Here is a 288,358-nt window from a genome sequence, read left to right as displayed (position 1 = left end):
GATCCGCCCAAAAGGGCCAGCAATGGCGGAGCCGGAGCAGGAGCCGTAGCCGAGGAAAAAGACCAAGGTGGTTCGGAGAAGAAGACGACTCCCGGGACCAAAGCAGAAGCAAGTCAAGGAGCCGGAGCCGAGGAAGAAGCACGAGCCAGGACGGACGCCGGGACGAATCCTACCCGCAACTGGGGAAGCAGAACGGGCCCGGACCAAAACAACAGCAGACGAAAGGTGGCGTTAAGGTGAGCTGGAGAGCAGGCCCTCCCAAATCACTATTTCCGCACTCGAAAACCAACACTACACACACAAACAATGAAAAGAAACTAGAGGAGGAAAACAAGGCATTAAGAAAGGAGTTAGAGCAATGTCGCAAAGAGACGAGGCAACTTAAAAGAAAACTAGACGAGCTCATCAAAGAGTTGCAGTGGCAGAGACAGGGGAGGAACGTGACAAAGACGTCGGCTCCATCAGTTGAGGACACGCAACAGACAGAAGAGCAAAACTTCAGAGACGAGATCAAAGGTTTCATGATAACAGTACAGAAGCAGATGCACGAAATGCAGCAAAAGCAAGCGTTGCAGGAACAGAGCTTCCGCACCTACGTTAAAAACCAAAATACCCAAAGAACCACTAACGACGCCAGAGATAGACTCTACGATGAGAGGCGTTTCGGACCTGAAAGCCAAAGTCCAAACAATAACAACACAACATGGCAGGACAAAACCAATTAAACGTATGGCAATGGAACTGTAGAGGGTATCGGAGGAAGCAGGGCCTCTTAGAGCAGTTTATTAACACTAAAGGAACACAACCAGACATAATCATGCTACAGGAAACCAACATAACACCCACGCTAAGGGGATACACGTGCCAAGAGAGCGGAAGGACCGCAACCCTCATTAGCAATAAGATAGTAACCATAGCACACAAGGAGATTGAGGGGACAAAAATCGAACACGTGATCACAGAAATCATACCCAAAAAGAAATATAAAGAGAGAAGCACGTTCATAATAAACCTATATAGCCCCCCTAGACAAAAAGATGGAGATTTCGAGAAGCTGTTTGCCGAGGCAGACAAACTAGCCAGATCGAACACACTCATCATAGCAGGGGACTTTAATGCCAAAAGTCCGAAGTGGGGCTACCAGAAGGCAGAACGAAAAGGACAAAAGATAAGTGACGCGGCGGAAAGGATAAGATGTGAGCTACTCACAGACGAAAACCAACCTACGCGACTAGGGAATAGCGTAAGCCCAGATACCTGCCCAGATCTAACCTTTGTGAAAGGAGCAAGCCAGGTCGAATGGCATAACACGCTAGAAAACCTAGGCAGCGATCACTACATCATAAGAACGTCAATAGAGGCAGGAACAATCAAGAGAAAGATAGGATTGGCCCATTTAACAGATTGGGACGCGTTCAGACAAGGAAGTCAACAACTAAAGGGTGAGATCACATCCATCAACGAATGGTGTCGGCAATTCAAACAAATACAGGAAACATATACGCATGAAATAGATAGGACGGAGCAAGTACCGGAGGTGGACAAACGTCTGCTTGGGCTATGGGAAGCGAGACGTGGGCTCACTAAAAGATGGAAAAGACAAAAGCTTAACAAGAAACTCAAAAAGAAAATAGCAGAAATCACAGCAAAAGCAGAGGAATATGCAACGCAACTGGCCAGGCAAAGCTGGCAACAGTTTAGCAGTTCGCTACAAGGTACGCTCAACACGGCCAAAACGTGGCGCCTTCTGAAAGCATTAATGGACCCAGGGAAAACAAAGGCAGAGAGCAACAAGGCAATCCAGAGGTTGATTCACCAGTACGATGGTACCGATGAGCAGCTAATGGAGGCCTTGAAAAACAAATGCTACGGACAGGAAACACCCGAAGAATATAAAGGGGAATACCAGGGGGAAGAAAACGCAGATATGGGCAGGCCAATCACACGAGAAGAAGTGAACGCAGCCCTGGGGTCCCTAACCAAAAACACAGCAGCGGGAGCAGACAAAATTAACAACTCCCTCATTCGCAACCTAAGCGAGGAGGCGATAGATCAATTAACAATCTACTTAAACAAATTGTGGAACGAGGGAACGATCCCGGAGGAATGGAAACACGCCGAGGTCGTAATGATCCCGAAGCCAGGAAAGAAACTACAGATAGAAAACCTAAGACCAATCTCCCTCACCTCGTGCTTGGGAAAGTTCTACGAAAGAATAATCACAAAGAGAATACAGCAACTCATGGAAGGCAAGGAACTGTATCCGCACAGTATGTTTGGCTTCCGAGCATAGCTATCAACACAGGATGTCCTCCTACAGATTAAGGAAGAGGTCCTAAGCAAAGCACCCAAGACAGGAGAAAACATCATAATGGCACTAGACATCAAGGGAGCCTTCGATAATGTCAGCCACGCGGCAATAATGGAAGGGCTTCAAAACATAAATTCTGGGAAGAGGACTCATGACTACGTGAGAGCCTTCCTAGCAAAAAGAACGGCCACAATAGGACTAGGGGATATAAGAAGCGAAACCTTTGTCACCCCAAGCAAAGGTACGCCACAGGGCTCAGTCATTTCACCCATACTGTTTAACATTGCGATGCTTGGCCTGGCCAGGGAACTAGGCGAAATCGAGGGCATGCGACATGCAATGTATGCGGACGATATCACAATATGGGCCAACCAAGGAACGCTAGGACAAAAGCAAGAGAAACTGCAAGAGGCAGCAAACTGCGCAGAAAACTATGTTAAGGCAAGAAGCCTGGCTTGCTCCACATAGAAATCGGAAATACTCAGAATTGGAAAGAACCCCACCAAGGCCGAAATCGAAATAAACTTAGAGGGCCAGCTTATAGCGGAAAAGAACATGATAAGAATTCTAGGAATGTGGCTGCAAAGCAGCGGAAAATGCAGTCACACAATTAGCTTACTCCAAAAATCGACAGATCAAGTAAGCAGGATGATTACGAGAGTTTCAAATAGACGACATGGCATGAAAGAGGCAGACACGATCAAGTTGGTTAAAAGTTTAGTGGTCAGCAGAGTCACATACTCGCTACCTTACCACTTGATGAACAAGCTAGAAAGAGAACAAGCAGAAACAATACTAAGGAAGGCGTACAAAACGGCACTACACCAACCGAGGAATACTTCAAACGACAAGCTACTGCAGCTAGGAATACACAACACGTTCAGCGAGCTGGCAGAAGCGCAACTAAACACACAAATAGCGAGACTTTGGCAGTCGGCTACAGGAAGAATGCTCCTAAAGAGACTAGGATACGATACGAAAGGGGCAATTGATCGAGAGGCAGACATCCCAGACAACGTCAGACAAACCCTCAGAATAAGTCCAATTCCACGCAACATGGATGCGAACCTACACGCAGCCAGAAGGCAGGCAAGGGCAGATTACGTGGAAGGCCACCTGGCAACACAGGAAAACACGGTGTACACGGATGCCGGGCTATACCCGTGGGACAAGCATACTAGAACACACAGAGTAGCTACGGCTGTAGTAGACTACATGGGAGAGACAATCAGCTGCGCAACCATAAGGAATTGCACGGTAGCGGAGGGGGAAGAGGTCGCCATAGCGCTTGCAGCGACCGAAGGCTACCAAAGTAACAGATCACTAACCATATTAACAGACTCCAAAGCTGCATGCAGGCATTACATGCAGGGGAGAGTCTGTAAAGAGGCCCTGCGAATCTTCCTCGGAGCAGGAACCCTCGGAAATAAAGTGAAACAAACTTTTCTGGATACCGGCCCATACCGGGATAGAAGGGAGCGTGGGAGCAGACAGTCTAGTTCGCGAGATCACATACCGAGCTGGACAGATAGAGCCTCTCGAGAACCCTACAACGGTGGAGCCGACGTGTGCGGAAATATTAAACTACTATAGAGGGCACAGAATCAAATATCCTCCGCCACACACACTACTTACACAACAGGAAGCAGCCGACTGGAGAAGGCTACAAACCGGAACTTTATATAATCTACACATACTAAGTAAAATGTACCCGACACAATACAGAAACTCCTGCCCATGGTGCGGAGAAATACCAACTCTTTACCACATAACGTGGGAATGTAAACATAACTACAAATTCCATAAACATAAAAACCCGAGTGCGGAGCAATGGGAGGGCCTGCTCACCAGCAGCGAGCTCACCGCCCAAAGGGAAATGGTGCAGCACGCGTGCGAAGTGGCCAGGCTCAGTGGAGCCCTGGAATAGGGGCACACCCGTGCTGAAGAGCCAGGCAGCAAGCGCGAGACGGCTCACCGCTAAACCCCTTGATAGCATCAATAAAGTTTTTCTCTCTCTCTCTCTACAGTCAACGCTATTACAAAGGTGTGCCGGCGCTTTGAGCAGGCTAAAAGCCGGAGCATTGGCCACACGTTTCCCCGTCTTCCCAACACGGCGGCAACGTCCTCTTGCGAAGACCACACGGCAGCGCAGCCATCAGTTCCACCAGATCAGGTGACACAGATTGTACGCCGTGGACGTGAGGCCATGACCCCTACCCCAAGTCACGCAGCTGACTCGAGCTTGATCACGACTCCATTCATCCAAGTCATTGTGCGGCAGGTGCACGCTAACATGGGCATTCACCCGGTGTGCGCCGTGGCCAGCCCAAGGCAAACTTCATGGCGTCCGCCTACATACTATCGAGAGCAGTGATTCGCTACGCGATCTCGCGACCCTGTTGTGTGGAGGACCCCTGACGATCGACCAATGTGCTTTAATTGTCATGGTTTGGCCACGTCGCGCATTACTGCGCCACGCGCTGGTCCTTGCCACCTCGAAGGCCGCCTACCCCATACCGCCTTTCGTGTAGCAAACACTTCCCACCTTCAATCCAGTCGTATTACGCCAACGCCGATGCTGCCACAAGCATAAATAGTCGCTCCTCGTCGCCGCGTGGTCACCAATCACGCTCGCCTCCAAGCTGTCGCCCGTTGTCTCCCTTTAGCCCTACCTATCTGAAAAACTAAGCAGTGCAGCGTCCGGAGGTGATGCTGCATGGCCGACTCGCACCACAAATCCTCTTGTGACGTTGCCGACGAGATGAAGCTTTTAGACGCTGATGTTGATGGCGTCACTATTTCGGCGCTCATTGACACTGGGGCGCACATCTCTGTGATGAGTGCAGAGCGTCGTCATCGCCTTCATAAAGTGCTCAAACCTGCTGCCTCCGGCATCCTCCACGTCGCTGATCGAGGGACTCCAGCCGTTCTTGGGGTGTGCACCGCCCGCATCGGCGTTGCTGGTCATCCCACTTCAGTCCAATTTGCCGCCATTGAGGAGTGCCCCCATGACATAATCCTGGGCTTAGATTTTTGTCCAGTCATTCTGCCCTGATTGACTGCGCGACCGGTGCTCTTCTACTTGAGCTGCCCAATCTTCCCTATATTCCAGCCGACATATCACCACGCTTATGCTCTCGCCATGACGTCTGATGCCGCCTCACGCTGCTACATACGTTACTTTGATGTCTTCACATGGCATTCCCAATGGCGATACATCTGGTCTCCGATTATCGATGTCCGGTTATCCCGCGATGTCACCCTCGCTCACACCACTGTTTGCATTGCTGATAATACAGTGCTCGTTACCCTTCTCAACGTAGGCCTGCTGACTAAAGTTTTCCCGCAATGCATGTCGCTGGCCACCATTTTCGCGCTTGATCCCTGCAAGATCGCCGCTTTGAATGCAGATATTTCGCCGCCTTCTTGCTCCGTGAACTTCGCTACTTCATCTCTCGACGACATTAACATGATCGCTCCCGATCTAATCCAGGCGCAAGCTCAAGATCCCTACCGCGTTATGGCGTCCTATCGTGACATCTTTGATTATGACGGTCGCCCTCTAGGCCAAATATCTGTCGTAACTCATCGAATCCACACTGGTGACGCGAACCTGATACGCCAGCATCCATATCGCGTGTCCCATCATGAATGTCAAGTCAAGCAGAACGAAGTCGACAATACGATTAGAAAAGACGTCATCAAACCTTCGTTTAGCAAGTGGGCCTCCCCCATCGTTCCTGTGGAAAAAAGGACGGCAGTTGGCGTTTCTACGTTGATCATCGGAAGTGGAACAAGGTAACCCATAAACACGTCCACCCTTTGCTTCGCCTCGATGACGCTCCCGACTGCCTTCATGGAGCCCAAAATTTTTCGTCCATCGACCTTCGATCAGGCTATTGCCAGATTTCAGTCGACCCTGTGGATCACGAAAAAAGTTCATTTATTACCCGATATGGCCTGTCCCAATCCAAGGTCATGCCGTTCAGACTTTGTAATGCCCCAGGAACTTTCGAACGTATGATAGACTCTTTGCTACGGGGATATAAGCGGTCTATCTGTCTGTGCTCTTTAGACGATGTCATTGTCTACTGGATTGGGAAGAATTGGGGATAAGAGTTAATGGAGAATACCTTGGTAACTTGCGATTCGCTGTTGATATTGCCTTGCTTAGTAACTCAGGGGACCAATTGCAATGCATGCTCATTGACCTGGAGAGGCAAAGCAGGAGGGTGGGTCTAAAAATGAATATGCAGAAAACTAATGTTTAACACCTTCGGAAGAGAACAGCAGTTTACGATAGGTAGCGAGGCACTGGAAGTGGTAAGGGAATGCATCTACTTAGGGCAGGTAGTGACCGCGGATCCGAGTCATGAGACTCAAATAATCAGAAGAATAAGAATGGGCTGCAGAGCGTTTGGCAGACATTCGCAGATCATGAACAGCAGGTTGCCATTATCCCTCAATAAAAAGTGTATAACAGCTGTGTCTTACCAGTACTCACGTACGGGGCAGAAACCTGGAGGCTTACGAAAATGGTTTTACTTAAATTGAGGACGACGCAACGCCCTATGGAAAGAAGAATGATGGGTGTAACATTAAGGGATAAGAAAAGAGCAGATTGGGTGAGGGAACAAACGCGAGTTAATGACATCTTAGTTGAAGTCAAGAAAAAGAAATGGACATAGGCAGAACATGTAATGAGGAGAGAAAGATAACTGATGGTCATTAAGGGTTACGGACTGGATTCCAAGGGAAGGGAAGTGTAGCCAGGGGCGGCAGAATGTTAGGTGGGCGGATGAGATTAAGAAGTTTGCAGGGAAAACTTGGCCACAATTAGTGCATTACCACGGTAGTTGGAGAAGTATGGGAGAGGCCTTTGCCCTGCAGTGTGCGTAATCAGGCTGCTGCTGCTGATGATGATGATTGCCTACTCGGATGCGTTTCACAGCCAACTCACCAATTTATTGGTCATTTGTGCCGCCTTCCATCGAGCCAATGTTCAGCTGAATTCTGCCAAGTGCCGTTTCGGGCGACGCCAAATAACTATGCTCGGTCACCTTGTCAGTGCTGCGGGTGTTCAATCAGACCCCTACAAGGTGCGAGCAGTGCAACAATTTCTGGTCAACGCGTCAATAGCTCGTCAACTTGCTCACGGCCGAGTTTGTGGTTAGAAAGAATCCGGAAGGTCCCGTTATGACAGCCGACACAGAAGTGTGCACTTCATACCTGGCTCTCTGGTCCTCCAGTGGTCGTAAAGCCACCGTGTTGTCCTATCAGAGAAGCTTATCACGTTACACCAGACCCTACAAGGTACCGCGTTAACTCGATGACGTCAATAACGAGATTATACCCCTGGGCCCTGCTCCTTCAACCTCCTCGCTACCAACTGAAGTTCACGTTTCCCGGCTGAATCCCTATTGCTCGTCTAGCTCCTCACCTTCGTAGCAAGCGCCAGGACGGCGCTTCCGCCACCGGAGGGTCATGTTACGGAGATTGATACATGGATATATAATGTGTATATATATATATATATATATATATATATATATATATATATATATATATATATATATATATATATAAATTGTATATATATATAATGATATTTACTGGATATATAATGGATATGGAATGAAACGGGCAGAGATATAAAGTTAAATGGGACCGTGTTTACTCTGCGGCCGGTAGAAGCAGTATGGCCGAACGTTAGGCTCGCCCAACTACGTCATCTCCTTCGTCTTGTTGGTGATGGTCGTCTGTCCATCTCGTGGCACCGTGACATAACCCCCGGCGGCAAAAGCGCCGACCCGGCGCTTTGTAGATGGCGGCTGCATGATAGGGCTTGAGACGGCCCATGTGGACGATATCAGCTGACGTGGACGACGCGGAATGATCAGCTGGAGTTACTTCATAAGTCACATCACTGAGCTGTCGGATGACGCGAGATCGTCAATAACCCTAGATAAACAATTGCGGCCCCTGTCTGTGAAAAGCTGGCGAGGCGCTCCATGGTGTAAGATGACGTCTTGGAGCTGGAAGTCTGAGACGTTGGTAGCTCAACTGGTAGGGACGGCTCACGTGACGGCATAGCGGGTTGAATAATTCGTTGCAACAACTATGTGCTTATTACCAGCGCTGGAGGTAGGGAAAGGGCCCAACAGGTCGAGGCCAACACGATGAAACGGTTCGGTGGGTATATCAAGTGGCTGGAGGGTTCCAGCCGGAAGCAAAGCAGGTTTTATACGACATTGGCGTGGTTCGGAAGCAGCGACATAACATCGCACGCCACGGCAGAGTCCAGGCTAGCAAAATCGTCGCCGGACACGGTCGTAGGTCCCGGAAACACCCAGGTGGCCAGTGGTGAGGACTTTATGGAGCTGTGGGAGTACAGTTGATATCAGATAAGAAGGAACGACTATTAGCAGTTCATGTCGTGTGCACATATTTCGGCCATATAAGATGCCGTCCAAAAGGAGGAACAAGCGAAGCGAGGGGTCTGACAGGTCAGAACGAAGGTGGCTGATCAGGTCGCGCAAGTATGTATCACGTGCTTGCTCCTCGCCGATCTGGTGGAAGGCGGAGAGCGTGAATATTCGGACAGTTGCATCACTGGAGTCAGGACCGTCGACGGGGTGCCGAGACAAACAATCGGCATCCTGGTGTAGGCTACGGGACTTGTACACCACTTTGTAGGTGAATTCCTGAAGACGTAGTGCCCAGTAACCTAGACGACCCGTTGGATCCTTAAGTGTCGAGAGCCAACAGAGGGAGTGATGGTCCGTGGTAACAGTAAAAGGTCTACCGTATAAGTACGACCGGAATTTGCTCACTGCCCATATGAGTGCGAGGGACTCGCGCTCTTTAATGGAGTAATTGCGTTCAGCGTGTGGAAAGCAGGCGACTTGCATACGCAATAACCTTGTCAGGCCCACGTTGACACTGACCTAAAACCGCGCCAATTCCGTAGCCACTGTTGGGGCAGATGGGTCGAAGTGAGCGAGAATTGGCGGAGGAGTGAGCAGGGTGATAAAGCATTGCAAAGCAGCAGCTTGGCCATAACCCCAAGAGAAGGGGCACCGTTCTTCAGAAGTTGAGTCAGAGGCCGAGCAGTGTACGCAAAATTTCTGACAAATCGACGGAACTAAGAAGAACAAGCCTACAAATCTGCAGACATCTTTGGCAGAGGTAGGCACAGGAAAATCGAGAGCAGCACGAACTTTTGCGGCGTCGGCGCAGACGCCACAGGAGTCAACGAGATGACCGAGGATAGTAATTTCGTTGCGACGAATGTGGCACTTCGAAGAGTTCAATTGTAGCCGAGCAGCACGGAAGGCGGAAAGAATAGACGAAAGGCGTTCCAGATGTATCGCGAAGGTCGGCGAGAACACGATGACGCCGTCGAGGTAACAATGACATATTGTTACGCGAACCAAGGATTAAGCACTGGAGACTATTTACAGAGTATATTTACAAATGATAACTGCAGCACTGGCCAGTTGAGCCGACAGTTGGAGAGCCAGAGAGCGTTCGTCGTCTTCGTCGGGGCGCCCGCGTGCACCGTCCACAAGAAACACGCAATATGCATGTATGATTATCCCCGGCGGCAGAAGCAACATCCCAGTACGTCTAAACATCGGTGATAACCGGAGAGTAGTATGGTTTGAGGCATGCGACATGTACAACGTCAGTGGCATCCGGGGCAGATGAGGCATTGGTACCGACAGGGGCAATTTCGTACGTAACTGGAGTGCCGGAACGCAGCTCTCTATATAGGCCTGTGTACCAACACAGGAGTTTTTCTGACATGCCAACGTCACGAGTCTGGGACCAGAGGAGTACCAGAGATCCAGGTGAAAAGCGGACGTCTCTGTGTTGGCGATTGTACAAACGCCGTTGCTTCTCTTGGGAGGTCAGGAGGCGAGCGCGGGCGATTTCGCGTGCTTGGGCTGCCCTGGTGATGGCGTCAAGTGCATACTCGCTGGTCTCTGCGGCGGCGGATGGAAGGGGTGCATCCAGTGGCACTATGGGTTCTCGGCGGAAGAACAGAAAGAACGGGGAATAACCTGCCGTGTCGTGACGCGAAGAATTATATAGAAAAGTGGCATCGGGTAGGGCAAGGTCCCAATCCGAATGGTCGGACGAGATATACTTTGCAAGCACGTCAGTTAGGGCATAATTCAGATGCTCCGTGAGACCATCAGTCTGTGGATGGTAGGACATAGTCAACTTGTGCTTGGGAGCGGGACTGCAGTATGTCGGCGATGACTTGAGAAAGAAATGTCGGACCACGGTCTGTGAGCAGTTGGTGTGGAGTACCATGCTGCAGAATCAGCTCGCGAAAAAGATAATCAGTGGCATCTGTGGCACAGCTTGTTGGAAGTGCTCTGGTGATAACGCAGCGCGTTGCTTAATCTGTCGCCACGGTGACCCACTTATTGCCAAACCTGGATAGAGGCAAAGCGCCAAGTAAGTCCAAGTCAACGCGAAAGAACGGCTCGGAAGGAATATCGAGCTGTTGAAGGCACCCGGTAGAGAGCGTCGATGGTGTTTTTCGGCGCTGGCATTTCTCACACGTCGCAACGCATTTGCAGACGGAGCGGGCAAGGTCTAGCCAAAGTAAGCGCCGGTGAATCTGGTCGAAGGTGCGGGAAACGCCTAGGTGACCTGCTGTTAGTAAATCGCGAAGTTCTTGGAGAACAGCTGACCGGAGGTGCTTAGGAATGACGAGGAGTAGGGCAGGACCGTCGGGGCGTACATTGTGGCGGTATAATACATCATCCCAGAGATCAAGCAGGTGAAGGGACGAATCAGATGGCGAAGATTCCAAGCCATCAATGATGACTCGCAAGGTGGCATCACGGCGTTGCTAGTCGGCAATGTGTAGCAGCTGAGAGATAGAGAAAACACAGGCGTCGGCATCGGGGTCAGGGTCTGCGGGTGGTTCGTCCACTGGATAGCATGATAAAGTCTGCATCTTGATGTAATCGGCCCGACTTGTACACTATCGCAGAGGAATATTCTTGCAGCCGCAGAGCCCAACGTCCAAGCTTGAGTGATGAAAGCCAGCAGAGCGCGTGGTGGTCCGTGATTACAGAGAAGTGCGTGCCATTCAAGTACGGGCAGAATTTGGAAAACGCGCAGACGAGAGCCAGGCATTCACGATCTGTAATCGAATAGTTGCGCTCCGCTGCTGTGAGGAGGCGGCTAGCGTAGGCGATAACACGATCTTGTCCTTGTTGGCGCTGGACTAAGACGGTTCCGATACCGTGACCACTGGCATCGGCACGCACCTTTATAGGAGAGGAACGGTCAAAGTGGGTCAGTATAGGTGACGTAATGAGAATGTTGGTGAGGTGGGCAGACGCGGCAATTTGAGCGGGGCCCCATGTAAACGGAACGTCATTCTTCAGAAGGTCAGTAAGTCGTCGGGCAATCGCTGCGAAGTCTTTAAGGAAGCCTCGGAAGCAGGAGCGGAGTACTACAAAACTTCGGACGTCTTTGACTGACTGAGGTACAGGAAAAGACGTGACAGCACGAATTTTCTCTGGGTCTGGTTGAAAACCGCAAGCGTCGATGAGGTGGCCCAGCACTGTATGCTGTCGACGACCGAAGGGACACTTCGATGAATTTGTTGGAGCCCAGCAACGCGGAAGACTTGAAGAACAGCAGATAAGCACTTAAAGTGCGTCTCAAATGCAGGCGAAAATACGAGAACGTCGTCTGGGCAGAAGAGAAATTGTTGACAATTTGAAGCCTTGAAGTAGAGTCCATCATACGCTCGAACGTTGCTGGGGTGTTGCGTAGACTGAACCGCATAACTTTGAATTAGTAGAGACCATCAGGGGTGACGAACGTGGCCTTCTATTGGTCTTTTTCATCCACAGAAATTTGCCAATAACCAGGCCGAAGGTCTAAACAGTTGGCGTCGTGGAGACAATCGCAGTCAATGAGAGGGAAGGGGTAGACGTCTTTTTTGGTAATGCGGTTTAGATGAAGCTAATCTACGCAGAAACGGCATGTGCCATCTTTCTTTTTAACGAGCACCATGGGCGACGCCCAAGGGCTCGAGAAAGCTTCAACAATGCCGTTGGCAAGTATCTGGTTCACTTCATCTTGAATAACTTTACGGGTTACGGATTGAATTCCAAGGGAAGGGACGCGTAGCAGAGGGCGGCAGAAAGTTAGGTGGGCGGATGAGATTAAGAAGTTTGCCGAGATAATGGCCACGATTAGCACATGACCAGGGTAGTTGGAGCAATATGGGAGAGGCCTTTGCCCTGCAGTGGGCGTAACCAGGCTGATGATGATTATGAATAACTTTACGCTCTGAAGCAGAAACTCGATATGGCCGGCGATGAATAGGACTCGCATCACCAGTATTTATGTGATGCTTAACATTTGAAGTCTGGGCCAATTGGCGATTGTTGAGGTCGACTATGTCGTAGTAGGAAACCAAAAGGCGACTCAGAGCTGCTGCTTGTTCCTGCAATAGGTCCGCAGCAATCATGGGACGAAATGTTGCGTCACGGCAAATAGCATCCTGTGGGCATGGTGAAGAATCTGACCAGACATCTACGCAGCACGCAGCGGTGCAACTGATATGCCTTGGGGTAGAACTTGCTTTGTCAGGCCAAAATTGACGACGGACAGACATGTCCGGTTATCAGTGACGACGGAGTGGGGCACCGTGATATTGCGCATCAAAGGACATCAAGAACAGGCGTGGCGACGTAATCACCATCAGGCACAGGAAAAGATGTTCGCAAATCGACGCAAGCCAAGGCTTTAGGCGGCAGGCAGACAAAGGCGGTAGTACTAAAGTTGTTCCGTAGTTCGGCACGAATATGCGCGAGTAGAGGAAGTTCGAGGCAAAGGGTACCAGCAGAATAGTCGATCGAAGCTGAATGCGCCGTAAGAAAGTCGAGTCCGAAGATTAGGTCATGGGGAGAATTGGTCAGCACTGTCAAACGAACAAGAACGTGGCGATCGGCAATACTTATACGGGAAGTACACATTCCCGTGACGTCAACAGTGCTGCCATCGGCCACCCGGATGGCTCATGTAGTAGCAGGCGTGAGAATCCTCCTCAGTCGACGACAGAGGTTACGACTCATTATGGAAACCTGGGCTCCGGTATCTATTAGTGCCGTCGAAGGGGCACCGTCGACTTTAACACGAAGTAAGTTCTGGTTCGTTGGGAGCGTCAATAGGGGATTTCGACACCAGGAAGATAATGCAGCAATAGAGACCACTAAAGCTGTGCAAGAGCGTGTCCATCATATGCTCGAAGATGGCTGGAGCGTTGCACAAGTCAATGGGATGACTAGAAACTGATAAAGGCCATCTGGCGTAACAAATGCGGTCTTCTAACGGTCCATGTCATCGACAGCAATCTGCCAGTTACCGAAGCGCCGGTCTACCGATGAAAAATGCGTCGCACCATGTGGGCAATCCAATGCGTCGTGTATGCGTGGCAGTGGATAGACATCCTTGTTTGTTATTTCGCTTAGATGGCGGCAATCTATGCAGAATTGCTAGGTGTTGTCCTTTTTTACGAAAGCAACACGAGAAGCCACCGGGCACGACGATGGCTCAATAGTGCCCTCGGTAAGCGTCTTAGCAACCTCCTGTTGTATTACTCGGCGCTGGGCGTGCTACACGCGATAGGGCCGTCGGTGAATAGGCGGTGCATCACCGGTGTGTATGCGATTCTGAACTAGGGAGGTTTGTCCCAGAGGCGGACCGTCAAGGTCAAAAATGTCGGAATAGGATGTAAGCAGATGACGAAGATCGTCAGTTTGTGTAGGGGTAAGGCACAGTGCTATCACCTTGGTAATGTTGTTGTGCACTGAAGGTGACGTGGCCGAATGAGAATTGCAGGAGGCAGAAGAGGTGGAGGAAGATGGAAGAGCCGAGAGGAAAAGAAGGACGTACTCGTGCGATGGTGACAGTGCGGCGAGAGAGATCCCTTTGGAGAGTACCTGAGGGTAGAAGCCGAAATTAAGGAGCGGAAGGTAAGTTTTGTTAGCCGATGCGGTCAGTACGGTGTGAGGAAACGATACGCCATGCGAAAGTAAGGCAGTGACACAGGGAGTGACGATATAGTCGTCATCCGGTACACAGGGGTTGGGCACAGCAGTGATACAGGCCAGTGCCTGCGGACATAGACGAACAAATTCGGCGCAACACAGCTGGAGCGGTACGGTATCGGTAAGGTCGGTAACATCAGAGAAATCAAGTTTGACTAGCCAGCCGAGAAGTATATTATAGCTGAGTGCACCAATAGGAAATCAAGGCTAAGGATCACGTCGTGAGGGTAATGATCAAGTACGTGGAACAATATAGATGTGTGGCGACCAGCGACGCTGACACGAGCGGCCCACATTCCCAGCACAGCGGAAGTTCTCCCATCAGCGACTCCTACGATGCGGAACTCGGCAGGAGTGAGCATTTTCTTGAGCCGCTTCCGGAGGTCATCGTTCATGACCGAGATGTGTGCGCCGGTGTTGATCAGGGCAGTGATAGGTAGGGCATCAACTTCCACGGCGATTAGGTTCTGATCTGTCGGCAAGGTAAGGAGAGGATTTGCAGGTCGAGAGTCCAATGCAGTGTTACCTCCGGGAGCTGCATTCGTCAGTTTTCCGGGGATGAGCGTACAGAATAGCGGGGCGATGAAAACCGACGGGGAGGCTCGAGCGGGACCGACGATTGTGCGGCGATGGCGAACGTCTCGAGTGTCTGAGGGACACGGAAGGGCCTCAGTCATGGTATTTCGGGTAATTTGGAGCATGAACTGGCTGGCGCTCGTTGTCATTGTGGCGGTAGGACAACGTGGAGCGGGAAAACGAAGGCTGACGATAACGGCAATAGCGAGAAATGTGCCCCACGCCGCTACAGTGGAAGCATATGGGCTTGTAGCCTGGTGTTCGCCATTGGGCCGGATCTCGATAGCGTCGAAATGTCGGTGGACATCGATGAAGAGGGGCAGGGCTAATCGGACGACCTGTCATGGAGTACACGGGTTGAATTCCTCCGTTCGCCTGTTCTTCGCGGGCAGCAGGTCATCGCTTGTGTATCCTGGGAAGGGTGCGCGAAATAAGATGGCGACGCAGCCTCGATTTCGCTCAGCACAATTCGGACAGCGCTATCTGTAGCGGACGATTGAAGAGCCAAATGAGCGTCTTTGCACGAGGACGTAGGGGCGGTGTTGGGAAGCCGGACGAACCTTCCGGCGATGCGACTGCTCTTTGCGTCTTCAAAACGTCTGCACTTACGGATAAATTCGTCTATTGTCAAGCGGTCTTGAAAAACGAGCAAGTTAAGCGCATCATCGTCGATGTCTTTCAGAATGTGCCTCACTTTGTCAGCCTCGGATATAGTGGCATCGACGCGGCGTTAAAGAGCTAGGACATCAAGGATGTAGGCAACGTACGACTCGGTAGCTGCCTGAGCCCTACAGGATAGGTCTTTTGCAGCGGCGCACTTGCGACCAGCGAGCTTGGCGAAGAGGTCGCCAAGTTTTTGCTCGCATACGTCCCAGCTGGTCAACTCTTCATGTGTATCATACCAGGTGCGTGCTGGTCCGTCGAGGTAGAAGAGAAGGTTTGCGAGCATCACTGTCGGGTCCCATCGGTTGTGTGCAGTGACGCGTTCGTATGTGCTAAGCCATTCTTCGATGTTGACTTTGTCGGTGCCGTTACCAGAGAAGGTGCCGGGGTCGCGCTGATGGGTGAAGACGACTGACGATTGCGGTGTCGCGGATGCTGACGACCTGGGGGCGCCGGGTGCTGACGCCGTGCTTAAGCCAGCGGCCTGGTCGTCTGTCAGCATGGTGGGACGGCCGAGCACAAGCCCGCTGCAGAGTTCCGTCTTGTGCAATACCCAGCACCTCCACCAAAAATGAAATGGGCAGACATAGAAGGTTAAATGGGACCGTGTTTACTCTGCAGACGATATGGCCGGTAAAACCAGTATGGCTGGACGTTAGGTTCATCCCACTACGTGGCCTCTTTAGTCTTGTTGGTGATCGTCGTAGTTGTCCATCTAGTGGCACCGTGACTACACCCCCCCCCCACACACACACACATATATATATATATATATATATATATATATATATATATATATATATATGTATGTATATATATATATATATATATATATGTATATATACACACACACAGTGAAGCAGACGCGCGTGTGAAGCGGTTTATTGACGTTTCGGCCGGGGTCCTGCCTTCATCAGAATACATTGCATGGTGTCAGTACAGTTAATATACATGTGCCTATCCACCAAAGGAAGATACGCTTACATGACAAACGAATAAAATGGGCGAACAAAATGCATCCGAATCGTTCAAAGGATAGCTGACACGTGCATAGACCGATGGCGATTGCAAACATATCCTCTAAAATACAAAGCATAAAAACGCATCGAAATGAATTGTAAAAAGCCAATCGCCACGTGACAACAAAACGTGCTCAATGTGCTCAATATGTGCTATGTTATCAAGCAAACACAGACACAGAAAAAGGGGAATAGTGACGTACTAGTAGACGAAGGCACAAGTGACGGGCTACAAAGACAGGCAACTCAATTTTCCTACACATTCATTCATACCACACGCGACGGTATCAAACTTATATATAAGGAAAGATTCGCGGGCTTCTCTATCATAATTTGAACGAAATCCAGATTCAAGCAACGTCACTCTCAGTTTATCAAATGAGTGGTCAGGAAGATGCACGTGTCTTGAGATGGGCAGGTTGGGCAACGTGTTAGCGTGGGATTTATGATTGTTAAAGCGAAATCTGAAAGGCCCTTCTGTTTGTTCGATGTACCGTTTTTTGCAGAGTGTACATTCAAGCATGTATATAACTTTTTTTGTGTCGCAGTCGAAATCGCCTTTGATTTTTAAACAAAAGTTTGAAGACGTACCAGTAACCAGTTGCGATGTGACCATGTAGGGACATACTTTATATCGCGGTTTTCGACAAGGATGGCATCCGATGGCATCAGGGCAGTCAGTCTTAGATGATGATGCTAGTATATCTCGAATATTTCTAGCTTTACGGTATACTGCTTTAGGCGGATCAGAGAATATGTTTTTGAGGCGTTCACTTCGCAATAAACCTCCTTTATAAGTGGTCGAACCGTGCGGGGTAACGTTCCACTCTACCATCCTGGAACTCCGTTCTAGGACGCTACCCTCTGCCATGCCGGACGCCGACCAGCAGACTCTTCCATCGTCACCCGTCCCTTGCGCTGGCCCCGTTCGCCAGCGGGAGCCTCCCATTTTCAGCGGAACCGACGACAACGACGTTGAAGAGTGGCTGTCGTCCTACGAACGGGTCAGCGTTCACAACAAATGGAATGACTCGGACAAGCTGGCTTGCGTATCATTCTACCTCGCGGGCGTGGCCAGTCTCTGGTTCAGAAATTATGAAAGCGATATCCGAACGTGGTCGGCGCTCAAGACGTCGATTACAGAAGTATTTGACTGACCCGCCGTCAGCAAACTCCGAGCCGAGCAGCGTTTGCGTACACGCGCACAGGACACGGGTGAGGCATTCACCAGCTATATAGAAGACGTTCTCGATTTGTGCAGGTGCGTGAACGCTGCCATGACGGAAGCGGAAAAGATCAAGCACGTCATGAAGGGAATCGACGATGACGCGTTCCAAATGCTTCTGGCCAAGGACCCGCGCACTGTTGGCGACGTCATCAGCTTGTGCCAGAGCTATGATGAATTGTGTAAGCAGCGAGCTCTGACAAGGCGACATCCCACACCAAATGCGGCATCACTCTGCAGCCTTACCACCGGCCCAGAACAAGCCTCCCTGATAACACAAATCAAGGATTTCGTCCGCGAAAAAGTCGCACGACAGCTATCTCTGGTGTCCATCACTCAGGACTTTGCCAGCACTTTGCCGTCTCATATCTGTAACGTGATCCATGAAGAGGTCGCGGAGGCGCTGCCGGCTGTTCACCAGCAGGATGCCGTGACTACACCAGTCACTTATGCTACGGTTGCTGCAATGGCACCTCGCAGTGTGCCCGTGCGTCGCTTTCAGCAGCCTGTGCACCGCCCTCCCCCTACCCTCCCCTGGACCACCACTGCCGTCGCTAACCCGTCGCGTACGCCGGACAATCGCTCTATATGCTTCGCATGTAGGTATCCTGGTCATGTCGCAAGGTTCTGCCGCCGCCGATCACAGGCGTTCGATGATGATCGCCGAGTGCCCTACGTGCCGCCTGATGCAAATGCGCCTTACGAACCCTTCGACCCATCACCAGCTCGCTCCCAGACTGATCGCCGTCCTTGCTTGGAACGCCTCCGGTCACCCTCCCCACGTCGTCGATCGCTTTCCCCTATGCGTCGACGACCCGTCTCTAACGAAGAGGGCAACTAGACGACGCAGTTCCTGAGGCAAGAACTGCGCAAGTGTCGACATGCCGAAGTCCTCCTCCTTGTTTATGTGTTGATCAAAGATGTCGCTACAGTCGCCTTAGTCGATACCGGTGCCGCTATTTCAGTTATGGATGCCAGGTTTTGCCGTTCGCTTCGTAAAGTGACGACGTCTTTGTCTGGATTGTCGCTCCGAACGGCATGTGCTCAATCCATTCGCCCTACCGCTGCTTGTACTACCCGTGTGATCATACAGGACGTTTTGTACACGATTGAATTCATAGTTCGTTCATCGTGCTCCCACGCCGTTATTCTAGGATGGAATTTTCTCTCACGCCACAATGCCATCATCAATTGCGCTCGGGCTGAGATTGAACTTTTCCACCTTGGTGACCTGGCCTCGTTCGATGCTCATCCTGCCGCTAAAATTGTCGTGAAAGAAGACACCTGTAACCCCCCGTGCTCTTCAGCATTCGTACCAGTCTTCTGTAGTACCATATCCGATGGGACGGTCTTCTTCATGCCCCCTCATCACTTTGTTACCCGAAAAGCACTTCCTTTGCCCTTTGCAGCTCTTGACCTTGCCGCCGGTGTGAGCACGATGCCCATTTACAATCATCTTTCATCGCCGCTATCACTGCTCCGCCGCGAATGCCTTGGTAACGTCTAGTCGGTCGATTCAACACGAATTGTGTCCGTCCTCGACGAAGTGTCTTCTACTGCCACCCATGAACTGAGTGCCCTCTCCGTACCAGACTCAAAATCGACTGGTGTCCTCAGCCCATTCATCGCCGAATATCTGACGCCTTCGCAGTGATCTCAACTTGTCGCAATCCATCAGCACTTCCGCCTTTCTTTCGACGTTGCGCAAACCTCTCTTGGCCGTGCATCGACAGTCAAGCATTACATCGACACTGGCACTCATTCACCCCTGCGACAAAGACCATATCGCGTGTCCGCTATGGAACGTCGCGTCATTGCAGACCAGGTCGATGACATGCTCCGTCGAGGCGTCATTCAACCTTCCCAAAGCCCATGGGCCTCTCCCGTGGTCCTCGTCACAAAGAAAGACGGTTCCATGCGCTTCTGTGTTGACTTTCGGCGGTTGAATAAGATCACACTGAAGGACGCCTACCCATTACTACGCATCGATGATGCTCTGGACTGTTTGCAGGGAGCCGAGTTCTTTTCTTCGCTGGATTTGCGGTCAGGCTACTGGCAGGTTCCAATGGCAGAGGCCGATCGCCCGAAAATTGCCTTTGTTACACCGGACGGCTTGTATGAATTCACCGTCATGCCTTTCGGACTTTGCAACGCACCTGCTACGTTCGAAAGATTGATGGATAATGTTCTACGTGGCCTCAAATGGAAAATGTGTCTTTGCTATCTTCACGACATTGTGGTGTTCGCCCCTGATTTCCCAACACACCTGCTCCGCCTCCAGCACGTACTCACTTGCTTGACCAACGCCGGGTTGCAACTTAACTTGAAGAAGTGTCGATTTGCTGGTCGTCAGCTAACAATTTGAGGCGATGTCGTGTCAAAGGAGGGCATTCGCCCGGATCCCGAGAAGCTAGTGCTGTTACTGCGTTCCCAAAACCTACTACTATAAAAGAGCTACGCAGTTTTATCGACCTTTGCTCTTACTTCCGGCGATTCATTCGAAACTTTGCGTCAAATATATCGCCTCTCAGGCAGCTCCTTGGTGGCGCTAGAGATCTCTCATCATGGTCTCCAGATTGTGACGACGCCTTCACAACCTTGCGCTGTCTTCTCACGACGCCACCCATTCTTCGCGATTTTGACCCACAAGCGCCAACCGAAATCGATGCCGATGCAAGCGGTGTAGGCCTTGGTGCTGTGTTGGCACAGCGTCAACCTGGCCACCCAGAATACGTCGTCGCATACGCCAGTCGTACGTTAACCAAGGCGGAGACCAATTACAGCGTTACAGAAAAGGAGTGTTTGGCCATTGTGTGGGCGCTTGGCAAGTTTCGCCCATATTTATACGGCCGATCTTTTGACGTAGTGACCGACCAGCACGCACTATGTTGGCTGTCGACGCTCAAAGATCCATCGGGCCGCCTTGCCCGCTGGACATTTCGAATCCAAGAATACGACATCCGCGTGGTGTACCCTTCCGGGCGAAAGCACTCCGACGCTGACGCGCTATACCGATCACCGCTTCCCCCGAAGGCCAGTCACGACTCCCCTTGCGAGTGTCCATTATCCTCTCTGGACGTTGACACTATCGCTGCTGCAAAGCGTAATGATCCCTGGACTGCATCTCTGCTCGACCTTCTCTCGGATACGTCGAAAGTTCCAGCGCCACGTACGCTTCGGCGCCAAGTGCCTCATTTTGCGATTCGCGACCAGCTACTATATCGACGCAACTATGCCCCAGAGGGACGCAGCTGGTTACTCGTCATTACGAGAATCTTGCTATCAGAACTCTGCTCCTCGTTCCACGTCGACCCTGAGTGTGGCCATGCGGTAGTCTTCAAGACCTACGAAAGACTTCGACACCACTATTACTGGCGGGGAATGCATAATTTCATTCGAAAGTTCGTCCACTCTTGTCATGAGTGCCAACGCCGGAAAGCGCCACCGCACAACTCCGCCGGTGAACTCCAGCCTTTACAATGCCCATCCCGACCCTTTGATCGCGTGGGCATAGATCTCTACGGGCCACTTCCGTTGACTCCTGCCGGCAACAGGTGGATAATCGTTGCGTTAGACCATTTAACCCGTTATTCGGAGACTGCTGCTCTACCAAATGCTACAGCGCAGGAGGTCGCCAGTTCCCTACTTCGCCGTTTTCTCCTTCGTCATGGAGGTCCACGTGAACTTTTAAGCGATAGAGGCCGCGCCTTCTTTTCTGAAGTCATCGAACAACTGCTTGCTAAATGCGCTATTGTTCATTGTAAATGTACTGCTTATCACCCACGGACTAATGGTACCATGGAACGCTTTAATCGAACTCTTGGTGACATGCTCGCCATGTATGTCTCACCTGATCACTCTAATTGGGACCTAGTTCTTCCGTTTGTCCCCTACGCTTACAACACCGCGACTCAGGCCACTACCGGATTCTCAACCATTTACCTTCTTTACGGCTGTCATCCTTCGCACACCATCGACACTTTTCTGCCCTACCGGCCCGACCCATCCGAATCCAGCCTGCCGATCTCGGAAGCCGCCAGACAAGCAGAGGAATGTCGCCAGCTTGCCCGCCGATTCACCTCGGACAATCAGAACCGCCAAAAAGCCGTTCACGATGCCCAGAACTCGACTCCCACTCTTCTCCCGGGCGCTCTCGTCTGGTTGTTAGTGCCACACCGCACGCCTCGGCTCACTTCAAAACTCCTTCTGAAGTACGACGGTCCATACCGCGTTCTCGAGAGAACATCACCCGTTAATTGCCTGGTTGAGCCGCTAACGCCGCCGTCCGACATGCGACCCCGTAACCGCGAAGTCGTTCGCGTTCAGCGTCTCAAGCCGTATCACAATTCTACCGTCCTTCCAGAAAACTAAGTCGCCAGGATGGCTCCTTTATTTCCGCGGGGCCATTGTAAGGAAGATGACGAACGTGCGCGCAGTCAGCAGCATCGGCAGCATCAAGCGCGCAGCAGAAGTTCGAGCTCGGGGACTGTGCTCGGTGCATCGTAGAACCGGCGGTCGCTACGAACCCCAATAAACCTCCTTTATAGTAAATATATATATATATATATATATATATATATATATATATATATATATATATGAAGAAGTGTGCCGTGCAGAGCTCCGCAACGGGATCGCCAGTGGGGCTCGGGCGAGAGGTTGTTCCTGGCTGTTGCTCCACAGCCGTGTCAGACTTCTTTGTCATAATTATTGAAGGTTTGCTGGGTCTCCTGTAATCCTGGAATTGTGCAGCCGGACTCTCCCTGTGATCGTGACGACCGAAACCACCCCGTGCTCACTACCACCCGCTCCCCAGTCCAACGTATTCCTCTCAACGCTCCGTCAGTGGGACCCTCCCATCTTCAGGGCACTGACGACCACAAACGTTATGACTGACTCTCACCTTATGAACACGTCAGTGTGAACAAACGGGATCACATCATGAAATAACAACCATCCTTTTTACCTCCCCGGAATAGTGGTTTCGGAACCACGAAAACGAAATTCCAAGCTGAATGGTGTTGAAGACAAAGTTCCGCAAGGTCTTCGGCCACACTGCTGTTCGAAATATTTGTGCCGAAAAGCGTCTGCAGGCGCGCTCTCAGAAACCTGGTGGGATTTTTACGATCTATATCGAAAATGTTATCAACCTCTATAAACAGGTCGATGCATCAGTGACCGAGGGCAATAAAATCAAGCATATATTGAAGGGTATTGACTACGACGCGTTTCAAATGTTGATTTCGAAGAGCCCTTATGCGATTGCCCAAGTTATGGAGCTGTGCCAAATCTATGGCGAGCTCTGCCTACAACACCTCGCCACCCACCGCCTTTTCCACATCAGGAATCCACCCTCCTTTCGAAGATGAAGACTTTCGTGCGGGAAGAAGGTGGTCGCCAGCTCTCACTCATCTCCAACTCGTCGGAGTCAACTTCGCCCTTCAGTCCGACCCTACCACAAGTTATACAAGAACAATTGTCCGAGGTCCTTCCACAGAAGCGGGCGCCTCAGGTCACGGCCCCGTTGACTTACGCGAACGCCATCGCACGACCACGACCACCATTGTTCCTGGCTCGCCTCCAATGCTTAGTCCTGTTTTTACCTCCACACCGCCACGACCTCCAGTCCATCGAGTGTATAATCCAGGGCGCATTGCGGACAAGCGGCCCATCTGCAACTTCTGTAGTCTTCCCAGACACGTTGCATGCCTGTGCCGCCGCTGTCCACTTCATACACGTGACCATCCACGCACAGCTGCGTACGACAATCCGTTGTCTTACGATCCAGACAGCGAATGACAACGTAATAACAACTTCCCCGCCCAAGCCTTCGACCAGTTTCTGACTGCCGTTCTCCTTCACCTCGCCGTCGCTCGCTCTCCCCGATGCGTCAACGTCCCTCTATCACTGACACGGAAAACTAAGCAGCGCAGTTCTCGAGGCAAGCAGCGCGAAGAGAAGTCACCTTCTCTTCGCTTGGCAATGCCATATCTGACGACGTTTGGCTTTCCTGCGCCAAGTTGTCTCTCACTGACGACATCCAGAAACCTTCCCATAGGTCTGTTCTGTCACCTGTATCCTGTTTCGTTGTCTCCGACTCTACCGTCCTCTTCACGCTTTCCAGTGCTTTCTTTCATCGCCACCTCTCACCACTCCCAACCACGCTGCTTAGATTTCAAGCTGATGCGACACACTTTTCTGTATACAACCACGTCAAATTCCCGATTACGTTGATTCTCGGCGAATCTTTCGGCACCGTGGAGCTTTCGACACCCTTACCACGTTGGAAATTCCTGTTGGATCATCAAAGGTCAGCATCCTCTACTGTAATCCCGTAACGGGCACATCGCATGAAGACGTTTTCACTCACGTCATCCGCAACGATTTAAACCACAAGCAATGCCGTTACCTTCTTCATGTCCTCTACAAATTTCGCCTTGCTTTTGACAGTCATAGCACTCCTCTAGGTGGAACGACGACTGCATATCACCGGATTGGACCGGAATGCACCTTATTAATTCGGAGCGTCTGAAAAATGTGGAATCCTTTTGTGTAGCAAATTTATGTCTCATTTTTTCAGTCACTGTCCTCAGGAATTACGCCCCTTGATTGGAAAATGGGCATGGTCGTTCCTGTCTACAGATTAGGTAACAGAGTCTCACGTTTGAATTACCGCCTGATTTTGCTCTAGAGTGCCTTGAAAATTATGTAACACGTCATCTAGTCGCCAATTGGCAACTTCTTGGACTCGAACAATTTTTTCATCCTTCACAACACGGGTTTCGTAAGGGCTTCTCATGCGAAACTCAGGTAGCAGTGTTCCTTCCCGACGTGCACACTAATCTTGACTGTAACATGCGAAATGGCTCCATCTTTCTTGATTTTGCAAAAGCTTTTGACAAAATTCCTCCCCGCCGTCTGTTACTAAAACTTTCGAAGCTGAACCTATGTCCCAATATTCTTAAATAGATTGAACAATTCATAACTAATCGTTCTCAGTCGGTCTATCTTAACGGCCATCTGTCCAAACCCCTCCCAGTTACCTCAGGCGTTCCACAAGGGTCTCTCCTTGGCCCCCTCCTATTCTTAATATATATTAACGACATACCACTGCATGTTTCCAGTAGTATTCGAATGCTCGCTGCTGATTGTTTCATTTACCGCACCATTGCTAATTCTCATAACCTACATATCCCCCGGACAGATCTTAAAAGCGCCCTAAATTGGTGCAATGAGTGGCTAAAATCCCTCAATCCTACCAAATGCAAACTCATGTCCTTCTCTCGCCGTCACGATCCCTATCACTTTGATTATTCAATTTCTAACGCATTGATTGAACTAGTACAATCATATAATTATCTAGGATTCACCATCTCTTCCAATTTATCATGGCGCGCCCATATTAGTAACATCATTTTAGCATCCAACAAAAAACTCGGTTTTCTAAATCGCCACCTTGGCCTTGCCTCACCACATGTTAAATTGCTGGCGTATAAAGCCCTTGTAAGACCCAAATTAGAATATGCAGCTGCTACCCGGACCCAGTATCAAGTGTATTTAATAACACCATTGGAAGCCGTTCATAATCGTGCCGCCCCATTCAGCCATTCCTGATATTCATACGACGTCAGTATTTCATCTTTGAAAGCACAATCCGGACTACTGTCCCTCTCCTATCGTCGCCGCATTGCTAGCCTCGCCCTTTTTCAGAAGCTTTTTATTTTATTCTTCTCTCAATCAAACACCGTATATTACAGCCGCCGCACGCATATCCTACAGCACCAGTCATCCATTTCAATGTGCCCGTCCGCCATTGCCACACTACTACGGTTCCTGCGTCATTATTTTTTTTGGAGCAGCTACAGACTGGAACGGCCTACCCTAAGATATCGTCTCCATCGCTACATCATCCACTTTCTAAGAACGCATAACTGACTATATTCAATGTTAAATAATCTTTGCTGTTTGTTTCTTGTTATTCAAAATATTATCCCACCCCTTGTATAACACCCTCTGAAATGGGCAAGCTTTAAGGAAATAAACTGCACTGAGCTGAACTGATTGATACCGGGGCTCACCCACTGCTACGGCAGTGACCATACCGCGTATAGTCGACAGAACTACGCATTATTGAAGAACAAGAAGGTGAAATGCTAAAGCATGGCGTCATTGAAGCGTCCGACAGTCCATGGGCATCGCCAGTTGTTTTCGTTAAAACTAAGGATGGCTCGATCCGCTTTTGTGTGGCTTATCGTTGCCTAAAGAAAATAACCCGAAAGGATGTCTATCCATTGCCGTGTATCGACGAAGCCCTACACTGCTTACAAGGTGCAGAGTTCTCTGCCTCCCTCGATCTAGGCTGTAGTTATTGGCAAGTGCGTATGGCTGCAGACGGTAAGCCAAAAACTGCTTTCATCACACCAGATGGCTTATACGAAGTTCGTGTGATGCCATTCGCCCTATGCAAAGCGCCCGTGACATTAGAGCGCATGGTGGATACCATTCTACAAGACCTCAAATGGAACAGGTGCTTGTGTTATTTGGATGATGTTGTAATGTTCGCACCAGCTTTTCCTACCCACTTTCATCGCTGGGAGCCGGTTTTACGCTCTCTCAGTGACAAAGGCCGCCACTAAATTTGAAAAATTGTGACTTTAGGGTACGGAAGCTGAACATTCTCGGACATGTCGTGTCGAAGGATGGTGTTCTCCCTGATGCCACTAAGCTACGTGCTGTTAAAGAATTCCCGAGGCCCACGTCTCTAAAAGACTTGCGTAGTTTCATTGCCCTCTGCTCATACTTCCGCCACTTCATTCCAAATTTCGGTTTGATTATGGAACCATCGATATAGCTTCTTCGGGAAGACCCCAGTATTTCCGCGTGGTCCACGGCTTGCGATGATGCCTATGACACGCTACGTCGCCTGCTCACAACACCACCGATACTGCGGCATCTCGATCAAACTGCTCCCACGGATATCCTTACGGCGCTAGAGGTGTTGGTTTTTGCGCTGTGCTCCCTCAGCGAAAGCGCGGCTACGAATAAAAATTTGGAGGAAGCTTAAGCTTCGCCTTCAAGAGTGGAACGCGATAGCGTTATCGCACCCCGTTCGCACCGCCTACTCAAACGCGCTACGCCAGCCAAACGTCGCGATCGGCACAGATAGCCGGGCCCCGACGCGCCATGAAGGCGGACGCGATCATGGGGCGAGTGGCGCGCCACGTGTCGGGGCAGCGCCGTACATTGCGAGGAGGAGGTCTTCTGTGTTTGCCGCAACATGGCTCTGCGTGTGCGCAGAGCGCAGAAGAAATGTAGCGGAAACGTACTTCGCTACTCGTGAAGCTGCGACTTCGGTAAGTTACATGGTCATAATTACCGATATATACCGCAGTATAACTTTCTACGGGACGTTTCTAAGGCCACACCGCATTCAGTAGAGGCGAGTTTGTCCCGTTTTGAAGGAGCGAACTCGTGGCTGAGTGGTAGCGTCTCTGTTTCACACTCCAGAGACCCTGGTTCGATTCCCACCTGCCCATCTTGCAAGATGTTTTTCATTTATGAAGTGCCTTCTGCTATTTATCGCTCACGGCCAACGCCGCCGACACCGGCTTTTCTGCGACACGAGCTCCTTAATGCTGTCGCGTTAATATGTTGTTGCTTACGCGAGGGGCACTCTCACAAAAGCTGAAGCGAATTATTCAGTCACGGAAAAAGAATGTCTAGCGATCGTAACTAGGCCATAACAAAATTTCGTCCATGCTTGTATGGCCGGTCCTTCGATATTACTAGTCACCACGCAGTTTGCTGGTTGTCGTCTCTCAAAGATCCCTGTAGCCGCCTAGCCAGGTGGGCACTGAGGCTACAAGAGTAAGACATCCGGGTTATCTACCGCTCAGTCAAGAAGCTCGCCGATGCCGATGCTCTTTCATGCTCGCCTATCCACGCTGACATTGCCAGTGTCTCGGGTCCTAGACGACCCACTTCCTCCATTAGCTTCTGCAAGATGGCTTTGGAGCAGCGCCGCGACTCCTGGATTTCATCTTTGATAGATTACCTCTCTGATACGCCCGCCCACCCACTATCGCAAGCCCTACGCTGAAAAGCTTCGCATTTCGCCATCCGCGACGGAATCGCCGTAACTACCGTGCTGACGGCCGCAAATGGCTGCTTGTAATACCCCGGCGACTCCGCGCTGATGTATGCGCCGTTTTTCACGCCAATCCTGAGTGCGCACACCCTGATATCTTAAAGACCTACACCAGACTACCTCAAATGTTTTGTTGGCGCTCTATGTACAACTCTTTGCAAAGTACATTCGCTCTTGCATAGAATGTCAACGCCGTAAGCCTGATCATTGCCGCTCTTCTGGACCAATGCAACAATGCAACAGAGGGCACGGCCAGTGACATCGTGGGGGGTGGTCTGGTACTTGAACAGTACCCAGGTAATCTGCGTCCGGAAATCCCCAATCTGGCTCTTCTTGAGCTTGTCCTTGATAGTTTGCACCATCCGCTCAGCTGCACCGTTTGAAGCAGGGTGGTACGGCGGAATCGTCATCCGGCGGATTCTGTTCTTCGTCAGCCAGGCCAGGTACTCTGTGCTGGCGAAAGCAGATACCGCAGATCTGGAGGGCACCTCCGGGTACGTGTGCTCCAGCATGAACACTTCAGCAGGTTATGGAACAGCATCAGGTACCTCTGGCAGGGGCAGGCGGCTCAGGGCATCAGCAGGTCCCAGGTTTTTTTCCGGGCGGTAAACTAGCTGGTAACTGTAAGCTGCCTGCCTCAGGGCCCAGCGTACCACACGAGGTGATGCCTGCACGGGAACTGCCTTGTCAGGCCCCAGCAGCCCCTATTGCGGCTTGTGGTCCGTGACCGCATCGAACTTTCGGCCCCACAGAGACTGGTGGAAGTGTTCCACAACAAGCCCTGAGGACTGGGAACAACCAATACGTTCGTGTGTAATGCGAAACACGCATACCTGCACAATATTTTTCTCTAGAAAACAGTTATAAGCCTGATATCATGTCAGAAAAAAATTTATGGCCCTTTCAATCGTGCCAATGCAAATCAAAATATCACTGAATTAAAATTAAATGGTGAATCAGCGTAGGGTACTATACTGGCACAAGCTTTTAATGACTTTTTCTTGAACCTAGAAAAAAACTCCCATAATTTTTATGCAACCAATATGGTTGAAAAACAAAAACCCTAACAGCCTTTTCTAAACCCGACGAGCGAATCTGAAGCTTTCGCAACACTTTGTTCGCTTAGAAACAGCGCAGCTCTGGACATAAAAAATTTACAAATAAAGCCTGTAAAATACATAGCCGATTCAATTGTACCGGTACTCACTCATATCCACAATCTAGCCCTCTCAGCCGGAACTTTCCCACAAAAAATGCAAATTTCAAAGTTATTGTAATTTTTAAAAGCTGAAATAAAAGCAACCTTGCCAATTACAGACCAATTTCTCTTCTACAGCTGTTCTCTAAAGGTCTGGAGAAACTGTTACATTCTAGGATTTCTCCTTTCGTAGATAAATTCAATTTCATGAGTGATTGTCAGTTTCGTTTTCGCAAAGGTCAATCGACGGAGCATGCTCTGTTAACACAAAAAAAGAATTATTCTAAATGTATTTGAGGAAAAACAGTTCATTATTGGAATATGTGTAGACCATTCAAAAGCATTTGACAGTTTGAACCATGACACATTATTAGTAAAACTTGAACTTTGCGGGATAAGAGGAGTACCTTTAAAACTTTTAACATCATACTTTAAATACCGGAAAGAGTGCGTTTCTATCAATGACAACTGTAGCACGGCTGAATCTGGAGTCATCACGGCGCACCAGTAATCCCGTGATCTGTTACGTCACGTTGGTTTCACTATATATGTAACTGCATCATCATCATCAGCCTGGTTACACCCACTGCAGGGCAAAGGCCTCTCCCATACTTCTCCAACAACCCCGGTCATGTAATAATTGTGGCCATGTCGTCCCTGCAAACTTCTTAATCTCATCCACCCACCTAACTTTATGCCGCCCCCTGCTACGCTTCCCTTCCCTTGGGATCCAGTCCGTAGCTATTAGTGACCATCGGTTATCTTCCCTCCTTATTACATGTCCTGCACGTGCCCATTTCTTGATTTCAACTAAGATGTCATTAACTCGCGTTTGTTCCCTCACCCAATCTGCTCTTTTCTTATCCCTTAATGTTACACCCATCATTCTTCGCTCCATAGCTCGTTGCGTCATCCTCAATTTAAGTAGAACCCTCTTCGTAAGCCTCCAGGTTTCTGCCCCGTAGGGGAGTACTGGTAAGACACAGCTATTATACACCTTTCTCTTGAGGGACAATGGCAACCTGCTGTTCATGATCTGGGAATGCCTGCCAAACGCACTCCAGCCCATTCTTATTCTTCTGATTATTTCCGTCTCATGATCCGGATCCGCCGTCACTACCTGCCCTAAGTAGATGTATTCCTTTACCAATTCCAGTGCCTTGTTACCTATTGTAAATTGCTGTTCTCTTCCGAGACTGTTAAACATTATTGAGTTTTCTGCAGATTAATTTTTAGACACACTCTTCTACTTTGCCTCTCCAGGCCAGTGAGCATGCATTGCAATTGGTCCCCCGAGTTACTAAGCATGGCAATACCATCAGCGAATATTCTCCATTAACTTTTATCCCCAATTCTTCCGAATCCAGGTCTCTGAATACCTCCTGTAAACAAGCTATGAATAGCATTGGAGAGATCGTATCTCCCTGTCTGACGCCTTTCTTTATTGAGATTTTGTTGCTTTCTTTATGGAGGACTACGCTGGCTGTGGAGCCGCTATAGATATCTTTCAGTATTTTTACATACGGCTCGTCTACACCCTGATTCCGTAATGCCTCCATGACTGCTGAGGTTTCGACAGAATCAAACGCTTTCTCATAATCAATGAAAGCTATATATAACGATTGGTTATATTCCGCACATTTCTCTATCACCTGATTGATAGTGTGAATATGGTCTATTGTTGAGTAGCCTTTACGGAATCCTGCCTGGTCCTTTGGTTGACGGAAGCCCAAGGTGTTCCTGATTCTATTTGCAACTACCTTAGTAAATACTTTGTAGGCAACGGGCAGTAAGCTGATCGGTCTATAATTTTTCAAGTCTTTGGCGTCCCCTTTCTTATGGATTAGGATTATGTTAGCGTTTTTCCAATATTCCGGTACGCTAGAAGAAATGAGGCATTGCGTATACAGGGTGGCCAGTTCCTCTAGAACAATCTACCCACCATCCTTCAACAAATCTGCTGTTACCTGATCCTCCCCAGCTGCCTTCCCCCTTTGCATAGCTCCCAAGGCTTTCTATACTTCTTCCGGCGTTACCTGTGGGATTTAGAATTCCTCCAGACTATTATCTCTTCTATTATCGTCGTGGGTGCCACTGGTACTGTATAAATCTCTATAGAACTCCTCAGCCACTTGAACTATCTCATCCATATTAGTAATGACTTTGCCGGCTTTGTCTCTTAACGCACACATCTGATTCTTGCCTATTCCTAGTTTCTTCTTTACTGCTTTTAGGCTTCCTCCGTTCCTGCGAGCATGTTCAATTCCATCCATATGATACTTCCTTATGTAAGCTGTCTTACGCTTGTTGATTAACTTGCAAAGTTCTGCCTGTTCTATTCTAGCTGTGGCGTTACAGGCTTTCATACATTGGCGTTTCTTGATCAGATCTTTTGTCTCCTGCGATAGCTTACTGGTATCTTGTCTAACGGAGTTACCACCGACTTCTATTGCACACTCTTTAATGATGCCCAGAAGTGGGTAATATGCATGTGGCACTGTAGTTGTAGTGGGTAATATGCATGTGGCACTGTGCGGACTGCCACCGCTGCGGCGCGAGACACGAGCGTGGGTTGTTGATGCGAAGCGCTAGGACTCGTGATCTAGAGCTACCTGTGATCCCTCGAACGAGCTACAATAAACCCCATTTCATTTGGTGGAGGTACCGGGGTAACCTCGAAAACTGGAACTCCGAAGCCGGACGCTACCGACTGCTGCGACCATGCCTGACGAAACCACCCAGGAAGATGCACCATAGCCTCCGACAGTCATCGTTTCCGGTGCATTGCGCCAGCGTGATCCTGCCATCTTTAGCGGCACCGATGATCATGATGTGGAGGATTGGTTGTCATCTTACGAAAGGGTGAGCCAGCATAACAAGTGGGACGACGTCACGAAGTTGCACAATGTGCTGTTTTACTTAACCGGCGTCGCGAACCTCTGGTTCCGAAACCAGGAACATGATTTCACAACGTGGAGCAGATTCAAGACAAGTTTCACAGAAGTGTTCGGGCGCCCCGCTGTGCGCAAGCTTCGCGCAGAACAACGCTTGCGGGGGCGCGCGCAACATCACGGTGAAACGTTCACAAGTTACATCTAAGATGTCATTGACCTGTGTAAGCGCGTGAATCCGTCAATGGCGGAACAGGACAAGATAAAACACATTATGAAAGGCATTGATGAAGACGCATTTCAAATGTTGCTAGCGAAGGATCCGCGTACCGTGGCCGAAGTTATCAACTTGTGCCAAAGTTTTGACGAGCTACGGAAACAACGCATCTTAGCTCGGCGCCCACCGCCTACGGAAGATTCGTTAGCAGCACTGGTTATTGGCGACAACCACACAACTTTGTTGACGCAAATAAAAGAATTTGTGCGCGAGGAGGTCGCGTGACAGCTCTCGGTTTTGCCGACCACGGAGAAGCCTTCTCAATATTTGGCTCCAGCGATCCGACAGCTAATTCAAGAGCAAGTGACCGAAGCTCTTCCACCTCTGTGTCAGCCGGCTCCTGTGGCCGCGCCTCTGACGTATGCTGAAGCCGCTGCACGGGCGCCTCGTCTGCCGGGATTCTCACCTCCGCCTTCAGCGCCTCTCCAGCCGGTGTTCTCTCATCCGCCCTCGCCTCGCCAGCAGGTCGCTCCCTTTTTCAGCGCACAGCAGCAAGGCACAAATCCTTGGCGCACTGCTGACAACCGCCCTATATGCTATGCCTGCGGTACACCGGGACATGTAGCGCGCTTCTGCCGCCGGCGCTTGCCGGCCTTCTTGGGCACCGCGCGACCACCCAGCTCCGGCTTCCGACCATACCGTATGCCTCAGCGACCACCACCGGAAGTCTACGCTGCTGATGACATACCAGCACCGCAGTCACAGCTCTACAATACTCGTCGCTCGCCTTCCCCTCGTCGGCGCTCATTCTCACCCATGCGTCGTAGGCCCAGTGCCAGTACTACTGAGGCGGAAAACTGATTGCCGCAGTTCCTGAGGCACGAACTGCGTCATCGTCGGAACATCAAAGTCCTCGTTTTTTCCCCCGCTAACGTTATTGAAGTGTCTGTTGGTGGCATCAAATGTCTTGCGCTCGTCGATACAGGTGCTGCTGTATCTGTGATTAGTGAGAAACTTTGCCGTGAATTACGGAAAGTGACCATGATGCCTTCGGTATTATTGCTTAGAACAGCCAGTGCACAACAAGTTCAGCCAGTCGCTATGTGCACTGCCAGGGTGTTGATTCGAGACATTTTGTATTCGATTGATTTCTTTGTGCTAACTTGTTGCTCCCACGATGTGATTCTAGGTTGGGATTTTCTGTCGCGCCATCACGCCGTCATTGACTGTGCACGTGCTGAGGTTCAGTTCTCCGTTCTGTGCGATTTGCCATCTCACGACTTTCAAGTTCATGATGTTACCAGGATCTGTGTAGCTTCAGATACTGACCTTCCCCCTCACAGCGCGGTATTTGTCCCTCTTTCATGCGCATCGCTTGCCGAAGCGACGGTCATGTTTTCACCCGCTGCCGTCTTCATTCGCCGCCAGCCTATATTGTTCCCTTTCTCCCTCCTCACGGTTCACCATGGGGCTGCAGAAATACTGATTTCTAACCCAAATTCGTACACTTTGGCTTTGCACTGTGGCGAGACTATTGGTACCATCCAGACTGTGGACGCTGATGTTATTGTGCATTTCCCTGTTCCCGACGACGTGGATACTGCCAACGTAACAGCACTGGCACCCCATGTGCCATCTAACCGAGTACCACCGGATGTTTTTTCTCGCTCTATTGCCGATGACCTCGAGCCGACACAACGTGAGCGGCTTATTACTCTTTTAAATGATTTTCACGCCTCTTTTGACCGCAACCAAGCATCATTAGGCCGCACAAGTACCGTCTCTCACCACATTGATACGGGACACCACGCACCATTACGCCAGCGTCCGTACCGCGTGTTATCCACCGAGCGTCGTGTCATCGCCGAGCAAGTTGAAGACATGCTTGAACGTGGTGTTGTCAAGCCATCCTGCAGCCCTTGGTCATCTTCTGTAGTACTCATTAAGAAAAAAGATGGCTCGATTCATTTCTGTGTGGACTATCGCCGCCTCAACAAGATTACACGAAAAGATGTCTATCCTCTACCGCGCATAGATGACGCCCTGGATTGTCTTCATGGCGCCGAATTCTTTTCTTTTTTGGACTTACGATCGGGCTATTGGCAAGTGCCAGTGGATGAATCCGACCGCTCGAAGACAGCTTTTATTACGCCTGATGGCCTGTATGAGTTTACAGTAATGCCATTCGGCCTCTGCAATGCACCCGCAACATTCGAAAAGATGATGGACAATCTTCTACGAGGCCTCAAATGGAAGACGTGCTTGTGTAATTTAGACGACGTGGTAGTTTTCTCCCCTGATTTCACCACTCACCTCTCTCGTCTACGCGAAGTCCTTACTTGCCTTACCACCGCCGGCCTTCAACTTAACTTGAAAAAGTGCCGCTTCGGAGCCCGCCAGCTGACCATACTTGGCCATGTCGTGTCCAAAGACGGCGTCCTTCCCGACCCTGACAAACTTCGTGCTGTCGCAGAATTTCCGCGGCCGACTACAGTGAATGAGCTCCGCAGTTTCGTCGGTCCTTGCTCTTATTTTCGCCGCTTTGTGCGCAATTTTGCCTGCATCATCGCTCCCCTGACGAAGCTCCTGGCTGGCTCTGGTGACCTTCGCGACTGGACTCCGGCATGTGACCAAGCCTTCACCATTTTGCGTCGTCGGCTTACCTCACCGCCTGTTCTACGCCACTACGACCCGAGTGCACCGACTGAAGTTCATACCGACGCCAGCGGCGTTGGTCTTGGAGCCGTCCTTGCACAACGGAAGCCTGGCTTTCCAGAATATGTGTTTGCATATGCGAGTCGTGCTCTCACGAAGGCAGAATCCAATTATTCTGTCACGGAAAAAGAATGTTTAGCTATAGTTTGGGCCTTAAACAAATTTCGCCCTTACTTGTATGGCCGTCCGTTCGACGTTGTGACAGACCACCACGTGCTCTGCTGGCTTGCGTCACTGAAAGACCCGTCGGGGCGTCTTGGACGTTGGGCTCTTCGGATCCACGAATTTGACATTCGCGTCATTTATCGATCCGGGCGCCAACATTCTGATGTAGATGCGCTCTCCCGTGCGCCCATGCGATCCGACGAAAGGCCACCTTCACCCATAGAGTGCCCGGTTGCTACGCTTGCTGTTACTGACATGCCGTCTGAACAGAGAAAAGATCCGTGGATTGTGTCTCTCATTGACATTCTTAGCAGTTCTTCAACGTCTACATGCCCTCGAGCCATTCGTCGCCAAGCCACCCACTTCGTGCTACGGGACGCCATCTTGTACCGCCGAAACTATCAGCCCGACGGTCGCAAATGGCTGCTAGTCATCCCTCGCCATTTGCGTTCCGACGTATGCACGTATTTCCATGCAGACCCACAACAAGCTCATGCTGGCGTCCTGAAAACCTACGAGCGGCTCCGCCAGCGGTACTACTGGCGCGGCATGTATTCTTATGTCCGCAAATACATTCGGTCATGTGCAGCCTGTCAGCGACGCAAGACATCTTCTCATACGACAGGCCCTCTGCAACCTTTACCGTGTCCTGCACGTCCTTTTGATCGGGTTGGCATCGACCTTTATGCGCCTCTTCCATGCAGTGCTACCGGAAATCGTTGGATAATTGTCGCAGTAGACCACCTGACAAGATATGCTGAAACTGCTGCACTTGCTTCGGCTGCTGCTCGCGACGTCGCCGCATTCATCTTACGGCACTTCGTCTTACGGCACGGCGCACCGCGAGAACTGCTCAGTGACCGAGGCCGTGTCTTCTTGTCCTAAGTTATTAATGAGCTACTCGCCGCGTGCCGCACTATTCACCGCACCACTACGGCGTATCACCCACAAACTAACGGTCTAACGGAACGATTCAACCGCACCCTTGGGGACATGCTCACCATGTATGTTGCGTCGGATCATTCCAATTGGGACGATGTCCTCCCTTTTGTGACGTACGCATACAATACCGCCGTTCAGGCTACCACAGGCTTCTCACCATATTTTTTCCTTTTTTATGGGCGTGAACCATCCACTACCCTCGACACCGTACTACCATATCACCCGGATGCCTTTGAATTCACCCCTCTTTCCGAAGTTGCTCGCCATGCTGAAGAGTGCCGCCAACTGGCTCGCTCGTTCACGTCGGATACCCAAGGAATCCACAAAGATCGCCACGACAACGATCAGCCCACACAGTCCTTCGCCGTGGACTCTCACGTCTAGCTTCGGCTGCCCTTCCAAGCTCCAGGCCTTAGCCCAAAGCTTGCTCCGAAATATCAAGGTCCGTACCGGATCGTCGCGTGTACTTCGCCTGTGAATTATGTGGTCGAACCGGTGACGCCATCTTCGGACAAACGCCGCCGTGGCCGTGACACTGTTCACGTCAGCCGCCTGAAGCCGTACCACGACCCCCTTATCGTATCATCGCCTTAGGTCGCCAGTATGGCTCCTCTTCGCCCCGGGGGAAGTTGTAGTGGATAATATGCATGTGGCACTGTAGTTGTAGTGGGTAATATGCATGTGGCACTGTGCGGACTGCCACCGCTGCGGCGCGAGACACGAGCGCGGGTTGTTGATGCGAAGCGCTAGGACTCGTGATCTAGAGCTACCTGCCATCCCTCGAACGAGCTACAATAAACCCCATTTCAGCCCATAAGATTGTCGTTCATTGCTTCAACACTAAGGTCCTCTTCCTGAGTTAAAGCCGAAGACCTGTTCTGTAGCTTTATCCGGAATTCCTCTATTTTCCATCTTACCGCTAACTCACTGATCGGCTTCTTATGTACCAGTTCCTTCCGTTCCCTCCTCAAGTATAGGCTAATTCGCGTTCTGACCGTCCTATGGTCACTGCAGCGCACCTTGCCGAGCACGTCTACATCTTGTATGATGCCATGATTAGCGCAGAGTATAAGGTCTATTTCATTTCTAGTCTCGCCATTCCGGCTCCTCCACGTCGAATTTCGGCTATCCCGTTTGCAGAATAAGGTATTCATTATTCGCACATTATTCTGTTCTGCAAACTCTACTAATAACTTTCCCCTGCTATCCCTAGAGGCTTTGCCATATTCCCCAATGATTTGTCTCCGGACTGCTTCTTGCCTACCCTGGGATTGAAGTCGCGCATCAGTATAGTGTATTTTGTTTTGACTTTACCCATTGCCGATTCCACGTCTTCATAAAAGCTTTGTACTTCGTGGTCATCGTGACTGGATGTAGGGTCGTGGACCTGTACGACCTTCAATTTGTACCTCGTATTCAGTTTCACAACAATACCTGCCACCCTCTCGTTAATGCTATAGAATTCCTGTGTGTTGCCAGCTATATCCTTATTAATCAGGAATCCGACTCCTAGTTCTCGTCTCTCCGCTAAGCCCCGGGCCCCGGTAACACAGGACGTGCCTGCTTTTTGGCACTGTATAAGCTCCTTTAGTCCTCCTAACTTCACTGAACTCTATTATATTCCATTTACTGCCCTGTAATTCTTCCAACAGCACTGCTACACTCGCCTCACTGGATAAAGTTCTAGCTTTAAACGTTGCCAGGTTCAAACTCAAATGGCGGCCTGTTCGGACCCAGGTATCCTTAGCAGCCTCTACTGCGTGACAGGTCTGACCGCCGCCGTAGTCAGTTGCTCCGCAGTTGCTGTACAACCGCTATATAACCGCTATATAAGCGTGAAAAAAAAGATAGGCATGCGCTCATTGATAAAGGAATGCAGAACCTGCTGTGAAAGAGCTAGGGGCCTGGTCAGCTGCAGTGCACTTTTTAAACAAGTAAGGTCGACGGACTACTATAGGTGAGTGAATAACTGCAATAGAAAGCACGGGGCGACTTCTGCAATGCAGCTGTTTGGCCGGCTTCTGCTTCATCGGCGCGTGCCAAGTTAATTCGCGATGATGGAGGCAACAGCAACAGCTCATCACCTTCCCACGCTGAGGCGTCCCTTGCTCGTCCGCTGTTGATGGGCTGAATGTTAATCAAGCCTACTTTGAGCGTATTTCAAGAACTTCTTGGGAAGACACTGTGCTCAGGTTTGTCATCTGCTGTTTGAAGAGGAACAAAAATTGTTTTTAATGATTTTTCTGTTGGAGAAGTGTTGAGTATGCCGATTGTTTGAACATGCCTTTTCTAGCCATCTTTTATGGTGCAGGGCTAGCCTAGTTATTGATTTCATGCAAACTGTACATGAACCATTTGCAATTAACAAATGCAAATAGTGCGCGTATCCATATCTAGTTTTAATCATAGCACTTCTCATGTTAACAACATTCCCTTAGATTTCGTCAAGTCATATAAATATCTTGCTGTACTCTTACAAATAACTAAAAGTGGACCATTGTTATAGATAACGTCATTAACGACGTTAATTATATTCTTCGGTACTAACGCCGCAACTTTTCCAAAGCGCTGTCTACGCTAAAAGCACAACTTTACAAGACTGTTATATGTTCGAAACTTGAATATGCATCTGCATTATAGGATCCCAGTCACGTTAATCTTATTACTTTACCTCAACTAGTAAACAATACATCTACTCGTTTCATCCTCTCGAATTATAACCGTACTTCGAGTATAACCTCAATGAAAACTAACCCAGAGGTTATTCAACTAACTAACCGCGGTAATGTCGCCCGTTTATCGCTATAAAAAAAATTCATCACCACACCTCACAACGACTTCATACTGCGGCCTCAGTACATCTCAAAATGCGTCGATCATCGCAGTAAGGTCGGATCCCAGTCCGGAATTGATTCATGATACATTAGTCTTTTTTTCATGACACATAAGTCTTTCTTTCAACTTTTCATCCCCCGTACATCTCAGAAATGGAACTACCTTCCCTCAAGTATTGTAGCCATCACCGATAACAGACTTTTTGGCAAAACATAAGCTAAAATGGTTTAATCAGGAGAATTATTAAATTACTGCAACTCACCACACTTGTTTGTTCGTGCTTTACTACTTTGTAACCACTCCCCTCTTTAATGACCTATGGCCCTGAGGGTATTTTAAAGAGAAAAATAAAATAATAAAATGAACAGTGTCTGTCAGAGTTAAACAACCTCCAGGGTTAGTTCGCCGTGCGGCTAATTACGTGCTCCAGGCAGAGACGCCAAGTAAAGCGGCACGTAAATAAGCAGACAATTGTTTTTATTGGACGTACGTTATTAAACTCTGTGCTTTATTACTTGAACAAAGGTTTTGAGAAGTCAGTCAGCTGTGATAAGCAGCAGCCCATCGGTATCGATAGCAGTCCGTGCCGTTTATCAATTCAAATTGTACGGCGGTTATATTTGCGAATGGGGTGGTAGTTTGAGGTTCATTTTAATGAGATAATAATATATCAGCCAGTTTATGCGGCCAAAATTTGATAGCTGCTGCCAGGCGAACGTGTTTAAAGACGGTGAATTTTATCAGCTGCGGCGTTTCACTGGCATAGCGGCTACATACACGGCTTTTGTCGTCAGTGATCTGTCGTGTATGGCTGCGTAATGACGTGTTGCTTGAAAATAATGTGCTAGCTAGCGTGAAAACTCGTCGCTGGAACTGAACACAGTGTCTTCGTAAATTACACACGAAAGCGGACTAACCTTGCAGCCTGTGGGTGTGTGCACCGGTGAGGGAAAAAACACTGCTTCGCTTTTTCAACTTTGAATGTCTTCGAGTGCGAGGCGGATAAAACACATTCCTGTAGTCATGTTTTTTTTTTAAATGGAAAATAATGATAAAGTTATCGTTGTTCAAAGGCAATTCAAACAAAGCTCTTGTTTTTTTTTTCCACGTTGCTAAAATTCCTAAGACGGAGTACAGCATAAAAAATAAATAGTTTTGACTGTGTCTGCATGAATGATACACTGTGATAAATTCACAGCACATTAGTGCAAGTGTACTACCGGTGATACAGTTCGATTAATATCATTTGATACATAATGAAATTACTGTGTTTATTACCTAGGAGCTGGCAAAAAATTTAATTGAGGCTTCACTAAGTACAGGCCGCACAAGGACTCCACTGAAAGAAATACACACTCAAAACTGTGTTGTGTGTGTGTGTGTGCGTGCTTTTCTGTCATGGAGCGTTTTGCGCACTGTTCTTAGTCATACCTGAATCACAGACTCACCCACGCTTCTACCATAGTAATTGAGGCTTTATTCATTTGCTTTCACCCTCCAAGACGCTGGTCATATTTGTTCAGCCCTATGGACTCTATTGTCCCTGGACGTACAAGTCAACAGTGAATGTGTCACCGCAGAGCCAGATTCTTCGCAAGGTATGCTTCTGAACCCTGAAACTAGAACTGTGCTTCGTACGATGATTCTACTAAGTTTTGTTTGACTCTTTTTTGCTTGCATGTCTGTCATGACTTCATCATTTCTCTGTTCAGGATGAAGGACAAAAGAGTGATTATTGGTTTGGAAGCTGCCCACACCAAGCTATAAGGAGCTCAACGGTCACCAAAATGACAACAGGTCCTGTTGAACTACGTGCCTCACCATGAAATATTTGCGAGTTTACCAGATAGAAGGCTGTGAGCCCTATCAGGAAAGCAGCAGTCTACAGTTTTGTATCATACCGAGCAGGAATGCTAAAATTTGACACGCAAGCTTACTTTCGTTTTATAAGGGCGTTTGACATGTTGTAACAGAAGTAACATGTTGTTTAACAGAAGTAACATGTTGAATCCCAACTTGGTTCTTTTCTCGCCATTGCGGCCTTGACGACCAGAATAGAAACAGTGTAGCAAGCTCGTACTTGCTTATTCACATACTCTGCCATCTGCTATTTGCAAGTCAGATTGACGGGCATTATCACGAAGTATCGCATGCTCCCTTATAGCGTTAATTTGTTACACGAAACTGCAAAGAATTTTAACGCCTTCAAAACCGCTTAGTGCAATTTTGAGGAAATGATGCTTCAAGTTGACTGAAACTCTGGCAATCACTCTTTCCTTTATTATTCTATTTTTTATATAAAGTACCCTCTGCGCCATATGCTATTAAAGAGGGGAGTGGTTACAAAGCAGTAGGGTAAAACAAACGAACAAGAGCAGTGCGTTCTGGTAACGCAATCATTCTCCTGATCATACAATATTAGCTAATGTTCTGGAAAAAAAGTTTGTTATCGGTGATGGCTACGATACTTGAGGGAGGGGGGTTCCATTCCTGAGACGTACGGGGAATGAAATATTGAAAGAAAGACTTCGTGTAACAATAGTCAATTCCTAGCTTACTGCGATTATCGGTGCGGTTTGAAATGTACTTGTGGCGGCAGTATGAAGTCGTCGTGAAGTGTGCCATGACGGAAACTTTTATGAAATAGCGAAACACGGGGCGACTAAGGCGGTTAGCTAGTGGAATAAGTGCTGGTTAGTTTCATTGAGGTTATACACGCGGTACGGCTACAATTTGAAAGAATGAAGCGAGCACAGTTATTTTGTACTAGTTAAAGTGGAGTAATGAGATTAACGCGACTGGGATCCCATATCGCAGATGCATATTCAAGTATGGAGCGTATTAATCTTGTAAAGGTGTAGATTTAAAGCAGACCGTGCTTTGAAACATTTACGCCGTAATTACCCGAGCATGTTAATAACATCGTTAATGATGTTCTCTATATTGGTCCAGTTTAAGTTATTAGTAATGTGCACACCAATATATTTATAGGACATGGAGAAATTTAAGGAACGTTGTTCAGATGGTAAGTGCTAGGATTAGAATTAGATCCTGATATATGCATTATTTTTCATTTGTTAATTTCGAAAGGCTCATGTACAGTTTGTATGAAATCAGTATAGGCTGCCCCTGCACCGTGAGAGGCGGCTAGAAACGGCAACTTCACATATACGGCCTACTCCACACTTCTCAAACATGATAAAGCAAAAATTACAATTTTTCTTTCTCTTCAAACAGCAGATGACATACCTGAGGACAGTGTGTTCACAAAAACTTTTTCAAATATACTTGAAGTTTGGCTTACCAATCAGCCAGTCAACAGTGGATGAGCAAAGGAAACCTCAGCGTGGGTACGTGTCTTCGGCTCGGCCCTCAGAAATATGTTTTATTGTTGAAACATTGGCTACAGGCTGAGGCTTCCCTTGCTCACCTTTGTTACTAAAGTGAAGTGTTCATCTCCTTGTAATCTTTTCGCATTGTTTCAACACACAAACCGTGATATTTCTTCAACATGAAACCGTAAATTGCATTTTCCAAGAATCCGTGAGCATTAATTGGACATACTTATGTGTTTATTTAGCGTTCTTCTTTATACAGAATATTTTCAGAGGTCCTCGTAAGCACTGTTGTCTCCATAATGTTTCTTGCCTTCCTACGAGTATTCCACTTGTGTCAAAGCCTTTACTGCTGCACCTGAAGACTAACTGTGCAGCGAAAATATGAAGAACAGACAATATGTGATGTAAAATTTAGCATTAACGTTTTTTTTATTCTTCGTGTCTACCGCCAATGTGTAATGAAAACAACGCAACGTTACAGCTAGAGCTTATGTTACTGACAGTACATCTTTTTGCAGCACTTCTTAGGTTTCTTTTTTTTAATGTAGCTGAAATCATCGAAGGCAGGCAATATACGTAGAGTATGAAGCACGTTAAACAGCACTGTACGGAACACGAGTGTAGTCCAGCACGAATATCGTTGTCTGAAGCTGCGTTCTCCTTGCTTTGGCGGCCTGCCAAACACGATGAGAAAACTTCGTTCAATTTCAGCTTTCTGTTGCATTAAATAGATTACTATCTGTGTTTCTGCATGTTGTAAACTCAGTGACTGGCAGCATTAGCACCACCTGACCTGTACGAAAATTGCGGGCATGTACTGCTTCATTCACGATTGACAATAGACAATGTAAGCTTACTTGTCTGACGTGTTTTTTTTGCCAGTCGAGGGCTCTCAGTCACCTGGTGGCATAATAGTCATTTTATGTAATAGTCATTTAATATAATTTAAATATAATTTAATAGTAATGTAATATATATTATAATATAATATAATAGTCATCTTAAAGTACTGCACACAGGAACACCGTCCCGAAAGCGGTAACAAAACGCCCAAAAGCAGCGAGCAAGCAACGCAACGAACCCATCAGTCGCTACCGCAGCGGCCATATTGCTCACTACATAATGATGATGATATTAGTTTATAATTTGCCAGGGGGATCTCTCGGTCGCATACTTTATTTCACAACGCCGCCGATACTCTCATTTCCGTCGCACTGTGGAAGGTACAGTTTCCCTTGTCTAAGTTTATGTAGGTGTTGTGCGACCGCGTCTCCCCAGGGGAGCGCGCGCAGCGGACCAGCGTTTTCGCTAAACGAACAAGACAACAGACCGCACGAGCAGCGCCAGGTTGTCGGCGTCGTCTTAAAACGCGTCGCTGGCTTACCTGCAAGCGGAACAGCATCAGAGGTGTTTCACCACTGAAGAGGACCTGTGTTTCCCGCGAGAGTTTTCACCGTTTGGCCACGATTTGATGTCGATGACCGCGATCGACACCGGAAGAGAGTGTACTCGTGTTTTCAGAGTAACTCTAACCTTGTTCGCCAGGAGGCGCAGCAGAGTGCTCCACTAGACCGAGCTAAATCTCTTCCTTTCGTTCGGCGCTCCGCTGCCGTCTCCGCTCGCCAGCTAGCCCCGCTGAGCTACCACTCTCTAATATCCGCGCGCCTAGCTTCGTCACGCCAATGCGCTCTTCATCTCCGAGCGGACACGGAATGCATCTATGCCCGTTGGAGGTAGGCAAGCAGATACAGAAAACAGGCTTTACTCGCAGCCGCATTGAAAGAACATCGCGGGAGCCCAAGGACGTTGGCACGGCACACCAAGCAACTAGCAGGGTATGTATACTAACTCTGTGACCTGAGGGAAATGTCTGCTAACGCTTGTAAGCAGACGCTGGCTATCTATGTTCTGAGACGTAAACGCCACTTCCGGCAAGCGGTAATGGTGGTGTTAATTTTTCGGTTCCGGTTAAAAAAATAGCTCCCTTTGCGAACGTTTTGTGACGCACGCACTCGCACTTTAAGCGCAAGCTTTCGCACAGCTGTTAGTGTACGTCTAAATAATCTGAAACTGCGCTTGTTACGCAGTCGAAAATTTATTGCAGTTGACCCATAAAAGACAAACATTGAGCTGAGAAGGTGACATAATGCACAGGGCAGATAACAAGTGGATCGTTAGAGTTAGTGGGCGCGTGCCCCTCATGAATTACCAGGGTTATAGAGATTGTAACTCTCTCCGGTGCTTCGAAGAGTCAAGCCTTCGTCATATATATTTTCACGTTGTAGTGACGTTGAGCAGTACTGGCAATCACGAAACTAATTCTTTATTCGGCGAACTTGGCTCAATAAACAACTATAACGCTCAAGCACAACGATCGCGGCGAGTACAGGCGGAGATCGTACAAGTCTGATGGGGGCGCCAAGGGCGTCGGCTTTTATACATGATTCGTCCAAGTTTCCAGCGTCATCGCTGGTGCCCGCATGCCGTCCAGAAACTATACAACACTATTCGGGTCGGTCATAAAATCTGATAACACAAGGTTGAGCGACAACCTGGTCAACATCAACCGCCGCGGTTGCTCAGTGGCTATGGTGTTTGGCTGCTGAGCACGAGGTCGCGGGATCGAATCCCAGCCACGGCGGCCGCATTTCGATGGAGGCGAAATGCGAAAACACCCGTGTGCTTAGATTTAGGTGCACGTTACAGAACCCCAGGTGGTCGAAATTTCCGTAGTCCTCCACTACGGCGTGCCTCATCATCAGAAAGTGTTTTTTGGCACGTAAAACCCCAGAATTTAATTTTTTTTAACCTGGTCAACAGATAGAATTAACAATAACTTTCCAGAAATCCCTGATGTATGGATAACTAAGTTGTTAGAGCTCGGAAAGCGGTCCGCGGAAATAAACAAATGATAGGCAATTTACTCTGGTAAATATTCAGACAATAATGTTTGAATATTCACTCCAGCACGTTCCATAAGGCGACTGCGCTGCGGCGCGCGGCGATGGTTGGTGCAGCGTAGAGAACAGCCCGGCTCTCTCGTACTAAGTTCATCGTAAGATGGCTTTTGTTGGATTTTTATGCGAAGCATATTAACTTAGGTTTCGGGCCTTCGCGCGACGCCCGGCGGTGGCCACCATTGACCTTCAAGTGACCTTCAAGTAGGTCACGTGGCATGACGTCACGTGATGACGTCACACCGGCTGCAGATGGGGCCTCATATCGCGCCGTCGGTCGCCTCCCGGCGGTGGCCACCATTGACCCTGAAGTGAGATCACATGATGTGACGTCACGTGATGACGTCACACCGGCTGCAGATGGGGCCTCATATCGCGCCGTCGGACGTCGCCCGGCGGAGGCCTCCACGCTTCGGTTCGCGCCGTCGCGCGCGACGCGGCGGCGCTTCGCATCCACTGGGCTTAACCTTGATAAGCCTCCAATTTTTTTTCTTCCTTGCTGTGATGGTCAAACCGTATGCAAATAAGCATAAATTCAAAGAGTAGGCTGACGCGTCATTTCAACACTGCCCGACTCCTTGCAACCACCCGCCGTGTGCGCTCCGTCGTACATTTGCTTCCACAAACTGTTTTCACTTTAAAACCGAACTGCACAAGAGACATTCCGTGTAGCTTTTTCTTCGTAATAAACCAAAATATTTAAAGGCTAACTACACCTTTATTCTATATATGTCCAGTACAGCAAAAAGGCGTCTCCTTGCAACCTCCAATTATACCTGCAAGTTATGGTGCAGGTATTTACCATTGTGAAAATGTACTTGAAGAAACTTATTTCATGGCTGGCTAAGTTCACTCAAACAAAACCATCTAAACAAAACCATCTGGATACAGCTTACATGTGTATCCCCAGTTTACAATAATAAACATAACAGATTACAGAGCGATTATTTTTCAAACTCTCCAATACGTCCTGAGCTTTTTTAGTCTACTAAAATTTAGGTACCGGCTATAGTCGAATCTTGGAAGCCGTGGTAGCATTCGTTTGCAATTTGGATAAAGTGTAATTTCTCAACACAAATTACGGGAAAGCAACACGGAAGTTTTCAGTACCGTTTCATTTTGTTGTGGTAATTGAAATACGCACATCACGTCATTTGTAAAACCGAGAAAAATAACCATCAGTTTGTTAATACCGCAAATTTGTGTTTTCTTGCTCAAACCTTGGCATTCTTGTTATTATATGTACATTCAATTAAGTGATGGTTATTTTCTTACCCGACAGTTTTTTTTTCGTAAGCCAACTGTGTTATTACACTGCAATAGTTGGTGACTCATATGTTTGAAAACTGTGAGTGTCTGGCGCAGTTCATTACGAAAGTTCAATGTGTAGTGGCAGCCAGTGCGACGGTATTCGCGTACGATCAGTAATGGTTGCACGAGCTCTCCAGGCTGATACGGAATTGTAAACGAAAGTTGTTTTGTCATTGAAAGGCTGATACATTGAGCACCCGAATTAGCTATTGCTTGTTCAGAGCTGCGCAGTCTCGCACTCAAGCAGCGCTGCCTAAATGGAGTGACTATTGTATTATGCAAGTTACATTTTGAGTGCATTTGAGACATTTATTTATTTATTTATTTATTTAATATACCTTAACGGCACCAGAGTGATACATTGAGTAAGTGGGGCAGTACATAGAACACACATAATAGAATATATGACAGCTATGAAATCGTATCAGTTTGTAAACTACAACCGTAAGTGCAACCGAGATGAAAAAGAAAAATTTAGTTTACGATTCACTAGGAAAAAAAGAAAATATAATATAATAACAAAGAATAAAGCGCACAGATTGTTTTCAGTGAAGCCGTGTAATTAACAAGACCAGAGTGTTAAACAATATTAAGTATCTAAAAGAAAAATACAGAAATGTTACTAACGCGACATTCCAACGGAAGGCTAAACATAGCGACATAACGGTAATAATGCGACAATAAGGTGTAAAAAATAGTGTAAGTACAAGAAAGCTCATTGTGCGACGCCCGTGAATCTTCACATTTCTTTAGTTATGTAGTCAGTCAAGGGGTCACGAAATGAATTGTAGTTGGACCGGCATGCAATGTTGTCCCGGAGCGAATTCCATAATCTGATAGCACGAGGAAGAGCAGAGTAACGGAATGCATTTGTAGAACCGTAAAGGCGGGCATAGCTGAAATGATTATGAAGCCTATGTGACGTGGAGTAGGGTCGTTTCAAGCATGCGGGTGTTCGAGTCGTTTTCATCTGTTATCATCATCATCGTCTGCAGTTGCTCTTTGTGACCTCGCCTAATAAAAGCGTTTGGTCTGCTTCCATCCTCTTAGGATGTGGAGGTTCTCCGATGCCAGTATCTTACCCACTTCCAGTTCTCACAGGAGCTGCGCTCAGGCCGCCTCGTTCTCCTGCCAACAACTGACATGTAGCACTCCTGCTGACTTCGTTTCGCTAACTCTACCACTCTTCCGACCTCAAACGCGCTCGTTTGGATTGCCAGGGGTCATCAGCGTCATCCCCAGGTCTTTGCAGGACCCCGTGAGGAATAAATTTAGGAATGTCACGACAACTACAAAAGAGTTTGTGACTATAACAAATAGGCCCACCAACAAAAGTTAGTAAACGTCGCATCCCATCCCACCAACGTCACGAAAACATGGCTACTCAACCATAAAGAGGAAATCACCGGTTGGGTCACATTTACGCAGAAGCTCAGACATGTCTTCGATAGTACTGCTAGCTGATGTGCTCCTGCCAAAGAAAAGTTGGCCCACCGTTGCCACAACGAAGGTGAGTGATACATGTGGTGGGGACGCCGGCTGCTTGGCTGCGCCGCTGGGCCACCTTCATCACCATTTGGGCCTGGCTTATACGCCCGTGCCACGTGAAGTCAGCCTGGGCACGCAGTGCGAGAAGCGGCGACCAGGAAACTACAACCGTAAGTGCAGTCCAACCGTGTTGGCCTCGGGCTTCGAGGAGTAAAGGTTATCGCTTGAATGGCTCTTCCACCCTGTTTCGTCTCTGAGAGCCTGAGCTGGCTACTGGCTCTATAGCCACGGCTCTGAGCCCACACTTGGCGCCCAATGTGGGGCCGCCTGATGGTTCGCAGAAGATAAGCGCCAGGGCTTCTCGTTTGTTTGCTGGGGTTTGGCATTTTGACGTTAGAGTATATGGTGTCTTTCGTGGTTGGGTTACCGCTTCTTGTTACCGCTTCAGCACGCACCGACCCTCGGAAGACGCTGAACCGCAACCGAGAGTCTCCAATGTGGCGGGAGCTGGAGCCGTGAAGCCTGTGAGCGACAAGACGCGATGGCCTCGTCGCCTTTGGGCCAGAACGCCGCGTTGTGCCAGACTTTAACGGCTCATCTCGCGGACCTGGCAGCCACCACGCGCATGGATTATGAGTTCGCACAGTCCATGGCACAGACGAAGCTAAAGTTGGACGCTCCGATGTTTAGCGACCACGACGCCGGGAAATCTGACACGATTTTCTTGATGATTCAGTCCTTTAGGGACGGTTTCGGGCATCTCGGAGCTGGTTTTTTTCGAATGAGTAATGCCCGCTGCTCTTCGAGGTACCGCGGCACAGTGGCTGCGCCTGCAGCCTTCGTTCCTGTCCTTGGACCAAATCGTCGGGGAGTTCCAAGCGTAGCTCCTGCCAGTAGACTACGACTACCGCACCCGACGCCCGAACGCGACACCCAGATGAGGGTCTGCAAAATATGTTCGGGCCATGCAGGAACACTTTCAACGCACTTATCCCAGCGCCACCGAGTCCACTAAGGTCTCACATGTTTTGCGAATGTGCCACCCTCGCTTCAGGCCATATCATTTTCCTCCCTTGAGGGACTTGCGGGCTTCGCCTGGCAAATCATGAAGACGTTCTTTTGGGAGCAACACTACGCTCCGCCACCACCTGCCGATGTTGCTTTCGAGCCAGCCTGTGCCTGGAGGGAGAGAAATACTGGGACCGTTCCGTCGTACTGTCTCCGATCACGTACATCCATTGCGGGCCTCGATAGAGAAGTCGGTTATCTTTGCCCTATCCTCGGAAACTATCCACGGTGGCGGGGCCCTGCACGATTAGGGAGGCCGACTATGACTTCTCCCGCCGCCAACCTGGTCCATTCCCTCAGACAGGCAACGAAATTCTCTGAACACTAGAAGTCCCTCTCGTGCCACTTATAAGCCGCAGGTACCGACAGGGTGCAGGGTAGATGACTGCCAGGCTGGGTCATGCTACAGTTGTGGTCAGCATGGACACTAACGGTATGGGTATTCAACGACAAGCTCGACTTGCCTTATTCCACTCAGGGAATCGGCTAACGCCCGCTGTGTTAACGAGCCCCTCAACACCGCCGAAGGGCGAAATTACCGAGGTTGAGCAAATTCACTTTTGTGTTTGCCACATAGTACGCACTAGTACTGCTAGCTTTTGTCCTGTATTTACATGGACGGCATCTTGGCTCTTTGCCGACGTGCGAGCAGTATCATGGCGGAGGCAGAACGCATTCGCCACATTCTGAAGGGCATCAGTCCCGTCGCCTTCAGTACCCTAGTTGTTGGAAATCCAACCTTAGTTAGGGAATATAATAATACCTGCCTGCGCCTGGATGAGCCTCACTCCCTTCGTGTACCACGCGCCTACAAAATTACGCATCTTCCTGGCCAAGCTGATCTACGGTCTACAGTGCCCATCACCAGTGCGCAATTTCTGGGCTTCCTGAGATCGCCAGGGAAAAAGTGGCGTCGTTGTCATGTGCAACACATGTTCCCTACTACACCCCGCCTTTCCCGTTCATCCTGCCGCCGTTCAATTCTGCTGATTCGTGCCACCATGCCGCCTCTCAATCCCAACTCGAAAAACTGGTAAGTTGCCCTTTTCTGGAGGGTAAAATGCTTTCCGTCGAACTACAGCAATCACTCCTGCCCGACCTTACCGCGTCGAATGCATTCCTACGCACGCGCTCACTCAGATACTGGTGCCACTACGTTCGCAAGATCCTTCTTCGGAAAGTCTAGACACAATATCTGTGTTCCGCTTTTCTCGGTGCTCATGACGAGCTAATTCATCCGGCCGGATAATGTACCCATTAGGTATTTGTTTATTTATTTACTTACTTCTGCCCTGTTGGGCTATATAGCATGGGAGTGGACAAAAAGCAAACACGCGCACACATTCATTAGCAAATAAAAACCGCACAGTGTACAAGAATAATAAAAAAGCATGACAAGCTAGAAAAACACTTTCGGCGCGAACACCATGGGGATAACATGTCTATTTATACAGTTATGCTGGCACTTTCAAGGAATTCTGACAATGACATTGGCCGAATAATCCCAGGTAATGAATTGCAATTATCTATAGCACGTGGAAAAAAGGAACTTTGAATATGTCAATGCGGGAGTAGAAAAGTGTGTGGTTTAAAGCATGGTGACGTCTAGTAAAATGTGATTTGGCAGTAGTTAGAAGACTATTATTGGAGAGCTAGCATAAAGAATTGACATACTAATTTAGTGAATTTTAATACTCATTCTTCCGCCGCACTGAACGTGAGTGAAGGTTAGGCGCGTCAATAGCTGATGGAATTCGCCCTCACATTGAGTTCACCGTACTTCAGACGGGAGTTCACGAAGTTACTCTTGTTTGGCATTTCCTCTTTTCAGAGCTTGTACTCATTTCCTGATTTCACGTCGTAACATCACCATTAACCAAACGGACACAACGCTTGGCTTGCTTCAGATCACTAATGCCTCAATATGATAGTAGCTAACGACTGCGTTATTTCTCCTTTCCAGGAAGAAATTCTCAACACCACGTCTCGCTCCATGGTCGACCGTGACCTCATTGCCTCCTGTCTGGTTCCCGTTTCACGTAGTCCTACCCTTCTGGTCACTTTGAACAATACCGGTGAACGCGTATGCTGCTTAAGCAGACCAATGTTGCCTGTGTTGGTTTTGCTGCGCCAATATCACTTGTTTCTGTTTCTCCGGCAACCTCCCTCGCCTCTTCTACTGTTTCCGAGTCCCCGACAGGTACCACCAGCTTGTATCTAGCTTCAGCTCAATCACAAGCACTGCTTGCGCTCCTTCGACGTCTGTTCACTAGCTATCGGACAGTCTTCCTTCGTCCTAGAACGTATTCAGGCAGACTTACAAATAAGTTAATAAAAGAACAAAAAATGGAACGTATTGACACACTTTGAGCGGCTTACTTGAAGAAGTAGCTGCGCGAGTCCAGTTCGGCCAGCGGTCGTACGCGGCCGGTGCTCTCGCTGGCCACTTTTGCCAAGATGAGCACTGGCACGCAGATGGTGAGCAGTAAGGGCAGTTGTCGATCAGAGCAAAAAGAACAGAAATAGGGCGGCCGGCTATACTTCAATGCGCAATACACATTCCAAGAACAACCAGCACGCCGCCGTCGGCCACACGAAGCACTCGGGCAGCTGCTGTGGTGAGGACCTTTTCTAAACGTCTACGTAGGCTAGCATTTATAATAGATACATGGGCTGCAGTGTCGGCGAGTGCTTGGGCAGGTACGCCGTCTATTTTAACGTCAATTACGCTTCTCTTTGTGGGCACAGACAGAATTTGCTGCGGTAGTCGACAATGCAACAGAAACTCCAAAGGCTGCATTTCCTAGTTTTTCGAAAGGGTGTGGCCAAAAGCCACAGGGGATGAAAGGCGACGTGGCGGCGGCGAACGCGAAGACGGGTGACATGTTTGCGGTTAACGAGACTGATGTCCGCGCGGCGATGGTGAGCGGCTCTACCACGTGTTCCTACCAGAGTTGTCGGCGCTGTTAGACTCGGCGGTGGGCGAAACATAGCGGGCATTTCGATCAAAACGGCTCAGGTTGGTCGGCATTCGAGGTGTTGAGGGCCACGAGTTGCGACATTATCGGGCGACATGTCCAATGCGGCTCAGTCGGGTTGCGATAACGTGGAGAGAAGCGTCGGGGCGGAGCGAAAATAGTAGAAGTTGAAGTTGAAGTTGAAATTTATTTGCGTCATCACAATGCGGGAATGCTTTCAAGGGCGTTCGTTAGCTCTGGGATTGGCGACAACATACACAGAATGTAAACCAATCTTTTCAAGTTCCTCGCGAACGCTGCCTTGTACGAGGGGAACTGAATATGTGGTAGCGTGAGGGCTACGCGAACAGAAAGCTGCAGGCGCCATCGCATCCACTTCACGTCTAACGATTAGCACCCCGTCCTCTGATGGCGACGCATGCTGCTGTGCGCGGTGATCTTCACACGTCGACGTTGCGGCAGTATTGGCAGGTCGGGCGAATGGTTGCAAGACACGTCGGGTTTTGGCCTGCTCGAATGGTCGGCACTCTTTAATGATTGCATCAACTGTAGAACAGCTTTTTGCACATGAGCAGATTAAACGCGTCGTCAGCAATGCCCTTAAGCACGTGCCCGACCTTCTCAGCTTCTGTCATGTGGTGATCGGCTTTACGACAAAGTGCCAGCACGTCCTGGATGTACGAGACATAGGACTCCGTGGGGGATTGGGCACGGGAGGCCAGTTCCTGCTTTGCGGCAATTTTACGGCCGGCTGGTTTGCCAAACAACTCTGACAATTTCTCTTTGCATTTGGTCCCAGCTGGTTAGCTCCTCTTCGTAGTTTTCGCACCACACCTTTGCCGTGCCTTTTAGGTAGAACAACAGGTTAGATAGCATAAGCCTCGGGATCCCATCTGTTGATTCCACTCACGCGTTCGTACGTGGCCAACCAGTCTTCAACGTCAGTGCCATCGGTCCCGCAGAAAGTTCCAGGAACCTTGGGTTGCCGAACGATAACCGAAGGTGACAGCGACATAGCATGCGACGGTGGCGTAGCAGGCGGCAACGACGTGAATCCCGAGTGCTCACCGTCGGTCAGGGTGCGGACGGTGATGCGACGTCCACTGCGGAGCTCCGTTTGCAGTCGTGGTACCCCGCACCTCTTACCTATATGTTACGGGATGTTGGGCATATAGGAGATTGTATTTACAATACATATATATGAGTCAGATTAGATGAGATGGCAGACCACCAACAATACGCAGCAGCCAGCGTCCCGCGAGCCTCTTCCTCTCTTCTTTCATTCTTCCGTAACAATATTGCCCTTTATCGGAGAGTGAATGAGCATGAATTCTGGAGCTTTCCGAGCCACGATGTGATTACGAAGCCCGTAATCTGGAGTTCCTTGGCGTTTACGGAATGCGTGGTCTGCGAGCGTTCTTGCACAAATGCGGCCGCCGCTGTGTGGAGTCGAACCTGAGACCTCGTGCTTAACAGCGCAACGCCAAAGCCACTACGGCACTGTGGCGCACCTTGCGGTGTGATGACCGAAATGTAACAGCACAGGGTGGAGGTGCTCATGCTTTAAGTGGGCGTCAAAGGGCGCGAACGTCGCTGGCAAAGTAACGTTATCGCATTGATGTGGCACACTGTCCGGTCCAGCACCAGACGACTCTCTGGCGAGATAAGCATTACACCTGATGGACAAGGATGTAGTGCGCTGCCTCATTAGGTGCTATAAGGTGACTGGAATAGGAATTGTCCGAGCAATAAGTGCATCCCCCCGAATCCTGCACAATCTTTCACCTAGACAGCAATTCTACGTGGTATTAGTAGAGAGCTCATTGGTCTAGGCATATCAATGGTAACTTCTACAAATGATATGGTGTGGGGCTTGCAATTGAGAAGGCTGTATGCCGATCAAGAAATGCTGGATTTCTGTTTCCATTAGTGCCAGCATATGACTGCTTCATTGATTTTCTCTGTAGATGCAATGTATGTAGCTTTTTCTTGTTAAATAACCAATAGACATAAAAATAACATTCTTCGTCTTGTCGGTAAGGCGCGCTATTTGCTATTAATGATGCGCTTGTGAACGTTTGTGCGAATAATATTTTCGTTTTTGCAAGAAAATGTTTGCATGGTGAATATCGACCGTTCTTACTTCCATTGGCAAGCTTTTGAAGATTTGACACTGTTTTCAGAGTACCTGCTGATTTCCAATTGAAGGACGTATCTTTAATTTTAAATCATAATTATTTTACATCTGAAGTTAAACAATGTGCTCATTTGATTGATGCCCACCTTCGTTTCATGTGGTTTCTACTGAAATGTGAGTTTCACGCTTCAATGTCTTTTTACCCTCTTTCACGACTACCTCGTAAAGGTGCTCGCAGAAATTACCTTGGATCCATTTCTAACGAAATCCAACAAACACAACAGGTCTGCAGGAAAAAGTGTTACATATTGGCAATGTTTTGTTCGGTGAGAAATCTCTCTCAAGCCAGGGAAATTGTGGTTCCACGTTTATTGCAGAGGGCGGTGATCAAGCTTCCTCCTGGGCTTGCGTCAGCGGCCACCGGGCGTGCCAGCTATTCACGCTGACCTCTCGCACTCCTGCAAAACTGCTGAAACGATGGCTTTGACATCTGGCTGAAACAAAAAGTTAGGCGAAATAGACACATTCACAAATTGTGGCCTTTCGCAGAATTTTAAGCGCTTTTTATACGTAGTTCGCATGATTTTCTGCAAATTCAGACATTTGGCCAGTTCTAAGCAGTGCTGCGAAACTACCTACTTTACAAAATACTTTATTCTGGTGCAATGTTCGAAGGTCACCCAACGGTCTCTATAAAGTATATTGAAACATCAGTCGCCTTGAATAAGTAAAAATCATTAATAATTTTAAGGGCAAGCTACGTCTTATAAACAATATCCATTTGCTGCAAAACTAGCTTGATTGCTGGATAATGTGAGGAGGATCGTGCTGGTAAAATAATCATAAACAACTTTTGTGGGCGGCTGCGGAGAAAGGGGAACGAAATGGCAATCCAACGCATGCGAACTCATGTGTCAACCTCGTGAATAATGCGATGATGGCATGGTGGGACGGAAACGACTATCCTATGTGCAGAGTGTTTACCGGCAGTCAGGTCACAGAATCATAAAGAGCTAGAGAAGCGAAACGTCAATCGTCTTGACTTGAACCTACGCGTGAGATTCCTATAGAACAAGACTCTCGTTGTAACGACTCTGTGTGGGGAACAGCTGCAGCGATCGTTTGTGGGACAGGCTTTTTGTCTTGGTTGCGGCTTATGTTGTTTTCACAATACCATATAATATGAAAATGTTATGCTCGTAAACAGTTTTACAATCAGTGAATTTTCGTACTAGTACTGCGCCGTGATTAATAATGAGTGTACTTGCCACATGCACGGAAAACTTTTAACCCTCCTACCCGTGAATAAGGTCACTGTGTGCGAAAGCCGTTGTAATGCCGCACATACGAAACCTATTCCTCTTGCTAATGACGCCACTTATCCTCAACTTCTCATACAGTATGGTTCCCGTGGCCACAAAAGATAAAGCGTGTTCGCCATGGAAAAAAGTAATTTGGTGTATTACAAAAGAGAGAGAGAGAGAGAACAACTTTATGGAAAATGCCTCCAGAATCGGTTATGCTCCCTCCACGCAAGGAGGACAAGCTTTTACCGCGACGCGGCCACTACGTCAGAATCGTGCGTTGTGCTCCTCGAGGTCTTGGTTCCTCGTTACTTCCGCGGGTCCAAGAGGGCCGCCGCCCCCTTCCTGGGGGTGCTGCCCCCCTTCTCCTCGGTTTCACGCGGTCGCTGCCTCTCTAGAGCTACCGACAGCTGCTGGACGGCCTTGAGTTGTGTCTGTTGATCATAGCTCCTCGTTGCAGCCTCTAGCTGCGGCGGGATCGTCGTCTTCTCGCTGGCCTCTCGCGGATTTACGCTACAGTCTTCGCGCACAGCCTACACACGTCACTCGCGTACATGCTCGGACACACGTGCTTAGCTAGCACCGGCGTGAGCAGGGACCCCGTCTGTAACTGTCTGTATAACACTGCCTCCTTCCGGGTAAGCCCCGGGTGAGGTGGCGGCATAGTCTGTCTGTTCAGTCTGTGCCACTTCACTATTTAGTTGAAGGTGGTCATCTTGTCCTTGGCAGTGCACCGCGACCAACACTCCGATTTGGCCCTGCTAATCTGCGTGGTTAGTTAGTCCTCGCGCGGCCGAGTTGGCCGTCTCGTTGTGGTTCACGTTCCCGCGTTTTGACACGTCACTGCCCATGTGGGCGGGAAACCACTTGATCACCACAGCACTTTTGCGTCCGATGTCTTCTGTCTTGCGCAGTATGCGCGCGGCCTCACTACATAACCTACCCTTGGCGTAGTTCTTCACTGCCGTTCTAGAGTCACACAACACTGTAGTGCATCCGGGGTCGGAGACGGCAAAGGCGATGGCCACCTCCTGCGCCCGGTGCGCTTCTCGAGTCCGGGCGCTCGCCGCGGTCTTCGTTGCACCCGTCGATGCCCCGACAGCCACCGTATCGTATGCGTCGCTGCTCCCTCGATACTCCGCCGCGTCCACGTAGACGGCGCCTTCTTCTCTGGTGTGGAGGTCCATGAGAGCCCTGGCCCTAGCCAACCTCCGCTCCTTCTTGTGCTCGGGATTCACGTTCCTTGGGATCGCGCAGGCCTGAGCTTTGATGCTATCCGGTATAGGTACGTCTTTCTGCTGCTGGCCTTCCCTCGGCTCGAGGCCAAGGTCCAGCAGTATCTGTCTTCCGGTTCTCGTTTCAGAGGGACGCTCGAGTTGCGCCGTTCTCTGTGCTTCGGCTTTTCGTTCAGCGTGTTGTGGACTCCCAGCGCCATGAATGTTTTGGTGCTCGTGCTTCCGAGGGGACCGAGTGCCGCCTTATACGCCTTGCGTATGGTGGCGCCTACCTTGTTACGTTCGCTCGGCCTCTAGTTGTGGAAGGCGGCCAAGTACGTTATGTGGCTAACTGCGAAGGATTGAACAAGCCTAGTCAGGCTCTCCTCCTTCATCCCCGCTCTTCTGTTGGACACCCTCTTGATGAGTCTCATTGCCGCGGCCGTTTTGCCCTCGAGCTTCTTGACCGTTTCACCGTTGACTCGGTTTCGCTGGATGAGCAGCCCGAGCACTCGAATCTTCTCGACCTCCGGTATTACTTGTCCTCCCGCCGTCTTACAAAAAAAAAAAGAAAATGCGGCTTAGGCCGGGCTTTACTTGCCATCTTTGGGCATTGCCATATCTTCCACGTCATTTTAAGCGAATCCATCACACAGCAGGATTTGTAGTGGATGGTTTACTGATCAGTTCCACTAGCGAGTGAGCACACATTCGTTGACATCTGTGATCCTTAAACAGGCAACTCTGCTTTATGTTTAGGGTATAAACGATACTCGTGCGCACGTAGTGCGTGTGCGTGCAGGTAGGCCGCCTGTATTTACATAAGTTGTTAAGTGACCGCGTGAACGCCACAGTTATTCTAGTAAATGAGAAAACATATGTTGTAGTTAGACTGGGGTAGTGATTTAACGCAGATGGACACTATTTTGTGGATGTCTGCCGTATTGTTTCGTCACATTCATCTACAGTCAAACTACTCGTCCCAATTTTGTTCAGCGTCTCCGCATACCAAAATCAAAACGCGAACTTTCAGCGAGAACGTAGAAAATATTTTTGCGGTATTCACGTGCCCTACGTAGTGGACTCTGCCGGGTAGAATCAAACGGGCATAAGCCCGTTTGCCTTCTCTTGCTTTTTAAGCACAGCTCGCACGTCATGCGCAAACGACAAGCTTGGGATGCATTTTTCGCCTTAGCGCCGTTTCGCATTCTGCCACTAGAGCAAAAAAAAAAGAAGTCTGTGCAGTCGCACGCGTCACACTGCGATTTTCAGAAGCCTCATTTCACGCCACTGCTAATTTCACTATGCGGCTCGTGGGACGCCCAGGGTAGCTTGACCAAGTTTTGTGGCACGTGCCACATAATTGTTCAAATGTAAAAAGGAAACCTGTGCGTTCTAATACTATTCAGCTGTCTTTATTAGGAGCAAATATTTCGAATGTTTTGTAGATTAAAAAATGCTTCGAAGTTTAAATTTCTTTTGGAGCTTGCAAGAGCGGTTCCTGAAGTTCAGTGCGAGGAGGCATTACGGAATTTCACTGCTGTTCGCAGCCACTCGTTCAGCACTGCGTGTTGTCTCATGTGCGTTCTATGTCGGTGTCACTCCGCCTGCGCTACAACAAATGACAAGCTGACCTATTACCAAGCCCATTTAGCTACCCTCACCGCATGTGCAGTATTCAAAATTCGACTGCAGCGAAGTCGTCGTGCCAGCGCAACGAGATAGATACTCGCGCTACCTGTGCTCAGCGTGAGCTTTTGGAGAAATTACGTGCGTATATCGCTCGTGATTGCGCATAAGCTGTTCCTGCTCCTAGCCATATTCTTGCATCGAACTCAATAACCAGCACCAACCCGTAAGCCCACTTCTGCCACGGAAATAACAGCCAGTGATCTGTGTGATGTTACTGAATGTGGAATACATGTTGTCTAGTGAACTTAAATCTTAGCGCCGGCCGGGTTCGTCCAATGCGGCGCGTGTGTCGTAATTATGTATGCAAGTCATCTCTGAATATTTCGAGAGGCGTATAAGCCGGCACCCCTAACATTTACAGCGAAGCTGTAAACCTGTACCGTCGAAGGAAATTTTCGTGTGGTTGGCGTGGTAAGCAAGAAACTCCCCATACGTGGGCCGATTCCGGAGATAGTGTAATGCCGGGCTGACCCGCGGCCGAGGTGAGGCGGGCGTTAAGCAATCCCCGCACGTGGACCGATGATGAAGGTAGTGCAATCCAGGCCGAACCACGACCGAGGGGAAGCAGGCGTTACCCACTTGAAAAACACAACAGGAAGTTTTCAGTCTGTCGTATTTTGGGACGTTGTTTCTGTAGTTCTGTCGTCTGTAGTTTTGTCCGCCCGGGATTCGAACTTGGGGCGTGAGGATCCCGAGCCCAGCATCTTACCACTGCACCACGCCGCACATGTCTGTCAGAGTACATTTTGGCTATGTCAACAGCAAAAATCGCTGTCTGCGTTGGTGTTTCCATTTGTATTTTAGAAGCGAAGATACGCTTTCACTACACCGCGTCAACTGCCGCATCTCTAGAGAAGCAAAAGTGCTGTTACCATCGGCAGGTACATCGTGGAGTAAGAGAACATCGATTTTGCTGTACGATATCCATATTGAATAAGAAATTCAGAATTAGACAATGGTGACCAGGGAAACTGTTAGGATTGTTGCTGCTAATTTTGACAGTTGTCTCTGGCTCTTTACACTTTTGAGCACGCATATAAGTCGTGTGTTCAATGCAAAATAGCTACATAAGCACTCGTGGTTGAGTCTTCATTCTGACAGCATACTGGCTTCTCACGGCAGCGCTGTTCCAGATTAATGAGATCCGAGCGAGACAGCTTTTTACGCAACTTTGTGGAACAACCCACAACTTCTTTTCCGCTTCGCATAAGCTTGTGAAATATTTCTGGGAAATTAACTGATGTGTCAGTGTAACCACACATGGAAGTCCACAGGCCTGTGTGCCACATCTTACCAAATAAAACAAAACGGATACGCAGCCATTCCCGCAGATGGTATGATTTTGATCAGCGGCCGATTTTGAGAAGGCCAGTAGGACGTTGCTGGTGCCGCGTCGTCACGACACAATTATAACAATTGGCCACATCGACTTTAATACCGGTGTCGGTGCTATCAGCATTGCCGGCTTCAGAGAAGCGCTACTGAATACCGCGCAAGAGAAAAGTACAGTGTACACCACCGATGCGAAATTGACCTACAATTTTAAAGGGCCGGGACGGAAAGCGCTTCTGTTGCCACTTCAGAACTCTTGGCTGTCGATACCAAATGTTTCTGTTGCGACGTCAGAATAGCTGTCGTAACATCAGAGTCGCTGCCACGATAGAAAGCTGTTGTTCCGACTTCAGAACTCGTGTTGTCGCGACAGAACGTTTCTGTTGAGACTTCAGAACTTTTGGTCTTCGCGACAGAATGCTTCTGTTGCGACATCAGAATTTCGGTCGTAACGTCAGAAATGTCTGTCAATTACAGAAACGTCAGGAACAACTCTCGTACAACAAAATTTTTTGTAGTTGCGACAGGGATTCCTGTTGTCTTTTTCAACTGGGCACTACAGAAGCTTGTCGCATCGCATAATTTCAGTGCACTTCTGTTTTCATCATTGGGTACATGTTGCGACGATAGGTTTCCGTCATACAACAGCTCTCTGTAGTACAACAGAAGTTTGTCGCATTACTTCAGGAACACTTCTGTTATGACAATTGGGGGCATGTTGCAATGATAGGTTTCTGTCGTACAACAACATTTTTCTGTAGTACAACAGAAGTTGGTCGCATTACTTTAGAAACACTTCTGCTGTGACAATAGGGGGCTGTTGCCACAATCGGTTTCTGTAGTATTTCAACAGCTCTCTGTAGCACTCCAGAAGTTTGTCGGGTTACTTCAGGAACATTTCTGTTGGGACAACGGGGTGCCTGTTGCGATGACAAATGTTTCTTTAGTACTACAAAAATCTGTTGTAGAGCTTAAGCTTTCTGTTGTAACAACAGACATACGACAAAGTGTACTTCTGTAGTCACAACAGGAAATGTCTGTTGTACATCAGAAAAGTCTGTCGCTCCATGAGGAATCTAGTTACTACATAAAAATCCTGTTGTACAACAGAAATTTCTGTAGTACTGAAGGCAACCTCTGTTGTCATTTTCAACTGGGTAAGCACTGCCTATACGTAGGCCGAGTCGAAAGATAGTGCAATACCAGCCCGACCCGCGGCGCCGGTGAAGCAGGCGTTTAGCACTCCCCATACGTGGGTCGATCCCGAAGATAGTTCAATGGCTCATCCGCGGCGGAGGTGCGATTCGCCATAAGGGGCCCACATACACAGCTTCGCTTGTCATCTGTCTTCGCTTGTCAGCTTCGCTTCACAGAGTGGAAGGGCACCGAGTTTTTTTAGGAGTTGCAGTCACTTGTACGTAGCATCATAGCATTATAACTTGTGTGGTCGTCGTCTACATTCCCGTTCTGCGTCTCGCGCCTTTCATATACTGTGAATATGTGCCAAGATGCTTAAAATAATATGCTCCAATATGTAGTGCATCGGCGTGGCCCCACGGCAGGTATGAAATACGCTGTTATGAGTATCTGTGTTTGCTTAATAACAAAGTACAGCGCTAGAATTTTTGCATTCATACAGGCAAGCGTAAAGTAGGAAGACCAGCCTGGCGCGCAGATCGAGTGAACGCCAATCATTCGGATGTTGTTCACTTTCTAGGAGCCCAATAATTAAAACTTGGCGTCTATCAACTTATGGATGACACCTGGCGTCGACAGCGCAAGCGCATACTCACGGACCGCTGCGTGCGCTGACCAGTGTTGCAATGGCCGCACCCAACACGCGTACATATTCAACGGTGACGGAACGGAACAATGCAGACCAGCGGGGCGCGCAGATCGAGTGAACGTCCCTCATTCGGCTATTCTTCCCTTTCTAGGGGGGTGCTTACTCCGCTGACATTTAGATCTGTTTTTCTGCTCCACTTGTCTGCTGTGAAGCTCTGCTTTCAAACATGGCATTGGTGATGAAGAAATGTTCTGCTCAGCATGCCACGCGCAAGTTACTAAAGCTACTGTTGACCTCTGCGGTACTGAGTATAAAAATACCTACCTTAGTGGAAACTGTTCCGGAGTAAGCAGGACCAAACTGAGAACGATGAAAAATGCAGAAATCGAAGCATGGATCTCTACCATGTGTCAGGTAAACGACCAACGACAGGCTAGCGAAACGGACAACAGCATAACTGATGAGCAAGCGTGTCAGAAGGAAGGTGATTCACTCGTCTTCGTTACCCAGCAAAGCACAGAAACTCTTAGCAAGCAAAAGAATGTCCTGACAAGGATCAGCAAGATAGACGAAGATGTGTGTGCCCAAAATAAAAAGCAAGCAATTGCTCTAAGAACACTAGAAAATCAGAGCAAATCAATTCAAACGATAGAGGCTTCTGTACAGTACCTTTCAAATCAGTATTATACGATCTCTACTAGGCTAGACGAACAAGTAAAGACGGTTACGGAACTTTCAAAACGCATTGCCGAGCATGAGGCTCGGATAGGGGAAAAAGAGTTTTTAAAAATCAGAAATAAGGCCAGCTTTGGAAAACAATGAGCGATGCTCACGCTGCAAAAATGTCGAAGTTCACGGTATTCCAGCAACTGCAAATGAAGATATGATCATTTTGGCAAACGCCGCAACGGAACTTTTGCCCACACCCACTATAGACAATGTTGAAGCGGCACCGTGAATGAAGGCTAAACTATGGAAAGCTAGGCGAGAGCATTCTTCGTTATGGCATAACTCTTTATGGTTATTGTTCACTGAGTCGACAAAGTAAAATTAACAAACTCCTGCATAGAATATGTGAAAATATAGTATACACAACAAACCTTCACGAAGCACATCAAGAGAAATGATGAAATAAAGCTCCATGCTAAAGTTCGATCAACTATGTGGTTAGACTGTACTCACCTCTCGATGTTAGAACAACGAACACAGAACACCGCTCGGCAAAGAAAGAACATTAAGGGAAACAGAAATATATATTTCTCTATTGCACGCCAACCATGGAAAAAGAATGAGAAAGTACTACGTGCCACATCTTTTTAACAAATTACCGCAGGAATACATGCAATGTAGCAGCATCAAATAAGTGAAAAAGATGTTAGAGAATCGGTGCCTTCTTATTACATAAAGCATACTTTTTGTGTATTTTGTATAGTCTGTGTACTTTCACTCATAATGGTATTCCGTGTTTTCTTTGATTTCATGTATCTATGTTCCTCCGGTGCTGACTTCTAGCGTTGTAAAAGTTATTTTTCTTTCTGTTACATATGTTCGTGTTTATCTTCGCTTAGTCAAAACTGCAGCCAAATATAGTTAAACACCAGCGTAATTTTTTTGTTTCTTTGTATAACCTATGTTTGCTGATGTTTGCTGATGTTTGCTGCTGATCTGCCTACTTACGCATAAGCTATGTATACTTAGATGAGGTAGAAAATGTATCAAGACAAAGAGAGAAGGGCTATAAAGTGTATTATTAGAGTGAACTCTCGTTAAGACGAACTCTGTTAAGCCGAATCCTCCCATATAACAAACAACATGTCAAAATTTGTTTGGTTTTCCACAGACAAACGAAAATAAATCCGCTTAAGACGAACTACCTTAGGCGTGCTCTTTGGTTAAGACGAACATTCGCAGTGACCGCCGCCGCTACCTATCCTGGAAGCTAAGGTGCCTCGACGGGACGCGGCCGGGGGTGCCCGCATCAAGACACCCTACTGGAGGCCTGCGGCGCACATAGCCTGCAGACAGAGTCGAAAACAATAGGAGGAAATACGAAGAGACAGTAACGTTTCACTTCGTGAATGCGGCTGACGTGCAATCCTATGGGTGATATAGCGCATACGAAGCTATCGGCCCTCGCTGCGCCTGGACACAGCGCACGCAAAGCTCCGAGCCATCGGCCTACCTGGACTGAGCCCCCAAAGCAGATGGCGTTCAAATGAAGCCCGCGCGCGGTCCAAGTAGTACCACAACCACCTCCCTTCCTCCCTCGTGCCATGCGCGTGATGAAAGACGAGGCGCGAGCGCCCCACCTCCCTCCCTTTCCTCCTTTGCGCAGGCGAGATTGAGCCGCCATCGTCGGCTCACCGTAACCGCTTTCACTCGCACACACAGCGTACGGCGCGCGAGAAAGATGTTATCAAGACACGAACCGGTACGTCCGTATCGCAAACAAAACCTGTAGTAACTGCCAGACGAGCTCAACCCGGCAACCCTGTGCTCCTCCACCCGCCTTTCTCCTCCGTGACGCTTCGCCTAGTTTCTCATTCCCCACTTTCCTCAACGTCACGCAGACTTTACTGAGGTGTCCTCTACTGAGAGACAGTTACTGTGCTGCACTTTACCCTAACTTTTCACCTTTCCATTATAAGAACCTCCTTTCCTCTAGGTTGCGTGGTTTTACCGCGCACTCAGTGGGCTCCTTCGCACTTTCGCTAGCTCGAAGCCTGCACCGACGACTTGTGAGGCGGCAGGTGCCAGCTTTAAATCCCCAGTGACCTGTTTCTCGCAGCACGAAGACATAGAGTGGTTTTTAAGGGCATTAGGTGGGACGACATAATTTGTCTCTGCTCGCCGATTTGCACAGACGCGCGCATCATCCATCCAAGGACTAGTTGATGAAACCAAGCGAGACTACCACTTCAACACAGTTTTCCATTCAGTTTAGCTAAATAAATGCTTTTCCTATCATTTTTCCCCCGTTATATATCAACTTCATTTACCGTTTTAAATTAACGTATTGTGATGCACCTGGTCACCTTGCCAATTCTGCTGGTAAGACGAGCAAATTTTCATGGTCCCTTTGAATTCGTCTAAAAGAGAGCCTACCATGCATTGTTGTTATTATTATTATTATCATCATCATCATCATCATTATTATTATTATTATTCTTATTATTATCATTATCATTATTATTATTATTATTATTATTCTCGGAACTACGGCCAGCCACATTGGTATTCGTGTGCTTCTATCTCCTTCATCCCGTTATCTTACAGTAGGGATGAAAACCCCAGATTGGCAAAAACCTGTGCAACTGGAGCAGATGCTATGGTTTGTCCACTTGAAGTTAAATCAAGCATCCCAATTTCTCAGGTAGTCCTGTACTTAATCTGCATTAGATGAATGTTGGAGCATGCTAATAGAAGCCATTTTAAAGTAGGCTAATCGAACGAATAAGAAAGTGTAATGAAATCCTCAAGGTACACCATAATCTGGTATCCCTGAACTGATTATATTACCAAATGTTTGCGCCAGCTTGAAGTGCGTGCATTACCCCAAACAGGGGAATCTGATTCCTTTTCTTGCTGTTCAAAAGCTGCTCTAATATCAATATCATACTACGCATTGTTAAAAGGGCAAGTGTTAGGTATTGACAACATGTATAAGCTTTTATATGTTTTCTTCATGAAAACCAATGGAATACGACTCATTACCTTTGCAAATTTCAGAATTCAAACATTGTGAAACTTCAAGACATAGTCAATAAATTTGTCCCGGCGTGATTGTTGAATGACTTTGGTGTTACGCTGCTGAGCACGAGCTCGTGTAATCAAATCTCGTCCACAGCGGCCGCATTTCTATGGGGGCGAAGTGCAAAAAAAAAAAAAAAGCACCAGTGTACTTAGATTTAGGTGCACGTTAGAGAAACCCCCGGTGGTCAAAATTAATCCGCAGTCCCACACTATGGCTTGCCTCATATCAGATTGGGGTTGTTGCATGTTCAAACCCATAATTTAAAATTAAAACAATAAAAGTGTACCTAAATGCAGGTACAGATTGAGCACACTTGGCTAGAGTGGTTGAGTGGCCGGCTTCGGAATACAGGATCGTTCGTAGCTGCTACCTCCAGATAACTGCTAGGTTCCACGTATGTTTCTCCTATAACCCATGGTCTCGGCAAGCTTCATGACCATCCATGGTTGCAATAGATTGTAGGCCTGTGCTTATTTTTTCAGAAAGACGGCGGCCAACTCAGGTGAAGTGCTTTACCCTCTCTACACGTATTTAGCATTCGTGGGCATCTTATCAGTCTGCATCATGTTCTGAATGTTGCAGTTCCAATGATGTATATATTTCTGACATATTGCGCCGCAGTAATTTGTTTAACTGTGAGTTGAAATCTAGAAAGATTGGCCCAACAGTAATGGCCAATATAACCAGCAGTATCGGCGAAAATGTGATGCAGTGCAATGCATTTGTTGGAATTGAGAGCAGGCGAAGATTTCATGCAACGGTTACTTAAATCCTATAAAACTAACTACAATGTGTACAATCGCCCTTATTTTTGTCCGGTGCACCATGGACGCCAATGTAATGTTTGCTTTTACACAACACAGTTAACAAATTTAATATAATGTAATGCATAGATAGGTTGGTGAACTCACTCAAAAGCCAGCTAACTAAAATTAGGACCAACCAGTGAAGCTGAGTTCGTGTGAACGTGGCTGAGTAAGATTTTTGTGAATTTGAGTCGGAGCAAGGTCCGTTGACTAGAATTTTGGCTGAGTCTGATTCCACGTGAGCTAGGCTGAGTAGAATTTGGGGAGTCTGCACACACATGCCATTAAATCACACCATGGAAAACTTATTAAACAGTTGCATCTCACAATATAACAAACAGAAGATTCAGACACACAAGCGTCATGCTGTATTTCTATATCTTGCAAGTTGCACGATGCTTTATTTATAGAAGCAGTATAGAAGCAGGAGTGTACGCAGTAATACATGTAATTGCAAACTCATTACAAATTTCGTTCTTGCTTGTTGGGGATGGCTTACGCCTCGTGATATGTCTACACACTTGATTAGCTGCGGACGTGGAAGAACCGCCCGAACTTGAAAGGATGCTATCATTCGCAGGAATGAATGCAACTGGCTGACTTCACTGCGCAATCTTGATTTTTTTTAATATGTTATCTACTGCGTATAAAAACAAGGTGTTTGCCTGCTTTCCACATAGTTGCGCGTGTTTTATAGGAGGTAGAGAGAGAGAGAAGCAAGGAAAGGCTAGATTTGAAAGGCTATTGACACGGGGACGGCATTTCTTTTCTCGGGTACTACATTTCACCCGCTAACCCGCATTTCACCCGCATTTCACCCGCACGTTGGTGCACGATACAACGGAGATCACGCCGTTCAAGCTGGTTTGCGGAAGAAGCCCGACAACGACCAGCGAAGCCATGTTGCCGCACATTACCGACGAAGAGAATCTCGTCGTCGCCGCCTATCTGCAGCACGCCGAAGAAGCCCGAAAGCTCCTGCGCATCAAGAACCAGGAGAAGACCGACAACCGGCACTACACCCTTCGACGACGCAGCGTTGAGTACCCTGTTTGGGTCCCCGTTGCCCTGTTTGGGTCTGGACCTAGATTAGCCGACGAGGACGCAGCGCGAAACTATTGGGGCGCCATTTCGGGCCCTACATAATCATCCGACGCTCGTGCCAGACGGCATTTCGCAATCACAGCGGCGCCGCTCACGGCCTGAAGTAGTCCAAGTTGAGCGCCTTAAGCTCTTCTTCCAGTGCTAACTCTTGGACTCTCTTTCTTTGTTTGTTAGTTCCTTTCATTACTGCATGTTCTTTAGTTTGTTGCATCGGGACGATGAATGAATGTTTGATGTTTAATGGCGCATGGGCCAGGTATGGCCAAAGAGCGCCAATCTAGTGAGAGTTTGTAGTGGCCTAATGGGATCTGTGAAGCTAGTGTGACGTAGCTGTAAAGGGGCCTAAAGGACGTTGCTGCAAATGGCATAAAATCTACGCGTAATCAAATTATGGCAATGATTAATGACGTGTACAATGAACAATAAAATGCATTAGGAAAAATGATGCAATATACAAAATATGTGAGATGTTAAAATTGTCTAAGAGCACTACTGCCTCGCCAGAGTCCTTGAAACACAAGGGCCGAGAGGCATGTGCTTTATGAAGCAACTATCACAGCGCTATTCTCTGGAGAGAGGAGGCGCTACGAACGTATGGAGCTAATTACGTGTAACACAACGTCTTTCAGAAAACCTAGGAGTGCGCTGGTGTCAAAAAGTGGTTCTGGGCCGAGTAACGTTACATGAAGGGGAATGTGCTGAAAATGTTTCTTTCTCTCAGATTCGGCTTTCCGACACTCCAGGAGGACGTGGATGACGGTCAGCCTCTCCCCGCATCTCCCACAGGTTAGAGGCTCATTTCCAGTGAGTAAAAAATTATGGGTGCCGAATGAGTGTCCTATTCTTAGACGACAGAATAGGACATCTGTTCGACGTGATTTTGTTGCACGAGGCCAGAACCCTAATTGTGGCTTTATTACGTGCAGCTTATTATTTGTTTCCATGTCCCACAAGCGTTGCCAGTAGTTTCGCTGTTTCCTGCGAAAGAAGGGCCTCAGATCTGTGACAGGGACTGCAGCGATAGGATTAACAGAATACGATGCAATTGATGTGGCCATCTGGTCCGCCAGAGCGTTACCTTCGATGCCCCCATGACCCGGCACCCAGCATATTATAACATGTTGGTTACATATATACGCTTTACATAGGACGGAATATAGTTCATTGATTACTGGATTTTTGTGCTTACAGAATGACATCAAGGCCTTCACAGTACTTAGGGAGTTCATGTATATAACAGACTTTTTTAGTTTTCTTTTCCTTATATGCTGCACAGCCTACAATTGTGCGTAGTCCTCAGCCGTAAAGACGGTTGTTTCCGGATGCAGTACATCGGATTCCGAGAAGGATGGACCGACGGCTGCATAGGACACCCCCTTGCGTGACTTCGATGCGTCTGTGTAGAACTCCGTGCAGGAGTGCTTGTACTGGAGTTCCAGGAAATGCGTTCAGATTTCGATATCTGGGGCGTGCTTTGTTACGTGTAGGAAAGATATGTCACATTGTATCAGCTGCCACTCCCAAGGCGGTAGCAGCTTAGCTGGAGGCATTAAGCGATGTTTGAGGAGTGGAACATCCATTTGAACACTAAGCTCCCTCACACGAAGTGAAAAGGGCTGTCTTACAGAGGGACGATTACGAAAGTGTGTAGCATATGTCATATCGTTAACGGTGTTAAAGCACGGATGTTGAGGATTAGAGTGAACTTCCAGAAAATATGTTTGGCTGATGTATGTTCTCTGCAGATGAAGTGACCACTCATTTGATTCTACATACAAACTTTCAATGGGACTTGTTCTGAAAGCGCCAGTGGCCAGTCGGATTCCTAGATGGTGGACCGGATCTAGCATCTTTCGCGCGCTCAGGGCGGCAGAATGATAGATCACGGCACCGTAGTCCAACCGTGATCGAATGAGGCTCTTTTAAAGATTCATTAAACATTTCCTGTCACTGCCCCATGTTGTGTGGGATAAAACTTTCAGTAGGTTCATTGTTTTTAAGCATTTGACCTTGAGATACCTTATGTGCGGAATAAATGTTAGTTTAGAGTCAAGTATGATGCCCAAGAACTTGTGTTCTTTGTTCACAGGTATTCGCTGACCATACATTTTGATACTGCGATCCGCAATGAGCCCTTTGTTTCTTGTAAAAAGCACACAAGAACTTTAGTTCGGGTTCATTTTAAATCCGTTTTCGCCTGCCCATTTGGACACTTTGTTCAAGCCCTGTTGTACTTGCCTCTCACACAGTGCAAGGTTGCAGGATTTGAAACCTATTTGTACGTCGTCGACGTAAACGGAATAGAAGATCGCTGGCGGTAATGCAGCACGAAGGGTGTTCATTTTCGCAATAAAGAGCGTGCGGCTAAGCTGACCTCCTTGGGGTACACCAGTTTCTTGTATGAAAGGTCGCGACAATATATTGCCGACTTTCACGCGGAATGTACGTTTGGACAGATAGCTTTCAAGTATGTTTAACATATTTCCTTTTATGCCCATTCGCGATAAGTCTCGCAGGATCCCGTATCGCCACGTTGTGTCATACGCCTTTTCCATATCGAGGAATATCGATAAGAACTGTTCATGTACAAATGCATCACGGATATTTCCTTCAATGCGCATCAGTCGTAGACCGCCCTTCTCTGAAGCCATATTAATAGGGATCAAGCATATTGTTAAGTTCAAGGAAATGTATGAGTCGACGGTTAATAATTTTTTCAAATAGTTTACAAAGGCAACTTGTAAGAGCTATCGGACGATAACTTGCCGCCAATGAAGGGTATTTACCGAGCTTAAAGACGGGAATAATAATAGCTTCCTTCCATGAGGATGGGAGGTATCCGGCAGCCCAGATAGAGTTGAATAGTGGCAGAAGGGTTATCTGTGTGTCGCTGTGGAAGTTTTTAATCATGTCATGTATTATTCTATCAGCTCCCGGTGCAGAGCTTCTGCGCGTGCTAAAGGCAGCTTTAAGCTCAGCAATATTAAAAGGACGGTTGTATGGTTCATCCGGACGGCATTTGCGATCCAGTGCTTTAAGTTCAGCCATTTGTTTATACTTGAGGAATGATCTTGTGTAGTGTGTGGAACTTGATACATGCTCGAAGTGTTCGCCCAAAGCGTTGGCCTGGTCTTCCAAGGTAGTCCGTTAGGAGTCGACTAAGGGCAATGGGTGGATTTGCTGCCCCTTTAGCTTTCGTACGCCATTCCAAACTTTAGACTCTCGAGTGTAGGATGTGATGCCCGAGAGAAACCTCTCCAAGCTAGCCCTCCTTGCCTGTCTCCGCGTGCGCCTTCCTTGCGATTTGGCGAGTTTAAATTCAATGAGGTTTTCTGCAGTCGGGGAGCGACGCAGTAAACCCCACGCTTTCGTTTGTTTCTTTCGTGCGAGTCTGGACTGTTCATTCCACCAGGGAACCCGTCTTTTACAACAGAGACCCTGTGTTTGTGCAATGAACTTTTGAGCTGCGTCGGGTATAAAACAAGTAAAATATGCTACTGCTTCATCTATGTTCAAATTACTGATAAAATTCTGTGGTAAGTATGCGGATGCGTTAAAATGATTCCATTCGGCGGAGGCTAGCTTCCACCGGGGGGCGTGTGGAGGGCATTCATGTTGATGTATTAAATTTAACGTTATAGGGAAGTGGTCACTTCCATACGGAATTTTTACTTACATGCCATTGTAAATCAGGGAAAATTGAGGCAGAGCCAATTGACAGGCCAATTGAGGAATGTAAATTATGATAACTGTTAAAATACGTTGGTTCCTTCTTGTTGAAGAGGCATGTACCGGAATTCAGAAAAAAATGTTCAATAAAACGACCTCTGGCGTCACATCGCGCGTCTCCCTACATGGTGTTGTGGGCGTTAAAATCGCCTACGATTAGGGAGGGGTCCGGGAGCTGATCAGTCAGGTTATAAATATCGCTTTTTCGGAGATCATAATTTGGGGGTATGTGTATGCAACATACAGTGATTAGTTTATTAAAAAGAATTGCCCGAACTGACACTGCCTCAAGGGGCGTCTGAAGGGCGACATGATGACAGGCTACTGCCTTGTCAACAACTATTGCTACACCGCCAGCCGAGGCGTTCGCCTCGTTGCGGTCTTTGCGATAGATTGTGTAGCGACGGAGAAAATTTGTGTTCGTAGGTTTCAAAAAAAAATTAAATTATGGGGTTTTACGTGCCAAAACCACTTTCTGATTATGAGGCACGCCGTAGTGGAGGACTCCGGAAATTTCGACCACCTGGGGTTCTTTAACGTGCACCTAAATCTAAATACACGGGTGTTTTCGCATTTCGCCCCCATCGAAATGCGGCCGCCGTGGCCGGGATTCGATCCCGCGACCTCGTGCTCAGCAGTCTAACACCATAGCCGCAGGTTTCAGATGTGTCTCTTGAACACACAGCAACTTGGGATTGTGTTTATGTAGAAGTTCGCTAATGTCGTCTCGGTTATAGAGGAGTCCTCGAACATTCCATTGTAGTATTTGTGTATCCATTATGCTATATGTGTTGGGTGCTGTGTGTTCAAGAGACTGCGGTTAGCTCACGGGCCTTTTTCTGGCGCCGTGACGGGAGTTCTGTCTCTTTTGGAGCGATCGAGAGTGCCTCGCCGCTCCTTAGGCGCTGGTGGCGCCGTCTTACTGGTGGTTGTGTCCATCGCCTCTTGCGAAGCGCTGGACACGCGCTCTTCCGAGCGCTTTGTTTGGCGTGAAGGCCTCGGCACGTTGGGCGAGGCCTTTGAGATCACCTGCCCGGAGGTAGATGGCCCCGTCTGCTAAGTTGGCGTAGCAGCGCTAGCTGCAGCTGCCGGGCAGGGGGGGGGGGGGGGGGGGGGGATGGCCTCACTGCCGCCTCACTGGGTGTGGGTCGGACATCCGCCTGAGACCATTGTGGCGCTGCCCCCTGATGCGCCATTTCGGCAAATGTGTTCTTGGGCAGGTAGGATACCCGCCTGCGTGCCTCCTTGAAACTTACATTTTCCTTTACTTTTATCGTCACAATTTTTTTTCTTTTTTCCAGGATGGGCACGACCGCGAGTATGCGGCGTGCTCCCCTTCACAGTTTACAGAATGTACACTGTTCTCGCAAGCTTCAGAAGTATGTTCATGGGCACTGCACTTCGCACAGGTTTGACGGCCTCGGCAGCTCTGCGAACTGTGGCCGAAACGTTGGCATTGGAAACATCTGAGGGGATTGGGCACATATGGCCTAACACGGAGCTTGATGTACCCTGCCTCTATTGACTCGGGCACGACACTTGATCCGAAGGTTATTATCAGGTGCTTGGTTTGGATTTCTTTGCCATCTCGCCTCATCCTAATTCTTTTGACATGGATTACATTCTGTTCACTGAAGCCCTCCAAGAGTTCAGCCTCAGTGAGCTCCAGCAAGTCATCGTCCGACACAACGCCGTGGGTGGTGTTCATAGTACGGTGCGGGGTTACTGTTAGTTGGGTCCCCCCAAATCACACTAGTTTCGGCAGTTTCTCGTATTGCTTCTTATCTCGGAGCTCCAGGAGGAGATCACCGCTTGCCATCCTGGTCGCGTTATAGCCGGCTCCAAAAACATCAGTCAAAGTCTTTGATACAAGGAAGGGTGAAAGGGTGCGCACTGGTATGCCGGGTTTTTCCGAGTGAACTACATGGAAACGCGGGAAGTTGTGGACTTGGCGTCCTAAAAACTGAAAGACTTCATCGGTGCGCCCTCTTTTCTGAGGGCGATCAGAGAGTGGAGGAAAGGAGCTATCCATAAAGATATGTGAGATTTCAGCAGTAATGCCAGCCACCCACCGTGCAGTCCTACAAGGGGGTGCTGCAGGACCTGCGAAACACGGCCTGCAAATGCCAGCTGTACATTACCACTATAACCAAATATGAAATAACCGAGGTTGGCTATTCACACAAGGCTAACCCTTGCTGCCTGGAAAAATTGGAAGAAAAAGGAAGCCAGAAGAAGACAGGAAAGGTGGAAAGTAAGGGAAAGACGAAGGTTGGTAGGGAGAGAGAGACAGGAAAAGGCAACTACCGATGTCCCCCGGGTGGGTCAGTCAGGGGGTGCCGTCTACGTGAAGCAGAGGCCAAAGAGGTGTGTTGCCTCCGCCGGGGGGCCTTAAAGGTCCCAACACCCGGCATTGGCTCAACCTCCAGGATCCCCCTTTCTCCGGACATGGCTAAGCCGCTCACGGTTAGACGCGGGAGGTTCCAACCCCCATGTGCTCGGGTACGTGGTGTCGCAACACACCAAACGCCTGCTGACGCAGTCGCCCCTGCGGGGGCATCGGGACGATGCTGTTTAAGAGGGGGGCATGGACCCGTGTACTTATCCTTTTCTCTGGGACTGCATTGCACCCGCAAACATCTTATCTCTCAGCCCAAGGTACTATTGCATCGTTGGAACTTAGTGGAATCTAATCGTTGATTGTATGGGATGTGTCTGTCCTCACCGAACTTTCGGTAATCAGATTGCACGTGCGACGCGCGTTGTGTAAATTTCCGCAGCACGAAGTACTGGAGTCCGGAAAAAATGTAAAAAAGGTGAAAGGAACAAAGAATGCAAGAGGACAAACACGAGCGCCTTTACTTGGGCGTTTTTTTTTACCTTTCTTTACGCCTGTCAGTGCTTCGCGCTGCAGAAATTTGCACCACGGACTTAAGCCAACTTGCCCACATCGCCTTACGAAGTGTGTAGCAGTTTCTGCAAGGCACGCGGGCACCAGCGATTACCATCGAAGTTTCGACGAGTCGTGCATGAAAGCCGACGTGCTTATCCCGCAAATCAGACTTTGCTCGCCGACTTTGCTCACCGCTATCGTGGCGCTTAAGATTAAATTGAAGTATGGGGCTTTACGCGCGAAAAGCACGATCTGATTATGTGTCACGCTGTAGTGGGGGACTGCGGAAATTTAAGACACCTGGGTTTTTTAGCGTACACCTAAATCTAAGTGCACGGGTGTGTTCGACTTTCGTCCCCATAGAAATGGAGCCGCTGTGGCCGCGATTTTATCCGGCAACCTGGTCCTTAGCGACGCGACACCATAGCCACTAAGCAACCATAGTGGGTATCATTGCGTTTGAGTGTTATTTGTTTTGCTGGGCACGAGTTCACCCAATAAATAGGTAAATTTGTAACTCATAGTTTTGACACTGCATCGCTCTTCACCGGTACAACAACGTGACAATATTTACCGTGAACTAGTTTCTTAAAATACTTAGTGATGTTACTAACAGTATAAACAAAAGAAGTACAATGCCTTAAACTAAATGCAATATGTTAACCCTCACTGTATGACCCTCAATGTATTAACCCTCACCTTTTAAAGTGAGGGTTATTACAGGTGCAGTAACGATACAAAGTCCGAAACATATTGAAGGTTCATTGGTTTCTGTGCAGGAAAAAAATGACGCTGCAGAAAAAAGAGGAAGAAACTGTTCAAATTACGCTTATCGTGCATAAACGCTTCCTAGAAAAATTAACGATGCTTTCTATTCCTAGTCAAAATGTTAAGTACGCTACTGTAGAAAATTACGATATATAGTTTCCGCATTCGCTTCGTGAGCACGATAAGTAATCGCGTTCCGCAGCGGAAGAAACAGCACCTTGAAATGAGGCGCCATATTTATCGGGAATACGCGTGAAAGCCTACACGAACAGACTGCAACTAAGTGATGCCGTGTATAGCGCGACATTGAAACCTCGGATACTATGTGGCCATGTCCCCGCAGGGGCGTCTGCGTTAGCAGGCGTTTGGTGTGTTGCGACATCACGTGCCCTGTCAAGAACGGCCGAGCTGAGGTGCAAGTGTTGCCAGCCAGTTGCGACAACGGGCGTCAACGCTTCCTGGAGCGCCGCCGCAAGCCCCTATAGCCACGGCGTCACTAAGTCGCCATTGTGACTGAATGCGTTCGGCGGGCCAACTATTGTTACCGAACCCACCAACGCCGCCCTGTTCTGCTATGAGTGGGGGAGTTCCCGCGGGAACGTCGACGAAGGCCCCTTCCCACGCGCCGACGAAGACGCAGGACAATGGCTACCCGGGTGCGCTACCCGGTTTTGCTCCGAGTTCTACGAAGCCCCTCTGACGTCGGCTCCGGACCGTGCACCTGTGTGTGTGTGCGTGTGTGTGTGTAAGCCGTCCCGGGATGAGGTGGCGTGTTTACAATGGCTGGACGAACGTTTCCGTCCCCTTGGAATCAAGCGGGGACCGAGTGCTTATACGTGCTAAATTTGCTGGAACGGCTAAGCGCAACCCAAGAACTAGTCGTAAAGAACATGTGAGTAGCTCAAAAGAACGCCAAATTCTATTACGACAAGAATGCGAGGCTTCGTACGTTTAATGCCGCAGACCAGGTAATGATCCTCAAACCTTCCAGAAAGAACAAGCTTGAAATTCACTGGGACGGGCCCGTTCAAGTGTTGCACGAACTTTCAGATACTAACTATGCTTTGGAAATGCCCGGTCGCAGGAAGGAGGTGAGGATATATCACTGCAATTTGATGGAGCCGTATATAGAGCGGAGCGGAGTCGTTAACTATACCATCAAAGAGCAGGAGGGCACTAGTACCAAGTTTAAGGAGTATAGGGCGACCTCCAACTCTGAAGTCGGCCTAGAAGAAGTAGTAAAACATTCGGTAAGCTCGCACGCTCTAAGACCCGAGCAGCTAGATGAGCTAAAAGAGGTGTTAGGGGAATATCTCGACAGATTCAGCGATCGGCCGGGTAGAACCGAACTAATAACGCATGAAATAGAGCTGACATCAACCGAACCATTAAGATCAAAGCCTTACAGGGTGTCTCCAAAACAGAGAGAAATTATGGAGGCAGAGATACAGCGCATGCTAGAGTTGGGAGTTATTGAGCCCGCTGAGAGCGACTACACGTCACCGCTAATACTGGTAGAAACCCCTAACAAGGACCCTTGTTTGTGTGTTGACTACAGGAAGTTAAATGCCATCACTAGGGATCAGCTGTACCCGATAGCCAACATTGAGGAACGAATTGAAAGAGTTAGCGCTGCTAAATACATTTCAACTATAGATCTCGTGCAGGGGTACTAGCAAGTTCCCCTTTCAGAAAGTGCCAGCCGTTATGCCGCATTCATCTCACCTGTAGGCACTTTTCGCCCTCCCGCACTCAGCTTCGGGCTGAAGAACGCGCCGTTTAGCTTCTCTAAGTTAATGGATATTGTCCTAAAAGACTTGCAGGAGTTCGCCTTGCCCTATCATGATGATGTAGCAATTTTTTCGGACAGCTGGGAACAACACGTATCGCACCTCAAACAGGTGTTCTCACGGTTAAGGGAAGCCGGCTTAACGATGAAAGCGGAAAAGTGTAGGTTTGGTTGTTCGCTGATCACTTATCTGGGCCATATTGTCGGCCAGGGCATGAGACGGCCGGCCGAGCTGAAAATAGTTACGATTGGAGAATTTTCCCAGCCGGGCACGAAAATACACCTTCGTTCATTTTTGGGACTTGTGGGGTACTATCAACGGTACATTCCGAATTACTCGCAAACGGCAAGTCCATTAACAGACGCCCTCCGAAAGGGAGCACCAAGTAGCGTACATTGGGATACGGACAAAGAGAACGCTTTCCAAAGTTTGAAAACGCTGTTGGTTTCTCGTCCTGTGCTTCGCGCGCCAGATTACACAAAGGAATTCATAGTTCAATGCGACGCAAGAGACAGAGGTATGGGCGTGGTACTTAGTCAGGTCGGCGACGATAACGAGGAGCATCCTATCCTCTATGCCAGCCGGAAACTAAATGTAAGAGAGGAAGCCTACAGCGCTTCAGAGAAGGAATACCCGCCGTGGTTGCTCAGTGGCTATGGTGTTAGGCTGCTGAGCACGAGGTCGCGGGATCGAATCCCGGCCACGGCGGCCGCATTTCGATGGGGGCGAAATGCGAAAACACCCGTGTACTTAGATTTAGGTGCACGTTAAAGAACCCCAGGTGGTCGAAATTCCCGGAGTCCTCCACTACGGCGTGCCTCATAATCAGAAAGTGGTTTTGGCACGTAAAACCCCATAATTTAATTTTTTTTTAGAGAAGGAATGCGCTTGTTTAGTTTGGGCCACCCAGAAGTTCTCATGTTACTTGCACGGAGCGAAGTTCATCTTCGAGACCGACCACTGTCCTCTGACGTGGCTCAATCAATTGTCACACAAAAATGGCCACTTGCTTCGATGGAGCCTCACTCTCCAAGAGTACAACTTCTCCGTTAGATATAAGAAGGGAAAGTTGCATAGCAATGCGGATGGTTTGAGCAGGCTAAATTGAATTCTGCGTTTGAGGGTCCCGCCTAAATTTTAGGGTTAATATTGTTAATTTTGTTAAGCGAAGAAGATCCCCTCTCATTTAGCAGGATTCCCTCTATGATTGCTGAATTTGTCCGCCCGAAATTGCTTCAAAAATTCGCATAGCGAAATGCAGCATTTTTTGGTTCTGCACTTATGTATTTTTTTTAAGCCTAGTGGGTCTAAAGTGAGAGCTAAGGTACGTCATCTCGGCGCAGAGCCGTGTTGTGGGGTTCATTTTGCAGTTGCCTGTCCTTGTTAGATATTTTGGGGCGGTCATTTTGGGCCGACCATCATTTGACCTCCCTACCAGCCGAAAGACCTCAAGCGACCTTTTCACGAGTGATTAGCGCTCATCAAGAGTGCATACCGTCATCTTTTACACCGGCGACAAAGCCTTCATCTCCCCTGTGGTGCCTACGACAGCCTCAAGTGAATTTTGATATTCCTGGAATTACAAAAAGTCCAATCATCCATCGCCGGCTCTGAAGCAACTTACGCTCCTATTACTACACCAGACGTATCATGACCGCATACATATATATACCGATGGTTCGACCTCACGTGCCAGCTCAACTGCCGCATTCGTCGTTCCAGCCAAGAAGGTTACAGTTAAATTCAAATTGTCGCACACGACTACATCGACATCGGCAGAACTTGCAGCTTTCCATGGCGCTATGATGTACGTAACCGAAGAGCCAACAGAGAAATGGGTCGTATTTTGTGACTCTAAGGCAGCCCTTCACAGCATCAAGTCTGGATTACGTCACAGAATATACGAGCAGATGATATCTGACATCAGGGAAGTGCACCACCATGCTCTGGAAAGAGGGCACACCATTACATTTCAATGGATTCCTGCTCACTGTGGCATTGTCGGCAACAACCTAGCAGACAAGGCTGCCCGGTCTGCCCACGAAGATACCCAGACGCGTTCAATACCTTTGGCGAGGTCGGACGCTGCCAGGGAACTTCGCCTACATGCACGCAAAAAGTCGCAAGATCTCTGGAGTTCAGGTGCCTTCAACTGCCGATTATATAAACTGGACCGCACGCTACGGCTACAAGTGCCATCTAGCCTTTCCCGCGGTGAAGCAACCTTGCTGTACCGCTTGTGGCTGGGAGTAGCGTTCACAAACTCATATTCCTTTCGTTTAGGAATGGCCGAGAGCCCGATGTGCGATTCCTGTGGGTGCGAGGAGACCATCGAGCACCTATTGTGTACCTGCCCCCGCTACGATGTACAACGCCTCCCTCTGCGGGAAACTTTGCACCGACTAGACTTACGACATTTCACCGAGTCAAAGATACTCGGACCGTGGCCCCACCCGTCACTGGCACGAAAAGCGAATCGTGCATTACTGCAATACTTGAGGTACACCGGTTTAAGAGACCGTTTATAGTGTCCCTGTGCATAGTGTCCCGCCCACACGTACTCAGTGCTCACTCTCTCCCTTTCTCCTTTTTCTATTCGCCTTTCCCCCACCCCCAGTGTAGCGTAGCAAACCGGATACTCTTCTGGTTGACTTCCCTGCCTTTCCTGTCCTTGCTTTCTCTCTCTCTCTTTGGGGCGGTGACATCATTACACAAGTGGTTACTGCGAGCCAAGGCATCACCCCCTGACCACCAGCCGTTCTCTTCCTGCCCAGCGGTTATCAGCGCTGGACAGTCGAGACATTCCGGGCCATGGAGGCGCTGTTAAGAACGGCCCAGCTGAGGTGCAAGTGTTGCCGGCCAGTTGCGACAAAGGGCGTCAACGCTTCCTAGAGCGCCGCCGCAAACCTATAGCCACGGCGTCATTAAGTCGCCATTGTGACTGAATGCGTTCGGCGGGTCAACTATTCTTACCGAACCCACCAACGCCGCCCTGTTCTGCTATGTGTGGGGGAGTTGCCGCGGGAACGCCGACGAAGGCCCCTTCCCACGCGCCGACCAAGACGCAGGACAATGGCTACCCGGTCGCGCTACCCGGTTCAGCTCCGAGTTCTACGAAGCCCCTCTGACGTCGGCTCCGGACCGCGCACTTGTGTGTGTGTGTGTGTGTGTGTGTGTGTGCGTGTGTGTGTAAGCCGTACCGGGGAGAGGGGGCGTGTTTACAATGACTGGGCGAACGTTTCCGTCCCCTTGGAATCAAGCGGGGACCGAGTGCTTATAAGCCGCTGTTGTGCGGATGCTCGACACACTTTTCTTAAGCAGTCATGTTGGACTGAGACACTCTCTCAAGCAGACTTGACGTACTTTCTCTCGCAGTCATGCTAGACTTATGAACTGCATGTAAACACTGTAAAGAAACCCGTATTCCTCGTTCTCGATGAGAAGCAGTCCTTCCCTTCATCAACGTCCTCAGCGTGGATAAGTTGGACGACGGAATGGGCCAGCTACCTTCGAATTCATGCCGGACTCCGATCATGACAACGGGTTACGAGCGATGGGGTTGAGCCCCCAATCCTGACAGCACGCGCACACGAGGCTTGGACGCGCCGGCATCTAGCCGCAAGCGGCTTAGCCGTGTACGAGAAAAGCGGGATCTTGGGGGTTGGCCAGTGCAGCGCGTTTGGGCCTTTAAGGCCCCTCGGTGGGGGCAGTACACTCCTGTGGCCTCGGCTTCACGTAGACTGCACCTGCCGACTGACCCATCTGGGGGAAATCGCTAGTTGCATTTTGCTTTCCTCCCTCATCTTCGTCATTCTCTCTTATTTTCAATATTTCCTGTCTTCTACTCACTTCCTTTTACTTCCAGTTTTCCAGGCAGCAACGGTTAACTTGGTGTAGTTTATCCAGCCTAGGCTCTATTAGGTTTTACTGGCTATTCACGGCTGGCGCCTGCGTTTCTTTCAGGTGTTCTAGTGTCCCCTTGTTGGCTCTGTGGTGGCGACTTGCATGGCCACGAAAATAAGTATATATGGATTCATCGTCCTTCCGCCGTCTGCCTAACATAAGAGGGCGCACCAAAGAAAAGTTGGAGTTTTTAGCCAACGAAAAGAAACATTACAACGGTTTCACGCAATTCACAGTGAAAACGATGAAAAGGCAGACTGATTTCATCTTTTACGCATGCCAAATGTCTCATCGAATCAAATGGCCCAAGCTACAAAGTCATCAAGATGGCTAGCGGCGACCTCCTACTTGACGTCCGTGATAAACAACGGTATGATAAGTTCCTAAATCTGGTCTCATTCAATAACGTGAACGTCAGAGTGAGACCACATCAATCCATTAACACAAGCAAAGGAGTGATTTCCGTCGATTATCTGTTGAATCTGAGCAAGGACGAGCTCCTAGAGGGCTGGAAGGAACAGATCGTCACCATAGTAAGGAGAATTATAATCAAATGGGAACACAAATATATTCCAACTAAATATCTGATCGTCAGCTTTGCATCAAGTGTGGGGCCAGAAATATTACAAATAGGATGAAGTCCGAGTCCGACCATACATCTCGAAACCTCGGAAATGTTTCAAGTACTAGAGGCATATTCACGGTTCACAAAGCTGCCGGGGCCGACAAACCTGTTCACAGTGCGGCGTGTACAATCACCTCTCAAATGAGTGTAATGGCGCACTCCACTGTCCCAAATGTGACGGTGGAAATGCAGCTTTTTTCTAGAGCTCGCCCTACGTGGCAGAAAGGAAACGAGATAACTACCCTATAAGTAAAAGGGAACATTTCCTTTCAGGAAGCGCGAAAGCACATTTCGTTCCTTCTTACCGCACGGTATACTGTGGCGGCGCGTAAGAGGGCAACACCGCAGCAGACTGCGGCATCAGCCCGGACCACAAAGGGTGTAGCCGTGACAGCGCCACCAACCCCTCAGGTGACAGCAGCCTAGAATCACTGGAAAAAATTTCAGAGTACCGCATTTGTTTTCCCCGCGCCGCCAACGCGTTCATCGGCCCCACCGTACCACGTGACTTTGGGGTGCCATATACCTTCCAAGCGCCGGGCGGGCCGACTGAGTTATAGCGCAGGCAGCGCAGGTTCCCTACGTTTTTTTTATGTTCCGATTGTCGCGCTCGCGTTTGACTGCAAGGAAATCATGCCTGACTGCTGCGGCTTCGGATGCAGCAACGGAACTGAGTCTGGAAAGACTTTTCCCTAGATTCCGACCGGGCAAAATGACCGAGAGCATCGTTCTGCGTGGTTACACAGAATCGGCCGGGAGAACTTCAAGCCTACAAGAAACTCGCGCGTGTGCGAGGTATAAGTATACACCTTACTTGTGCTTTTCGGCACTGTTTTAGAAGATATTTAAGCGAAGTGCACGCGGTGTCAGCGATGCTACGAAAATAGGAGTTCATTGCAGGGATCGTTCGCGTCTTGCACGCTTGACGCGGGTACTCGTGTACGCGTTTGTTGCTCAACACACGTGGTTATTCCGTGCTCGTGGCACGCGAAGGCACACTTGTCGCGCGAGAATCCCGCGTCCTCACGTGCACCAGGTACTCGCATGATTTCTCCGCGCACGTGAGCGCGCTCTCGCCTCGAGTCACTCGACCCTTATGGCGCTTGTTTTTCGCAGATCGTGACGATCGCAGTCAATAAAAACGTGGTCAATGCGAGGCCCATGATACTTCCTTTTTTCCACTTATCCTTTGCTCATTTACACATCGCATTTCGAGCTTGAAACCAATGGCCAGGCGATATTAACAACACATGCTTTAAATTTTGAGCTTGTAAGCCGAGCACATGCAATGAACTGAAGTCAGCATACATATTATGTTTTATGTTGAAATGCTACGGTGCATACCCAAATAATGTTGTGCTTAATGCATAACAAGAAATACAAAACAACAGAACACCCAGTAGCTTTAGTTTGACTCTGTCACTATGCATGTTACATAAACCGCTCTAAAAGCACAGGAATTTTATACATCGCCTATGTAACTTAGGAAAAAAAAGTACTGCGTCACCAGCTGGCGTTCCTGCTTTTTTTTTTTTTTTACACAGGCAGCAAATCTTGGCGGTCTAAGAAAACAGTCATAAATAAGTTGAGAAGAGTAGCCGCTCATGCACGCACTAGAAAGCCGCGTTCATAAATCGCAATGTAGCAAACTCTCGCTCATTATTAGTGTACAGAAGTACACATACGTAGCTGTAATCACGCAAATGTCTCATATTGGCCTTCCACAAGATTTAGTGCGCAAAATGGTCATCAAAGTTGATTTTTACGCCTGCTGTGCACAGATCGTCTCACGCAATCACGGCGAAAACACCGGTGCGCACACGGCAGTCGCAGTGTGTCGTGCGTATACGGCGGACGAAGTCGCCCGGCAGAATCGAGAACGCGCGGTATCCGTTTACAAACTAAATTAAATGTATCCGATTTAGCTTGTGAAATTGCACAATGAACGTACGTGCCTGTGACAGTGTCAGGTGTTAGATTCGTCCTACTTGGAAACATTCAATAGAAGCCGATGGGGCGGTCCACGATGTTCATGCCAAAAAGCACAAGCTTGCCTCATTCCGGCTCGAAGTGACGAAATGTTTCCTTCGTAGCCCGTTCCGCGGAAGCGGGAAACAAACGCGTGCATAAGCTGGCGATAGCAGCGCTAAGCTGCTGCCCACAATCGTAGCACAGTTCCAGCAGTAAACACGATAGGCGTGCAAAACAACCACCTGCTGCATTACTTCGCACAAAATAACATTTTATTTTCGTTCTTAGCAACCATTATCTCCGGGCACAAAGTAGTACTTCAGGAAACACTCAATCCGATGTGTCACCGAATATAAAGCTCTTCCAACACGGCGGCCTTCCCGCGACGCAGTCGGCTTGGAAGGTATATGGCGGTGGCCGCTCAGTGTTGCCAGTCAAATCCCGACCTTTGCGGTACTCTGAAATGGCTCTGATGGCTCTGCCGCGCCATCTGTGAGGGAGTGTCTATCGACCTCTGGGTTGGTGGCCTCTGAGGCCCTCCTTTCCGAGCCAAGCCTATCATGAAAACACCCCACTCCAGTAAGCGGAAATCCTGCGACTGCAAGGAGTCGATGGACACAGCCCCGGGCCAGACGTAGCAGCAAGTGCCCTGGGAGTGCGGCGATTCTCGCGACCGCTGCAACAGCAAACCGTCCATCACGGCGCCCGGACAAGGTCCTGTCAACAAATTTTTCCTTTCCAGAGCAAACAGTATCAAACTCAGTCAAAATGGACACACAAATTATATAATGGAATGCGAGAGATCTTCTCCACAATCTTGATGACATAACAGAACTTTAACACAAACGTAATCCAATGGTACTGTTTGTTCAGGAAACGCATTTAAAAGCTACGTAGACAAATTTTTTCCGGTCATACGCTATTTTTCGCAAAGTCTGGGACGAGGCTAACACCGAATCCGGCGGTGTAGCCATAGTTGCCGACTAGTCTGTTGCTTGCCAACACTTGCCCTTTCGGACGTCCTTCGAGGCACTTGCAGTGGAAGCAATTCTTTTTAATAAATTAGTTGCCGTCTGCTCCATCTACATATCTCCGAGCTATCGCCTGAGCAAAAAGTTACGGCCTTATTAACTGACTTCCATGACCTGTCTCTTATCGTCGGGGACTTTAATACTCATAACAATCTTTGGGGAGACTCCCAGACTGATTAGAGGTGTCGATCGATCGAATCCTTTCTTGTGAGGTCTGATGTGTGCCTATTTAATACGAAAGAACCTACCTATGGTAATATTGCGCAGAATTCATATTCCTCGACAGATTTATCGCTTTGATCTTCCATAATTGTTCATTACTCAGAATGGAATGTTATAGAAAATTCGTTTGGAAGCGACCAATTCCCGGTGACTCTGAACTTACTAGCAGAACACGACATTCATCCGTATGTTCTTCGCTGGTAACTTCACTCGGCTGATTGGAAGCATTTTAAGGAACCTACTTACTTATCACAAAATTATATAGTCGATTTTAGCATAGATAACCCTGTAGCATATTTTACCGCTTCTATTGTTGGTGCACCCAAAAAGTTCATTCAGCAAACAAACGGCCAATCATGTAAGAAACGCGTTTCTTTGTAGAATGTAGACAGCAGAGATACACGAAAGAGACCAAATAAGGCATGGGGCAGACGGCAGCAATATGCAACGGCAGAAAATGTCATTGCATTCAAACATATCAATTCAGAAGGACGGCGCACGAGACAGCAGGCAAGGAGAGCAAGCTGGGAGAGGTTTTTCTCAGGCGTCAGTTCCTGTACCCCGGAAGGTAAAGTATGAAATGTGCTGAGAAGGCTAAAATGGCAGCGCATCAATTCATTACCTTTCATCGATGACCAAGGAGATACCTCGGAAAACCAGGCCGACGCCCTTGGCATACACTTCGTGTATGTATCAAGCTCCATAAACTCATTCCTTAAATACAAGCACGGAGCAGCACTTAAGAAAATATACGGTACATCCAGACCAAACCTACCGCACAGCTGTCATTTTAATATTGCCGAGCTTAGAGCTGCCTTGAGCGTATGTATGAGCTCTCCACCGGATCATGTATTACATGCTTAAAAACCTATACAATGGCACACAGCTTACACTTCTGGCACTTTTCAACTCTGTTTCGGCTGCTGCATACTTTCCATCGTCATGGAATGAAGCTATCTTAATACCGGTCTTGAAACAGGGCAAAGACCCATCTCACGTTGCAAGTTACCGTCCAATAGCACTCGTGAGCTGCTTCTGCAAACTCTTCAAGAAAACGACAAATCGCCGTCTTTTTACAATTGCTTGAATCGAAGAGAATGCTTGACCGGCTCCAGAGAGGGTCGGTTGACTGCTGACCATCTCGTGCGCATTTAGGAAGACATTCGCGACCCCTTAATTTATAAGCAGTTCTTTCTTTGTGTTTTCTTAGGCATGGTAAAGGCATATGACACAACTTGGAGATATCGGATTTTGCGCTCGGAAATGGGTTTTCGAGGCAATGTGCTTAATGTAATTGAATGTTACTTACCACAACGTACATTTCGTGTTATAATTGGCAATGCTCTATGTAGGCCATTTACACAAGAAACTGGGGTGCCGCAAAATGGCCTATTAGGCTGTACTGTTTTCTATCGTTAAAATGAATTCCTTGCGCTTATCTATACCGTATAGTATGCTTTATTCGGTATACGCAGATAATGTACAGTCAGGTTTCAGGTCATATAGCCTTATAATTTGTGAGCGACTTGTTCAGCTTTGCTTGAACAAAGTGTGTATATGGGCAGAAGAGAACGACTTTAAACTCAATCCTCTTAAATGCTCCTGTGTCCCTTTCACACGAAAAAGAGGCTCATTTGCACAGCCCAATGTAGAACTACATAGACAGCACATACCAGTTGCCACAGAACGCAAATTTTTAGGCGTCACATTAGGCTCGAAACTAACCTTCATTCCATACTTAAAGCACCTAAAAGCTAACTGTCTAAACGCAATGAACCGTTTTAAAATTCTATCGCATGCAACACGGGGCAGCGACAGGAAGCGTCTCATGAACGTCTACCAAAGTCTCATACGTACATACTTAGACTATGGGGCCATAGTGTATCAATCTGCCAGTCGAATCGCCTTGAAGATGCTTGACCCTGTTCACCACCTAGGTATTCGCTTGGCGCTCGGTGCCTTCAGAATAAGTCCAGTAAAGAGTCACTACGTTGAATCTAACGAGTGGTCGCTCACCTTCAGAGGTCGTGCTCCAGTGGCACGCAAACCGCGACCATCCCTTTTATGTAACTATAAATGACGTGAGATCAGCAGCGCTCTTTAATAGCCGACAAAGAGCTAGAGAATCATTCTCTCTGCGCTAATAAAGCTTTCAGAGGAAATGGGAGTTCAAATTCTCGAGCATAACCTGACGGTCCCAGCGAAGCCATTACCGCCGTGGCAGCGGCGGCAATCATTTCTCGAGGTAACAAAATATGTCACATAGGCACATATTCCAATGCATTTCCTAAAACTTCAGTCGAAGTACGCGTGTTCTTAAGAACGGGCAGCTGCAGTGCAAGTTTTGCCAACCAGTTGCGACTGCGGGCATGACCTTTTCCTGGAGCGCCGCCGCCAACCTCTAGCCACAGCGTGACTAAGTCGACTTTGTGTCGGGAACAATACGCGCGTCCTCCACTCTCCGTCGCTTCAGCTAGGATGCGTTTGGCGAAGCAGGCTTTGTGCTGAAACCGCCACCGTTACGCTCTAGCCTCGTCGCCGTTGTGACGGAATGAGTTGGACGGGTCAACTATTGTTACCGAACTCCCCAACGCAGACCTGATCTGCTATGAGTGGGGGAGTTGCCGCGGGAACGTCGTCGGTCACCCCTTCCGACGCGCCGACCAAGACGCAAGACGAAGGCTACCCGGGTACACTGCGCGGGCCCGCTCCGAGTTCTACCGAATTCGTGTGATGTCGGTTTCGGACCGTGAACCTGTGTGTGTGTGTGTGTGTGTGTGTGTGTGTGTGTGTGTGTGTGTGTGTGTGTGTGTGTGTGTGTGTGTGTGTGTGTGTGTGTGTGTGTGTGTGTGTGTGTGTGTGTGTGTGTGTGTGTGTGTGTGTGTGTGTGTGTGTGTGTGTGTGTGTGTGTGTGTGTGTGTGTGTGTGTGTGTGTGTGTGTGTGTGTGTGTGTGTGTGTGTGTGAGGCAGTCATGTTAGACTGAGACACTCTATCAAGAGTTGGACGGGTCAACTATTGTTACCGAACTCCCCAACGCAGACCTGATCTGCTATGAGTGGGGGAGTTGCCGCGGGAACGTCGTCGGTCACCCCTTCCGACGCGCCGACCAAGACGCAAGACGAAGGCTACCCGGGTACACTGCGCGGGCCCGCTCCGAGTTCTACCGAATTCGTGTGATGTCGGTTTCGGACCGTGAACCTGTGTGTGTGTGTGTGTGTGTGTGTGTGTGTGTGTGTGTGTGTGTGTGTGTGTGTGTGTGTGTGTGTGTGTGTGTGTGTGTGTGTGTGTGTGTGTGTGTGTGTGTGTGTGTGTGTGTGTGTGTGTGTGTGTGTGTGTGTGTGTGTGTGTGTGTGTGTGTGTGTGTGTGTGTGTGTGTGTGTGTGTGTGTGTGTGTGTGTGTGTGTGTGTGTGTGCGTGTGTGTGCGTGTGTGTGCGTGTGTGTGTGTGTGTGTGTGTGTGTGTGTGTGTGTGTGTGTGTGTGTGTGTGTGTGTGTGTGTGTGTGTGTGTGTGTGTGTGTGTGTGTGTGTGTGAGGCAGTCGTGTGTGTGTGTGTGTGTGAGGCAGTCGTGTTAGACTGACGTACTTTCTCTCGCAGTCATGCTAGACTGATGAACTACATGTAAATACTGTAAATAAACCCGTAGTCCTCGTTCTCGATGAGAAGCAGTCCTTCCCTTCATCAACGTCCTCAGCGTGGATAAGTTGGACGACGGCATGGGCCAGCTACCTTCGAATTCATGCCGGACTCCAATCTTCACAAGGGATTACGAGTGATGGGATTGAGCCCCCATTCCTGACAGTGCATAGTTTTGCACTGACGCTTCTAAGTGACATGCTGGCGAGCTTTATGCAGCAGTAGGATCCTTCTCTGAACCTGGTGCCTTCAATCCGGAAACAATTAGCTTTACATGGAGGCCTATGCACTATTGTCGGCTGTCAAACATATAAGCAAATTAAAACTGCAAAAAAACTATTGTATTTACATACTCGCTAAGCGTCGTTAAAGCCTTAATATCACTGTACGAACACAGAAACCCTGTACTTACCGAGTTTTATTCCATTCTTTGCACAATGTATATGTCTTAGAAGCATGTCATCTGCTGGGTACCCTGGCGTAAGGGCATAGAGGGTAATATGTTCACTCATGAAATCGCCACATCAATTGCATCGCAAGCTATCAATCCTAGGCTGCCGTCTCTGCCTCAGATCTCAAGCCTTTTCTCCGAAATAAACTAAGAAGTCACTGAAAGCGCTAGAGCGGCGCTTAAACAAACAATAATCTGCTCGTAACCAAACCACAGTTGGGTTCCTGGACCTCTACAGCGAAATCATGACGAATTATGTCCTATTCTGTCGATTCAGAATACGAAACATGTATGGCACCCACAGTTCCTTGGTAACTGGTGATGAATCACCAACAGAATCATTTCCCTCTAACATCATGTCTGCCTTCATCCCATTATGTTCCTTGGTGAAAAACGCATTTTAACACTGAAGTGCAGGGTTTTTTGAGTGGCGTTGTATTACATGTTATCAGCACAAGTAGTTCGTAGCGCACCCCCTCGCCATAGGATACTGCTGCAATAGTTGTGTTCGTTCGTTAGTAGTAGTGATTGCGATTTCCATCGCATGGGACCGAAATCGCACTTTCGGCTCGGTGAAAATCGCATCATGTGAAACAGGTTTTAGGTGGTTGTTGTCCCTTTTTGTTAATGGCTATGAACTGGTCTGTTCGCGTGCAGTGCTTTGTGCTCTGCATCACTGTTTACTTGGCGCGCCACCTCGAGCACTTGCCGCCACTCACTTTCAAATGTGAATACCCCTTCTTCGCAATAGCCATCAAAATTATGATAATTGCAAGTTGTGTACACAAGACACGCAAGCCTAATAAGCGCACATGGAATAAAGTATTTGAAAGTAGAGGATGTATTACCGTGAAATTCTCCATGAAGTCTTCATACTGAAAGAAACAAGAAAGACAGCATAACGCACAGAGAATAGTCTGAACACTTTGCTTCTTTTGGAGATCCGCTTAGAACCTATGCTTTACTGCAAGAAATGCCCATATTGAAAAAAAAAAGAAATTGGAGTTAGTTTATGTTTACTTACACATCTTTAACTTTCGTTATAGTTGTGCTCGTTACAAAGATGGCAGAGGTCTGAAGCCTCAGCGTCTCTTTTGAAGCTCTCTAGCGTGTTTGGACCACGCTGATTGCAGATTTAATAGCGACGTGTACACGTTCACACTTTGCTTCTTTAAATTCGTAAGCATTAATATGCCTGCAAAAGAAGGAAACTAGTCCATCTGTCTGTCACGTAAGACAAGATCGCTTTCAAGATAGGACCCGCAGCAGCGGGCAGAATCACCTTCGTACTGCTTCTCGCTTCAATGCCAATTAAGCGGCGAGAACACAGCGTACACGAATCCATCAGCACTCGGCGCACACTGTCTGCCATGGCATATCGCTTTCAAGACGGCCCACGCTGCTGCGCCATACGCAGCCGCCGCCGGAGTACGGTTGATCACGGTTGACAATGGTTCGCATCGAGAGGAGGCAACGTCATCGACCACATCTACGTACGCGGTATATAAAACGTGACACTGTTCAACTACGTCACGTACTACAGCATGCATTGGTCAGTGCTCGTCTTCCACGAATCAGTGGCATCATCCAAATGCGCCATATCATATGAGCGAATATTGATGGTGATGATGATGATGATGATGGTGACGACGACGACGATGACCTCATATTGTGGTTCATACACACACTGGGGAAACGGCCAAGAATTGTGTGCTGAAACTTTTACTTGTTGTTTTGAAGGATTACATATTCGATTGAACGTACAAAATGAACATACTAATGAACATACAAAAACAAAAAACAAAAGAAAAAATGTTCAACAACTTACACGTCTAGCTGATTGTATGTAACCTTAAACGGCGTCAAACACGTCCATGTGGTGATAATGTATAACTTACGTACCGAAAGATACTATTATGTTCGGCAGAGCTCGGCAGCAGTGCACTACGGAGCCACATCTGAATATTGCCTCTGGTTTTGCAGCCCGCAACCGGACACGACCAACGTGCTATCGCCCCTTCTCACGTCTGCAATGCTGCGTGTGTCTACACCCCAACAGTGATCGGAATCACGTGGCCTGAGCTACTCTTCTGTGATTGCGCAAGGGTCGGACGCGCGCCAAACCACAGCATAAAACCGTCAACGGAGTGAGCACCTGTCTCAGTTCGGCAGCAGTACACTACGGAACTACATCTAAAGACTAAACCCCATGAGCGCGATTTTGTGCGTGACAGTGACGAGCGACGGCTTCGGGCGACGGGTCGGGCCATCACTTGAATAGATCGCTCGGTTCTGCAAATCTAGAATTCGTCGCTCGTCGCCCAGAACTGCTATAAGCGAAGAACCAATAGTGCGAAGCCGGAACTGGATGTACATCCCTCAAGTATTTCCGATTGTCGCACGAAGCGAGCAAACGATCGAATTTTTATACGTGCAAGGATAAGAACCTACTGGAAGACCTTCAGAAATATTTTATGCTGCTTTTTACAGTAAAACGCACCAACTTAAGTTAATAAAGCACACGTCACGCTAGTTTCGGTGCCTATATTGCTGCCCTCATACCGGCAACACTGGGGAGACATCGCTGGAAGTCGTCGCTCGCATGGGGTACGACTTGTAGGCGACGAGCGAACGCGAAAGCCATCTCCATCGCGTCGCTTGTCGCTGTCGCGCGCAAGATCGTTTGCATGGGGTTTATACTTAAATATTGCCTCTGCTTTTGCAGCCCGCAACCGGACTCGACCAACGTGCTATTGCCCCTTCTGACGTCTGCAGTCCTGCATGTGTCTACACCACAACAGTGATCGGAATCACGTGGCCGGAGCTACTCTTCTGCGACTGCGCAAGGGTCGGACGAGCGCCAAACCACAGCATAAAACCGTGAACGGAGCGAGCACCTGTCTCAGTTCGGCAACAGTGCACTACGGAGCCACATCTAAATTTTGCCTCTGCTTTTGCAGGTGAGCGGAATATCCTTATTTACCCAATGAGTCATAGAATCTGTGCACTTCTGCCGAACCTATCAGCTTTCATGTACTTGTTTGATTCTTGTTACTGGTGGTGTTAGTGCATTGACGTACACTTTTGTTGGGCAATGTCGAAAGAGCCTAAGGCCATTGAAGGTTTGAGCGGGATCTCAGGGCACACTTGAGGAGCATGAAAGATAAGTTTCAAGAGGTCACTGAACTCAAAGCAGAAATACAGTAGGTTCTAAAACTAAACCAGGTTCTTCGCGCTGAGAATGCCAAGCTATCATACACATTTGAGGAATTGGAGCAATATTGTTACGCTTGGAAAGACACAGATGAAAGAGGCTATATACAGGCTATTTACACTGGAGCCAGACCGTCAAACCGACACTCGCTCGCGCCAAGGGCACAGACCCACTTCGTCGTCGTTCTCGCGGGGGCTCGTCCCTTGAGCATCGCTCGATGATATCGTAATACTACCCCCGGCGGCAAAAGCGCCGTCACGGTGCTGTTAAATATCCAAGGCGCGTGGAGAGTTGTAGGGTTTGAGCCGGGCGACATGAACAATGTCACTGGTTGTCACAGCGGAGGACGTAGTGAGCGTGGCTAGAACGATTTCACAGGCGACATCGGTCACTTGGCGGAGCACGCGATATGGGCCTGCGTAGCAGGAAAGCAGTTTTTCACACAGGCGAACTTTACGCAATGGTGACCAAAGCAACACGAGGGGGCCGGGCACAAAATGGACATCACGGTGACGGAGGTCGTAGCGTTGCTTTTGTTTGCCTTGAGAGACTTGTAGACGAGCGCGCGCAAGTTGGCGAGCATGGTCAGCATGGGCGATAGCATCACGGGCATAAGCGCTAGTTGAAGCTCTGGTGGACGGAAGCACAGTGTCCAGTGGTAGCGTCGGTTCACGGCCATACAAGAGGTAAAAAGGCGAAAAGCCAGCAGTTTCAAGACGGCAAGAGATGTACGCAAATGTAATGTATGTCAGAGCGTGGTCGCAGTCACAGCGGTCGTCTGAAACGTATTTGGATAGCATGTCTGCAAGGATGCGGTTCGAACGCTCACTAAGGCCGTTCGTTTGAGGGTGGTAGGAGGTGGTAAATTTATGCTGTATTGAGCAGGCACGCATGATGTCGTCAATGACTTTGGCTAAGAACGTACGGCCATGGTCTGTTAGCAATTGACGCGGAGCACTATTAATCAAAATGATAGGTAGTCAAGTAAACAGGCTCTCAGTTTGTCAGGTATGTTATTCCATGCTGCAAACACTGGGAGACAGCAAGTTTGAAAAACCATGGACGAATGACCGCTGCCGGATGCAATGCCTCGGTCGTGGGTTCGTATATGTCATGCTAGCTGTGTACCTTTCTAAGCCGTTGTGTACATGTGTTCGATATTAGACAGCCTTAGTTGGCGTCCGCAGCAGCTCTGCCTACGCAGCTAACCCGCGAAGGCGGGTTAGCTGGTGGAGGCCGAAGGGCTGGGTATGCATACGCCCTATGCCTTGTGGTCCTGAACCAGAACCTACCGGCGCCAGTACCTCGGATATGGCAAAAAACAGACAGGTGGCTCATTCCTTGCCACCAACACGTACTGAAACCCCCACGTTCTCGTACGCGGATGCTCTTCGGGTTTCTGCGCCGTCGACGGCCCGTTTCTCGCAGCCGCCTGCTGGGATTCCTCGACACTTCTCAAGTCCATTCCACCGCACGACACCGCAAGCAGCCTTTCATCCTGGTCCGCGCAAGTCTACGGTGTGGCGCGCTCCCGACAGAAGTCCGCTGCGCTACCACTGTGGGGAGGCTGGACACTTGTATCGCGACTGGCAGTAGCGACGGATTGGTCTGTGTGGATACCAACCGGATGCCCGTTGCCCGCGCTATGGCGAACGCTTGCAAGAAATCGAGGAATACTTAGAAAGCAACTGTCTTCCTCCTGCCCCGCAACGAAGACAGTCACGGCCGCCGTCACCTCATTGGCAGGCGTCACCAAACTGCGCTCGACCCACCTTTAATTCCACTGGAGTCAACGGCCGAAGCCTGCGCCGGGTGAACTGAAAACGGAGACCTGCCTGCGTAAGGCCGCTGCCGTGCGAACCATCAACTATCCTCCGCTGATGCCTTCATTCGAAACTGCCAAAAGAACATCCGGTGCTATGACTGTCCCCGTCGATGTTTATCCGGTCACGGAACTTGTCGATACAGGAGCTGATTACTCGGTTATAAGTGCATCACTGGTCCCTCGGCTACGCAAAGTGCTGACAGCGTGGGACGGCCCACACCTTATTAAGGTTGGAGAACACCTCGTGTCACCCATTGGGCGATGCACCGCTACACTTGCGATTCGTACCTCAACCTTCGTAGCGTCTTTCCTTGTGCTGCCCAAGTGTTCTCGGCTGGTTATACTGGGCTAGGATTTTCTCCGGGAATATGGGGCGCTCCCCGCAGGGGCGTCTGCGTCAGTAGGCGTTTGGTGTGTTGCGACACAACGTACCCGAGCACACGAGGGTTGGACCGTCCCGCGTGTAGCCGTGCGCGGCTTAGCCGTGTCTGGGGAAAGGAGATCCTTGGGGTTGAGCTGATGCTGGGTGTTTGGACATTTAAGGCCCCCCGGCGGAGGCAACACACCCCTTTGGCCTCTGCTTCATATAGACGGCACCCCCGGACTGACCCACCCAGGGGAAATCAGTAGTTGCCTTTTCCTGTCCCCCTCTCCATTCTGCGTCTTTCTCTCTTCCTTTCGATCTTTCCTGTCTTCGCCTCTCTTCTATTTACTTCCGATTTTCCTGGCAGCGAGCGTTAACCTTGTGTGGGTGGCCAACCTTGGGTATTCCAGATTGGGTTATAGTAGCACCGTACGACTGGCGAGGGCTTGTGTTACTCGTAAGACTTGCTCCGTCCCCATGTTGGGCTCGGTGGTGGGCGGTTGGCGCTGCTGCCGAACTCAAGACCCCTATATGGCTTCTAGTAAACCACTTTCCCTTGATAGTCCTCTAAAAAGAGGGCGCACCGATACAACGTTTCAATTATTTTTGAAGAACAATCAAGAACACTTCCCTAAGCACCAAGTAATCCACAGTGAAAGCAACAAGAGCGTGCGTAAATTCTCCCCTACTTGGTGGTGAAATGCCTCGCAAACATTATAGGACCTGGCTACAAAGCTACAAAGATGTCGAATGGAGACCTGCTCCTTGAATTGAAGGATAAAACACAACACGATAAAATTAATGACTTGAAATGCATTGGCGATGCAGCAGTCACTGTGTCGGCACATTGAACCATGAACACGAGCCGTGGAGTAGCCTCTTAAAACGATTTCTTAGACCTTAGTAACGAAGAGCTGCTTGAAGGTTTCCAGGACCAAAATGTGATCAAGGTAGAAAGAATCGTAATCTGCAGGAACAATTAACAACTTCCAACAAAGCACATAGTACTAACCTTTGGTACCAGTCTGCTGCCTAGTACATGGATGCAGGCTATATCAAAGTACGTGTTAGGCCGTACATCCCAAATCCTCGGCGATGCTTTAAGTGCCAGAGGTATTGACATGGATCCCAGACATGCCGAGGAAGGCAGACTTGCGCAAAATGCAGCTCGAACGTTCATCCATCAGACACTTGCGACTCATCTCCACATTGCATGAATTTTGATGGAAGCCATCCAGCCTACTCTAGAACGTGGCCTAAATGGAAGAAAGAGAAAGAAATCATTGCATTAAAGGTCAAAGAAAATATAACATTTCACGAAGCTAGGAAACGTCTGTCATATTTAAATCACACAAGCTTTTCCGAGGTGGCGCGACGGGGGACAGCGTCATAAATCCCTCGGGAGTCTACCGCGGTCACTGATAGCGGTCTGGTAATCACTCCGCCTGCCCCCATGGTGGCTGCAGCAAATGCTGCTCCATCAACATCGAAGGTGGAACTGCCGACTCCGGTTCCGCAGGTCCCAAAGCTAATCCGAACTCCACGGCCTGGGACGTGAGTTTCAGCGCCTAGTTCACGATCCTCCAGCGCCTCTGACAAGGTCATGGATGTCGATCAAAAATCCCCGACGTAACCGACGCGGAAAGATCAGCACTCTCAGGAGCGCGCTAGGACAGAGAAAATCCTGTAACTGCTCAGAGAAAGGGACCGGTAACCTAAACGGTTACCGTCCTTGTATACATATCTATCTTCAACACATGCTCTTGAACACAGACAATAACCTTCCCCGATATGGCTACTCAAATAATTCAGTGGAATGCCAAGGGCCTATTTAATAATCTTGGTGATGTCAAAGATCTGCTAGAGGATGTCAAAGATCAGCCACGACTGTACTGTGTTCAAGAAACACATTTAAAGCATACACACCAGAACTTCTTAAGACAGTACATCATTTTCCGTAAAGATAGAAATAATGGTAATTCTTCTTCAGGTGGGGTGGCAATCATAGCCCAAAAGTCAGTAGCATGCCAACATGTGTCACTCCAGACTTCATTTGAAGCAGTGGCTGTTCGGGCTATATTGTTCAACCAACTTATAACTATTTGCTCCATATATATATCGCCTGATGAACGGTTTCACACAGCAGAATTCGAAATGCTGATTGACCAGCTTCCAGAACCCTACATAGTAATCGAAAACTTCAGTGCTCACAGCACATTCTGGGGTGACTCAAGATGTGATGCGGGAGGACGGGCAATTGAAAAGTTCCTTCTTTCATCTGGAGCCTGTCTATTTAAGAAGACAGAGCCAGCTTTTTACAGTCCTACCCACAACACGTATTCGTGTATAGACTAAGCCATAGGGTCAGCATCACTTCTTCCATACCTGGAATGGAGAGTTATCAGTAATCCATATGGGAGCGATCATTTCACAACACTCCTAGAAACAACAAAGTGGCACGATGGACCAGCTTACCCCAAAAAGTGGAAAATTCATAGTGCAGACTGGTCAAAGTTCAGAAACATATGTAAACTGTACTTGGAAGATGTGGACCACCTAGGTGTAGAGGAACTGGCCAGCTACATCACTGAACATATCCTCTGTTCTGCTAAAAACTGCATACCTCAGTCCTGCACAGATAAAGTCACTCCAAAGCCTTGGTGGAACAAAGACTGAGAAACTGCAAAGAAACGCCAGAACAAAGCATGGAGTAGATTTTCACGCTACTCAACAACAGAAAACCTAATAGAATTTAAGCGGTGCAACGCAAATGAACGCCGTATCCGCCGAATATCCAAAAGAGGAAGCTGGACACGCTATATATGCTCAATAAACTCATACACGGATGGTAGCAAAGTATATAACAGGGTACCTAAACTAAAAGGACAACGTCTAAATTCTTTTCCTCTCGTCACTGGCTCTGGTGATTGAATAGAAGATCAAGCAAACACTCTTGGCGAGCACTTTGAGAGAGTATCAATTTCGGAAAATGAATCCGAAAATTGCTTAAACCATAAAAGAATAGCTGAAAATATTCCTATGCATCCAAAAAAGTCATCAGAAGGGTACAATGGACCATTAACGGTCCATGAACTCAATCTTGCCCTAGGCCCTTGTGGTAGCTCGGCTCCAGGCTCTGACACAATAACGTATGAAATAATCAAGAATCTGCCTTATGAGACCCTAAAGTGCCTCTTAGGTCTTTACAATAATATTTTTGCAACTGGTCATATACCTTCATCTTCGAAAGAAGCAATAGTCCTACCAATACTCAAACACGTCAAAGACCCTTCTTTAGTTAACAGTTACAGACCAATTGCACTCCCTAGCTGCTTACTTAAGGTATTTGAAGAAATCATTAACCGTCGCCTAGTGTTCTTTTTGGAATATAATGGTATATTGGACCCTCGCCAATCTGGCTTCCGAAGAGCGAGGTCTACAACCGATAATCTAGTTCTCCTTGAATTATACATACGTGATGCATTTGTACATAGCCAATACTGTCTATCTGTATTCTTTGATTTTGAGAAGGCATATGATACTGCCTGGCGACACGGTATTCTGCAAGACCTGTCGTCCTATGGAATTTGTGGTAGTATGCTGAATATTTTGCAAAATTACTTATCTGAAAGAAAGTTCCGCGTAAGAATTGGCAATGTACTATCGCGCACTTTTATTCAAGAAAACCGTGTACCACAGGGAGGTGTGCTAAGTTGCACACTTTTTATAATCAAAATGAACTCTCTCTGCTCTGTTACACCATCAATGGTGTCTTATTCTATGTGGACATCCAAATCAGCTTTAAATCTTGCAACCTGTCCATATGTGAACGCCAAATACAGTTGAGTGTTAATCAGCTCACGAAACGGGCCGACGAAAACGGGTTTAGATTAAGTGGACAAAAGACTTCCTGTGTGCTGTTTTCTAGACGAAGAGGGGTATGTCCTGACCCTTGCATTACGATGCATGGGAGAAGCTTGGTAAATAGAAAAGAAGAAAAATTTCTGGGTGTAACCTTCGATAGTAAGCTAACCTTCATGCAGCATATAAAACAGTTGAAGCTGAAATGTCTTAAAACTACGAACCTTTTAAAGGTTTTATCTCGCCAGTCGTGTGGAACAGATAGGTATTGCCTCCTATCTCTCTTTAAAAATCTTCTGTTGTCACGCATAGACTATGGATGTATTGTTTACCATTCGGCTTTAATTACAACACTTAAGGTACTCGATTCTGTTTATCACTTAGGTATCCGCCTCGCACTTGGTGCCTTTCGTAATAGCCCTCTCCAAAGTCTCTATGCAGAGTCGGATCAGTGGCCACTGGATTATCAGCGTACATATCTCGGAGTCGCCTATGCAATATGAACCATGTCCATAAAATAACATCCATGCGAAGCACTCATAAGTTATCAGACAACATGTGAGTTGTATTCAAACAGGCCTTCACACGCCCCGCCGTTGCCGTTAGCAGTAAAATCTGTTGCAGAAAAGCTCGGAGTAGATTTCATAAATGAGCAGGAAAGCGACTACGTTGAACCCATCCCACCTGGGGATGAATGTACAGTCACCTGTGATTTGTCGTTTACAGAACTTAACAAAAAGAGTTGTCCAAATGCCCTCATTCAGCAACATTTCTTGGCCCTTGAAGACAAGTATAGATCTATGGCATTTTTCACTGCTGCTTCAAAGTCTGCAACTTCGGTATCATGTGCAGCCCATGGCCCAAACTTCTCCAACTCTAAAACCTTACATAAACAGCAGCATATTTACAGCGGAAGCGTACGGTATTCTGATAACTGTTGAGCATATAGTACAGCACAAAATACAAAAGTCTATAATTTACACAGACCCTTTAAGCGTTCTCACGGCCCTGTCCTGTGGCAAAGCAAGCCGAAAGCCTGCATTAAACATGCTCCTTAAACACATCCATATAGCGTATAAACAAAACCTAGCGTTTGTTGTATGCTGGGTGCCAGGCCACTCTGGGATCGCAGGCGATGAAATGGCGGACAAAAATGCTGGACAAGCGGCTCATCGGAATACCGTTGATGTAAGCTGGATACCTGGTGTGGACATGAAACCTGTGGTACGAAATGCGCTCCGTAATCATTGGCAAGCTGAATGGGACAAGGAAGTCGAAAATAAGCTCCACCTGCTTAAACCACAGTTAACCAAATCTTTCCCACTGAAGCTTGATAGACAGACACACCGAAGTCACACTGGCATGACTCAGAATAGGACGCACTTACGGCACACACAAATACCTCTTGACTGCAACTGACCCACCGACTTGCACAAGCTGCAGTGAGAACTTAACCGCCCTACATGTCCTCATTCAATGTCCTCAACTTCACCGAGAGCGAGTGGCTCATTTTAGGGAATTTTACTGAAATCATATACCCCCCATCCCTCAATATTTCGATCAGAGGATGCATTTTTTAACTTTAAAAGAGTACTTAATTATCTTGCAGAAGTTAGCATTTTAGACATCATCTAATATCATCCTAACCATCAGATTGTGCCTCACAGGTGAGGCACAATCTGATGCACAAAAGTATGTGTGAGCTCTCTTGCACTTCTTGCGGAAGCAAGAATTGTACGGCAAGGGACCCGGGCAATCCGCAATAATTTACCATGCGTGCCTATAAACAATACATTTAGGGCTTTATATTTATCTTCATATTATTTTAGAATTCATCCACTAGTATTTATAGATTTGCCTTACGTGTAGGCCTATATACAGCCTCTATTTTAAGCCATAGCACTAAACCCACAATTTTCCTGAACAAAACACGTCCTGGCGCTCTTTGGCCTTAGATGCCCTTGCGCCAATAAACTTCAATCATCATCAAGGAAGATGGGGCGATCAATAATCTGCTCGACTTGTTCGTGACTTTTTCCCTTTCTTCGAATTTGACTGTGGAGGATTAACATCATCGCGCGGCTTTATGCGTGGTCGATGACTGCGTGACGTTACCGCTTCGAAGTAGCATCTTCGTCCTCGTTGAATGGCCCCAAGGCCAACTAGGAATAGGCATCGCCGAAGGTAGCCTCATGATTTTGCTGGATCGAGAACTCAGCGTTGCACAAGGTTTCGCAGAGCTCCAAAATAGGCAAACTAGGATCCTAGTTACCAACTTCCACGGCGAATACAAGCATTTTGCGGGGCATACCAGCATGGCCTACTTTCAAACAGCAGACGAGTCCACTGCCTGTGCTTCGGTAACGAAAATCTCGATTCAGGAACACAGCGATGTGAACGTCACCAGTCACATCAACATCAATCCACAGCTAGAAAAGCCCGAAATGGAGAGGCACCTCAGTCTACTATCATCATTTAGCGACTGTTTCACCACCTCGTCGAAGGTCAAGGAGGCTCCTTTAACCAAACACAGAATCATCACTGAACCGACCGTCCAACCTGCTCGCCAACACGCATACCGCGTGTCGCAGAGAACAGGATGCTATTCATCATCAAGTTAAGCAAATGCTAGATAAAGAGGTCATTCACCATCGAGAAGTCCTTAGGCTTCACTTCTTGTACTAGTTAATAAGAAAGACAGTTCACTACGATTCTCTGTCTATTATCGCAAACTGAACACGATCACGAAAAAAGACGTTTATCCCCTTCCTCGGATTGACAACTCTTTGGATCGCATGCGACATGCCCGTTAGTTTCCTTCAATGGATCTGCGTAGTGGGTACTGGCAGAGTGAAGTTGACGAACAGGACCGGGAAAAAATGGTGTTTATAACACCTTTCAGTCTCTGTGATCTTAAGGTCCTCCCTTTTGGATTGTGTTCCGCTCCGGCCACATTTCAACGCATGATGGACACAGTTTTATGTGACCTCAAGTGGCAGTCGTGTTTAGTCTGCTTAGGCTATGTCGTTCTTTTTTCCACCACGTTTGAGCAACACATCGAGCGGCTTCAGGCGGTTCTTCAGGCCATGCGCACCGCCAGCCAGTCTATGAAGCCCGAAAAATGGCACTTTGGATATGATTTCTGAGTAATATTGTCAGCAGCACCGGTGTTCGCCCTGACCCTGACAAAGCCATGGTGCATGATCTGTTTCCAACACCGATGACAAAGCACGATGTCCGCCAATTTTCAGGGCTTTGTGCAGATTACCGCCGTTTAATGTCCAATTTTTGTGAGATTGCCGAACCTTTGCAACAACTCATCATGAACGACGTCACATTTGTTTGTGGCCCGGCACAATCCGACGCCTTCCACGACCTTCAGCGACGCCTACAGGAACCACCGATCCTTGGTCACTTTGACACGGAGGCCGACATAGAAGTGTATACTGATGCTTGCCACGTTGGTCTCGGAGCGACACTCGTACGATTTCAAGCTGGTGTTGCACGCGTTATTGCCTATGCCAGCTGCATGTTGTCTGCTGCTGAAAAAAAATACTCAGCAACTGAAAAAGGTCTGGCTGTCGTGTGGGCTATCCAGAAGTTCCGGCCATACTGTACGGACACCCCTTCTGCGTCGTCGGCGACCACCGCTTTCTGCTGGCTGGCGATTCTCAAGGATCCTTCAGGCTGTCTCGCAAGATCGAGCCTTCGGTTGCAGGAATTTGACGTGAAAATCGTCTATAAGTATGGTCAGAAAAACACGACCGCCGATTGTCTCTCCCGCGCCCCCGTCGAACCCGCACCACCAGATACTGACGACGACTGTGGTTTTCTTTGTACTCTTCCGTCTTTAAACCTAGCTCAATAGCAACGCCAAGATTCCAAGCTGCAACCCTTGATTGAATACCTTGAAGGAAGCCGCCAACAACCCTCGCGGTAGTTCGCGCGTCAGTCGTCCTCGTTCTGCCTACGCAGCGACATCCTATACAAGCGAAACTTTCACCCTACGGAAACCCTTTTCCTGCTCGTTGTTCCCGCTTATCTCCGCGACGACATTTTACGTGCATGCCACGACGAACCAACGTCCGGGTATATTGGTTTCACACGTACTTTGGCAAGGATCAAGTAGAAGTACTACTGGAGAAAACTCACAAAAACCGTGAAGCAGTACGTCAGAAGTTGTCGAGGTTGCCAACGTCGCAAAGTATCACCAACGAAACCAGCCAGTCTACTGTAGCATGTACGACCTCCTTGCTCACCTTTTGAACAAGTCGGGATGGATTTACTTGGCCCGTCTTCCAAGCCATCGGTTGATAACAGCGGGATCATTGTCGGCACCGCTTATCTCACTCGATACTGCGAAACACAAGCCATTGAGCAAGCTACTGCTTCAGATGTAGGCAACTACTTTATCAAAAAATTGGCTGAAGGCTTAGCTTGGTTAAGCCTGGAAGATTGCGAAAGCAACACCCTTGGCGGCGCCTTGGTTCGGCTGATGTGGACATGGTTGCCCTTCGTTAAACTTATGGCTATACATCATCCGACATAGCGCAAGGCAGCGCGCCGACCACTGCTAGGAGCCGAGCTGTAGCCCCATTTATCCTCCTAGCGTGACGTCACACCAGCGAGCGCCCTCTCTTGGTAGCGCCGCAGCAGCGGCGCACAAGGCTTCGCCTCCACCATCGATGCCGCGAGCTGCCGCCCCGTCTCTCGGTCTGGCGTGACGTCACACGGTCACGTGACGCGCAGCTGTGTAAGGAGGCGCCACGACCACCGATGGGCCAAAAGAGCGAGCAGTATTGCTTTCGCAATAAAATATCGTCCTTCGGCATGGTGTTCCCGCTGTCATCACAGACCGTGGTATGGCCTTCACCGCGCAGTTGGTCCGAGCTACTCTGCAGCTGAGTGAAACAACACACCGTACAGCAACTGTGTATCAACCGCAGACTAACGGTTTACCTGAGCGTCTCAACAAAACGATTGCAGATTTGCTTTCTATGTATGTTGCCACGGATCATAAAAATTGGGACGAACTGCTCCCGTATGTGAAAATCGCGTATAGCACTGCGCTTCAAGAAACCACCGGGTTTCCTCCTTTTCGTCTGGTCTACGGACGCGATGTCACCACTATGCTCGACGTGATGCTCCTACCAATTTCGTCTCAACCTACCACACCAGATACAGACACCTTTGTTCTGCGTGCCGAAGCAGCGCGGCACCTTGCACGGCAACGAATTCTATCCTGACAAAGTCAAGATGCTCGTCGATACAACGTATGCCGAGAGGTAACAATAAATTATTAAAATTAAAAATGAAATATAAAATAGAATAAAAACTAAAATAAAAGATTATTGCGCGCATACTTTGGACCCTACATAGTTTTGCAGCACCTAAGTCCTGTCAACAACAAAGTTGTTCCAGCCGAAACATCGCACCACTCCCGTAGACAACGTTCTTCTGATGTTTACGTTACCAGGATGAAGCCCTACCACTCGCGCTGACTCCCAATCCCAAACTTTCTGGTGCGGTCCCTGTCCTCACGTTCGTTGCCTTTGTTTTTTTTTTTATTTTCTCCTTGTGACATTTAACCCGTCCCCAATTTTTAAGCCCAATTTAAGTGCAGTCGCATTGAGAAGTACTATCTTTTCTTTTTCTTTTTTTGGGAGGGAGGGGTAATGTCAGGCGCTAGTGACGCTGGAAGCCGAGGATGAAGTGTGTGTAGTAGCTGCTGCAGAAGCGAACAGTAAACGATCGTTCGCTTGGAACTGATTGCTTGACTTTTCCTCTTGCGACAATATTGTGACAGGATGACGAAGATGTTTTAATCATCGTCGGAAAAAGACGATGTTCTGGGCTTCGCGCGCTGGCTACCATCTTGTCAGCTGATATAATTATTGTAAATATTCTGTAAATACACGTCTGACTGTTTTTAACCCCGTAACAATTTTGGTGGAGATTGCGGGATCATTATCAAGACGGATTTACGCAGCGGGCGCTCCTTGGCTGCACTACAATGCCAGCTCAAGGCGAGGATGCTTCGGGCCCGTCGGCACCCACGCCCACCGTCATTCTAGGACAACGCCGCGACCCAGGAACCTTTTCTGGCACCGACAACACTGATGTTGAAGACTGGCTTCAACTATATGAGCGGGTGAGCGCCAGCAACCACTGGAACCAGACCATCATGCTCGCGAATCTGATATTTTACCTCGTGGGCACGGCACGCATCTGGTTTCAGACCCACCAGGAGGAACTTACCAGCTGGCACATTTGTAAACAGAAACTCAAACATTTGTTTGGCAAGCCAGTTAGACGTCAGCGCGCCGCCCAAAAAGACCTCGCTTCGCGTGTACAGACGTGCACAGAATCCTATCTCACTTACATCCAGGACGTGCTCGCTCTGTGCCGCAAAGTGGATCCGAAGATGTCCGAACGAGATAAGGTTGCACATGTCATTAAGGGCATAGCAGATGATGCCTTCCATCTCCTTGTCTTCAAGAATTCTTCCACTGTGTAAGCCATCATTACCGAATGGCGGCGGTTTGTACAAGCCAAGAGTCACCGCATTGCCCAGCTATTTCCCCGCCTTCCCAGCACGGTTGCTACGTCCACCTGCGATGACCTCCGCAGTCCGCCCACACCCAATCGCTCTGATGACATCCTCCATGTCATGCGACGTGAAATAGAAGCCGCATCTCCTGTCACGACCCCAACCGATGGCCCCGACAATTGCCAGGCGACCGTCTCATTGGTGCAGTCCGTCGTGCGCCAAGAATTGGCCAATGTTGGCTTGACCAACGTCTGCTCAGTTAATCGGCCTGATTACACTCCGTCCAGCACTGTCATACGCACCCGCAGCCTGAATGCCCCAACGCGGTATCGCAACCCGGCTGAATGGCGTACTCCAGACGACAGGCCTATATGCTTCATTTGTGGCCGTATCGGCCATATTTCACATCACTGCCGGTCTTCGTGGAATTCGGCCCCCTGGTCTTACCACCCATCCAACGGCCCCCATGCTGCTCCCCGTTTCGCCCCACAAACGCAGCCAGCAAATTCTGGCGACACTTCTCGTCCTACCCGCTCTAGCAGCTCTCCTTCGCCACGTCGCCGCTTCTCCCGATCACCCCCATGTCGCCGATCACCGTCCCCTAGTTCCTTCCGGCGCACCCTTCCAGAAAACTAACGGGTGCAGAACCTGGAGGTGATGCTGCCAAACCGACCCGACGCAAAAATTCTCTTCTGACCTTGCCCACACATCAGAACGCCATTACCGTGAACGTAGATGGTGTACCTGATACGGCTCTGATTGACACTGGCGCGCACGTATCTGTGATGAATGCTCAGCTTCGGAATCGTCTCAAGAAAGTCCTCACTACTGCCCCTTCACCTGTGGTCCAAGTCGCCGACGGTGGAACACCATCCGTTATTGAAAAAGACCTGTACAGGCCACCAGCCACTCCCCCAGAATTTTTGGATAGCTTGAATGAATTTCTTAGCTCCGAAGTAAATGAAAACACAAGAGTAACAATGGCTGGTGACTTTAATTTTCCGCATATTAACTGGGAAAGTCTATCAACGGGTAATGTAGAAATAAGGAGCGCCAATAAAATGATCCAGATCATGTTTTCACATAACCTTAAGGAAATAGTCAAAGACTTCCTAAGAGTTACACCAAAGTCCCACTCATTGTTGGACATGGTTTTAATATCCAGTAGAATACCTGAATATGCTGTATCAGTTGAGAATGGCTTGTCAGTTCAGAAGATGGTTTGCTTGAATGTAACGCTGCACACAAGAATCTGTGAGCAAGCATATGTCGTGATGCATGTTAAGGATTATGACCGTGCGAATGACACGTCTCTCCTAGACGTTTGGAAGAAAAGTTTAATGAATTTGAAATAGCATCCAACCGCGAAAGTGTAGAAGAACTATGGGACCGACTTAAAGGCATAATCAAATACTGCATAGATCATTTTGTCCCCACACGTATAAAGAAATCAAAGCAAAGAAATCCATGGATTACTAGGAATATCATACATCTAAAGCGTAAGATAAAAAGATTAACGTATCCAGCTTTTCTGGACACAAGGGTTTAGTTCGCGTGAGTGCCACCACGTGGCATACTGACCTTCAACTTTTCAAACTTCCCGCGGTGACGCGTGATGACGTCAACCAAACAAAAATAAAAAAAAACAAAAGCTATCCCTGCACATTGAACTTCGCCACAATGCTTGTCCCGCCGGCGTTATCAGTGTTCTTGATAAAGTGTATTCGCTCGTCGCCTGGAAATTACTCGTCATCCTAAGAGCGTTTAGTCGCGACGAGCAATGGTTGATTCTGGGCTTTTGATGCGGTTCTTTTTTTTTCTAGTTTTTTTTCCTTTTCATTTTCTTTTTTTTTTTTCATTCTACGGAGTAAAGAAGCTAGTCTAACCGTCAGAAGCACTTCGGGACAGCCTTTCTTCTGTCGGCACACATTGTTAACGTCCGAACATCGCACAGCATCTACTAGAGACCTCGTCGTGGACGGATTTTGATTTTGCCCTATCGAATTCGTTCAGGCGCACACAATTATTTCACTAGCGACTTCTCAATGCGCACTCATGGGCTACCGCCGCAGCTGCAAATCTAGATGTGCTTAAGTATTAAAACATATGCATGGATATGTTGGTTTTTACCTTGACACAAAAGTCACGGCACAAGAGTTGAGCAAACTGTCCCTGTGTCGTGGCAGGGTGTGAGACCGGGCTAGTTGGTATTCCATTCTAAAGTGACTAGCGCAATAGTGGACACAGGACACTAAAGAGGCGACAAGGATAAGCGCAAACTTCCAACTGGGTGCTTGTCCTTGTAGCGTCTTTAGTGCCCCCTGCCTCTTGCGCTAATCACTTCAGTCTGTGTCGTCGTCCGTTAGCATGCTATGGTCGAAGCTGCTCGCAATATTACGTCACATTTACTGGCCACCAGGCAAGGTACACCCTTGGGTACGACATCTACAGTACTTGCAGTTAGTTTCCAAAGTCGTCTCCTATGGCGGTTATCCACGTGCGTGAAGCAAGAACGCTATTTAAAGTTATTGTGCAGTAATATATGCGGGATTTGTATATTCTCCACATTCTCTACCATGTTGCCGTTCCGCCTTTATTATATAGCCGCAATGTAGACTAGCAGCTATCGAACGCCATAAAGGCTATCCACATATTCAAAGACCTCGCGCACAGCTCCTGACACTTAATTATATTCAAGAGTTGTGCATCTGTCCAGGACATCCTTAACGAATGTGACATAACACATTATGAGGTTTTACTTGCCAAAACCACGATTTTGTTTTGAGGCAGGCACGCGGTAGTGGAGGATTCGGGAATAATTTAGACCACTTGGGATTTTTTAACGTGCGCCTAACCCTATGTACGCGGGATTTCGCATTTCACACCCATTTAAATACGGCTGCCGTGGTTGGGATTTGTTCCCGAGACCTCGTGATTAGCAGCCGAACCCAATAAAAGCTAAGCAACTACGGAGGGGAAGGAATGTTGGCAGTAGGAGGAAGGTGACAGCCGGCACGTGAGACAATTTGTTCCCACTCTCATTGCGCGAAAATCGCTACCATCTGTCGAAGAATGACAACATAGAATGCACTGAGTTCAATGCGATGGAGTCCGCATCCTATATTTCAGACTCGAATCATACTGTAACTATACTGACGACTAGGCATCTCGCTAATACGTGCAGTCGCTTGACAGCTGCCGAGCGCTGGCGTCGGCCGCAGGACCTACTTGACCTTTGTTCAACACTTGCCGACATTCGCCCCTTATTTCGCACCATTGCGTTTCAGCTGAACTGCTTCAACAGCCAATTTATTTGTGCCAAAATTTGGCCACCCTGTCAACGTTATGGTTTCTTATATTTAAGTCATCTTTTATATTTAGGCTAATGCTGTGATGAAATTTGCAGCGGTTTCACCTTTCCCAAAATGCCCGCATTTTTTTTAGGATACTTAATAGACGTGGAAACCATTGCGTGGCCCCCTGACCAAGCTGCTCAAAAAGTCATTTTATATCCCTGAGGTCTTGTGCAAGCTTCTGCCTTCTTGCCGTTCATCAACCTTCTGATTTCCCTGTCAAGTGTATCCCATTTTCACGACTCCAAGCCCACGGAAGTTGGCAATGATATAATGTGCATGGGATTAAAGCCATTTAAATAAATTCTACTGTGCATACGACAGCCGCTTTTGCTCACTGTGAATGGAAATATTGCGTTAATGAGCGCCATTCTTAAGCATTTAGATTGACAGTAAAAAATTATGCGGATCCCATGTATGTGCGAATCGATGTAAGGAAAGCTTTCTGTGTTTGTGGTCATTGTCATACGTGATCTCCACAGACTAGACAGGCACTCTCTAATGAAATGCTGTCAATGTTTGCCTGATTACGCCTGCCATTGTGATGCAAATAAACGGAACTTCAACTCATTTTCTCAGAAATAAACGCTGAATGAAATGCTGACGTCATCCTAAACAATAACAACAAGCGCCGTAGTGCTCGATCTTATGATGTGCCTATTCGTAAGCTTATATTCGCGATTTATATATCTTTTTTTTTTGGGGGGGGGGGGGGGGGGGCGATGTGCTCTTGTACCCTAGAAATGTCCCTCGGATGTGTCTGATGAGCTCGGTTTTATTCTCAAGTGCCCGATGAAAACTCTCATCGCTGCAACTTCATGATGTCCTGGTGGGAGGCCACCATGGCGTGTCGCGCAAGTATGACCACGCTGATTCATTTGGGCTGACATAAACTATTTTGTGCGTCACACTTCGCCACATTCATTTTTAAAACTATGGCAGAGATCGAAAAGGGCGGCCAACTCACTACGTCCCTTTCCTCTGTTTACTTCCGCAAAGTCTGTGTTTATCGCTGTGGGTACCAAATACGCCCAGTGGTATGCTACCACTCAAGCCTTTCTGGCGGCTGAGCAAATGAAGTCGCAGGCTTTATTCAACATGGCGTCGACGTTCAATATGGCTATCCTCAATTACTTTTCGCAGACTTCGCTCACCGCCGTCTCTCCCAGTGTCATCTCTTACACTACTCGCTCCTGCTAGACACAACACAAACACGCAGCGACCTTAGTGAAGTATCACTTACGCGCTAGTTGACACGCTGTCTATGTATATTTCCGCTGAGCACCGGGATTGGAGCGTGGTCCTGTCTGTGGTGACATTATCCGTCTACAGCCTCGCTCATCAACACCGCTCGTTACTCGTCACGTTTTTTTTTTTTTTTTGTTGGCGAAAGCATAGTGTATTTCCTCTGAATGTGCTTTCGGCTTTAGGTGTGACCTTGCACGCACGCTTATTCGGTTACGTTGACGGCGACCGTTGTCGTCAGGCTGCCGCCTCATTCTGAGCTTCGCAGTCACCAGAGAGCACAGAAAGCTGTCTTCACAAACAAACCACCGGGATTAGAGCCCATCTCCCAAATGCACCATCTTGCATTTGGGAGATGGGCACGCTAACCATTACACTACCACCTGCCTCCACCAATTTCTGTTTATCTGCCTTCCCACTTCACGTTTTTGCCTCAGACGCAGGCAGAACGGATGCAGAACGAAAAAAAAGTAAAGATTGCTTGATCCGGCAGCTGACACATGACCTTAACTTTGACAGGTTATTCTCATTGGAGCGCATGTAGGCTTCCGGTTGCGTGCAGATTGTGGGTCGCCTTAGCTTTATTGTAAATTTGCTTTCACCGGCTCTTTTCAGCTAGAACTGAAATGCCGGACAAAAATGAGACCTACAGTTGAATATTTTTTTCTTGTTTTCTAGGTTTAAACCAAAAACTCTCATTTACACAAATAGTGATTTTTTTAAGAAATGGCACAAGGATACTATATTTCGAGGTCATGTCGTTGTGTCAATAAGGGCCCGCACCACGTATCGACGAAAGCGCATTACAGTGCCGATTGCACACGGCAGGTTACTGAATGAAGAAAACAGGAAACGACTGTGTTTCAGTTTTCGCAACATATTGTACACAGAACACAAGGCACCTACCACCATGGCATTTTGTTTTTGACAACAGCGACACACAGTGGCGCACTGATATACTTCCTTCAGGGGTTTCATTTTATTTTTCCATCGCAGAACCGCAAGCGCAGGTTGCGTCGCGCGTATACCACAGCCACGTACTGTGGCCGCGCTCCTTTTTCTATAACAATGTGGCCCCCGGCGGCTTCACGCGCTCCCGTAGGTGGCGGATTGGACTGTCACTCCAGAAGTTTAAATAGATAACCTCTTTGCATAGAAACGACGGCATGATTGTTAACATATTGTTGGCTTGGATATGTCTGGCACGACGCCCAAGACCCTGTCTTCAAACGCGTTCTTATGTTTGCGTTCGCGTCTCTGTCTTGAAGGGACGCGCACCCTAACTTGCTGCAGTGGTGCTTGCGTTGAGCCTATGTAAGGCGAAAAACGCGGTTCTAAAATGTCTGTTCACTAACTTGTGCAGTAAACCCATGTTTACAGTATTCGCGCAGTATAGTAGTAGTATAGTAAGAGTCACGAGTATGGCATCCGTAACCGCAAGCGTCATGTTATAGTCGTAACTTGTCGGGACAGCGTAGTTGTAATCCACAGGCCCTGCCACTAAGGAATACGTGGCTAGGCATGGCTGATGAATAAGTAATTGCGAAGATTGGTTTTCAGTAAAGGTTTGTTACCAAGAACGGTGGGAGCCTAGACTGCCGCAAAGGACGGATGCTGGGCGGTGACTCCAATCATTTACTCGGCACATCACACATCTACACTGGAATTCAACTGGTTTAGCCAACTCTTGCTTATATTCTCTCGCCTTTAAGCTGCGACTTCGCCTGCCACCCAGGCCCCAGCTTTTCCTCTTTGTCCCCCGCTTCTTTCCCAGTCTGCTGAGACGTGCTTCCACTGATGCTTGCTCCTCCTTTTTCTCAATAAATAAAGGTATTCATCCATGCATGCCTAAGTTACTGCAGAAAATAGCGTGTCTTTATCTCCATAACCACACTTTCTCTCACCTGGACTCTCCCATCGCAAAACAAAGTTGCCGTGTTCCAAATGGCTGGGCGTAACATATACAATTTTCTAGGAATGGCCAGTAGCACGGCGGGCAATTCTCGGTGGGTGACGACACATTATATAGAACACCTTCTCTGCCATATCCACACTCAGTGCTCTGCTTCGTGAGCTACTATTAGCCGCTACGACGAAGTACGAAATGAAAGAAACCTAGCTGGGCTGGTCGCGGGCAGCTCTTTTTGTATTCGTGATGCGTCGATTTGAAATATGTATATTTCTTATCTAAGCCTAAATGACAGCGATATAGGCGAGGTGTGTTACGGTAGCTCGTTGGCCTGGACTAACGACGCTCTTCACGCAGCACTTTCGTCTTGATGTGTGTTTGCGAACGGGAATGAAAGACAGGAGGGTAACACGCCTTCCTGAAATGAAACATTCGGAATAACCCTTTGTTTGGAGGTTGGACATATGTCGAGGGTCCCCGATACGAACCACCTGCAAGTCTGTATGACCTTGCAAAGGGGAACTCAGATGAAACGTTGTCAAACGTATATGCTTTTAATTATCATAAGTATGTCTTTATATAAATTCGTTACCATGAGGTGAAAGCGACTAATAAGCATTTAAATTTTCTGTGTTATTAAAACATCGTGTTAATAAAAGGTTGCTGTGCTTTACAGCCCCTCAAATTAAAAAGTAAGTTATGAAAAATAAATTGGTGCGGTAAATGTGCAAACGCAGACGCAAGAAAAGGCTATAGTCCGTTTCTCAGTATTCACTCAATGAAGATGCAGCCCCTCTATACTCTCACGCTGTAGTAATGTCAAGAACAAAACACTTCCGAAAGAGTCAGTCACGAATGTTACTCATTATAAGATGAGCTTGCGCTGGAAAAGAAAATAACACTCAAACATAACGATGGCTGCGCGCAAAGTGCTTCCTCTGATTCCGATCTACGGATCAAGGTGTCGGTTCGTCAGATTGGAATGCTCGTACATTGCAGCGCAATCTCGGGTCGTCAAATGTGATGGAGAATGTACGGCAGTATTCGCTTCACGCGCGCAATCTGATAAGATAACGCTCTTTCGCTATTGAATCCGTGACAACATACTGGATATTAGAAACACATGCAGACGCATCTTGAACTAACTGATAACTTTGGAAGTGTGGTTAGACGCTAAAAAAAAGCCCCCCCTTCCTTAAAGAAAAGAGTACACTTGCTTTCAATATTAACTGAAACATAATGCTTGTGGTTTAAAAAGGGCCCCCAACACTGCACAGCGACGCCGACATACAGGAAATTCAAGAGCGAACCACTTTCCAATTACTGGTATTTATCAAACCAGCATATCGTGGTTCAATGTAGCCCTGTAGTCCAGGGGCCAGTTCCACCAGGGTACTGTGTCGGAGCTCATGTTTCATGTCAGCCTTAACTGTCACAAAATCACAGTATTTTTTTCTTTAGATCTTATCATTAGACAGCTAAAATACATCCAGCGAAACCCTCACCCTAATATTTCAGTACTTTTTGTTCTAACGTACATATCCGTGCTTATCCATATGTTACAAAGTACTGAAAATGTACCCAATGCTTTCCTCCAAGAAGCTGTTTTTATTCCTTATGATGCCAGGAAACCGAGCCTGATGCCACCAACGCTCAGAAACCAAATCGGGAGCGCGCACAATGTTCTCGCACACCTTGTGGGATGTGCCGTAGCGCTGAGGTGGTGCTTGTATAATGTATGAGAATCGCTTGTAAAGACAGACGTGCAAGGTTGGGCCATGTGCTTAAGCTCATGAAGTTGATTTGTGCCAAGATAACCTGTCCAAGCTTTCACACGTACTTTATAAGTCCACAGCACCATCAATATGCCGGCTCCTTTTAACTGCACCAAACAAAACTATTCGAACGATACAAACAATGTTCACATAATTTTATCATTCAAGTGTTCAGATTGGTAATCTCTAGATGGGCGCTGTAAGTTGAGAAGTTGTTTGCGTAATTAACAAAGCTACGTTAATTAAATTTTTAGTAATGGTTCTTATGTGGCTAAAGAAAATGAGCAGTTTTAGCGAAAAACTTTCGACTAAACATGCTTCTGTAAGAGCCATGCGAAAAACCTTTTCCTAGTAAACACTCTTGGAAGGCGTAACTGACGCAGGAAAAGAACATCTGTAAAGCCACAGAAAGAACAGCAGATCACGACGGGACACAATGGAGGAAACACACACAAGCTGCGCTAACCTTAGGCGCTGTTGTTTATGTGATAATGTAGCAACTAGCCCGTCAGTCATTGCTTCCAAACCTGTAAAGTCAACCTGACCACATCTAGCCTTTTGTGATGCTGTCATCAATAGTATGGCCCCGTGAACATGTTCCCCGTGGCCACATAGTCGCATTCCATTTTTATTCATGCTGCTTTCTCGAAGGCAAGCATTTTAAAGTTTTGGTGTCAATGCGGCAGTGTACGTGTGCCGCCGAAAGCTTGCTTGGTCGCAGAAGCGATGCATGACGGAATGATGGTGCAGATTTAGCGCGTCGCTGGCATCAAGACAATGCGCGGCCGCCAAGGGAAGGAAGATGACGAAAGTGAACAGCTTGGTAGCTGCTCACGGAGCCGTGCCGATGGTGACGGTGCCATCATGACGAAATCTGAGGCGGCGATATTGATGGCTGCAGCGTTTTTTTTTTTTTTGTTCTTTTATTCTTTTTTTTACAGCGAAGTCGTTAAAAGGAAGCTTTAACACGGGCCCTACTCCGACTCGGCCTATTCAAATAGATGTAACACGCCGAAACGCTTTTCTTAGATAACCCCTGGACCGATTTTAATGAAAGTTGTTGGATTCGGGACAGAAAGGTAAATTCTAGTGACTATTGGAAGCGGAATTTCTATTTAGGGCTTGAATTTTTGTAAAAGATATTCAAAAATTCGAAAGTGCGAAAAGTACACAAGCACGAAGTTTACAAATTAACTCCGCATCAAGAACTGATATCGCGGTTCTGTAAACAGCATCCATTAAACAATTCAAAGCGGACAAATCCAAATGCCGATTTATATCTTACGTGAAGTCGTCACGTTGTGAACAAGGGTTGTGGAAAAGCTGTATTTCCATATCATTAAATTTTTTGAGATTCATGCGTAATACATCAATTTTGTCTGCTTTAGATGTGCTGTTAGATACAATGTACATAATTGTGACATCAGTTTTCATTGCCAAAAGAGAGTTGTAAACTTGACGGTTTCGTTTTCTTAAAATTTGCGATTTTTGACAATATTGGATAAACAAATGATGATCTAAATCAAGAATTCGAAACCAACAGACACTAGATTTTAAGTTTTTGTTTGAAATTCAACAAACCTTGTCAAATTAGATGCAGTGGCTGTCGAGAAAAACGAATTAAACTTTTACATTTATTTAGATAGGACCACCAGAGCTAAAGCTTCCTCTTAAGGGCTACTTTCCCCACTATCGCGTCCGCGTGTAGAGCCAAATCCCGAAGATAGTGTAATACCGACCCGACCCGCGGCGGAGATGAAGCAGGCGTTAAGCACTCCCCATACGTGGGCCGATCCCGAAGACAGCGCAATGCGGGGCTGACATACGGTGGAGGTGCAATTCGCCATTAAGGGGCCCACATACACAGCTTGCAGGTCATGTTTCTTCACAGACTGGAAGGGCACTCAGATTTTTTAGTCATCCGCGTTTATCCTGCATGCGTCTGCGATCAAAACAAGAAGCAGGTATGCCTGGAAAATCTAAGGTGGTGGAAGCAGGTGGTAGCGGAGAAGTTAGCATACCCAGCCCCTGCAAGTACTTATATCTGCATTGACCTAGGTTCGTGGTAGTGATAGCGACCAAAGCTCTACTTTTTCTGCGTACTCTAGTCATTGTGAAACTAAGGATGTGGTTAGCATGCCCAGCCACTGAATGCGAATTGCAGCAGTTGCGAGTGGTGGAATCCCGCTGGGGCTGATTGTGAAGAAAGCTTCCTTTCTCTGTCCACTCTCGTGATGGTGAAGCTAAAGATGAGGAGGAGGCCTGGCGGACACAACGTTGATCGTCACCATAACAGAATGGATGGACTATCTGCGGAAAGGACAAGGCACACCAAGTTTTTAGCACTTAACTTGTCCTACAGTAAAGCGCTACAATGGCAGTATGCCCTCATGGGAATGGTAGACCGAACTGCTTCTCACTGCTAACACTGGACTGATACTAAGAAAATACTCCGTCCGCCGGCACCACGCTACACTGAAATTAGCAAAACAATGTCAGTTTATAAACTGATATTGCCAATTATCTGGTGTCCTCCTTGTGTGTGTGGAGGGCATAAAGGTCTTGGCAATGAAATGACAGTATCTTCGTTTTTGCTGCAGTTGCACACAAACAAAATTCTTTGAAGTGATCGGACAGCGATCTACCGGTGGAGAGGACCAACCCACAAATTAAAATAATTGCTGGTTTCAGATCTTCCAATGTACTTTACGCTTAGCTACCATCTGTTATATTTTTCTTTTTGTGCTCTTATAAAGAAGAAAACTCCACATTACTACAATATCAACAATCCTACACAAAATAGACTGGCTTTGAAGCTGTGACCACGCACCGCACTTTTGTACATTCAGCACATGTAGTATTGGGGCAACACGTTTGAGTAATATGATTAGGTTTTCGGTCAAATCACTGTTACAGGTGGGAAAAACTCGTTGTCATGCCTGGTCGAAATAATACCATCTGAAATCTTATTTACTTATATTCATTTTTGAAAAATCACTATAACCGTTTATACATTTGCTTCGTATGAGTTATATACTAGCTTGCCTCGTCAATCTCAAAAATGTATTCTCTTTTCGGGAGACGGCCTTCGTGAAAAACGACGCAACATGACAGTAAAATATCCAGCAAGGTTCTATCCAATGATGGGCGAAATTGTGCACTGAGAGCGTGTCGACTAGCGTGCGAGTGAAAGTTGAATTATGATCGTTGTGAGCTTGTGTTGCCTCTAGCACGAGCGATTAGTGTTAGCGATGACATTGGTGTGAAAACGGTCAGCTCGGTCCGCGATTTGTTCTTTTGATCTCCACATTGAACGTCGCAGTTGTCACGGTGAGAGTACTTCTGTGACATTATTAGCCCAGTGGGCTGGGAAGGCTCGAGTGGTAGCTCACCTTGAGGAGTATTAAGTAGCAATTATTAATGTACGTACTTTTGCGATAATGAAAAAGATGCAGAAACACTACTGGTGTTGTCTAACTATTCGTAAACGGGCCCCCAAATTTCAGTTGGCCCACCCCCAAACATTAAATAGGCCCACCCCTAAATTTCAAGTTGGCACACCCTCAAATTTAAATTGGCCCACCCCCAAATTTAAAGTTGGCCACGCCCGACTTTCTTTTCTCCCAGCCTTAAACTTGGAGTTGGCCCAATCCCCAATTTCAATTGGGCCACCCCTAATTTTCAAGTTGGTCCACCCACGAATTTCCATAAATCGTCCCCCAAATTTCCAGTCGATGCACCCCAAAATTTAGGTTGGCCCACCCCCATATCGCCCCCAAATACAGATTGGCCCGCCTCCACAACACCACCAAATTTATATTGGCCCACTCCAATACCACCTGCAAATCGAGGTTGACCCACCCCAATATCAGCCCCAAACTAACGCTGGCCCACCCCTCGATCACCTCAAATTTAGGATGGCCCACTGCAAATCATCCCCCAATATAGGTTAGTCCACCCATCCCCCCCCCCCTATTCAGCTTGGCCCAGCCAAACATCACCCCCATGGTTAGGGTGGCCCGCCCCCCATATCACCCCCAAATTTAGGTTCTCCCACTCCCATATCATCCCCAAATCCAGGCTGGCCCACCCCCAATATTCCCCCAAACTTAGGCTCACCCACCCCTATATGACCTCAAATTTAGGTGGGGCCACCCCCATATCAGCCTCAAATTCAGCATTTCACCCCAAATTTAGGTAGGGCCACTCCCATATCACTACCAAATTCAGCTTGGCCCATCTCTGTATCACGCCCAAATTTATGCTGATGCCACTTCCAATTTCAAGTTGGCCACCCCAACCCTTTTTTTTTATATATTTATATGGGAAATGCGTCAAGCTTTTGGCGTTACAGACACGATTTTGCACGATTTTGCTACCAAATTGCTGGGGTACTCGCCAAAGAATGCTGCGCATCAAAAGCAAATGCACCGAACGAAGGACACCATATGTTGATCCTAAATGCTGACGGCTAGCCAAGCTAGCTTCTCTGTAGAGAGACCGGGGCAGACACAGCACGGGACATTTATTCAAACGGTTTTTTACGGCCACACCTACGGATTGATACCACTTGGCTGTAGGGAACACATTAACAGTAGCTATTAATCCAGACGCTGCACATCTTCTCCTAGTTGGTGCATTTCTTGTTTCGATGAATCTTTAGAAATAATTAACGTTCGGGCAGCGACTCAGGCTAGCAGACCCTTTGTTCCACACGAATGTTGCATAGGATTGGCACTGGTCACCGGGTGGCATTGGGGCACAGGTGGACGTGATTCGCTCGGAGTGTGTGCCATGAAGGACAGCCGAAAGTCGAAGAAAACGGACCTTTCAGAAGAACGCAGTAAGAATAGCCATTTTGTTCTCCCACGTTCCACGCTACAAAGCACGAAAGTTTTTTTTTTTTTTTCATAACACAAAGCCATGCGCAAGCTTCTTGTTAAGATGTCCAATGAATGAAATCTTCATATAACCGATGACTTAATGAACACGATACTGCTACGTTTTATGAAGGAAAAATAGAAAGCATAATATTTCAACAGCACCACTGGAAAACCAGAACCGAAAGCAAATCTTGAATTTTTTGTTTCTGCCATTTGATAGGAGATTATAAAACTAAGTCCTATGCGGCTTTAAAAAAATGCACTGCGGGAAAACCAAAACCGAAAGCAAATCTTGGGTTTTGCGATTCTGCCATCTAGTGAGAGACTACAAAACTAGGCCCTATGCGGCTTAAAAAAAAAACAGCGTAGCGGGAATTGAACCACGGCAACCGCGACGGGATACGAAAGGTGTGCGCGATTCTACCACTCGGCCACGACTTCCGAGGCTTCGCCCAGTGGTACGCTCATGTTTTTATAGATACCACGTGAATTTTCACGACAGTGTTACAAAAAACGCTTTTGGGAACAGTGTTGCGCCATGTGTGGAGAGTCGAGATAGGCATCAATCGAAAGCTAAGTCTCCGGGCTACATAAGCTGCACTGCGTATTACGATAGACGTCGTAGGTTAATTACAGGCACCGTTCGTGCCTCGAAAATCGAGTACAAATTTCCGTCGTTTCCATAGGCTTCCATTGCTAAACCTTTAACTACTGTGGGAACAAAATTCTTACGTGCCATAGCGTGATCACTGCATTTGGATCGTGTGGATTGTCTTCCAGAACACGTCTGTCACCTGCGTTTTTCGATAATCGACCTGCAGCTTTTGTTATTCGCGAAAAACCCGCTCGTTCCATTGAAAACGCGCTAGCTTCGTGCCGGGGCCGCTTGGGGCGCTAGTTGGTACGTGTCCACTAAAGCTGGATATGGGAAGAAAAAAAGCAGGGCAACAGAACTTTCAATAAGCAAACAAATGCTGAAATCTGCATTGGTCAAGTCTAAGAAAACATTCTTCAATAAAACGCTTACAAAGTTCCTCAAATCCTCGCCACAAAGGTTTTGGCGATATTTCAGAGACAGAAAGGATGAAATAGAACAGATAGCGGATGGCGACGTAGTCATGACAGAAAAAAAAAGATATTGCAAACGTACTTAATCAGTTCTTCCAATCATTTTTCAGCAAGCATAGATGTGATAGTGACGATGATCCTTTAGTCTGCGCAATAGAATACCCAATGGAAGACCTACGCATTACAGGGAGGGCGTGTTCCAACATTTGCTTACGTTGGACGCAAGAAAGACATGTGGCCCGGATAAAATACCGACGGCATTTCTTCAACGATACACTGAATGGATGTCTTATTATTTGCAGCTTTTATTGGAAAAATATTTGCGGGATCATTCAGTACCTCAAGACTGGCGTGACGCCACCGTCATTCCGATACTTAAAGGTGGCAATAGGCTGTGTGGAAACAACTATAGACCAGTCTCGCTCACTTCTGTGTGCTGTAAAGTCCTAGAGCATGCAATAGCTAGACATATTCTGTATTCTTTAGAAAAAAAAAAACGGTTTATTATGCCCAGTGCAGCACGGTTTCCGATCTAGCCTTTCGACAGTGACACAGTTAATCGAAACTGTACATGACCTTTTTAAAGCTATAGATGAATGCTAACAGATAGATGTTGTATGTATAAACTTTGCGAAGGCATTTGATAAAGTTGCACATCATAAACTGCTTTTCAAATTGAGAAGCCTAGCAATTAGTGAAAATATAGTATTGTGGATTCAGGCATATTTAACAAATCGTTATCAAAGGGTCAGAATCGGGAAAAGTGAATCGGGGAAGGGTGAAGTTGCGTCTGGAGTGCCGCAGGGGTCGGTTCTAGGTCCGCTATTGTTTTTATTGTATAGTAATGGTATTCCTTCTAATGTTGATCCACCTGTAAAAATTAAACTATTTGCCGATGATTGTCTAAATTACACGCGTGTAACCTGCGCGGAAGATCAGATTAAACTGAACAGATGCTTGCAATCATTAAACTCGTGGTGCCAAAGTTGGGACACGGTAATTAATTTTAAGAAATCTACATACACTCACGTGAATAAAAAAATAACTTTATCAGATTTGAAAATAATATAGGAGAAAATGCCTTGGTCGAGGTACAGAGTTTCCGATATTTAGTAGTGACAGTGACGCATAATCTAGACTGGCGTATTCACATTGAGAATATCTGTTCGAAGGCTTACCAAAAGCTCTGCTTTCTTTGGAGAAAGCTTCCAGATGCGACTAAAGAAATCAAATTGGTCGCCTACAAAACGTTTATACGACCAGTTCTGGAATATGCGAATGCTGTGTGGAGCCCTCACCAAAAATGCTTGAAAAAGAAGGTGGAAAGGATTCAGCGGATTTCAGCACGCTTTATATGCTCCAAGTATCGCCGTACTGACTCGGTTACAGAGATGATACAGCAGTGTTAATTAGAAACGCTAGAAATGAGAAGAATAAAACATCGACTCAAACTTTTTTTTTCCAGATAATGCAAGGCGCATTAAAAATAAATAAAGAATATTATGTGAAAGCGCCTCTAAAACGTGGTTCACGAAAAAACCACACCAGGGTACTACAACCTATTAACACACGTACGGATGTATATCGGTATTCCTTTTTTCCTGATGTAATTGAACTATGGAATAAACTACCAAGTGATGTTGTGGAGAGTGCGAACGTGCAACAATTTGAGCTTGCTGTCGATATCTTTTTCAGAAATGGTGTACAAAATTTGAATTCTGATTCATGATTGCTCATTGAAGTGCTTATGAAATGTATATGTTCCTCTTCCCTCCTTGTAACGACCCTCATTGGAGGGTTAACGGTATGACCAAATAAATAAATAAATAAAAATTGGCATGTGTCCGGCTCGTGCGAGTGTCACCGGACATCATTCTTCTGTTTTATTTCATGTACTAGAGCACTGACCTCAAGACGTCATCCTAGGCCTTGACTTTCTGTCTACACATTCCGCTTTGATAGACTGTTCTGCTGGTGTTGTGCAACTCGCTCTACCTACTGCTATTGACCCTCCCGATAGTGCTCCGATACGGCTATGTTCCACAGAGCATATTCGCCTCCGTCACCGTGCCGTTACCTACATAGGTGTCTCCCCCTTTCCACCTGTCCCAAACGGTGACTACATCATATCTCCTAATCCGGATGTCATGTCGTGCTCTCGCATAACGTCGCTTTCCCTCACACCGTCGTTGCCATTTCGGACAACACATCCTGCCTTCCGCTTGTGAACTTTGGACTCTGTACTCAAGTACTCTCGCGCGGAGTATCCCTGGCGCAAATAACGCCAACCAGAGACTACCACATTTCGGTTTTAACTTGTGACAGCTCCTCGTGTTCAACGCTTGCTTCGCCCCCTGTCCCTTCAGATTTCAATGCCCTAAAAAAATGATTGCTCCCGGCCTTCCTTCCCAGCGTGCTCCAGAACAACGTTGCCTCCTTGCCTCATACTGGGACATATTCGACCTTGGAGAACGCCCTCTAGGACAAACATCTGTCGTAAAACATCGAATAAACACCGGTGATGCGAGTCCGATCTATCGGCGACCCTACCGCGTCTCGCCTACTGAATTACATATCATCCACCACGAAGTTGACAAAATGCTTTCACGAGACATCATCGAACCTTCTTGCAGCCCATGGGCATCCCCTGTTGTAGTAGTTAAAAAGAAGGACAACAGTTGGCGATTTTGCGACTATTATCGACACCTCAACAAGGAACAAAGAAAGACGTCTATCCGCTACCAGGCATTGACGATCCCCTGGATTGCCTGCATGGAGCAGAATATCGACCTTCGCTCCGGCTACTGGCAAATTGCCGTCGATGACATGGACCGCGAGAAAACAGCTTTTATTACTCCCGATGGCCTGTATCAGTTCAAAGTGATGACTTTCGGTTTATGTAATGCGCCGGCCACATTTGAATGAATGATGGACGCCCTCCTACACGGTTTCAAGTGGTCCATCTGCCTTTGTTACCTGGACGACGTGATCGTTTTTTCTCCGACTTTTGCGGCACACCTCGAGCGCCTGTCGACGATCCTATCTGTTTTCCGTCAGGCGGGGCTACAACTAAATTCGTCCAAGTGCCACTTCGGTCGTCGTGAAATTTCTGTGTTTGGGCATCTCGTTGATTCTTCTAGTGTACGCCCTGATCACGATAAAATACGGGCAGTCAAAGACTTTCCCGTGCCAACATATGCCAAGGATGTTCGCAGCTTCTCGGGCCTCTGCCCCTACTTCCGTCGGTTTGTCCGAACTTTTGCGAACGTTGCGCGCCCTCTCAATCAGCTCCTCAAGAAACACGCTGCATTCATTTGGGGCCCTGAGCAAGCTAGTGCTTTTACCGAGCTGACTGGGCTGCTTACGTCCCCACCCATTCTTGCTCAGTTTGACGCGCCAGCTCCAACAGAAGTCCATACTGATGCCAGTGGCCACGGTATTAGAGCTATCTTGGCACAGAAACAAGGGCGAGAACGTGTTATTGCCTACGCCAGCCGCTTTCTTTCCTCTGCGGAGAGCAATTATTCTATCACCGAACGCGAGTGTGTGGCTCTCGTTTGGGCAGTGGGTAAATTCCTCCCCTATATGTACGGCCGCCAATTCACAGTCATCACTGATCACCACGCTCTGTGTTGGCTTGCGTCCCTCAAAGATCCTTCAGGGCGCCTTGGCCGCTGGGATCTGCGCCTCCCAAAATACAACTATTCGGTTGTATGCAAGACCGGCCGGTTACATCAAGATGCGGACTGCTTGTCGCGCCGTCCTGTCGACCCTCCTGAGGTTTCTGCGGCCGGCATGCCTGTCACCGTTCTTTCTCTGGCTGTTTTTCGCGACATTGGAGCCGAACAGCGTCGGGACCCCTCCTTGCAACACCTTATTCAACGGCTCACTTCAACGACGCCCGATCCTTCCCTTCGCATGTTTGAACTTCAATATGGTATATTATACCGCTCTAACATGCGCCCTAACGGCGCTGCCCGACTCTTCGTTGTGCCTGAGCATCTGCGTCAGACTGTTCTCACCCAGCTTCATGATGTACCGACTGCCGGTAACCTTGGCGTGTCACGGACTTATGACCGCGTTCGTCGGCGCTTCTTTTGGCCTGGTCTATACCGTGACGTCTGCCGTTATGTCCCTACGTGTGATCTTTGACAACGACGCAAAAAGCCGACCACACTCCCTGCTGGTCGCCTTCAACCACTTGACGTACCATCAGAACCATTCTTCCGTGTAGGTGTTGATCTTCTAGGCCCTTTCCCTACGTCTACTTCGAGAAACAAGTGGATTGCTGTCGCAACACACTACGCCACCCGATATGCAATCACACGGGCTCTTCCGACAAGCTGTGCAACCGATGTCGCCGACTCCCTCCTAGAAAACGTCATCCTTCACCACGGCGCCCCTTGACAGCTCCTCACCGACCGTGGCCGCTACTTTCTTTCTAAAGTTGTCAATGAGATTCTACTCTCGTGCGCGACTAAACACAAACTTGCTACTGCTTACCATCCACAAACGAACGGTCTAACCGAGCGCCTTAACCGCACCTTTACTGACATGCTGACCATGTATGTCTCCGATGACCATCGCGATTGGGACGTTGCGCTGCCATTCGTTACTTTCGCCTATAATTCGTCTCGCCATGATACCGCAGGCTTCTCTCCAATCTTCCTCTTGTTTGGCCGTGACCGTACGTTACCTATCGACATCGTTCTGCCTGCTAGTTTGAATTCCCCATCCGAGTACGCCCGTGAAGCCATCCTCAAAGCACAAGAAGCAAGCCATATTGCTCGACGTCTACTTGTGGAGTCGCAGGACAATCAGCGGCGCTTATATGACGCCCGCCATCGTGACGACCATTACAAACCGGGCGCCCTGGTTCTCCTTTGGTTACCGTCGCGACGCGTTGGCCTCTCGGAGAAGTTACTTTCACGCTACTCCGGCCCTTACCCTGTCTTGCGTCAAGTAACTGACGTCACGTACGAAATAGCCCCTCTTGAGCCAACCGTGGCTCCGCATCGCTTCGACATGGTCCACGTCACGCGTCTTAAGTTGTATCACTCGCCCGCCTCCTAACCAGCACCGAGCCGGTGCTTCAGCTGCCGGGCGTCATGTGACACGCTGACGAAGATGAAGTTTTAATCATCGTCGGAAGAAGATGATGTTCTGGGCTTCGCGCTTTGGCTACCATCTTGTCAGCTGATATAATTATTGTAAATATTCTGTAAATACACGTCTGACTGTTTTTAACCCCGTAACAATATGCAGCAATGTTGTCTGATAGCTGTTGGATATGAATACATGTTGTCGCATGGAATTGCGAATGATTCTATGAAAAGGTTTCGCATGTGTTGCTATACATTACGGCTGAGTGCTAATCATAGTACTTTTCATCCATTAAAACATATTCGTTTAGTCAATTGTAGTAGTTGAATTATTCTAGACGAATAAAAGTTAGGTTGTTTTTGAAGCCTCTGGGGCACTGTAATTTATTTCCGTCTTATTCGCTCACCTCCCTATGGAACCTATTGGAGCAATTACCATCAAGAAAAGCCTAATTATGTTCACATTAAGGTACACGCCACTCGTATAGTTTAATCCACAAGAAACAAGGGGAAGGCCGGAGATAGAAATTCAAAACCATGAACAAAAGCAGATCAGGAGGAAAGTCGGAGCCAACGTTTCGGCAAGTGGACTGTCTTTTTAGAGGCCATGAAAAAGACATAGTCCCTTTGTCAAAACGTTGGCGAGCAATTGCCTTCAATAAAAGCCGAATTATGTTCACATTAAGACATACGCTACTCGTATAGTTTAATCCACAAGAAACAAGGGGAAGGCCGGAGATGGAAATTCAAAACCATGAGCAAAACGAGAACACGGTGAAAGTCAGAGACAACGTTTCGACAAGAGGACTGTCTTTTTAGAGGCCTTGAAAAAGACAAGTATACTTGTCAAAACGTTGACTCCAGCTTTCACCTTGTTCTCGTTTTGCTCATCCTATATTTTAATGACACGCTGGTGCTTAAGCTGAGGCGACTCGCAAGCTCACCTCAGCCTCAAAAGAAAAATAATTGCTGGCGTACAGGTCGAAATGTGGGACGCTGAAGAAATTCAAATATTCGCGCCAAGGAGCGCAAATGCATTCAAGCCAGTATGTAATGAGTTCTGAATTCTAAATTATTTCTGTGTGATTTAGTTTACTCACAAAAATTTGCTGCACAGCATCAGCAAGGAGTCTAACTTCAGCTCTTTGTATGTGATGCAGAAGGTATACTTCGCTGCTACGATTGATAAAACATGGGCCGAAGCTTCCATGCAAGAACGAACTTCATATTTGCTCTACCATTATGAGCACTTGGATAGCGCCTGCCGAATGAATCACATCAGGCCGATTGTGCAGACTTTTTTTAACCTTATTGGAAGGGGATCGCACAATGATGTGGGGAGGGGCATTCGTCTAAGATAAGGATTGTGCTGTCACATGTGCCTGATAGGCATGATGCGGCGTGTTACAGCAGAATGCAGAGGTACTTTGCAAAATTTTGTCATAACTAATTTTACCGATGCTATTGTTTGTCATCTATTTCAGTAATATCATTAGAGGTGTTATCAGGATTTAGCAACTTATTTGCCTTCGCCCTCTGATTAGGCTGTCATGTTTGACCTTGGTGGGCAATTATTCAGCATGGACCATTATTTGAATACATTTTGTTTTTGCGCGTAGTGACTTCTCAATTGCTAGTCAATTTGAATGCTAGTCAATGCTCAGAATTACCCGAGGCTATAGATGTACTGATGAATTTGTTACCTCTACAAATCACTTTACGCTTCCTAGCGCAACCAGCCTGATAACACTTCCAAGACAGGCGACAATGTTCTCGTTTGGTAACTTCATAAGACACTTTCAATTTTTTGTCGCTTCCCATTACGATGCCATGCATGTTCACACTGCTTTTCTGTAGCGTTTGCCTTCATCGTTCACATGAGCTTTTAGTTCTGCTCGGGTAATTTAACCCGAAAATAGACCATTGACTTATATTTTGCTTCCTTGCCATCCAGGGACCCTTGGTTACACGCGAAGAAAAACTAATCAGAGCCGCCGGAGTTTTGCCATGTTTTGTTCGCAGTCTACGAAGGCCTTCTACGTCTAGTTTAGTCAAATGAGCCAGCTCTAATTTCTGTTCACTGATCACTGATCTTTTGGAACTGATTTTCATTTTCAACTTGCGTCAGTCCATGTACTTCTAAATTATTCCTTTTACTATATTGTTCCAGACTACTTGTTGTAGTAGTTCCACGACTTCTCGATCAGTGTTCACTGACCCAATCTTTTCAACTCCTTTCTTTAACGCAAATATCTCACTTGAGTGAAGATTAATTTCTGCTAATACTTAATCGTACTGATCTGAAAGATGGTGGACAGACTTTGCCGTACTTTCCACAGTTTCTTTGACCTGGAAAAGGACATCTAGCTTCTGTTTGATATCTGGCAGTTCAGAAAGCTTTTTGTTGATTTCTATTAGCATCTTTTCAGTGAACGACTGCTCATTCTATAGCTGCTTTGTCACTGTTTAGAGGCGTCGAGCAGCTGAACTTACACGTTTGACATGTGCCCGTGTCGTGGTTTTGTGTTCTCCTCCTCTGTCCTCGTCTTTATTAGCGGTCAATATGATATGCAGTAAACAACAACAGGACAAATGTTCTTCTGAAATCTCAAGCTTTTCTTAGCAGTATCTGCCATTGTTTGTAAGTAGTGCTGTTCATATCAGAAATGGTGCCCAAATGATAACCAAACCCGTATTGGGACAGATAAGGCACGAGCCATCTGTTGGAAGTGGCTGCTTACAAACCATCTATTGCACCTGCGAAGGAAAAGCATGCTGGCACTGAAGCAGCAGTACAGACTTAAGCGCAGACGCACAAGCCTGTGCTTGGGCAGTCAAATAAATCGGCGGTGGTAACTTTGGAATCACTCAGCAGCAATGGCATAACATATACAAAAATATAAATGCGAAAAGGTGAAAAATCAACCTCCCTAATAACCGATTTTTTGGACGCTTGAAAAAAGTTTTGTCGGTGCCACTGCAGCTGAGTGTTTGTCTATTCTTCGTCGGTAGAGGAGCCTTTTGTGTGTTCCTGTGTGTGACGTAGGATCCATGCTGACTTGAGGGTCAATGACAGTCCTTCTTGGCCCTGGACTGCGATGGTTCTAGTTTCCAAAGGTTTCCGAGATTCCTGCTTAATAACAGATTTTCTTAGACGCTTGAAAAAGGCATCGGCGGTGCCGCTGCCGCTGAGTGCGTGTGCCGGTAACGTACTCGAAGATATCATCTGGGAGCTCTGGCGTGGCAACGCTACCAGAATCAGTGCAGAAGAGGGGACAGCTAACAACATACTCATCGCTGCAAGTATTAGCTAGAGGTGCCCTCTAGCAAACTTCATTTCAAATTGGTTACTACAGCGAAGCTGTTTATGGCAAGCGTTTCGTGAAATTTTCATGAGTGCGGGCAAAAACTATCATCGTCAGCAATAGATCGTGCCGCAGCTCGCGCGTTCCTCGTCTTCTTCCGCAGCTGACTTCCTTGCCACTTATCATGCCAGCATTCCCACACTTCCCGCGCTCTCAAGCCACTGCTCGCGCCTTCGTCGTCATCTTTTTCAACAGCTGGCTACAATGGCGCTCATCATGCAGCGTTCCCAGATGGCTCCTCACTCTGCAAAGTCACTGACAGCACTGGCCCAATGTCAGTTGGTCCGAAGATTTCGTTCTCAAATTCTTTGCCTCAGTATATCGCGCGCTCCTTCGTCCTAGTCGTCTTCAGCTGGCTGCGATGCTACTCATTATGCTAGCGTTCCCATACTGTCCCTGCCTCTGCGAAGGCCCTGATGGCACTGGCCCACTACCAGTCGGTGCGGTGATTTCATCCAGAAATTCTTTGTTTCAGTATATCGCGAAATGAAATTACGAATATATACAGGGTGTCCGAGCAAACTTGGACAAAGGTTTTTAAAAATACCCAAGAGCTCCAGGGAAATCTTACCGACAGCATAGTAGCCGTAGTCATATGTACTTCCGGCCTGCAATTTTTTTCATCTCGAAGTATTACTTAATTATTACTTTTAATTAGTGAACTTTTTAATTATTGCTTGAATCACAAACATATCAGTTACAAAGTTGTTGGGCACCTTAAATAACCTCCGAATCAAGCATTTATTTCGTGCTGAAGTGGTCCTGGTTGTTTTATTATAAGCAAAAACAAAATCCACCGAAATACTCAGAAATACGAAATAGATACGCACTCGCACGCCGCTACTCAAGCGCCAACAAGCAACCATTGAAAGATATATGGCTGCATTGTCTTATCGCCGCTTCGTACAAGGCTCCGCAACGCTTATAAATGCGTCAGCGGCGTGTTCTCTTGATGCCACGAGCATCACATAGCGTGAAGCCCTGTATCGAGCTGCCGCCGCTAGTAAAGCCGTGTACCCTTCGCTATTCCCTTGGGAGCGCTTGAGTAGCAACGCGCAAGCGCTTATCTGTTTCATATTTTGGATGTTTCGCGCGCTTTTGATTCTTCTGGGAAAAAACAAGGAGGCAAAGCTGAGCACTAAACAAATGCTTGATTCAGAGGTCATTTGAGGTGCCCAACAAGGTGAGGTGAAGGTGAGGACCTTCACGGAGAATGTGTAAAAGTATGGCTGAATAATAATATGGCAATGGCAAAGGTAATTTCTAATAGCGTAGCAAGAGAACAAGAATACATGATGGCCAGTCAAGTGCCAGAGTTTGTGCAGGAGCACATTTATCTAAGTCAACTGCTGCAATAGATGGTGAGAACTGAACGCATCTCGAGTTAATCGTGCGGGCACCAATTTGATGAGAAAACTTGCCTTCACACTCCAGGAGATGCCGATAACTAGCGCCAGCCGGAAGGAGTGAAAGCGGCAGCAAAATATTGACCGCTGAATAGCTGTCAAGTCTCAAGCTTGATTTGGGCGGCGCTTTAGGAATATGTGTGAGGAGTGGTGGCGTGGGGCAGGGAGGAGGGAGGAGGTATGTCACTTAACTTCGGGGTGGGGGAGGGGACGGGCCCCCCCGGGCTTCCCGTTGGGTATGTGCCTGCGCTGCGATATACCGATGAAACTGGGGAAGAAATTCCTCGACCATATGGAAGAGAGTGGATGCCGTGAAAACGTTTTTCGTAGCCAGCTCTCACATTTGCCATGAGGGTGGGCAATATAGGTAAGGGCGAATGGAGACCACTCTTGAAGATAACTATATTTTCCGGTCAGTACTTAAAGTGGCACTCCAGCGGGGGCACTGGCATAGCCGGAGGGAACCGAGATACCCGACACGCCCTCGTTTAAGTTCGGTATTCGACGATCATGAGAAAGTCAGAGCGATGGCGCTTCGGTCATCGGCTGCGTAGGCAGGAAGTCTCGAGAGAGAGAGAGAGCAATATAGGAAGGCAGGGATGTTAACCAGTCATTAGTCTGGTTGGCTACCCTACGCTGGGGGAAGGGAAAGGGGGAAGAGAGAGACAGGAGAGAGAAGGTGTAGATACGTGTATGGATGGTAATTGAGTCAAAGCCGCTCTCGCACACCAGACGTTCTGAGAAAGCACAAAAGTGTCTTCACTGCCTTCTGAGCCAATGATCAGTGGGGACGGTGCTCTAGTACTGTCTGTTCACTCAGAGGACGATCATCGAATTTCCTCAATGTGTTGGTCAAGGATATTCTTTGTGCTTGAAATTGAGGACAATGGCACAATAAGTGATCCATGTTCTCCTCGCATCCGCAAACATGACATGTAGGACTATCAGCCATTCGAATTAGTGCTGAGTAGGCATTCGTGAAGACAACTCCAAGCCACAAACAATACAACAACATAATATAGACGAAGATTGAAACAAGATGGAAGGGGACGTGGCATTAAATTACATCCGAAAAATAAAAACGAAATGCTTTCAAGGCAATGGCGAGGTGCTTTCTGCAAAATAAAAGAGCGTGAACGAGAAGCAGATGGAAAAGGAGCTGATGTTGAGAAATTTCAACTGCAAGAAAGCTCAGAATTCTTAAGCACACAGCCACAGTGTTAGGCTGATTGATGAACTACGGCCAAAAATTGAAGAAGCTCTGCTGAAAGCAGTAGAAAAATGCTCACAAGATAGACGAATACCAGGCAGTTGATGAGAAAGTAAATTTATTTTTTAATAAATGTAAGGGTGAAGAAGGTAGAATTCGCTCATATAAACCGTTCAACCTTACCTTGGTAATATACAGGTAAGCAATGCACGTAAATAAATTATAACTCCAAGCATTAGCAGACAATATTTAACTATTGGGAGAAGGTCAAAATGGCTTCAGAATCGGTAGACGTCTGGATGATTATTTGTTCTTTCTCAGTGTACTGAAATGCCTAGGGTAGAAAGCAGACTGTTACATGTGGCATTTATTAGAAATTTTACGAGTGTATGACAACGCAGACGGCAACGTTTTGTGGAGTATTCTGGAAGAGGAAGGCTTCGGCACGACTGTGTACAGCTTTTGAGGGAGATTTACCGAGAAAATACTGGTTGCGATAAACGGGATGGATGTGGAGCGAGCAGAAAGTTGATATCACTAGCGGTCTGAGACAGCGGCTCCCTTTAACCACACTGCTGTTTATGATCTGCATAGTAAGGATGGAAAGGGCACTAAAAGGAATCAGTATCGGATTTAATCTATCATACAAACAGGCGGGCACAATAGTAGAGCTGTAGCTCCTAGGGTTGTTTTGTGCGGACGACATTGTGTTACTTGCTAATAAGCCACGTGATACGCAATGCCTGGCTAGTATCCGTCGACTGGAAGGTGAGAATTTAGGACTGAAATTTAGCGTCAAAAATCAGGTTTAATGGTACGCAATGAAAACAGTGAACTGGCAGTGTCAATACAGTGCAGGAAATACCGCTTGTAAAAGAAGACAAATACCTTGGTGTACGGATTAACGAAGGCAATAGATATATATATGTATACGCAGGGAAAGCAATAACAGCAAAGCGGTAGAGAAATGCGGGCTTAATAAAACACAGAGCGCTATGGGGATACAATAGGTATGAAATGCTCCGTGGTATGTTGAAAGGTCCAATTATTCCACATTTGGAAATGCGGTTATTTGCTTGAAGTCCGGTGTACGATCAGGACTCGATGACAACCGAAGAGCAGTGAGACGCCTCGCATTAGGCGGTCCCGGGAAGACTGCAAACGAAGCTGTGCAGGGTTTAGAAGTGACGGAAGCTAAGAATAAGATTGGTTTTGAAGAACGACTGACGAATATAAAAGAGGGTAAATGGATTGGAATGCTTTTCCTGTATCTGCACAGAAAATACATTGCCACACAGTGGAGGAAATAAACTAGGATCTTACCAGCAAGTATGCTACCTGTATGGTAGGCAACATGGCAACAAAGAATGTCAAACGCAGTTAGGGACACTAAGACAATTTTCTGGGAGGCGGCAGTGAAAAAAAAAAAAAAAAACGTGCTATGAGTAGCCCCCTAGAAGGTAAAAACGCAATCAGGAACAATTTATGATAACTCAAAGGGAAGCTCTTTACTTTTCGAAGCGAGGTCAGCATGCCTTAGGACGCGTACATATAAAGCGAGGTACAACAAGGACGAAGAAGTCTGTGCTTGCTGCGGTAAAGCTACGAAAACGAGGGAACAGGTTTTTATTGGAATGTGAAGATATCCAGCCAGCTGTTCTTTTAGACTCCCCAGCCTCCTTGAAGCCCTTGGGTTCAGGGATAGCAAGGGGCAAGTAAACATTTCTACAATAGAGATTAGTAAGAGGCGATTGGAGGTCTTCTGGCAGAAAATAGGGAGACCACAAAGAACGAAGGCGTACAAAAACAAAGTTTGCACGTTCAGAAAGTTTGATGCTGGGGAATCCTTGTAGGTGTGTTTTTTGTTTTGTCTAAAATATAAATATGAAGTTAGCCAAAATAAGAACAAGAGCTGGGTGACGCAACCTACCACCCCGTTTCAAAGTGGATGCTCATATCAGCCATCCATCCATCCAACGTACAACACCGTCGGGGAAGGACAATGTCTATCGGCGATACAAAGGGTCGGTTGCGGACTGCGGCTGTCTTCTGCGATCAGTGCGGATGGAGCCCAGGAAGACTTCACTGATTACTCCAACCACCTGATGTGTGTTTGAGCGTGGCGCATGAATAATCGTGGAAGTCGCTGTCACATAGACGAAACGCCGTCCTCAGGGGATCCGTTAGCTGCGCACCAGAGCGTCGAGCCACACACATGGACGAGCTCTAAGCACAACCACATCGGGGAGAGACTATGTAGTTGGCGGTATCATGAGAAGCCAGCAAACAAAGACGCCAAGGGCAACATAAGGGAAATTACTACTAATTGAATTAAAGAAATGATAAATTAATGGCAATGAAAGGGGATGAACAAACAACTTGCCCCAGATGGGGAACGATCCCAAGTCTTCGCTTTACGCGTTGAGAAACACAAGACAGTGTAAGATACTGAGATAAAACACTGCCTCTGTTTATTGTGCGTTTCTGCGTGTCATTAGTCCCGCGTTTGTGGCAGCAATTGCAATAGCAATTACATGGACACTCCAGGCCCATTTTTGCCGTCGCCGTGGTGTTTCGTATAAAGTCCACAGGCGATAACACCGTCACCGCGCCGTATGCTGTACGTGCGTGTAAAAGCACGTGAGGGGAGCCCACGATCGCGGCTCAATCTGGCGCGCGCGAGGAAGGCGGAATGCAAACGCGCCGTCTTCCGTCTCGGGAAAGACCGTAGGTGGATGGGAGGGAGGGAAGGGGGTGGCCTTCAGGTTCAGCAGCACCTGCGCATTTAGCGACTGGATGCAAAGGGAACGAGGCTCAATCTCGCGCGCGAAACGAAGGAAAGTGGGGGGCAGCGCAAGAGTGAAGCGGTGCGCAGGAGTGAAGTGGTGGAGGAGGTGTACTCCTCTAGCAAAAGCCGCCGGCAACTGCGTACTTCGAGATGCTGCGCACGGTCAGGCGCGCCGTATATTGAAAGCGATCTGCAGACGGCTGATAGCTTTCTGTGTCCTGTTTTCCCGCCGCTGTTCCCGTTGAAGCGACAGACAGCACTAAATTTACTTCGCTTGCTCACCCAATCGTTCGGACAGCGAGCGTCCGCCCTCACCGATTGTGATGTGTTCATGTTTGCCTGTACGCGTTGACACTATGCTTCTTAATTTAGTTTGTAGGCGAATGTTTCTATGTTTGTACGGCTGATAAAACTACTATCCTTACTTAATATAACTATCTACTAATTTACTATCGCAATCAATGCTTCGCCTTTCGGGCGAAACCGGTTTTTTTAAGCGAATAATCGTAACTCAAGGTGGCAGCCTTGAAAAAAGCAGACCTTGCCAGAGCGTGGGGCCCTATATGCTAGGAAAACAGTAAAGAACACAAGTCACCACTAGGTCGCTGTCGTCGTCTACAGCACTGCACACCATCCGTGTCACCTCTGCTTGGGTCTTTCCAGGAAATACCTTGATCTGTGCGTCGAATACGTCAATAACCTGCGTGCATTCACGGAGTCTCAGTTATATCGCAAATTATAAAATTAGGGTCCAAGCTTTCCAAAACTGATTCGGCCTCCATATGAACCGAGTGGAAACGGTAAGAGGAAGGACGCGCTCATGGACAGTGTAAGTAGCTTGCGCCACAAAGCTTAGAAAACTTCTGTTCATTTTTTGCAGCAAAATGCGCTGATAAACCAGGCCAAACAACCTAGAATAGAACCGTTCGCAAAGACGCACATGAACAATAGCAGTTTTCAGGCACGATGCGGCACAATAAGATAAACCATTATGTGATATGATAGTACATTCCACATCGAGGCAGCGTAGTATTCATCCATGCGAAAAAAGCCTTTCTTAAACAAAAATTCGCCTATTCTAGGATGACGCAAAAAAAAAAGACTTAAAATCAGACACAGATGAAAAAGCAGATGTATTCCTTGTTTGCTCATTAGAAGCGAAAACGACTTACTATTTGAGGTATTATAGGTCGGGCGCAAAGGTAGACACGGGTGAGTTGGTCCAGAGTCATCGCTGCAACAGAAATGACTGAACAATTAGCCTAAGTTTCACTCAAGTTAGCTTGCAGCCCCGATTTATTGAATACATTTCAGCATTTTTTTCCAGCAGTGGATTCTAGGCTCATTAACAGCCACGTTACACATTGCATACTTCGCAGCAACATCTCACAACACCTAAAACATTGCTCTGGAGCTCTTAAGTAACAACTGATCTTGTGCTCCGTTAAAAGGCTGCATAATCACCCATGCTTCCCTAGATCAGTGCTGTAGCTACTGGTAGAATTTTTCAAGAAAACCATTTTTATTATGCAGAAACTTGAAATGCTCCTTACAATGTGCGGCATTAGTCCACCTTTTCAAAAAGGAAAAACTCAAGTTATGCTTACATATACTACAAAATGTAGTATTTAGTTAGCTGTTAAGCAAGCTGACATTGATCTTTTTACTTCTCGACCTTAGAAAACGTAATCAATTTTACACTTAAAGGTAATTTAATTCTACACTTTAGAAAAATACCCCCTCTGCGTTCGGAAAGCAGCGAGGCTACGGCTGGGATTGAGGAATTTTCCAGAATTATGTAATAAGTAACTGTTGGAAACGCATTACTAATAGAGCTAATAGCTGTTGTGTTAGTCTGATAATTATTTCAATTTTTGTCACGTACGTGTGAGCTGTTTACAAATCAAGAATAAAATGTTCTACAGCGGTTAAAAATTTCATGATCATCACGTCTTCCCCGCTTGGTCGCCGACCTCCGTGTCAGGAAAAAACTGAATCCCCGCCTGATGGTGGCCATTGCACGATTCAAGCCGCACAATAATAAACTGATGTATATTTAGCAGAATTCATACGATTTACTCCAGTCTGGAAATATTCATCCACAAGGATGTACAAAAATACAGTTTTTCTTCGTTCTGCAAGCACATAATGGTAACAAATCACATAGAGCATCAATAGCACGATTTGGCTATTCTGTATCCAAAAGATGCGTACATTAATTGCACGTTCAGCGTAAGAGGTAGCTTAAACACGACGACACGAGAGAGGACCAGGTGCTACTCTCAACTAAGATCATTTTACGTCACACCCAGAATTTAAGAAAACAGACTTACGGGCATCGGCACAGAAGCTACCATGACAGTGACATCGAGAAGGCAGATCATACAAAGCATTTATGAAAATAAATGGCAGTGTTATACACAGCAACAGAAGCAACACTTACACATTCCGATCCAAGTGATCTGATCTTTCTTGCTCTGCACAGTGCGGAATTCTGTTGTTTACAGCCTTTTGGATAATTTTGTTGTCTTGACCTGGATGTCATGATGGCTTCTGTGCGCATGTGCCTTAAGTCTGGTTTTTTATGCGTAGGGGTGTGACGTATTGAAGATGCCAGTTGAGAATAGCACGCTGTCCTTTTTTTCATTCCTCATTTTGGTATCGTCCTCTTGGCACTAAAATGCATTATGAATACCCACCAACTAGCCTGTCGGCGCATTCTGATTAATTATTTGCACAACAAATTGGAACACCCTGACACATAATAAACTTCACAAGAAGTAACTTATTATTTTGCGTTACGACACCTATTCAAACAGGCAAAATGAAATTCCACCTTAAGTAACACCTGCGTAGCCGAAATCCTGAAGCTGCATGCACTTTTGTGCTATCCGTCCAGAAAGTCTGCTAAAATCACAATGATATTAAAGTTATTAATGTCCCCAACTGGTGCTAGAGAGAGGCTTTTAGGAAAACAACTATAATACCAACGTATTTCACCGCAGCTCAATAATGCTTGACCTCAGTGTTCTATTTCAATGTTTCCTAACGTGATCAAATAAAAATGCAATTTATGTACGTGTTTGTTCAGCTTGGCACTTCAATTTATCATGCAGGCATATTTAGGCAGGCAAAGGCGGAAGAGCGCGGTTTTTTACAGCTGATATACAATTGTGCGTCGTTAATATGGAGAACTCAAGTTATGAAAAAAAATCAGCGGACGCCATGCTTATTTGGGAATCCGTGTTAAACGCAGCTTATCATGATGTTCGCACAAACGTTAAACGAAATACTATACAAACGTAACGCAAGCGACTGATATGTTTACACAACACGAACTACGAAGGTGCCTGCTTAACGAGGGCGCAAAAACGACATAATGGTGATGACATGACGAAGTGACGCTGACAGCATGTGGCGAAAAATGACGACAATGGAATGAGAACGACTATTTGATGACTTCCCCAACGGCATCAGCATCAGCAGCTGTTTGGTGTATTGCGACACCACGGACCTAACCACACGAGAGTGGAACCTCGCGTGCTTTAAGTGCGTAGCTTGGCCGTGCCCATGGAAAGGGAGAACCTGAGGGTTGAGCATCTGCTGAGTGTTTGTACATTTAAGGCCCCTCGGCGGAGGCAGCACATACTTAGTCCTCGTCTTCACGTAGATGACACCCCCGGACAGACCCAACCGGGGATAATCGGTGGCTGCTTTTGCAGTTTGTCTCTTTAATTTTTGTCTTTCTCCCTGTAACCATTTATAGTCTTGCAGAATTGGAATGCAGAACACACTTCTGCATTCCAATTTTTCAGGCAGCAAGGAACCTAAGTAACACATAAGTGACATACAAGTGACCTAAGGACCTAAGGATACAAGGACCTAAGTAACGCATAAGTGACATAAGTAACCTGGGTGATTCAGTTGGGTTATAGGCGCATGAACCACTGGCGTCATCAGAACAGCATAGTTAAAGTGCGGTTGAGTCCCCTAGTTGGTCGCCATGGGGGGTGGCTAGCATGCTGGCCGAATATTTTATCATCATGGCTTCAAACTTTCGTGTGCTCCCTGATCGCTCCCTCAAGGAGGTGGTGTCATAAGTGACTGCAAAACACGCGCTAAAGAGAGGTGAATATGTGACGAAGTCGACGACGCCGGTCGGCGAAACAAAACTGGGGGCATCTTTTGGACACATGATGCGTGATGCGCGGCAGACGAAGGAAAGGGAGGCGAAGGCAGACGAACTGGCGTTACCGACGTCGACGAGGAGCAGGGTAGCTGCATCGCCAGCTGTACTATGGAAACGGGAAGTAGCACCTTTGAGAACCACGCGTAGGAGAGAGGACAACCTGGAGACGTCCGGCAGCGAATCCGGTCCTGAGCACCGGTCCAGCCCCACGCTTTCGTAACCGGCCACTGCCCAGTGGCACGGAGGCAACCACCTGGCCAAGTCAGCGGCACAACTCCCGACTGGCCAAGACCGCGTCCTGTGCCACGCTGGTCTCGCCAGAGGATCACAATGCCGTCACTAGCAACGGAGGTCGACGTCTATGACCCCGAAGAACCACGCAGGCTGACGTCTTACGCCACGCCGGGACGACGTCCGACAAACTGTTGACGGTCACAACGTTCGATTTAGAGTAACTACGTGTTCCTTCATTAGTCGAACTGTGCAACAGGATATAGCAAAGGTTTATTTATACCGTTATGTATATTGACACGTGTACTTGTCTTTATCGGGCGACACGTTTCACCGCCTAACAAATGTTATCGCACGGCGCAGGACGCGCCTGCATGTATCGGAAGTTTCTGGAATGTTATCGATGGTTCCATCCGCTGTCTGTGACCGAACCTTGTAGAAACTGATTGCATGCGTGTGCGACGCGAATAATGTAGAACTTTGTGGAAGACAGGCGGGCCCCAGCGATTAGTCTGGAACGTTCGACGATTGATGTATAAAAGTCGACGCGCATGACCCATTGATCAGATTTTCGGCGATCGCCGACTGTGTTCGCCGCTCTCGTTGTGCCTTAGGTGTAGCCTGTTTTGTGGGCACAGGTTCGCCCAATAAAAACTAGTTTTGCCTTTCACAGTATTGCTACTGTGCTCTTTGACGTCACAATCACGTGACATCTGGTGGAGGTATTTTGCGTTCCTGTACCAGACGCCCCCACAAAGCAGTGACCCAAGTCCGCACGCGGAATACAACACCAACGTCGCCAAGAACCAGCGAGGTAGCCGCAGGCTGCAAGGACTGCCCCCGGAGCACCTACTTTTGCCTGAGATGGCCAGGAAGATCACCACCAAGTCCACCCCAATGGCAGCCCCAGCGTCCCCCGTCGTGCTGCAGCAGCCCAGGGAGCCTCCTACGTTCCGCGGTTGAATGTTCGAGGACCCGAAAAGCTGGCTCGAGACGTATGAGAGAGTCGCTACATTTAACAAGTGGAACAGCGACGACAAACTGCGACATGTCTTCTTCGCATGGAAAGACGCGGCCAGGACGTGGTTCGAGAACCGAGAAGCCACCTTAACGACCTGGGAATTGTTCCGACGCGGCTTCCTGCAGACATTCGCAAGCGTCGTGCGCCGAGAACGAGCCCAAGCGCTATTAGAAACCCGGGTGCAGCTACCTAATGAAACAACCGCGATCTTCACGGAGGAAATGGGCCGTCCATTCCGCCACGCCGACCCTGGAATGCCCGAGGAAAAGAAAGTCCGCCTACTCATGCGTGGTGTGAAGGAGGAACTTTTTGCCGGAATGGTACGAAGCCCACCAAAGACCGTCGACGAGTTTCTTCGCGAGGCCACCAGCATCGAGAAGACACTCGAGATGCGAAACCGGCCATTCGGCCGCCTCACGAACTCGACAAACTACGCCGGAGTTCGGTCACTGGCCACCGACGACCTACGCGAGACTATCCGAGTGGTCGTGCGCGAGGAGCTACAGAAGCTGTTCCCATCATCACAGCCTCAAGTGGCTTCGATTGCCGACGCCGTACGTGAGCAGCTCCAACAAATCGGAGTAGCCCCTGAATCGCCGCAGTCTCAGCCGCAAGCGATGACCTACGCCGCCGTCGCCCGCCGTCAAGGTCCCCCTCCACGACCACGCCAGGGCCCCGTAACGCCGCAATTCCGTCGACCACCACCACCGCCGCCTGCACGCCCACCCGTCGCCCAGCGCAGCTACCCGAGGAAGACAGACGTTTGGCGCGCTCCTGACCACCACCCTCTCTGCTACCACTGCGGAGAAGCGGGTCACGTCTACCGACGATGCCTATACCGGGAGACAGACAGACAGACAAAGAACTTTACTAATGGTCCTGAGGAACAGCGTTAGGGTACCTCCCTTTTCAGGGAGCCCCGTAGCCGTCGCGGGCCGCACCCACGTCGGGGTGGGAGGATCATGGTCCTCCGCCCCGTCGCAGGCCCTCTGAACAGCCCGTACTTGCCCTGAGAGGTCGCTGCTTTTAAGGGCTGCCTCTGCGAGGTTTCGCCGTCAACGCTCCGCACCCGCAGCGAGGTGAACGCCCTCGCGATATCGCCGACTACCTCGCCGCTACTCAATGGAGCTCTCGACGACCGCCGCGTTCGCCATCACCAGGCCCCTACCTGTCACCGCAGCGCCGACCGTACACTGGTCCAGCCCGGGGCCGATCAGCGAGCCCATATCCGGAAAACTAAAAGCAGCAACTTATGGAGGTGCAGTTGCTGTTAGTCGAACTCACGAAGATCCTCCGCCGCCGACGAATACACCGAAGAAACTACTTAGACGACTTAACGACACGCCGCCGTCCCGACGAAATGTGGAAGCAAAGAATACGACGACGAAAGACGACCTGACGACGCGACGTTCCAGCTTCAGTTCAGTGCGACGCAGCCGTGATCCGACGCCAAGACCTAACTGCAACGCCAGACGAAGAACCACCGACCTCGACGTGCTTCTCGACGGCCACGCAGTTACCGCCTTAGTGGACATAGGGGCCGATTACTCCGTAAAGAGTGGACATATCGCCGCCCAGTTGAAGCAACTTAAAACTGCATGGGAAGGCCCTCAAATTCGAACCGCTGGAGGACACCTCATTACGCCGACTGGAATCTGCACGGCAAGAATAACCGTTCATGACCGGACTTACCCTGCCACCTTCGTTATCCTCCAAGATTGTACACGAGACGTCATTCTCGGCATGGACTTCCTGAACCAACACGGCGCAATCATAGACCTGAAGTCAAAATCGATAACGCTGTCGGAAGACCAAGAGATACCGCCGGAAAGCTCTCGTAGTCACCACACCTTGAGTGTTTTCGAAGATCAAGTGAGCATCTCGTCTCGCTCGAGCATTGTTATTCAGGTCGGCACCGAAATACCCGCTGACGTAGAAGGCGTCATCGAAGCCGACCAACGTCTACTGCTCGACCGTGAACTTTGCGTCGCTAGAATAATCGCTCGACAGCACGGAGGAAACACGAAAGTTTTGCTGACAAACTTCAGCCAGGAGTTCAAGCACAACAAGGGCACGACGATCGCATACATCGAGGAAATTCTAGAAACCAGCAATGCGTTTGTCCTCTCGGATTCTGCCGCATGTACCACGACGACCATAGTTCCCGAACCAGACGTCGACATAAATCCAAGTCTCCCCATGATTAAGCAACAACAGCTGAGAAGCTTACTTCGACGATACAAAGAGTGCTTTTCGACGTCATCAAGGATTCGGCAAACGCCAGTCGCAAAGCATCGCATAATAACCGAAGAGTGTGCTCTACCACTCCGCCAGAGCCCTTATCGAGTTTCTACGCGAGAACGTGAGGCTATAAGGCACCAAGTCGACGAAATGCTGCGCGACGACATCATCCAGCCATCCAAAAGCCCGTGGGCATCTCCTGTAATCTTCGTAAAGAAAAAGGACCGAACCCTACGTTTATGCGTCGATTATCGTCGTCTGAACAAAATCGCCGAAGGACGTATACCCCCTCCCACGATTAGACGACGCATTGGATCGGCTCTGCAACGCTAAATACTTCTCGTCGATGGACCTCAAGTGTGGCTATTAGCAAATAGAAGTCGACGAAAGACATCGCGAAAAGACGGCCTTCATCACACCAGACGGCCTCTACGAGTTCAAGGTTATGCCATTCGGACTGTGCTCGGCGCCTGCAACGTTCCAGCGCGTGATGGACACAGTTTTAGCAGGATTGAAGTGGCAGACCAGTCTCGTTTACTTGGATGACGTCGTCTTCTTCGCCGGAAATTTTGACGATCACCTCAGGCGGTTTGCGACAGTACTAGAGGCCATCAAGTCATCAGGGCTTACTCTGAAGCCGGTAAAATGCCGCATCGCTTAAGATCAGCTTCTGTTCCTAGGCCACGTAATCAGCAAATCTGGTGTCGGTCCAGACCCGCAAAAGAAAGCTGCCATCGCACAGTTCCTGCAACCCATCGACAAGAAGGCAGTGCGTAGATTCCTTGGCATGTGTGCCTACTACAGGCGCTTTGTCAAGGACTTTTCACGCATCGCTGAGCCGTTGATACGTCTAGCTAAATGTGATGTTGAGTTCAAGTGGGAAACGCCGCCGGCCGAATCATATGAAGAACTCAAAGGACGCATGCAGTCGCCGCCGGTACTTGCGCACTTCGACGAGCACGCCGATACAGAAATCCATACTGACGCCAGTAGCCTAGGCCTCGGTGCCGTTCTAGTCGAGAGGAGAAACGGAGTTGAATAGGTGATAGCTACGCTAGCCAGTCGCTGTCAAAAGCGGAAGGCAACTATTCTACGACTGAAAAGGAATGTCTCGCCATCGTTTGGGCTACAGCTAAATTTCGCCCTCATCTTTATGGCAGGCCATTCAAAATCGTCAGCGACCATCGCGCGTTGTGTTGGCTAGCGAATGTAAAGTATCCTTCAAGACGACTGGCGTGGTGCAGCCTCAGACTACAAGAATACGACATCACTGTAACTTACAAGTTCGGACGAAAACACTCCGATGCCGATTGCCTATAGCGCGCCCCCATTGACCCGCCGCCACAAGTTGACGAGAATGACGACGCCTTCCTCGGAATGATAAGCGCGGAAGACTTCGCTGAACAGCAACGGGCAGACCCAGAGCTAAAATGCCTCGACGAATATTTGGAAGGGCACACCGACGTTGTCCCCAGGGCATTTAAGCGCGGATTATCTTCCTTCACGCTTCAAAATAATCTACTCGTGAAAAACTTTTCAGCAGTCCGCGCCAACTACCTTCTTGTTGTTCCGTCGGCGCTGCGTCTAGAAGTACTGGGCGCCCTACATGACGATCCGACCGACGGTCACCTCGGCTTCTCCCGGACACTATCGAGGATACAAGAACGGTATTACTGGCTGCGCCTAACCGCCGACGTTGCCCGTTACGTCAAGACATACCGAGACTGTCAGCGATGCAAGACACCAGCCACAAGGCCAGCCGGATTACTACAGCCGACCAAGCCTCCTTGCCGACCTTTTCAGCAGACCGGGATTGACTGGTTGGGACCGTTTCCGACGTCACCGTCCGGAAATAAGTGGAACATCGTGGCGACGGACTACCTCACCCGCCTCGCTGAAACTAACGCTCTGCCGAAAGCATTCTGCTGCGTCATTTTTCGTCGAAAGCATTCTGCTGCGACATGGCGCCCCAGAAGTCCTCATCACCGACAGAGGAACGGCCTTTACAGCGGAGCTCACCCAAGCCATTCTTCAGTACAGTCAGACAAGGCACAGGAGAACAACTGCCTACCACCCACAGACGAATGGTCTTACGGAGCGCCTAAATAAAACCCCCGCCGACATGCTAGCAATGTACGTCAAGAACACAAGAACTGGGATGCCATCCTGCCGTACGTAACCTTGGCTTACAACACGGCGGTGGAAGAAACAACACAGATCACGCCGTTTAAGCTGGTTTACGGCAGGAACCCGACGACGACGCTCGACACCATACTGCCGCACGTCACTGAGGAGGAGAATCTTGACGTCGCTACCTATCTCCAGCGCGTCGAAGAAGCCCGACAGCTCGCCCGCCTACGGATCAAGAACCAGCAGCGTACCGACTGCCGACACCACAACCTCCGACGACGCTTCGTCGAGTGCCAGCCCGGTGACCGTGTTTGGGTTTGGACCCCAATACGTCCACGAGGACTCAGTGAGAAACTATTGGGACGTTATTTCGGACCCTACAAGATCATGCGACGTGTTGGCGAACTGGACTATGAGGTCGTGCCAGACGGCATTTCGGAGTCACAGCGGCGTCGGGCACGATCTGAAGTAGTCCACGTAGTGCATCTGGAGCTGTGTTACGTACGCTGACGAACTTCCTTATTTCGTTGTTTTATTCGCTACGAGTGCTTTTCTTTATTACTTACGTTTGTTTGCAGCATCGGGTCGATGCTTTTTAAGAGGGGGGTATTGACCCGTGTACTTGTCTTTATCGGGCCACACGTTTCACCGCCTAACAAATGTTACCGCATGGCGCAGGACGCGCCTGCATGCATCGGAAGTTTCTGAAATGTTATCGATGGTTCCATCCACTGTCTGTGACCGAACCTTGTGGTAAGTGATTGCATGCGTGCGCGACGCGAATAATGTAGAACTTTGTGGAAGGCACGCGAGTCACAGCGATTAGTCTGGTACATTCGGCGATTGATGTATAAAAGTCGACGCGCATGACCCGTTGATCAGATTTTCGACGATCGCCGACTGTGTTCGCCATCTCGTTGTGCTTTAAGTGTAGCCTGTTTTGTGGGCACAGGTTCGCCCAATAAAAGCTAGTTTTGCCTTTCACAGAATTGCTACTGTGTTCTTTGACGTCACGACCACGTGACAATATAGCTAGTATTCGAAGTTTTTTTTTCGTCTGTGCTTCACATAAATGTTTGTTGAAGTGTTCAGCATCACGTTTCTGTCTGTTTCAGGAATGCTGAAAGTCGTGACAAGCGCGCACATATGAAACTCTTTCAACAGAAAGAAACATTCCCCAGCTACCATGTGATACATAGTAAGCCCGTAACAAATGCTATCCGAGTGATTTTGCCGATTCTAGTTGCGAAATCTTTGACAGACTCCATACGCCCTGCCCTATAAAGTGACTAAGTTGGCCAGCGGCGCCCACCTGTTGGAGGATTGTGACAAACTGCAACACACCAAACTCACAAAACTTGTTGGACTTGGAGACATTCTCATTTCTGTGCGCGCACACAGATCCATCAAAACTGTCCGGGGTGCCATTTCGGCAAATGATTTGCTAGAAATTGTATGTAAGTGACTGTTAGAAGGACGCAAAGATCACAACGTTGTACATTTACAAAGAAATAAAGTAAGGCGTGACAACAAAGAAATTCCAACGACGACAAGGAAATTCAAGTTTAGAACCAGCAACCTGCCAGAATATATCAAAATTGGATGCTGTAAGATGCGCGAACGACCGTGCATTCCAAATCCGCGCCGATGCTTCAAGTATGAGCGCTTTGGGCACGGGTCTCAAAGCTACCTACGGCGCCCTACTTGTGCAAATTTGCATCGAATCAGCTATCCTCGGGCATCAGCACTTCCGCTAACCACTGTCTGAACTGGGACGAAGATCACGCCACTTGTTCGCAATCGTTCCCATCATGGAAAAAAATCGAAGGAAGTAATACACAGAAGGTAAAATTGACCATCACTTTCCGAAAATCACGAGGAGGTTTTTTGCATGAATCGGAATTGTTTCAATTCATCCTACGTTGATGGGACATGCCGAGAGGCAACGCTCTATTCTTCGGCGGCCGTCCGAGTCACACCGAATGGGCCGGCACTCACGCTGTCCGCCCGTCGTCGGTAGCAGCCAGCATTCCTTGGCCACCTAGTAAGATGAGCCAGCCGTACTACGCGCCTGCGGGCTCTAGGCAACCTAGGACGCCTGTTCCTGAAGAGAAACCCGGAACGACCGCGAGCGTACCCCGCGATCGGGCATCCAGCGCCTTGGAAGAGGCGATGGAGACACGACCAAGTGCGTCGATGTTCCAGACGCGCCAGGATCAGCGCAGCTCCCTGTAGAGCGCCAAGAGAAACCCCGCATCACGGGGCCCGGAGGGGCTCTGTTGGCTAACACAGGTTTCACATATTCCGTTAAAACACATATTCCACCTTATTTTCTCAAAGTACAATAAAACCCTGAACATCGTATTTAAACAACAGTTAATGAGATAACGTCTGCTACACTGTTTCAAAATTGACCCACAGTGTGAGATACCTTCTCCCTTCGTGTGAGGAAGCTCAGCGAAGAAATGGGTTTGCGTTTTCTAGAACATCGTCTAATGCCTCCATCGAAGTGCTTATCCTCGTGGCGGTCACAGGTGGTTGATTGTGACGCATCGTTTACTGTGGTCACTAAGCACGACCCAGCGGCACAAATTAAGATCCCCTTTGCAGAACTTCGGGCCAAATACCCATGCCGGAGTATTACACTGATGGATCAATATCAATGCCCCATTCCGGGGTTTCTTACGATCTACTCAGACTATCCTTCTCTGAATGCGATTTTCCGCCTGCTGAAACAATGACACTTACAGCTGAGGCCTACGCAGTACTGCCTGCAATTGCACATACTAAGAACACAGATAAAAAGGCCTGTATATACAATGTCTCTTCGGGTGTAGTAAGATTCTTAAGTTCGTATCATAAAACTAAAAAACGGTATTAATTTCATTTTAGTCATTCCTGTGCACAGCATACATATCTAACCAGCACGTCACAATATGCAGGGTTCTTGGACACAGAGACATCGAGCGTAATAAGTGTTGCTGACAAAACCGCCACATCATAAAAAAAAAAGCCAGGAACTCCGCCTTAGACACTATTGGCAACACTTATGGGAAACTGAAACATCAAATAAGATGCAAGTCACCGAACGACAGTTAGCAAATTGACGACGCCTAATGGAAAAACGACAAACTGAGGCAATCATCTGTCCACTTAGAACAGGCCGCACATAAGGCACACATGCGTACCTGTTGACTGGTGTTGTGCCGAATGTCTATAAAATATGTGACGACGTTAACCGCACTCTACGGGTTCCCGGAACGTCGATAATTGGAAATTCAAAGGAAAAAAAATACTTTCTTCAGCATACCGTCGGCAAATTCCACTCCGGCCAGCGATTTTCCTTGACAATAACCCACTTTGTGACAGCAAAGCAATGTTCGGTTTTCCAGAGTTTTTTAGCTTTTCTAAACGATGAAAGTGGTAAAATATAATACACCATGACCTATACTAAAATTGCTTGCAAGTTTCGTGATAAATCAGTCGATTCTTCAAAACATTTCCCCATTTGCGAAAAGCAAATCTGTGCCATTTTCACTTCGGTACAAAACACTTCACACCGGCTCACAACATATTGTCATTGATGAGTCATCATAAAAGGGTGCATGAACAGCCATAGCTATTAAGTCACAGCTGTCAATCGCTTCGTCGCCCCACTCCCGCACCTCGATGCGCCTTAACACTGTCGGTTACTTTATTGCGACAGCGATTATATGGACACTTCAGGCGCATTTCCATGATTTGCGTCGCCGTGATTTTCCGTATAAAGTCAAAGTGCAATAACAGCGGGCCCGCGGGCCTTATGGTGTCGGTACTAGCGAAAGCATGCGACGGTGAGCCGAGGATGGAGGGTCGATCTCGCGCGCGCAAGGGTGGAAGACAGGGAGGCGCCGCCTTCCACAGCGTCAAGGCACCGGGGGCCGAGGGGATGGCACTCCAGCGGCATCTGCTTATGGCGCGTCTGAGCGCGGCCGCGCGGCTATATTGGAATCGTTCTGCGACACAGTCAGCCGCGCGGCGGCACCGGCCCTAATTTCGAAGCCCTCGAAGCCATCTGCGATAAGTATGTACAGTATAGGTGCACCGAGGGCTGACAGCTTCGTGTGTGCTGTTCTCGGCCCTTAGTTCGCGCTGAAGCGAGAGGCAGCACGAAGGTCAGTTCACACGGTGCTACTGCCTGTCTTCTTCACGTCATCGTTCTGACAGCGAGTGTCCGCGCTCATCGAGTGAGATCTCTTTGTGTTTGCGTCTGCGCGCGTGGGACCATGCTTGCTAGTTTAGATAGCAAGCGAATGTTTGCAAGTTTACAGGACTGATAAAACTACTCTACTTACTTCACCTAGCTGTCTACTAATTTGCTAGAGCAATCGATACTTCGCCCTTCGGGCTAAACTGTGACTTTTTTACTAACGTACGCAGCTCCCTTTCGAAACGTTAAATAATGTGAAATAAGTATCTTCATCCGGAAGAAATGCACTCGTACTAACCTAAACGTCCCTTTTGAACGACATTTTAGATGTGTAACTTTTGAGTAGCTTGCCTAACTTTGATCTATTTCGACAAGACATGTGACATCCTTATCGTCGTAACGAACGAGCTGTCTTGCTCCCCCATCAATATGCCATGTGACCTTGAAATTCTATCGCTCATCTGGCGTGCCGAACCACAACTAATTCTTCTCCGAACCGACCCCGTAACCGATTCTTGATTTCTCCGGCAAGCTTAACAACATCCTGAGTGAACTTAGTAAGATGTATCCTAATGCGTGTATCTTGCTCCCTGTAATATCCAATTACCCCTGTCCTGCGCCAAATGATTCGAACTTGCGCCTGCAAATTTCCTAACTTGATCACCCCACCCGATTTTGTGCGGTCCTGTAATGCGCTTGCCTTCCCTTGGCACCCGTTGTGTAACTCCAATGCCCAACGGTTATCGTACGCATTACATGGCCTACCAAGCTTCATTCTTTCTCCTAATCTCAACTATAATATCGGCTATCCCCATTTACTCTCTAATTCGCGCCGCTATCTTCCTGTCTCTTAACGTTAGGCCTACGATTCATGGTGCTATCCCTATTTGCGAGGTCCTTAAGCTCTTCTCGAGTTTCTTTCTCTACCTCGAAGTTTCTGCCCCATGTGCTAGAACCGGTAGAAAGCATTTATCGTACACCTTTTTTTTCAATGATAGTGGTGAGCTCCCAATCAGGATCTGGCATCGCCTGCCATATGCCCTGCAACCGATTTTTATTCTTCCGTAAATTTGCCTCTCATAATCAGCGTCCCCTGTGATTCATTGACTACGTAAACGTACTGTTTTAGAGACTTTCGAAGCTGACTGGCAATCCTGAACACTTGTTCCCTTTATCTTCTGCGGCTACTAATCTTCAACTACACTCTTACGCTGCCTCTGTTAAGATCCTCAATCAGCTGTTCTAATTTGTCCCCAATGTTGCTGAACAGGACAACGTCATCTGCAAACCGAAGGTTGCTGAGATATTCGCCATTGATCCTCATTCCTAAACATCACCAGTTTAGTAGCTTGAATATTTCTTCCAAGCATGCAGTGAATAGCATCGGAGAGGTTTTGTCTCCTTACCTGACCCCTTTCTTCAAAGGCAATTTTTACTTTTCTTCTGGAGAACTAAGGTAGCTGTGGAACCTTTGTAGATATTTGTAGATATTTGTAGAACCTTTGTAGCCGTATGCCTCCTCTGATCCTTGATCAGGTAATGCCTCTAGGACGGCTCGTATCTGCACTGCATCAAATGTCTTTTCATAATCAATGAAAGCCAAATAGAGAAATGGTTTGTACTCTGCAGATTTCTCGATTACCTGATTGGTGAAATGAATGTGATTTTGTTGCAGAATATCCCTTCCTGAAGTCAGCCTGTTCTCTTGGTTGAGTGAAGTCAAGTGCTGCCCTTATTGTATGAGAAATTATCTTGGTGAATATTTTATACAATACTGCTAGAAAGCTAACGGGACTAAAATTTTCAATTCTTTAACGTCTCCCTTCTTGGGGATTAGTATAATGCTGGCATTCTTCCAGTTTTCTGGTCCAAACCAAGTTCTTAGGCATTGCGTGCAAAGGGCCACAAACTTTTCAAGCCTTAGGTCTCCTCCATCTTTGATTAAAGTGTCTGGGAGTCCATAATCAATGTTGCATCACACGCGAAATGCGAAAGTTGTGGGATTGTTCCCCACCTCCAGCAAGTTGTTTCTTCATCCACTTTCAATAATTCATTGTTTCTTTGTTTCATTTATTGAGCACAAGTAATTTCCCCTATGTTGTCCTTGGTGTCAGTGTTTGTTGGCTTCTTGTGATATGACTAATAAAAATCGGGCCCCTTGGTTAACCCCCTTTCTTCTCGTTTGTTACATAACGAGGGTCTCGAATCCGGCAACATTGATGCCTTCAAGTAGCATGTGTGTGTTTATTGGCCGGTTGCCATCACCCAAAAAGATCACGTTCTCGTGACGCCTGCGGCAGAAAGGATGTTCCACATCCGCCTCCAAGGTCTGTGAGTGGTGGCGCTGGCTAACGCTCCCGGAGCTCTACTAGGAAACATAAATACCCAAGAAAGTGGATGGGCACACGGCGCTGCAGTAGCTCAATTGATGCAGCATCGCACGTGAAATGCGAAGGTTGTGGGATCGTTCCCCACCTGCGGCAAGTTGTTTCTTCATCGACGTTCATTTGCTACGATTCATTGTTTCTTTATTTCATTTATTAAGCACAAGTAGTTTCCCATATGTTGTCCTTGGTGTCAGTGTCTCTTGACTCCCACTTCAATTGCGGCTTGAGAATCAGCCTAGTTATGGTTTCATTTACTCCCTGTATGTGATATTCATCTCTGTGTTCGAAAGCTGCATATTTGTTTGCAAGCACTAGCCTGAATTGGTCTGCTTTTGCCCTTGCTGCTCCTAGGTTGGCCTGTTTCTTTTTGACTAATTTTACTCTTTCTCTCTTCATATTGAGGAACATCCTAGACCTCAATAACCTATGATCAATACACTATACTCTACTTAACACTTCTACATCCTGCAGTATGCTGGGATCGGCAGAGAGTATAAGGTCTATTTCATTTCTTGTTTCTCCATTGAGGCTTTTCCCTGTCTGCTTCCTGTTGCTACGCTTCCTGAAGAAGGTATTCATTATTCGCAGCTTATTCCATTCCGCGAATTAAGCAAACATCTCTCCTCCATTGTTCCTGGAATCCATGCATGTAGTTGCCAATTTCATGGTCAGCAGCCTGCTTTTCCCCCACTTTTGCATAGACGGCGCCCATGACTACAGTATACTTAGTTTGCAATTTTCTCATAGCCATTTCAACACCTTCATAAAACACATCTACTTCCTCATCATCGTGACTGGATGTATGAGCGTAGGCTTGTACTATCTTTAATTTATGCATTTTATTTAGTTTGATTACGACTGCTGCTACCCTCTTATTAATGCTGTAGAATTCGTCAGTGTTGCCCGCTATGTACTTATGTATTATGAATCCTACCCTGTATTGTTTCTTATCTGGGAGACCTCCATAGCAGAGGATAAGGTCGCTATTCAGCAATGTATATGCGTCACCAGTTCTAATCTCACTAAGGCCGATGATATCCCAAACAGTGTCAGATAGTTCCTCAGAGAGTCCTGGTAAGCTAGCCTCACTCGACAGAGTTCGGCTGTTTAAGGTTGACGGGGTCACTTTTCATTGGCGGCCTGTCCGGACGCAGAGATTCGTAGCACCCTCTGCTGCGTTACAGGTCTGACCGCCGCCTTGGTCAGGTGCTCCGTAGCCGCTGAGGACTGAGGGCGATGGCTTAATTTTAGGGTTATGAGGTAGGTAGTGGCCGAATAGTGCTCCTGGAAGACCAATTCCTGTTCCGGTAAACGAGTACCTTTGTTGAAGCTTGATGGGCTTTCCAAATTTTGTTGCACCTGGACTAGTATAGTCCCAGATGCTCTCGGCGTTTTCGCCCGTGTCAGGTGCCACTCCAAGCCTGAAGATGTAGTGTACTGAAGGAGGGTTCGCGCTTACGACCTTCAGATCAGAGGCCCAGTGTTGTAGCTCTGCTCCTCGCCACCGCCTCGGTCACATAGTTACAAGTGGAACACTTCCAATTGATTATTCAACCATGCTGCTTGCCATAATAATGTTCCAACCCACGCTCCGACGTGTCGCATTTATGACACTTAATTCGGGCAAGTTGGTACTGAGTGGCATGTGCATTAGTGCTCATCACACACCACCGAAAGAAGTTAAAAGAGGGAACCAGCAAAAGCAATAGCATCCCCGTGCTAGCGAAAGGACAATTTGCAGCGGCGGCTGATTGTCCATATAAAAAAAAAAACATCTAGCCGTCTTTACGGTCGCCTGCTTAAGTGCGGTTCAGAACTACTATGTTAGAACCATTTGTATATCTTTTATTTCCTTTTTGTCGCGCCTTTTATCTTTTTCTTCTCTCCCGCCTCTCGACGCCGCCAGAGACAGTGGATTGGAGCCGAATAAATAACATAGTGGTACCTATCGCCTTCAGTCACGCTCCATTAGCTTTCAACTGCTTTTTATTGTAAATTAGCTGCAGCTTAGTCCTTCCAGTTCACCTACGTCACGCCCGACGGCTCTGTCCTCCATGTGGCGCATCACTTGTTCTGGTAATCATTTCTTGCACAGTGGTCCCCCTGCGCAAAGTGTGTGTGTGTGAAGTGATCTTTAAAAAGAAATGAAAGAGATAAGTGCAGTGCCGTAACTGTCTCTCACAGGAGGAAACCTCAACAGCACTGCACGGGGAAGGAATATGGGGAGAAAAAGATGGAGATAGTGACCGGAAGTAAAAAGGAGAGAGAGACCGGAATATAAAAAAAAAAGACAATGTAGCTAAGCGTTTGCGGGGCCTACAGCCGCACTCTGAGGTGTGTTGCTTCACAGAATTCCATCAATGCTGAAAATGCACGCTTGGTGATGGAACTGTGGGCATTGGGGAAGAGTAGGCACCACAGAGTGGTGGATGGCAAGCCACATCGGCGGTAGGAGGCGTACAGAGCCTCCCTCTCGGTGCCGAGCAACCACACACGGGGCTGCCGGTTCCCGTGAGCCTGTGTGTGCGCGCTGCTGTTTGTTTTGTAGCAGCCGATGCGCAGGCGGAGAAGGAAGGCACAGTCAACCCGAGAGAGGCCCGCACACGGGAGCAGACGCGGGGGCGTTCCCGCCGCGACGCGCCGATAGGGGTGTTGCGCAGTGAGGCTGCGCAGAACCGCTGTCTTGGCCGCGTCGAAGCTCGTCACCAAGAGTGTGAAGGGAAAGCGCCGACTTGGCGAGGTAGTCAGCCTCCTCGTTGCCTGGCAATCCGATGTATGCGAGTATCCATTGGAGCGCTAGCTCGCAGCCTTCATGGACGATGTGTCGCAGCTTGCAGCCAACTCGAACAACAAGGAGCACTCCGGCGTAGTCCCTGGCCAGCATGCAAAGCACCGCACGAGAGCCAGTGAGAATGGCCGCTGACACAATGTTTGGATGTTCCAAAAGGAGGTCGGCAGCGAGATCGATGGCGGCGAGTTCGGCCACTGTCGATGACGCGGCAAAGCTCAGTGGGCACTGGCGCGTTTCCGAGATGTCCGATGCTGTGCAAGCCGCAGCACCGGACCCGTCCGGCGTCATTGAGCCATCGGTGTAGACGAGTAGTCATCCTGCCAGTCACTCGTGCAGTAGGGAGGCGGTCTCCTGTCTCATGGCGCACACCGCAGTTCGGCGCTTTAATGCGACGCCAGGCACCGCGATCTTCACGTCGAGCAGACTGGAGTAGTACGGCAGGGAGACGAACTGTGGCGACGACCCGATGAGCTTTGAGAACTCGGTGGCCCGCTTGCCCATTCCCGAGTTCGGCAGGGAGTGGAGTCTGCGGACAAACCGCTGGCCCTGTGGTGAGCGCTGCAGGCGCTCAATGTGGTGGAGCGCCTGCTTTCGTGCGCGAAAGGATGGCGGCCAGTTGCCCACTTCCGCGAGTGTCGCTTCTACTAGGGAGGAGCGAGGCAGGCCGTATAGTTCTCGCACCGCAGTACGGTGTGCCATGTCAATAGCATTCCAATTCGGCGCTCGAGCGTTGGTTGTGGGGAGTGCGTAGAGTGCCCTCGATGTCGCCACAGAGTTGTACATGCGCAGTGCGAGTTGCGGCGTGCATCCGTGTCCACGCGCAAGAAGAGAGCGCGCGGCGCTGGCGACTTTCCTTGATTGCTTGCAGATGTGGGAGACGGCCGCATTGAAGTTGACGCGGCAGTCGATCTGCACGCCGAGGTAATGGACGCTCTTGCGCCACGGGAGAGGGAAACGGCGCAGAGTCAGCGGTGGCGCTTCGGAACGTGCTCGCGTGCCTCGTGGGTGTACCAGTACTGCCTCTCTTTTGGTCGCCGACAGCTGGAGGCCGATGCTTCCCATGTACTGGTCCACCGCGTCGATTGCAGTCTGGACGGATGCACGCACCTGATAGCCGACTTCAGTAGGGCCAGTTGCAAAGAGGAGGGCGATGTTGTCAGCGTATATGGCCACCCGTACTTCATGTGGCATCGCTTTTGGGATGTAGTCCGGAAGTCGCACGAGGGCAAGATTAAACAAAAAGGGGCTCAAAACACTGCCCTGCGGAACACCAGAAAACACGCTACGCGGCCGGCTGAGCGCACCTCCAACCCGCAACCGAAGCGTGTGATCAAGCAAGAAGGCTCGTACGTAGTCGAGTAAGCCGGTCGGTGATGCCGAGCTCATGCAGCGCACTGACGATCGTAGAATGCGCCAAACCATCGAAGGCGCCCTGTACATCAAACAGGACGAGGTAGCCGGCCTCGCGACGGTCCGCCGCCTGCTCGAGCGTAGCGACAACCTCGGCCAGGGCGTCAGCCGTAGCGCGCCGCCGGCAGAAGCCGCTCTGCTCGGGAGCGAATGCGTCGAGTGCCGCTGCAATCCACTCCAGACGACGAAGTGCCATGGCTTCGAGTGTCTTACCAGGGACAGACGTGAGTGAAACCGGGCGGTAGGAGCTCAAGCTGCTTCGCGGTTTGCCACTCTTGAGGAGAAGTACCACAGTTGCTTCTTTCAACTCGGGAGGGACGACGCCGGTGCGCCAGACGCGGTTTTACACCTCGAACAGCGATGGGAGCTGCTCGTCGTCGATGTTTCGCAGCGTCTGGTAGGTGTTTCCATCCACGCCCGGCGCAGAACGTCGCCTCCGAGCGTTGAGGACGATTCGAAGCTCGCTCAAGGTGAAGTCCTCCGTGTACAGCGCCTTCACCTGCTCCAGAATTCCGTTCGTCGGGTAGTAGCGCAGCGACGTGAGGAGAGCGGCTTTGTTGTGCTCAGGAAGTTCGGGAAGCTCGAAAACTGGGCCATCCTGCAGAAGCAACGGCGGCGGCGGTGCAAATGCGGCGACGAACGCGCCCGCGAGCTGCTCTGCGCTCAAGCCCTGTGTGACCGCGATGGAAAGCGCAGGACAGCGAGGGACCTTTGGTCGAAGGAGAGCGCCGAGAATGCGCCACGGGCGCGATCTGTTGCGCGTACGTCGAGCGACACACACAAACTGCTGCAGCTCTGTACGCCACTGCTTGGCATGACGGCGGCACGCCGCATCAAGGCGATTGTAGAGAGTCCAATCCTCTTTCCTGTCGCTCTTGATGGCTCGATGTTCAGCACGGCGCCGGACAGCTCGAAGGTTAAGCAGCTTGATGTCGGGCACCGGCGTTCCCGCAGGCACAGAAGAGCATTTCATGGCGGCGTCGACACAACGTGTCACGTGAGTCAGGAAATCCGTGTTCGCAGTAGGGGGTGTGGCACAGAGCTTCCGAAACTGTGTCCAGTCGGTGCACGGTAGGAGCGCCGCGGTCCATGGGCTGCAGCGTGCGGCTCGAGGGAGATCGGGTAATGATCAGAGCCCTGAGTGTCGGGGCTGCGTCGCCACTCGTAGTGGCAACCCTCGCACACAAGCGACAAGTCGATGGCGCTCTTCCGTGCGCCCCGGCGCACGAATGTAGGACTTCCGCTGTTGAGAAGTAGGAGGCCCGCAGAGAGAATGGAGTTCAGCAAGTCCCTACCTCGCGGCTCAGTGTGCGGGCACCGCCATGTTGTGTGGTGACTGTTGAAGTCACCCAACACCACACAGTCACCGCGATGCGAGCAACAAGTGCAACCACGAACAAACTGTCCCACCGATGTACGGGCCGAACATAAACACTGGCGACACAGGTGTCGGCACCCCCAACACGCACAGTCACGGCCATGCACTCGATGCCACTGGTCACGATGCCGGTGACTTTTACGTCGGCTTGCGCGAGACATGCGCGAACATAGAGATGCGCAGGACCGTCCAGGCGAATGCAGCGGGTCGCAGCAATGAGTCTTGCTGCAGGTCTGCGACTGGCATTCAGTGGCACTGTGATAGGCCACAAATCCGGGGGAGGTTAAACTCGCCGGGACGCGCGTAAGTTTCTTGTAGCGCGAGCACGTCGTATTCGTATAGTGAGAGGTGCTCGGCGAGTTCAGCGTAGCGGCAGCGCATCGAGCGGACATTCCACTGGAGGATGCGCGGCCGGCGTCTCGCAGATCGCCTATGCATGCTGGGGCAGGGCTTGCTTGGCTGCAAGGGCCGCGACGCACATTTGCTGAGTGGTGTCGTCCATCGCTGCTGTCTCTATGAGGACGCGCAGTGCTGCTGCGAGGGCCGCAATAACTGCATGCTTTGGATCGGAGGCGGCGGGGGTAGTGGGCTGTTGCCTCTGCGCTTCCTCCGCCGGCTGGGCGCCGCGACCGCTGAGCGCGTCTTTGAATGACAACCCAGGTTGTACGACTGCGGAAGGACGGGTGGCTGGTCCTTGCTTCTTTGCTTCGGTCGGATGGCGTCTGATGAGGCGCGAGCTTTACCGATCGCCTGCTGTCCCGTGAGAGGCTCTGGCGACAGTGAACACAGCACGGCAGCCTTCATCTCCATTTGCCACTTGGGGCAGCGCGGCTCCGAGGCTGCGTGATTCCCGCTGCAGTTAATGCAGCGTGGCCTCTGCGCGGTGCACTCGGCGGTGGCGTGCGACTCTCCGCAACGGAGGCAGCGGGCATCGCGCGAACATGTTGCGCCGGCGTGACCAAACAAGCCGCATCGATCGCACTGGAGTGGCCGCGGGAGTCTGGGACGAACCGTGCGACGCTGCTTGAAGAGGAGCACTTCGGCCGGAACGGCGTTGCCGGTGAATCGCACCGCTATGTTGTGGCCCCTGCGCTCGCATGAGAGGATGGTCGCGGGGGCTTCAAGGTGGTCTGTTATTCTGTCCGCGTCGAACGAGCGGTCGACACCGAAGATGGTGCCAGCCCAGGTGTTTGTATAGAGAGCTTTCGCCCTCACTGGAACATCGCCGACGGTGCGGACTTGTAGGAGATGTGACAGTTCGGCCCCCGGGAGCGTGTCGACGGCGACAACGTTCTGTCGAAAGTTCACCGGCACGCGGTGTGCTCCCTGAATAGCTGAGAGCTGTGCTGCGATAGTTTCTTGCGCCAGTCTCAGGAAGGTGCCTTTCTTCCCTTGGGGACGAAACAGGACCGTGTCAGCGCGTTCTCCTGGAGCTGGGCCGCCGACCGAGGTTGTATGTGTGATCATTTGGAGAGGCCTGTAGCGCGGCCTCCTTTTCCCGGCCCTCTTGGGTAGTGAGGGGGGATTACCGCTGTGTTGATTAGGCTGCTATGTTGAATCCGAGGCGGAGATGAGTGCTGGGAGACGTTCAGGCTCGGTGTGGGGCTGCTGCTGCTGGCTGCTTTGCGGAGCCAGCGGCTGGAGCGGCCCGAGAACACAGCTGGGGCGCGGGCGCGCCGAGCTAGCTGGGTCGGTTGAGGAATGCTTTCCTTTTTCTCCCATTGCCTTTTTCACTTCGGCGCCGTCTTTTCTCGTACCTTGAGAGCTTGTCGCAAGTGCGGCCCCGGCGCGAGTCATTGGAGAGGGAGACTGACTCTCGCTCTGTCGGGCGCGGACGAGTGGGTGGCTTGGCCAGTGGGGGCTTTTCTTGTTCCCCGTTCGACTTGTCGGCGCTTGCTTGGGGAGCTGGTCCGTTCTGCGAATGCTCGGCAACCGCTGCCACGTGGAGGGCTGGGTGAGGTGACACGAGGTGGCTGTCATGGCGCCGGCGGGGATCGTTCGCTTGTTGTTCGCCACTGTTGGAACCTCAGTGCTGACGCCCGTTGTTGCAAATGGGTCGCAAGCCCCAAGGGTAGCGTTGGCCTGGCGGCCTGGGGCACTGGAAGCATCCGAAGGTCCCGGCAAAGCATGAGTCGACTGGTAACAGAACAACTGGTTTATTCTAACATCGCAAAAGAGCGGGCGGTCAGGTCGACCGAAGTGAGAGACGGGAGAGCACGTAACTCGACAGAAGAAATCGGAGCCTCTCTCCTGGCGTCCGGCGGCAGCTGCTCTTATACTCTCGGCGTCGCGGGCAAGAAGGAAGGTCACGGGATGAGACCACGTGACGGCGGGGCACGGACGAGCTGAGATACATGTTGAGACGAGTGTAGTGACGCATCCGCCAACCCGGCGCCTGTCAGACCTCCTCGCTTCACACTCGGGGAGCTCCTCTCCCCGGCTGCCGCGCTTTGACAAGCGTGGGCACACACACACACACGCACACACGAAGACACGTGGCACTGAAACACGCCTGGACGCGCTTGGCGGGGAGGCTTTGCGGGAGCTCCGAACGGGCCAAAATGTCCGCCGCTTTGAACGAAGCCCCGGCGTCCGTTGCATCCGCGCCGGCTATACCGCGCGTCGTAGGCGAAACGTAACAGACCGCCCCGCCGGGGGAAGGAGATCCCGATGGTCAGGGGACTGCATCCGCTGTCCGGAGGGATGTCGCTTGATGATGCTCATAACCGAAGTCGGTCGTCCTTCGGCGTTTCTTGAGCGCAGCGCACAGAGAAGGCCTCGTTCTCTCGTTCAGGTTCACACAGGACACTGCAAAGTGACTTCGGGAGAGTTGACATTTTTGTTCTCGTTCCCGGCAAGCGTTAGAACTACGCCGAAACTCAACCGCTCAGTCAGCAAGCACGGCACAACTCTCACTAAGCCCTGCCAGGCTCTTTCCCCTTTTATACTACTGCCTAGTTCCTTACAGTAGTTTAGCAGCACTCAGAACGCGTCCACAAATCGGAAAATTGCACTAGAAAGCACATCATCACTTTGAAACACTACACAAAAGCAATATGTTAAAAATCCTGCGTCAGGAAGAAAAACATCAGTAACAAACAATTTTGAGGCTGATTCCCACGTTAGGGGCTTCGACTTAAGCCATCGGCGTTACCGTTGAGACTCCCCTTTTTGTAACGCACCTCAAAGGAATATTGTTGCAAAGCGAGGCTCCAGCGCAGGAGGCGGCCATTTTTGGGAGAGATAGTCTGCAGCCATTGGAGAGGGCAGTGATCCGTCTCAATGATAAACCTCGAGCCGGCTAGGTAGCATGACAATTTCTGAACGGCCCACACGATACACGCACACTCTTTCTCGGTGGCGCTGTACACCTGCTCACGACTGGTCAGCTTACGACTAGCATACAGGACGGGGTGTTCTACTTCTCCATTTTCCCGTTGGCACAGTACAACGCCCATGCCTCGCTCACTAGCATCGCACTGAACAACGAACCCTTTTGTGTAGTCGGGCGATCGTAGCACAGGCTGGCTTGTTAGGGCGCTCTTTAGGGCGCTAAAAGCTCTTTCCTTTGTCTCGTCCCAGACGACTGTTTGCGGCTCTGTCTTTCTTAGAGCATCCGTCAAGGGAGCCGCGATATCAGAGTACCTGGGGATGTACCTCTGATAGTAGCCGGCGACACCTAAGAACGACCGAATATCGGTCTTCGTGCGCGGTTGCGGGAAGTCTCGCACAGCGGCCACCTTTATTTCAGAGGGGCGGCGACGACCCCGACCAATCACGTGACCGAGGTAGACAACCTCGGCCTGTGCTAACTGGCACTTGGGAGCCTTGACTGTCAAGCCCGCATCGCGCAGGCGGGTTAGCACTGCCCGCAAGTGGGCCATATGCTCAGGCCAGGATGCGGAGAATATCGCTACGTCGTCTAGATACGGTAAAGCGAATTCTTGCTGTCCCCGCAACACTTTATCCATGAGGCTTGAAAAGCAGTATGGCGCGTTCTTCAAACCAAAGCTCAACACTTTAGGACGGAATGTCCCCATTGGTGAAATGAACGCCGCATACCTACTAGCCTCTTCTGTAAGTGGAACCTGCCAATAACCCCTGACAAGATCTAGGGTGGAAATAAACTGCGCGCTACTCACTCTCTCAAGGCGCTCCTCGATGTTAGGGATCGGATAAATTTGATCCTTAGTGATGGAATTAAGCCTGCGGTAGTCGACGCAAGGACGAGGTTCCTTGCCCGGTACCTCAACTAAAATCAAAGGGGAGGTATAATCACTCTCACCCGCCTCAATAACACCGAGCTGTAGCATTTTCTTTACCTCAGCCTCCATAATATCGCTCTGGCGGGGTGACACCCGGTACGCCTTGGATCGTACTGGCTCTGGGGAGGTAAGTTCTATGTCATGAGTAAGGACAGAAGTCCTACCAGGCCTCTCAGAGAACAGACCTTGAAACTCTTGTAAGAGCTGGTGTAGTTCGGTTTTCTGCTCAGGCGACAGCGATGCTTTACTGATTAGGTCACTAATGACTTGATCGGTGTCTTCCCTGTTCGTCACTGAGCCTAGTCCCGGAAGCTCGACCGGAAGCTCTTCGGGAACGTTTACCATCATGCACACTACTGCTTCCCGTTGCTTATAGGGTTTGAGCAGATTACAGTGGTAAACTTGCTGTGCTTTCCGTTTTCCTGGCAGACTGACCACGTAGTTAACGTCCGACAGTTTTTGAACAATCCGTGCTGGGCCCTCCAACTGCACGTCGAGTTTGTTCTTTAGCGACGTGCGCAATATCATGACCTCATCGCCCACCTCAAAACGACGGGCCCTGGCTGTCCGATCATAATAAATCTTGGCCCTCTGCTGGGCCTTTGCCATTGCTTCACCTGACAACTCCTGTGCCCTTCTTAAGCGTTCGAGGAGCCTAAGCACGTACTCCACCACGACTGGGTCGTCGCCCCTGCCTTCCCACGATTCTCGAAGCATGCGAAGCGGAGATCGCAGCGAGCGACCGTACACCAGCTCAGCTGGCAAAAACCCCGTAGCCGCATGCGGCGCGGTCCGTAATGCAAACATCACCCCAGGCAGACACAGCTCCCAGTCAGTTTGATGTTCAAAACACAATGCTCTCAACACGCGCTTCATGACGGAGTGGAGTTTCTCAACGGAATTCGACTGGGGGTGGTGCACTGAGCTGTGTAACAGCTTTACCCCGAACCTTTCGAGAAAGGCTGTCGTCAAAGCGCTAGTAAACACTGTGCCCTGATCTGATTGGATTTCCGCAGGAAAACCGACTCGCGCAAATATGGACAGTAGTGCATTGACTATCTCAACAGAGCTGAGTTCTTTAAGCGGCACTGCTTCAGGGAACTTTGTCGCTGGGCAGATCACAGTCAAAATGTGTCTGTACCCCGTGGCTGTTACCGGCAGAGGTCCCACTGTATCAATAACGAGCCGTCTAAAAGGCTCCGTAATGATAGGTACCAACTTCAACGGCGCCCTCGATTTGTCCCCTGGTTTGCCCACCCGCTGACAGGTGTCACATGTCTTCACAAAGTGGTCTGCGTCCCGAAAACACCCTGGCCAATAGTACTCTTGCAAGAGACGGTCCTTAGTTTTCTTAACTCCTAGGTGTCCGGACCACGAACCCCCATGCGACAAGCGCAACAGATCGTGACGGTAGCACTGAGGCACGATCAGCTGATCGAACTCCACTCCCCTGTGGTCTAGATACTTCCGGTACAGGACCCCACCTCTTTCCACAAAGCGAGCATTTTTCTTGGCGATACCTTCCTTGACAGTGCAGCGGATGTTTTCTAGGCTGCCATCCTTCTTTTGCTCGGCTATCAAAGCCGACCGGCTGACTTTTAGCAACCTATTAAGTCCATCTGACGTAGGCGCGATGAGCAAATCTGCAGATAGCTCTTCTAACTTTCCCGCATCGGGAATTTCCTCTCCAGTATCTGGTGCCTTTAACGCTACAGGCTCAATTTTATTCAGTTCGGGCGTGCTCTGAATATCGGCTTGCTGCGCCTCTGACCCTTTTTCATTGTTCGACAACGTCGGTCCCGCAACTACCGCCTTTGCAGCGAGCTCCCGAACCTTCGATCTGGTTAAGGCCTGAACGCTAGCCTCACCAAACAAAAGCCCCTTCTCGCGCAGGAGGTGATCGGACCTGTTCGAAAATAGGTACGGGTACTGGGGGGGCAGCATAGATGACACTGCGGCCTCCGTCTCAAGCGCTCCGAAAGGTCCTTCAATAAGCACTTTTGCTACGGGCAGACACACGCTATGAGCTTCCACGGCTTGCTTGATCCATGCACACTCGCCCGTGAACATATCGGGTTCTACGTAAGAGGGGTGAACTACATCCATTGTAGCTGCGGAATCGCGAAGCACTCGGCACTCTTTCCCGTTCACAAGGAGGTCTCGCATGTAAGGCTCGAGAAGCTTCATGTTCTCGTCAGTGCTGCATAAAGACAAAAACACGACTTTTGTTTTTGTTTCTGGACACTGCGCCGAAAAGTGACCCGGCTTCTGGCACGTATAACAAACGCGCGCTTGCCTCGTCTCGAACCGCTTTCTGCGTTCGGCTTCGGTTGCCGCCGTCTCCTTACGTTCGGTCGGACTGCTTTCACTCGCATCCGCACTACGTGTGTCCCCCTTTGCTCTCATGGGCGTGAACTTTGGCCTCTCCAACTTGGAGCCAAATTCACCCTTTTGACCGTCCTTAGCTCCGCGAGCCCGACGCGTCACAAACTCCTCGGCTAGCTCAGCGGCTCGAGCCACCGTACTAACGTCTGGCCTATCCAAGACCCAGTACCGCACGTTCTCAGGTAACCGACTATAAAACTGTTCTAGCCCGAAACACTGCAGAACTTTCTCGTGGTCACCAAACGCTTTCTCTTCTTTGAGCCACTCCTGCATGTTTGACATAAGCCTGTAGGCAAACTCTGTATATGACTCACTTTTGCCTTTCTCATTTTCCCGAAACTTCCGACGGAACGCCTCCGCGGACAGCCTGTACTTTTTTAGCAGACTCGATTTCACTTGGTCGAAATCCTCTGCCTCCTCTCTTTTCAAGCGAGCGACTACGTCGGCCGCCTCGCCGGGTAACAAAGTGAGCAAGCGCTGTGGCCACGTTTCCCGAGAGAACCCCTGCTTCTCGCACGTTCGCTCAAAGTTAACCAGGAACAAACCAATGTCCTCTCCAAGCTTAAACGGCCGCATCAGGTCAGTCATTTTGAACGATACTCGTTCTCCTGCACCGTGTGCCTGACTTCCATTACGAGCGCGTTCCATCTCTACCTCGAGACGCTTCATTTCCAAAGCGTGTTGACGGTCGCGCTCTTCTTTTTCTTTTTGTTCTTTTCGTTCGCGCTCCTGTTTCTGTTCTTTAAGTTCGCGCTCCTGTTTCTCTTTTTGCTCTTGAAGTTCGCGCTCATGTCTTTCTTTTTGCTCTTTAAGTTCGCGCTCCTGTCTTTTTGCCCGCTCCTCAATGGTCTCAAGGCATTCCGACAGCTCGTCATCCTCAGCTTCTAACTCAAGAATAGCCCTTAGCAGTTCCGGTTTTCTGAGTTTGTCTGAGACATCCAGACCCAACTCTCTTGCAAGCTCCAGCAATTTCGGTTTGCGCAACGACTTCAAATCCATGGCTGCTCTGAATGCTGCTTTCTCTACTGCCTACTATTGTCTTGCCGCAAACTAACCCGGCAGCAACGACAACCACAATTACCAGCTCTGTTTCTGACACTAACAAAAGCCTGGCAAAACTCAGAAGAAGAAAGTCCCGCACTCACCAAACCTCGCAGCCAAGAATTCAGCGCAGTCGTTCCGCTGCAGGCAACCAGTCATCCCACAGGGCTCGTTGCACTGCTCCCGGATGGTCATTGTGCTGCACAGCATACAGTCAACCGCATCTCTTCGCTGCTGGCCTCCGTTGTCGCGATCTCACCGCTGGCAACCAGCTGTTGCAAATCGCACCGCTGGCACGAGTTGATGGAACCTCAGTGCTGACGCCCGTTGTTGCAAATGGGTCGCAAGCCCCAAGGGTAGCGTTGGCCTGGCGGCCTGGGGCACTGGAAGCATCCGAAGGTCCCGGCAAAGCATGAGTCGACTGGTAACAGAACAACTGGTTTATTCTAACATCGCAAAAGAGCGGGCGGTCAGGTCGACCGAAGTGAGAGACGGGAGAGCACGTAACTCGACAGAAGAAATCGGAGCCTCTCTCCTGGCGTCCGGCGGCAGCTGCTCTTATACTCTCGGCGTCGCGGGCAAGAAGGAAGGTCACGGGATGAGACCACGTGACGGCGGGGCACGGACGAGCTGAGATACATGTTGAGACGAGTGTAGTGACGCATCCGCCAACCCGGCGCCTGTCAGACCTCCTCGCTTCACACTCGGGGAGCTCCTCTCCCCGGCTGCCGCGCTTTGACAAGCGTGGGCACACACACACACACGCACACACGAAGACACGTGGCACTGAAACACGCCTGGACGCGCTTGGCGGGGAGGCTTTGCGGGAGCTCCGAACGGGCCAAAATGTCCGCCGCTTTGAACGAAGCCCCGGCGTCCGTTGCATCCGCGCCGGCTATACCGCGCGTCGTAGGCGAAACGTAACACCACGTTGCGGAGCTTCGAGCGATGGCGGTGGGCTGCTTTCCGTCGCGGCCGCGGTCGTAGTTTCGTTGTCAACGCGAGTCAGCGGTGAGGCAGGCAATGATGCAGACGACGACGAGCGATCAGACCTCGTGGGTTTAGAGGTCGGCGACCCGCTACACGAGGCGCTGAGCGATGGCGACGACTCCGTGCTGTCAGATCTGGTGGCCGGCGAGGAGGAGATCGTGCTGCTACTCGGAGACGTAGGCGCTGAAGCATTGCTGTCGCTTTCCATCTCGGCGAGAGATGCTGCGGCGGCAGTGGTGTTGGCGGCCTCTCGCCGATGGCGGTTGCCATGTGCGTGGCGGTTGGCGTTCTCGCGGCCGGCGTTCTTACGCGTTGTCGGTGACCGGCGCTTTGGCATCCCTTCCAAACCTAGCATACGGCGGGCCTCCAAAAGCAGCAAGTCCAGTGCTCGCGAGCGAGGCTGTGGCGTGCCGAGACGAAGCCCGGCCACTGTGTCCTGGGTGTCACCCATGTCAGGGTCCAACCAAGGGCCGAAACGGCCGGCTACAGTTTGATACCTTCTCCCCTGGGAGCCCTAAAAAGGGCTACGCTCAAGAGCGCTGTCGTGGGAGAAGGTTAACAAGTAGCTAGGGTTAGAGGTAAAAAAAAAAAAAACTCTCACAACGAGGGCTGTAGCGAGTGCCGTGGTCGTCGGAGCGAGGGGGAATGCGACCGCTCGCTACGAGTGTCCGGGAGCGTCTCCCGCAAAGTGTCTCCAACCATGTCTCTAACTGATCGCACCACCTCTAGTTGACAGGCGCGTTTGATGCAACTAGTGGGTGGCATAGCATTGCTGATCCGTTAGCGAATGGGTCTTGCAAAGGCTTCTTCGGGGTGCGCGTGGCGTCTAGAAGCACCAGTAAGCATCTGGATGCGTCCCCGCGCGTACCTGGCTCGTCGGCTTCGTGTCAGCGCGGAGACCCGTCCCGCTTGCCTTCTCGTTTGAGTGCTGCTGCTCAAACTTGTTGAATAAGTCTAGTGTGCCTAGTCGCCTTCACGGTCGCCTGCTTACGTGCGGTTCAGAACGGCGATTTTAGAACTATTTTTATGTATCTAAATGTGGGCAAAAGGAAAATTTGATCATTTATCAAATTTTAATACAAAGTTTAGATTTAGTCGTAGTTGTTTTGTTGACTTTTTCTGGCAATCTTGGGTCCATATAATTGGCGAGAATACTTTTGGCGTGCAACAACGCCGGAATATTGAAGTGAAATTATCCCAAATTTGCAAAACATTGAATTTGTTCAATATTTTCAGCTGACAATTTCACATTGAAGTGGTTCACCAAAAAATGCGAAAAGTTCCGTATTTCATAGAAAAGCACCTAACAATTGTAGCGTTCCTAACTAGAACGGCAGCATAGATGACAATCTCAGTGAGATGGGTGTCGTCCGCCATTTTATAACAACTTCTTCGTTCTCACTTCTCCCCTAGCCCATTTCTTCGTCTTCTTTCATGCGTCCAGCGCAGACCGCTTCTCTCTTCCGGACTTCTTTTAATTACACCTCCTTGGGTAACACTTGAATATGCTTCCAATAGAGGCGCACTCCGTTTGACCCGAGGCTCCGGTGCACCAGACATTCGCCAATATTCCATGCTGACATGCAGTCTTAATCGCTTTAAATGGTTCGCAACATTTAGAATTTCAAGGCACAGCTCCTTTCCTTACAAGGACATAGTCTCCAGGTTGTATGTCCGGTATCTCGCTACTCTGCCTTTTATCAAAATTTCGCTTCGTGTGGCGCTTGCACACCTCCAGTTCTTTGACAGTTTTTCTTACTTCCGCGAGTTCGAGGTTATCTAGGAGGCCTAGCTCACGATGTGCAGGAAGTATGGGCGCTGTACCCGAAGGTGCAAAATGAGGGCTGCAGCCTAAACCAGCGGTGTATGATCTGTTCTGATGTTTCAGAGCGGCCTCGAGACTGCACTTCCAGCCACCGGCAAAGTCTGGATACATCTTCAGATACTGTTTGGTGTCTCGTATGGCACGTTCCACTAGGCCGTTTGCTGACAGGTGGTATATGGAGAAGAATACTTGATCATTATGCCGTGCTCGTGTGCCCGTTTTGATAATTTTGCACTCCGAAAAGCCGGCCCGTTGTCGCACTCGAGCGTCTTTGTGTGTTTAAAACATTCAGCCTTGAGGAGATCTATTACGCCGTTTGGGTCTTCTTTGCGAGCTTTAGCCGCAATCGTCCTTGCGCACTCATCTATAGAGAGCAAGAAAGCTTGCGTTCGCTTGACTCCCTCCCCCATCTTTTTGAGCTCCACGAAGTCCAAATGAATTACTTCGAACGGTACGCTTGAATATTAATGGTTTGTCATAACGTCCGTCGATTGCTTGAATTTAACTTTGTTCACCTTCCCGGCAGGCGTTTCCTCTTTGCCATGTCGTATGGGTTCCAGAACGAGTTCGCTCAGTGTCTGCATCTGTAGATTCACTGCCACCGATCCGGTTTGTACGAGGGCTTGGCGGCTGATTGCAGCTTGGTGCACCACCACGTTGATCAGTGCGGTAGAACTAACTTCGATAGGAAGGTCCGTCGCTGGCTCACCGTGCACTTGGCATCGGGTGAACACAACGGACTCCGATGATGCCTGGTCGACGAAAAACGTCACCCGCATGGCTGGTCTCCGAAAACTGTCGGCTGCGCCAAAATTTAGAGTTCCTAACTAGAACGGCAGCAAAAATGACATAATCTCAGTGAGACGGGTGTCGTCCGCCATATTGATGATGATGATGATGGCCTCATGTTATGGCTCATACCCACACTGGGGGATTGGCCAAGAATTGCGTGCTGAAACGTTCACCTAATCTTTTGAAGTGCTACTTATTCGATGAGAAAAAATATAACGAAAGAGAGATAAAAAAAACATACAAATACAAACAAAATACAGGACAAAAGTTAAAAAGTTATTCGTTTTGTTGACTGAATGTAACTGCAAACGGCATCAAATACGTCCCTGTGGCTGACCCCTATAACTGACGCACCGAAAGATAGTGTGATTTCTGGTGATAATATGAACCCTAATTTTGCGAACGGAAGTTTTAGGTGTCTTTTTCTTAACGATTTGTATCGTCGACATACCAAAAAATAATGATCTAGTGATTCTGTTTCTTGGCAGCATGGGCACAGAGGCGATAGCGTCAGACCAGTCCTGTGTAAATATAGGTTTAATGGAGGGACACGGCAGCGTAATCTCGTGATCGCTACTTCTGATTGTCTTGATGGACACCACTGGATCTTCCACGGAAATCTGAGGTGCTGATATTCTGTCCATGTCGTAATTGATTCACTGACATCTCTATGAATTGAGTATTTTCCATATCTGATTGCTGTTATGTGAGCCACCAAAGGAAGAACAGGCATGATAGGTCCACTCAGGGATGCTCGCGCTAATGCGTCTGCCATTTCACTTGAATGTAAGCCACAATGTCCAGGTACCCATAATAGTTTTAGAGACTTTAACTGTGGAGGAACTAATGTTAGAAACGTCTTTAGTGGTGGCGAATTGGGTGAAGCCGTAAGCGAAGTACAGACCGAAAGGGAATGTGTTATAATAACTGCACTTATTGAGTTCGACGGGAGTTTCCGAAGCGCTAAAAGAATTGCTAAAAGCTCGGCTTCAAAAACAGGTGTGAAGTCTGGCAGTCTCAAGGAGAATGACCAGCCAAGCGGAAGCGAGAAGATGCCTACGCCCGCCTTTTCGTTGTTCACTGAAGCGTCTGTAGCTATTATATTATTTGTTTGCACATGTGCTAGGTAATCTTGCAACAGGTTATTTAAAAAAGTCGCAGACTGATACTTAGAGTTGGGGGGGAAATATGTCATCAAAATCTATCTCAATATTCTGATGTGATTCGGTTGACGGAATTACCTCTCGAATGTTCACATTCAGGCTATCTAATTCTTTTTGAACAAATATGATCTGTGGAGTGTGAAATCGAGGCCAATGAGCAAGGAAGAAGGAATTTGGATCATCAATGAATGCGTATTCAGATCGTCTAAGCGGCAAGCTGTAAAATTTCACAAATGCTTGAACTGTTAAGATGCGAAATCTGCAGGGCAATGTTGGAAGGCGCGCTTCTTGGTAGATAACATTAATAGCCACAAACCTGGGGAGTCCCAGACACAGGCGTAGAGCCTCACGCTCCAAAAGAACCAGAGGCTTTATTTTATAAGCAGGGCCGCCTGAGAACAAGACACACCCAAGTTCCAATATGGGACGCATATACATTTTATAAATCATCAACAGTGAATCCCTACGCAGTCCATATTTTCGGTTACTCATTCTGCGCAGAATACCTAAAGCACGTTGTGCCTTACCCGCTACACTCTCTATGTGTGGACTCCAGTTGAGTTTTCCATTATATGTGATTCCCAAATATTTTAGAGACTCAACCTGTGGAATGGGTACGTGTTTATAAGTAATAGAAATTGAAACCGGATCCATGACCGAGAACACTAAAATGGCACTTTTGCTTACCTTTAATGACATACAAATTGTCTGAAGCCATACTTCTAGCATGCTCATGTAGCTTTGTAATTTTTGGTATAATGTGTTAATGTCAGTGTCAGCAGCAAAGAATGCAATGTCATCTGCGTACACGTAAACGTGCACGTCCTGACAAGTGGGGATAGAGCTCATTAATATATTAAACAATATTGGGGATAGGACAGATCCTTGGGGAACTCCGCGAGTTTGTCTGAATTTAGACGAAGAACATCCGTCCTTAAAGCAATGAAATTCTCTTGATCGCAAAAATTCTGCCACCCATGCGGTTATATAATAGGGAAAATTACGACGCTGCAGAATATCTAGTAGAATTGAATGTTCGACGCTGTCATAAGCTTTAGCTATATCTAATTTCATCAAAGCAGAATATTCTCTCCTTTTCCGGGCAAGTTGGATGCGGCTCTCTAAATCAGCATGGGCACACCATATTGAGCAATTAGCTCTAAAGCCTATTTAATTTGGACTTAATATTAAATTATCCGTCATCCAGATAGTAATGCGGCAGTGTAGTACCCTTTCTATGAGTTTGACCATATTAGAAGTAAGAGAAATAGGTCTGATGTTTTCTATGTTATAACCTTGTCCTTGTTTTTTAGGTATCGGGATGACTTTAGCTACCTTCCAATCGTAAGGTATCCAGGCTTTGTGTAAGGAATAGTTTATAACGTTTAGAAGGTCTCCAGGAGATAGATCAAATAAAATTTTTATCATGTGAACGGTAATTCCATCCGGACCAGGGGCTGACAATGGTAAGGTTCGAATCACTTGAGATAATTCTGGCAATGAAACTTCAGTATACACTAAGGATGGGGCTAATTTTTGCAAATTATACGACATCGATGACGTGAATCTACTCTCCAAGCCTTTAGCAAGGAGTTCGAGAGATTTTCTCATTTCATCGGGAGACAGATTGACATAATCAGTATTAGCTGGCGATGACAGAATTTTCCGAGATCTCATATATCTAAACAGCGGTTTTTTGTTTTTAGATTTAGAAAGGAAATCATAGTGTTTCCTATCATAATCCTCTTTAGCTTTAGCAACCGTACGTTTAAAGACAGCAGCATAAAACTTGTAATCAGACCAATTTTTGGGGCACTGGTTGTAGAGGAGCTGCTTCCAAGCTGCCTGTCGGCGTCGGTTGTCTCGCGTGCAGTCTGCATTCCACCAAGGGTTATAAGATGTTTGCTTTGCAGATGTAACACTGAATTCAGCCTTTTTGTATGTTCTTTTAATTACCGCACAAAGTTTCATAGCCTTGGTGTCTTCCTGCTCTTCGGAATGAGAAGCCAAATGTACCTTAAGATCGGATTTAAATTTATTATAATCTACAAATACGCGTACCTGGGAGCACGATGGCATAATCGGGCAAGCAATTTCAACCATTATTGGAAAGTGGTCACTGTTGGTTGCACAGTCCAAGGCTGTCCAGGATGAGTTAGTGAAGGACGAACTTACAAAACTTAAATCCAATGCGGAGCGGGACTGTTTACAAATATATGTAGGAATTCTAGAGTTCAGACAAGTCAGATTATTATCTATTGTCCAATCCCACAAGCGTTTGCCACTTTGGTCAGTTCGAAAGCCCCAGCACGTGTGATGGGAGTTGAAATCTCCAACCAGAATTTTGTCCTTACACAATGAAGTCACTGCTGAATTCAAACATCGAGTGTTCTGTACACCCGCCGGAAAGTATACGTTTACTAAAGAGAAAGGAAGACACCCTGGTATAGTTATATCTAATGCGAAAATTTCGCTTTCGGGGGACATATGTTTATATGTAATCTTTGCTTTAAGGCTAATTCTGTTATTGATAAAGAAAGCTAAACCTCCGCCCTTCGATGGACGGTCCAGTCGGAAAGAGCGATAGTTAGTCAATTGAAAACATTGATGAGCTGAAAGCCATGTTTCTTGCAAAGCAATTTTATTCCAACTTCTTCGTTCTTACTTCTTCCCTAGCCCATTTCTTCGTCATCTTTCATGCGTCTAGAGCAGACAGCTTGAAGAATTTGTTTCCAAAAGAATAATCTGAGTATTTATTAATTTAATTCATTGTTTTAATTACTGTTTACTGATTTATTTACTTTTATTTAGCATACCCTCAGCGCCAGAGGCATTATAGAGGGGAGTGGTAGAAAAGAAAATAAGTAACATCGAAAGTAAACAAAACGCAGTGAATAATATGAACAAACCATAATGCTAGAATACAAGAGGTTTCTTTCTATATAATGTTAGCTGCTGTGTCATAAAAAAAGAAGTTCCTGGTTATACAATGTTAGCTAAAGTTTCCCAAAGAAGGCTGTTATCAGTAGTATTTACGATATCAGCGGGAAGGTGGTTCCAATCTATACATGTACGAGGGAGAAAAGACTGAAAAATGCTTCTTGTTGCATAGATAGGCCCAAATTTATAACAGTGATAATGACGCCTTGATACATAACGGGGTCTTCTAAAAAAATTGCGCGTGCAGTGTAGGATGATGATAAATCCTATGAAACAGTGCTAGACGTGCAATTCTACGTCGAGCAGACCGCAAGAGAAGACTAAGAGAATTTTTCACTGAAGAAATCTTCGAAGTTCTATTATAATTAGAAATGATGAATCGAACTGAGTTATTTTGGACAAGTTCCAAAGTCGTTTACAGGTTATCTTGGCCAGGATCCCATACAGAAGTAGCGTTTGATAGAGTTTTATTCAGTAGGTATTTTAGGTTAGAAGGAGAGCTAGCGAAGTTACGGCGCAAGTAGCCTAACATGCGGTTAGCGTTGTTGATAACGTATTCGGTGTGAATTGACTATGACATGTTTTAAGTTGCATGGACACCTAAGTATCTAAGTACTAACTGTTTCTAAAGGAAGCCTGTTTAAGGTGTAAGTAGCATGTTGGCGAAAAACACGGGATACATATAGTACTTTACATTTGTTAATATTAGTTAAATTAACCACCAGTTACACCAGTTAGATATTGCGTCAAGGTTGAGTTGCAATCTGTAAACGTCGGTTTCATTGGTTATTTTGCGAAAAATAACACAGCCATCAGCGAGCAAGTGTACGTTAGAAGACAGTGTAGCAGGAGGGTCGTTAATATGACTGAAAAAACGGAGAGGGCCCAGAACTGAACCTTGGGGTACCCGAGAATGTACATCGCTTAATGAGGAATTAAAACCACCAACTGTAACAAACTGAGTGCGGTTTGTTAAAAATAGCTTAATCAACGTGAGATGAACAGGATCTAGATTTAGTTCATTGAACTTGTAGAAGAGAAGTCTGTGGCATACTTTGTCTAACGCTTTAGGGAAATCTAAGAAAATACACTCAGCAAAAGAAGCACGATCCGAAATTTGCCGTAGCTCGTGAGTGAATGAAGCCAGTTGTTTTTCACATAAGAAAGTTTTGCGAAAGCCGTGTTGAGCTGGAGTTAAAAATCAATTATACTCGAGGAATTTAACAAGGTTAGAAAAAATTACATCTTCAAGTAGTTTACAACACGTACTAGTCAACAAAATGGGACATTGGTTATTTGGTTAATTTTCGTTACCCGACTTATGTAGGGGAATCACTTTCCCGATTGTCCATTCTTTAGGTAATGTGTGCGTATCTGGGATCTGCGGAAAAATCTTTGTAAGAATAAGTGAACTAACAACATTAGTACTTTTTAGGAATTTTGTATTGGGTCATAGTCTGGAAAAGAGCTACCAGACAATTCTTTTTATTTGGTCCTTACTGTATACGATGCCCTTTCCCAGCAGTGCATCTTCACTGCAACACACGCCTCGGCGTGAGGGGAATTATTGTGCACTGAGCCCGTATGTTTCAGAAGGCCGTTGCAGCAGAAGCACCAGAGAATAATGTGCCACCATTTAGCCACCTCCAACTTCTCTGTCGCCGAGTATGTGAGTCAGGAATCGAAAGTGCATGCTTTATAAACAAGCAACAAGCAAAATTGTTGCAGGAGCGAAAAGTTCTTAAGAAGAAAGGAGAGGTCATTGTTAAATATTATACAGAAAATTAATACTTCAATTATCAGGATACTCCGCACTGTTTTCACTGCATGAACGAACTGTCCATATAATGGTAGATGTAAGCAGCGATGACATCTCTGTCAAATTATCGCTCACCACTCGAGGCTGCCGAGAACACTTGACAGTAGCAGCTGTCAGCGTTACAAGCTGAAATTCTTATGATTTTCAAACAACCGTTTCCTGTAATTGGAAAATTACACTATGCCCTTCTAATTGAGTTTCGTCTCAATAATAATAATAATAATAATCATAAAAATTATGCAGATCCCAAGCGCTGTGGGAATTCAGGTAAGCGGAGTTTTCCGTGATGGATGCTTTGATTGACGATAATTAGCGGTGATGTTGACGGCTAAAGCTTAATTTCTTCAACGTTTACTCTAACACGAGAGCGGTGAGTTGATTCTAAACGTTACCTTGCGTGCACCACTGCTGTTTGCGTAGTACACAGAACACAGAGGGAGAGGTGTTTGCATGAGGCGTTGTTGTGCGCCATATTTCATAACCTCTGAGAGGGTTGAGCATAGTCATTGCCTCACATGGCGCATCGCATTGTGGCAAAAGTATTAAACTTGAATTGGATTATTGGGCTGTACGTACCAAAACCACAAGAGGATTATGAGGCACGCCATAGTGGCGGACTCCGGATTGGTTTTAAAACCGTGATGCCGTTTAACGTGTCCCAAAATCTAACTCCACGTGCGTTCTCTATTTTGCTCCCGTCGAAATGCGGCTGCCGAGATTGGAATCAAGTCCACGACCTCTAGCAATGCCATAGCCGCAAAGCTGCAGTGGGGGGCCCAGAAGTGTTGATTTGACGGTCGACCGCTTCCCTAGTATCGCTTGGACCCTGCGGTGCGCTTTAATTAATGCGGCTCTGCTTCTGCACGCCCTGCGTAGTTTCTCCGTTTGACATATTTCTATGGCGTTTATTTTTCAGAAATAGCTGCAACGATTGTGCCCTACCTTGAACTTAAGCTTATCCAGTTTCCCCGCAACCGCCGCCGTATAGTAGTGGGGTTTCCTTGCCTTCTCACGTCACTTCCCCCCTTCTCTTGTATGGGAACTGGTTCTTCTCCTCCCTCCTTCCTAAAGTTCTATCTACGTCCCCTCTGGACTCACACATTATTAGAAAGGGAAGCACAGCAGTTTCTGCAATGCTTCTGAGGGAGTGACGCATAATTACAGCGGTCAAGAGGGTAATGTGGGGACGGCCAGGGAGCTCCAGAGGGCATTGTGCACATTCTACGTGGTGGGGTGAAAACGAGTTCCTCCCGTCGCCTTTCATCTCTGACTCGCACCTGTCTGAACCACCCCCCGACGCGGTGTGCTTGACAGGAACAGCCACAGAAGCAGCAGCAGTAGTACGAAAGTCGAAGAGGCAAAGAAAGCTTCGCTTTAAAACATAGTAACAATTTTAAAAACCTGTGTTGCAACGAACATGACTGCACAGTATGCTTGCAAAATGCAACTTGCACAGTAAAAGCGCATGCTAAGGCGTTCGCGACTGCCAAGCGTTTAGCGCTAGAGCAAGCCCTCAAGTGCCTTCGAGCGACTACATCACCACTGCGTACTAGCTCTTTAAATGGCTGAAAGAACAAGTGAAATCAATCGTGGTCTTGTGGACAGTAGAAACACGTTATAGAAAAGCAACAAATCACACTAGTGCCTCGCTTCCAAAGAGGTGCATCAGTCACGACTATTCCAACACTTTCGTCACTTTTGCAGCGCTGAATTCCTATCGACAGAGTAATTTGAGGTGGCTCAATAAACGGTAACGCATCAGCATCAAGCTCTTCAGCAACGCGTTCCTAAGAAAACAGGTGGCCAGTGCGTAGCGTTTTCTGCCACCCTGAGGCCTGTATTGCAGCGACCGATGGTCAATGGCACCGCATGGAGTAGGAATAAAATTCGAAAAAGCGCTTTCTCGCCTAAAACCAACGTTCGGTTTGCCGATGGCATTGTTCTATTCAGCTACAATGCAGCCGAGATACAACATATGATTGAGGACCTTAAGAGAGAGAGGGTAAGAGTGGGGTTGAAGATTAATATGCAGAAGAAAAAGATAATGATGGATAGCCGGGCAAGGCAACAAGAGTTAAAGATTGGCAGTCAGCCTCTAGAGTCTTTGAAGAAGTACGTTTACCTACGTCAATTAATCACAGGGAACCGTCATCATGAGGCGGAAATTCATCTCAGTCCTGACTTGAAGCTTACCATTATCATTGAAAAGGAAGGTGAACAATCAGTGCATTTCACCAGTGCTGACATATGGGGCATAGACTTGCAGACTGAAAAAGAAGCTTCAGAACAAGTTAAGGACCCCGAAAAGATTGATGTCACGAAGATTGCTAGGCATAAGGTTAAGAGACAGAAAGAGAGCGGTTTCGATCAGAGAGCAAACGGGTATGAACGATATTCTAATTGACATCACGAGAAAGAAATGAAGCTGGGAAGCTGATGTAATGGCCGGCTGGATAACCGTTTAATCAGTAGGGTTACACAATGGGTACCAAGAGAAGGGAAACGCAGTCGAGGACGGCAGAAGACTAGGCGGAGCGATGAAATGAGGAAATTCGCGGGTGCTCGGTGGAATCGGTTCGCAGGAGAGGGGTAAGTGGAGACCGCAGGAAGAGGCCTTCGTCCTGCAGTGGTCATAAAATAGGCTTATGATGATTATGATGATGATGCCCACCCCTATTAATCTTCCCGAAACAAATTGGTGGGTGCCTACTATGAAGGATTCAACTTTTCATAAATTTGGTGGACCACCTAAATGCGCATCTTTGAGCTGAAAAAGGGACACACATGCAATGTTGGCAACTTTAGGATAATTTTTTTGAAAATACATCATGAATGCTGCATGCCAAAACATTTTATCGGATTAGTTGAACACTGAATTGACACAAATAGCTAACAGAAACACTACGGATAAATCTAGAGCTTTTATAAAAATTTCGAGAATGCCCGAAGCATGCTTTTGTGCCCGCATTATTAATACCTTATTTACTGGTGTAAAGGCCACATATTTATTTGGGATTTTTTAATGACCCACTTTCCTTAGTAACGCAAACATAATTTGAGAGAAGGATTTTGAGGAACAAAAAGTGCAACGGATATAAGCATTTTGTAAGGGTTTCTACGGGCTCTATTGGGGCGTTGCGGAGCCACATGCTGCTTTTAAACTTTTATAACATATTAGAATTAGAATACGTAGAAAGCACCACTTATTAGCAAGTGTTCATTAAAGATAGTTATTCTGATAGTCGAACAAAAGATTTCAAGCGCAGCCAGATTCAGCTGCGCTTGTGATCTTATCCATGGTATAATAATTTTTTTGCCACAATTACGCCTGCTCTTATGTAACAGTTTCGGCACAGTCACCACCAATCACTCTTAAACGAAAGGCAGACTGCCCGTACGCTGTTTTTCTGTGCTCATTTTAATTCGTGCAATGCTAGTGCTTCGAGATATTGAACCTAAGAAGCTCATGCAGCCTCCAACACGCGTTAGCTTGCAGGCTCAGTTTGCGTTGGGACGCAAAACAGCATCACAACGCAAACAGACGCATTACTACACATACTATATTATTGGTTAAACCGAAATAACCACGCATATAGGCAGTCTCTGCGCTGAAGCAACGAATGCAACTAACCGCACACGCTGATGGCCGCGCCATCCGATGGTGACAGCCATGGCAGCCAGAGGAGGACAACCCACGCTTTCCTAACCATCGTTGACAGAAGATCTAAAGCACCGTTCACAGCACCTATCGAGCCACGTGCGTACTGGCAGCGATGCTCCCGGTGAGGGACAAAAACTGTTCGTTCTTGGGGCGGGGCGCATATTTCTCACAAAGCGCGGCGCTGTGATTTAGAAGGTTGTTCGCATTTTCCTGCCTGCTGCTGTGACCTCTAATTGGTAGCTGTATTTCAATCAGGCTGATCAGAAGGACAAGGCAAACCTTGCTATGCATTTTTTTAGTCGCCGTGTGTTCGCAGCTGCGCTCTAAAAAGTCTGCGCACAACCGGTACACGCGGGTGAGCACGACGGCAGTTGGTGTTTCAAGGACACGAACCTGGCTCCAAGGAATTTGTATTTGAACAGCTCGAATCAATTAACACAATTCAGTCACGAGGCCGCGGTCACGGCGCCGATTGCGGCCCACATTCAACTAGAAAGAATCGTGGCTATTCCGCGCACTGCAAGCTTTCAAAACTGCGCAATGCTATGAATCATCTAAAACGCCTGCAATGTTCTACCAATCACGAAACCCCATTTACTGCGTGCAGATCAGATGTAGTGCACGAAATACCTTTAGGCTGTGGAAAGGCATACAGTGGACAAACTGGGCAATGTTTCAGTGACAGAGCAAGACAACACAAAAAACAGTGTTAAAGACATGTACAGTAGCCATCTAGCCGCTCATTGTAATAAATGCGCATGCATTTCACTGTTCAATGGCACCAAGTTCCTGAAAGATGAAAAAAAAACAAAAGAAAAAAAAATGAGACTGCAGAGGCTTGGGCTGCTAAGCACCAGGTTGCGGGATTGAACCCCGGCCACGGCAGCCGCATATCGATGGCGCCGAAATGCGAAAACACCTCTGTACCTAGATTTAGGTGCACGTTAATGAAACCCAGGCACGTAAAGCCCCATATTTTCTTTTTCTTTTACGTTGTAGAGGCATACCGCAGCGTTAAAGCAGAAAGTGAGTCCGTTACCGTGGCGTCACTTAGCCTGTCAAAGTCAGAGTTGATATTTCTGGATAAACACCTCCACTTGTAGTGACCCTGTGCGCAAGTATACCGATCCTGGTGGTGCTTGTGCTTGCGACAGTTTATAAATGGCTGATGTTTTTTGAATAAACTTGAGTTGGGAGTCAGCGCTCGTCCTGTCGTGGTCGTTTTTTGTTGATGTCCTCGTCCCTTCGCGCTTGTTCAAGTAATATATTGCTTGTATATGGTCACATCGCTGGCATTGTTTGTTCTATAGTAACTGCACTCTTCACCCATTGTCCACACGCTGCTCATTGTTGTGGTGGCCAGGCCTCCTCAAGCTGTCCTAAACATATTTCTTCCTGGTCACCCACAGCATTGCCTTTGTTGGTGTTTGCAGCAAATACATTCAAATATTCAAACTGGGCTTGTTTCCGCGTTCGCAGTACCATCCATGCATAATAGGTGGCGAAACAACCTACCGCACTTGGGGAATAAAACGTGCCTTACAGAGCAGCCGAAAGGAAGTTCGTCGGCTGCAGAAATGTTGCGCACTGGCAAATGGAAACTTCTGAGGCTGCACAAAAGCTAAGCCGTAGTAAAAAGCACACAGAAACCGCGGTTGGGAAATTTTAACGGCCATTGCAGTTAACGGTTCCATGGCGGTAATTGAGTCGTTGAAATTGGGTGACAGATTTAGGCTACACAAGCGTGAAAGTATTATTTCTATCAATGGCAGCGGCGCCCCTGATGCTGCGACGACCAGCCGTGCTCAGCCTCACTTGGTGGGGGAAGGCAACGATGTGAGGCATAACCGATCCACACCGGCCAAGTGCAGAGAAATCATTTAGACAATATGCGTGATGAGTTTGAGGCCTCAAGTTTTGAAGCGCACCGGCAGGCAGCCTCTCGATCTCAGATCTTTGTGGGGAGCCTACATCTAACTGACATCAACCATAAATGGCTGTTGGTGAAATGGCTCATAAAACCACGTAGTTAAAATATTCTTGTGCACGCCGAGCAGAGTGTTGAGACGCACCATGGTTTCAGGAGTGTTTGCCTGTTGTCCCCCTTATACTGCTCAGAATCTCTGTACAATCTGCGCATTGGTATAGTGCACGATGTTTATTCTCCAGTGCACCTGGCGATGAAACGCAGCTTTCTAAGGGTGTCACCAGCACTTCGTGGATTACGCATGCATGCAGCAAAAATTTGAAATAAGCAGCTCACCCTAGGGATTGCGGAAATATCGGTGGTGCATTGTTTCCCCGTTTGACTGCCACATTAAAAAGCGCACTTTCTGCTAGCAACAACTGAAAAAAAAGTTGGCGGCTGGGTTTGTCACTTCGCGAGCACTGAGGACAACTTGAGCTTTAGGTTTCGTCATTGCCCCTGTAAGCGGAGCAATGTGGCGCGCTTCGACAATTGGAATGGCATGGCAGGCAATAGTATTTGTAAAAATGCTCATGGGACGAGTTAACCGTTTATTTGACATTGTAGCAAACCGACGGTAAGAGACGCATGGTGGCCGTTAAAACGCGAGGCTGGGGGAGGGAGAGTAGAATGTTATGGGCGAGGGCGGGAAAAGTTTTTAACGTGAGGGTGAGGACGTAGCTTAGGCCGTGAAGGTGAGGGAGCTAGGAGAACCGAAAATCATGGCATTTGCCCACCTCGGATTCTGACTGCTATAATACAGTTGATGCAGTTCTCGCAACGAACATAACTTGCACTGCTCACAGACTGCGTCGCTGCTCAAGCGCTACTTGGTTCTCAACCAGTTTTAATTGTCCACAAACTGCATGTCAGAAGTGCGCTTTGTTGAAGGTAACACGAGTAGCTCGCACATTTTGGGAACATCAACGTTGAAATTGCCGCCAATGATCAAAAGTGTGACTTATAGCCAGCGTTTCCTTCGCCAATGTATGAGAGGTGGCAACATGGGAAGGAGCTCGTTAGATAAGTATCGAGAAGCACTGCCCAGCTGCGGCTTCTGCTTATCCTTATCAGACCAATATGGGCGGAGTGCACAAAGCCGCGCGCAGGGTTTGTCCTCCAATTTTTTTTTTTTTAAATCTAATGTGTGGTCTTCATTGTACCATGACGTGCAAGAGGGACAAGGACACTGTAAGTGTACAGGTATTTTGCAAGCGCAGGATTTATAGCACAATTATGCCCAAAATCAAGAGCCACCACCCTGAGGCTTCTGACTTCTCGGAGAAAAGACCATTTTGTTCTGTCGCGCACACTAATAGGCAGTTTTAGAATAGCCTTTGTCGCCTTACCTACGTGAAACGTAAGCACCTTTGCGGAACGTTACGGTGCGTGTCCTTTCAATTCTTTTAGTTTATCTTACGGAAACACAAACCTAAAGAAAACGTTGTAAAACGGCGGCGTCTTGTGCCTCGTGCCAAACGTATCCAAGACAAGACGATCCGTTAGCAACCATCCTGCTGTTGCTATGTGGACGTGTCTTGTTAGGCGTACGGGCTCAAAAATCGCTGAACGACCTCAGAAAATGGACGCGCTATGCGCTCATACCTACCCTTTCACGTGAGTTTAGAGAAAGCGATAGCTCATTAGAATAGTTACTGGTGATCAGCGCGAGTAAGAGTGTAGCCATCACGGCAATTCATGCTGAAGCGGGAGCCATTGGTGCCACGATGTTCGACAACGCTATTTCTTATGGTATCTTCGACTGGTCGCCTGTATGCCCCGAAGCAGAGTCAGGTAGATCGGTCGTTTCCCGAGCTCAAAGGTAGGGGACAAGCGTGCAAGCCGGACGTACGACTCGCTCTCGGAGGTGGAAATTGCTGATGCGAAACCACGTGGCTACTGCCAACGTCCGATGTTTCGCCTATCCAAAGCTCCCGGCGCTGCCCAAAAAGCCGGCGGACGTGCCGGCGGGATGAACGTTCGTCGAGACGCCAGCATGCAGTGGCCTAGGTTGCCAAGGTTACGGTGGGCCGTCGCCAACAGCAGCGACGCGGCGTTGCGATGACGTTTCAATCTCGATGACGGCTCCGACGGCACGGCTCGGAGCGCCTCAGAGCGCTCCAAGATAGAGGAGAGCAATCGAGTAGAACCAGCCGAACGCAGGGCGCGCACCCTCTTTCAACCAGTCGAAGACAACGCCGCTCGCTAGAGCACTCCAGAGTGCTCAGAAACGACCAGCCGAAGATAGCATTAGTGTCCGTAAACCTTAAGGACGTTAAAAAAAAAAAAAGCCGACACGCTTGACTGGAAGATCAGATTTCGACGATCGCCGACTGTGTTCGCCGCTATCGTTGTGCTTTAAGTGTAGCCTGTTTTTTGTGGGCACAGGTTCGCCCAATAAAACGTTGGTTTCGTCGTTCACAGTATTGCTGCTACAGTCTTAAGCAAAATTACACCATTTTGCCACATCACGATAATCGTCATCTGTCTTGTCCGCATTTCCTTTCTTTGACGCGGCGAGCCCGGCAGTTCCCAGTAATGAACGGCATGCGCGTTATCAGTATCACATAGCATTCCCGACAACAAAGTAGCAGGCGCGGTGTTTTCAAGAAAGGATGCGCAAGCAAGGCAGATGACGACTATTGTAGTGTGGCAGAGTGTGTGTGCTTCGCCGTCACTGCTACACTCTTCACTCTTAAAACGGTTGCCCCCTTTGGGGTGTATATTTGTCCCACAAGAATAATCGTCATCTGCCTTGCTTGCGTTTCCTTTCTACAAAACTCGGCGCTCGCTACTTTCCTGTCGAGAATGCTGCGTCACACTGATAACCCGCATGCCGTTCGTGACTGGGAAGTACCGGGCTCGCAGCGTTAAAGAAAGGATACGCAAGCAAGGCAGATGACGATGATCGTTGTGTAGGAGATATACACTCCAAAGGGTGTAAATTTGCCTAAGAGTGTGTGTGCTTTGCCGTCACTACTACACTCTTCATTCTTAAAGCGGTTCCATCCTTTGGGGTATATATTCTTCCCACAAGAATAATCGTCATCTGCCTTGCTTGCGTTTCCTTTCTACAAAACTCGGCGCTCGCTACTTTCCTGTCGAGAATGCTGCGTCACACTGATAACCCGCATGCCGTTCGTGACTGGGAAGTACCGGGCTCGCAGCGTTAAAGAAAGGATACGCAAGCAAGGCAGATGACGATTATTGTTGTGTGGGAGATATACACTCCAAAGGGTGTAACTTTGCCTAAGAGTGTGTGTGCTTCGCCGTCACTATAATACACTCTTCACTCTTAAAACGGTTCCATCCTTTGGGGTATATATTCTTCCCACAAGAATAATCGTCATCTGCCTTGCTTGCGTTTCCTTTCTACAAAACTCGGCGCTCGCTGCTTTCCTGTCGAGAATGCTACGTCACACTGACAACGCGCATGTCGTTCGTGACTGGGAAGTACCGGGCTCGCAGCGTTAAAGAAAGGAAACGCGGGCAAGACAGATGAAGATTATCGTTGTCGGACAAGATAAGCCCCAAAGGGTGTAAATGTTTTTAAGAATGTTAGGCAAAGTTACACCCATTGGGGTGTATCTCTGACACACAACAATAATCGTCATCAGCCTTGCTTGAGTTTCCTTTCTTGTAAATGCCGTGCCCGCTACTTTCCTGTCGGGAATGCTATGTCATGCTGATAACGCGCATGCCGTTCGTTACTGGGAAGTACGGGGCTCGTCGCGTTAAAGAAAGGAAATGCGGACAAAACTGATGACGATTATCTTTGTGAGGCAAACGGGTGTAATTTTGCTTAAGAGTGTACGTGACAATATTTTATTGAAGGCAAATTTCTTTAAGCTCTGATTGGTGTAAACTGTTAGAGCACATTTACAATCACGTTATGGAATACCTTGAGTCACAAATTACTAACTGATGTCTAGCATGGCTTTTGACGTGGATTCAGCACATTGACATACGTAAGTGAAATTACGCATCACATTTGTGTTAACATCGATGCGGGCAACCAAATTGACGCAATCTTCATTGACTCTTTAAAGGCATTCGATAATGGGATTTCATACGAAATAAATGTATAAACTTCACGCCATCCTCAATAATCCCCGCCTTCTCAGCTCGATGTAATTTTCTTTCCCATCAATCTGAATTTGTGTCATTTAATCGAGCTGATTCCAGGGTAGCAGAGGTACATACCTTCGGGAGTGCCACAAGGTTGCGTGTTGGGTCCGTTCCTTTTTTATCTTTATATATATATGATTTGCCTCGTCACATAACCTCAAATTTACATTTGTACATTGATTACTGCGTATTATGTCATAAAATTTCCTGTCTTTAAGACCATATAAAGCTTCAAAAATCACTTTCTCAATTTTGCTCTTGGTGCGCTACCTTAAATGACAATTAACATCTGTAAAACCGCCGTTATGACTTTCACTTATAAAACCACGCCTTCCGTCTTTTTCTTACAAAATTGGTAATAGTCCTTTTGAGAGCGTTAGTGAATATAAATACCTTGGTCTTGTTTTTACACCCAGTATATCTTGGTCCAAATACATGGATGTAACCTCAAAGGCACTAACAAAATTAGGCTATCTGCGCCCCACATAATAAGCTACTAATGCATAAATATCTAATCCAGCCTTTACTAGATTCGCTTCTCCCGTCTGGAATCCGCACAAACAATGCGACAACAGTCAAAGAAAGCGCTTCGCTTCACATTCCGCAGCGCCTCCATCCACAGGCTTGCAACCGTTCTCAGATCGCAGACGCACGGCATCGCTAAAGCTTCTGCATTGCGTTATTACCTCCTCTTGCCGGATGTCATCAGACAAAGGGTTCGGAGCGACGCTTAAGAGAATGAAGAAAAATGAATATATTCAAAAAGGTGCTATCGGCGTGAAATGAAAGTTGAACAGCGGAGCGCGTGGCCCAAGCATAAGTGAAGATATAGTGCGCGCCGTCCAGTCATCACCACTGACAGGCGCGTGCATCCGGTTTGGCCGCACTGCGTGATCCCCCTCTAGTGAGATAATGTCGCTTCTGTTCTGGTTCTTACATTTGAACGGGAGAAAATGAAAAATAAAAATGAAGCTAGAATATTGCAGTTTACGCCGAGTCTTATCGCACAGATCGCCGAAACAACAAGCGCTGTTGGCGCGAACAGCGGTGCGCGTTGTGCAGTTTGCACCGTCATCGCAAGGTAGATTCGCCCGCGCGGTTTGCAGCTTGCGCGCCACATTCGTTCTTTCGATCGGCAAACTTGCGCTGCGCGATATCGCTGGCAGCCGCGACGGCGGCCGGCGTGGCGAACGCGTTTGGGCGTTTGACACGGTTTCACCATAGAGAAAGGAACACAAGAGCGGACACTCCCATAGAGCCCAGCGGCCGAAGTGACTGCAGCGCACCAAGCCGTGGATGTTAAAACCTGAAGCACACTTCCGGTTTCGGTTTTGTGCGCGCGCGTTTTGAATACTAGCTGGTGCGCGTCACGCCGGCTCCCTTTTTTTTTTGCTTTTGCAGCAAATTTATTATTATTAATAATTTATTATTATTAATTTATTAAACATTTATTTTCAAATAATTTTATGAAGTAAAATTGATTGCGAACGATCTTCACAAGCCTCCATTGAATATGTGCCACGTGCAATTTGATAAAGACGAAAGACACCTTGTGAAATGAGGAAAAATTTACCTTTATTTTATTCTTTGTAAATGCTCGTCGCGGGCTTTTTGTGCATTCATCCAACGTTGTGGCACCAGGTAAGCAGCAGTAGTTTCCGCAGGAAGATCCACCAGACGACGTGAGCTGAAAAAAATTACAAGTGTTATTTTGGTTTTAACATGCAAGAATAATGCCAGTAGAGGCGAAGCGTGCGAAAGTGGTGAGTGGGCGGCATTACAAACAAATGCAGTTCGTATTTTCACACTCCGCGTAGAAAATACCCGACTCATCCCAAGCAATACCGTACATACCACAAACACATTCTAATTCCAAGCATTCCCCTCTTCCCAATACTTATTTTCTGCACTTTAATAGCACCAATGCGCGGGCAACGGAGCGTTTCGCGAACTTGGCTACAACCGACGCGATAGTACGCTAAGAATACACAGAAGGAGGAAGGAAGGAAAAAGTGGAGAAGGAAGGCAGGGAGGTTAACCAGTTTTGCCTAACCGGTTTGCTACCCTACACATGGGAGCGGGATGGGGGGGATGAAAGATGGGGAGAAGAGATAGAGGGCACATAACACGGCACACACATCGTTGGTTACAGTCTGTCACTCTTGTGTGGTACGTGACATCACTGTCACAGTCGCTTGTCCAAGCCCGTATCCTTCATAAACCGAAGTAGTCCCTTCGTCGCCTTCAGCTGCGATGTCTTCAGTCGGCGATATGTGAAAATGGTTGCAACTGACAATGGTCTACTGTCAAGGTGCGCTAGAACGGACGCCATGGACTGTCTCTGAACATTATATTCAGGACAGTCGCACAGAATGTGTTCCAGCGTCTCCTCGCAAAGACAGGCATTGCAGAGAGCGTTGTCGGCCATTCCAATGCGAAACGAGTAAGATTTCGTGAAGGCCACCCCTAGCCATAAGCGATAAAGCAGGGTGGCCTCACTTCGGCGGAGTCCGGTTGGCATACAGAGATGCATCAAGGAGGGCAGGTCGTGTTGATGATCGCTGCGGTTGGTCTGGCTGCTTGGTGTGCACCATAGAGAGAGCGTGATCTCCTGTGCAAGCACTTGAAGTCTGCTGGCTGCGTCGGAACGTGAAAGTGGTATGGCCTCTTCCTGTGTGTCTTGAAGAGCTGTCCGAGCGGCTTTATCGGCGTCTTCATTTCCGATGACGCCGCAGTGACTTGGCAGCCACTGAAACGTCACGTGATGTCCTTTCTCATGTGATGTATGAAGTAGGCATCTAATATCGAATACGAGCTGTTCAGATGGCCCGCGACGCAGAGCTGATAGTACAGATTGTAGGGCTGCCTTTGAGTCGCTGAAAATTGACCATAAGAATACACAGAGGTGGCCACAACACAGGCTCTCAACCAGAGCATGCTGGACGCTCGCAGAATTCCTTCTACTCGCACTCGAGACAAAATGCGTGGGTGCCGGCCACAAGACAGAATTTTCGAGTCACTAGTTCGTGGCGTTTCAGCTCCTTGGCTTATCTCTTGTGCGTTCTGCAGGCGCAAGCAACGCCCTCCCGTGTTATCACTCTTGACGATGGCTCGTCGCGTTTTCGACAAGCGTGGGTACCGAAAGAAGGCTTAAATTGTTGCGGGGACATAAAAATTGCCACAATCTTGTCGCAGTAAGATTCAGTACGCGCCAAACTAACTGTCACCACGGCCGAGCTGCTTTTCGCTGCGTCACAACAGGCGCGGCGAGCGGGCCTCAAAATAAAAGTATCGAAAATAATTTTCAACAATGTTGGGCGTCAAAGAAAAGCGCCATGAACTAGTCAGTGCATTAAAGCGCGAAACCGCGCACTACGGCCGAGCTGATTTTCGCTAACCGAGTCGCAGCGCCAGGCGCGCCCACTCCGCTCGAAAGGTAGCCCAAAAAGTAATGAAATTAGTTTCAATAATGTTGGCAGTCAGAGAAAGCGCCAAAACTTGTCGCAGTAAAATTCGGTACACGCGAAACTGCGTCACAGCACCCTGTGCGACTAGCGTGCCCAAAAACTACCGAAATTTGTTAAAGTAATATTGGGGCTTATAGGAAGCGTCGCAAACATCTCCCAGTACGATTCATTAATTCAAATTAACTGCTCCACGACGGCCACGCTGTTTTTCGTTAACTGCGTCCCAAGTCTAGCCTAGGTGCCGGGCAGTAAGCCTAATTGCTTGAAGTGCGTCGCAGACTGTCGAACAAAGTTTCTCACCTTGCCGTAGTCCAATAGTGCAGTGCTGCCATGTCGAAGTTCCGAATGAATGCAATAATTCGCCGGGAGGCCACCAAACCAGGCTAAATCCCAAAATAGAAAAACAGGCAGACGGGTGCCCGAACAGTCCAACGCTCAGATGCGCGGTCGGTCTCTCTCGCTTCGGCGGTGTGTCTGACGAATGACGCAAGCATCTGGCTCGTCATTCGCCGGTTCGCCTGTCGCTCGGCAACGGAAGTAAGCCGCAAAGATTAATTTAATTTATACGCAGATATTTTTAATTTTTCCGAGAAAGAATAAAAAAAATAAAACAATTTCTGTTCATCTCATTTCACATTTTTCTTTTTTTCTATGCTCGCGCCCCCAATTCGTCGGTGTTAATACTATAGCGTGACGTGTTTCCTGTTTCCAATTTTCGCCGAGTGTCCGCTCTTGTTCAATCCCTTTCTCTATGGTTTCACTCCCAAACCCGCAGGGCTTCGCTTTTACCACAGCGTTAAGACACCCTTAAGACAATACGGAGATCTACCAGCGTCAAGGGAACTGGAAATGCCGGGTGTTTCGTCCGAAGAGAGAGCGCGAATTGTTTCTCTTTACCGGCACCAAGTGCATCAGCGTGAGATTGCCAGGATTACGAATCGCTGTTTGCCTACAGTTAACAGAATTTACCAGGCATTCCGTGATGATGGACGCCTCTGGAACCTTCCCCGTGGACACAGGCAGCGGGTGACCGACAGCGATAAGGACTTACTTGTCATAAAAGCTGCGGAAGACGCCCCGCCCCGTTCCTTACATCTCGAGAGATCAAAGACAGCTTGAACCTGTCCGCCAGCACATCAACAATCAGACGTCGACTGCACGAGGCTGGCCTGCGAAGCCGGGTGCCGTCGCGAAAGCCTGCGCTCTCAGAAGCCAATAAGCACAGAAGACTTGTGTTTGCCGAAGACCATGCAACATGGACTGCGGAAGACTGGCGCTGTGTGATATTCTCCGACGAATCGACATTTTCCACCCGCTGGGACCAGCGTCAACGAATTTGGAGAACTGACAACACCAGGTTTGACATTCACCCCATTTAATCATGTCGGCTTTCTCGTTTTTGAATGATTACTATAATTCACTGCGCATTACTTATTGCTATTGCGATTCGAAAACTAGCCCATATTTTGATATATTCAATACGATTTGGTATATTTTATAGGGAATTGTTATTAAGCTTGCCATTTTTCGCTATTTCTGGTGGTGACATAAGATTCCGCAACTCATTCAATTCCGGTTTACAATCCTTCTTCAGATATGAGCCCAGGAACCTACAGCGTGTGGCAAGCAGCGGCCGCTGCTCCGTCAGCGTGTGGGGTGCGCTATCCAAGGACAGTCTTTCACCACTGGTTTGTCTACAGGGCAAATTCAATGCTGCCGCATATCGCGATGTAATCGAGAGCGTCGTTGTGCCCTATGCTTTGGACGGCCCGTTCCCTGACGGCATCTACTTCTTCCAACAGGACCGCAGCCCCATCCACATGGCCAAATCAATAGCATGCTTGTTTGGACAGCTGGGAGTGATGCTTTTGGAGTGGCCTCCGCAAGGCGCCGACATGAACGTATGCGAGAATGTTTGGGGGGCAATGAAGAAGGCACTCTCGCGGCGGCCAATTGAGCGCGGCTCGCAGGACGCGCTGTGGGTCGCCATACAAGAGGAGTGGGAGCGCCTACGGGTAATGGACTTTGCGACCCATCTCTTTGACAGTCTTCCTCGAAGAATGGAAGCCGTTGTGGCCGCTGAAGGTGACTTTACTAAGTACTAAACATGAAATAGCGTTCAAATTTTCTCGCGGAAACCATCGTGCCTTCACCTCGGCAAGGTCTCGTCGAAGTTTAAGAAGCCCGATGCTTATCTTTTGCAGATTCCTGCAATCGCCTGCAATAAAGGTATTTTTTTTCTCGTTGGTCTTTTCTTCATTTACTTTCTGATTATGATAATTTGGGCCCATACTCACTTCAGCGCACCTTTGTTTCCAGGCACAGTTACAATGCGCATGGCATCGCTGTCTCGGCAACCTTACACGCGAGTTTATTTTAATGCTCGTGATCATAACCAGTCAGACGCCGATAACGCTGCGACGCTGTGGTAAAAGCGAAGCGCTGCGGGTTTGGGAGTGAAACCGTGTCAAACGGCCAAACGCGCTCGCCACGCCGGCCGCCGTCGCGGCTGCCAGCGATACCGCGCAGCGCAAGTTTGCCGATCGAAAGAACGAATGTGGCGCGCAAGCTGCAAACCGCGCGGGCGAATCTACCTTGCGATGACGGTGCAAACTGCACAACGCGCACCGCTGTTTGCGCCGACAGCGCTTGTTGTTTCGGCGATCTGTGCGATAAGACTCGGCGTAAACTGCAATATTCTAGCTTCATTTTTATTTTTCATTTTCTCCCGTTCAAATGTAAGAACCAGAACAGAAGCGACATTATCTCACTAGAGGGGGATCGCGCAGTGCGGCCAAACCGGATGCACGCGCCTGTCAATGGTGATGACTGGACGGCGCGCACTATATCTTCACTTATGCTTGGGCCACGCGCTCCGCTGTTCAACTTTCATTTGACGCCGATAGTACATGGTTGAGATTACAAAACGGCTCCAACTACGGAGCTCACTATGGTAGCGTCTTAGGATGTCCAAGTCACACTGTTTCCGAGCCTCTCCCTCTGCCGTCCGGATCCGCGTTTTATGGATGTGTCGTCATTGTTCCTGGTTTCCACCAATCCGGCGTCAGGAGACAAATGGCATCAGGAGACCAGTCCCGGCGTCGGCGAGCTGGTTGCCCCTTTCGGTGCGCCGATGTCATCGGTGAGCTGGTGCCCCTTTCGGTGCGCCGCAGCTATGGGAAACGCATGCACGTCACTGGGCACAAAGAAAGAAAGTAGGAGGAACGCACGCTGACTGCGATCCCCGGCGTGGTCATGCCAGTTTGTGCGGCTGACAGTTGACAAGAAGCGTAGCTTTGTACGGACCCTCACTCCGGCGTGCACAGGTTAATTTGGCTGCTGACAGGTGTGAAGAATCGTAGCGTGAAGCGGGACAACTGCATGTCGCAGGTGGTAGCATTCCCCACTCTTAAGGGCTGCCGGGCACAAATCCCGCAGGGTTGCCTGAACAGACCGATCAAACGCTCTCCTCGTTTATAGAAGGTCATTTTTGTTTGCTTTAAAAACGAATCACATTGTCTACACCTAGCGGCTTGTCTTATGTAATTGGCTGACAAGAGGCGACCAGCACGCTCAGGTGGAGAAGGATTCGATGGGGCCACATCTGTGCACTGAAAATCGATAACCGGTTGAAGAGGGTGGTGCCGGCGTCTGCGATTGGTCCACTTTCCCTTCCTTAGCTTGAGGTGGCTGGTCAAAATCGCGGCTGCGTGCAACGGAAGGTTAAGAATGGCGCTAAAACGCATCCACAGCAAGGCAGAGTTGGCAGAGAGAGGTCACAAACGTGCCGAAAGTGCTCGATAACCCTCAAAATGGCCCCCTCCAAAAGTTTTGTTGTACGCAAATAAGCCAATGCTCTCCACGTGCTCTCCTGCAGTTGCGAGTAGCCAGTGCGCGAGCGATCGGCGGCAGCCATCTTTTATTCCTTTCGGAACCGCACAGCCTGCGGCTATGCAGAAAAAAATTAAGTTTTGTTCGGCATATTAATGCATCTTTAACGCGTGCACGTCACTTTGACGCGATGAGTTTTCGCAGTTTTGTGACGTCGCGTAACCGGCTGGTGAAGTGGGTGCAGCCCGAAAACTTTTGACCAATAGCCGAGGGGGAACGGCGAAAAGGCGTCGAATCACAAATAACTATTTTTGTTTTGTTCGATCCAATCATGCGTAATCAGTGTGTACGCGTCATATCAGATTAGGAGCTATCACAGTTTTCGTGACGTCGCTTGACAGAGAGGCGAAGTTCGCGAAGGCGAAGGTTCAAAAAGTTTTTGACCAATCGCGGAATTGGAATAGAAATGTTTGGAATAGCTTTAAGTTATAGCGCTCATACATTATAAACAGCCCATGCGTCAAAATTGTAAAAGGGTTGACGACATCTAGCCTTTAGAAAATTTATCAGTCTTCGCGATAAAGTCACTGAAGGCACAATAGTGCCGGCTTCACCAGCATTTTGAACGAAGAAAACTTGGATTATTTGGTGGGCGAGAACACCCTTGCGTCTAAACAAAACAATGCCTACGCCGAAAAACAGTACGCAATTTTAAGACTTATAGTGAGCAGCTCAATCGCGATCCATAATTTGTGCTTAAATTCTTTTTTATGGTACCTTAGTTGTATATTTCCCTTTATCCGGGAACCGTGCCCATATATCAACCTTGCTACAGTGTCGTTTTTTACTGAAATATATTTGCCTTGTGCTATGTGTTTTAATTAAAAATCGAATAAAAATGTTGTCTGTGACCCGGCAGGCGTCTTCGAGATGCGTACGCAGACGAACGGGACATTCTCTCGCGCATTTCCTGCGAGGAAAGGACTGTCACATTGACTTATTTGTATCGTCCAATTGCATGAGCTGGAAGACTACGTTACCGATGTGCATGTTTTTTGCGCTACTTCGGGTCCTTGAATTAGTTATCTACATGGGGAAAGGAAAGTCTCCGAACCGCGGCTCGTAAGCATCGTATTGAGTCGGTGAAACAGGATTTAGTGGGTAGTAAATGTTTCTATATGCATAGTATTGATTTGCGTTCACTCCTACATACGAAAAAATCCGCTTTTCTCATTATCGGATGCCTGCTAAACGTGCCCAGATAAGAAATGTGTCGCTCGATTTCGGAGCAAGTACCTGCGACGTCAAACACACTCACATGTACTAGGGCTTGGTCAGTTTCACGCAAATCACTAGCCATCGTGAAAGAACTCAACAACAAAGGCTTCACAGTAAAGTTTCAGTGGATTCCCTCCCACATTGGTATCTCAGGAAACGAAAAAGCTGATGCGCTTGCATACGCAGCGCTCTATCATCCTCCCAAAATCAAGGCTCCAAACAGTAATCAAGTGCAAAAATCTGACATTCGAAATCACTTTGCGTCGCTTTGGGTTCCACCGCATATGCCCTGCGTAACCAAGAGATTGCACCGAGAGGAAGCCACACTTCTATATCGAATAAGGACAGGATCTGCTAATACACCAGCCTGGTTATTTAAAACGGGGCGAATCAATTCTCCGAACTGTACGGCATGCAATGAGACAGGAGACATTGAGCACTTTTTGTGGTCCTGCCAGCAATTCCAAGATGAAAGAAACACTCTCCTGAAGAATCTGCAAAACAAAGACCTTCCGCATGCGCGCCTGCAACACCTTATATTTCCCGAGGGATCAGTTACAGCGCGCAAAGAAACTTCACGTCTCCTCTTCGAATTATTAAGAGAGACTGGTTTGATGGACATATGGTGAAACCTTTCAGCGGTATTGTGCGAGATGCTCGGGCGGAGCAATTGCCGGCCTTGTTCGCCAGGCTACACCCGCCTGTTACTACAATTCACCACCACCACCACCACCACATCGGTCAGTTTTATTGCAATTGCAATTAGGGACACTGCCGGCGAGTTCTTGCCCACGTCGTTCTACGGAGGAGGAGGCGCATATAAGCGCTTGTGTTTGTCTCATTCAATGTCATAGTTTCGTCTCAAATTTATGCGCTAAACACAAGAAATATTCTAGAGTTACGCACTGCGGCCGCCGGGCCCCGGCCGTGTCGCACCGCATCCGGTGTTGAAGTCAACGGAGCCCGATAACACTATCGCGTTCCACTCTTAATGGGAAGCCGAAACACTTTTCGAAAAAAAAAAATGAGTTCCCTGCGGCATTCTACAGTTTTCAGTCCATTGAACACGAATATCTAGATTAAACATGGCGGAAACAAACGCAAGCGGCTGTTTTTTACAAGAAAACGCGTACCAGCGCCTCAGGGCATCGCGCGAACGCCGCTGTTGCGCGTGATTAGTCGGAACCGCTGTGACGTCATTCACGGGGATCACCGGTCGGCGCCGCCGTTTGAGAGCGTAGTATGCTGTTCTGGTCTGACTTCACATATGAGTTCTAAGCATTATGGAACGTTCTCGCTCTCTCGAACAGCATGCATTTTCGCCTTACGTGTTCGAACCGACAGCGGGTAAATAAAACGATGGCGGCAACGATGATGTTGAGTGCGCTAACAGCGATAACGATGTGTGCAGCTTCTCGCGCATTACAAATATTAGCTGGTACATATGTTTTTTCATGTAGCTGCACGTTGCGATGACAGGATAAAAAATGCGCTAAAGTGTCACTGGGAACTTGCTGCTAGAAGAAGGTCGAAGCACTAACTTCTCATTAGATTGTAAACACGGGTGCAATTCCGCGATGTGAAGCACCTTGCCGCTGCTTGTCTAAAGTTCGGTGGTTTTTTGGGTGTTGATACACGATCACGAACATAAGTACCGCCTTTCAAAGCGCGCACATACAGTTCTATGAGGTACAGCCATGGAAGTTGCTTATCATACACATCCAGATCGAGATGGCCAGGAGGATTATATGTGCAATATTCAGACTATCGTTCGTCGAGTTTCCGATTGTGGCTAGATAAAGAATCGGCATGCTTGCTGTATGCTAGTGTTGACATACAGATATTAGGCAGTTTTAGCACCGCCCTGTGGTAAACACGGTAACTTTACGGTAACTGCAACCGTACGTCGAATGTCGCTAGGCAAGCCTAGCAATGCTAGCAACAACGCGTTTCCGCATTGGTCGTAAGGCTATCCGGCTACGCTAAAACTGTGTTAGCAGACGTTCATGGCTGCAAATGTTCGCATTTCTCGAGTGCATCAATGTGGGTCTAATCAGGCTTTCATAAAACTAGGTGCACCTGCATGTGCTGCGTATTGATGGAAGATGAAGAGCACAGCACAGTTGATTTCATCGGCACGAACTTATCTCTCCTCACCGCACTGACCCACTGCGCTGCAAGCTTCTTGTCCTTCGGGAACATGTGAAACACCACATCGTCTCGCCAGCCTGTGTTCGCACAGTTGAATGCTGCACAGAACGAGGGCATGTTGGGCGCCCTTGGCTGTGGCACTCACGCAGCACAGAAAGGAAGCACATTTCACGAAAATCGCAAAAGAAAGCAAACATAAGGGGCGGCAGATCTCTCGTAGCGTCGTTTAGTAAAGCGCAGGACGGAAAGAAACACGCCAGCACATTCCAGCATGCCGGTCCGCCGGCACGCTCCCCGGGAATGACGTCACTCTCGCCGGTTCTCTCCTCCGGCTGCATCCTCACCTGGCCCTCCAGGACGCGACGGGGGCGTGTCCGCGGGGGAGGGGGGGGAGGTTAGAAAGCAATTTGCACCCCTTATATTAAAAAAACGAAGAAAAAAATTTGAAAACCGTAATTTAATAGGTCTGCTCATCCCAACCCCAGCATTTCATGACAATTGAAAACCGCTTCAGCTTCCCTTTAAGAGGAAGCTTTAGCTCGGGCCCAACTCCGACGCGGCCTATTCAAATACATGTAAAACGCAAAAACGTTTTTCTGAGATAACCCCTGCACTGATTTTAATCAAATTTGTTGCATTTGAGAGAGAAAGTTAAGTTCTAGTGACTGTTAGAAGTGGAATTTTGATTTAGGGCCTGAATTTTGTTAAAAAGATTTTCAAATATACGACCGCCTGAAAAAAATAGAAGCACGAAGTTTACAAATTCATAGCTCTGCATCAAGAACAGGTATCGCTGTTCTGTAAACGGCATCCATGAGATCATTCAAAGCGGACAAATTCGATATGTCATTTTGCATCTTACGTGAATTTGTTACGTTGGGTACAAGGGTTCTGCAAAAGCTGCATTGCCATATTACATATTTTTTTTATATTCATGTGTAACATATGAATTTTGTCCGCTTTAGATTTACTATTAGATGCAATTCACATAATTGTATTACCCTTTTTCGTTCTTGAGTTAAAGAGTTCTAAACTTGACAGTTTCGTTTTTTGAAAATTTTCGATTATTGCCAATTTTTAATAAAAAATTCACGACCGAACTGAAAAAGTCGCAGCCAACAGTCACTAGATTCTAAGTTTTTCGTTTAACTGCAACAAACCTCGTCAAATTTGGTGCAGTGGTTGCCGAGAAAAACAAATTCTCCTTTTACGTGTATTTAGATAGGAGCACTCGAGCTAAAGCTTCCTCTTACCTCCGTATTCAGAAATGCAACTTAAGTTGAAGCTCATGCTTGACTTGATCTAAGTGACGCCTATCGGGAACGTGCCGAAGGAAACGCAATGAGCGTCTTTGGGCACGTTAATGCCAGGCGTCATTTAAATCAAGTCAAGCATGAGCTTGAAGTTAAGTTACATTTATGAATACGGCGGTTAAAGGCAAAGCGTAAGCGTGCTCCTAGTTTTTGAGCAACCTTCTTCGTAGGGCATACGCAATGCCATTGTATGCGGTAGAGTAGCAGCCATGCGGACTCTTAAACTAGAACTTCCCATACTGTACGTCCAAAATAGTCATTAAGAAGCGTCATAAAAAGTCCAATTAATATTCGTTGCCTGTACGTACATTGTAACAATATTATCTATAGCTCACATGGCGAACTAGGCTAAACTGTGAGAAAAGAGTGAAGAAATGGGCGGATGCTAGCACTAACCTTATACGGTACAAGAGTAATGACTAAAATATGTCGAATGTGATTAAATGAACAGAACATTGTACCATCAAATCGAACAAAGCAGAACTAGAGGAAATAAAAATTAAGTATCTGCTATCACGCAAAGAGCAGATAGCAGCTTCCTCTATATATTGCGCAATTAGGAGTACCTACTTAGAGCGGCCAACTTTGAGATTATTTTTTTCATTCTGCATAACTACATAATTTCATCAGATTATCAAATATTATAATTAGGTGAAAGGTACCAATGAGAAAATTGGAGAGCAATGCGAAGAAACTCCCGATACAGCTTCCTCTTTCTTAATACGTGCTACATAACAATCGGCAGATCCCACGCTCTGTGGGAATCGATGTAAGCGAATCTTTCCATGCTGCATGCTTTGACTGACCATAATTAGCGGCGATTCGGGCCGCGAATGTGTAATTTCTTCAGCGTTTAGTCCAATACGAGAGTGATGAGCTGCTGATGCACGTTACCTTGCGTGAACCACTGCTGTTCGTCTGCGTAGTCGACAGAATACACAGGGAGACGTGTTTGCTTCAGGCGTTGCTGCGCGTCATTGTTCGTAATGTCTGAGAGGGTTGAGCATTATCATTGCCGCACATGGCACATCGCATCGTAGCGGAAGTATTCTACTTTAATTGAAATTTAGGGGCTGTACGTAATTCAGTGAACATAATTGTATGTGTGCGTTGTATACATACATTCGCGGTCTGCACCATGTTTCGCTGCGCGGCGAAGACGGTCCATTTCCGCGCGACGCTTGTTTCGGGCCTTGGTGACCTCGACGCTGAGTGCAGGCTTTGGAGACATTTTGTTGGCGCGTGTTTACCTGCTCCTTCCGCAAAGGTGCCCAGCGCGCTGTGGATACGCCAGTTCCAAGCGCTCTCTTCAGGCTATGGATGATTGTAATGTTTACACTAACACAGCCCAGCATACAGCCTCCACAGGCCAGCATCTGCAAGTTTGTCCCATGGAGAAGCAAGCACAGCACGTGATACGGGCAGAAACTACGCATTCCGGCACACGGCGGCGCCGGCCGGTATACATAGAACTCCTCAATTCTGGAAGATAGCGCCCCTCTTGGGCATTTGTCGGCACATGTGCACCTCACTCGCGCCGCTTTCACGCTGTTTTTTTCTACTCGCTGGCGCTTCCCGCGCGCTGATTCGCTGCGGCACGCAAAACCGCCCTATCAGTTGACCCTCACGTCAAGGAGACATCATGAAACTCTGTTTACCTGTTACCTGTTCTTTTTACTTTTTTTTCGGTCGCCATTCGTGGGCCACGTGTGGATCGTGCTGTCGCGGCGCGCGTATATTTTGCAAGTATGTAAAATTAGGCGAGCCTCGTTTGTTCGAAGAATGCCTGGGTGCTGCGCCTTTCAATGCAGCAGCAGCCGGGAAAAAAGGACAAGCATTGCTTGCAACCCGCTGAGGAAAACGAGACGTCGTGCGGCAAAAGCAATGGCTCCACAACATTGGAAGAAAACACTTGGCACCTTCTAAGCACGCCGTTCAATGCGAGGCAAGTCCTGTACTTCTCCAATACTTGCGGGAAAAGTTCCACGAAGATTTTTATAAATTTTGCAAGGTAGAATCTGTTCAATTCATCATGCTGCAGCACTGCGCATTTAGCGTGTCTAAACATGTCCCTAACTATGTCTTTTTTTTTTTTCGAACTGCCTGCGGGAGGGTACAGTGTTTTCTTTTTTTCGCATTCACATTATTTTTAAGCCAGATATCCTTTACAGAGTTGTGCCTGCGACTCAGCGTTCGCTTCAATAATTATGGGCCTCGTTTTCCTTCATAACATTTATGTATGCACTCCGATATATGGTTGGATGTTATGAGCGTCCCCTTTGAAACGGGGCGGTGGGTTGCGCGGCCAAGCTCTTGCTATTATACTTCCTAATCCTACCTAAGTTAAAAAGAAGAAAAGAAAACACTATGCACTCCCACAACCAAATTTTCTGGGCCCCTTTTGCGAACTTGGCTTTTGTACGTCTCCATTTTTTGTCGTTTCCCGACTTTTCTTCCACCAATCTTCCAAACGCCTCTCACCAATCTCTATTGCGGACATGTTTACTTTTTCACTGCTCTCGCTGAACCCAAGGGCTTCAAGAAGTCCAGTGGTGCCTAAATTCACCACTGGGCAGATGTCTTCCCATTCTAATAAAACATGCTCCATCGTTGCCCTAGCTTTATCGCCGCCAAGCACATCCTTCTTCTTCCTTCTTATATCTCGCTTTATAGGTGCGTGTTCTAAGGCATCCTGATCTCGTTTCGAAAAGTACTGAGCTTCCGTTTGAGTTATCATAAATTCTTTCTTTCCTGATTTCCTTTTTTCCTCTGAAGTAGTTACTCATGCAGAACTTTTTTTTTTTTTGGGGGGGGGGGGGGGGGGCTAGCTGGTGCATGTTACTGAAGTACTAAAGCGCCAAACAGACGACACAAGAAGAAAGCTCTCATCCGTGTTTCTTGTTGTGTCGTCTGTTTGGCGCTGTAGTGCTTCAGTAGTTACTCATGGCAGGTTTTTCTTTTTTTTTTTTTTTTTTTTTTTTGTGCACCGCCGCCACCCATGAGATTCTTTCAGCCTCTCGGACTTTCCGCTTGACGTTCTTTCTTGCTGTGTTGCCCACCCTACAGGCCGCATACTTGCTGGTAACCTTCCTGGTTCTTTCCCTCCACTGTGAATCAATGTTCTTCCTGTACAGATACCTGAACACTCTCCAAGCCCATTCACTTTCTTCCATATTCCTCAATCGCTCTTCATAATCAATTTTACTGTGAGCTTCTCTCACTTCAAAACTTTTCCAGCCCATATCACTCTGCACAGCTTCATTTGCAGTCTTCCCGTGAGCATCTAGTGCGAGGCGACCCACTGGTCTTTGCTTGCCATCGAGTCCTGCTTGTACCCCTGATTTCAAGCAAACAACCGGATTTTCAAAAGTAAGTCCTGGAACCATTTCACCTTTCCACATATCCCGGAGCACCTCGTACCTATTGTATCCCCATAGTGCTCTGTGCTTCATTATGGCTGCATTTCTCTTCCCCTTTACTGTTATTTTTTCCTGTTCCCATATAATTATTGCCTTCGTTTATTCATATACCAAGGTATATATAATCTCTTACCTATTATTGCCACTGTCTGTTCACTGTTTTCATTGAGTACCATAATACCTGATTTTCGAACATTAAACTTGAAACCTAAATTGTGGCCTTCCTGTCCAACGATATTAGCCAGGCGATATTAGCCAGGCTAGCAACACATTATCGTCCGCATAATATAAACCTGGAAGCTGCTGCTCTACTACTGTAACCGCCTGTTTGTATGAGAGATTAAAGTGCATATTACTTCCTTCTAGCGCTCTCTCAATCAACACCATGTGCATCATAAACAGCAGTGGGGATAAAGGGCACCTCTGCCTCACTCCCTTGTTGATATCAAATTTCTCCTCGCTCCTTATCCGTTCCCATTCAACACAAACGGTATTTTCTAGTTAAATCTCTCTCAAAATCTGTAGACAATCGTCACCTAAGCCTTCCCCTTTCAGAATATCCAACCAAATGTGGCGGTCTACGTTGTCATAGGCTCCTGTAATGTCTGAAAAGGCCACATATGACGGTCTGGTTTCTACTCATGATATTTCAATACACAGAGTAAGAACGAATAAGTTATAATCCGAACGCCTACCTATTCTGAAGCCATTCTGAAGTTCTCCCAAAATGCCATTATTATCTCCCCATGCTTGAAGCTTTAATTTGATTGCCTGCATTGCTAGCCTGTATATTACCGATGTAACGGTCAAGGGTCTATACCAGTGAATTATATCTTTCTCCCCCACCTTTATAAATTAAATTCATTCTACTTTGTCGCCAACTCTATGGTATTCCTCTATTTTTTAAAGTTTTTTCCACTGTTTTCACCAGAGCTTCCTTAATTTTGTTCCTAGTTCATTAATCAGCCTAACGCGAGCCTCGTCTAGCCCTGTGGCTGTGCACTTAGAAATTTTCTCTTCCGCTTTCTTCCAGTTGAAGTTTGTCAGCACCAGCTCCTTTTCCACCTGGGTCTCTTTCATGCTCTTTTTTTCCTCAAATACAACCTCTTCATTGCCTTGGAAAGATTCGGCTGTGTACTTTTTGGATGTAATTTAATGCCGCTTCTCCTTCCACCCTGTTTCAATCTTCGTCTAGGATATGTTGTTGTATTGTTGTTGACGTCCTGCCTAATAATTTTATTTGGTTCTTTTTCTCACGTATTTCTGACGACCAACGTTCACTTTCACCTTTTATCTTTGCTTGCACCAGTATTTGAACCATAGGCTTTTCTCCCGGTATACTTCCCATTTACTGGCCACTTCATCCTTCTGCAACTGCGCCTTCTTTGCCTGCCTGTGCTCTCGGGATGCTTTCTGTCGTTCGGCGATCGCTTCTCGTATCTCCCTGTTCCAGCAGCTCTTCGGTTTCTTTTTTCGTTTCCAACGAACATGTTGGAAAGTTGTCCGTGCGCGGCGTAAGAGCGACGCCGCGCGGCCGTCAGAGATGGCGCCACTCTAGAAGCCGAGCAGAGAGAAACCTCCTCGTGCTGCTGCCGCCGCAATACGAATACTTCCGCCGTCGAGACGACTACGCCGTGACTGCGTCGTTAGCACGTAGTTTATGGGGGAAATTAAGGAAAAATGAACTGCTGCATGGTCGGCTGTCCCAACAGGTACACGTGGTGCCCGGCAGGTACGACATTTCACGGTCTCTCAACATCTCCGTGCTTTGTCGGGCAGCGGCAACAATGGATCACACCTGTGCGACGAAAACAGTAATTTAGGTTCCCGTGACCGTGTCTTATCTCTCTGCCGTCTCGCGGTCTGCGTTTTTGTTATTCTTGTGCTCACTAACATCTGCACTTTTCAGTGCCGACGGAACAAACTGGGAAGCCCTGTTGGCACTCAAATATATGCAGCGTCCATTTCGTTGAGGGTACGCCATCCAAGGATGTGTCCTCTCCGTGACACGTGCCAACGACCTTTTCTGACGAGTATCGTAAGCGGTCTGTGCTTCCGGAAGATAAGGTTGGACACTATGAAAGGCTAGAACTCCACGAAATAGACAGTTTCTTTTTAAACTAGGTGCCAGGTGTTAAATTTTTAGATGCCCAATAAGTTCTTTGCGACACCCCAGCCAAGATTTCGTGAGCCGTTGCGATCGATGGTTCGTGCAACCAATTGGACTAGTGCTGGCAAAGGCCCATCCGCTAAAGCATAGCTGCGCAAACTGGAGGTCCAAACTCTCCCCCCCTCCCCCCCACCGAGAGGTCGCGCGACGATGTCTGCTACTTGCGGCTCCTCGGAGAGCTCCCATAATTAACGCAGAAATAATACGGTGGGTGTAGCCGCACGCCACTCGGAAGTTTTGAGAGGCGGCGGTCCGAAAAAGCTAGCGCACCAAAGCGCTGGAGCATAACTTGGCTTGCACCAGAGTTCGCGCAATAAAAGAAAAGCGCAGTGAAATCGCGCAGACGAGATAGCCAACTGTTGCCAAGATTGCCCCTTTGAGTGGTGGATACTTGGAGTAAACCTCATTGCATGTATTCATTCCGGGGGTCATTATACACGCAAAGCGCATGGAGACAAATTTGCATGCGGAACAAAAATCTAGTCTGTTTATTCTCATCATAAGAGATCTGGCAGTCGTTACAGTTTTTTTTCTTGGTATTTCGCCAGAGCATTACAGGGAGAGGAGGTGGAGCAGATTCATGATACCTGTTGACTGTAAACGAGATTTCCCCAATATGAAACAGTTCTGCTGCACCTCAGTCTGTGCGTGCTATGTCGGATTGACCCAAATATTGCTGATTGCAAGAGTTAAAAAGTTACAGTAGTTGCACGCCCTCCCCCTCAATTAGAGTAACCCCTGTACTGACAAACGCACCTCGACTCGACCCTCCATTCGAAATGCACCTCGAGGGTGGGTTTTCATTTAACAAATCGCCCTCCACTCCTAACGCGTCTTGAGCGAACGAAAGCTCGAGTGTTTTACTCGAGAATCTATCTCAAGGTAGCCCCGCAGCTACCTGGAATCGCTCATCGAGTCAAGTTAGTGCGTAAACATGGCTGCCTTGTGATTTGTCGCTCGCCTCGTCAGCTTTTTCTGACAGAATACAGCTGCCTCCGTAGCTTTTCTTTAGCTAACAATGCTGCTCTTTTTCAATGGCTTCGTTTTAAGGGCCTGTGCAATCATCTGGAGCGCTTCGGCAATGGAGTTATTCCACTGGGGCGCCGAGGCAGCTCGGCCGTCCTGTCAAGAAGACTGCGAGCTAGTGCAGTGACTGTCGTTTAACTGCGTGCATGAGCCAGTGGATGACATGCATACGGGTATTCTTTGTGCGAGTGCTCAAAAGCTTTTCTCTGCGCCAGTGCATTCCCGTGTTTCTCGCGGCTGACTGTACAAAGCCGTATCAATTCAAGCACGGCACGATACATAGCTGGCGGACTTCGAACCCATGACAAGAAAACAACTGCGCAGATTTCTGTCATTAGGGCGTGTATTGGCTGTGTGCGTGTATTGCTTGCGCGAGCGTCGCCAGTCGCCCCGTCCGCTCTGTTTGTACTCGTGTAGATCGCAGCTGACTACGCTAATCCAAGGACAGCAAACCACATCGCAGCAAGGCGAGCATCTCTACCAACGAGCCGGTGCGTTTACCCTAATTTTTGCAATTTTCTTTAAAGAAAACAAGAAATGTACGGTAAATTCGCGTGGACTGTGTACAGTTGCTGGAATTTTAGGTCATAAGCAATAATTACGTGAGCCTTGCTTCAAAATATTGTTTAACTTGCTCATCATGCCTATGAACATCCGAGCCCAAAGAGGAAGTGGCCAACCATGAAATGGCACTCAGAATTATACCTGCATGTATACACACGTCAATGTAATGTTTTATTGGAATAAAAAAGCACGTAACAATACAACACATCATATTTTTTGTACATCTTATTTTTTTATTTTTTAGTGCAGTGACAACTCCTAATACAGACATATATCTTTGTTGCAAACATTCGAGCTCTCTCGGTTCGTTAAGTAAGTGTTAGATCGCTGTATGTCGGCTGGCTGCGCAAGCGCCAGACAAGCTGAAGAATGTTTCTTTGCCAAAATAAACAAAAACACTACGAGCTCGTTAATGTAAAAAAATGCATTCTAGAGCACAACATCTTAAACGAATGTAATTACTACAAAAATAAACTAAAGAAAACGAATACATATCTAAGCTAGTTTTCAAGGGCCTGAACATCACTGTATCTTTATTACTAACCTTTCCTTTTCTGCAGGAACCAGGTTGCCAACACAAGCACGAAGAGCAACTGCGTTTCCAACTGTGCAGTGTGTACTGCGCTTGCACTGGTGAGCAAGTGGAGAAGCGCTCCAGTTAATGTGCCTAGCCATACTACGATCGTTATCGCACTATTCTGGCTAAGACGTCTATCTCTTTTCTGTGATCCTACCAGCTCAAACATCACTACTAAAAGCAGTTTGATTTCATTCATATTCCTTCATAGATACGTTGTAGCTGAAGTAATTGTATTTTTCATCTAGGTTTCTTTTCTTCAGCCATGTTTATTGAAACAGTCTGTACCCCTAATAATTTCTGGTCAATCCAAGTGCGGTCTTTTTCTAGAACAATATATAACATTATGCTCGTCTTTTTTTATTTTGATAGTAATCAAATACACAGTGAACTCTGATCCTAGAAACAGAAGCAGTAGTACTGCTGACAAATATATTCTAGAATAAAACACCATCTGCGTTCTGGACTGTAGCATGACGGGTGTAGGCATCCGACGGCATGCAGTGGTAAATCCTTATATAATATATGCTGTTTCTACTATTGTTCTAGCTTCAGATTAAGATGAATCATGAGGGCCGGAACAATCAATTTCTTCCATTGGATGCGGATGACAGTTTGCTTCCACGGGGCTTGCAGAACATCACCAATGGACGGAGGAACAAAACCCAGGGTAGCAGCGTGTCTTATAGGATCCCAAAATATGCCAAACAGTGTTGCAGACTGTCACAATGACGACGCTGAAAAATACAGTATAGAGTGCATTACTACCGTTACTTCAGGAAAGCTGAAATCAGCCATCAAAATTATGGCATATTCCTTAACATACACTTGCTCATGCTAAAGTAGCTTCAGCGTATCACTAAATACTAAAGTGCTGGCTACAATTTCTGCGAAAGCGCTGCGTTGCAAATTGTGGGTAGTAAAAAGCTCACGTCGCAAACACAATACAAGGTGGGCAACCATCTTCGCACATCGTAATCATGAATATATGCTCTTTAAAACAAAAATTATATGACAGTTCAAGAGGAATAAAATATTAATTTGATTTCATTATGGCATAGCTGTTTCATGTTTGTGGTTCAAAATAACACGGTGTCCATTTCGCCATTTTGTCAATGTGGGGAGACGTAACACCAATATTATTACATAGTTTATGAAATAATTACCGGGCAGATTTTTCTGCAGCACCTAGGTTCTCTCAGAGTAGCGAAGTGCAATTCCCACAGATAGGCAGCGTGTCTATTGATGCTTTCACGAACCTTACAGGGCAGCACAAACGTTGATCTTTTCATCAGCTGGTCTTTCCAAAGCTCACATCCTGCACCAAAATGCCAAAACTTTTATGTACACAGAGTATTCGCGCACTAAGTAAGTTTAGTGTACCTACGCAACCGAAGTTAAAAGGCATAGCACAATGAAATAAAATGTGACCATTCCATGAACCTGAAAGCACATTTTATGGAACGTGCATCAGATGTCACCACATAGCGCATTGAAAAAGGTAAGGCGAAAAAACACTAATGCTGGAGATGAACTACTGAGAAGTGAATTTTCGGAAGCCTTAAGACATTGTGTAGCATATATGTGAAGTGAGCAAACACTAGACATGCAGGCACCAGTACTAGTTCATGGACGATATGTGCCACAATTTGAACAAATCGACTAACCACCACGGCTTCTATAACAGAGTAAAGGATTCAAAAACGCTTGTTTTCTTCAACCTGCCGGAGCTACGCACTCAACCGTTTGCATTCTGCCCCATGCATAACTGCTTCTACTCTACTGAAAGATTTCATACGCGACACTGGAATGATCGCTGGGCACAGGCGCCGATCGGTACCTTCTGCATTTTTTTGTTTAAAAAAGCGGAACCAATGACAGATTGTCCTGCCGAATCTTCAACTAGCTCCAATTAGCAAAACAAATTGCTTTCCGCAAGATTATGCTGCCTCGAATAATATGCTTCAAGTGCTAATGCCCGCCGCATGAACAACTGGAGTAAGTCATGTTTGGGCACATCAGAAACGTTTTATTGACAGTGCCATGATACCCTCACGAAAACCGTACGAACATACAGTGCTTCCTAGCAAAAATGACTCACTCACCCATATATTCTATCCTGTTGTTGCTTTCAGCAAACTTTCAGCACCATTCGGTCTTGAAGGTAAACAAACCTACCCATCGGCCGTTCCATCTGTGACCTCCTTCGAAGCCGATCCGGCTCGGTCACCATACACACACCGACAAAATAACCCATAATAGCCGCGATTACTAATCGCAACGTAAACTACCAATGAAGCACTAAGAAACAAAGAGCAGTGGACAAATGCCGGAGCAAATTTTCTTGGTTCTCAGCCATGCGCTATGCTCTCATGTGTTCTGGTGCAGTTGTTGCCAGACCTCAAGCACAGCTCCCGCTTGACCTATCAGTCGAACGCTCACAGTGGTAGCGTTACCGAGCTGAAGTTTTGCGTTGCGCCATGTACTAGTTTTATTAGAAAGACGAATTAACGGAAACACATACTTGTCGTAAATAATTGCACCTTTGATAAGCACATTTAAGAATAGTCTCGCTATCAGACGCTTTTCTTGGTCGGTGCACTTCACCCGAGCCGAGGGCGCATTTTCAAGGCCTTCCTCGGCGGAGGAAATGTCGAGTAGTGTTCATGAAACGCCACGGCACCTTGAGTGAAGGAAGGCCCATTGCTTCGACTTGGGTGAGTCGAGGAGCAGCGTTGAGTGAAGGCGTGTTTAAGAATATGGGGGTAAGACATTTTCTCGTTCAATGCCAGCCTGCATTGTGAGTAATTAGAGAAGTTATGGTGTGCCTTTATCTTCTTTGAATTGAGAAGTGGGGACAAGCCGCAACAGCTGTTGCCGGTCTCGCCCGCTCCTCAACATCTTCGCGAAACATGCTGCAAGCTGCAACATCTATGGCCACCATGGGCTCGCCAGCTTTTCCAGCACCAGCAGTCACACCATCGCTCGAGGAACGTGAAGACACAGAAGGGAATAATGAACCCATACAGCTGCAAGGAGTTGAGGCAGGTTCTGCTGAACTACCGTAAGGTACCGAGTAAGTGCTCAAAAAAACTTGTAGAATAAAAAAAGAAGATTGTAGCAGGGTTCCTTCTTATGTTTCAAAGCAAAAAGGCAGAACAGATATATTGTCATGAATGACAAACGATGAAGCAGTGAATAACTAAAATAACGGCACATTTATTGTGACAAACGTTTGCAAAAACCAACGAGAAGAGAACTGCCGTCACAGGCTTCGACGACTGCGTAGAAGCACGATTAAACACTTGGGTAACTGCACATGTGGCATTAAGGCCGGTTCGCACATTTTCGTTTGACTGCACTGTGTCATATCATCTCGCCACGGGTTGTCATGATAACAGAGCGTCCGGCAACCAAATGCAAGCGCTTGCCAGTCTGCCTGCAACTCCTTGCATCGAACCAATAAGGAGCAGAATGCGGACGCATTGGCAGGAGGTTCGCCTCCGTCGGGAACGCAGGTGCAAGTACATCACGGCGGACCTTCGTGCTACAGAGCCAGTTCATGGGAGCTATAACGTAAAAGTTTTTCAAACATTTCTATTCCATTTCTGCAATCAGCCCTCCGCGATTGGTCAAAAACCTTTTTGGACCACCCCTACTTCACCTATCTGTCACGCGATGTCACAAAAACCTCGATAGCTCCCCATCTGATATGACGCGTACACGCTGATTACGTATGATTTGATCGAACAAAAGGAAAATAGCTATTTCTGATTCAACGCCTTTTCGCCATTAACCCTCGGCTATTGGTAAAAAGTTTTCCAGCTGCACCCACTTCACCTGCCTGTCATGCGACGTCACCAAACCGCAGAAACTCACGGAGTCAAAGTGATGTGTACGATAAGTATGCATTAATATGCCGAACAAAACTGAATTTTCTTCTGAATAGCCGCAGGCTGCCCCGTTCCGAAAGGAATAAAAAATGGCTGCCGCCGATCGCTCAGGCACTGGCTACTCGCACCTGCCAGAGATCATGGGTTTATTTGTGTTTAAGAAAACTTTTTGCGTGTCGTTGTAACGTTTTCGAGCGCTTTCGGCACGTTCAGGACCTCGCACTGCAAGCTTTTGTTTGCTGAGGATCATCTTTGCCGGCATTCTTAACCTTCCGTTGCATGCCGCCGCAATTTTTGACTACACACCGCAAGATAAGTAAGGGAAAGCAGACAAATCGCACATGCCGGCCCCACCCTATTCATTGGGTTATCGATTTTCAGTGCAGTGGCTCGGCCCCATTGAATCCCTCTCCACTTGAGCGTGCTCCTCGCCTCTTGTCAGCCAATTAGATAAGACAAGCCCCTCAAGGTAAGCAATGTTATTCATTTTTCAAGCAGACAAAAGTCCTCTCCTGTGAACGAAGAGAACGTTTGATTGGTGTGTTCAAACAACCCTGCGGATGACCGCCCGATGCTCGCGTCGGCTGTTACGCGAATTTGGCGTCAGCAGATCGGAATAAAAACATATTGGAATAGTTTTACGTTATAGGGCCCCATGTCAGTGCCTGACTGAGCTGTGTAGCCACAAACGCACTCAAAGAATAGATCTCGCAGCATATCAGGCAAGTCTGACGTGGTCAACGACGAGAGCAACCTGCACTCAGGTGTGGCCATCTTGCTAGATGAACGGATGGAAGCAGCGGCACAAGGGGCAAAGCTTGTCCATCATAGAGTTGCCTGGGCATGTTACTTCGCTAACGTAGTGCTTCTTCGTGGTTTTCTATTGATTTTTGACTGTGGGTGGCTGCATTTTATTGCACGTCTATCTCGCTAGTGCAATTCCACGCAGCAGAGAGCAGCGCAATGCAATTAAACGCTAATGTGTGAAGCAGCCTTTGCTGCCCGCGTTAAAAGCACATCTCCCCGATGCAAAACAAAACACAATAGTGCACTGAAGAGCGGTATGAGACACGAAACGTGCACAATCCTATTGAGTGTAGAATGGCGTGAGAGGAACAGTGTGAACCACCTCAAGTCGCAGATGGCGACATGAAGAAAGCTGCGTTTTGTCAGCCGCCACTTCATCAGGCCCCCGGGCAGCGAAGAATCTTGCAGGGTCCCATTCTCGCGGTTGTCGTGCTCCCTATTAAAACCCTGCGATGGTAGTTCTCTTCTCGTTCATCACAATAAACGTTCATTCAGTTTCATGTAGTTTCCCAGGGGTACTGTGGCTTGTAGGTGAGCCTTGCGAGGGCTTTTGTGTCTTGGTGTGCCTGGTTAGGGCTCCACGACGTGACATACAGACAGTATTCTAGGGTAAGATAAAGTTAGAAAATACCTTGTTCTCTTGTCGCAAAATCGTAACATACCATCAAATTTATTCGGGTCTTAACGCAGACGCTAGAGACACCACCAGCCTACAGCGAAGTAGCCCTGATGATTGCCTGCGCCCTGTTCGCTGGTGCGTGCGAGGCATCACCCGTGTTTCATACTTTGCACCTGAACAGCCTTCAACGGCTGACGCAAGTGTCACTGCATTTTCTTTGGAAGACCACCACCCGAAAGGTTTCTATAGGTAGCAGTCCTTCCTGGACAAGGAAAACGACGATGCCCTGAGAGACCTAACTGGGGTGATCGTTACGGTGTTCCAGGCCCTGTTGAGTCTTTTGTCAGAGGTATATGCTAGATCCGCTTCGAAATGACACCAACGAGAACATATTCACAAGTCGCTCAATTTAAATTGAACAGAAAAATAGATATGCTGATGTCATGCATGTTCATCTAAAGGTGCAGCTTTTTTATGTTTTGATATTGTCCCCTGAGAACAGCCACCTCACCCACACTGTTTTTTCTGGTTTACGATAGTGGACCGCACAGATGTGTACAAGACGTCTAATGTGCTAGGGGTTTGTTTCCATTTTAACGTGCTGTGAAATTCGTCGGACCGTATGGTACTGCAGAATGGTGGTATTCCCCCTCGTTTTCACATGCGCTATCAGACAGTGTATCTGCTAACGAGATTTCAGCTACCTCTGTGCAAGTCAAGTTGGATATGGATCACAACAAAAAACAAAAAGCTGAGTCCTTGGTCTGACAAAACTTAACGTTAGTGATGGGGAAAACTTTATAGCGCATTGACACTTTAGGACCATGTTCTCAATAGGAAAACAAATGCCCCAACTCAAATCTTAAAACAAGCTGTTCATACAAGATGCATAAAAATATTAGGTGCTGGAGAAAGTCAGTCTTTGGAAAGCGTTTATTTCACCAGACGATGGCAGGGAAATGGCTTTTCTTACTCGGCTCAAACGCTGGCTTTGTGCGTAGATCCATTGAACTTTTGATAAGGGAGGACGTAATGGTGCAGTGAGATCGGGTGCATGCTTAAATTCTTTCACAACACACTTCAATTGGCATGAAACATATATTTTTTGGTTCTCTGACACCTAAGTTATTTTTACCCGCAGCATGGTCCTCGAGCCTCAATTTGTGAATTTTTTGATGAAAATAGATTTCTAGTTCGAAATATGCGTTTCAGAAACTTTTTGCAAAGCGACTGAACCTCAGGCGTGTCGGATGGTTGGGATCTAATAAGCCAGGAGTGTAAGTTCCCCTGGTTTTGAAGCTCCTCAAGCCTTACAACATAACGACATTTCGGAGATCATCAACTGCATCAGGATTGCCAATGTTTGACTCTGTGGTTTGAGAATGAATGAGAAACATATATCTGAATGGATACAGGAGGATGCCTCGGTCCATTGCAGTCGCGCTAGGCTCAAGGTTCAACTGCGACATTAAGATAAGCGTGTTGGCGTGAGACACGAAACAGCACTACACGGCAGTGTTTGTATCAATGTGCTAGATGAACGGGCCTGAGGAGCTTGCAGTCTTCTACGAAATCAACAAACTTGGGAGGGATGTCTATCCGCACCAAAGTATCCCCTGCTTGTGTTCAGACAGACGGTTTAGAAAAAAGAAACCATTCATACACCTAAAATACTAAATCAGATGAACATTCGTTGCGATATTTTGGATGTTTCTGAATTTGTAAGAACTAAAAAGCTTTGAGGGTTGGTTTCATCAATACTGCAAATGTGCTAACAGAATACCTTTCATTTTACAGCTGTGTGGCGAGAGGTATTTGGACCCGGCGGTGGTCAGCAAGCGTCTGCTGCTTTTCATAAACTTGAAGCATGGCATCACGTTTTCTGCATTAAGCGTTTTGTTCGGCGTACATCGCACTAGCGCGTCGCGGATTTTCTATGCCCCTCTGGATGACCTGTAGGTCAGCACTCAAGTGTGGATCGGGTGGTTTTTAAGGGATGTGTTACAAGAATCAATGCCTTCCTCTTTACGTCTGAAGTATCCCAATTGTAGGGTTATTGTAGACTGTTCGGGAGACAGAATTGAGAAGCCACGTAAAGTCGTGGACAGGGTAAACTACTGGAGCAACTACAAGGGCGACTTAACACTGAAATTTTTAGTTGGGATCACCGCCATCCGGAAACATAACATTAGTTTCGAATGTGTTTGGTGGCAGGTTGACCGGCACGTACACGGTCGTCCACTTCCAATTTGAACACGGCTCCGGGCGGCCGGCGAGGCCGGCGCTCCGCGGAGCGCTGCTCGTGGGCACCGGGGTAACTAACGCGCCGGCGCACTGGCAGCCACAGGCGTGGCCTCAGCCGCCAGCACACACTAGTGCTGGCGCGCTGTAGCAGACGACGCGGCTGCGGCCAAGCCTGTGGCTGCCAGTGCGCCGGCGCGTTAGTTACCCCGGCGCCCACGAGCGGCGCTCCGCGGAGCGCCGGCCTCGCCGGCCGCCCGGAGCCGTGTTCAAATTGGAAGTGGACGACCGTGCCTGTGGCTGCCAGTGCGCCGGCGCGTTAGTTACCCCGGCGCCCACGAGCGGCGCTCCGCGGAGCGCCGGCCTCGCCGGCCGCCCGGAGCCGTGTTCAAATTGGAAGTGGACGACCGTGCCTGTGGCTGCCAGTGCGCCGGCGCGTTAGTTACCCCGGCGCCCACGAGCGGCGCTCCGCGGAGCGCCGGCCTCGCCGGCCGCCCGGAGCCGTGTTCAAATTGGAAGTGGACGACCGTGTACATCACCGTCAACTCTGGGTTGATTAACCTGCTGGAACCGGGGGATAAGATGATGATGGACAAAGGTTTTCCCCATGTAAAGTGCGACTTGGAAAGTAAAGATGTAACACTTGCCACCATTTGCAAAAATCAACCAGCAGATGAAAGAGACGTATAAGCTAGCATCTCACCGAATTCATGTGGAGAGAAAGCTCCACATGTATTATCTGCAGTGCTTAAGTTTTACGCATACTGTACTCCGCCGACCCATGGATGGCCAAAGCAGCCCGTATCTTATTTTGCTGTAGCGCTAGCTGAAAGACAAGGACAAGAGAAAGGCACATTTGACACATGGAATAGGGGTTTTTTGGTATGCGTAAAGCCCCTAAATAAAAATGTCATGAGTTACTCTGAACTTTGCCGCTTTCTCTCACGACTACCGCACCTCCTGAGAGTCAACCCTCCTAGTGGTCGAAGCGCCGCGGTCAGGTGCTAGCGCGCGCGTATTTTGGTCCGTAGCAGACGCCGGCGCCATGCCCGGGTATCGAAATCGCGCTTCCGATGGTTTCTGGCGGCGGAGTGTTGGTGAGAAGCATTTCGCTAGCGCTGGCACCGTTTACGTATTGCGGCGATGCCTAGCCTTGGTTGTGCTTATGGGTGCTACAACCGAGGAGGCGTAGCGGCTCGGCGGTAGAAATCTCGAGCCAGCTCGAGGGCCGCCTGCTTGCCGGGGACGGCTTCGTGCGCCTCAGTCCAAATTATTTGAATTTTTCTATTTACCTTTCTCTGGCCTATGATTCTGGCAGCTAAGGGCGAGATCCTTTCCTTGCTAAAATTTTATATGGCAGTTTTGCTGTCACTGATCACAAATTTGGCGTCCATTCCAGCTCGAGCTAACGCGATCGCAATTTCCTCGGCAACATCTACGTTCCGCCCGCGCAGAGTGGCAGCTGTGACGGGATTACCCCGGCCGCTGACGGCCGTTGCCACCGTAAAGCCGCGGCGTCTACATAGGCCCGCCCATGTTCCGAAATTTCGCCGAATGTAATTTGTAATGCTTTGGCTCGTTTTTGCCTCCTGTCTTTGTTATGTTCCAGGTGCATGTTTTTGGCAGGGGGGGGGGAGATAATCAGATTTTTTCTGACTTCCCTATCTACCTCCATGATAGAGCGTATAAGCCGACTGAACGAGGACGTAGAAAGAAACAGATACATAAAGACATCACTTCACTTTCAATTATATACTTTATTTTCGCATGCATCGATATATATGTACCGTACGAGTGGAAACACACGTGACTGGAAAAGAAAACATTCAGTAGTACATATCGATGAACCGTACTGGTGTGCAAGGCATGGTGAAAACATATACTGCAGTGGTTACAAAGATAGACCGAGAAACCATATCTCCTTTTCAGATAGCGACACTGAAGGTTTGCTCACGCACCTTTACTGTATTTGTGCAATTTCGTAGGCTTCCACTATCTCTCTTGTCATCCTGCTTTGAGCCCTGTACAGAATGGAAGTACTTTCAAACATGGCTTTGCAGGAACAATCTCGCCAATGAATACCCAAATGACCCGAGATTACTCTAGTGATATTAAATCGATGCTCTTTTAATCTCTCATTGATGTATCTGCCAGTCGTTCAGTCGCGCTTATACACTCTATCGTGGATTCTAGCCAACTAGCCCGCCAACTTGTTTTAACCTATCTACCTCCTCCCTTTATCTGGCCCTCTATGCGGATTTATTCCAACTTTAGTCAATATGGCTCTTCCTGTCTCGTGGTGCTAAGTCTCTCAATTTGAGAGGTTCGCACCGCTTCCGCCAGTTCTGCCCATGTGTTGTGCACCCCTAGAGCCATCAGTCTCTCTGTTGGTGTGCACATGGGCAGTCCCAGCGTTCTTTTTAGGCATTTTCTCATTAGAGTATAAATATTTTTTCGTTCCAATACTTTCAAATCGAGATATGGCGTTGCGTAGCTCACCCGGCTGAAGATGTGCGCCTGTATTAGTTTAATCAAATTTTTCTCCTTTAACCCTCAGCCTTTGCTGGCCACCCGCCTAATTAGGCTCAGTGTCTGCATCGCGTGATTCTGCAGCCTCTTGACCGTCTCGTTATTATGGCCGCGTGACTGGAGATTCAGACGAAGAATCAAGATTTAGTGGAATCCATAAGTGCTGATATTAAGGGTTTCGGGAATCATTCCGAAATTATCCTATTAGGTGACATAAATGCCCACCTACAGGACCTAGATGACTATAACGACGACAACGGGAAGTCAATGCTAGATGTTTGTGACCAACATAATCTTGTTATCGTGAATACAGGGCCTAAGTGTGACGGGCAAACCACGTGGGAAGTGGGAAATCGGCAACAGACCAGGCTGCACCTAGAATATTTTGGAACCACAAAAACGTATTAGGCAGGAAGTCTGGAACAATGCAACAACATATCCAAGACGAAAATAGAAACAAACTGGAAGGGAACGCGGCATTAAATTACATCCGAAAAATAACAGCCAAATGTTTTCAAGACAATGACGAGGTCTTACTTGAGGAAAAAAAGAGTATGACACACAACCCGACGGAAAAAGAGCTATGCTGACAAATTTCAACTGGAAGACTGGCGTAATCTACCACCCCGTTCCAAAGGGGACGTTCATAGCATCCATCCATCAAGCATAGGTAGCGGTACAATGTAGGTAGAGAAGGTTTGAGGAAGAAAAGGAAGAATAAGGAGATGCATGCGAGAATGCTAGAATGAAAAGCATGCATAGCATACCTGATTAAGTCAAGCAGGCTAGCTGAGTGTTTGTCACTGTCCTGTTTTGAAGGAAGTGTCAAGAAATTATCATCATAAGCATCGCATCGTGACATTTGTCATGGACGGATCGATGTTATGAGCGTCCCCTTTGGAACGAGGCAGTGGGTTGCGCCACCAAGCTCTTGCTCATCGTCATCATCAGTTTGGTTACGCCCACTGCAGGGCAAAGGCCTCTCCCATACTTCTACAACTACCCCGGTCATGTGCTAATTCTGGCCATGTTGTCCCTGCAAACTTCTTAATCTCATCCGCCCACCTAACTTTCGCCGCCCCCTGCTACGCTTCCCTTCCCTTGGAATCCAGTCCGTAACCCTTAATGACCATCGGTTATCTTCCCTCCTCATTACATGTCCTGCCCATGCATATTTCTTTTTCTTGATTTCAGCTAAGATATCATTAACTCGCATTTGTTCCCTCACCCAATCTGCTCTTTTCTCATCCCTTAACGTTACACCTATCATTCTTCTTTCCATAGCTTGTTGCGTCGTCGTCAATTGCTATTATTAATTACTATTATTATTAATATTATTAATAGCTCTTGCTATTATACTACCTAATGTCCTACCTAAGTTAAAACATAAGAAAAACCCATGAACTCCCATAACCAAATTTTCTGATCCCCTATTACGAACTTTGCTTTTGGACGTCTCCGTTTTTTGTCGTTTCCCTACTTTTCTTCCACAAATCTTCCAGTCGACTCTTGCTAATCTCTATCGCGGACATGTTTACTTTTCCAGTGCTCTCGCTGAACCCAAGGGCTTCAAGGAATGCAGTGGTGCGTAGATCGACCGCTGGGCAGACGTCATTCTAATTTTCACATTCACATTCTTCACATTCATGCAATGTGACATGCGCGCCGTGTAGCGTCAGTACGTGCAAACTTTTCATTGCAGTAGCATCGTATTCCACCAGGTGGCCCGACATGTTGCATTCAGCAGCTGCGTGCTGCATGTAGCTCAAGCAGGCAAGGTGGTGCCAATAAAGCATCGCCGTCATCATCAACAGTATCGTAATGTGCCACGGGTCAAAGGATGTGACATGTGCGCCGCGTAGTTCCGTACCTGTGTTTACTTTTCCGCAGACGTTATGACGCCTCCTCGCAAGATACGAGCCACTGATGAAGAAGCGAATCGTCGAGCTACGCGCGCGGCTGCGACCAGGCAACGTCGGGCTAAGCAGACCACTGTGCAGAGAGCACGACAAGCCACCGCTCGCTGTCGACGCTGGGCGGACAGTTCATACCGCTATCGTGAAAACGACGTGAACAGTCTTCCCCGCCAAGACCATGTAGTGGGCGGTGACGAAAATGAAGCTCCTGTGTAGCCGCTCCTCCAGCTTGCGCTGTGACTGTGCTGCGTGTGCATAGGCCTCTGACCTTTTTTGACGTACGGGTATTCAAACTTTCGAATGAGAATTAAATTGCCTCTGCTGTTTTGGATTTGCTGTGCAGAGGCCTCAGCTTACGCAGAGGGCAGATAACTTGTATTTCGTGATTTCCACAAATTAAAATAAGAATTGTTCCCATTTAGGCATAATATGCCCAGCTTTGTTCTCTCCATTTATTATATGACCAGTCTCGCCCTGTTTCCATTCATTTAAAGCGATATGCGCTAGTGCAGCATCACAGTTCCGTCCTTCAATGAGCACAATATGCCGGGTAGGACTTCTACAAAGACTAAATAATACTTAAAGGGACAATAAACAATATATATTTAGGTCGAGCTAGATAAGTTGAGTCTACCTCAACGATCGAGGCTATGATCGTTTTCTTTACGAAAACTTGCAATGACAGAAAATTAGCTACGTCAGCTACCTCAGCTAAAACGCAGAGAAAAGGGGGTGCATTCGACGCCGCGCCCGACGTTACCAGTAAAACGAGCGTACAAGACCATGCAATTGCCGCCGCCACATTACATAGCGCGCCTTTTTCAGCTGATCCTTTGCAAACGCGTATGACGTGACGCCGCCGTAGTCGCCGGCATTCAACACATTCCCTGTGCTGACCCATTTCTTTTCGACTCCTCCTCCCAGATGAAGAACAGATTCCGTCACGCACGAAGGTGGCAGCAACATCCGCTCAACAAAACTTGCTACCACAGAACTTTTATTGTGTCAGGCAAACATCGCTTTTACGGCAACTTGTGGCGTAGTCCACGCTGCTCCCAAAGAATGCTGCGTTCGGGTGGCACACGCGCTGACTCGGCCACCGGCGGGATCAGTCGATGGGGACGAGGGACGCTTCACCAAGCAGTCATTTGGTGAATCGGCGGCGTCCGCGACCGGCCGGAAGACGCTGCTTGCCGCCGCCTGCAGCGCCGCCACGGGTGCTCGACTTGGTTCCAGGTGGCCTCTCGGCAGCAGTTTCGCCTGGTTGGCAGTCGACGGCGGCCTCCTCTCTGTCCTGTGGCGACGCGTGCTCACTGCAGAGCTCCGAGCGCGCTCCATCTGCAGGAGTCGCGGCACGCTCGGGGCCGTTGGCGTTGAGGCTTCGGAGCATCTCGGCGCTGTAGACCAGCCGAGGCGTCTGTGGCGAGCTCCTTGCGGCCTCCTGCACGTCGTTGGCAGGCGGAGCTGTGCTGAGCCCGAGGTTTGCGGCCGCCTCCAGCAATCGCGAGAGCACGAGCTCGATGGGGTCCGGCTCCTCGGGCTGGTAATCTCGCGACGTCTCAGATGTCGGAGGCGTGCTCGCACGCGACCGCGTCCACACCCTGGACGCATGGCATCGCACGACTTGAGCGCCCTGCCCGGCCTGTGGACGCGCGTTCGCTCCGCGGGGCCCTGGCTGCAGCGTGCCATCTCGCGTCGCTGGCGGTGGAGTGCTCGGCAGGAGACCGCGCCTCGCGACGTTCGTCTCCCGGTTCGCCGCCGGTCGCCCGGGTCTTGGCCTGCGTTGGTTCTGAGGCACCTCGTAAGAAAATTCCGGTACCGCCCACGGTGAAAACAGCGGCAATGTGGGACAGGGCCACCGGACGTAGTAGTACGGCACGGGCTCGGTCGGCAGAGTGGGTCCGGGTGTCCAAGGGAAGGTAGACGGAAGACCGAACAACTCCTGCAGGTAGGCCGCGCTCATAGGATCGTCGAACCCGCCCGGCGGCTGCTGCTGGCCTCCGCGGTGAAACACGCGTCCCCGCTGAGACGGTCGGCGACCGCCGCCATCCGAGCGCCCCGGCATGAGCTGAGGTCTTCGCGAGCGCTCACCTGTCGCGGTCCCGCTGTGGTCCGAAATCTGGAACGACGCTCCGCCGAGTTCGATCGCCTTGAGCGTGCGCCGCATGCTCGGGTGCCAGCAGGGCGGTGCGCGTGAGCGCTGAGCTAGGCCCACTCGGAGCGCGCACGGGCCGAGACGATTAGAGGAAAACGAAGACTGCAGAGGATGATCCCCTCGCGAAATTCGTAAGCTTCATCTGTCTTCATTCCTTAAGCTATTCAAAATTATGAATAATGCTTCTTTTTAGATTCGTTTAATCCTTTTTTATTAAGTCGCCCGATTCTTAGTCAATCCTCCAAAGTGGGTATGAGCCACTTGTAGAGGCAAACAAACAAACCTCACCCGATTGTTGACAAATCCGCCCTGTGGGTATGAGCCACTGGCAAAGGGGACGTAGAGGCTCTTTATTAGAAAAACGGAGATTTTTGCTGGCGTGTATATACAACCAATGCGTGCTACTCGGTATGTAGGGATGGAAAATGTGATTAAAAGATTCCAGAGGAAAAGCAACCCTGCCGCGTTAATCCCGCTAAGTTGGACATTGGGTGGCTTACGCTTTGTCGAGCGCTTGTCAACAAAGTTCCAAGGACATTATTAAGCTTCAGGAAAAAATGTTCTGCTTACCTCAGTATGAATGGTGCAATGAAATAGTTATAGAAACAAGTTATGGCTCTTACAAAAACAGAACGTCCTAATACGTGCACATAATTCCTCCGGCGCATTACTAATAAACAGGGAAGCCGGAATTGAAGGTATTGTAGAGTTTCATACAGTATAGACAGCCATGATTGGCACTGTAGTTTTCGTATTGGATGACAACTCTCAAGCGTAAAACGCACGACTTAAATGGCAAAAAGAAACAATAAATGCACATTTCTTATTTATGGTGACGAGGTCAGGGGGAACCCACAAATGAAGCCGTTCAATAAGCCGTGCCTATCACCATGGCTAAAGATAATGAAAGACTACGATGCGGAGTACAAACATCATATGTCGATTTTTCATTTCTTGCGTTACACAGTAAAAGGTTACTCTGGTTTACGGAATAACCTACAGGTAATTCGTGACTGGACACTTTTCCATTATTCAAGAATAGCAACAGCCTGTAAAAAAGAAGAAAGAAAAAAATTACAACAGCTTTCCTATTTAGAAAACATACCACTCAGTACAGTGTATACTTATTGACGTCTAACGAGGAATCTAAATGCGAATTTCTCGGTATTATGAAAACGAATAACTCTGAAGTTGAAAACAAACTTACCAGTTCAGTCAGCAAGACGCGCCCTCGTGCAAAGCTGTTCCCGACTTCTTGTAGACACAGCACGATGTTGAATTGCATATCTGCTAGTTTTCCGTACTTCCATGTGTGCCTATCGTCGTTTTAGGTGCATGAGCCCAACCACGTGTTTGCAGGGTTGCTCGGGTGGCTGCGCTGTGCTAAAAGTCGAACCACCTGTGAACAGCGCGGAGTCCTCAATACTTACGAACGCCTGCTTCACAAACCAGTTTACGAAGTGCACTGAACGCGATTGACAGAAAACTGCGCGACCGTCAGTTAACTTGCAGATCGCGTTTGTCCTCCGTTTTCATGGAACGTGCATGTGCGACCTGACTCGCAGAATTTCAGTTCACGCGCTCGAAGCCAAAATCCAACGCGAACGGAGCAAACCACAGTGAGTGCTCACTATACTCGCGTCCGTGTAGCTTTATGAACATCGACCAACAGCGCAGGTACCGGAGCTGTGATTTTTCGCATGAGATCAGTGGCGAAGCCACGGGGTAGTACACCGGGCATGCCCAACCCCATCCTTGAATTTCCTCTGTTAATATGCGGCCTGCCCAGCGCCCCGCGCCTTCCACCCTCCTCCCAATTGGCGTAGCCAGGAGGGGGGTTCAGGAGCTCGAAACTCCCGCAAAATTATCTGACGAACCCCCGTTCCTTCCCCCTTTCCCGCGGAACAGAAAGTTTCAGCAGGTGGGCTCCGAAAGAGTGACATGGATGGCAAGGAAAGCTTGAATGTTAAAGCAAGGCGAGAGCTTTTGGCGATCCGAAGGTGGGAGGGAGGGAGGCTGTTGCCATGGGGGCGATCCCCTCTGCCATGCACAGAACATTGCGGGTCCACTAGTGGCGCGCCTCTACCTCATGCCGGATCGTGTTAACCAAAAAGCTTGAGGGGGGATCAGGGCTAAGCATTCCACAAACAAATAAAGATGGGAAGAGCGCGTGAATAAAATTTGAAGGCATTCTTGCTCCCCATCAGGCCGTCGTGTCGTCGAAGAGCTTCTCAATTGTGGTACTGGACCGAATCATCGACCACGCTGTGCGGAACAAAATACTGCGGCTTGCTTGTCTAGGAAATGCATAATAAGCAACCTTTTATTTTTATTTTATTTTATTTCCCTCGTCTCTGACTCCCATTATGTTAATAAACTTGAGAAGAGCTTGCTGTTAGGCTAGTTTGTGCACGCTGTTAAGAATCAAAACCGGGAAAAAAACGGGACAAGAAAAAAAAAAGAGACCTACAGAACGCTGATTTGCGCACGGCAAAATACATTAAGGACGGGGTGCTGGGCCAGGGAAGCTACGAAACCGCCACAACAAACAAGCGGGAGGGCAGGTAGGTGAATAGCCTCCAAGTCTACACAGAAAGAGAAATATTAACAAAGAAAAGATGAGACACCCACCCAAACGTAGCTAATTGCTACAAAGGAAACCCACACGGGTTCATCGAAAAAAAAAGAAAAGCCTCGCAGTTGAACAAAAATTCGTCTTGGTCCGGGACCCTGAACCACCGCCTACCCGGTCAGCCGCTGCACCATCTTACCTAAACGGGCGACTAGCAGATAGTAGTGCGAACTCGAACTTATCAATCACTCGAAGCAAGTTACTTTGACGTAATTGTTCTACGGAAACTCGCAACGTGCAGAGAAGTAATTAATAACGGGAAAATGAGACATCCACGCAATCTTAGCAATTGCTACAATGGAAACCGAAACGGTTTCCTTGAGAGAAAAGCCTCGCAGGTGAAGAAAAATTAATCTTAGTCCAGAACTCGAACTCGAGACAACCGCATCAAGAACAGCGTCTCGTCACTGCCCAATCGCTCAACACCAGACGGTCGTGGCCCATCGCCTAGCTCAGGCTCACTTATCCCGTCATAACACGTGCTGCTTGCTGCGGAGAGCGCACCCTAACTAAACATCACGGCAATTTTCAGAATAGATGGGTATCAGCAAACACGACTTTCAAATCTCCCGGAGCTTATTTTACTGCGAGCTACGGGCGCCGTAATTTTCACAAAGGCTTAGGAAGCAGCCCCACCTCGGACTGTCTGCTTCGATTCCCAAGCGTTATCAAATAACAGCATGCTTCGCGTGATGACTACAGTATCATAATTGCAAGCTACTTCCAAACATCCCTTCAAGCAAGTCGGACAGCTGGTCACCTAAAGTGAGTGAAACTTGCATATGATGCTATCGAAGTTGTAGCGCAAATCTTCGTTACTCTATTTTTAAATCGGGAATAGTACAGTATGCCCACAGCGCCAAAAGCGCGACTGAGTGATAGGCAGCTTGCGAAATAGTGCTCACCCTCTTCCGTACGTAGCCGTGGCCATATGGCCCCATTTTTAGCCCTTTTCCTTTTTCCAAGTCATGTACCAGCTAGGTCATCGAGATAGGTTGAGTGCATTAATTCTTATACGAAATTCTTGTTTTTTTTTAATATCATCATTTTTAAAGTTAGCGTAAGGACGATAGCCTTATTTATGCGATGTGTCTGCACGTCTTAGCAACAAAAACCTTTTGTCAGAAGTTAAGCAAAGTTTTGTTTCGACAACGCAAATGGGTGCAGCCGCGTTGTTGAATCATTCTCGACCGAAAGTGAGTGAAACTTGCATCATATGATACTATCGAACACACACACACACACACACGCACACACACACACACACACACGTCCTCAGAAATCCACCCCATGCTGAGCGGCATCTTGTTCCCATCTATCTGAAAAGGTTAAAAAATTTTCTAAGACGCCGGCACTCTTAGACTTCGCTCGAAGCCCTTTGTATGATATTCTACAGGTTTCTCCGCTCAGTTTAATCCAGGCGCCCTGAAAATTTATCCCAACGCAACGTGAATTAATCCGCCTGCCAGCTGATTAAATCCTTGCCCCAGCCACGTTAATCCTAGTCCCAGTCATTTTAGTCCTAGTATCAGTCAATTAACTGTTCTTGGAAATTGATTGAGGAAGTAATAAATATTGCAACAAGTCGTAAGAGGCGTCCTAAAGGCGGTCTATTGACGACATCAATGCCTTGGGGTCAGCCCTACCCTAGAGCACAGCTTCCACACTAACAGTGTCGTCATTCCCGCTTCACAAACACTTGCTTGGAGTACATCACTCATTTGCTTATTTTCGAGCCGCGTGTCCGAGTGACATGAGTGACTCACATAAGTGTGTCACAATCGTGACGCACATTACGCCATTTGGGTTGCATCATGAGATTCCATTTCCTTCCCTATCGTCATGCATATCTATCGAAACGGTTTGCAAGGGTTAAAGGCTTGCACACCATTACTCAGCCACTTGACATAATCACTAAGTGACTAATGATAGTTCTCTAAGCTTGTGCCTTTTCATGCACCGCTATGCTCACAACATGCACATCAAACGAAACGGTTCCAAGAGTGCAACTGCTTATTATTGAGTCACATGATTAAGTGACTAGGGGCTCAATCAACGTCACTACCGTCGTACCCAAGCTACGCTCTCGTAACCTATCGACATGCAGATAAAATGAAATGTCTTTCAAAGGGTGACAACGTGCTCACTATAACTTTGTCAAATGACGTCTTCACTAGTTATTCAAGTGACGTGGCCATGGTTTTAATGCGAAAGCATTACATGTCCCATGAAGCAGGAAAGCTAACGTTGTAAGCAATGAGTGGCACCAAAAATCACCATCAGTAGTGACGTCATCAGCTTCTTGTATGTCGTCAGTACTAATACAGAATTAGGTCATAACAAGTTACCCCCGTATTCAAAAATGCATCTTCACTTGAAGCCCATGGTTGACTGGATATAAATGATGCCTAGTGTGAAGGCGTCCAAGACACTCATTGCGTTTCCTTTGGTGCGTTCATGACATGCGTCATTTAACCAAGAAAGCGTGGGCTTCAAGTAAAGATCCTTCTTGAAGTTAAGGTACTTTTCTGAATACGGGGGATAGAGCAAGGTGCGCCTGTCCGTGTCTAGTCTCTTGTCCGTGTCTTATCTTGCGCCTGAAACCATTTCTAGCCATGAACCAACTAGCTCGACAGCAGACGTTACTAGAGTAAGGTGAATTAAGGAGGGATAAAGTGAATGAAGGTAAATAAAGTGGATTAAGGTTAGTATAAATTTGAGGAAGGTGGATCAAAGTGGCGTCAGGGGGATTAAGAGGATTAAGGCGAAATAGAGATTAAGGTTCATGCAAATTAAAACAAGGTGGGCTGAGGTAGAGTTGTGAAGGACACGTGACAATGAATGACGTCAAGTGTCACGCACGTAACCAATTAATTAGAGAAGTGTTAATGCTTGTGCATTCAAATTATGCAAGAATACTTACAACATTTGCAGAATCCTAACGCGAACTTTCTTCATAGAAGGTGCGTTAAAATTTGCATGCGCCTTATTTTCGTAACTAATTCTACTGAGACTCAAAACTGAAACCAATTTTTACTTAAAGAAAAGATCAATGTAAGGTAGCTAGCAACGCTGTTATCGTACGAATAAAGCGACGCTCCGAGACACAAGGAATGCCTGGAATGCCTTCCCGCAGACCATGATTTTGCGAGCATCCAGAAGTGTGGCATTTTTATTGCATTCAATGTAACTGAAGATGACTTTCTGTGGCCGGTAGACAGCGAAAAGAAGATGCCGTCGGACTCCGATAGCCACTAGCCGCTAAGATTCAGCTGCACGTGTGCGTGCCTTTGTATGTTCCATAGCATCGTTTCAACACGGTACGTACGCGCCGACTCAGGTTTTGTTACTTGATGTGCGCAATAGAAGCGGCAAGAAGTCATTCTTTTATATGTTTGGGCGGAAATATAACTCCGCGTTATCATCGCTGGCGCGATAGGAACTTGCAAATACGTAGGTGACTGTCAATTTTTACCCAAATGTGCACTCTCCTAACCTGTCGACATGTATATCAAAGGAAATGTGTATGAAGCCCTTGCATAAACTGCACCTCTTAGTATGTGACTTGGCGTGAATCACCAGTGACTTAATAATTTTCCTAAATAATCTCGAGCAACCAGTCACAATCTGGAAATCATTTCTTTTGATTGCATATTGGTAGGTTGGAAAAGTGCACGATTGAGTATGACTAGGGTGACATCGCATGAGTCACTTGAGACCACGTCATGTCACTGAGTGATAGCGAGCAGTTACTTGCCTTTTGAAAATTGTTTACTTTCATATGCGTGCCGGTATATTCGGAGGGTGCATGTTTGAGTACGACCGTGGGGACGTCGCGTGAGCCACTAGTGCCTTAAAGGGCCCCTCACAAGGCCCTATAGCAAATTTTGGTTATACGCTGGAAGTCGTTACGTGTCCTCTAGGGAGCGTTCTGCCGCAAAAAATTTTCAAATCGGCTCATTAATAGCCCAGATAGAAATATATCAGTGCCGCGAACACATGAATTTAGTGGGCGGGCTCCACTGCCAAGCAAGACGCCCTCTCCACTCGCCTCGTGTAGCCTTCGCAAACGAAATTCCTTCCCTGCGTTCTGCCATACCAGACCTCGAGGATCGCGTAACGCATACGTCACAGGCCCCGCCTTCATTTTTTTTTCTCCTCGCTTTTTTTCCCGGAGCTACGCATTTCCTCTGACGGCGTCGCGCGCGAGCTGTTGTCTCGTTCGCGCAGCGCACGATTTTGCGCGCTGTGCACAAGGAAACATGACTAGCGGTATAATTCAGTGCTACACGAATGCCGAGGCCGAACAAGCGAATCGCAGGGCATGATCATGCGCTGGAGCACGATAGAAAATGGCATATTTTCGGTACCTGCGCGCGTGACCGCACGACCGGTGGAGCAAGCAGACGAAGCGGAAGTACATTTCTCTTGTTTCGGTGCGAAGTAAAACAAAAAACACGCAGACATTCCGTTTGTGTGTTTTATTATTTCTCTGAACTTCAATTCGTGAATTCAAGCAACAGATCGCCCGGATAACCGATGTTATCGACGTCACACTGCGAACACGACTACGTAGGTGCAGCCACACAAGTACGTCATCCTCCGGCTTGGATTGCGGCGGCCGCGAGGAGAAGGAAATACGGCGTTCGGTTAGAAATTTCACATCTGTCCGCGGCGCGTAGCAATGAAATACTTTGAAGACACGATGGTTATCGCTCAATGTATGCTCTGCGCTTGTCAACTCAAAATGGCCAGACCTGGTAAGGGGCCCTATATTAATGTTACTAAATAACGTCGACCAGGCAGCTAGAACCTGTAAACCATTTCGCTGGATACGCAAAATGCATGTCACTAAGTTCGGAGAGTGGTTGCTGGGGTACGACCGTAGTGACGTCGCGTGAGTCACGAGTGATCACGTCATGTTATTGACTGATAGTGAGCAGCTTTTTATGCTTTGAAAGTTATACCGTTTGATCTGCATGTCCAAAGGTTAGGAGAGGGCATGCTTGGGCAAAAACCGTAGAAGGATCAAGTGAATCACTAGTGATCTCGGCATGCGACTGAGTGATCGTGAGCCCGTTGTTACCCTCTAAATCTCATTTCTTTTGATATGCATATCGGTAGGTTCGGGCAGTGCATGCGTATTAAAAACCACGGTGATGTCACGTGATTCATTAGTGACCGCGTCATTTCACTAGTGATAGTGAGCAGATTGTTACCCTTTGAAAGACATTTCATTTGATATACACGTAGGTAGGATATGAGAACGCAGTTTGGGTACGACGGTGGTGGCATTGATTGAGCCACTAGTGACATTGATGTGACTAAATAATAAGCAGTTACACCCGCCGCGGAGGCTAAGCAGATATGGTGTTGCGCTGCTAAGCAAGAGGTCGCGAGATCGAATCCCGGACGCAGCGGCCGCATTTCGGTGGGGGCGAAATGCAAAACTGCCCACATCCCATATGCATTGAGGGCACGTTAAAGATCCCATGGTGGTGAAAATTATTCCTGAGTACCCCACTACGGCGTGCCTCATAATCAGGTCGTGGTTTCGGCACGTAAAACTTCAGCCTTCCAATAGGGTAATGGTGTGCAAGCCTTTACCCTTGCAAACCATTTCAATAGAGATGGATGACGATAGGGAAAGAAATGGAATGTCATGATACAACCGAAATCGCGTAATGTGCGTCACGATTGTGACTCACTTATGTGAGTCATTCATGCCACTCGGTAACGCGACTCGAAAAGAAGAAAATGAGTGATGTACTCCACGCAAGTGTTTGTGAAGCGGACATGACGACACTGTTATTGTGGAAACTTTGCTCCTATAGGGCTTACCCCAAGGCCTTGATGACGTCAATAGACGGACTTGAGGACGCCTCTTACGACTTCTTGTTGCAATATTTATTCCTTCCTCAATTAATTTGCAAGAAGATTCAATTGACTGATACTAGGACTAAAATGAATAGAACTTGGGACGTGTAAATGTCATCATAAAAATCAAACGTTCTATGAGCTTCCCAAACTGCTTCGGCTGTACAGAAAATTGTGCTCAACTTGTACTTGTAGAAAAAGGGTCCTTTCAAAACATCTTCACCGAAGAGCTGACACACCCGCCGTGGTTGCTCAGTGGCTATGGTGTTGGGCTGCTGAGCACGAGGTCGTGGGATCGAATCCCGGCCACGGCGGCCGCATTTCGATGGGGTGAAAGGCGAAAACACCCGTGTACTTAGATTTAGGTGCGCGTTAAAGAACCCCAGGTGGTCAAAATTTCCGGAGTCCTCCACTACGGCGTGCCTAATAATCAGAAAGTGGTTTTGGCACGTAAAACCCCATCATTATTAAAGAGCTGACAGGTTAAGAACACAGGCATTTTGTTAAATGTATGTGGCTGCAAATGAGGTAAAGTTAAATGTGGCATAACTTTCAACGTAAATGAGTCTGTTATCGAATTTCCAGGCTTCTTTGATGATACCAATATGTGCATTACCACTTGAAGTCTGGGGCCCTATAACGTAAAACTACTACATTATTTTTTTATTCCAATCTCCTGACGTCAAATTTGCGTAACCGCCGACGCAATTGAGCGTCGGGCGGCGATACGCAGGGCTGTTTAAAGAGACCGATCAAATGCATTCTTTGTTTATAGTAGGTCTCTTTTGTTTGCTTTAAAAACGACTAACATTGCCTACACTGAGCGGCTTGTCTTGTCTAATTGGCTGATAAGAGGCGAGGAGCACGGCTCAAGTGGAGAGGGATTCGATGGGGCCGAGCCAGTGCACGGAAAATTGATAACCGGCTGAAGAGGGTGATGCGGCGTCTGCGATTGGTCCGCTTTCCGTTACTTAGCTTGGGGTGGCTCGTCGAAACTCGCGGCGGCATGCAACGGAAGGTTAAGAAGGCCTCTAAAAATCAGCAGCAGCGTAAGGTTGACTGAGCGAGGTCGTAAACGTGCCGAAAGTGCTCGAAAACGTTACACAGTCACGCAAAAAGTATTATTGTACGCAAATAAACCCTTGCTCTCCGGCAGGTGCGAGTAGTCAGTGCCTGAGCGATCGGTGGCAGCCATCTTTTATTCCTTTGAGAAAGGGACAGCGTACGGCTATTCCGAGAAAAATTCAGTTTTGTTCGGCATATTAATGCATCTTTAACGCGTACACGTCACTTTGACGCGGCGAGTTTTCGCGGTTTAATGACGTCGCATGACAAGCAGGTGCAGTAGGTGTAGCCCGAACACTTTTGACCAATAGCCGAGGTCTAATGGCGAAAAGGCGTCGAATCAGAAATAACAATTTTTCTTTTGTTCTTTGCAGTCATGCATAATCAGTGTGGTCACATCGTATCACATGGGGAGTTACCGCGGTTTTCGTGACGTCGCATGAAACACAGGCGAAGTGGGGGTGGTTAAAAAAACTTGTTGGCCAATAACGGAGGGATGATTGCAGAATTAGAATAGAAAAGTTTGGAATAGCTTTACGTTATAGCGCCCCTGGACTCCCTTGTAAAGAAATGCACTACTTACGAATTTGGTTATGTGCGGAAAATACGAAACAAAATAGAGGCTCCTTGCTTTGTCCACAGGATGGGGAACCTTGCCCTTGATTTCCTCCGACAAGGGTGGCAAGATCAAAATGAAGTTTGAATAACAGAATGAATGTGCGGTAACAATGCCAGACGTTAGCGTCTTGTTAATAGCTAAAAAAGGCTAGTAAATCAGGACGCTTTTACAAATGAAGTACCTGCATTTGATGCCGAATAGCTTCCAGAGGGAGTGCTTCCACGAAGCACCATCACTGGTGGTCCAAAATTTATCAAATAGTCCTGCCTTTTCAGCTAGGATTGTGGCTTCCAGGAAAATGTTTCATAGCATAGGTGCCTTAACATTTACTTGGATAGTCAATAAACGAATTATTTTGTCCACTTTCCTGCAAATATGAAGTATTACATGGTGAGCAACACAGAACATAGTAAATTGGGAGCTAGGTATCCCTCTGAAGGCAAAACACTCGCAACGTAAATCACTCTTGCAGTAAAAGGCATGGCGAAATTCACTACTATGCGTTGTCTGGAGACACAACAATACGTGAAAAGAAAATATGCAAAACTTGAACGCTGCAACCTTTCAGTCTGACTCACCCACCTTGAGATGGCTGAAATATGACGATGACGCCATGGCCACTTGTTGCTGTCTTCGTACTATCCTACGTAAATGAACCAAGATCCACAAAGCCAGTGAGCTCGCCAAATGGTTTCATCTTGATATTTTCTGAAAGCTTGATTTAATCGAACACAAGTCCACCGTGAAGACTAAACTGATCCCTGTTCCAAGCCTACTCCTTCAGAGGTACAAAAACATTGGTTGAACGCAAGGAACAGGATCATGACCAGGGCTCAACCTGGTGATGATCGGGCTCTTCGAATACCTCTCGAAGATAGAAGACCTCAACCATATGGTTTACGCATACCAAATCATCATGTGGTGCTCCGGTTGGTCGGACGGCTTTATCGAATCCGTTCTGGAGGAGGCAGTGGAAACCGCCGAGTACCTCGACCACACGGGCCTCAAACGCTCCTCCGCCGAATCGGAGCTGTTGCTGTACTGTCCAAACGACAAGGCAAAAGTCCCAAGGTTTGGAAACCCCCGACCAAGCCGCACGTCATCGTCCGCACCAGAGACGGTCGCCCCATCCCCAGGGTCGTCTCCATCCGAGTCCTAGGAATGACAATCCATTCGGGCGGATCAAGCATTCAAATGGTCCACAAAGTGATGACAAAGACGGACAAGGCGATACGACCCGTTCGCAGAGTGGCCAACCGTCCGCACGGCCTCAAAGAAGACAATTTGCTACGTCTCGTACACACGTTCGTCCTATGTCACTTTACCTAGGTCACAGCCATGCACAAGTGGAAACAATCGGCACGTGACAAGCTCAATACACTTAACCGAAAGGTAGTGAAGCGGGCCCTCGGGCTCCCAATTACCAATCTCGGTTCATTTTCCATATCGCCTCATTCGCACCCACTACGGCTCTTTGTACATGACTGTCACGTACAGGCACCTCCGGCACCGTGCACACCACGATCTGCACGTGAGGGAATAGCTCGCGCAAGTCGTCCACCCCCTTCGCCAAGCACTGGGCTAGTCCGGCCCCTTTCCTGTTTAGGACGTCATTTAGCCCACCTGCTACTGTGGCGAGGTTCCGCACGTGGGCATTTTCGGTGAGCTTTTCTTTTGATCGGTCCATGACAGAACCTAGTGTCCGCCCTGGAAATGCCCTACCACTACTCTTTTATCGCCTTTCACCCTCTCCACAATTGCTTCCGAGCAAGTAGCCAGGTTTGAGCCGCCAGCGATTATCACCCTTTCAATCTCTTCTACCTCTCCCTGTTACCCTTTGTCCTTTTCCGCGTGATTCGGACTTGACAAGGGGAATTGACCGCAGCACTCCTGCTTTTTTGTGTGGCGGCCTCAAGGTAGGTGCTGCTTTTTCGAGCTACCCCCTCCCCACATTGCACGCTTTCCACGTACTTTGCTAGCACTCCCTCACCTGTCACGTCGAGGGAATGTGTTCCATTGTCACGCACATTCTCTTTCACAATGGGGGCCCTGTTCTGCTTTTCCCCGGTTGCTTCAAGTCTTTTTTCAACTACCTTCCGTGCATCACGCTTCCTCTTTAGCTCATTTTTGAGCTCTTCTACCTCTTTGACCAGCTCTTCCTGGAAAGCCTCCATTTGCCGCAGCCTAGTATCGACATCACAGTGTGTGCCGGTTGACACGATTCCCTCTCCATTCTCGTCCGTCCCCTCATCTGCCTTGAGGGACCCGCCGCGCACTACCTGCTTTCCCGACACTCCCGACATGTAATGCAAGGCTTTTTCTGATGCTAATACTATAATACTATAATAATGCAGAGCACGTGCCTTTTAGCAAAAGCCGATACGCACAGGATCCAAATCCTCATAATTTCGCAAAGCAACTCTAACCACTGTTTCATAAGCAATCAATGCCGTGGAGACCCAAGGTACGACACGCTCTCGCACGCGCTCAACCACGCTCTCACTTTCCTACCAAAACACGCACAGTACAACCACTAATAGCTATTAGTCTTGCCACCTCCAAACTACGATTTAAAGACTGCAAACACTGAACGTCTTACCCGGCTGCACGTGTTGAAGCACGTGGCGCGAAAGGACGCGCTATCCTTCCTGCAAAACCAAATGTACACGAAGCACACCCGCGCAATACGAGAAAGAAAAAAAGAGAAAAAAGAAAACCACCCAATTACTATTTAAAAGCAAAAGAAAATTAGCAAATCAAAAACAGAAGCAAGCTCAAAGCATGCACGAAAACTTACGATTTCGTCGCCGCCACGGAGCCTCGAAAAGCACATCCATTCGCCACGAAATTTCAAGGCCGAAATTGGACGAAAAGGACGACCATATTGCTACGGAGCGGCACCACCTATACGCATCGGCGTGCTAGCTTGGGCGAGCATGCCGACTGGCAGGTATACGCTCGGCGGTAGCTTTAACGCGACAGCGTTAAGGAGCTCGTGTCGCAGAAAAGCCGGTGTCGTCGGTGTCGGCGTCAGCGGCGTTGGCCATGAGCGATAAATCCCAGAAGGCACTTCATAAATAAAGAACATCTTGCAAGACCGGCTGGTGGGAATCGAACCAGGGTCTCCGGAGTGTGAGACGGAGACGCTACCATTATGCCACGAGTTCAATCCTTCAAAACCGGACAAAATCGCCTCCAGTGAATGCGGTGTTGCCTTAGAAACGCGCCGTAGAAAGTTATACTGCGTAATTTGGTAATTATGACCATGTAAATTACAGACGTCGCAGTTTCACGAGTATCGAAGTACGTTTCCGCTACATTTCTTCTGCGCGCGGTGCACACGCAGAGCCATCTTGCGGCAAACACAGAAGACCCCCTCCTCGCAATGTACGGCGCTGCCCCGAGACGTGGCGCGCCACTCGCCCCATGATCGCGTCCGCCTTCACGGCGCGTTGCGGCGCGGCTGTCCATGCGACGTTTGGCTCGCGACGTTTGGTTAGCGTAGATCATTTGAGTAGGCGGTGCGAACGGGGTGCGATAACGCTATCGCCTTCCACTCTTGAAGGCGAAGCTTAAGCGTCCTCCAATTTTTTAGACGTTTGCATTCGATTTAGTGCGGTCATTTTTTATGGCGTGCATCTTGTACGTAGTAAACGGTTCTGTGAGAAGTACTGAAGTGGTTGAAGTCGGTATGGCCGCCGCGCGCCCTTTTCTCCTCGCCTGATGAAAAGGTCTATAGATGACAGGCGCGAGTAAAATGGGAAAGTTGACGGGAGGAACTTGTTTCCACCTCCTTGCGTCGAATGTGCGAAATACCCTCTGGAGCTCCCTTGCCGTCGCCACCTGAGCCGCTTGACAGCTGTAATTATCCGTGACTCCCCTCAGAAGCATTGCAGAAACCTAGCGCTGACCTTTCTAGTAACGTGCGAGGCCAGACCACACCAGCTAGACAAGTTTTCTAGAGGGTGTTGGGCCAGAGGGGACGCAGAACTGTAGAGAGGACGAGAAGAAAGATAGGGAGGAGAGGAGGCTGTTCCCATACAAGAGAGGGGGGAGGTGACGTGAGAAGGCATGGAAACCCCACTACTGTACGACAGCGGCTGCGGGGAAACAGGGTAAGCTTAAGTTCAAGGTACGGTACAGTACGTTGCTGTTATTTCTGAGGAAAAAAAAAAACGCCATACAAATGTGTCAAGCAGGAAACTTACGCAGCGCGTGCAGAAGCAGAGCCGCATTAATTAAAACGCGCCGCTGGGTCCAGGAGACACTAGGGAAGCGGTCGGCCGTCAGATCGACACTTCTGCGCCGCCGCATTAGCTTTGCTGCTATGGCGTTGCTAGAGGTCGCGGATTTGACCGAGGCAGCCGCATTTCGACGGGGGCGAAATAAAAAACGCACGTTCACTTAGATTTTGGGACGCGTTAAAGAACATCACGGTGTCAAAATTAATCTGGAGTCCGCCACTACGGCTTGCCTCATAATGTGAGTGTGGTTTTCGCACGTACAGCCCCGTAATCCAATTCCAGTTAAATACTTCAGCCATAATGCGATGAGCCATGTGGGGCAATTACTATGCTCAGCCCTCTCAGAGGTTATGAAATATGGCGCAAAAGAACGCCTCAAGCAAACACCTCTCCCTGTGTGTTCTGTGTACTACGGAGACAAACAGCAATGGTGCACGCTAGGTAACGTTTAGCATCAACTCACCGCTCTCGTGTTAGACTTAACGTTAAAGAAATTAAGCTTTAGCCGTCAAAATCACCGCCAATTATCGTCAATCAAAGCATCGAACACGTAAACCTTAGCTTACATCGATTCCCACTGCGTGGGACCTGCATAATTTTTCTTCTCACGCTTTCGCCATACTCTCCTCCTCCGCTTTCATCCCCCGCTGCGTTCTGCATTATCTCTTTCATCATTCGCTGTGCTCGTTCACTCGGGTACGCCGAGGGACAGCGTGGCTCAACGCAGGAACAGTCCCCTAAGAGCAGCGCTCTAAAAAAAACTGTCAGCACTGCCCAGTAAATGCCGTCCGCGTCCTTCGTCAGCTTACCTGTTCGAGAGACGCCCTATTCCGCAACCCACTTGCTGCCCAGTTGAACTTCTCCGTCCTGTGTTATGATTCACTGTTTATTACGCGTTCTCAGTGCGCGCCAAGGACAAAAAAAAATGCGTTGCGAAGCGCGGCATTGAGCATATGGCCCCTAGGCTCGAACGATTCGTAAACGTTTCCGCATGCCGAAGCGGCGAAGCGTCCGATACAGAAAAGTTTTGCGGGGCCCTCCAATAGGTCGTGTTCAGACCTGGCCCAGAATGTTTACCGAAGACTGCAAGCGCCGGAGTGTCACGTCACTGCTCCTAAGCTGCGACTACTCTCCCACTGAGCCGTACTCGAATCACCGTAGACTGCGCTCGTTGGGACGTCATCAATCTCGTCATTGAGCACGCTGTGGGCCGCGGACGTTGGTCTTTGTAGGAGCCTTTTTTTTCTCAGCAGCCTTTGCTCTATCGTTCTTATCTCGTCATGAATTCAACCAGTTAAGTTTGCCTCTGGCTCCTGGTCGTCCACTGGAAGGAACAATCATCGCAAGTGGCCACGCTTTAACTCAGCTAGCCGGATGAAACGCCGTCACCTCCGGCAGTCGCGACACCAGGAAACTGCCTTACCCCATCATCGCCTAGATAGACTGCTTCTCTGCACCTCCTCTCAAGCCCGGTGAATGATTTGACCACTTAAAAAAAAAAAAAATTAGTGCCCTTCCACTGTGTGAAGAAGGGTCACCAGCGAAGCTGCATTGGGATGACTATATTGACAACTATATTGATTTATATTGATTGCTATATCGATTGAAGAAAGACGCATACACGTAACTTCGTGGTCTTGATCGTCTTTATTTTGTCTCATTCGTTACCACAGTGGCCATAGCTTTGTGGTCGCTGTGATGCACCGCGATCTGTTGTACTGCTATGCTAGACAAGTTCTTGCCAAAGGTGAGAGCTATACACGACCGATGACGCGTGGTCGGCACATTGACGTCCGTGTAGCACTCAATTCCGAACCGTTCCAACAGGAAGGATACAATCCACTTGCCGTCCGGGCGCGAGGTCGACGTTAAAGTCGACGATTGGTGGATGCGCTATTGCATTTTATTATGCACTTCGACCATCCAATGGGAGCGAAGGAGCGCCGCCATCCCACGTTTTCTATATGGTCATTAGGGTCATGGGTCATAACATTGTCGATAAGATGATAACATTCAGAGCGACCACCGCGACTTGTTTTTCTTTCGCACATGCGCATACGGTTGCGCCGTAGCTTTCGGCGTGCAGGCGACATATACCCTTATGAAAATGGTTATGTCCTTTATGTTTACTGTATGTTTCCCGCAGTTCACATGAGAAAATGTCCTTTATGTTTCCTTCATGTTGAAACATGGCCACTGCTTTTATGTTTCCTTCAAATGTCCTCCCTTTATGTATCCCTTGTTGCCGTACTTTATGTTTCCTCCATGTTGAAATTTGGCCACTGCTTTTATGTTTCCTTTATGTGTCCTCCCTTTATGTATCCCTTATGTTACCGTACTTTGTTTCCTCCATGTTGAAATTTGGCCACTGCTTTTATGTTTCCTTCGAGTGTCCTACCTTTATGCTTCCTTTATGTGGCCGCAGTGATTAAATTCTGTATTTTACGTAGACATGCATAGATGAAGAGTTTCGTGTACACATATTATATTTATAAACTTTTCCTTAGTTTCAAAGTTTTGCACTGGTTTTCATTGTAAGGTTACTGTTCTCTACATGATGCAGCATACGGATTGGAACTCTGCTATGGCACAGAAATTCATGCCAATTTGTTCTAAAATTACAAGCTAATTAGACTTCATAGAATATTTTAGTACAACACTTGGAGTACCACTGTACGTTCCTCACTGCATTGCTGCTGTTGTTCTAGTTATGTCTTTGTTAATAATATAAAATGTAATGTTTGGATGGAAAGATCAGGCTGGATCAGTGCTTGCACTTTTAAAAGAAAGTTTTGACTATACTTTGCAAAGGTTTGTATGATACTACGAACAGTTTATTGGACTATCTGGATGTTACATCAATTTGCCACGTCTGCTCGCAGCAGACCTCTGAAATGTGGTGCTTGGGTGAGAGCTCACAAGGCACCTGAAAAACAAAACAAAAGGCAATCTTTTTCACTTCCTCAAAAATATTCATATAAGCAAGAACAGCTTGGTCTGTATGCACATAGCTAAGAAACGTGGAGCAGTCAAAAATAGCTCATAAAAACATCAGGGCAACACAGAAGCTTTTGACTAATTGTTGTTTGAAACAGACTGAGCTGCCAGTCCACTCAGGTATTAAACTGCACACAAATTCTTTTAAACATTATTGCAGCAGCTGCTAAGTAGGACATGACCTTTAGGGGTACGCAACTGGCCAATAAATCTTTGTGTGCTACCTTTGTGTGCCTGCTTGTAAAGATGTCCCGTAGTTATATCTCAAGTGGTTACACTGTTATATGGTAAAATTCAGGCGGCAATGAAACCAGCAGCAAACATCAGACTACGTGGGAAATTATCACCAATACTTCAATATCTAGAAAATCAAACGAACAATCGATTATGAACGGTCTAAAACCTAGGCCGCGATCTTGTAGCGTTCCCTTTTCCTCAATGATCTGACCGACATTCCGCTATCGTTATTAACTAGAACAGCCAGCCGTGGAAGGTGGGTCATAAGAGTGGCAAACATCGAGCGGGCAGCATCGCAAGGAAGTCGCAGCCCTTATTAGGCAGTGCCACAAGCCACTGTCTTTAACAATCGCAGGAGCTGACAGCCTGTTCTTCCGATGAAAATATTAAGGAAAACGAGCGTGTGATTGACATGCCTCGATTAAAAAGAAATTTCGCTCTTGTAATGTCAGTCTATATTTGCCCTACAATATAAAAGACAAATACGCGAGCACACCGAAGAACACAATGCAGACAAGTTCTCGCGAAGCTGGACTTCAAACTGAACACTATCAATAAAATAATCTTCACACAAGGTAATCTGTTCAAGTGCCAAACACCGCAGTCGTGTGCCAACTCGCGATGCCCACGACACATCGACATACATTGCACATGTAGCTTGCGGAAATGCATATTCACGGAAGCATTTCTTGCCGGGAAACTACCGGGGAAACAGTAGCTTTCAGCATTTACGTAAATGTTTGCCCATCCGGTCCCAACAATCAGCGGTGGTAGCACGTACACTTTCGTCCTTTATGAAAGGGAACACGCGAGCGCGTGGCCTGCGCTCTGCGGCGGCTGCCTACAGCGCCATCAACCGACAGCTAAAGAAATCACGTCCAACTTTGGCGTCATCTATTGGCGAACAAAGTAACGACTCATGGCCGGTGAACAAGCGCTGCTAGATTATGCTCCCTCCCCGCTCGCGCAACGGGCGGTGCCTGCAACGCGTCTTCTGCTGTTAACAAATCGAGCTCGGTGCACCAGCACGATCGAAACGTAAAAGCTTTGTCTCTCGACATACGCCTGTTGCGCTTCACCTAAACTAGAGCAATATAGGTTTGGTTGTGGTTTGTTTTTTCGAAATTGTATCACTGAATGCCGCGGAAATTTTCCTTCGAGGCAGATTCTCACTTACCCGGAAAGTATTGGTCTGTCGGCGGAGAAAGTTCTCTGTCGTTTAATATATTTGCGCTTGATGTTATAACGCCATGCACAATCAAAGCACCCTGATTGTGAGGACAGCGAAGGAGATGTTGCTACGTAAGAAACTTGAAGCAAAAAAAAAATATTGTTCCAAATGTTTGTAAATATTTTAATGAATGTTGTATCTGTTATGTAAAAGACGCGAGCACATAATGCAAGAACAGATATCAATACATTTATTGACATAAAAGTTATACGTAAATTTTTCTTTTGTGTTGAGCACGAAAACAAAAGAACCTAAATCTGAAATATGCTGTGTCGAAGCACTTCTCAGTACCTCGTGGTGTCCCCATGTGCTGCGATGACAGCTGCCATTCTTGAGGGTAGCGAGGTATACAAGGCGGCCGTTAGTGATCTGTTGCTTCTCAGCCGCTCCCACTCCTCTTTTATGGCACCACAAAGCTCATTGGCCAACAGTCCGCGCAAACGGATCCGCCAGCCCAGTTTTCAATAGGCCCCGCACGTTCTCAATAAGGTTATGGTCTGGAGCGGCCACCTTAGAGAGTCGATTCCACGATCCTTGAAAAGCTTGTCACCCTTCCGGATGTGTGGATGCGCGAGTTGTCTTGCTGGAAGATGCAATCACCTTCCGGGAAGGGCCCATTGAGCAAGTAGGGCACCATCACGTCGTCCAGGAATGAGCAATAGGCGGCAGACTAGTGGACCAAGCCCTTTTTGGTCACAAGGCCCCACACGCACACTGCTGAACACCCACTTGCAACCACTCACTGGAGATATTCTGGTCTGTAACAGCAGAATAGTATCATTAGATCATGCATTGACACCAAACCAACAGTCCCTCAACTTATCTCGAATTCCCTTCCTTTACGCCAAACATGCGGTATTCCGCTGTGCTACATTTCTTTCAAGTTATCTTGCTTTTTTCTATTCTCTCATATCGAAACAGCAATTGTGCTGGTGGTGTGCTTCTGTTGGTGGCCGTTGCCAGCCTACTGCCCCCTCTTCCGTGTATATACTTTCAGCATGTGCTAAAGTATCCTCAAATGCGAAGTAATACTGATGAGGGTAATAATATTAGTAATATTAGATAACAGAACTACACTTTAACGCTGGTGAACGTAATCTAACACCATGTTTTGAATATCAAGTTCTCTCTGCCGTCTACGTGATATAAGAGACTACAATATCACACAATGCATAAAAAAGGGTAACCGTCTGGTAGAGGTTTTTTAGCATTTCTTACAATGATATAATTACCTTTAAGGATAAAACGTCACCTACCGGCTGCTTTCTGGGCGCCACAATCTGTCTCTGGTCCCACCGGGTCGTGAATGAACTCTCGTCGGTGAATACAACACTTTCCCATTTGGAGGTAGTCCCATCTGCGTGGTCCTTCGCAAACTGCAGGTGTTTGGCTTTGTTGGTGCGTCGAAGCTGCGGTTTCCTGCAAGCAACCCTCTTTTTGAGACCAGCTTCTGCGAGGCAGCGCGTCACAGTCGTCTCGCACGCCTTAATGCCAAGTTCTGTCAGTACTTCAGGGACTGTTGTCTGCGGTCTCAGTGCTACTGCAGTCACAATCGCACGGTCTTCGTCTTCAGTTGTTGCCCGAGGTCTGCGCCTGTGCTGAGCGCCCTTCACAGGGCGTTCCTTCATGAAAGCCTGAACGAGCCTGTTTACTGTTTTTAGTGGCCTCCTTCTAGCTGATCCAATGGCCTTCTGCCTGGTGGCCCATAAAAAAAGGAACTAAACTACACATGCTTGTTCCTATCACTTCTTATCAAGCCAGTACGCACGGCGTTCAGCATCCTACCTTTCCCTCTCGTAGTATTTTTGAGCCCATATGTTACACGTAGGAACTAGCACGTTATCACTACTATCTTTACCCCGGTATTTTTAAATAATCCTAGACTCAAATTTGGTCCACCGACCGAACTGATCATAGCGCTGCCATCATCATCATCATCAGCCTGGTTACGCCCACTGCAGGGCAAAGGCCTCTCCCATACTTCTCCAACTACCCCGGTCATGTACTAATTGCGGCCATGCAGTCCCTGCAAACTTCTTAATCTCATCCGCCCACCTAACTTTCTGCCGCCCCCTGCTACGCTTCCCTTCCCTTGGGATCCAGTCCGTAACCCTTAATGACCATCGGTTATCTTCCCTCCTCATTACATGTCCTGCCCATGCCCATTTCTTTTTCTTGATTTCAACTAAGATGTCATTTACTCGCGTTTGTTCCCTCACCCAATCTGCTCTTTTCTTATCCCTTAACGTTACACCTATCATTCTTCTTTCCATAGCTCGTTGCGTCGTCCTCAATTTGAGTAGAACCCTTTTCGTAAGCCTCCAGGTTTCTGCCCCGTAGGTGAGTACTGGTAAGACACAGCTATTATACACTTTTCTCTTGAGGGATAATGGCAACCTGCTGTTCATAATCTGAGAATGCCTACGAAACGCACCCCAGCCCATTCTTATTCTTCTGATTATTTCCGTCTCATGATCCGGATCCGCCGTCACTACCTGCCCTAAGTAGATGTATTCCCTTACGACTTCCAGTGCCTCGCTGCCTATTGTATATTGCTGTTCTCTTCCGAGACTGTTAAACATTACTTTAGTTTTCTGCAGATTAATTTTTAGACCCACTCTTCTGCTTTGCCTCTCCAGGTCAGTGAGCATGCATTGCAACTGGTCCCCTGAGTTACTAAGCAAGGCAATATCATCAGCGAATCGCAAGTTACTAAGGTACTCTCCATTAATTTTTATCCCCAGTTCTTCCCAATCCAGGTCTCTGAATACCTCCTGTAAACACGCTGTGAATAGCATTGGGGAGATCGTATCTCCCTGCCTGACGCCTTTCTTTATTGGGATTTTGTTGCTTTCTTTATGGAGGACTACGGTGACTGTGGAGCCGCTATAGATATCTTCCAGTATTTTTACATACGGCTCGTCTACACCCTGATTCCGTAATGCCTCCATGACTGCTGAGGTTTCGACAGAATCAAACGCTTTCTCGTAATCAATGAAAGCTATATATAAGGGTTGGTTATATTCCGCACATTTCTCTATCACCTGATTGAAAGTGTGAATATGATCTATTGTTGAGTAGCCTTTACGGAATCCTGCCTGGTCCTTTGCTTGACAGAAGTCTAAGGTGTTCCTGATTCTATTTGCGATTACCTTAGTAAATATTTTGTAGGCAACGGACAGTAAGCTGATCGGTCCATAATTTTTCAAGTCTTTGGCGTCCCCTTTCTTATGGATTAGGATTATGTTAGCGTTCTTCCAAGATTCCGGTATGCTCGAGGTCATGAGGCATTGCGTATACAGGGTGGCCAGTTTCTCTAGAACAATCTGACCACCATCCTTCAACAAATCTGCTGTTACCTGATCCTCCCCAGCTGCCTTCCCCCTTTGCATATCTCCCAAGGCTTTCTTTACTTCTTCCGGCGTTACCTTTGGGACTTCGAATTCCTCTAGACTATTTTCTCTTCCATTATCGTCGTGGGTGCCACTGGTACTGTATAAATCTCTATAGAACTCCTCAGCCACTTGAACTATCTCATCCATATTAGTAATGATATTGCCGGCTTTGTCTCTTACCGCATACATCTGATTCTTGCCAATTCCTAGTTTCTTCTTCACTGTTTTAGGCTTCCGCCGTTCCTGAGAGCATGTTCAATTCTATCCATATTATACTTCCTTATGTCAGCTGTCTTACGCTTGTTGATTAACTTCGAAATTTCTGCCAGCTCTATTCTAGCTGTAGGGTTAGAGGCTTTCATACATTGGCGTTTCTTGATCAGATCTTTCGTCTCCTGTGAGAGTTTACTGGTATCCTGCCTAACGGAGTTACCACCGACTTCCATTGCACACTCCTTAATGATGCCCACAAGATTGTCGTTCATTGCTTCAACACTAAGGTCCTCTTCCTGAGTTAAAGCCGAATACCTGTTCTGTAGCTTGATCTGGAATTCCTCTATTTTCCCTCTTACCGCTAACTCATTGATCGGCTTCTTATGTACCAGTTTCTTCCGTTCCCTCCTCAGGTCTAGGCTAATTCGAGTTCTTACCATCCTGTGGTCACTGCAGCGCACCTTGCCGAGCACATCCACATCTTGTATGATGCCAGGGTTAACGCAGAGTATGAAGTCTATTTCATTTCTAGTCTCGCCGTTCGGGCTCCTCCACGTCCACTTTCGGCTATCCCGCTTGCGGAAGAAAGTATTCATTATCCTCATATTATTCTGTTCCGCAAACTCTACTAATAACTCCCCCCTGCTATTCCTAGTGCCTATGCCATATTCCCCCACTGCCTTGTCTCCAGCCTGCTTCTTGCCTACCTTGGCATTAAAGTCGCCCATTATTATAGTGTATTTAGTTTTCACTCTACCCATCGCCGATTCCACGTCTTCATAGAAGCTTTCGACTTCCTCGTCATCATGACTGGATGTAGGGGCATAGACCTGTACAATCTTCATTTTGTACCTCTTATTAAGTTTAACAACAAGACGTGCCACCCTCTCGTTAATGCTATAGAATTCCTGTATGTTACCAGCTATATTCTTATTAATCAGGAATCCGACTCCTAGTTCTCCTCTTTCCGCTAAGCCCCGGTAGCACAGGACGTGCCCGCTTTTTAGCACTGTATATGCTTCTTTTGGCCTCCTAACTTCACTGAGCCCTATTATATCCCATTTACTGCCCTCTAATTCCTCCAATAGCACTGCTAGACTCGCCTCACTAGATAACGTTCTAACGTTAAACGTTGCCAGGTTCATATTCCAATGGCGGCCTGTCCGGAGTGGCGCTGCCACTCGGCCAAAAACAATGCAGCGGTTTTGAAGGACTGCTGCCGGTTATTGCACGCACACAGTCAACATTTAGCCGAGCGGAATCGCTACCGTCGTCTTATTGAAGTCCACACAGATCCTCGCGCGGACGGACACGCTCAAATTCAGGAGTTAGTGCCATGCAAGGTCGGTTTGAAATTTATCCTCGAGGGAGTATAAACTGGAATTTCTACTTTTATTCGCGACGCACGGACAATACAGCTGAAGGTAAGCGTGTTTCCATGAAGATTCACACCTTTATTCGCTGGAATACTATAATGCTGCATATTGTGTTCTTGGAAATGTATTCGGTGGTGGCTTAAGCAAATGCGAGTTCCACGACGAAGCCATGGAGCTCGCATGATAGAGTATTACTGAATGATACAGAGTATCATTCAGTTATAGATAAAGAACAACCAAACCTTCCGCTGAGTGCATCGCTCTGACCTATATTGCTCTAGTTTAGGCGAAGCGCAACAGGCGTAAGTCGAGAGACAGAGCTTTTACGTTACGATCGTGCTGGTGCACCACGCTCGATTTGTTAACAGCAGAAGACGCGCTGCAGGCATCGCCCGTTGCGCGAGCGGGGAGGGAGCATAATCTAGCAGATCTTGTTCACCGGCCATGAGTCGTTATTTTGTTTGCCAATAGATGACGCCAAAGACGGACGTGCTTTTTTTAGCTGTCGGTTGATGGCGCTGTAGGCAGCCGCCGCAGAGCTCAGGCCACGCGCTCCCGTGTTCCCTTTCATAAAGGACGACAGTGTACATCAATGCAGAAAGCAAGTAAGCGGTCAGAAATAATACATTTCACGGAAACTCCCATCGTGAAACGGTTTGCTAAATGTGCAAAGCAACATGGAGAAAATACGCTCCGAAAGTGCTCTGTTGTCAGTGCACAAAGCTTACTACATGAACGATAAGCTGCGAGAATGCGGGCAAGCGTCAGACTTGCTTACCTTCAACATGTGGTCAGCGAACGCTCCTTCGTCTCGCAGGCACCACGCGACGACGCTCTTTCCAGCGCGAACAATGTCGAATTGTCGATGAACACTAGCACACGAAAGCACAACTTTCAACGAATTCTTCCAAGCACCATAATTCGAAGCCACAGTACCAGGTATTTCACGAGCGAACGCGGACAGGCGAGAACAAAGGCAGCTCGGACGGGTGCTGTAGTACACGGAAGACACTTGGCTTATCACAGGAAATATAAGGCGAACTAACAGCGTTACACGAGTCCAGAAGTTTCCCGATGGTTAATGCTTCCCGATGGATCACATTTTGCTTATGCACTTCTAAAATACGATTTAATTACCGTCTAACTGCAACGAGCAATCTCACCGCTCACACCAACAGAACGTGGCCCAGCTCAATATATCATCCAATAATTTTACTGGGCATAAGCGTCACACTGCGGCAGCGCCGCACTGCGGTTAACAAATGAATTTAGCCTCCGAGATAAACATTTGCTTCTAGGGCGTGCAGTTTCCAAAAGCACGACCTTCGAGATTAACTTTTGTTACTGAGGGCAAGTCGTAGCTGGAAGGAAGGCTGGTATTTAAACACAACTTATTGAGTTTAAAGTGCCTTGGTGTGCTGCCTTGTTTTTTTTAAGCATATACAGAGATTTTAGATGAACTATGCGCGAACTTTTGCCGGCGGAGAGGAGCCAATCAGCGCGCAACATGTGCAGCCCCGGCTGCATAGGATGGCGGACTGTTACGGGCAGCCGCGATAGCTGCGAAACCCACCGATCAGAAATTCGGGATCTCCACACATATGCACGCTTCTTATGGCGCCCACTGGCATGTTTTTGAGAATGTGAGGCCTTATCTTGAATAGGTGGAACAATATTTCCTCGTAGCGTAAGGAATAAAGGCGACAAAACGTGGCGATGGCTGGCTTGCAGCGGCAGCTAGAGCTTCGGCCAAAGTGAAACAACCGTACTGCTTGCATGCTCGAGTAATCAAACAGATACGCACATGCTCCGCACACAACTTTCACACTCAGCCAACTGATAATTATAAATTATTCAGGTGTACGCCTTGCTAGGCAAGCATTTACGGGATCCGCGGTGATGTACTATACTCCCGCTAATATCAACACAGCAATGACTCGTAACCCGCCGTGGTTTCTCCGTGGCTATGGTGTTGGGCTGCTGAGCACGAGGTCGCGGGATCGAATCCTGGCCACTGCGGCCGCATTCTGATGAAGTCGAAATGCGAAAACATCCGTGTGCTTAGATTTAGGTGCACGTTAAAGAACCCCAGGTGGTCGAAATTTCCGGAGTCCTCCACTACGGCGTGCCTCATAATCAAAAAGTGGTTTTGTCACATAAAACCCCATAAATTAATTAATGACTCGTACTTTTGTTAGCAGCGAGAAAGCCACACGGACAAAAGGAACAAACACGACGCTGTTTCTTGGGAGTGTTTCTTCCTTGTTTCCGCGTTGCTTTTACGTTGTTGCTGAAAGTACGATGAAGCCTAACGAACTCGCCCACTTTGCTACCTTGCTATAGCAATCACTCGCAGTTTTGAAAATAAAGGCACTTTTAGCATCGACCGCCAGTTCTGCTTTGGTGAGTGAGCGAACTTTTGCGTATAATTTGTGGGAGTAGTAGAGAAAAGGTATCATAACAGGCCGAGGGCTGAAAAAAGAAATAGCGTAGAAAAAGCAACATGTCAAAAAGTGCTGAGAAGACCACGGTATTAACGGAGCAGTGTCTCCCAATGTCAAAGTTTTTTGCCGGTTTAGAGGATCAGAAACGTTGTAGATATTCAATTTCACTACATTTTTCGAACTAGGCGTTCGTAAAGTTAGCGTCAGCTCCCGTTCAGCTTTGGAGGTGGCAGCGCTATTTTCCGCTGACATCTGCAAAGAAATGTTAACGAGCGTAATACAGAGACAACCATAACGGACGTATTATATTTACGTGTAACGACACTATCATGAAACCATTATAACACCACGAACAGCTACTTAAATGGTAGGTTGTATATTCATATAGGCTCATAGCAAAACGGCGGATTGACCCCGGAGGCGTCCGCCTCTTTTTCGGGTCATGTAACGCAAGCCATCGGACACTGCGCGTCGTGCCACCGCGTCTCCAGCCGCCGCGCAATTGTTATTTGTCGTGAGAGATAATTCGCTGCATGAGGCTTTGATGTACGTATGTACTGTTGATGGCGCGGGGCCGTCAATGCATCGGATGCGGCCAAGATAGATAGGGAAGGGGAGGCAGGCGCCCCCTCCCCATTTTTTTTTTTACATCGATACGCCAATAGTTAATACATCTTTCAGGTAGATGATCTCTACATCTTTCAGGTAGAATCACTGGGTGCACTATATTTTATCTGGATGTGCACTCAAGGGAGTACACAGCCAGGTAACATAGAGTGCACACACAGGTAACATCCTGCCGTAAACACAAAGGACACATCCCACAGGAAAGATAAAGTTCGTTTCCTCGAGTTCTAAGAAAGGATGAGTAAACATGCCGTAAACACAAAGCATGTTTTCTCAAGTTCACATAAAGGACAAGGAAACATAAAGCTCACATAGGGCACAAGAAGGAAACATACAGGAAACATAAAGGTCATGACCATTTTCATAGGGGTACAGACATACGGACGAATCGGGCTAGCTATTTACAGCTTGGCTGTAAATGTAAGAGTTCTCGCATTTACGAAGTGTCCAGGGTTTCGGTAACACAGAGAGAGAGAGATGCAAATGAGAGAAAAATGACAACTGTACAGGAGCTGTGCTGCGCTCCGGACATTATTCGCAAAGTGAATGCATTGCTACACCGACTAACCACCCCCGGCAGAGTTCGGTTTGCGCGTCAAGAGCCACTCTATTGACTAACACGGCAACAGCCGCCGGGCAAAGTTTGCAGCTTGTTAGAATTTTATACAATTATTATTGTAGGAATTCCTAATCGATCAACGAGCTTTACAACCAATTTAACAATGGATGGATGGATGGATGCTATGAGCGTCCCCTTTGGAACGGGGCGGTGGGTTGCGCCACCAAGCTCTTGTTGTATTGTGTATTGTCACCTATGTTAAAAAAAAAAAAAAGAAGGGAGGGGGAAAAAGACCCACGATGAATTCCTATAACCAAACTTTCTGAACCGCTATTGTCGACTTTGCTTTTGTACGCCTCCATTGTTTGCTGCTTCCATACTTCTACCAATTTTCAAATCGCCTTTTACTAATCTCTATTGCGGACACGTTTACTTTCCCCCTGCTCTCGCTGAACCCAAGGGCTTCAAGTAGGACAGAGGTGCCTACATGGACTGCTGGACAGATATCTTTGCATTCTAATAAAACTTGCTCCATCCTTTCCCCTAGCTTTGCCGCAGCAAGCACATGCTGCTTCTTCCTTGTTGTATCTCGCTTTATAAGTCCGTGTTCTAAGCCATCCTGATGTCGCTTCGAAAAGAAAGGGCTTCCTTTGAGTTATCATAAATTGTTTCTTGCCAGAATTCGGTTTTTCCTCTTAAGTCATTACTCATGGCAGACTTCTTTTCCATTGCCGCCACCCATGGCATTATCTCAGCCTCTGAATTTTCGCTTGACGTTCTTTGTTGCCAAGTTGCTCATCATACAGGTTGCATACTTGCTGGTAAGCTTCCTAGTTTTTTTCCTCCACTGGGAATGAACATTCTTCATGTAAAACTCCCCCCGCCAATTTGCTTTCTTACATATTCCTCAGTAGTGCTTCATAATCAATTTTACTGTGAGCTTCCCTCAATTCAAAGCTCGTCCTGCCATTATCACCCTGCACAGTCTTCGCGTGTGCGCCCAATGCGAGGCGTACAACTGGCCTTTGGTTGACATGGAGTCCTGGTTGTACCCCTGATTTCAAGCAAACAACCGCATTTCCAAAAGTAAGTCTTCATACAATTACACCTTTCCACATATCCCGGAGCACCTCGTACCTATTGTATCCCCATAGCGCTCTGTGCTTCATTATGGCTGCATTTCTCTTACCCTTTACTGTTATTGTTTTTCCCTGTGTTTCCATATATCTATTGCCTTCGTTTATCCATATACTGAGATAGTTATATTATTGCCAATGTCTGTTCACTGTTGTCATTGAATATCATAACACCTTATTTCCTAATGCTAAATTTCAACCCTCAATTCTCGCCTTTCTGTCCACGGATATTAGCCAGACGTTGCAAATCACTTTGCTTATTAGCTAGCAACACAATGTCATCTGCATAAAAAAACCTCGAAGCTGCTACTCTACCCGCCTGTTTGTATGAAAGATTAAACCCGATATTACTTCCCTTTAGCGCCCTCTCCATCCTCACCATGTTCATCATAAACAGCAGTGGGGATAAAGGGCACCCCTGCCTCAGTCCCTTGATGATATCAACTTTCTCCTCGCACCTCATCTCTTCACATATAACGCAAACGGTATTTTGTAGGTAAATCTCTCTCAAAAGCTCTAGACAATCGTCGCTTAAGCCTTACGCTTCCAGAATATCCCACAAAATATTGCAGTATACGTTGTCATACGCTCCTGTAATGTCTAAAAAGGTCACATATAAAGCTCTCTTTTCTACTCTTGATATTTCAATACGTTGAGTAAGGACAAATATGTTATCATCCAGACACCATCCTATTCTGAATCCATTCTGAAGCCTTCTTATTTAATTTCTTGCCCATGCTTGCAGCTTTAATTTAATTGCCTGCATTTGCTAGCCTGTATGTTACCGATGTAATGGTCAACGGTCAATATTTCCACGTGTGTTTATTTTGGCTTGCAGTGACGCGAGCGACGACGGTCGCGCCGCTGTGACGCGAACGGCGTCACTGTGACGCAAGCGGCGTCGCTCGACGCCTGTCAATCATGGACGCATCTCAAACATTTCGCGACGCTAGGTATAAATACGGGACCACCGTTTGCGCTGGCTCAGTCCGACGAACGCCGTAGGCGCGCTTGCTGTTTTCGCCGTCACCGAGTGGTTCGCTTGCCTTAGGGCACAAGTTCGCCCAATAAACTCTCTTTAAGTTTACCGCCGACGGGGGCAGTGTCCCTTTCTGTCTGCGTGCGTGCCAGCCAGGTCGCTGTCAGATAGGTGACATTTTGCGGGAGGTGCGGGGTATCCGAAACATAAGCACCTCCACCGAAACGGCACCGACCCTATCGCCACCTTGCCAGGAGCCGCGCGTTTCAACTTACGCCGCCGCTCTGCAAACACAAGCCAGGCCAACCAGCTAGCGACGAGAAACCTACACGCCACCACATCGCAGCCAAACCTACCCGCCAGCCGCAGCGGGCCGTCCGTCGAAAGACGTTCCGGCAAGCTGCCACGAGGAAGACTGACATCTGGAGAACCCCAGATCGACGATGGCTTTGTTTTCACATCGGTGAAGCAGGCCGCCTCGTACGAGAGTGCCTGGGCCTCCGCGGGTATACGATCGACGCCCCACAACCCTTTCCTGGCCAGTGGCATCGAGAAATTGAGGCCTATCTTCGAGCGACGTTTAGAGAACTTAAGGCCTTCTGGCTGTACCCTCTCCCCTTGAGCTACGTCACACAAAAGAGGCTCACATATGAGTTCCGTGCAGCGTGCTACGAAGCTACGAGCGGCGCACCTGTGTTGAAAATGAGACGCGGAAGACCTAGTGGGAGACGACGGCTATAACAATTCGATTAGTTCCGGGAATCCTGCTGTTCCTTGGATAGCTGCGGGGTTAGAAAAGTCCTGGCATGCTGCGACATGCTTCCGAGCGCACTTTTTCTGGACGTGAACCGTGCATGTAGTCTCCGCGCTTGTGCTGCGATTGCGGTTGTGTGTCCAGCAAGCCTTCATTAGCGCGGACTATGGATTACGTTCATGCCAGGATATGCCTAATAATTGCTGAGTGCCAAATTGCTGGAGCAATTAAAATTGGGGCCGAAAAATCATGCGTTCATGTTTCCGCAAAATGAATGACCGAATATTGGGTGCCAATGCTAAGGCAAAGAAGAGAAAAGCTGGAATTCTGCGGAATGAGGCAGCTTTTTCTTTGTAAATAGTTGCGCGAATGTTTTGTACCTCCATTGCTAAACTTATTTGAGGTGTTGTAAATATGGGGGGGGGTGGACTGCGGTACTCTATGTAATAATGCATCCAATGCGAAATTATTCGTTTAGCGCCTAATCTAGACTGAAATAAATACATGTGTCCCGAATGTGAAGAAGGGCACACCAGTGAAGTTGTCATGAGATATGTGTTATGGTGCAGTGCTAACAATTACTGACGCCGACGATAAATCAAGGCAAAGAAGCTACTCTGAAAAAGAGGGCAGCACTGTGACTTTTCAATATAAGCCATGCTCCCTGTCATCATTTACCCGAAATTCGTTCTCTATCCTAAGGTTGAACCATTTCATATTTTATGGACGGGCTTTTTAATAATGCAGCGCGTAAATAGCTTTCCGTAAATAACGTAATATTGGAACACCCTCTATTCTCTACGGGCCATCTGCTCAACTATGCCTAAAAAACAATAACTGTGCTCTGGTTAACGTTGCCCATAAGGGCGCGATCCCTTCATTCAACCCGTATCCCCGAGCACGCCACCGGCCTCTATTCCGTGACGTCACTCGCCAATCGCTCGGGCCTTCTCTTCTCTAGGTGTTCGTGTTCACGTCCCCGACACCCTACCCACGCCGTTCGTCATCGCCGTAGAAAGGGTACGCGAGGGAGAGGTCGGCGAGCCCACGTAGGGGAAATAAAGCCAGCGACGTAGGGAGGTGATGCGGCTCTCGAGCGACAACCGAAAAACCTTCCTACAACCACGACGGATTTCGACGCCTCGACACATTCCGACGCCACGACACTACCCGACGCAGCGACGACAGAAACCAATGCTATGCCGCTGAGAACCCACGCAGCGCCACCACAAAAGACGAAGCCGCAACCCGACACCACAAATTCGATTAGGCGGCTGAAGGCCTCAACAGCACCTCGCCAGGAGGCTTCCACCCGACGCAGTCGCGACCATGCGAAGCGACAGACCGCCCTGTCGGTGACCGGCCGCCATCGAACCCGAACGCCAAGTGCCGACTAACAAGTTAACCTAGACGGACGTCCAGTGGTTGCATTCCTCGACACGGGGGCCGTCTACTCCGTCGTTAGTGGACGATTTGTGTCGCAACTCAAGAAAGAGCCGCATGGGAGGGTCCTCAAATACGCACAGCAGGAGGCCATCTCATAAGCCCGACGGGACGATGCACTGCGCGATAGGCTGTTCACTCGCTGTTCACCCTGTGAACATGATCATCCTACAGCAACGCTCTCGCGACGTAATCCTCCGGGTGGACTTCCTGAACAAAAACGGTGCGGTGATCGACTTACAGACATAAACCATAACACTGACGACAAAACAGTCAGAAACCATGTAAAGCCACCCTTATCGCCGCGCCGCGTTCACCATCCTCGACGATCAAGTCAGCATCCCGCCAAATGCGAGCGTCATGGCACTTGTCGAAACGGACGCGTTCTCAAGCGGTGGTGCGATCGTCGAAGCGAACTTGCCGCTGCTTCTCTATCACCAAATTTGCGTCGCACGCCGTGTCGTCCATCTGCGTGAAGGCAGAGCGGCTGTGCTGATAACCAGTTTCAGCACGGAACACAAGCACAAGTCACCGCCAGTACTCGGCCACTTCGACGAGGGCGCTCACACCAAGATCCACATGGATGCAAGCGGCGTAGGACTCGGCGCCGTGTTGATTCAAAAGAAGAACGGCCTCGAGTGAGCCTTCGCCTCCGCGAGCCGGTCTCTGTCGAAAGCCGAGTTGAACTATTCGACGACCGAAAAGGAATGCCTCGCTGTCATTTGGCTGGTCACAAAATTTCGGCCGAATCTTTACGGGAAGCACTTCAAGGTCGTCAGTGACCACCATACTCTGCGCTGGTTCGCTAACCTGAAAGAACCGTCAAGTCGCCTCGCTCGTTGGAGCCTGCGACTACAGGAGTTCGACGTCACCGTCGTGTATAAGTCAGGCCGAAAGCACGCAGACGCCGACTGCCTTTCGAGAGCCCTCGTCGAATCCGCCCCGCCCTGCGACGATGACGACGATGCCTTTTTTGGGACCATAAGCTCCAACACCTTCGTGCAAGATCAACGTGCCGATCCTGATCTACGCTGTGTCCTTGACTACCTCGAAGGCAAAACCGATTCGGCGCCGAAGGCGTTCAGGCGCGCGCTTTCGTCGTTGTGCCGGCGCGACAACTTGCTTGTGAAGAAAAACTTCACGCCGTACAATGCGGCATACCTGCTCGTCGTGTTCGTCAAGCTACGGCAAGAGATTCTAGAAGCGTCTCACGATGAGGCGACAGTAGGACATCTGGGATTCACTCGAACTCTGAGAAGCATCCAAGAAAAGTACTACTTGCCCGGCCTGAACTCGGACGTCACACGCTAAATGAAAACCTGCCAAGATTGCCAACGTCGGAAAACACCGCAAACAAGGCCAGCCGGCCTCCTGCAACCAATCGAGCGACCATGGAAACCATTCCAGCAGATAGGGATTGATCTGCTTGGCCCCTTCCCGACGTCTACTTGCGGGAACAGGTGGATAGTGGTAGCAACGTGCTACCCGAGGCGCTACGCCGAGACAACGGCGTTGCCACCAGGAAATCTAATCAAGATTGCCAGATTCTTCGTAAACAGCGTAGTTTTCTGTCATGGTGCACCCGAGGTCCTTATTGTCGACACAGGTACGGCTTTCACAGCACAACTCCCGCAACAGATTCTGCACTTCAGCCACACGAGTCATCGGCGCACTGCATCGTACCACCCACAGACAAACGGCCTCACGGAGCGTTTAAATAAAACCATCACCGACATGCTCGCCATGTATGTCGACGTCGGGCACAAGACTTGGGCCAAAGCCCTTCCCTAAGTGACGTTCGCATACAACACCGCACCACAGGAGACACCGCAGATGACGCCATTCAAGTTTGTATTTGCCCACCAAGTCGCCACAATGCTGGATGCGATATTGCCTCACTTCGAAGACGACAACATCCATGCAGAGGTTGCCGGCTTCCTTCAACGCGCCGAGGACGCTCGCCAGCTAGCCCGAATGCGCATTAAGAGCAGCAAAGCGTCGACGCCCGACTCTACAACCTTCGACGAGGAGGCCAAGAGTACGAACTTTGTGACCGCGTTATGGTGTGGAGACCGATTCGTCGGCGCGGGCTTAAGGAGGAGCTCCTGCGCCGTTACTTCGGGCCCTACAATATAACTCGACCACTTGGGCCGCTAGTCGACGAGGTTGTGCCCGATGGAGTAACACAGTCACAGCGACGTCGCGCGCGACCTGAGATGGTCCACGTTGTGCGCCTCAAAAAGATTTTTTGAGCGTTAGCGGACTAACGGACATTTTTCGTTTTTGATGCTTGATTGCATGCTTAAAAGTGTCTTGTTTTGTTTCCATGTATTTTTCCCCAGCATCGGGACGACGCTTTTTTCACGAGAGGGAGGGAGGCAATGCCACGTGCGTTTATTTCGGTTTGCAGAGACACGACCGTGTTGCCTGACGCGTGTCGATCATCGACGCGCCTCACACATTCCGTGACGCAACGTATAAATACGGGACTACCGCTTGCGCGGGCTCAGTCCGACGAACGCCGGCACGCTTGCTGTTTTCGGCATCAATGAGTTGTTCGCTTGCTTTAGGGCACGAGTTCGCCCAATAAACTCTCTAAGTTTACCGCCGACGCCGTGTCCCTTTCTGTCTCCCTGCGTGCCAGCCAGCTCGCCGTCACCTACATGACAATATGAGTCAATTCTACATTTCTCCCCCTTACCTTTATAAATTATAGCATTCTACTTTGTCGCCAACTGTCTGGTATTCGTCCATCTCTTAATGTTTTTTATAGTGTTTTCAACAGAGCTTCCATACCTTTTGGTCCTAGTTTATTAATCAGCCTAACGGGAAGCTCGTCTAAACCTGTGGCTTCGCGCTTAGGAATTTTCTCTTTGGCTTTCTTCCAGTTCAAATTTGTTAGCACCAGCTCCTTTTCCATCTGGTTTCCTTTCATGCTATTTTTTTCCTCAAATACAACCTCCTCATTGCCTTAGAAAGATTCGGCTGTTATTTTTCGGATGTAATTTAAAGTCCCGTCCCCTTCGAATTTGTTTCCATCTTCGTCCAGAATTGACTGTTGTATTGTGCCAGACTTCCTGCCTAATAACTTTATGTGGTAAATAGTCTACGTGTGTTAACTGCGGTAACTGCGCTTTTTTGCCTGCCTGTGCTCTCGGAGTGCTTTCTGTTGTTCGGCGATCGCTTCTCGTATCTACCTGTTCCACCAGCTTGGCGGTTTCTTTTTTTATGCGAAGCATATTAACGTAGGTTTCGGGCCTTAGCGCGACGCCCGGCGGTGGCCACCATTGACCTTCAAGTAGGTCACGTGACATGACGTCACGTGATGACGTCACACCGGCTGCAGATGGGGCCTCATATCGCGCCGTCGGTCGCCTCCCGGCGGTGGCCACCATTGACCCTGAAGTGAGATCACATTATGTGACGTCACGTGATGACGTCACACCGGCTGCAGATGGGGCCTCATATCGCGCCGTCGGTCGCCTCCCGGCGGTGGCCACCATTGACCCTGAAGTGAGATCACATTATGTGACGTCACGTGATGACGTCACACCGGCTGCAGATGGGGCCTCACATCGCGCCGTCGGACGTCGCCCGGCGGAGGCCTCCACGCTTCGGTTCGCGCCGTCGCGCGCGACGCGGCGGCGGCGCCACCATCGCTGCATCACGTGATATGTGACGTCACGCCAGGGATGAAGCGGCGCGCGCCCGCCGTCGCGTCAGTCTCTGTGCCCGCAACCGCGCCAGCGTCTTTGCGCCGGGCGTGTATGCGGTCAAGATGCCTCCAAACGCTAAGGATACGCTAAGGTTAAGCCCAGTGGATGCGAAGCATCCACTGGGCTTAACCTTGATAAGCCTCCAATTTTTTGTTTTCAACGACCATGTTGCTTCTTTTTCCGCATTCCTGTCGTTGTTACACTTAGAAGCTCGCTATATTCCCAGTCCTTGCTTGAACACTTGCCAAATTCTTCCTCGAACCTTGTGACTATATTTATTATTTGTTCAGCGTTCAAATTTGGACAGGCACTTTTAGCTCCTTGCTCTCTTTCCCAACTAAATATCTCATTTTCAAAACAATGTGTTTATGGACACTCCCTATGCTGCTATACCCTTCCTCGTCTATCACCGTTTCTTTCAACTTATCATGAATTCTTTCTATCATCAGGCTGTAATCAATGGTTGATTGCCGATCTCCTACTTCCCACGTGATCTGCCCTTCACACTTAGGCCCTGTATTCAAACTGAACAGGTTATATTGCTCACAAAGGTCTAGCATTGACTTCCCGTTGTTGTGGGTATAGCCATCTAAATCCTGTATGTGGGCATTCATGTCAACTAATAGGATAATTTAAGCACCATTCCCGAAACCCTTAATATCAGCGCTTATGCATTCCGCTAACTCGTTATTCTTCTCTGTGCAATTATTTCCGGTGCACAAATACGTAACGCCAAGCGAAGTTTTTTTCCCACTGATTGTACCGATAACCAAAGATGATCTTGACATTTGGAATTTACGTTTTTCCATTTCGCTCCCTGATGGATGAGCATTCCGACTCTCCCTCCCCTTCTTTCCGATTTAGTTCTGTTGCACTCTTCCCAAACATAATTCTCAATGACTGGCGGCTCTATAGAGTCTTTAAGGTGGGTTTCTGTAACCGCATACACCCCTATTCGTTGTCTAATTAACGGCTCTTCAATCTCTGGCCACTTTTCGTTTCTTTTGCCACCCTGCATGTTTACGTAGACTATTGCATGGAGAGCTCTCTTTCTTGTTTTTCTCTTTTTTCTGCTATTGACGGCGATGCTCTTCTGATGTTCCCCTAGGGGACCTTCTTCATTACTACCTACTCTGGCCTACTGTGCGCCCGTGGGCCCCCTAAAGAAGAACAGCGCGACCAGCAAGTCGCCAGCCAACTTCTCTAAGCCTGCAATTGTAGTGGATCCCGTCTCGTTCAAAACCACCATGCCTTCTCACTTCCCTGTTTACTTCAACAACCTCGAAAGCTTTCTCACGGCTCATTTTCCATATCGCCTCATTAGCACCCACTACGGCTCCTTGTACCTGACTGTCACGTACAGGCACCTCCGGCACCGTGCACACCACGATCTGCACCAGAGGGGACAGCTCACGCAAGTCGTCCGCCCCCTTCGCCAAGCGCTAGCCAAGGGCTGTCCCTTTCCTGTTTAGGACGTCATTTAGCCCACCTGCTACTATGACAAGGTTGCGCACGTGGGCATCGTCCGCGAGCTTTGCTTTTGCTCGCTGCATGACATAACGTAGTGTCCGCCCTGGAAATTTCCCTACTGCCACTCCTTTAACGCTTTTCACCCTCTCCAGAATTGCTTCGGAGCACTTACACAAGTTTCAATCGCTCGCGATAATCACCATTCCGCTCTCTCCTTCCTCGTCCTGCTTCCCTTTGTCCTTTTCCGCGTGATTCGGACTTGACAAGGGGCATTGACCCCAGCGCTCCTGCTTTTTTTGTGTGGTGGCCGCAAGGTGGGTGCTGCTCTTTCGAGCTATCCTCTCCCCACATTGCACGCATTCCACGTGTTTTGCTGACGCTTCCTCTCCTGTCACTTCGGGGGACTGCTTTCCATTGTCACGACCATTCTCGTTCCCAATGGCGGCCCTGCTCAGTTTTTCTTCGGCTGCTTGAAGTGTTTTTTCCATTACCTTGCGTGCATCACGCACCATACTTAGCTCATTTTTGAGCTCTTCGACCTGTTTTACAAGCTCTTCCTGGAATGCCTCCATTTTCTGCAGCCTAGCATCGACATCACAGTGTGTTCCGATTGACTCGATTTCCTCTCAATTCTCATTCGTCCCCTCGTCTGCCTTGAGGGACCCTGTTACGAGTGGCTTGTAACACCCCGGGAAAAAAGGATGCTAAACCACCATGTCTAATCGAAACGGAGGGTGGATTCCCAATTTTTTATGGCTGTCTCGAGCGGTCACCGGTGTGGCGGACGCCCCACAGTGTTTACAGGCCCCTTTGTGTGTGTGTGTGTATGAAAAACTCCTTCCGCGAACTGTCCAAATATAGGGGGGGGGCCTTTCCGCGAACGAACGACGCCTAGAAGAGAAAGGATCAGCCGCCTACGATCCACAATACCCGCGGGTTGAGACCAGCGGAGGCAAGCTCGTGAAAAGTCACCTGGGAGAGGGGATCAGCGGCCCATCCACAACCAGACGCATTGCCTGTCACGGGTCGTTGACGTGAGCAAGATCCCGCCTACGATATTAGTGGGCCTATTTAAGGGGCCCCGCAATATACTTTTTTTAACTTCATTCTCGTCCTGGTATCCTTCACCAACCATTGAATAAACAGTGCAAGTTTCGCACTAGAAATCGTCTCATCGCTGCCTGATCGCCATGGTGGACGCCTGCAGCCCGCCGACAATGTCACGCTACCCATTAGTAACGCCGGTCGGCCTTCGAGAAAAGGGCGTCGCAACAACCCCCCGCAAACTGCACACTTTCCCGGCTTTCTTGCCATTTACTGCACGGCTTCTTCTAATGCAACTACTATAATACTATTTAATGCAGAGCACGTTCCTTCTAGCAAAAACCGATACGCACAGTACCTAAATCCTTAAAATACCGCAAAGTCATTCTCACCAATGTTTTAAAAGCAATCAATCCCGCAAGGACTTAAGGTATGCCACGTTTTAGCACGTGTTCAACCACGCGGCCACGCTCTCACTTTCCTACAATAGCAATATTACCGATACCAAAGCACACATAGTTAAACCACTGATAGCTATTAGTCTTGCCACTTCCAAGCTACTATTTATAGACTATAAAGACTTAACGCCCCACCAGGTTTCACGTGTTGAAGCAATGTGGCGCGAAAGGCCGCTGTGACTATTCTGCAAAACCAAACATGCACGAAACACACCCGCGCACACGAGAAAAGAGAAAAAATGGAAACTACCCAACTATTGCTTAAAGGCTAAAAAACAGCAAATCAAAAACAGAAACGAGGTCAAAGCATGCACAAAAATTATGATTTCCTCGCCGCCACGGAGCCCTGGAAAAACATGTCCCTCCGCCTTAAAATCTCACACCAAGAGCATGTTGTTAAGAACCGCACCCTTCCTTGGTGCTGTTTCTTCTCTTTGACATGAGTTGCATCATGATTCTACAACTAATGGTAAAGCAGCGCCCTCTATGTGATCCTGGTTCTGGCTTCATTGGGCAGGCATTGTAAAAATATTGGCTGGTATGGTTCGAACCTTTCGAACATAGAAACTCTATGCGTTCGAACGGCCGCCCCGTCACCTTGCTAGACTGATGTAAATAGAGGCGAGAAGTTGCAGTGGCCCCCTCTCGCGAGTGACGTCAGGGCCAGGACGCCGCTCGCTCCGCGTCGCTCGACTGCCGCGCGTGCTTGTTCACTTGGTGCATGCTTGGGATATTGGTGGCTGGAGCCGTACTTATTACTCGCCGTACTCGAGCCGTGCTGCTGTCATGCCTGAACCGCCGTTTCTTCTTCAAAACTTCGTGAGTCGAGAAAATTTGCGGCTTTGATATCGCAAGCTATGCAGTGTTGAAGGGATCTACTGGTTTTGCAACGGATATATGCGCCGTGTCTGACCATAAATTTTGCGTAAATAGAATGTTTGCATATTCAAAACGCGAAGTTGTGTGTGATGCTCTCACAGACACTTAAAATCCCCTTAGTACTTAGCTATGAGAGGCATTGCATTTTACATAGAAGAAAAATCTTGCTATGCGATGTCCACATTTTAAACCCGTTAAATAACACTGCCCAGCGAAGCTTCCATCATGATTCTTATTACTCTGGTAAGCTGTTATAGTGAAATATGGTTACTTTATTATTGCATAAAAGGAAGAGCCGGGCGCGTTTCGTATGAAAAAGTTTGCAACTATACTTTCACCGTTCTGTGAAACAGCCACCCAGCAAACGCATTGCTCATGGCTGTGAACACGATGGCGCAAAGTATAATATGTATATGCTTCACGAATACCATAACAGCAATGACTTGAAATAAAGGTTTCGTAATTAAGATCGCGAGCCAATGAAGTGGCGCTATGTATATCCTATTATTGTGGCTTTCATAGTGGGCCTCAGTAGCGTTTACCGACAATATGGCATACCCCTCACGCAACAGCAGCAACCGATTGTCGTTATGTTGAGGCAATGTTATTGTTCTCGAAACCGATCTGTTGTTCACTGCAACTTCGAAATAAAACCATGATGCAGTTTTTTACAGCGCCAATTGCAATGCATAAAATAAAGTCTAGGCACGACAGCTCAGCTTAAGCTGCCTTGAAAATGAAAATTCAAACACCTTCTGCCTCACCACGTCTCGATCCTTCATTGTTTAATTATACAAACTGAGAACTATTCGCGTTGTCAGTACTTAAAAGAAAAACTGGCATACCCGCCTCATAAAGAAGACACCACAAGCCTCACATGAATTCACTTTATGTCTGATCTCCAGCGGCGAATAATGATATCTTCAACACTCATACTGAGTGAGGCGTCGGCTTCTTTCCGTCTGCAGGGGGGAGGGGGGGGGCATACGGTCCAAAAGGCATATTTCACTCGAACATTTGAGCCGAGCAGCCGGTATCAGTTCGCCAAACAGATTCGCCATGTCTCTTTCTCAATCAAAAATCACCAGTAAATTGCTCAAGTGAGTTGAGCGTGTGGCACGGAAAAGGGAATAAATATTGGTAAATTCCTTTCGGTATATTACAATCAGTTGTAAGCCTCCATTACCTTTACATTAAATTACCTGCGCTTAAAGTTAACGGTGAAGAACGGCGTAATTTTCAGAAGCACTTAAAGAAGCAAGTAGTGCTGGTAGAACCTAAACTGCAGTGTTAAGATCTCGTGTTACTGTCGAGCATTACTGTGAAGAAATGTAAATTCGATATTATATCATGAACTACTCGTCGTGAGCAAACAAGTTTTAGCGGATAAAAGTAAAGGTAAATCTTGTGGAAATCTTTATGCCTTTGTGAGACGCTTGTTGCAACACGGCAGGTATGATATCCTAACTGGATTCTTATGTACTGTTCTTGCGGTTATGCATTTATTATTCACTTGAGCTACCACTGCAAAGTGCTGATCCGCGCATGAAAACCTCGCAATGGGCTGGTCTGAGCTTCTTCGGCTGGCTTGCATCATTACCGTTGAAAAATACATGTCGTCTAGGAAATAAGCTCTTTAAAATAATTTTTGCGAACGAAGACTTCGTAAAAATATGTTTGATACCACCGTCATAAGTATGCAAGCATAGGGAACTTGGGCGAACAAACGGAAAAATCGCAGAATGCCCCCGGACACCGCCTCGACTGTAGCAGACGACAGGCGCGAGTCCGTGCCCAGACGTCACGCCAGCGGGGCACGCAGCGCCCCTGTAGGTTGTTCTCGGAGCCAAAAGTAAGGCGTCGCCTTCTCTCCGCCTGGGACGGCGAAGAACGCGGTCGAGATGGGTGTGTTTGATTTCGCCGTAGCTTGGTTTTCAGAAACCGTGAACTATAAGTACAAGTTCCTTTGGAAAGCGCATGGCGGCGAGATTGGGAACGCTGAGGAGGCCGACTACTTGTTCGCGATGACGGAGGACACGCTGGACGTGCAGGAAGTTATTCGGCGGCTCCAAAATCGGGAGAACGCGTTCTTGTGCCCACGTTACATCGTCCGCTGTGTTCTTATCGGCCGGATCGGCGCACCTACAAAGCATCACGTGCTTAGAAGCAAGCTAACCCCCGCGAACTGCGAACAACCGGAAGTAGACGACGAAGCCTTGAGCAGTGGCCTTTCGAAGTCGTCCGCACCAACGTGCGTAACGGACATGGACGCCGACTTCCGCGTCCACCTGAAGCCCAATGCGAGTCACGAGATTTGCGAGGCGCTCGTTGAAAAGCTACTGATTGGTGTGAATGAAACAGACGACTCAGGTTAAGGCATGACTATGTTTTCCTAATATATACAATGACTTTTTGTGGAATGCCTAGAAGTAGAGGTAGCCGGTTTTTGCTGTGCTTGTAGTTAACTTGCAACACAAGCCCGTAGTCGTTTGCATGCATTTTCTTTTCTCTTCTTCTGCTTGTTTGAGCAAAACACTTAACACTGCAAGTACCTCACAAGGACGTACTTGTGAAAGGTGTGTGCGCTCTGCAAACTCATGTTCTTGAACTTGCAGTTGCAAATTATCCTTTAAAGTTGGGCACTATCACGCGCATAGCCGAAATAAAACGTTTTAAAATAAACCACTGTAACGGCTAACAGATCGTTTTTTTTTTTTTTTTTTTTTTTTTTTTAGAATAAGGTCATAATTTTCGTGACGGCAGCGGCGCGTAAACGTTGCTCCGCTGCGGAGCCGATTGATGCGGGAGGTGACGGCTACACCCATTAATTTGAATTAATAATACATTGATTAGTGAGATCTTACGTCTCAACGGCTTCGATAGACGCCGTAGTATGTCTCCGCACTAGTGCCGACTTCCCGGAGCTACGCGTACAAAGACCACATAGGTTTACCGAAAGTGCGAAATCAGTGCTGCTCCCGCAATGCCTGGGCGTTACCTGAATCTACCTGAGGCACCGAGCTGAAATCATCTAACGATGAACATATTGTCACGGTGTAGAAGGCGACTAGCGAAATGAAACGAGGACAAATTCCAGTGTTATCAGCTGGTGGCTGCCATGTTTTAAGGAGTTCAGGCTTCCGTGTTGCTGTAGCCTGTGTAATAGCGGTGTCACACGAATACACTTCTGAACACGATCGGTGTCGATCCTAATTAAGCTCGATACGGAACCGTGTGCTGCTACAAAGTCACTGTCTGATCGTTATCGCGATCCGTGAACCGCGATCGTGTTTCTTGATCGCGATCGCAGGCTGACGTCTGGGTTATCGAGCGCAGTATTCTGTAAACGCTAAAAACAAAAAAAAATGATGGCAACTCAATAAAAACATTTAAAAACCTTTTTACCAGCAATAATATGCTGTAAAAATGAAATATTGTCCAAATGTAATCATATTTTGCAAATCTGAATTTGTAGTTAAGGATTTATGCAGTTACGAGAGGTGCAGGCCATCAACACGATAATAACTCGATCCGGATCGTTCGACCGTGTAGTAGCGACCACTATTGATCGCAATCAAGAAATCCAATCCGGATCGGCCCCGATCGCGATCAGAAGTGCACATGTGACACTGGTGTAAAAGACTAGTGCCTGCTACTGCCTCGTGACAGTATCGCCGCAAAGAACGGACTCCGGCGTGGACCTAGGGTTCGTCGTGAGCTGTAGTTTATCGCACGTGGCTAAACGACCGCAAGAAGCGGCATCTGAGCTTACTTGTACAGAAGTTGTTACCTAAATGGCCCACGAGGAGCGTATATGTTAAATCCATAGACTGGAGCTCATGCAGACCGCTACCGTGACTCTGTAAGAAACGATGGGCCGATTGGCACGTATCCAAGCGCTAGATAGGCAGACGCAGCCCCGAACACTTGCTGTCGCGAGTCTCGAAGCACACGGCCAAACCTGCTCCGTGAGTGCCCAGCGCACTGCTGCCGCTTTCGCAGTGCAGTTCACAACAGTCCAGAGGGCATTATGCCGACGCTCTCATTCTGATGGTCAGCTTCACGAATACTTTCACGAAGGACTACATTCTGGGTGGCTAGAATCGCGCTTCTTTCCCCCTCGTGCAATCGGATTCATTTTCTGCATGTTTGTGTAGGTATATCTCCAACAACGTTAGCTTTTCTTTTTCTGAATAGTTCTGTTTTCCGGCAAAAATAAAGCTTGAAGATGAGGTGACCTATTTGTACACCTTATGTTCTTTCACAGATTTCTTACGACCTAGCCAAACGCGCTACAACGCCATTTCAGGTTAGCAGCGCGCTGAGCAACCCGCAACGGCGCAAAATTTAATGCGAACGCGTGCTCCAAATTTCAGATGGAGTAATTCCGTTGCTATAGCATAGAAGGTTATTTCATATTCTAGATAAGCACGTTTCATAGCGCACCGCTGCTCTGATGCAGGCTGCGTTGCTGTCTCCTCTTTGACCACGCATTCACCGCCGTCGCCTTGACGTGATATGGCACAGGAAAAAAGTGGACCCGTAGCGAGTGGTTGCAGAAAAATGTGTTCAGTGAGAAGCATCGTAAGTCATGAACATTTGTATAGAGGCATACCCCCTCTTATGCGGCCGATATATGCACAGCTTGCCCTGGGCCTGCGCCGGCGAGAAAGGCTTCACAGATGACATCTCATATCGTGTTTTCACATTAGGCCCCATTAGTTTGCTCCATCTGTGCATGCAGGGCAAAAGCTAGGCAGTGTGACCATTTTATAAGCAGTCGTGTGTGCTACTCTTGATGCGCGGTAGGTTTCGCTCGGGCCCTTCTGAACGTGCTTGCAGTTGGATGTATTCCAATCAGCATGCACTGTCCGCCTAGTCGCTCAGTCAGGCGTCGCGGAACGCCTACTTCCCCGTACAACATGTCGGAAACGCGATGAGCAGCAGAAGAGTAACGGTTCATAAATTGTCTCTGCCAATATTCGCAATCTTTAGTTATTTTTGCACATCAATGTGCCTCTCAAAAGATTTATCGGTACATAGAAGATACGAAGGGCACTTTCGCGTGAGACTGTTGGATCAGTTTAGACTGGCTTGCTTGGGCTGACGTCGATCCCTTTGGGCACGGCCAGCCTGTCCGCCGTTCCGGGTTTCCAGCCGAGCTGTGGCTCCGCAGAAGCGAAGGCTGCCACCGAAAAGGCGAGCAGACCTAAACATCTTCATTCGCAAGGCGTGATGCCGACCAATGATACCAAGCCGGGGGCAAGAGGCTTGGCTTCCAGTGCGAAGAAACATTTTCTCTCTTCATTCTCTTTATTGCAAACTAGCCAAGAATGGTTGGTTTCTCTTCCCCTTGCAAAGAATGTGTTCTACAAAGCGTTATGCCAAATTCTGCAAAGCGGCGTTAGAACGAGGGTATAACACTGGGTTTATTACTCAATTTTGACCTCAAGTGCGGGCCACTGAATAGTCCACGCCCTGAAGCGAGAACCACGCTTTGTCCGCTCGAAGTATTTATCCGGAAGTTCGGTTTAGTGGCTCAACCTGCAGTTCTGAACGACTGTCAATTCTCCCGGTTGCAGTGAGAATCATTGTTTGTCTCTGGCGACACGCTGTGGGACTTGCCGAGTGTGAAATATATACCGGCTGTCTTTTTAGAAGGTCCAAAATGTTTAAAAATTACATGTTGTAGATCACACAATTCTACCCTTGGTCTAAATTACTTGGTGAGGCGGCCATTACTCCCACGAGAAATCCGAATGCCTAATTAAATAAGTAACATAATTACCCTAAATTTTTATTCAAATATATTATGCCACATATTTAAATCTGCGAATTATAGCCGGTGAGTTCACAAGGCGCATCCGCGTGGAACGTATTGTGTGCACTGTATACCAGTTTCGACATATTGATAACAATAGAGATATTCATTTTCAAAGTGCCCGATGAAATGCATTGATGTTCTATTTAATTTTGTGCTTCAATGCATAGAACAGCGTTTTTCTTAAATGCGTTTTCTTAAAATAATTAACAGTAGTGCGGCAGATACTACATTGGACAAACCGATAGGGGCGTTCACGTTCGCTTGCGTGAGCATGAGTGTTCCGTGGGGGCTGCTGGAGGGTCGAACTTAATTGTATATTCATTGGCGTGGCTGCTCGGGCTGCTCTCCTTTATTTCGAAAGACTGAGATTAGCGGCACAAAAACGGCCAGCTGTAAAGAGGGATTGTAGAGGCAGTGGCCATGCGACGGTTTAAGCATGGGGAACGCGTAAGTTCGCCGTCAGTTGCTGCTACCGAGAGAGAACTTTTGTTTCTTTCCACGTGATACACACGTGTTCGGTGCCTCAGTAGTCTATCAGCGTTTACCTTAGCATTTGTACCGGACCCCTATCGAAGGTCGCTCTGTGTTTTTATTGGTTTTCTTCTTGATTTTTGTGTGCAAAGGTGTGTGTTTGATCTGTATAGGCTCGGCGTTCGTTTCATTAAATAAACAGTCATCAGTATCACTTCGTGTTATCTTTCCTCGTCCCGTGTGTTTTTTTGCGGTAACTTCCCAAATCATAATTCGTCAACTGGCCTACACCCACACTCTTCTAAATTAGGGTTCTGAGAATTTGTTCGAAGCGTGTACGCCTTGGCAACTCACCGGAAAAAATTCATAGATTTATATATGTACCCTAAGATACCTGAATAAAAAGTTACGGTAATTATTTTATTTCATTAGGCATTTTGGATTGTCGTAGAACTAATGGCAGCCACATCGAGTTTTTCCTAGATAAAGGGTTAGGATTGCATTATCTGCCGCACGCAATCTTTAAAAACTTTGAACTTTCTAAAAAAAAGACATGCCACTAGTTTTTGCAGGCACTGCAATGACTTCTCAAGCCTAGATCATATGTTTTGACGTTGTCCCTCGTTACGAGGCACAGAACAAATCGATGAGGACAAGTGGCTCTCCGCTATCAAGAGCCCCGATGCCGGGGCGCAACTATGGGCTGTCCAGAGGGCCCACGATGCGGCGGTCGGGCATGGTCTGACTGTCCCAACGTGGAAGCGGCCCGCAGCGCGCAGAGTCGCGTACCTCAGGACCTCGATTAAAGATTTGCATCCATCCATCCATCCATCCATCCGGTATGTGCGGTCGTCGCCATTTCGGCAAAACCTAGATGCGTGAAATTGATCAACTGCGCAATAAACTCGGTGTCTTTGGCTGAGAGACTGCAGCGTGCTCCCCATGTCAGCACGAAAGAGCTCCTGTTAAGATCCTTGCCACAACTTCCCATACACTTTCTCCTCTGACCGTTGCCACTATACCGGCCTCCACCTCCACTGCCGCAGAGGAAGCAGCTATTGCGCTCGCCATTGCCACCACCCCGGCGCGTTTTATATTCAGCGACTCCAAAGCTGCAGTCCACAAGTTTGCAAAGGGCCGCATCTCCTCCTCTGCGCTTAGCAACTTTGAGCACTCTCCTCCCTCTTCTCGTCTTATCCAACTCTTCTGGGTTCCGGCACACGCAGGGCACCCTGGCAACGAGGCGGCAGATTCCATCGCTCGCGAGATGACAGACCGAGCTGGCCCCTTCCATTCGGGGATGAACAGGCGTGACTCTCTCCTCACCTTCCATGACATCACCCTTCATTACCGCAACTTTCACCTATCCCTCCCTCCCCCTCACAAATCTCTGTCTAAGCTCCAACAGAGCACGTGGCGCCATTTACAGGCCCACACTTTCCTCTCTCCTGCCCGACTTGCCATTATTCAGCACGGTTCCTTCTAACCCGAATGCACGCTCTGCAGACACCCACTAGCAGACTATGCTCATATTCTCTATTCATGCCCGAAACACTCTCCCCCTGCCTCTTGGCATGTATCTAGTCCGCAGATGCGGGAGGTTGCTATGGCCAGCTCGGAGCCGGATGCCCAGCTACGGCTAACGATCTGGGCAGCGGAAGTCGCAGCCAGGCATGATCTGGTGGCCATGACCGGCAGCCTGAAGGCCACCCACGTAACGGCGGCATCTTAATTTTCTTTTAAATTTTTTGGCCTTCACTAAATAAAGTTTGTAGCACCACCCTGCACCTGTTAAGATAACGTTCTCCACTCGGCTGACGCGGCTCTCCGGTGACATGGTTTTAGATAGCCAATGGGAAGCGACTGTCGGTGCGGTAAAGAAACTCTCACAGCCGCCTTCAGAATAAACACAGCTTCTTTGAAAACGTGCACGCTGTCTGGCCTGATGGCAAATTAAGGCCGCGATATTGTGACGATGTTTTCCGCTCGATCCATACCGTGCACTCTTAAAGGGAAGCTGAAGAGTCTGTCGAATTCAATAAGATGTTCATATACGGATGCGAGAACCTTATAAACCATGCAGGTAAAATTTTGAGGGACATTTTTCACTTACAGGTGACCTAATCGTTGGTTAAAATTGCGCTGTCTCTCCGCCCCCCGTCGAGCGCCGCGCGCTCCTGGTGACGCTGACGATGCGAGCGGAGACCGGAAACTGCGGCGCAGTGACGTCAACCCTAGTGTTCCGTTTCTTCGCAGTCTCCGCGAACGTCCTGACCGTGCTTGTTTCTGCGTGCGTGCCATCAGAAGCTGCTTCGCTCGACCCTGCATTCCTTTGTTTGTGTCTATGTAGAGTGGTAGTTAACGTGCGCACCATCAATTGAACTAGTGGGCCGACAATGCCGGCGTTCTGTGCAGCCTACGGTTGCACGAAAACCAGCGGCCGCGACGATAATGTCTTCCATTACTTGCCGCAAGACGAGAAGCTTTCAGCTAAGTGGGAGCTGCTGTGAAGTGAAAGAATTTCAAGTGCTCAAGAACAATAGTGCTGTGCTGTAACCACTTCCGTGACGACATTTACTACCAGAGCTTATCGATAATGCGTGCTTTGGGTTCTACTTCGTGTTAGCACGCTGAACGGAAGGTGCATGTTTATCTCCCGCCCTTGACGCAGGTTTCGTCGACAAGCGCCGCGAATTTTCTATTCGCACGTATGTTGTGAAACAGCCTGCATCCAACTTCCATAACGCAGTGCAAGTGTAAAGTTTGTTGTTGTTGGAAAGCCGGCTTACGCTAGGACGCTGCGCTCCCCCTTCTCTCGCACACTTCGAGAAACCGACCATCTCACGTAGCCGACGGAATTCGCCGGTTACGAGTAGTGTGCGGATGGCGCGCTGATGCAGGTTCTACACTACACGTGCTACAAGAGCCGGTAAATTTTTCCCGCGTTTAAACCGTCTTTGTAGACTGCCGACAGCTTTTGGGGCAGCGCACAAATGCCGAAGATCGCATCACCGTTTACGTCTAAGAGGATGCATGCAGGAACATAACACTACAGTTGTCTGCCCGGAAACGAACTCACTGGATCGCTGAGTGCAGCTTAGCAAAAAACATGCTTGCCAAAGAACAGTTCCAACACCAGGAGATGCTAACACTTCGCCTTTGTTCGCGTCCAAAGCACTGTTTGCACCAGCATATTTTGCTTCTTGGAGAGGCCGACTTATCGCAATCGGCTCGTAGATGTACGGAGTAAAGTATAAACCCCATACAAGCGATGTTGCATGCCACAGGGAAAAGCGAGGCGATGACTCGTCGCCTACAAGCCGAACTCCACGCGAGACGGCTTTGAACGATTACTTCCCGTTACGAAGGCAGCCATATACGCAGCGAAACTAGCGTGACGCGTGCTTTATTAATTTAAGTTGACGTATTTTACTGTGAAAATGAGCATCAAATATTTCTGAAGGTCTTGCACTACGTTCTTGTTCTTGCACGTGTAAAATTCAATAGTTTGCTCGTTGCGTGCGACAATGAGTAGTATTTGAGTTATGTACATCCAGTTCCGGCTTTGCGCTAGATTTCTAGAGTTCTAGATTTCTAGAAACGAGCGATCGAGCGGCAATACCGAGCGATCTGTTCAAGCGACGGCCCGTTTTGTCGTTCGAAGCCGTTGCCCGTCGCCGTCGCGCGCAAGATCGCTCTCATGGTGTTTGGACTTAACGCGGAACTCCTCAGAGAAACGCAAGCTCTCAACATGTTCCATTACAGTCTCAGCAAAACAGCACCAAATTACCTCGCACCGTTCTTCATGTGTAGCGGCAGCGGTCGGTCCAGACGAACGCCACTGTTGACGTCATGAGGCGCCCAACCAATCACAGGCGGAAACGAGGCGGGCGATCAACCCCGAGTCTGCCGCTGCACTTTTAGTCGAAATAAAATCTGTTTGTGCTTTCTTTCGGTCAATTTTGATACGATAATCGAATTCGGAATGCTGAAAACCATGACGTACAGCTCTTCACTAATCTTTTCTGGACAACCTTTCAGCTTTCCTTTAAGGCCAGTAACGCTATTACACCCGCCTTCCATCAGGCTTCACCGCTGCAACTAAGTCATAGATTCCTCCATGATGTTTGGCTCGACCTGAAGTGCGCCTCACCATACCAGGGATCAGGAAAACGTCCGAGCTGTCATCACCTGCTCTTAAACAATGAACTCTGCTCCTTTTGCACGAGAGGTACGCCGACCACGTACATATTTATACTGATGGATGGGTAACTCTCCAGTGTTCCTCTGGAGCCGTGGTTTTCCCAGCGAAAGCCATCACCATCAGTTTCAAGGCATGTCACCCAACGACACCAACGGCTGCGGAACTTGCAGCTCTTAGCGCTGGACTTCGTCTCGTCAGCCAAGAACAACATCGAAGATGGTAAATATTTAGTGACTCGAAGGCAGCACTGCGGTCTTTGCTATCAGCCCTGCGGCGTGGACCACACGAACAACTCGTGTTCTAGATTAGAGAACTAATCCATACCTTGACTGAGAAAGGACACGACGGGACATTTCAGTGGCTTCTAATTCACTGCGGCGTTATAGGGAACGAACACGCCGGTATCGCTGCTCGGTCGGCTCTCCAAGGCGATCAAGACGAGCCGATATCATTATCAAGGACAGATGCCGCTAGAAAACTTTGAATGCTCACCCGAGATATCACGCTCTCCTTGTGGAACGTAGGAAGTTTTCAAAACAACCGGCTGCGCAACCTAGACCCCTCTCTGCGCCTTTGCATTGCAGCTGGACTCTGCCTGCTTTGTCGAAAATGACTAGGGGTGGCCTTCACTAAGTCCTTTGCATTCTGAATCAGATGGGCCGACGACGCCTCGTGGGATGACTCTGGCAACGAGGAGACTCAACACCTTCTCTGTGACTGTCCTCGCTACAATTTACAGAGGTGATCGCTCGCAATCGCGATAGCGCGCTTTGACCAAAGACGTCCGACAGAGGAACATATTTTAGAATGCCGACATCACAAGCCATCGCAGCGGAGGGCGACGTGGGCACTGTTGTAGTTTTTAAGGGCAGCAGAATTGGACAAGCGGCTGTAGCCTGAAGATATGTTTATAGTGCTGCAAGTGCTAAAATGTTCTGCCTGATGGTATGCGGCGACAGTGACCGTCTGTGATTGTGTTATATGCTCTTTTCTTTATCTCTTTTTTGTTATCACTTTACCTCCCCCTCCCCTCTCTCCCCAGCGTAGGGTAGCAAACCGGATCTTCCCATCTGGTTAACCTCCCTGGCTTTCCCCTTCTGTCTCTCTCTCTCTCTTGCCGACGCGCTCAAGCGCACGTCTACGCGCCTCTCGAAGAATGACACTTTGCATCTACAAGATGGCTCCCTCAGGTCTGACTCATAGACGCCTCGGCAGACGCTTCTTCATGCTTTGTTATTGACAGTGTTTCAAAACAGTTCACTATCTCTGAAGTAATGGACGCAGGAACAGGAATGAACGTACGTTTATTGAGTTAGTCGTTTAGGTAGCAAAACTCTGGCGTGACGTCATGTCACTCAGGCATTGACGCATGCGCTCTTGGCGTGCGTGAATTGCTGACATCACATCAATCTCCATAAACATAATTATTATACTTTTAGAGATGTTAGATCAGCACAGAAAAGGAAAGAAAAAACACCTTCTCTAATTAATAAATCTGCCTCACTGAGAGTTGATTGTACCACGCCGTAGCTGCGTAGCCAGGCGCGCCGACACAAGGCTGACCAAGCGCGCGATAACAGAGAGGAGCTGAGGCTCTATTCTCGACACTACAATGTACTAGAAGGGGGTCCCAATAGAGATTTACGAGTTGTCTCTGGGCCCCTCTTGTCCAACTACAGAGGGCCTTGTTGAAGAGCAGCCGCCGCGGCTCTGGGAGGCAAGTGCTGCCTCCAGGTACTTACCGCTCACACGCGCTCCCGATCTGGTGCTCGCCCATTATGGGACCTCAGCGCTTGGAAAGGGGTGTTCCGCCATAATTTGTGGTGTGGCGAGCCGCGCTAATTATGCTAATGAACGTCCATATGCAATCGCGGCCCAGAGGCATGCGTAAATTGTACAAGCGAGTGCTCATGAAGCAAGTAGAAAAGTTTCCTTAGTGAGTACACTTTAGCCTAACGCACTTCTAAAGACAAGTACTTCGCTCACGACTTACCTTCTCTCCTAAAGACTAATCCGCGAAAATTTTGGCAAACGTTAACACCCGGTCACACTTCTGATATTTCTCTGCTAGACGACAAACAACAACCTCTTTCAGACGGGGAATGTTCATCACTATTTAATGCTTATTTTTCTTCTGTTTTTGCAAGGGAAGACCATTCCGATATTCCGGTGGTTTCGGATTACGATTACCCATTTATGGCACCCATAAATATCTCAACTTAAGGCATTGTTAGCCTCATTAACGGACTTAAAACCACATCTGCCTGTGGTATTGACAATATTAACACTAAGCTATTAAAAAACACAGTATCTACTTAAAGTGTCATTCTGTATCATATCTTCAAGCAGTCCTTGTCATCTGGTGTCTTGCCTGTTGACTGGAAGATTGCGAAAGTTGTCCCCATGTTTCAAACTGGAGATAGACATAGGCCTGAAAACTATCGCCCAATATCCCTAACATCTGTGTCATGGAAACTATGAACACATAATCGCCTCGCACATTTACACGCACCTAGAAAAAAATAACTTTTTCTTTCAGAAACAGCATGGCTTCAGGAAAGGTCTATCTTGTGAAACACAGTTACTAGAGTTTACCACCGATCTACACCACAGCAGTATGAACAACAGTCAACAAATAGACGCCGTTTTCCTGGACTTCTCCAAAGCATTTGATCGCGTTGCCCATTGCCGGCTCACTTCTAAAATATCTCATCTAGGTATCGACTCACTAACCCTTTCTTGGCTTAGAAACTTTTTATCGCTTCGTCGCCAATTTACCGTTGTTAACGATTGTCCTTCTCCTATCACTGAGGTTACGTCTGGTGTACCACAGGGGAGTGTGTTGAGGCCTCTGCTTTTCCTAATATTTACTAACGAGCTACCTTCAAACATTTCCCCCTGCATACGACTCCTCGCCGACGATTGCGTTGTTTACCGACCAATTATTTCCATTAACGATCATACCACCTTGCAGCATGACCTTCACATTATTACCGACTGGTGTAATATATGGAAAATGTCTCTTAACCCTTCCAAATGTAATAATATATCGTTCTCACGCAAGCGCACTAGCTCCATATCCACATACACCATAAATAACACGAATCTGTCACGTACCACTACTTACAAATACCTTGATGTAAACCTCACTAGTAACCTTTCGTGGTCTCCGCATATCACTACAATTTGCGCAGTTGCATCTAAAACCCTTGGCTTTCTGAGGCACAACTTGCAAAATTCATCTGCTGACGTGCGTAAATTAGCATACCTGACATTCGTACGCCCGCAATTAGAATTTGCATCCGCTGTATGGTCACCGCACCAAGAATATTTAATAACCATGCTGGAACGCATCCAGAACAGAGCTGCATGATATATAACTCGGAATTTTGATCAAAAGTCAAGTATAACGCAGATCAAGCTCCATATTTCTTTACAGCCCCTAGACATCCGCCGCAAGATTGCTTTGTTCTGTCTATTTCACAAATATGTTCATTCTGATAAGCCATGCATAGTACCCATCGAAACCCCCGTCCGTACGTCCTCAAGATTACATAATCATTTTAGCTTCAAGCGCATTTTCGGTAAAACCACTGCTTTCAATTTATCTGCTGTACCTCGTGCCATATCCCACTGGAATGCTCTTCCCGACGATATCGTCACGATAACTGATTGCAAAATATTTCGTGAACGCCTGTGTGTGCTTTTTATATAATCTCTTTCCTCTTATATATCTGCTATGCTTGATCTTGCTGTGCTTTGTTTTGTTTTTTTAGTTCAGCCACTCTACAGTTGTCTTAGGTTTATTTTTGAGTTGTTTCCATTGTACTTAACAGTTCTTTGTTACATTGCCCCCCTTACTCAATGCCCGACAGGGCCTGTAAGGTGTTTTCTAAATAACTAAATAAATACACAAACACCAAGAAGAGTAATACAATGCAAAGTCAACACTTATTAGCATATGGACACTTTCTAAAGACTAACAATGAACGCGCAGTCAATCACAAGAACGAAACGACGGCTGTTAAAAAAGATTCCGTCGTAGACAGGTTCACGACCTCATTCGGCAGCCCATTCCATTCAAGAATAGTCCTCGGGAAAAAGGAACCTGTGTACGCATTTGCTCTACATTGAGGTACCAAAATGGCCTTGCTGTGTTTCTTACGGGCAGGTCGTGAGGTGTTATATTGCATGTATGCCTGGAAATCTAGTTTCACTTGACTGTTAATGATGTTGAATAGCATTTTTAGGCGGTGCAACTTTCGCCGTGATTGGAGTGTGCAAAAACTGGACCGCGTGTAAAGATCAGATATGGACACGCTGCCTACCCTAAGCGTTGTAAACAAAGCGAAACGGTTTTTTTAATACGTTCTATGCAGTTAGCTTCTCTTTTGGTGTGTGAGTCCCACACTACATCTGCGTACTCAAGTAACGGGCGTACGAGGGACGTGTATGCAACTAATTTTGTTTTACTGTTACAGTGTTTCAAGCGATGCCCGAGAAACCACAGTCGTTAATTTTGATGCTGAAGAGACGAGGTTTTTAATAAATGTGGGAGTTCCAACTTAAAGTGTAATCAATAATTAAACCCAAGTATTTGAATTGGTTAAGGAGGGTTATTTCATTATTGCTGACATTGTACGCGAACGGAAGTGGGGTTTTTAACGAGTTAGTTTCATTTGAGCACATTTTGAGGTATTCAAAGTCATCTCCCACACATGACACCAGTTAGTAATAGCCATTAGGTAGTTGTTTACGGCGGCTTGATCCTCGCTTGTTGCGATGGTGCGGTAGACAATGCAATCGTCAGCAAAAAAAAAAAAAAAAAAGAACGGCTGCGTATAGGAGAGTCAATGGCCAGATCATTGAGATATATAAGAAAAAGAAGGGGCCCAAGCACGGATCGTTGAGGAAACCTAGAAAATACTGGGGATGTATGAGACTTAGCTTTAGCTGTTTCTACGTATTGATGGTGGTTGGAGACGTAAAAGTCACGCCAGATTCACAAATTGGTTATCCTTTAAGAGGCTCCTATGTTTTGCCATTAAATTCAAATGTGACACGTGGGCGAACGCTTTCTGGAAACCGAGAAAGATACGGTCTGCTTGACCGCCTGTGTCCAGCGTCGCAAAGAATTCATTGGTGATGTGAATCAGTTGCGTGGCCGTCGATAGGCCACGCCGAAAACCATGCTCGCTGCTCGTGAAAAAGTTCCCGTTCTCAAAAAATGAGCTCAAGTGTTTAAAAATGCAGTGTTCGATAACCTTGCTGGTGGGGCACAACATAGAAATCGGCCTATAATTTGCTGCAGAAAACTTATCGCCGGATTTGTAGATTGGTATGACTTTTGCCGTTTTCGAATCTTCAAGAACTTCAGCTTTATGCGGACTTGTGCTGACAATAAGAAATAAATATTTCGCGTACCATTCGACGTATCTGTACAGAAAACAGTCGAGAATATCGTCCGGTTCGGATGAGTTCTTTGATCCTTCGATCCTTCTATGATGACTTCGATCCCACAACCTTCGAATGCGAAGGTTGTGAGATCGTTCCTCATCTTCGGCAAGTCGTTTTTGCATCCACTTTCATTTCCATTAATTTATCGCTTCTTTATTTGATTTATTAAGCACAAGTAATTTCCCCTATTATGACCTTGGCGTGAGTGTTTGCTGGCTTCTTACGATATCACTAATAAAAAACTTACACTTATACTTGCACTTACAAATAACTTTATCTTGTTTCTTGCACTTGGCAATGCGCTTCGAACTTTTTGCGATGTTTTTCTCTCGATGCATGGCTATCTCGCTCTTATGAATTGGTATTTTATGCTGCGTCACGTGTTCGCTAACCTACAAAACATTCATAGAGTCTTAGCATTTGGGGAGGAAGTTGGGAGTGAACTAGTCGAACTAACCTGTTTTTGTCCGTCAGGAAAGGTTGGCTCGGTTTGTCGCACCTCTTTATCAGACAAAATGTGTCGCGTTTTATATATTTAAGAAATCAGTGTGACCCATTTTTGCGCACAGTTATGTAAGTTTGCTTACACAATGCACCACCTGAATTCATCGTTTCTACAAATAAGACTGCGATGTAAAAGATTATTAGAGCGAAGTTGTTGTTGCCTTTCGCTTGCTTAAGGTAAGATTTTCTTTAGAGTACTTGAGTACGGTAAAAAAGAAGCTATACAAAGATTTTCTGGATGGTATGTTACCTCTGCCAGTGTACAGAACCATATACACAGGAGGCTGTGGACATGACGTCTTAAAACGGGTTAAAGGAATGCCGACACAGCCGCAAAAATACTTTTTCTTCAAGCTTTATACAAATACTTTACCAGTAAAACGTTGCCGCAAGATTAAGGAATCATTTTACCGTGGACAGTCAACTGCATATTATAGCAAAAAATCAAAGACATTAAAATATGCATTTATTGAATGCTCAGATCCCATATTTCACTGGGACATCCTTCAGTGAACTATCAAAAAGGACTTGCCTGTTACACCACATGAAATCCGAAATTAACCAGTTGAGAATCACGGCGACATGCCCTACGACTTGATAATGGTACTCAGCCTCCATAGTATCTGGAAAACTAGAATGTCGGTAAGACATGTCGACACTAACGCTCGGCCTGTAAGGGAAAATTTTATTGAACATGTACTGTATATGCGAGACGTTTACCGTGCCCAGCCAGAACCACCTGATTGGGTAACGCTGTTTGATGATTTGATCACTTTCAAAAGGTTTTGAAATCCTTTTTTCATGTTGATTTCTGTATTGTGTAAACAGGAAATAAAGAAATATAAAGAACGCCCGCGTGGCCTAACTGGATTCCACTTCCGGCCACCACAGTGAACGGTCGTGCAAGCATTTACTCCCTCGGAGCGGTTCCAGCGGCCAATGGCCGCGGAACTAGGTCTTCTGACCAGCAGGCTGAAGACTACCAGGTTGTTTTGCCGCATCTGCCCACAGGTGATTCTGTTTTGAATACCGTTTCTTTGCGTGGTTGCCTAAGGAAAAGGCCGTATCGTTGCGAGCATTTCCGCGATGCACTCGACCGTCTTTCACTGCTGCCGGAGGTGGTTGCCCTAGGAACATACCAAATGAATCACCTGTGGGCAGTGACGTTCAAGGACGAGGAAGAAAAGAAGAAGATACTGGTTGCAGACACCTTTAATGTCAAGAATGAGCGCTGCATGGTTATAGACCCCTGCGACAGAGGCGTACGTCTGAAGCTCTACTGGCGACTCTATGGTGTGCCGGACGACGATGTGCGAACGGCTCTGGCGGCCTTCGGAAAGGAGACTGAAATCACAAGGGATAAACCGAAGGTGAAAGGCTGCATTGATAAAGGATCGACAACGCGCTCCGTAACACTGAAACTGATTGTGGGCGTCACCGTCGAAGATTTGTCTCATTAATTGCGTGTTACTGAAGATGTCGCACTCGTCCACGTTCCAGGCTGAGCTCCGCTCTGCCTCCGGTGCCGCGGCATCGGCCACATACGTCATGAGTGCCGTGTTCCACGTTGCGGGCTCTGTCGTCGCTATGGCCACGACGAGACCCAGTGCGTGCGCTCTTACGCCAGCGTAGCAGGCCCAGCCCGGAGGGATTTGGTTTCCGAGCACATGATGGACGCCGTTGATGCTGACGAAGCTACCCGAGAACATGACGAGAAAGGAAAGACTGAGGCAGCAGTGCCTCTGCACACCTCCGGCGGAGACGCCAACGAGCCGAGTAGCGAGGAAGACCCTGGACCAATCGCTACCGTAGCGAGCCTGGACACACCGAAAGAAGACACGAAAGCCACAGAGAAAATTTCCACAGATGTCGATATGACAGCGTCGGGCAGCGGACTTGCAAAGAGAACCCGAGAGGAAACTGGAGACACCTCTGCGAGAGGTGATGGAACAAGCACCGGAGAACCTCCCACAAAGGCTGCAACGTCCAGACGTCAGCCTTTCAAGCCAGCGCCAAACCTTGCGCCGACCCGACGGACTAATTCAAAACTGCCGCCTTCTTAGCGGCGGCTTTTTCTTTTTGCCTTTTTTTTTCTTCCCTTGTACAACCCCGCTCAGTCAGCGGAGTACTTGCTCTCGTTAATGCCCTGGAACGGCCACATATATGGAAATTTTGTCAGCCCATGCCCCCGTTTGACGTAAAAATGTGAGTAAAATATTGGCAATAATCCCAACTTGATATGGCAGTAAACTTTAAAAATGCCTTGCGTATCGCAACTTTTCATTCAAGAGGCCTTTCTGCTCGAAGGCGGCAATATCAATAAGGTGCATTCTCTTAGAAAGTGATATAGACTTGTTAGCGGTCCAAGAGACCAAGATCGAGAGTGAAGAACTTAACTGATAAAATGGTTGAAGTGTTTCGTAGCAGATATAATGTATGCGTGAGTCATGCAGTTGGTAGGTCCGGCGGTTATGCTATCTTCATTCCAAAAATCATTAGGGTTATTGAATCTGTGTGTAGTAGTGAAAATGGCCGGCTAGTATTTTGTGATTTTGTTTTTGCTGAAATTCCCTGGCGTGTTGTTTGTGTCTATGCACCAAATAGAATCAATGAGCGACAATATTTTTTTTTTAATAACCTGCGACCTTGTCTTGAAAGCGAAAGGAGGGTATTACTGCTTGGTGACTTCAATTGCGTATGTCGACCTGAAGATCGATCGAGTAACAGAAATCATAGAGATAAAAGTGGAGAGGCATTACGCGTAATGATTGAGGAGAATGAACTAGAAGATATTAGCTTAGTGTTGACGCATGAAGACCAAACAAAATACACTCACTTTCAGAATGTGTCTCATGCTACATTTGATCGAATTTAGGTGCCTGTTGAATTTGTATCTTTGTGTTCCCAGTGCCATACGCTGCATGTGAGCTTTAGTGATCACTGTTTAGTCATGATTAGTTTAAGTACAAAGAAAAAAAGTGTCAAAGTTCAACTGGGAGTTGTGGAAATTCAACAACAAAATACTACAAGATCAAATTTTTGTTGCAAAGATAAAGGAATATAGAAGCAGTATACAGCTGAATCAAACATGCAATTTTATCCCGGTGTGGGAACAGTTCAAGATCGACTTCAAAATCGCCGCTTTGGAAAGAGCAAGTACTTTAAGGCAGAAAGAAAACACAGCAAGAAAAGGAGCTGCATAGAGCGTTAAATTACATGGTCAGCGCAGAGAATGCTAAGCCGGGGTTGTTCTCGAAAGAAATAAAAGAAGTAAAGGCGAAGCTTGAGATCATAGAAACAGAAAATTATCACGGCGCAATGATAAGGGCGCGTTGCGAGCGGCTATGGTTGGGTGAGACGCTCACAAAGCGCGCACTCAGCGATGAGAAGAGACATGCAGTATAGAAGGAAATTAGTGAAATCAGTTTTCAAAATGACGTTACTCGAGAGAGTGAACTGATAGAGCGTGCCTTTGTTGAATATTACAGAAAACCTTTTAGTCATAAAGCATGTGATACTGAAAGGTTTTGAAGTGTTTTTCTACCGCTCATGCCTAGTCTTGATGACGAGACAAAACAGTCACTTGAAAGGCTAATAACAGTCGGAGAAGTCGAGCAGGCTATAGACGATTTCAGTCCTGGTAAATCAGCTGGCCCTGACGCGGTCTCGGGGCAGCTGTATACAAGTTCTTCAAAATTGAAATGACACAATCTGTACACCGAGTTATAGGAGAGTGCTATGAAAGGAAACTAACGCTACCGTCCTGTCGAACATCCCACGTCATACTGATTCCGAAAACTAATGACCCGGTGAAAGTGCTTTCAGTAGAAACATACCGACCGATAAGTTTAACGAATACTGATTACATGGTCTTCATGAAAGTTTTGTCCCGCCGTTTCCAAAGTGTCGTCAAGTCTCTTGTAGGTCCACATCAGACTTGCGGAATGAAAGGAAGATTCATTCTTACAAATATTCATGTAGCAAGAACTGTTCTTGAACGTTGCGATGCCATGCAGGATCGAGTTGCTTTGCTCCAGCTTGATTTGAATAAGGCATTTGACAGAGTCGTGCACGAAATATTGTTCTATATACTGCACCACGTCACTGTAGGATCTGTGCTTCTAGAGGGCGTGAAAATGGTGTATGACAAATGTACAGTGAAACTTGTGATTAATAGGAAACTGAGTGAAAGTATTTGCGTTGAAACTTCTGTAAAACAAAGCTGTTGTTTATCTTCCCTACTTTTTGATCTTTACCTCGAACCCGTTTGTTTAAAAGTACTTGCAAATCCGATTATTCGGGGCTACACTTTTTTCAATACTGAAGTTAAGGTCCTTGCTTACGCGGACGATATAGCAGCATTTTGCGAAGATGAAAGAAGCGTGCGTGAAGTTGTACGAGAGGCTAAGGATTTTCGTACAGCAACAGGAAGCGTGATTAATTGGTCAAAATGTTTTGGCTTCTGCCATGGCAACTGGGAACACGCTCCAGACACGTTGTGCAACATACAATGGAACACCACTCCGGATAGCTATTTAGGAGTTCCACTGAACCAGTATAAGGATAGCAAGGACTATTGGGCAGATGAAGCAGGAAGAGTTAACTTACAAACAGAAAAATGGGGGAACATAATTTTTCTATGTTTTCAAGAGCCGCTGTTTGTAATGTGTTTCTAATTGCTAAGTTGTATTATGTGCTGCAGGTGATAGGAATTACTAGATTTTCTGCACAAAAACTGCATAGGGTCTTTGCAGTTTTTATCTGGGGGCCACTTGGGAGCGCATGAGCCGTTGCAACCTTTTTCATCAAGTTAGAAACGGCAGCTTGGGACTATCACATTTATTTTTCAAGCAGATTGTGACGAGATTTTTTTTCTTGCGTGAACAGGCTGACGCTTTTCTTCGAACTGTAATCCAAGTGCGGTTACAGCATTCCTTGCCAGACTACGTAATATCAACGTGTTATTTGAAGCCAGTAGTCTTATCTGGCTACCTACGAGAAGTTGCATCTTCTGTGCAGATTCTTAGGGCAAGATTCTCCTATGAGTGCCTAACGAGCGTGACACGTAAGCGTTTATACAAAGACTTGCTTGATGTTTTTTTGCCGATTCCTGTGTACCGTGGGTTGTACCAGCTGGGCCCTGAGCGTGACGTCCTCAAGCATATTAAGCGAATGCCGGTGAAACCTTTAATGAAATCTTTCTTTTTCCAACTGCATACCGGCACACTACCCGTGAAGCCATGGTTACACAGCAAAGGCATTTTTGTTCCATGGTCTCACAATTGCTCCATTTGTAGAAAACCGGAAACAATTGAACATTTTTTTCTCGACTGCCATGACGCGATGTTCCTATGGGATGTACTTCAAAGGACTTTAAAAAAAGACCTGCCTTTAAGCCCTTTCGGAATCCGGTACTTACCTTGTGCTGAGCCAGAAGGAGTACCCAGTGATATGTTCATGGTCATGTGCATGCACAGTATCTGGCGAACAAGAATGGACGTCAGACATGCGAATTTGTATCCCCAATCGGCAAGACACTATTTCGTAGAAGCTGTCATTTATATTAGGGATGTTTATAAGGCCCTAAATGATCCTCCGGAGTGGATTACTGTTTTTGATGAATTGGGAAAAATTAAGCCATTTTAAAACATACGAACTAGCCGAATGGCTAGGGATTTGATGTATTTTTGTTTGCTGTTATGTTTGTACAATGTTCATCAGAAGGTAATAAAGAAAAAAAAAGCCCGCGTGGCATAACGGGTAAGGCATCGGTCTGCTTAACCGGGGATTGTGGGTACGAGTCCCGCCGTGGGTACGCGTTTCCTTTTGAAACATTATCCTTTCAAATTTTTCCTATAAAGAGTGAAATGTGGCGACATTTTTCATCGGTTTTCGTTTTGTGGTAATTCGTAATTTGTAGCCAACAACACAGTTGCAAAAAACTGCTTACGTACCTGAAAAGCATAGCCCTTGTGGCCTAACGGAAAAGGCATCGGTCTCCTAAACCGAGGATTGTGGGTTCGAGTCCCGCCGAGGGTACACGTTTCCTTTTTGAAACATTATCCTTTCAAAATTTTTCCTCTAAAGATAGGAGTGTAGCGACGAATTGCAACTGCTTTCATTTTGTGGTAATTCGTAGTTTGTAGCCAACAACATAGTTGTAAATAAAGTATGCCTACAGCAAAGGTGTAGCCCTTGTGGCCTAACGGATATGCATCGGTCTCCTAAACCGGGGATTGCGGGTTCGAATCCTGCCAAGGGTGCGCGTTTCCTTTTTGAAACATTATCCTTTCAAATTTTTGCTCAAAAAAGTCAAGAGTGGCGACGCTTTGCATCTGTGTTCCCTTTGTGGTAAGTCGTAATTTGAAGCCAACAACATCGCGTTAAATAAATGTATGCCTACCTGAAAAGTGTAGCCCTAGTGGCCTAACGGATAAGGCATCGGTCTCCTAAACCGGGGATTACGGGTTCGAGTCCTGCCAAGGCTGCGCGTTTCCTTTTTGAAACATTATCCTTTCAAATTTTTCCTCAAAAGAGTCAAGAGTGGCGACGCTTTGCATCTGTGTTCCCTTTGTGGTGAGTCATAATTTGAAGCCAACAACATCGCGTTAAATAAATGTATGCCTACCTGAAAAGTGTAGCCCTAGTGGCCTAAACGGATAACAATGATATAGGGCGTGCTTTCTTTGAGCATTACAAAGAACGTTTTGCATTCAGGCCTGTCAACATGCATGATTTCAAGAAATTATTTTTGCAACGAATCCCACAGCTGTCGAGGGAGGTTAAAGAAACCTTAGAACGACCATTAACAGAACATGAAGTGATGAAAGCGATCGAAGACCTGAATCCTGGGAAGTCGCCAGGTCCAGACGGTCTTTGTGCCGCTTGGTACAAATTGTTCAAAAGCCACCTAGCTCCTATCTTAACAGCAGTTTTCAATGAAGCATATGAACTGAAAATACTTCCACCATCCTTTGGCCAGTCCCATACAGTACTAATACCGAAAACAGAAGAGACCGAAAAGCTCAAGCAACTTTCCTCCTACAGACCCATAGCGCTTACTAACTGCGACTACAAAATATTGATGAAGGTGTTGGCACGACGGGTCCAGTCAGTTATTCAGGAAGTAGTCGGCCCACACCAGACGTGTGGTATTCGTGGAAGAACCATTTTCACTAACATCCATAAAATGAAGTGTGTTCTGGAGTGTTGTGACGCCATGTGCGATGCAGTAGCCATCCTCCAGCTAGACTTGGAGAAGGCGTTTGATTGTGTTTCTCGCGACATATTGCTTACCATCCTTGAGCACGTTAATTTTGGCCACATAATCGCTGAAGGGGTGACCATGGCGTACCGGAGCTGCTATACCAGACTTATAATTAATCAGATGTTGGGGGCCCCCATTAACGTGAAGCGCTCCGTTCGCCAGGGTTGTCCACTCAGTCCACTCCTGTTTTGTGTCTACATAGAAACGCTATGTCTGGCCATCATCGAAAATGAATGTATTAAGGGGTTTAGTCTCCAATCAGCAGAAGTGAAGCTACTGGCATACGCTGACGATGTGGCTGTGTGCTGTAAAGACAAACAAAGTGTATTGAATACTGTTAATATCGTCAAAAAGTTTGGTAACGTCGCTAACAGCTACGTTAACTGGCAGAAATGTTTGGGGTTTTGGCATGGAAGATGGGCGTCTACACCAGACCACTTTTCGAACGTAAATTGGGTCACGACGCCAGTTAAGTACCTTGGAGCACCCCTTGATGCCTACAAGGACAGTAGCGAGTACTGGAAGGAGCGTACAAAAGAACTAAAAGAAAAAGCCGACCGATGGAACGCCTGTCACTTGTCAATGTTCGCGAGAGCTACAGCGTGCAACATGTTTCTCGTGTCAAAGATCTGGTACGTAATGCAGGTCCTACAGTGCTCTCGTATTAATGTGCAGAAACTGCACCGCGTGTTCGCTGTATTCGTGTGGGCATCGAGCTGGGAGCGATGCAGCCGAGATAATCTCTTCCGACGTGTGAAGGATGGTGGTCTGGGGCTGGCGCACCTTTTCTTGCGTCAACTGGTGAATAGATTCTCCTTCTTTCGAGATACAAACGACCCATTTCTGCGCACGGTGATCCAAATGAGGCTGTCAACATATATACACAGACAGATGAACTTCTCATCCGTTAACAAAAATTAATAAGTAAAAGCCGCCTGTTATATGTGAGCTGGCGTTGTTTAAAATTCTTTAAGATTAGCCAGGGGTTCTATCCTGGCCATCCAAGGCGGTGGGCACTCATGTGTAGCAAGCACATCAAGAAAACGTGTTATTTGTTCTCGAAAGAAAACACGGGCTGGTCTTGCATCGGGATCGCAATAGAAGCCAGCCATGGGGGCTCGCCATATACAGTAGAGGCCAGTTAACATTATCTGATCGAAAGGTGTTCCGTCCTCGTCATCTATCGGTAGATACCTTATGCCATGTGGATCAAGAGGAAATTCTTTCTTTATTGTTCGCTGTAGAACATCCCAAAAGAAAACCCCCGCCCAACAGTGTAAAAAAACATGGTCTATTGTTTCTGGTTGTTTGCATATGAAGCAATCTGAGCCCCATGGCATGTAAAAGCCCCTGTCTTCTAAAAACGTTGCAACTGATAGTGTTCCTGTGTGTAGCTTGAAAAAGAAAGTTTTCATACCAGGCGGTAGCTGCATTTTTTTAACACGTTTGAAAACATTCTGGCCTGGGCCTCGACTGTACATAGTTCGGTACCGAGGTGGGGGAAAAAGGCTGTCCAATAGATCATTGCGCAGCCTTTTTCTTGTGAACGTAAACAAATATTCTTTGGAAAACCGTACAGCAAGCAAACGAACACTCAGCACAATTTCCTTATAGAATCCGAACACTGCCACCGGTACACTTTCAGAGCTTATAATAAACTCGGGTAACAAATGCGCAAGTCTAACTTTGCAAACCGATTGAAGAAATGAATTATCATTGTTCCTGAAGAAAAAGAACCGTCCGACTAATTGCCTCACAAACAGGTGGGCCAGCCCTAGCCCTCCATCTTTCACCCGTCTGAAAAGATTGTTGCGGCTGCATCTCTCCCATCCAGAACCCCACGCAAACACGGCAAAAACTCTGTGCAATTTCTGTACATTGGCTCTGTTACAAAAAATGAATTGCATAACGTACCATAGCTTAGCTACGAAAAACAAGTTGCACACTGTAGCCCTGGCAAATACTGAAAGGTGTTTGGCTCTCCACGCCTCAGCCTTCTCTTTAACCCTTTTAAGCTCGCACTGCCAGTATTCGTCGCTCTGTTTATAAGCTTCAAGTGGTACACCCAGGTATTTTACTGGCGTTGTCGACCACGTGACATTCGCAAAGATAGCGGGGGTCTTAGGCCACTCCCCATGCCAAATACCGTGGCACTTGCTCCAGTTTACTCTACTTCCGGTGATTTCGCCAAATTTTTTAACAACATTTATCGTTTGCAAAACGCTCTCCTTGTCATTGCAACACACGGCTACGTCATCAGCATAGGCCAGAAGTTTAACTTCTGATGCTTGCATTGTAAACCCATGAATACATTTGTTCTCAATCACTGCCAAACACAGAGTCTCTAGATAAATACAGAACAGGAGTGGGCTGGCTGGGCAGCCCTGACGCACGGAACGTTGAATGCTGATGGGGCCCCCAGTGACTTGTTAATTATAAGCTTAGTACTTCCGTTCCGGTACGCCATGGCCACCCCGTCAGTAATTATGGACCCGACATTTATATGTTTTAGAATGGCAATTAAAATAACATGAGCAACACAGTCAAACGCTTTCTCCAAATCAAGTTGGAGAATAGCAACTCGCGACCTGAAGGCGTCACAACATTCCAGAATTGATCTCATTATGTGTATGTTTGTGCTAATAGTACGTCCCTTGATGCCGCATGTTTGGTGACTACCTACTATGATTTCCAATACTGATTGTAACCTGCAAGCGATGATCTTCATGAATACTTTGTAATCATTGTTGGTAAGTGATATTGGTCTGTACGACGTTACATATTTTAGTTTCGTAGGCCCGTCGGTCTTAGGGATGAGCACGGTGTGTGCTTCCCCGAAAGAATATGGCAATGCGTTTACTTCATACGCTTCGTTAAAGACGTCAGCGAGAAGAGGCGACAAGTCTGATTTAAACTGTTTATAAAAAGCGGCGCAAAGGCCATCCGGACCCGGCGATTTTCCAGTTTTTAAATCATCAATTGCCCTTTCCACTTCACGTGCTGATATCGGTGCCTCTAGTCTGTTCTTCGTGTCGTCGTTGAGTTGCGGCATGCGTCCCAAAAACGTGGCTCTAAAGGCATCTACGTCAACAGGACTCGATGCAAAAAGCTGTTGAAAGTGCTGGAAAAACACTTGCGCTATGTCCTCACAGTCGGTTATTTCGTGATCATCTACTTCAAGTACATCTACGTGGTTACGCCGTGCGTGCCTCTTTTCAAGACCGAGCGCACGTTTAGTTGGAGCCTCATCTGCTGTCAAAGCCTCTGCCCTTGCGCGTATAATCGCTCCCCGATATCGCTCTTCATCGCATATCTCCAATTTCGATTTGATGCTACGCAAATCGTCTTTGTATGCGCCCGGTTGGCTGTACTCTAAGGCCGTTAACTTTTCCAACACCACCCTTAGTTCTTTCTCTTTAACTCTTTCTTCGTACTTTATTTTGCAGGAGCGATCGATGGCGGCTAGTTTAATTGGTTGTTTAAAATTTTCCCACTTTTCGGTGACTCGCAACACGTTATTTCCCACTTCTTTCAAATATTCCTGTACTTTGCTTAGAAAAAGCTCGTCAGTTAACAATTTGGAATTCATTTTCCACAACTCCCTCGTGAAAGTGTGGTGTTTTGCTTTGCGTCCAACATACGTCTTGACCAAACAGTGATCAGTGAATGAAATAGGCGTGACATCGTAGCTGTTACACAGGGGTATTACGTCTAGTGACACGTACATTCTGTCTAGACGCGCGTGACTATTGCCCTGGAAGTGTGTGTAATGAACCTCGCGTGTTCCAACCAGACAGTCAGCCACGTCGTCTAGGTCGAAATCGGTTAATAATTCAGCGAGGACATGGCAGCTTTTGTCATTTGTTCTTCGACCTGTTCTGTCCCGATCTCGGAGTACACAATTAAAATCTCCCAGAATTATCACTTTTTTGTTCATGCAAATGTGCGTCCTTAAGGATGAAAAAAACTGAGTGCGCTCTTCACAAACATTAGGTGCATATACACACACAACACGCCACGAATCATTACCAACATTAAAGTCAACGTACACTAACCTGCCTGAAGGGCATGAAAAATAATTTTCGATAGATAAGCCGGGAAGTTTCCTAATAAATAAAATAACACCCGCCGACGCACCTTTAGCATGGCTCACTACCGCGTAGTATAAAGACGTAAACCTTAGCACCATGCCCCGGGTCTCCTCCTCCCCTTCAACCTTTGTCTCTTGCACGGCCACAACGTCGAGGTCTTGGTCCACCATCATCCGGTACACTTGGCTTTGTTTACGCATGGCGGCCAGACCTCTTACGTTTAGCGTGCCTAAGCTAAGCGTTGGGTTGGTTGCCATTGCTAATACGAGAAAGTTAGAGAGGCCCGGAGCACTGTGCTCACCACAACGTCTAGCCAGCGGCTAGACGCCTCCGGGACCGTCCGGTGGTCTGGTGTGGTCCGCGGACGGCTGTGGCTTGTCGCGGGCTTTCCTATCCCGATGAATGTTTGGAGGGGGCTTGAAGCTGCTCCTTCTCGTCAAAGTTGTCTTTGCAGGTGGCCCGTCGGCATGGTTCTTTGCAGCTGTTTTCCCACCGGTAGCGTCTAGCGGCCTCTTAAAGGTAGCGTTGCCGCTCGTATCCATAGGGTCGCTGGTTGGGGGCGGATCCTCACCTTCTGTCTCGCATGCGGCTTCATCAACTACAAGGCAGTTTTCCTTGCTTTTCGCCCGCTCTTCTGCAGGACCCGTTGTCGTCCCATCTTTCTTTTCGAGGGTAACAAATACATCTGTATCTTTCGCTGCCTTCGATGTCGCCTCTGCATTGCTGGCGCTCTCCTTGTCACCAGCCCCCTTGGCAGCGTCCTCGGCTTCAGCAGCATCCATCCTCATCTGCGCGACGACCTCGTTCGCTGGTGGCCCCACAGCTGCAGCGTACGTGCGTACACACTGATCTTCAGAGTGTCCAAAGCTGCGACACCGAGCGCAACGCGGTACCTTGCACTCGCGACGGACGTGTCCGACACCCTAACATCGTAGGCACTGCATCGGCCGTCCAGGCGCTACGACAAGGGCCAGTTCACCGGCAACTCGGATTTGGTGCGGGAGGTCATCGATTTTCATCCCGCTCTTCAACTTCAACAGAACGGTCCGCGACGTTGAGTCCTTGTCGCCTACGCCTCTGACACGCCATCGTTCTCTCGTCACTTCCACGACCTTGCCAAAGGCCGCTAGCGCTGCCTTTATATCTTCGTCCGCCACCCAATAAAGCAGCCAATGAAGGCGGAGGCGTACCTGTTGGTCTTGAGGGTCGACGATAACACAACGACGCCCCTTCACGTTGAGCTCTTTCAACGCCAGCATCCTTTTCGTTGCCTCGTCACTCGAGAAGGTGACTGCCCATACGTGATTGATCTGGTAGGCTCCAAGGGCCATGACCTCCTGCAGCAGTCCAGTCGGGATGAGTGCATCTCGGAAGTCTTCGACCCTATAGGGCCTCGCTCGCACGTCGCCATGCAAAAACACGGTGTTTTTCACGACAGGTCCCTTGGGCAGTGGTGGCAAAATAAACTGGTAGCTCGCTTCCTCGTCATCGTCCATAAGCCTGTTACCGCGGCCGGTGGCCGCAAAAGCCGCTCCTTCGGAGCCCATGATCCACACGTCCGTAAAGCTCGGCTGCCGGACGTAGAATGAGGCTGTCAAGATCACTTCCCGAATTCGTTGTAGGTACGGAAATAATGCCAGGACCAGTCCGTGGTTTCTTTCGGGAAATAGTTCAGAGTGTTTCTTTTTTGCGTGTTCGTTTTTCAAGTGCATATTTGTGGAGTGTAAAACGGAAAAAGTTATATCGTGATTTATGTGACAGTGTTTTGCTGGTACCTATGTACAGAGCCCCGTACAGTGGAGGCCCAGGCCTAGATGTATCGAAAAGGGTGAAGAAGATGCCAGTTCAACCAGCCACTAAATCGTTCTTTTTTAAATTACACACCGGTACTCTACCTGTTAAAATCTTCCTTGAACAACGTGGGTTCTACATGCCATGGGGAACCCACTGCCTTATATGTAAAAAAACAGGAAGCATAGATCACGTCTTCATCCACTGTTGGGAAGGGGTCTTTTTCTGGGACGTGTTACAAAGGACTCTAAAAAAGGAGCTACCTATAGATCCCCTCGGAATCAGGTTTCTGCCAGTATATGACGACGAAGGTTTCCCGTACGACATGATCATGCTTACGGGCCTCCACTGTTTATGGCGCGCAAGAATGGCGGGTTACCATTGTGACCCGGATGCCCGACCGGCGCGTCTGCACTTTTGTGAATCCATGCAACGGTATGTGGAAGTGATCAAGTTGCAACAGCCTGTTCCTGAGTGGCTGTCGAGGGTTGAACCCCTTACAGCACTAAAGGAATTTTAATCCGACAACGTCGTGCCGCAGTGGCGGACGGCAGCGAATGTAAATATTACTGTTCTTTGTTCCGTTTGTGTATTCATCCCTTTTTGCTTCTTTGGTCTTTGTTTATATCATTTAGGAATTTGTGTTGTGATATGTCGAGGACTGGCAATAAAGAAAAAAAAGAAAAAAGCCTTAGTGGCCTAACGGATAAGGCATCGGTCTCCTAAACCGGGGATTACGGGTTCGAGTCCTGCCAAGGGTGCGAGTTTCCTTTTTGAAACATTATCCTTTCAAATTTTTCCTCAAAAGAGTGAAGAGTGCCGACGCTTTGCATCTGTGTTCCCTTTGTGGTAAGTCGTAATTTGAAGCCAACAACATTGCGGTAAATAAATGTATGCCTACCTGAAAAGTGTAGCCCTAGTGGCCTAACGGATAAGGCATCGGTCTCCTAAAGCGGGGATTGCGGGTTCGAGTCCCGCCGAGGGTACACGTTTCCTTTTTGAAACATTATCCTTTCAAAATTTTTCCTCTAAAGATAGGAGTGTAGCGACGAATTGCAACTGCTTTCATTTTGTGGTAATTCGTAGTTTGTAGCCAACAACATAGTTGTAAATAAAGTATGCCTAGGTCAGAGGTATAGCCCTCGTGGCCTAAATAGATTAGATAAATTAAGCGCGAGCTCGAAAGGGTGGATGCTCAAATTTATCATGGAGCTGCGATAAGAGCACCAGGCAAGAGAATGTGGAAGAGAGGCACCAACTAAACGCGCGCTCAGTGACGAAAAGGGTTATACCTTCAAGAACATAATTAAAGAAATTTGTTTTAAAAACACAATGTCCAATGACCAAGAAGTAATTGAAAAAGCTTTCATTGAGCACTATCGAGCGTTGCTGAGTAGGCAGGTGCCCGTAACAGAGGAGTTTGTAAACCGTTTTCTAACACTTCTGCCGAAATTAGAAGATGAAATAAAAGAAGCACTTGAGAGACTAATCTCTGCGAAATAAATTACAGAAGCCAGAAAAGACTTGGGTAAAGGAAAGGCGCCTGGACGAGACGGCCTAGGAGCAGCTTTCTATAAAACTTTCAAGGCAGAAATAAGCGAGATACTGCACGGTGTAATATCAGAAGCTCATGAAACTAGGCACTTGCCACCATCGTTCAGGAAAAGTCATGTTGTGCTTATACCGAAAACCAGCGATACGGTAAAGCTGAAATCTGTCACTGGATACACGCCCATAAGTCTCACGAACGCGGATTATAACATCTACATGAAGGTGCTCGGAAAAAGGATGCAATCAGTTATTAAATCTACAGTAGGCCCACACCAAACATGCGGTATCAGGAAAAAACGTTATTGTCAAACATTCACGTCGCTAGGGGTATATGGGAATGCGGTGATGCGAACCTCGAATGTGTAGCAATGGTTCAGTTAGACCTAGAAAAAGCTTTTGACAGGGTTGCTCATAGCATACTTCTTGCCTTGTTAAAACACAATAACGTAGGCAAAGTGATTCAGGACGGAGTTGCTATGGCTTATGAGAACTGTTCTGCTCACCTTATAATAAAAAAAAAAAAACTTAGTGAAGATATACCAGTATTATCCAGTGTGCGCCAGGGGTGCCCTTTGTCGCCGTTACGTTTTGCGATTTTTCTTGAACCTTTCTGTTTGAAGGTACGAGAAAACGAAAGCATTCGGGGCTTCCGTCTTTAAACTCGGGAAGTAAAAATACTAGCTTACGCAGATGACATCGCACTTTTTTGCATTGACCAAGTCAGCATTCGGGAGGCAGTCAAGGATGCAAGAAAGTTTTGCAGTCTCACTGGGAGTGCCATAGGCGGGCAAAAAACTTAGTCTTCTGGCACGGTGAATGGGACTGGCGGCCAGACGTGTTCGAAACAGTACCGTTCACAGATACGCCAACTAGTTATCGTGGTGTTCCTTTGGAATACTATCGTAATGCCACGACGCAATGGACCGAACAATCTGAGAGGCTAAGGCACAAACAACGAATTGGGGAAGGAAGAATCTCTCAACGATATTGACGTGCACTCGTTTATCTTTATTGGGTGACACGTTTCACCTCCTAACAAATGTTATCGCACAGCGCGGGACGCCTGCATGTATCGGAAGTTTATGGAATGTTATCGATGCTTCTATCCGCTGTCTGTTGTCGCCAAACCTTGTGTTATCTGATTTGATCGCGTGACGCGAATGGTGTAGAACTTTGTGGAAGACACGCGGGTCCCAGCAATTACTATGGAACATTGGACGACTAATGTATAAAAGCCGACGCTCTTGACCCTCTGATCAAATTTTCGGCGATCGCCGACTGTGTTCGCGGCTGTCGCCATTCATTGAGTGCAGCCTGTTTTTGAGGGCACAAGTTTGCCAAAAAAATTATTTTTGTCTTTCACAGTATTGCTACTGTGTTCTTCAACGTCACCACCACGTGACATCCGCTGGAGGTGCTTTGCGTTCATGTACCGGACGCCCCCACAAAGCCGAGACTCAAGCCCGAACGCGGGAGACATCACCAACGCTAACAAGAGCCAGCGCGGTAACCGCAGACTGCAAGGAATGCCCCCGAAGCACGGACTTTCGCCTGAGACGAGCAGGAAGATTGTTACCAAGTCCACCCCAATGGCAGCCCCAGCGTCCCCCATCGTGCTGCAGCAGCCCAGGGAGCCTCCGATGTTCCGCGGTTCAACGTTCGAGGACCCGGAAAGCTGGCTTGAGACGTATGACGGAGTCGCTACATTTAACAGCTGGAACAGCGACGACAAACGGCGACATGTCTTTTTCGCATTGGAAGACGCTGCCAGAACGTGGTTCGAGAACCGAGAAGCCACCTTAACAAACTGGGACCTGTTCCGAAGGGGCTTCCTGCAGACATTCGCAAGCGTCGTACGCCGGGAACGAGCCCAAGCCCTATTAGAAACCCGGGTGCAGCTACCTAATGAGACAACCGCGATCTTCACAGAAGAGATGAGCCACCTATTCCGCCACGCTGACCCGGAAATGTCCGAGGAGAGCAAAGTCCACCTACTGATGCGTGGTGTAAAGCAGGAAGTTTTCGCCGGAATGGTACGAAGCCCACCGAAGACTGTCGACGAGTTTCTTCGCGATGCCACTAGCATCGACAAGAAACTGGAAATGGGGAACCGGCAATTCAACCGCCGCACAAACTCGACAAGCTACACCGCAGTTTAGTCACTGGCCACCGACGACCTGCGCGAGACTATCCGAGTGGTCGTGCGGGAGGAGCCAAAGAAGCTGTTCCCGTCATCACAGCCTCAAGTGGCTTCCATTGCCGACGCCGTACGTAAGGAGCTCCAACAACAACTCGGAGTAGCCCCTGAATCGCCGCAGCCTCAGCTGCAGGCGGTGACATACGACGCTGTAGCCCGCCGTCACGTTCCCCCTCCACGACCACGCCAGGGCCCCGTAACGCCGCAATTCCGTCGACCACCACCACCGCCGCCTGCACGCCCACCCATGACCCCACGTGGCATTCCAAGGAAGACTGACGTTTGGCGCGCCTCCGACCACCGTCCGCTTTGCTATCACTGTGGAGAAGCCGGGCACATCCACCGCCGATGCCCATACCGGGAGATGGGACTCCGAGGGTTCGCGTTAACGCGACGCGACCACAGGTTGGCGAACGACCTCGCGATATCGCCGACTACCCCGCCGCCACTCAGTGGAGCCCTCGACAACCGTCCCGTTCGCAGTCACCAGGCCGCTACCTGTCGCTG

General features: G+C 47.9%; 1 protein-coding gene, 1 long non-coding RNA gene, 1 other non-coding gene and 1 pseudogene across 6 annotated transcripts; 2 read left to right on the top strand and 2 right to left on the bottom strand.

Annotated features, from left to right (window-relative positions):
• Positions 1-54,623: 54,623 nt before the first annotated feature.
• On the bottom strand, positions 54,624-175,142 carry LOC126518491 (uncharacterized). Of its 4 annotated transcripts, none has more exons than XM_055065018.1 (5): positions 175,020-175,142; positions 133,374-133,435; positions 132,797-132,901; positions 89,132-89,158; positions 54,624-54,767 (listed from the first exon to the last, which is right to left on the bottom strand). In XM_055065018.1, exons 1-5 carry the CDS (start codon positions 175,096-175,098, stop codon positions 54,711-54,713), a joined length of 330 nt encoding a protein of 109 aa, XP_054920993.1. In that variant the 5' UTR covers positions 175,099-175,142; the 3' UTR covers positions 54,624-54,710. The 4 variants fall into 4 exon arrangements, with proteins under 4 accessions (XP_054920993.1, XP_054920994.1, XP_054920995.1 ...); XM_055065019.1 differs by having other exon boundaries at positions 54,624-54,763; XM_055065022.1 differs by lacking the exon at positions 54,624-54,767 and adding an exon at positions 88,245-88,307.
• A 7,557-nt stretch (positions 175,143-182,699) lies between these two features.
• Positions 182,700-185,065, bottom strand: LOC129381778 (uncharacterized). Its single transcript, XR_008609905.1, has 2 exons — positions 184,911-185,065; positions 182,700-182,830 (listed from the first exon to the last, which is right to left on the bottom strand). It is a non-coding gene; the product is annotated as an uncharacterized lncRNA (long non-coding RNA).
• An 18,723-nt stretch (positions 185,066-203,788) lies between these two features.
• Positions 203,789-213,872, top strand: LOC126518539 (uncharacterized; annotated as a pseudogene).
• A 63,048-nt stretch (positions 213,873-276,920) lies between these two features.
• TRNAR-CCU (transfer RNA arginine (anticodon CCU)) lies at positions 276,921-276,993 on the top strand. The gene has a single exon. It is a non-coding gene; the product is annotated as a tRNA-Arg (tRNA).
• The last annotated feature ends 11,365 nt before the right edge of the window (positions 276,994-288,358 follow it).

Source organism: Dermacentor andersoni, chromosome 1, assembly GCF_023375885.2.
Source record: "Dermacentor andersoni chromosome 1, qqDerAnde1_hic_scaffold, whole genome shotgun sequence".
Taxonomy (NCBI): domain Eukaryota; kingdom Metazoa; phylum Arthropoda; class Arachnida; order Ixodida; family Ixodidae; genus Dermacentor; species Dermacentor andersoni.
Note: the sequence above shows the minus strand (reverse complement) of the source record. Positions and strands in the feature narration are given on the sequence as shown.

Excerpts from the sequence above, each read along its gene's own strand:
- LOC126518491 (XM_055065018.1), bottom strand. The coding sequence starts at position 175,098 with ATGGTTAGGAAAGCGTGGGTTGTCCTCCTCTGGCTGCCATGGCTGTCA. Across the intron at positions 132,902-133,373 it reads GACCTATAATACCTCAAATA|GTTATTGACGTATTCGACGC; the intron begins GTAAGTCGTTTT and ends GAATGCACGCAG. Across the intron at positions 54,768-89,131 it reads ACTTCATGGAGAATTTCACG|CCAGATGTCAAAGCCATCGT; the intron begins GTAATACATCCT and ends TTTTTGTTTCAG.